This window comes from Dromaius novaehollandiae, chromosome 1 (assembly GCF_036370855.1).
Source record: "Dromaius novaehollandiae isolate bDroNov1 chromosome 1, bDroNov1.hap1, whole genome shotgun sequence".
NCBI lineage: Eukaryota > Metazoa > Chordata > Aves > Casuariiformes > Dromaiidae > Dromaius > Dromaius novaehollandiae.
In genome coordinates, this window is record NC_088098.1 from 73,317,197 (window position 1) to 73,563,276 (window position 246,080).

The following is a 246,080-nucleotide window of genomic DNA, read 5'->3' on the forward strand; positions in this document are numbered from 1 at the left end:
AGTACTTGAGGTATGAAAGCTTAAAGGTTATTTAATCATTTTGGCATAACTTGATTGTTGTTGTAATTTTTGGTCAAGCATGTTAGACAAATAAAATCTTAAAAAAACAACAACAACAACAAAAGAGACGTTTTCTTTATAGCCACCTTGTACATTCAATTCTAGCAGGCTGCCCCGTGTAAAAAACCCTGCGCATCATCCCTGGGCGCAGGCGCTGGCCGCAGGGATACGCAGGTCGCCTGTGCAAAGCTGCGGCCGGGTGCCAGGGCAGCAGGCCAGGGTGCTCCATGGGCAGCGCTGCTGGCTGCCCGGCGAGCATCCCTGCTGGATGCGGCCTCGCAACGTGTTGCGCAGGCGCCGCAACGGTGCTGCGAGATAGTCGGGGACTGGGGCGACTGGGAGATGCCCGCCTTTGGAGCGGGCAGCAGTGCTGGGGAAGGGTGGTTTACGCCCGGGCTTATGAGCCTGTAAGGACACAGGCCTCTCGGGGTGGTTAGGACAAGGTGACTTATTTTTATTTCAACTATATGGGCACAGTCAAGGGCTGGGGGTTTTGCCCCAAATCTGATCTACCTTAGGTTAACGAGGACAAAAAAAAGGCAGGTTTCCACAAATGCAGTTTTGCAGTTGTGGGCTTTATTTAAATTCAAGACTGATCTGTCAAGTCATTTCCCACCCCACCTCCCCACTGCTGACCTTCACTGATATTTACCCAAGTAGCAGCACTCCCCAAGGTGCACTGATGTGTGCCGGGAGTAACTGCTTTCCCAGCGCCAGGCAGAAGTGTTTCTGAGATTAATTTCCATTCCTTTCAATGAGGAATAGGGGAGACATCACTGCATGTCAATGGAGAAAGACAAGATTATTTTTACTTCTCTCCGTCACATACGGATGAGGATGGGCCATGTCCCTTGGCCAGGAGCTGGGCAGGGACCTGCGTGGCCGCAGGAGGCAGCCAGGGCAAGGCAGGGGGTGGGGTGGGCATAAGAAAAAGGCGTTTGGCTCCTGCAGACTCTGCCTGCTGCCAATAGCCGCTGTAAAAGCTTCAGAGGAAGGAGCAAGGAATTCCTTAGAAGGCAATTTCTGGAATAACCTGCCAAGAGGGCTCTTTGCCCCATTCCCATTTATTCACATTTGCATGAGAATTTTTCTCTCCTAACAACCCATCTTATTGCTTCTTGCTAATGTACCTAATATATAGCAAATATAGCTGTAGATATTGTTCCCTTTCAGGTACATTCCTGTCCCTTTCTTGAAACTCTCTCTGCAGCTGAGATTTTAGAGATATTTTGGTACCCTGAGTTCCCTGGCTAATTACACACAGTGCATGAGAACAACAGCATTTCGCTTAGCCAGGGAAGTTCGCAGCCATTCGGTTTTATTGACTATCCCTTTGTTCTCTTTTTATGTGAAAAGTGTAAACAGGAGTACTCATATGTACCTTCTTTGTGCCATTTGTTGCTTTTTATACTACCATTATGTCGCTTTCTACTCACTTCCCCTAGAAATTAAAATAATTTAAGTCTCGCTGTACTCTAATTCTAACCCTTTACTTTCCCATCTCAGAAACACGTCCTCCCTTTCTCTTTGACACATCGATTGGGAGTTAGTGAGAACAAGTGATTGCTGAAGAGGACCGCCTTGCTCCTTAGCATCAAACCATTTGGCTACCGGTCCCTGCTTTCTCTCCTGATCTTTATCCAGTTCTGTTCATTTGTGTAGGAGTTTTTAGTATTATTATAACAAATATCTGAAATACTCAGTGGAGGACTGGGCTGAGCTGCCTGTGGGCCCGGCTGAGCTTTTGTCTTTCAGAGGCGACAGCTGATTTCTGCTTCCATGCGTGTCAGGAGCATCGCGTCCGTCCCCCCCCCCGCGATGCCCTGCCGAGGACGTGTCCACAGGGGAATAATCCCTTCGTGCCAGCCCTGAGCTGGTCACGTGGCTTCGGTGGCCCCTTCACAATCCTCTTCTCTTCTGGTCTTGATTTTTTTTTAATCCAGGGCTGCCTCTTTGGCTGCGTGTGTTGAGCAGCCCTGGGCCCAGGGCACATTGCTGAGCAGGAGGGTACTGATGGTTGTGCAAAATTGGACCATTTCTCATCCTGCTTTTTGCTTTCTGTTTCTCAGCTAGTGTGTGACCCGTGAGCGTCTCGGCCTCCCAAGAACAGCTCTTTCACAAAGGTCCTTAGCGAAACCTTTGCAAGTGTCCACACCAATTATATCAGCGATATCACTCCTTGCCAGTACTTTGATGTAGCCCAAGCTTTCAAACAGATTAAAGGAATGTGCTTTTCTTTTCCAGAAACTCTTTGGCTCCCCCCCCCACACACACACAGAGTGAAGTGCATTCCCCCCCTTTCAAGCATGCCGGGCTAAAACTGAGCAGAGTAATTAACCTCACTGCCCGTCACTGGGCCAGCAAACAACGTGCCCTCGCACTCGTGCCATGTGCACTGATGCGGCGTAATCCAGGCCTGGTTAGCTGACAAACTGCTTCCCATCACTGGAGAAACAGCCGTTGGCCACCGAGAGCGAGCAGAGTAACGCGCCTGCTGCTCCCCGCTTGTGCTCTGGGCGCACTGCCGCACAGTGCTGTTCCGGTGCCGGCTAATCGTGGGCCTCGTGTGGAGGACACAGGTAGGACACAGTGGCACGGACACGTTTGCCATTGCACTCACTCTCGTTACATTTTCTTTTAATGCTGCTTTGTGGCTACTATAAGCAGCTTGGGCAAGGCCAGATGGGAAAAGGCCGCGGTGGCTTATGGTGGTGTTAAGCAGCAGAAACTGTTTCAGGTAAAGCAGCACCGCTTCTCCATCCACAGGCACAAGCAACATGGAAAAGTCCCTGCTCGGCTGCAGCGGTGCTTTTCCTTCCAGGTGCACAGCGTTGCGCCTTGCCTCCAACCTGCTGACTGACGAAGCCATATAAATAGAAATACTCTAACCTACAGAGTGCAATAACCTCCCCCAGTAGGCTGCCGCTGCTGCAGTCTAAAATTTCATAGACTTTTGCAAACTTTACCACCTACTATAACAGCTTGGGCCAAATTTTCCAGAAATAATGAATTTGCACAGGATAAAGCAATTTAAATGGAGTGGGCAATTAAAACCGCATTTATATTGTTTTTATTGTTTTCTAAGGCTCTTGCCTAGCACAGCCATTCCAATTGCATCTGTTACCTGATATTTTAAAATGAAACAAGAGCTGCTTAGCCAGGACATGTGTTGGCTGCCGATTGTTTTTCTTTTGCCACCGCCTCTTCTGCTTCACGTGTTCAGTCTCGGCCATGTTGTGCTGCTTGCATGGGGACTCACACAAGTCACAGAGGCGACTGCGGGGAATGCGATGGAGCCCAAATACCCAGTTGCTGCCTGGCAGCGAGGCAGCCCAGCGGGTCAGACTGAAGGTTTGTCCCTGGCAGAGCTCTCCTGGCATCACCCCAAGGCCTCCGGTGCTCCCAGACAAGCGTGCAGCCCCGGGGCAGGCAACCCACCACCCAGCGCCGGCCCCAGGCCAGGCGGCCCTGGCCCCAGCTGGCATCTTTGCGTGGCTGCAGCGCCCGGCTCCTGCGCCTGTCCCTGCCAAGGGCCTGTCGCCGCGACATCCCGCGTTTGCTAGTGAAGTCATCCCGGCTGTCGCACCACTATGCAATTTTCCCCATGTTTGGGTTTCTTGAAAGAATACGTATTTATTTTAATGACACTAGGTGCATTGAGCACAATCATTTAAGTACTATTGTACTCCTTCATTTCATTCAGTTGAAATGTCAGAATTTGCATCAGGCGCCACTTACTGCTGCGAAGAGCCAGGGTTGCTCTGAGGGGTCTTTCCAGCTGCTTTGCTGCAGGTACCATCTCCATGAAATGTGCCCAGGATCCAGTGACTCTGAGAGGAAGCAGCCAGCAGCAGGACAGGAGGAAGATTGTGTGACAATGAGATTATGGGGCTAAATAACCCTCTTTCACATTATGTGAGTATTTGAAAAGGCCGATTTACTTCTTTCGCAATCGCTGAAGAGCCCTTAACCTGCGCAGATGGCGTTTCTCCTCCTCTAGGACAGGGAGGGCGTCGCAGCACCCATGCGACGTGCCACTGCAGGGATCCTGCAGCAGGGCTCGGCTCCCCAGGTGCCTCACGGTCACCCCGTGCCAGCCCCAGCCTCCGGCCCGCAGGGTCCAGGGGCTCCCTGCACCGGCTGAGGTGTCTGTGCCGGTCATAACCACAGGGAATGTTTTTCTTGGGAATTTCTCTGGTCTTTTTCCAAAACTGTGTGAAGTTTTGGCATTCAGATAAGCACTGGCCTCCCTGAGCCCTGCCTGTGGGGCCGCGCTCCCTCTGTGGCTCTCGGACAGTGATGCCCGCTGCTCACCAGCGAGCCACACGCCACAGCTCTTCAGCTGCTTGTTTTGAACCTGCCTCCTCATCCTCTCAACTGGTGCCCTTTGGTTTCTGTGCTGGGAGCGATGAGGAGCAACACTTTACCAAAACATCTTTAGGAGCACCTTTTTTTCCCACCTGCTATCCTTGCAAAACAGCCAATATATAATTATGTTTATTGCTTTTTCAGGAAGAAATAATAGCGCTGAAGTGTTACCTATGCAGTTCACTGGATGCCCATAACAATAATTAATCATATGTATTAACATACGGTCAAGAGACTTGTCAAAACTGGAGCTCTCTAGCGGTAAACACAACTCAAACAATTAGCAGTCCCTGTTCTGGAAACTCTTGAATCAATTCATTGTTTCTCCAAACACCTAAGAAAGCATTAACAAGGAAGTAATAAATCATAAAAACATAGACAATCTGCTCAACAAACTATGATGAAGATACTCCATCAACTGTCTTTAGATTTGCTGCAGGGCGTTGCACTGAACACTGGTCCAGCTTCTTACATTATAGCTATAATGAGTAAGCACTCGCCAATGCTACAATAAACTTGAAAATACTGTGGTGTCTATGTTAAAAGTGGAGAATTTCTTAATCACTTAATTCATCTGCTACTGAGCATATGCTGTCCCTTATAATGAAAGTATAAGAACTTTTAGTATAGAGATTTTAATCTAAAGCATAATTTTGTTTCAGCCAAGCTGCCAAGGCTGAGTAGGTGGGAGGGGCACCTGGTGCCACTGGCTGTTATCCTGGAAGGGGAGGCAGCTACCAAACTGTGGGAAAACTCAAACCATCACAAAAGCAGAAGCAGATCCTTCCACCCGTAGCCAAGCCCCGGACCCTGGAGCAGTCGTAGCATAAGCGAGCCACCCTGCACTCCTGAATGCCATGCATGCTTTGTTAAAGCAGCTCCTTTCGACTTGCAGAAAATCAACATTTGCTAAAGGAAGAAAAGAAAAAGGACAACAGTGGCAGAAAGGGAACAGTTCTGCCAACTTTGAAGCCGGTATTATCTACTAAAAACAATGAAAACAACTCAAAGCCAGGAGATGGAACAAAACATACAGAAGCAAATGACTTGAAAGGTTTTCTCAGAAGTGACGGGGATGTGTCCTACTCCCCATTGGCTCCATTTCTGTTTCTGAGCTAAAAACGATAGCGTCCGTTTAAGAATGTTGTTGTCTTGATAGTCCCCACGTTCACATCATTAGCAGTGGTTGTGTTCCATAATTGTGCAGTGTTAGTTGAAAACTCTCTGACTCAATTCATCAGAAAATCACAGCCCACACATAGAGTCAAAATAGGAAGGTGGTGGTTGTTCTTTTTATGAATAAGGAAAAAAGGACTATGTTTTTATTCTTAAAAAGTTCCTTTTAGATTTGAAAGGCAGCTCTGCTCTTGATTCCTGAGCAGTTGCACAGTACCTTCCTAAATGGCTTTTCCTTTCTTACATATGTAGCTGCTAAAGACTACAAAGCTATTCCCACAAGAAGAGGGTGCTTAGTGCTTATACCTATAGGGCTGCGAAGCTGAGCTGAATCTGTGCAAGACTGTATCACAACCCCAAGGTCCACTGTAGCTGAAAACCAACCTATTCCATGAGAAGCAAAATATATGAAGTCCAATTTCAGTCGTTCAGTTTGGATGGGACCTCTGGGGGTACCTGGTCCAACCTCCTGCTCAAAGTCAATCCAGTTAGAGCAGGCTGCTCAGGGCTTGCCCAGCTGAGTTTTGAATATCTCCAAGGATGGCGATTTCATAACCTCTCTGGGCACGCTGTTTCAGTGTCTGACCACCCTCACAGTGAAAAATGCTCTTCCTTGTAAAGGAAAAGTGTGTTCCCTGCCCTGCTGCCCATCCCCAGCAAACCCCTGGCCACCTGCCTGATATGCGAGTGACTTCTGAGCAAGCCACTGTGCAGGCGGAAAGGCCAGCAGATCGCGGCCGCTCCAAACACATAGGGAGCTGAGTTCAGCCCATCTTTCGCTGGGAGTTTAGTTTGGTTTTCCCTCCTCTGGCAGACACCAAATGTCACACAGCTTGCAGAAACTTTTTTTTTTAACCTCTCCCATTTGTCACGTCCAATTGAAATTCTCCAACTAGTTGAGAAATTTTCTTGGTAAGGAGCCGCCAAACAAGTAGCATAACAACATAAACTTAATGCGCTTAAGGACCCACAGCAAAACGCTAGAGCCTGCTGTTCTTCTAGGAGCGTAACTCTGACGACCTCAGTGCAATGACTTGATTTACTTTAGTCGTTATGAGAAAGCAAAAAGAAGAAGCAGCAGCAGCAGAAGAATCTACTCTGAAGAAATGTATATTGGATAAAAACAATTTTTCATTTACTTCCATTGTTTAATTCAATGGAAGTAAAAGCACTGACTTCAGCAAAGCTGGAACTTAACTCCAAAATTTGGGCCAAGAGCATCCTAATATGACTACATCCTGAGGCTAAAGTAATTTTTAGGAGTGTTTTCAAGAGCAGCCATATTTACTTCTGCAATGCGACTTTCTCTAGCTGAGTTGGAGTACTCAAGAGAGACTCTAGGCATGCTGCAACATCATTTAGCCTGGCCAAGCAAAGATTACCATCCTTTCTAGAAGAAATACTCTGATCATGTTTTGATGAAAGATTCTGCTCATTACGCCTGAATTTACAGTCCACTTAGATTTTATTTTTGTAACTGTTTTGCAAGAGGCATGTCAACTTCTCAGGGGAATAGATCCTCAGTGCAGAACAACTCCCCAGCATTGCACAGAGAAGTATCCCTGCGTCAGTGGAGTTTTATTTCTGTAAGAGATGTAGATGTTCAAGTGTTTGGTTTTGTATTCATTTGCAAACTGTGGCAGCTTGGTTCAGGTTTAGCTGGGATATGAGACACCAAATGCAGGAACTAGAGCTATAGCAAGCAAAAAGATTTTTTTCTTTGGGGAAGGATTTTGCTTTAGAAGTTCTTCAGTTGATGATTATCTTTGATAAGTAAATATGGTACCAGGCTATTCTTTCCATGATACAAGCATAAGAAACTTTGTGTACTGAGACATTGAAATTCAGAAAGCATCCTCTCACTAGATACCAGAAAGAAACAGAAAAAGACAGAATCAGGGAGGGAGATCAATTCCTGCTGTTGTGGAGAAGGGGAGGAAAAACATTGTCCAAGGGACCAGCTGGCAACAGCGTGATGAACTGCCATAGAGAGTCACAACCCAAAGGACAACTCTGATAAGATCATGAATTCAAAAGACACCCACGAGGCTTTGTTAAAAGGCTACTCAAAAAGGAGCTGAAGGAGAAGAATGTCCAAGTTATCCTCTTGGACATAAATGAAGGAAATCAGAAGATGCAAGGACCTGAAAGTGAAAATGTTGCTTAGGTAAGAGGCATAAGTTAAAGAATTTGGGTTTTCAGGACACCAGAAAAGCTGTACAGTTTGGAAGAGCTCTTCCTCCGTGGAAAATCAGGCTGGCTGGAGTTGTAAGCGTATGAAAAGAAGGGACCAACAGACCCTCAGATCATACATAATCTTTGTGTTGGCAACATATAACAAAGACTGTGTTGTGCAGCAATTCATAAATTGATTATATATCAAAATTTAAAAGCCCAGGTAATAAATGCAAGGAATAGAAATTGCTTGTTTAGAGACATGCATTTGAACTAGCTGATATTAATGAAACCTAATAAGATGACACATGACAGGAATGATGATTAAGTTGTTTATAATCTCTTTAGAAAAGATCAACTCGGAAAAAGGGAAATAAAACTAGCTCACAGTGTAACATGGTATCACTGGCAACTACGAAGTCAGTCAACTGGAATATTTATAGATCCACTGGACCTAACAAGTAAGGCTCATGGTAGCTTACTAGTTGGTTTACTGGGCACCCTTAAAGCATATTTCGATTAGAAGATGACTACTACCTAAGCACTTATCAATAATGTTTGCAAAATGCCCCACAGTCGTCATCATGAGGCACTTCATTCCAAATGGTATAACTTGGAAATACCAGTCTGCCAACATTTCTACAATCCCTGGATGACAATTTTCTAACAAAAAAATGCTACTTTGAAGAGGAACAACATCTACATTACATCTCATCCTGGATAAGGAGAACTTGTTCACAGAACTAAAACACTGAAGCAGCTTAGATATCAGCGATCATGGCTTTGGTCAAATTTATTATGTGAAAATAAAATAAGGAGATATAATAATTCAGAAGAATTCTTTGTGTTTTAAAAAGGACAATTTCACAAAACTGAAAACTAACAAATCAGTTGGGAGAAAAAACATTTAAACAGGGAAACACTGGTGGTATTTGCAAACTATTTAGGAAAATTTGCCAAAGAGCAGTTCCTGAATCCAGAAAGAGAGCCAAACTGGTTTTCAAAAAAAAAAAAAAAGGAAAAAGAAAGAAAAAAAAGAAACATAAAAACCAAACAAAACTAAAACCAGCCTGTTTTTGAAAGAAAAGCAAATCTAAAAAAAGATGTCTAGCAAACTGATGAAAGGGGAAAATTTTCTTAAATATTGATAAGGGATGCAAAAATAAACAGGCGTATCAATGTCTTGAAATGGTAATGCAGAGAAGGCGATGTCAAATGGAAATGGGAGATTCATCAACAGTATTATTAAAAAGGTGGATTTTACAATAAATATTTTTGTTGCGTACAGGCAAAATGGCCAGGTGACAGTAGGACATTATATAGTGTTGATGATCAAGTACTTTCCAGCCCATACATCTTTAAAAAATATAGTAAACAGCAATTACCAAACATTTTAAATCAGCAACTTTGCATCTGAGATTATCCAAGAAGTTGGCTGAGGAGCTTCGTAAACTGCTAATAACGATTTTTCAGACATATTAGGACATGAGAGAAGTCCCAGCAGTTCAGAGAAACCTGATACTGTGCCAATATCTGAACAAGGGAAACAGGACGGCCAAAGCGAGTCAGTGTTAGTGCGACTTTGATCCTCAGAAAAAAGTAGTGATGGGATTGATCGTACTAGACTTGAGTAATAAAGAATAAAAAGAGGCTAATAAAATTAAATGCTAATCAAGGTGGGTTTAAGTAAAATGGATCGTCTCAAACTAATTTGATATCTTTTTATGAGATTACAAGTTTGGATGACAAATGAAATAGTGTTAAGGTAATAGACTTCTGTAAGGCACATAAGTTGGCACCATTGCACAGTATTTTGAGTAGGAAACTGCAATGATATAAATTCAACATGGCACACATTAAATGAACTAAAAATCACCTAACCAATGTAATTAAATGAGAAATCATCTTTAAGTGGCTATATGTTTTGTAGGGTCCTGCAGGTATGGGTTCCTGACCTGACATGATTTAGCTGCTAGATCTTGATCTGGAAACCCCTCCTCTCCCCAGAAGCGTTACTGAAACATTTTGCAGACAACCCAAACATCGGAAGGGAGGAAATACTGAATAGGAAGGGGCACAGCTACACTGCAATCTAGATTTTGTTAGAAAATGAGGCACAACAAATTAATCTACATTTCAATATGGCCATATCTGAAGTCTCATCTCCAGGCACAAAGGATATGGGCCATAGTGACTCTGCCTTGGAAAGCAGGGCACTAAAAAGGGCTCAGAGGTGGCTTTGCATAGCTCAATGTGCCTGAGCTTCCCAGCTGAGGCCATGTCCAGAAGAGCTAGTGCAACAGTTGAATGGGCAAAGCAGGGATAAGGAAGCTATATTTCCCCTGAATTTGGCATCTGTATGGCTGCAATTTGAAAACATCCCCCTTCTGACTTTTCTGATTCAAAAACTATTTTGAGAAGTTGGAGGTGACACCAGAAGGACCTAAGAAAATGAGTATAGGATCCAAAAATTTGCCTTAAAAGGTGAAAATCTAGTGACTTTATTTTGTTTTGCTGAAAAAGAAAAGTTTCAGGATGATTTCACTGTAACCTGTAAATAACTACAGGGTGCACAAGCTAAAAGCTGCACATAGACAAATTCAGAGCTGAAGTAACATCATCTTAAAAAATACATTTACATATATTTATATGTAGCTATGTATACAATGTTATCTTCACAGAGAGAGCAATTAATCACTAGAATGACCTTCGATGGATTGTGTTGATTCTTTGCAACGGGCAATTTTAAAATCAAGATCTGATGTTTCTCTTCAAACAAAAATTAATTATGGGAATCCCATTCATGAGACAAACAAACAAACAAAACCCACCTGAACCCTTTTAGCTTAACTTACTGGGCTGAGGATGCGGCCCTTGCTTAATTACGGGGAAGTCTGCAAACTGACCACTGCCCAGAACGCTCCCACCCCCATTCCCTTGCCGGGACTGCGCAAACCACTGCAACTAAGAAAAACGTTCCTTTACCCAGCCATGTCATTTCACACCCTGGCAGGCAATTAAAATGCAAATTAAAAATGTTAATTAGAACTGTTTCAACATCTATTCTAATGCACAAGATGGGAATTCTGTATAGAGTATAGAGAAAGATGCATTGTTCCTCAGGCAAAACCCCACTTCCACGCTTGCTCTAGAATGAGCAGAAATAGCTGCTACTTTTTTGAAAAACTGATTGCAGCAGGAAAGGAAATAAGGTACGCAGGTCTGATTCTCATCTCAGACGTGCTGGAATAAATCCACTGAAGTCAGGGTACTCTCAGTACGTTGTTGATTTAATAAAATCAGAATTAAGCTCTATGAACGTACTGACATGGCAAGCAGATGCAAAAGGATATCTACAGCACAATGAAACTTCTGCGTTATACTGATTTTCTTTCTTCATTTTTTATAGTCTCAGCCAGTCTATGGGCAGCGATAAAGACCGACACAAGCTAAAGTGAGACTCAGATGCACCGGACTGCAGCCCGTGGATAATCCCATGGCTGTTGGGCTGATTATGAAACTTCTGCCAGCAAGTAGCCTCAGGGCTGACAGGGCAACATCTAAACAGGACTGGGAGAGCCACCAGCAGCTGTGGGGCACAGAAAAGACAATGCTGGAAATGCTAGTTCAAAGCAGAAAAACAGATGGACTAGCAACCAGATGGTGGTAAATATCATAGAATTAGGAGTCATTTTTAATATCAACTCAAATTTACCAAGGTGTAATGTAAGTTAGGAGGAGTCACTTGAAGGAAGAAGTTGGCAAATACAGTGGCAAAAAATGGCTCCTTTTCTTGGTGTACATCACAGCAACTCCTTCCCAGGGAGGCGAAAGGAGCAGTGTTACCATTTATCATAGGAAATGCTGTCGGTATTCACTTCTCAGCCAGTGGAAAAAGAGCGTGAAGGCATTTTTCATTTCTTGCTTTTAAAATCTTACTGCAAACATTTCTGAAATAGGAATGTTGCAACAGCATTTCACTGTTTTCAGACACATAAGACTGCGCTCACCCCATGCCCTTTACGTACAGATCTGAGACTGGAGAAGTGCCCATAGATGCCCGACTCAAGTAATGCGGCTGTAAAACCCAAAGACCAGCTGAACAGGCCAACCAGTTCCCATTTAGAAACAGGATTTCCATTTATCGATTTCTTTCTACCATTGCAATGGTTTCAGCTATTCAGATGGGAGAGCATGTTTATCCTGCAATGCAGTAGGGATTTACAGCACTAACTCCCCAAAATGCTTTTCCTAGGTATGAAGCCAAAGCTGGAAGTGACTTGGTTGATCTAGTTATAAACCTGGCTTTACAAGCAGAGGTCTGCAAGGGACTGGCCGGCTTGGTTTGTAAACCCAAGATACAGGGGTGCCTCTGTGCCTGTCACTTACTTTTGTGAAAGTTTTTCTCTTTGCAGAATCCTGTTCTTCTCTCTCAGCTCCCAGAAAGCGAGGCTGATAGAAAGGAAGGGTACATGTACTCAGAGAGGGCTGCGATAAATCTGAAGCTAACCATAATAAATGTAGTTTGAATTCTTTCAAGATTTTTGACTTTTCCCGTTGTGCAAGAGTGCCCCACACTGGGGCAGGTGGCAGGAGGAGGATGTGCTGCTGTGCTCAACCTGGCTGCACTTGAGCCTTTACAGTGTGCTCACACATCAGCAGCTCATAAACTGTTGCAGTGCTTGCTCTGCTTCAGGGGTATCTTAAATCCCCCCAAAACAAGTGGCCTAGAAGCTCCTACATGCAATTAGATCTCATCCCCTAGCTGAACCATCACCTATGTACCCCCTTACTGAGCAATAATAGACCCAGCTTTTTATAATGACATCGGTTCTGTATATGCACACCAGCAGGTCTCCTTTCTGTGTTAAACACACAGTTGTTCCACTAAGGTTCATCCCAACACAAGTTGATGTTCAGGACAACTTTCTTCCCTTTCCTATTAAAAATCTATCTACATCAAAGATGAAATCTGGATGCTCCCAGAGCTGTGATGAGGTTGTTTTTACAGCTATTTGAGCAGCATGTTATACCTGCTTATTTGAAGATGATGATATTTGTATTGTTGCTAAGAATTCATGCCAAGCATAATTTTGGGGCGTTGTGAAGATACCGTATTTGCATATTTTAAGTATTGATATAATACAAAATTCTTTTTATGTCTCTTTTCACAGCATAATAATGCTCTTTCCATTGCATGACAGCCTTTAGTATAGAAGAAGTCAAAAAGAGATTTTTTTCTTTTTTTTGGGGGGGGGGGGGGAATAGGGTCTTTTATTTGATTTTCATTTTGCCATGTTTGGAGCATCCTTCCTGCACATGACCTGCTCTATATCATCCGGATAAAAACAGTAATTGCATATAGATACAGATACTTCACACAGTAATGCCTTAATCAAACAAATGACATGACTGTGTTCTGAACAAGAAGTTTGTTTCTTTTTCCTAAATATGCTCCATTTCTGGTCTTGCAGGCTTTATGATAGACCCTGACATAGAAGATAGCCAGCACACATCGTATAAATCTCTTCCTTCTTTCCTTCCTCTTCTGCCCCTTCAACTAGTTTCAGTCCTTTCTCTGCCCTTCCCTCTCTTCACCCTTTGAGCACAGAGAGGTTTATTTCTGGTCTTGCAGGCTTTGTGCCAAGCTCTACAATAGAAATAGCTACCACAGACTATGAACCTCTTCTTTCCCTTTGCTGACTAATTTCAATCTCTATTTCCCTTTCCCTACTTTCTCATGCTTCTACCAAATAGCTTTTCCACCTTACATTTCTGCCCTGCTCAGAAAGCACTCTCCTGAATCAGCCTTCTGCCCAGGCAGCAAAGCAGCCCACCCCCAAATTAAACACTGCTGCTTGGCAATAGCAGCAGGCTGGCCTCAGGGCAGGGGGTTTAAAGAGACCAAGCAGCTCAGGTGGGCTTGAGGATGTGCTAATGAGCAGCACATGTTACTGGTGCAAGTCTGCAGCTACAGGAGCTTTGAAGTGAGGAAAAAGCTGAGAGGGAAGGTGGGGGAGGAAGAGAATTAAGGGAAAGATATTATCTCCTCTTTGTAGTCTAATTACATACAAAATTCACTTTCTGTGTAGTGAAGGATATCTATATTGTATTTTAATTATCTGGAAACCCTCAGGTGCTTGGCTGGTGCAAGCTTTTGAGCTGTGTGGACTCTGGCAGGGTGCTGCCAGCTGGTGCTTGCAGAAAGCCTCTCTTGCCAGGCAGGCTGGCTGCTTTGAGGGCTCCTCCCTGCCACGGTGGCCAGCACTGGGCTGCCTCAGCCCTTGAGGGTTTCTTTGAGGAGGTCTCTGCCTGTATAAGGGTTTTCAGAACAGCCAGAGTACATAAATGTCTAGCAGAAGTGGCGAGCGGGACACCTCTGCCTCCCAAGGCCCCCCCATTACATGTGCTGCGTAGCAGTGGGCATGCAACTGTCCTATTGATGGACTTAGCAATGAGCATGAGGACACATCAATGGGGCACCAACAGCGGTCTGGTGGGCGGATGGCTGGTTTGGTTGTAATATGAAGCTGCTGTACAGCAGCAGAATTTGTTAGTCACTTCAGTCTCCCTTTGTTAACTTACTGTACTCTAGAATTCAGAAAATGAAAACCTGTAATGACACTAAAACACTGCTGAAGGAACAGTGTTTCTTTAGCCTTAGGAAAACCTTTTGTCTCCAGTTCAGGAGAGGCATAAAGACAGCTATGGAGCCAATTTTGGGGACAGGGCAGTGGGGAAGTGCTGAGGTTGGGTATTAGGGCCTGGAAACACTCTCACAGAGAACAAGTTGCTCTGTGAACAGCTGAATTAATTGCTATGGATTCTCACCTTGCATTGCCTAGGCTTTCCTGGGGAGGCTGCTGAAGCAGGACGTCTCCCCTGACTAAGGAGTGTGTTTTACCTCACTTGATGCTCCACAGGAGCCTAACAGCATTAAGCTTCGTTAGCCCAATCCGGTGCTTGATGGCTGCCTATTGCCAAGTCAAGTGCGAGGGCTTGGTGGTAGCTAGGACTTTATACTCAAGCAGGTGTGTGTAAGGAAAATGCCTTCCTTCCTAGCATGCATTTTAGGATTGTCTGGGAGGGAAGTGAGAGAACTTGCTTAAGACCTTTAGGCTCAGGGCTGTACCTACAGACAGCCTCCAGCCCTTATCTTGGCTCCATGGGGTGAGGAATCGCATAACTCTGCAGCCGACCCAGCCCGCCTGGCTGCAGCGCCTCTTGTCCCGCGGCCCCGCAGGTCCAGAGGCGGCTGGGCTGAGCCCTTGAGCCCTTGTGCCGCCGCCACGGCTCCTGGAACGACAGAAAATAGTGAGCCTTCTGTAGCAGGCACGGGATCAGTGTCATCTGCTGAGAAATTAAATTTCCTTCTTTGCCATGATGTTTTTATTTTCAGAACTGCCTCAGCATTTACATAGAGCAGCAGGAGACCATTATCATGGGATAATGCTCAGTTCCACTGACATTATCTACCTCTTAGCGAAAACAAATGGGATCTCTGCCAGCCACTCATTGCTGGATGGCTGACCATTCTTTATGGATAATGGTTACAAAAAAAACCTCTTTTCTATTTATTACAAAGTTTATGCATCTAGCAGTTGGCAATTTTAATATGAAAAATTACCTAGGTTATTTCAAAATGCTGGCAGTTGAAATTCAGTTTGTTTTTGAGGTTGGATAAACAGTTGGCAAGTGCCATCCCTGCCTTTAAGAACTCACTAAAAAACTCAGCATGATTTGATTTGTTTGTACAGCGAAAAGATTGTTCTTTAATCCCTTTGGAGTTGTTGGATTTCATACTCCTGCCAGTCGAACTAATGAAAAATCCTCTGGCATCACATGTCAAGAAATCCAGAAACACCCCCCTCACGGTATCACTTCTCCTGAACACAACAGATATCTGGAAAATGGTGGAACATGGGACACAACTCCTGGATCCTTTCATGAAACACAATAACTGCACTACACACCATAAAGCAGCGCAGCGATGGAAGTCTTACTGTATTTGATCTAAAATTGGACCTAATTATCAAACAGGTGCTATAGGAGTTAAAAAGAAAACAAATCATTTAAGTAGTTTATTTTTTATCCTTGGTTAGATCAGAACAGTAACATCCACTATTTTTAAAATAATTATTGTAATATTTGTGTTATATCTTTATATCTTTGGTATTTCAAATAGCAATTAATTCTTTAATGAATATGAATGATTAATTCAGTACGTAAACTGTATGAAATAATAACAGAGGTTAATTCAGGTATGTTGCACTGGATGGGCACGCTTCTGCCGAAAGAGAAATGGGAGGGGGAAGGGAAGAAGTTCTCATTAAGGAAAAGAGCCATTTGAGGCTTCACAGCAGTTCTGAGAATAAAATTAAACAAAAGTAGACTATCAGGATCTTAAATGGGCCTAATCTGAACCTCTCTTGGGCTCAACTCAGTTGCTGAAACATGTCTACCTAGTGCAGTTTGAGATGCCCTAGGACACCGGAGACCTCCCCATGGGGCTGGCCGATGTTAACTCAGGACCTGCTGGAGTGGCAGGTGAGCGTCTACTTCATTCAAACGCAGTCATCTACATTCAGGCAACTGAATCAAGCCCAGACCTTTTAGTCATGTGCTAACATGTGCATATTTTTAAAATACACCATTCTATTAATGGAACTAGGAATTTCTGTATATTGGTTTAGTACGGGAGAACATTCATAAAAAACTATAGTTACAATTTTCTGTGTTGATCAAATATGTAAGCATCAACTTCAGAGATTTACAGATAGCTAGCAATTTTGGAAAAGAAGTCTAGCCAACCATTTTTTGTTACCAGATGCATTTGTTTTATACTAGAGTATAAATTAAATGAGTCCTAAAAGCTATAAGAGAAACAAAATACACACCATCCAAACTGCACACCTCCAAGTCCAACCTGAAACCTCATCAATGCATTTTTTTCAAAGTCATACAAAAAACTCCTGAAAAGTTTCAAATGCAATGAAATATTTTCTCAAAAAGGTATATATTAAAGTGTTCTTATGTCATTGGGAATCATAGCAATGGTTTACAACTTCACAAGAAATAATAATAAAAATAAAACCAGGATTTCCACTCCTTTGCCCTTTCCCATTCCATCATGACTTTAAAAGTTATCCCTCTATATGTGGGGTGTGTGCGTGTATATATATACATATATACACAAATACATACTTCTATGCATACACACACACACACACACACACACACACACACTTGTAACTTGCTCCCAAATTTTTTTGACGGTTGTTTTTTGTTGACTTATCTTTATATGCTACTTGGGAGAACGGAACAGACCAAATATATACAGGTGATGAGGACAGGGCTTTCCACTGTACCAATGAAAACTAATTCAAGAACCAGAAAGTGATATATTTATCTAACAATTCTTCAGAGAAGGTAAGTGTTTAAGTGCTGATATAATCCCAGGAAGCAGGCTCTAATGATCATATATCCTTTAATTATCACAACAGTTCAACAGTCAAAACAATTATCTTTTAACTTCCTTGTCAGGATCAAAGTATCTCACAAGATATATAAACATAACTTTTCTGAATGGGGGAATCTCACCAGAGGTTTTACTTGCAGTTTACTGCTTATTATATAAAAATATGTATTATCCTTAAAAAACAAACCTCAAGGCTAGCACTGGGAATATACCTCTGCAGTTAAGAAGCCAAAGCTGATTAGTAAAGTAGCTTATTTTTTCAACTGTACTGAAGGATGTAGAAGAATGGTTTTAACAGAAAAAGGTGGCATGTCCATGCACAACTGGCATCTGCTCAAATTTCAAAGGCCATGCCATATTAACATGTAATGTCATTGGCAATACAAATACAGCACTGCATGATCAAGTAGAGGAAAAAGATAGATTGTGGACAGGATGATTTTTTGAATAATGAAGGCTAATAAGTTAAAAGTAATACATTTGGAAAATTACAATTGAGGAAATTGAATAGTATGCCTTGTAAACCTTTTCACTGAAGTTGGAGTGTGTCATTAATAAAATGCATAAAATTTTTAAAAAGAACTTTCTTAAATGCATTGCTTTTGGATATGTCTTAGGAAGCATTATTTTGACATCATTAATTGTTGTCTTTTTCTTCTTTGATAAATGGATTATGCAAAATTAATTCCCTCACTATGTAGATTTAATCCACAACACAAGACCACTCTGTCAGAATTGTTAAGTATTTTGAGCTTTCTAATGAATAGACACAAAAAAGCCATACTCAATTAATTTATTAGTTTGAAATTTGAAATTATAAATCAGTCACTCTCTTTATCTACTTTATCTACAGCTTCCTGCATTTGACCAAATCCTACTGTAAAAATGCCCGGAGAAAATCATTATAGGATATTTTTGAAGACAGAGTTTTATCATAATATTCCAAGACGTTAAATAACTCTTCTTCAGTTAGGTTAATGCTGTACTCACGAAGAACCTGCAAAAGACAGAAACAATAAAATTTATTCCAGTACTTTGAATTAGCGAAAAGGAAAAAATCAGTTTATCTCACTAAAATTTCATTACAAAATAGCTTGGTGATTCAGCACTTCTCAATCTTAGGTTTCTCAGAATATTTGAAAAATCAAATCCTCCCTATTATCTTCTAGCTTTCCTATGCTGATATTGACCCCATGGGATGCATTCCTAAAAAGCTGTGTATAGAAGGCTTCTGCCCACTAGCTCAGACAACACTTGGGTAAGAAAGCCCTTTGAAAATGAGTAGCACCCATATGTCTCGAAGTTGATTTACAAAAAGTACATATTTAAAAGGCTTTCGCTACTATTAGGAGATGGGACTAAGGGGTAGAATACTCTTCCTTTCTACCCTCCTTGAATGATCTGCATTCTTTGCATCCAGAGTAACAGAGGGAATAATCCAGTCTGTTAAATTGTGCAAACCTGTATGTATATAATAGATTATTTGGTTGGTTGGTTTTTCTTTGTATGTTCTCTGCTGAAATCATGTTAGGAAGCTTGATTTCAAAGTCATTGCCATTGCTTTACCTGGAAATGGCAGTCATCATATCTCCTAGAGAAACACGGCAATTTAAAGGAAAATGCAATGGGCCTAATCTTCCCTTCTGCTCCCCTGAGCCTGGTCTGCTGAGGCAGTACCTAAGCACTCAGAAAGCTGCAATGGTAGACACAGAGCCTCAAGCATAAAGTTGATATAACCACCTTGATATGTCTTGCTCCTCAGCCTCCATAAAGGGGCGGGCAGGTATAAAGAGTTTAGCTGTGTAGTAGGGCCACAGCACATCATGTTCCCAGTAAACCTAAATAAGTAAAGATTTACAAAGAGAAATTCTGTGACAGGTACAGTCTCACAGGCCTTAGACTGGTTCTAAATTATGCCAGGCGACAAGCTGGCTTCCCCCGCTCCAGGGGCAGGGCACCTTCAGAATCACACCTTGTTATTGTGTACTGCAGTTCAGCATTTGATTACTTGGACTGAGTGTCCTGTCCATGGCTGATCACTTTTTAAAGCAGCAGTGACACCAAGCAGTGTCCTAATGGATGCAGCACTACCTTAGTTTAGGGCCCCATGCGATTTTTTTCTTGCAACTGAACTGCAAAGATTTAAAATTACAGCAATGTCAAAGCCTTTGAAATCAATAAAGCTGAGGCTAAGCAAAAATCAAACTCCTCATGGATCCAGATGAAGAAGCAATTCCCAATTCAAGGACTACAGGTGTGGTTTTGTTGTTTGAGGAGATGCGATATATCAAAATATTTGCAGAAGATATGGATCCCCTGCCTAGTACAATACTATGCTGCACACAGAAAAGCAAAAAGAGAAACCAGGGACAGAGACTCTCAAATGGCAAGTACTTGAGTCTGCTCCACATTTAGAAGGGAACACATGAGCACACAGCTGTCACACTGGGTCACAGGATCCTGAAGCTGTAGCAGCGACTGAAGGGAGGCCTGAAGGGATTCATTCAATGCCATCAAGACTTTATTCCCTTCCCTTGTGTTTGTGAAAACTGCATATTTAAACTCTATATAGGGACAGATTTTCTCATTTGTATCTAAGCTGCTATTGCAGGATGCCACCAAGACTGCAGTGCTCAAGGAGGTGTATACATATGTGGAAAAGATTACCATGAGTAATGTTCAGAGCTAAAATCACAGGCAGAAGCCAGGATGGCTTTATATACTGAAGTTCAGGGCCATTTTTCAGAAAACTTTCAGTTAGGAAGCTTAGATTAGACTACTGTAATTGTCTGACTGTTAATTGCTAAATGAAACTCACTTGTCTAAAATCTGGAATATTTAACAATCCAGTCCGACTTTCATCATAGGATTTAAAAGTTCGTCTCATTGGTCTCCAGCAGTGCAGGATCTGGGGTTGAATTCTCAGCATTGCACTGAAGAATGATGTGGTTTGTGGTCCAGGACTCAGCTGGCAAAGTTGGATGAGAAAGACTAGCATTTACTAACATCATGAACACAACTGTGTGTGACTATAATGCAGAATGAAAAGGTGTTAGAATGAAATGCTGACCGAACCTGTCACAGGCCGCTGAATACTTGTTTACAAATTATTGCAAGATATTGTTTATACAAGATTATTTTAACCTATAACATTTTAATATTCTTGGGAAGTGTAGATGATATACATACTTAATCACTGTCAAAGTCCTAGCTTTTTGTTATTTGAATCTGATTCTGAGGTCAGTGTTATTTCTTCTAAGATCTCAGTGTTTTCACATGCATTATACTTGTCCTTGTTTCAACTCCCTCTTTCAGTCATTCTCAATTCTCTGCGGTGTTCATTTCTCAGAGTGAAATTCTTGCTAAAAAGTGACTGAATGCATAAGCCAACTGTTGGAGCAGTAGAGTATTTAAGAAAAACAAAACACCACTGTATATTTTTCCTAGCACATAAGATACCTTGTGACCAATTTTTGAACATTTCTGCAGTTCAATAGCTGGAACATAGAGTCAATTTTTATTGGGAAATGTTGTCTCTTCTGTGTTAGCCTCACTAAACTTGTTACATTGTTGAACCTTGAACACATGAAGTGTCAGCTATTCATCATGGCAAAATTCACTCCACTTGTACAAACCATAATACTTGAGTTATGATCAAGGGACTTTGGCAAAAGTCAGCAAGCCTCAATCCACCTACAGGGTCTGGATCTCCTGTACTGCCCTCTTTTTCTATAGCTCCATCTCAGTCTCCCTCCACACTCTCCTGGTATTATTACAGTAATTGGGTTAGGTCAAAAGCACCCCATTTGTGCCAGCTGCACATGCCACTAGCATCTCTACAAATGTCTCAGTGTGAAGAAAACGTATGGTTGATTTTAGACATCTGCTACCTGGACATAGATGCCATGCTGCACCTATACATGTTGTGAGAGGCCTAGGTGCCAGCTGCAGTGTCTTTCTTTGCTCTTGGTGTGTTCCTCCTTCAGAATATGTAGCTGAGGAAGGAGTGGATACATGAATAATGCAGTCTGCCACCCAGAATACTGAGTACCCCTGTGGTCTGAAGTGAGAGAAAGAGCATTTTACAGTGACAGTAAGAACTCAGGTTGTTTTCATAGCTCAGAGCCAGGATGCCTCCGTGAAGCCCTAGGCCACTGATTCTCTCAGGCTTTTGAGAAAGAGAAGAAGTTGTGCCTGCCACAAAAAAAAAAAAAAGGTTTTATTTGTTTTTATTATTCCTTTGATGTATGCCTGTATACTTATTAGGTGGAATGGGCTGAGCAATGTATGAGGAAATTTCACTTTGAATATTATATAAAAGGTGCTCAGAACTTGGACTGAGCTCTTCATTATGTTTTCTGAATAGAATAAATAAAACAAAAATGATTTGAGACAACAGCATAGGGACTTAAAAATTACTGCTTTATCCACTCCAGAATACTGGGATGGAATTTTACAGCACCACATTTGTGTATAAGGGAAACCTTATGTAAGATAATGAAGTTCTTTGATGCAAAACTTAATAGTTTTACCTTACTCTCCCTACTGGCAGTGAATACTTGATAATTCCTAATGATACTCTCTTCCTACCTTGGTAGCAATCTGTTCCACAGTTCCACAGCTGAAAACAGTTCAGTAATGTAATTTCTCCATAAAATGCTGCTACTAACCATATCTAAGCTAATTAGGCACAGTCAGAAACAGCCTAAAAATGTAGCAGGCTTGCTGAATGAGCATATTTGGAATCTGGCAGTGTTCCTACTTCATAACTTGACTGGGACACAGTTACCAATGTCTTCTTTTCTGGGTCAGTAGACCCAGATTTCTACATCTCTTCTGATCGTTTCTGCCCTAGACTGGTACCATGGGCAGAGGGGAACAGCCTGTGTGTAACTGTCTTGCTGGGACTCCTTTGCCTTTTCATTGCAGCTTGTGGAGAGGGTACGTGTGACAGGCAGAGCTGCAAGGGCATAATGTGTGCTGACTAGTCATGGCTATTATTTTTTTTTTTTAGAGACCATTAACAACAGTGCAAGTGAGAGTTTCCTCTGAACTTTTCTTACTGTGCTCAGTGTGGAGCTGAGGCATAGCTCACTGACAATATCTCCAGCTGGGGCTGTCCCAAGAGACATCCGCTGCAATTTTTATTTCTAGTTGATTTTATTTAGTGCAAAGTCTCTTAGAACTTCAGCTCCCATGTTTTCTATTTCTAACTATTATCCAAGTTTTAGCAAATTTATCATATAACTTGGATATGCAGAGCATGATCCCAAGGAGTTAAATCCTCTAACTGAAGGAGATACCAAATGAATATTAGGCAACTAATATCACAGGATTAAATAGGAGAATGTTGGAAAGTCCCTGCATAAAGTGACTATAGAATCAGGACACGAAATATTCTGTCACCGCAGCAAAAATTGAAAAAAATATATAACTGTAATTTTTAAAAGCTTTGTACATACCGGTATTTGTGGCTTCTGTATAATCATCCTTTGTAGCAGGGAGGTTTCCTGTGGCTTTAAAAACAAGATGCAGCTCTGAAGGAAGTCACAGTAGGCAAACTTCCCATTATTCTTGAAATCATATTTTGTTGTTATTTGGTTAACTTCCTCTTCACTTAAATCCAACTTGAACTTCTCTGCTATATCTGAAATAACACAGAAATGCAAAAAAAAGAATATTCATTTTGTCACCCTTAAAAATAGCCAAGCACTGTATTCTATTGACAGGTTTTAGTGGGGATATGTTGGCAGGCCATCAGTTCACTGACTGCAGCATAAACATGTTATGCATGTCTTGGGCTATGAAGACCTACATGTATATGTGTATACTTATGTGAACAAGGTTTTAGCCGATTGATAACATGTTATTTGAAATGCACAAAAAGTACTTCTTGATATCAACTGCGATAAAAGTTCCGATAAGCTAACAACATGTTCTTATACCTGGGACTTTACATTTGATTATTCAGGTGCATACTGTCCTATTACACGTGCAAATGTCCTATATGAAGGCACAGAAAATCAGTTGTGTTCTCTTCTAGAGGGATGAAGAGCAGCATAGCTCAGCTCTTCTAAGAGCAAAAGGCAGGGTCCTTTGAAATTAGCAGGCCCTCAGCCATCAAGATCAGTGCAACCAGGATTCTACCATAAGCACATACAAGAGCACAAGGAAAAAGTCTGGTAAATGTATTTGTTCACATCCCCTCAGTCCCACAAAGGAGTAGTGTATTGGGAAGGTGGTCAGCCATCCTGTATATATGCCGTGACTACCAACAGGCAAAGCCACATTCTCCTTTCCCAAGGAACAGCTAATACTGAGTAAGAATGTGTTGTACCCAAGGCTACTTTAAGCTATTCTTGCTCTGCTATAGCAGGATGGAGCAGTCATGCAGTGGATGCCACTTGTTAGAGGCCAGACATTCCTATAGGTGGGACACCAGAAAGAAAATGAAATACATCTTAGAATGAATAAAACATTTTTCAGATGGTAACAAACCTAGGAACTCTGACACTGGGATTTCTCCTTGCTTGCTGACATCCTTCTCTTTGCACTCTTTCAGTATTCTTCTCCAAGAATGCTTGATGTTCTTTCTTATCTTATTTTCTATTGGTTCACAGTTAAGGACAGGTCCAGAACATGCTGCTGTTGTCTGAGGACAGCTAGATGCTGGTGTCTAAAAGAAGGAGATAATAGTAATTTTTCCTTGCAAGTTCTATTGTGTAGACAAAAAAACAAATGACAAATTCAGTTTCTAGTCTTCCATATTAGAGTTTAATGCACCTTTTGAGCCATTTCTGAGTCAGATATGAATTGCGTCTGTAAAACTGCAGGTAAAAATGGTAAGACAACTCCTGGTGTCAAAATGACACTATTCATTTAATAAGCCTTGACTACTTTTTGTTGATTTCACTTAATTTGTAATTTAGTTATAGTTTCTCCAAACTATTTCTTGTTAAATGACAGATACTGTGTTCAAAAAAAGATAAGCTATATAATACTATCTCAGAAAAAATGAATCAATGGAGAGTCACTGCATAACAAAATAATGGTGCTTTTGATTTGTTACTGGAAGGACCCAGAACGACTGTGGCCGTATGCAGAACTATAGCAAAAATAACATGAGAGGACCCTGGTGCGTGGAGTTTTTCTGACTGCTTCCTGAGCAGTGCTAATAGGGTGAGCTGGAAGTAAAGCTTCAGTTTACCACAGCATGATCTATGTGCAAGCAGTCATTACACTTCCAGATTCAACATATAATCTCATATTTAGTGAGACTTCCTAGTGCCTCCTTGGGGATCTCACTGGGGCAGACTTGCTTAGGCCTCACACACCTTTCCATGCAATGCTGCCAGGGCATTCATTCACTCAGGATCACCCGATCCTCATCTGATCAGGATCAGGTTCAGGCCTGCTGGAGGCTTTCCAATAGCCATGAGTTTTGGGAGACCTGAGTTACAGTGTTCAATCTAGCATCCACTGACAGTAATGAGGAGTTTTCCATTGCTTTCCATAAGAACTGGATCAAAGCATGAAGGATGCGTGCAACTAATTGTCTGGACTTTCTAAGAAAGAACCTACAGGTAATGCAACAACTGAGCTACGAGTGGGCCAATGTTGAGACCAGCCATCCTGACAAGCTGTCAATCCGTTATTTCTTTTTCAATAGCTAAATATCTCATGTAGAAGTAGTAAGAAAAATCCAAGCATGTTCAGAGCACTGAATAATTCTAAATATGTATTCTTCTGTTGTAACTTTGGCTGTAGCCAAAGAACATGGAATACATAGTGCAACTACAAGGAGGATATTCCATTTTTATGCCTGTAATGATTTCCTCACCTTTCTGCGAATTCTACTACTAGCAGAAGATGACAGCATGGAAGTTCAGGCGACCCACGTGCTTCACTGACATGAACTATAGGTACAGACGCAAAGTCGAAGCAAAACTACTGCCTTCCTAATCCACTTCTCTTGCCTCTCTCAGATCACTGGCCTTCATGGCAAGCCTGCCAGTTAGACTATCAGCCATTAACAGCTGTAATTTCTCACCCACCAGAAAGCAGAACAAGACCATGAGAATTTTTTGGACAGGCCAGCAAACACCATTTGGAAAACTGCAACTGCCAGTCATGCCTAGCTTTGGCAGATGACTACAGATAAAGGGCTTACATTTGTTATGTTGCTTTTGCAGCTATTGAGCCTTTGAAACTTCGGCTGTTTAATTTGTTCTCAAAAATTTGACTGCTTAAATAGTTGTATTGCACTTACTGTACTTACTCTGATGTGAGTAAGGTAACAAGGTGTGTCACCGGTATAAACTGACGTAAATCCTTTGACTTCAGCGGAGTTACACTAACTATCTGGCCCAATTTTTGTCAGTGTAACACAGTTTTGCAAATTACTACACTTATTATCAGATGTTTGTTACAGATGTTTGTTTGCCTGATCTCATGGGCAATTAATAGAAATGCCTTCACTGAGTTCCACAGGTATTATTTTCAACCTATGCACAGAAATGAAAATCCAGAAAATTCCTAAAATGACTGTCACTTACTCTTTTTTGCTCTCCCAGAGAAGACAATGTCCTGGCACGTTCAGGCTGAGAAGATACCTGTGGCTCCAGCATGGCACCAGTAACTGGCTTGGTAGAAGACGCAGAACTAGTTGTACTGGAAGTGCTTGATGGCATCGTTAAAAGTTCTGAGCTGAACTTCTTCAAAAAGTCCTGATACTTCAACCGTCCACCAGCATTGACATCCACAGTGTTCCAAAGATTTTCAAACTAATGAAGAAGCAAAAGAGGACTTTTGCAAATGACAGTTTAAAAATAAAAACTAGAATCCCCTAATGTACTAAACATATGACAAGAAGATGGCTTGGAAGAGAAGGAATCCTAGGGTCCGTCTTATTAAAAAAAATTATGGCTTCTCTGCAGAAGCCTGCACAAGGCTAGGAAAGCAATGAAAAGGGGATTTCTGCAGGACATTTTTTAATTGAACTGGGCCTTTAGTAAGCTGTTTAAATGACTAAACCTTGTGATTAGATGCAGTGATTGAGTTGCAGTACAGAAGAGTAACATTTTAACATGATGTGTAAATCAAATACATGGTGCAACGATATCCTGTCTAAGTACCATTAAGGCAAATTTCTCATACGATCAGGTGCACCTAAGTTCTACAACCATCTCAATAGCCCATTCAAATTTCTCAGTTATTGTATTTGCATCACCCTGAGGGCAAAAATGAATTATCACAAAAGAACATAGCAGAAAATGTTTACAGCCTTTAGAATCATATATAGTTACAACATATTGTCAGGAACTGTACCTCTACAGTACAGACAGCCTATAGAAGACCTAGGGAGAGTTTCTGATACCCTTAACTTCTGTTGCTTGAAGCACCTTTCAAGGTCAAGGTGGCACAGTGCAGTGCAGGTAATGTGCCTTCACGGTTACCTATGGAATTCTAAGGATGAGGTTGTGCTAATCTTCCACTGAATAGCACTTTATTCCATAAGTAGCTGCATTGAATTAAATGGGACTACTCATGATATAAGCTACTAATCAAAGCCAGGATTATCACAGTCTGCCCTTAAATGAGCTGCACTCATTTTGTGAGTGTTTCGAGTCATCAGTATGCCTTTTTAGGGCCTTCGTTATTGATTTTTAATATAAATCTAATTGGGAACTTCAGATTGCTTTTGATTTGATCTTTTTCAGCAGAGACTTAAACCCTAAAGGAAACTAGTCACCTCTTTGATGCATGTGCCAAGCTGCAGTCAAACTTCAAAGGGCAAAGGATACATTTTGGATTTCCTTTTAACTTTCCCCCATTGGCCTGGCTGCTACCACATTATGAATTATAAACAATTCTATTTTGCGCTTGTGATTATACTTCACACTTCATATGAGGATCTCAAAGTGTATTGCAAACTTCAATTAAACAGAACAATACCCTGATGAGCTGGGTTAGCTACAGTTAGCAACTCTTTCAACACCCAATGAAATTTAGCCATTTGGGGGACTGCAAATAGCGATGGTAGTTCAAGCAGAGAGGAAGAAAGTGCCTGTAACGGAAAGGGGGATTTTGGTAGGCAGGATATTAATAAACACCTTGCTTGCAGTGTGTTTACCATCCTCAGCTTTTTCTGGAAGAGGTCACAGGATCACAAGCCTAACATCAGGAGGAAATTCTTCCACAACTCTATATAGATTCCCACTGAGCCTTGCTAATAGCAAACAGTAAGTGGCCATCATCCAGAAAAGGATAAAAGGAGACATTTTCTGTGAAGTCATCCAGACTATGACTATTAGTAACACTTTTGTAACAACTCTGAGCAGTGACAACAGCCTGAACAGCAGGGTTTTGGATTAGCAGTGGCAAATCCTGTACCCAGATTGGAAGGCTCTCCTGGGGCATCTTCATATAGATCTATGTAGGCATATCTTTGAGAAGCCTGTCAAAATCAAAATATCTCTGGAGATACAGGGCTTGAGTCTCACTCACACAGAGGCTGCTGCTTATATAAATGAGGCTCCTCAGGCCTGCTTCTAGTTGCTATTATGGATGACAGTTTCTATCATGATGTTTTTTCTTCACTTGTCTGAGGTTCTTTTAAGTATAAAATAGCTCCTACTTCCCTTCACTTCTTTCTGAGCGTAAAGTAGACACGATCTAGTCTGAAGGACTTTTTGGCTGGAGAGACTTGCCTTACTGCTTCCAAAAAAAGAAAAAATAAGAGATTTTTCATAACTCAGGCTGGAGCCTGTGCATCCTCCTAGGCCAGAGCTCAGCTGCGAGCTCACCCCGCACTCTCTGACTCAGCGTTTTGCAGGGATGAGGAAAGAGTAACACCAAATTTTCACTTACGTTTTCATCTGGTGTTGATGCTCTAGGCGCAGCATGGCCCGTGTACTTGGTGTCTCACCAACAGTATGATTACTAGGACTACAGCACAAAGGCCATTTGTTCTTTTGTTATTTTCAAGGGTGAAGTGGAAAATACTTTGCTTTTTTTCAGTGCTTTAATCTGCAACTTCTTACATGCATAGCACTGCCTGATAATAAGGCAGACTGTGCACTCTCTGTACTGTAATTACAAGTAGGCCCTGCTTTTGCCTGCGATGTACCAAGTTGCTAGGTGGGAAGTACAGGGCCAAGAAATTGGAGAATATATCTACAACGAGCAAAGTACTGCACTAATTTTCTGTAGTGCAGACATGCATATGAGTTTGGGGGCTCTGTATCTCTCAGTTTGCTGCCAAATGATATTGATGCTGCCAAATGACATCGATACTGTTCTGAGCATGAAGGTTCCAGTGCTGTTGAGTAAAATCTGAAATCTTGTAGTCAAGGTTCCTTCTGTTTTATTTTTCACCTAGTCTTTGGACTAGGAAAAATCACACTGAAACAGCATTAACAGAGACAAAAAATGGCTTCTTTCATTTTAAGCTGAGCAGAAACAAGATCCTATGAAAGACGGACTCTCGGGTTCCCCTGAGATTAGCACTGTGCATATCAGATAGTTTGTACTGCCAGATTCATGACTTAAGTCATTCAAGCTAAATTCAAGAGTACAGAAGCTCTGCTGAGGCTGATCCAGGGGAATCTTTAATGCGGACATGTCACTGAGAGGTGGCCAGGAAACGTCAAACACTTGCCCCTTTCTTTGTCTGAGGAAGGCAGGACAAAATAGCTACTAAGAAAAAGGGATTTGCATTAGATCCCCATGGAAGTACTTTTAATTCCATGCTGAGAATGCTTTTTTCCCCCATCAACCCTGGAAGTGAATTGGCTTAAAACTGAAAAAGAAACTTTTTAAAATAGCAAATACCCAGATACAGAGCTAGTGAAAGAGAGCTACTGCACTTTAAATTCACACCTTAGCTATTAGCAATAGCATCTCTGTGACTTTGCTTCAGAAAGCCTGTGATTATTATAGTTCACAACTATACTCAGAGATAACGAAAAAAATAATCTCCCACAAATATAGCAACAAATGTTCCTGGAATGATTGTCTTAAAACATTTTCATTTCATCCAAACTGTTAAACTACTTGCCTACACTCAACACTATGCAAACACATTCCTACAGCCACAGACAATTTACCCAGCTGTGCACTTAACAACACAAAATAAAATAGTTTTCTTACTTGTTCTTCAGTCAGCAGCAGAAAATGTCGGTTACATATATCCCAGAACTCCTCTTTCGATACCGTGTTATCTTTTGAAGAGTCAATATCTTTAAACTCTTTTGCAATTGTGTTAAAGCGAGCAGTCACTACTTCTCGTATCCGGGAGAGGATGCCTTTCTTTGACAGCTCCCGAGAAGATTGAGGTAGAATGACTTTTTGCCCTTCCTCAGTCTAGACAAAACATACACACAGAATCACTAATGGATCCACCGAATAAATTATCAATCATGGTGTGGCATTCAGCCAGTCGGAGAGGGAAAAGTCCATGGAGAAGGCGGCCTTAGAGATCCTGCAGGCAGTAAAACCTCCTTCCAGGAATTCTGGCTTAGACCACAAAAGAGAAAAGGGGCCATATAAAAGTAGTTAAAGGGAAAAAAGAGAACTCTATAAACAGGATCCAATTGGTGACAGGCCAACAAAAGCACAGAATTCCAAGACTGACCTAAACTTTTACAAAGGTCTAAAAAATTGGGTGATCTTACAAAGAGGGCTATTCTATTAATGCAGAAAAACAGAACTGAGTGCTAACTAGCCCAAATATCCAAGATGTATTCTTCTCTGAATAATCTTTAGCACACAGTGGAAATCTCATTGCTTTAAAAGGGTCATCAGTCCTGAAATGAAGGAGAGGGCAATTATTTCCCCTTCGTGTCTAAATTCCAGTTGCTTTTACTGTAGTATTTTTTTACCTGGTTACCCATAGCAGTTGAAGGCTGCAAATGTACGTATGTGTAAGGCGAAAGGGGGGAAGCGATTCGATAAAAGTGTGTTAATGCTAGAGCAAGATGCACACAATTCTTTTTTTTCAGTGTCTGGCTCTCAAATCCAACAGCAGTGTACTTCTTTTAAAATCCACCATTAAACCTCATTACTAACTAAACTGCCCATTATGCATTCTGCAGGGTGAAAATCCACACTGTGAGTAAATCCAGTAGAAGTTCATACGGCAAGCAGAAACAAAAACTACAAAATATGATTGCCTGAAATAAACCATTTACAGAGTAAAACAGTACTTGATTTTTGTATGGACATATTGAGAACACCAGAATCCCACTGTGCTTGCAAAAAGCTACATTTCATAAAAGTAAGCATCAATGAAGTCTATTCAACATTCACTTTCTACCTCTAGAAACAGCAGCAGATTTCAGTTTTTAAAGTGGAACCAAGTTTTACTTACAAAATTAGTCTCAATGGCACAATGTGGAATAATAATAAAAACAAAGCATATCAGAATTATGAAAAGAAATTACTTGTTTTCAGAAATGGAAGCCAACTTTCCACCCAGTGCACTGTTTAAACTAAATATGTAAAATATCTTGAAAGCAAAATTTTCATAAACAGAAGTGGCAGCCAGTTTTACTACAGCTGTGGTAACAGGTCCTGCTTAAAAAACAAAGAAAAAATCTGTTTTTGCTTCAAAGGTATTTCTTTGCAGGATGTTAAATGTTGCTATTATATTTTATACCTCTAAGTTTAAGCATATAGGCTTTGCCACCTTCCTGCTCCATGCAATATGAAATACCAAAAGAGAAACAGATGGCTTTTGGTCCTGCGCTCCTGTTTCCTTGTCACTTCTCACATGATTATTATAACTGAACGGAAAAGAAAATACGTTTCTTACAGAACTACAAGAAACCTGTCTCCTAATCAGAAAAGACTCCACTATCTTCAGATGCAAATAACACTTTTCAGTATTAACCATGCTTTACATAAAACATATCAGCAGGATAGGTATTACAGCTGTATTATTAAAAGAAGAAATATGAGAAGTGGAATTATGCATGCAGACGTGGAATCAAGTCCATGCTGTTGTCAGGAAATGAAGATTGCCAGGCACAGTACAGCACAGGGCACACTTGCCGCGTTTCTGACATTCTGAAAAGCAAAAAAGCACTGCATCTCTGTTTTTAATTATTCTAATAAAGCCAAAGACTTAGGGAAAATATTACTGCCTGCAATCTTTTAAAGAAACGTACTTTGAAAGCGCAAGCTTTCCCAATTTATCTAATTTCAAGAGCTTTTTGTTTATTTCATGAGACCTCATCCACTTTGATCTTAAGACTGTTAGAAAGTCAATATAAAAAAATGATCACTTGTTCTTTAAAGCACAGACTGAAAACTAGAAAATCTTTTCTATTCAGTTATTGCATTGCATGTCTACTGTACATTCAGTGTGTACTTATAGCTGTATCATCTAGAACTCAAATAATCACCTATAGCTGAAATAACGGAGCGGGAACCTAAAATTTTGGGCTCCGGCCTGGGGATCTGGATATTTAAGTGCCATTTCTGTTTCTGATACTAACATGATACACAGTGTGGGTACATTTCTTAGCTTTGCTGCGTCTCGGTTTAGCCTCCTGAGCAAAAGGAGTAACACAAATTAATCTGCTTCAGAGCTGTGCAGTTTATGTCCTTATTCATAGAAGAGTTTTACTTGGAAAGAAAGAAAAGGGCTTACTTCTCTTTTACCTGACTTTCTGATGTTCACTGCAATTTTCTTCACTCATCCCATCAAACCCTTTTATTTATATTATTTCGGAATATAGAGACCAAGCCTCTGTAGACTGCTCCTGCTCTGTGGCTTCTCAGGAAAAACTACCTGCCACGCACCACCCCTAGTTGCCACCTGCTGCCCTGGAGCTGTGGTGGCTGGGGCGCTTGATTGTCCCGTTCAGCACCTGGACCCTGGGGAGCATCTGAGCAGGCAGGAGGCCTCTGGCACATCTCACGGCTCTTCACTGCCTTCCCACCCCTCCTAGCAGAATCAGAGAGAGCATTGGGAGGACCATGCAAATCCACTTTCACCTCCTGCTTTCACCAAGAGCGAGGTGGCATTATTGTGAGGCTTTTCTCATGAGCCACTCAATGTAGATCACTTGCTGCTCAAAGTAGGGCTGTTTTTTTTCTTCTTTAGAAAGTTCTGTGCACAGCCTCATGTCCTTTTCTATAAATGGCATAACTATGCTGATTAGTAATAAAAGAAGGCTCCACCACCCACACCTGCTCAGTGAAGCTCCATTCCTGCAGCTCCTTCCTGTGTTTGGAAGATTTATCTATTAAGACAAATTTTTAATTATAAAGTAAATCAGTACATCAAGATAAATTACAATTTCTTTGGTCTTGTTCTCTGCCCTACCGCAAGTCTGACCTCTCTCCCTATGTGGGGATGATCAGAAGGCAAAGGTCTTGGGAAACTGCTTACACAAGAAGCCCCCTGTATCTTTCCCCTGAAAAAGGATGCATTTTCCTCTTTGTGCATGAGGATGACCTTTGCTAGAAGTAATCATCCTGTTGACAGTTTACACAGTTTTAGAAGCTTGTGTGCTTAGCCCATGGGCCTGTCCCTAACGACACGTATCTTCCTGTTATTTTCCATAAAAGGCTCTTCCCTAACAACATGTGGAAGCAGCAGAGTTAGTTGCCTAAGTGTGGACTGGGGTGGAAATGCATTTTGTTCTAGCGTTTAAATAACCGGCAATTCACCAGCCAGCCAGTTCTAGCTTTCAGATTCTGATTTAAAAGTTCCACTGTTACAGAGAAGCTTGTGTTTGTCACTGGCTTACAAGGAGAGCTGTATCCTCATCTGGCAATGATCAGTCTGGCTCCATTAACCTGAGTGCTGATTTACGCCTGTTGAGGATTTGATAGATGACGTGCAACAAGAGCTTGCAATATTAAATGCAATTATAATTAAAAGATGAAAACTCCACTGAGGGTCCTTCTGTAACGTACCATTTTCCTTTTGACCAACTGTTTGCAACAGACAAATTCAAGTTCTGAGGTTCTTTATTTTCCACGATAAAACAAATACTCCTGGTAGTGTTTAGAATTTGTAATGGGATACAATGATTTGATAAAATGATTTGACACAGTGAGTCAAAGATGGCTCACTTACCAACCTTTTCCTTGCCTAGAAAAATGCCTCATTCCTCTTAATGTAATTAAAATAGCTATGATATTAAAAAAATACAAAATGTTAAGCAATATAGCACTATATTGTCTATTTTTATGTGTAAGCTACCCAATCATCCCACACCTAGTAGTGCAAATGCGAATAGTATAGGACATCACTCTCTCACGCTTACTTCTCCAGGGTATCCTAAAGGATCAGGCTATGAATAGGAGGAGCTGCAAGTGTGAAATTTGATTTGTTTGTGAAGTTTGAAAAGATGCATTTTGCCTCTCAGATGCCAGTCTGAATTTCACAGGAGGATGAAAACTATCTGAGGTTATGTTAATTTTCCTGCTTGAATCACTCTACATTGAATAACTTCCCTGTGGGAAGACCTGAACACCAGTCTCTGGTGGGGATAACTTTTATCAAAGGACCAAAAGGACCAAAGGAAACAGGCAGACAGGTTAGCCAGGAACTGGTGGGGGCCTGCAGAAGTCCAGGTTTTTTGACATGGGGAAACTGGAGAGTCTGTTCCCCTGAGCCCTACAGTCTCCTACAGTAGCTCTTTCATCTCCTAGAGCCTTGCACAGAAATCAGAGTTTGGTTCAGTATCTCTGGGTTTGTTTCTTCAGAGGTGTCACTCTTTCCTCCAAATTCTCACTCCATCCAACTCTCTCTTCCCATATCTCCTAACTTTCACCTTTGCCCATGTTATCTTCTCTAGATTTTTGCTGTGCCTTCTCTTTAGTTTTTTCTTCTTTTTCTCCTTTCCTCTCTGTTTAGTCTTACACTGTCCTTAAGAATATCCTCTAACAGGGAGAGGTAGGCCTATGAAGTACTTCTCTTTAGATGAAAGGTAAGCATAAAATAAGCAGTGATTCATGCCTTCACTCAACAAAAACCACAGAGAAAATGTAGGCAAATGACACTGGGCAAGATCTACCTGCAACTTGGCTAGTGCTAAATGGTGAGAAGGCAGCTAAATATTCCCAGGAAAAAGCGGTAAACTCGGCTGAACCTAACCCCTGCTGTTGCACAACATCCAGCCAGCCACCTAAAGCGACAGTGGAACAGTGTGTCCTCCGCAGAGCAGAGATGGACCTACGTAGCACAGGACAGAGAAGCAGGCGCCAGAGTGATTGCTCCCTACTCCCCTCTCCCCACGGCAGTGTCTAGCAGGGCTCGACAACAGCAGAGAGGCTACCCCACATGCAACATACTTGATGGCCTGTTCTCAAAACCATTAACCCTACTTTCTCCTTTCCCTCCTCTTCTGTTAAATGTAGAGCAACCCAGAAAGGCACTTCCATCCCAAGGAACTATTTTCTGTTTTAAAATTTTGTTTTCTGTCGCTAAATAAGGGCAGAATCACCTTTTTTTTTTCTTTTTTGATGGAACTTAAATTCCAAAAGGTGAGTTTCAAGAGGGCTGAAGTAGTTTGTCAGGGATTTTGTTTTAAGAAATGAAACTTTTTGACCAGTTTTGGCTGCAGAATAGGAAACTATTGTTTCCTCCTGGTACTTTCATTAGACTATTTTCTTCATTACTGAGAACGGAGAAGGAAAGGAAGGAAACAAACACACCTGCAGTTTTGCATGCAGACAGATTAGACAGAACTGGCTGAAAATAAGATGCACTCAGCTGGTCAAGAAGGCACTCTGCAGTATGAGACAGACTGCAGGAAAACTCAGAACAGAAAGCTAAATGCAAACAAAAATGGAAGATTTGGGGTGGAAACAGGAAGTTCAAGACAAGGCTAAATGAAATACCTGATCCAATACTGAATTATTCTGCAAATTTTTCTGCAAAAAAATCCTGGAAATCAAAGTGATCTCCAAATTTCATCATTTTTGATGAAATCACGTTTTTCTAAACAAAAACTTTTATTGACTATGTTCCTGCTCGCTCCAGTAATTCCCCTTGTTAGCTGAAAGACACATGCTAGCAAATCACTTGTGAGCTGAATTCCTGCCCTTGAATGGGCATGAGCCATGGTCTGTTCATTCTCTCTGCCATCTCCTCAGCTTGACCTGCTCTCTTTCTCCTCACTGCTGGACTTGACAGTTCAAGGTTTACTAAGCTTGCAGTACATGTGCTCAGCAGCGACAGCTCCAGGAAGGCAAAACAGCGAAGTACTTGGCCCTGATCACAAGCCCTCCTTTTCTCACATATTCCCCACATTTGTGCTGCTGATTCTGTGTAAAAACCTTGCTGTTCTAGACCTGACCAGCACTCCCTGAACTACAGCTTTTAACACGCGTTCTTTATTTTTTCCCTTCCCCAACGGAAATATGTTCAAATGTCTTTTCCCAGTGTGAGCTGTTTTCTTAGGGGGAAAGAGGTGTCTGATTCCCAGCTGCTACTTCCATTAGGCCAGACTGTATTAGCCACTTAATTTAATGTACAAGAGCTCCACTTAGGCCTTATTAATCATAAGACTGGCAGCCAAGAAAGGTTCGTGATGCAGATTCCCAGCTTCAGGGTCTGGATTTTTAGAGTAACCTCAGAGGGTCCACTGGTGGTTAACAGCATCCCACCTAAGACAATATCCTCTCTCCCACCTAAGACAATATCCTCTCTGTCTGTTTCCTTTCTCAGTTCTTCTGCAGTTGATTAGTAACATCAGGGTTAAGTAACGTAATCGCAGTTCTTTCTTATCTGAATACTGAGCTACAATCATATTGCTTAAAATACTTTACATTTCTTTAGTTCTATTTTTGTATAGTATAGCCCTACAGAGCTGTGATTCAGCGGGAGCCCTATTCATATAAATCAGACCAGACCTACAAATGCTATAGTGTGTATTCTAGAGAATTAATCAGAATGCAAAGCTCATTAGCATATGTCAGAGCCATCAAAAGATCTGCATGACACATAAAACATTTAGAAATAATTTCCGCAATATTTTTTCATCTCTCCTTATTCAGCTCTTTTCTAAGCTTAAAGTACAATTTAAACCAGTAAGGCTTTTGGGCTTGTGAATGTTTGCCTTTGTGGTTGTGGGTTTTATTTATGAGGTGCCATTTGAGACAAAAGTCATCCCAGGCTCATACTTTACTAGTTCAGTAAATTTTCCATACTTTAATGATCAAGCTGCATACTTTACTTGTTACTTTTTAATATACTTCAGTGATCAAATTGTGTAGTGTAATGATAAGTTTTCCTAATGTGCCTGAATGAGTTGCATACCTCATTAATTTAGTTACATACTTTACAGGCAAAAATTGTAGCATGTTTGGATGAAGTGAAAAATTTAACAACCAGCCTTCTCTCAGAACCTGCACAGGAGCCCAGGGATATGTGTGAAGCCAGGGTGGGATGAAATTGCAAAGGCGTGGGGAATTTTGGTTTGAACTCCAATGGAAAAATGTGAGATTTGAGAGCATCTGGAAGCTAAACCAGCACTGTGAACCTAGTTCATAATTGTTTTGTCTTTTAAAAAATGTTCCCATGTGGATTAATTTGGGATTTAAATGATGGATTTATCCCTGCTACCCATGACACAGCACAGAAAAGTGTTCAAGGAGAATGTGTTATACCAAAAGAAGTAGTACAAGCTCCACTCCTTTCATGGACCAAGTACCTCCTGAAAGATCTGGAGATGCCTTATTTTCTGCTAAGTTGAGGTGGAAAGTACTCAGGGTCTTGAAGGACTGTTAAAGAGATTTCGAGTTAAAATGTACACTCTTGCAGAGTCTGATCTTGGGAGTGCACAGCTTGTTCAAGTTGTTATGAAGGCTTAGCACCTACTTGGAAAATGAAGAGGCATTACAGCAAAATCTTTCCTAACAAAAATAGTTACCTATTCTGAAGTTAACATGCAAGCCTGCTAATGGGTCAATATTACAGCACACAAATACATTCTTAAAATAATTATACAGATATTTTATATTCCATACAATTGGTCTTTGTGCTGGTATGACTTAGTTGAAATTTACTGGAATTATATCAGCATAAAAGCAGGATAAAGGGGAAATGCAGCATTTTCTAACCTATACAAAGCATTCCAGTGTTTTTCACTTGAGAACTATGTAATCTATTATATCTGTTAAGATTGCATTTTAATATTCATAAGCTGAAAATATAAATATTTAAAAATCCCCAACTATTTTTTAAGTAACTATAATTAAATGTAGTCCTGCCACTAAGGACAAAGTAACAGTTGCACTACTATAAATATTAATGCTAAATTTACAGAGAATAAAATACATTTAAGCAACCTTATAAAATTTTGAACGAAACTACACTTATAATAAACACTCTGGTAAATCTATGCCTATTGGTAACTGACACGCATGTATAAAGTCTATAACACATTCAAAAAGTTATAACATATTACAAACATTTTGAAGCGGTTTATGGGTCCTCCTTCATTTGAGAACTGTGGTCCCTCTCTTTCCTCTCATGAATCACTGAAGCCCTGCAGTTATTGAAAGCCAAACAGACTTTTTGACTCGGGTTATTAACAGACTGAGATAAAGACCTCACTGGTTTTTCAGTTTCTGCTTTATGACACAGGATTTAATTACCATATAGTTCTATATGGATTTGTTTTGCACAACATTCTGTTATTGCCATGGTAATAAAGTGGTAGGCTTTTTATATGGTTTCCCGTTGGGCGATGATTATTATTTTTCTCATTTTATTTGTGCTTCAAGCATATATTTTGAAAGTGAAATACAGTTACTTCTTAGAACCTAAGATGCAGGCTACTACTTAGTTTTTTTAGAACTGCTATGTAAACTGCTAGAATGTGGCTTTCACATGCTCAGCCAAATTCAGAAACGAACTGCAAGGTAATGTCATTTGTATTCCTTTACACTCAGACCTACTTACACCCACTTGCCGCTGGGTAAGGCGGCCTAAGATGGGAGAAACTAGAGGAAAAGGAAGGACTGTGAAATTAAAATAGGAGAGAGATTGCTTTTACCTGCACCTTTCAATATGCTCCTGCTATTTACAAGTTCAGTGAGGATTTCTGCACTTATGAAAGGACGTGAGCATGAACTGAAGTATCTGTTCCTGCGATCTGCACCAAGTGAACTAGACAGAGTGAGACACTGCAGACATAAACCTCTGCCACAGAGAAAAAGTTTGGGCGAGTGTGGCACAGTTAACTATTAAGTGGATTTTGGTCTCTATACTTTGAGTTGTTGCAAGATGCATATTCAGAGCAGCAGAAGATTCTATGACTGCAGTCAACATTTTCTCCATACTTAGGTCCCCCATACTTAGGTCTACATACTATCACCTCTTCCTGCTACATGTACACTGCTATTACTGTTTGGCACCAAGAACCTGGTGGGCTTCCCACTCCATCCACCCCCTGCTCATACAACACCTACCAGGTTGGGGAACAAAATTCATCGGGCATATTTGGGTCCTACATCGTCCATTTGGGGCAATTTGGCTGCATCTGTGGTCATGCTTTCAGCTTGCCACACGTACAGACCTATATCTAAGTGCAAGGCTTAACCTCGGAGAACAGTTTATAAGGAGGTCAGGACTTTATGGAGTTCAAGAGAGGGCAACAGAAAGATACGTGAATTTACGTGCTTAGTTAGACAGTCACTTTTAACGCATTAGATCTTATCTTTAAAAGAAATATCTTATAGCTTGGTAGCTATTCTTACCTCTGAGTGGAGGTTGATATTCTTCAGGAAAATCTTCCAGTTTACTGTCAATTCTTCACGAAGTTTAAGGTTCTTGAGAAGGTGCCTGAATTGTTTGTCTGATAATTTAAAGCAGAAATGGTCAAGTACCTGCCGAAATTCCAGTGTTTTAATTACCCCAGTATCTTCTTTATCAAACAGAGAAAATGCCTGAGAATCAAAAATTTGTATTACTTAAGCAAAGCTACACATTCCAAACAGATTTCTTTCTTAGTATCCATTTAGCAATTTACATGGAAATGCTTGAGACCCCTATACCTTTTACACGCAGGTATTTTATACATGAAGAAACAAAAAACATTTACTGGAATCCTACTTGGTTAAAAATTTACCATTGTTTTAAAAACAAAATGCAATTTTTTAAATAAGGCAAAAATAGCCTGCATTTTTGTGCCAAGTGTATATATAAATATGCAAATAAACAACAACCTGCAGTAAGAGCAGAAAGGCATCATATCAAGTATCCAAACACTCCAGAATAGGCAATGGTTAAGACAAGGGAGGAAACAAACAAAAATATTTGAGGGCTGCCTTAAATAATTTTTATTTAAAATATTTTTAATTAAACTCACCTGAGCATATTTATTTGCCTTTTCTTACCAAAAGAAGAATAACTCTCACTGGCTGGGCAAGTATACTTTTCTCTGTCTACTCTATAAAGGACTTGATAGTCCTTCATTCTCATTAGATTAGCTTCAGCTCATTCTGAAGGCTTGCTTGCTCTGGTCTTGTTCTCCCTTGCACAAAGCACCCTGCCTATCCTTCGTGGGAGTTTTCCAAAAGGTTCCCGGGGGAACACATCAGGTTTATCACAGTTGCAGCTGGAGAGTATTTCAGAAGCAGTAGTTTAGGAGTAGCTCGGTAGTTCATGCAAGAGAGTAATACAGCTGAGTGAAAGAAGCACTGAGGTCTAGGAAAGCTGTGGTTCATATCCTCTCTCAACCTGTCTGGTTGCTACCAATTTACTGTGTCCTCTTGCTTTATTCTGCCACTTATTTATAATATTGCACATACAAATCATTGATTCCATCACTGTAAATGAATATTTCACCATTCAAAACTTCAGGTTAAAGTCCTATTAGTCTTCTAGCAGTATAGCATATGGGTATAATACAGTGTTTTTTATGTTTTAGCCTTATAACTGTTATAAATAATGGGTTTAAAGATGTATATTTTTATGTACATGAACCATGCTGAGTGGCAAAATAAACACTACAATGTCCAAACAATATTGGAAGAGAATCCTTAGAATATTAAAGGGGATCCTGTAACTTCTTAATATTTTGATCTTCACTTATATATTGAAGATCTTATGGGAAAAAACAAATCACTGAGCATATAGTATGCACTGTACTGAAGTATGGTGAAAATGAGTGGGAAATGATTACACCGACAGAGAGGACCCGTCTGGACTCCTTAACTATTTGTTATAAAACTTCAAAGGTTTGCAGAAATGGTTTTTGAACCCAGCTGGACTCTATGAACTGTGCTTTTAGCCCTCCCTCTTTCCAAAAAAATATTTTGTTAAAAGCTTATGCTGCTTAGTGTCCCTCATCACATATGTAACAGCAACTATTATTCAAAAAATGGCTCAGAAGCAAAGGGAGAAATTTATATACACCTAATATAAAGGAAGTGAGAAAAGTTCAGCTTTTCCATAACATGGTGGACAAACTGTGGCTCTCCCTGGAGAAACTGCATTAGTCTCTCAAGTTATTTTAACCACCTACTGGCATTCTAAAAGACCAGATGGATGCTTTGTTCATGCCAGAGGTCATCTTCAAATCATACACTCAACAGACAAAACTGTGACCTTCCCCATTCCCAAGGCACCCAGGGATGAAAAGACAGATATTGTCCTCCAGGAAGCCTCATGTCCCCCATTAAAATTTAACAAACACTAACCCATGCTATTGAATTTATCTATTTCTTATTTTAATAATGCAGAGCACAATAAGGATTTTTTGCTTTACTGTGAAAAATGTAAAGCGACTATATGAATACTTCAGTATCCTATTTAATAATCAGACTATCTGGCCAAAAATGGCAAGATGACCCCAATAAGTTTATAAACATTACAGGAGTTTCCAAACAGTGCGAAAAGAGGTTTCTTTAAAGAAACTGCATCTCCTGTGTAATACATTTTTTTCGTCATCATTGACACCATTAGTGACATCTTTGTTGGAAGTCTGTGTTATTTTTACCTGCACGATAGTGTCCATAGATTGAGATTTCACAAATGCAGTCACTGATGAAAGGAGGGGTCTACGCCCGTTTCATTCCCAGCTGCTCTTCCCTTCCCCTCCCTTGTGCTGCCAGCAGCTCTCACGTGCCTGTGTGCAACTGATCAGGCTTTTGTCAGGCTGAAGCTCCCTGACCCGGATCACTGGGCAGCAACACAAGTACTAGTATTGGCACAAGGCAGGTGGGAGGACCACATTGCTGGGGAATGGGAGGTAGTGAGACCATTTTTGCAGGCAGAAGCCTGCCTCTAAAGCCATGGGCTTAAACTGGGTCTCCCACTGCAGGTGCAGCTAACATGGCTCTACAGTTCGTTGTGATAGGAATGTTTCCTTTCAGGTCTTATTGATTATTCTTACCCATGCCTGAAAACAATCTTACTGTGGCATCAAGAACTATTTACTCCCAGAGGCTGCTGCATTTCTGCAGACTCAGACATAACAGTCTACGGCTACTTAATATACAGCATTTTTCATTCAGGGTTTTCAAAATTCTAGAGAAAAGTGGTTATTTTTATTGTCCTCATTTTACAAATGGGAAAACCAAGGAACATGCCGCTTGACAGCTAAAGCATCTTATCTCTCTGTGGCAGAATGAGAAGTGGACAAGAGCATAAATGTAGATAGTTGCAGCAGCCCAGCTGACAGGTGCTAACTTCTGCAGCCACTGTAATGTGCTCACATTTGATCGTATGTCCGTATCCTCAGTAGCTACATGATCCTTTCATCTTACACTGATAAAACCATAATGCTTGACTGCAGTAGCACATCATATCTATGTGGAATAAGTCTTAGCTTAAAAAACTCAGAAGAGCTATTTGGAAAAGATGTATTATTTACATGCCCAGCACACAATTTAGAGACAACTGGAGGAGAAAAGGGAATTGTGAAAGAGAGGAAGATTGCTATTTTCTTTTTTCTTTCCAATCTTTATCATCCTCACAACACCTAGAGGCTTGATTTGATACCCTTTTTTTGTGGAATTACCAGAATACAATCAACTAAAACATCTGCAGTAGTCAGAATACGCCATTTCTACACAGGCCAAGGTTTTTGGTAGCACTCAGTTAGTAGCAGAAAAGTTTCTAACCCTTTAGGCTGGTCCCCAGCCAGGCAGAAAAAAAAAAGATTAAATAAAATGTGATGACCACATGAAACTTACCTTGTACAACAAATCATAAGATGATGCAACTATTTCTTTTATCTCAATTAGAGTCTTTTCTAAGCTCAGAGCTGCAAAGCTTGCAGGTGGTACAGCCTGCTTTTGTCTCCGTTGGTATTTAGATGCTCTGCCATCATCAATTGCTCTCAGGAAATCAAAATAAGAGAGCTTGCTGTTATGAATGCTGATTCCTAAGCTAAAAGAAAAACACAGAAAAAGATACCAATGATTTTAAATAATTATCTCACTGTTGTCTGTACTGATTAATTATGATGATGCATTATTTGTACTTCAGCAGCACTTCAGGAGATGTCTGTGCTGCCAGTGTTTAAGTCCTATTAGAACCCTAGCTCTTTCTCAAGTCTCAGACATCACTCCTATCAATTAATGCAACCACACTCTCAAACACAGATTTAGGCCAATCTGCAGATGCCCAAGAGGAGAGTCTGGGCTCACCCAGTGCTTCAGCCTGGGCCAAAGTGCACAATGTTCTAGTCCATCAGCATTCATTTGATGTTTTTTAAGCACAGCACAGTGTTTTGAGCCCAACCTACTGCTGAGCTTACTGTCACCAATGTGGACAGAGAACAGGTAGGCTCTCAACCCTGTCCTAGGATTTTCTCTTCCTGTCACAGTGTAAATACAGTCTAACAGACTCTGCTGAGGAGCAGATCTTCATTATACCAAGCACTAGTACCTGCCTTCACTTTCTACTTTATAAAAATACCTTTGACCTGCAGATGTCAAAGGAGCTCTGAAGTGCTGCTCAAGCCTGCCAGTATATCATGATTTCTAGAGAAAGAAGCAGTACCACAAGTAGTCTGGCAAACTGTTGCTCGACACAAGCTAGTACATCCGCTACAGCTCTGTGGTATACTGCATGGGTCCACCAGCTCTTGTCTGTACTCAGTTTCTCTATCCATGGTAGGAAACCAACTTGGTTTCCATACAAAGTTCCTCCTTCTGTTTGTGATGGAAGGACGTAACTTCCTTCCGAACCTGTATCTCACTTTGCATGGTTTGGCAGGCAACTAGAAAATGATTTTAAAGGTTCTTGGCCCTGGTGTCAGTGGAAGCAGTTCAAAGGTTTTACCCTAGAGTGCGGGCAATAAAATGCCAAGTGACGGGCAGGACTCAGCCTCACTGTGTCTCAGGCAGTGGCCCTCCCTCCCTTGGTATATCCGCTGAGCTGCAGAGAAGGGCTGGTACATTTGGCCCAGCAGCTGCTGTCTCTGGCTTGCAAAGCACTCTGGTAAGGAGGTCTGTTCTGACCATTTGTGAACACTTTGTATCTAAGGGACCAGCCCAAAGTCTCTCCAGACTGCTCTCACAACTTCTGAATTTCTGTCTGTCAGCTGAAGCATCTGCTGGATCACTGACACTGGGGAGTTTCATGTTCTATCACATCAGAAATTCAGTGGGTTACATATCTGACTAAAGATAGCTCCAGGTAACAACAGTGAATATATTTTTGCATCAAATATCAGCACAAGGAAAGATGAGCTCTTGCATATGATTTTGGGATTTTTTGTAGAGGACTTTGTGACAAAACTAAAGTAATTTTTATTTAAGAATACTTTACCACAAAAGGACTGGAATTAAGGCAAGCTTTACATACACAGAAAAAATACAAAAATAAAGGTCATTCAGCATCAAAGATTAAGCTGGGATGAATAGCATTAACCATAACATGAAAAACTACTTTCTTCCAGTGTCCTGTGGCATGTTACCATTCAATGAAATGACACCTAGTACATTTATAATAAATAAAAGGAAGGCTTCAAACCTGTTTAATGAGCCTGTAGAACTCATTACTGCACAGGAGTACAATAGCAGGGGCATGTTCTACACTCGCTTACCCAGTAAGTATCCAGTGTAGTCAGTTTATGGAATTTCCTACCATTGAAATACAATCAGAGAGTCTCCAGGCTAGATTACACTTAGTTTTTTTGATACAGAGTTACTAACTACAGAGGGGTTTTTAATAGACTTCATTAATTTTACAGGCAGTTATCAGAACTGTAGATTCTTTACATACATGTAATAGGTAGAAAATTCCTATGCCGCAAGGGAAAGGTTGGACTTCTTCATGCTTGCACTAGGCTTTCTAATAAGAGTTATGGTCAAGGCAAGTCCTAGAGAGTCAAGCCTTGACAGCGAAGTTGGCCTCACTACGTAATAAATTTCTTGTGTAAGACTGAATTACTGTAATGTACTTTTATCATCTCTTTCACTGGGGACCAATGCCTCAGCTACCAATCACCGGAATATCCAATTACAAAAATGTCTAATTAATGGCGAGAGCCAGTAAAACAAAGAGAACGCTTTATAAAACAGGCTGGAAAAGAAATTAACTATAGACCCAATATCTGCTAGTAAGAAAAAAATATTCAAGAGCCCTGATTTTGCATCTTGCAGCTGCACAGCACTCCCACATACTACCCGTGTCAAGCTGGCTCCAATATTGGAGACAGTGTGTGGAAAAGGAAATAATCAACACCATTTCAGCAGAGAAATAAATTGCCAAGTGGGCATTAAAATTTTAGTAATAAAACTAAATGCATATGCTAATCTACTCTGTATTATTTAGAAAAGACTATTTTGGATCAAGAAAGGAATAATCTGCACAAAATTACAATGAATAGAGGTGTTTATCATCAAGAGGTCTTTGAGAAGGAAACAAGCAGCAGATTCTTATTAGGGTTTCAATTCATAAAAAGTTGATCACCCAATTAAAGGTGAACTGTGAAAAGACTTTGTTAATTTTATTTCAAAAAAAGAGTCTGGTCTGGCAAGCTCTAGACCATAAAGCCCAGTGTTGCCAAGAATATGATCTTTGGGGGGCTGGGAGAACCCCAGCTACCTAATGTTGGAGCCAGTCCTTTGTGTTCTTTAGCCTCTACATAAGAGAATTTTCTTCTTGCTCATATTAACACACAACGTCAAATGCACAGCTTTGCATGGCAGCAGCATTTGAAAATTATGACTATTTTATAACCTGATATAATTCTGTTTCTATTTGGAACAGGATCTCTTCCACACATTTGCTCTATTAAATGGAAATAAATAAAGAAAACAAACTAGCAAACAAATATACATACACAGAACATACTGGTTTTATGTCAGAAGCCATTTCACTCTCATTACCTGCAGAGCCAATAACCTAGAAAGATTTTTCACTCATATGCAGTTTTAAGCATGCGGGTACCTCCATTACTTTTAACAGAGCTTCTTACATGCTTAATGCTGAGTACAAGCTCACAACCTTTGCTAGGTGTGACCAAAGAGACACTTCGGAGATAATCATATAAACCCATTTAGAAGACCATTGAACTGATCATAGTCAAGGAAATAGCTGAATTCTTGTAGTATCTTGTGCAGGTCACATACTGTTATGTAGCCATCTCTGTTTTTATCCATTTTTTGAAAGACCTTGCTGAAATCTTGGAAGTAATCCCTAAATTTATCCCGGAAAGAGAGCAGGTTTTTTTTTAGCTCCTTTGTTAAATCAGATAAAAAAGATAAAAAAAATACACAAAATAGGGGTGGAAGGGCAGAGAAAGATCTTGAGCTTATTTGTGTGTGGTAAGTTCATATAATTTATCCAAAGACTGATTAAAAAAAATTATTGGAATGCCAAATTGTTTACAAGAAAACTCCTCCTCCCCCCGATATTTAATTTGGACACAGAATTGTTCCCATTGTAAACAAATGACTCTTGGATGATTAATTGATTACTCTGCCCATTCAGAACTGCAAATACAAAATATAGTTCTCTATCTTTTAAAGTCTGTCCTGATCAGAGATGCAAAACGTGCGGCTGTTACAATGATAAGGGTTTGGCAAAATACTATCTGTAATTTGAAGCTCCTGAAACTTTGATATAGTAAAAGGAACTATTTAACAAAAACAATCAGACCTGAGGAAAACTAAAGTAGTGCAGGGCCTGATCCATGCCCGAGGGAAGGTGTGCAGCGCTCCTACCGACTTATGCGGGCTTCGTAACAGTACATTAAAACTTCTCTGAGATATTTACCGTTTCCAAATTCAGGCCTCAAAACATTGGCTCTTCCTGCCACTTATTTTGTCACTTACATTTCAATGACATCAGGAACTGTTTGATGAAGCTTTGGAAACCCAATCAATATCCCTCCCAGCCTCTTTACTCTGGAGTCAACACAAGCCTCTCCACAAATTGTGTCAAGAGGACCAGGCAGGCACAGACGTCTCTCATTACTGCACATTCTCAACTCACTGCCAAAGTCACTTAAGATTAATGCAAGATCAAAATAGCTGTGAATTATGTCTTGATGGAGATTAAATTATAAATAAATTATCTACATATATTTATCACTTAGAAGATGACACCCTTATGGAAGAAATAACAAGTTTTGATTTGGGTTAACAACTACAGCTGCACTCCATTTGCCTTGGGACTGCTCTTTCTGACAGCCTTAGGTTACAGAGTGTGGAGTGCAAGTTCTTTAGAGAATCAGGATTTGTACTATAAAAGGCTTATTACAGAGATAATGCAGTTCAAGATTGTAACCCACATAATCAAGTATGATTCATTGCCTCAATCTCTTGCCACGCCTGTCTTCTGATCTGACTAAAAGCTTAGGCCAGTTCACTCTGCTCCCTGTTAAGCCACTGTCCGTGGGCCAGTATCTAGTTCTTATGTTTGCTTCTTTGTATGAATACTGTGCAGTCAGTTCTTATAAGACCAGCAAAGGATGTGCTAAACTTCATGTGCTTTTTAGCAATGCTCAGTGAGTCCCCTCAGAGCTCTACAACCTCTCACGGATCTCCTCAGAGGCATTTGGTCTCAGCTGTAGTTACTGGTGCTGTCTTTCCACTCACAGCATTGCAGAATCCTTGGTTTTCCATTTATTTTCAAGAGGCTGTATACTCAGTATTTTCCTTACAAGAGCAATACATTTTCCTTGCCAATTGTTTCTCCTAAGAATCAGTCCTTCTGGAGTTTGTACTTCATATGAACAAAGAGTAATTTCCCCACAACCCTCAGGACCCAGGAAACACCATTGTTTATAAGAACAGCATCATGTACCTTACAAGATATGAATTATAATATGACTTTTGTGGGTGGTTAGCAATTTATTATATGATTCAGACCCATCGTATCTTCCACTGTTATTTGGATGAAATTGGGAATACTGGGACTGTCTGCTCAGTGAAGTTTCAGCTGGCAATAAAGCATTTTTCAAAGATGTGCTCTCAAGTTCAGAAAAATTTTGGTCTCTTCTGCGCTCCACAGCCTACCTGAACTGTCTTTTAACAGTTTCAGCTCAGCTCACCATTGAACTGAAGGTATCTGGTTTGAATGGAACATGTTGCAGTCAACCCTTACAAATCATTTTGAGTCCTAGCTGCTGAAGAGTGGACCATTGCTAGACAAAATTTCTGGGATGCCATATCCAAACAAATAAAGAGATAGTGTATGCTGTGACATGTTCTGATATTAAATTCTATCAAAATACAACTTCAGGTTAATGCCTAAGTTGGATACCTACAACAGGTTCAGATGTATCCACATACAGTCTTTTCTTTCACATTTTTGAATAGCCTTATGAGTCCCCTGTACTTTGTGAAACATGTTAGGTTGTAATACACTGACACCACTATGCTGTTACCTCTAAAGTGTATGCCACTAAACATAGAAAACTCTAATCTGAATTGGTGATACAGGCTTGGCATGCAATGCGCTGTCTACCCAACAGGTGGTAATCTTCAGGATTTTCTGCATTGTGTCATCTTCTGTATATCCTCTGCAAACCCAGCCTGCTTTCTTCTGAAATCAAATAATTCTCTTTTTTTAATTGAATTTCCATGTATTATGTCATTCTCTGTGTTGTTTTCAAAAATAGACTCATTAAATGCTCTAGAAAGTATGTCTTCAATCAATAATTATTTCTCCAGCTTAAACTTTATTGTCAAACTGAATGGTTTTAGCTGAACACCCCCCCCCACCACCAAAAAGTCACAACATTTTTATATTCTGGAAGCTAATCTTTCTTTCACCATGGCTACAAAGTGGTTTGTATCAGCTCTGACCATAACAGATCGATAAACAAATATGCAACATTCCTTGCAATCATATAGTAGATTCAGAGCCCTTCTCTCTCAGTCTGTGCCTAGTATCACAGTGCTCACAAGTGCCTTAGAACCACAGGCCACAGATTTCCATTGTTTGTTTTTTCAATAATACTGCCTGTAGGCCTCCTTTTGACAACTTAGTCTGTCTTCTAGTGTCAAGATACATCAGGCCAGGAGTTGTCTTTATTAATGCCTTCAATTTGGGAACTCTTTTCCCAGATTGCCAGCCCTGTATGTGCATTTCATGTAGCGACTCAAAAGCTGCTTGCACAGGTTGCCAGGTTTGATCCGAACTTTCCTCCAACTTTCACTGTGCTAACAGGCATCTAGACACCTTATCTTTGTGGACAGCATATTTGTAATGGCCCTTTTGTGTCTTGTTTTCAGTTAATCTTTTATGTTATTTCTTTGTCCTCACATTTGTATTTCTGTCTAATCCCACTTCTCAGACCCTCTTGGGGGGGCTCCCACTTCTCAGACCCCCTTTTTTTCAGGTTCCCTACTGGACATCTTCAGTATCTATTTTAGCAGCCACAGTTGCTTCAAGTCAATGGCCTTTCTTATGCTTCTGTGCAAAATCTCAAGAATGAATTCTTAGTCAAAAGAAAGTCTGTGAAAGCTGTATTTCCTGTATGATGGACTAGAAGTACACAGTGTTGAACTCATCTCATGCAAGGAATTCTGCTCGGATGATGTAGAAGAATATAAATTTGTACTAAAGTTTATATATATTTGTACAAACATATGCAGTCCTTTTCCTGGAAATATCCTCTATAGGAAAGTGTCTGTCCTGACACATATATTTAGCCTCACTCGTTGTAAGGACAATCTCAGTGACTTGTCTTTTTTTCTTACTGTTGCTAAGTGGCTCTTCCATTTTTAAACTTCTCCCCATTATTCCTATGTGATCTAGCTCCTTTATAAGCTTCTACCTCATAACCAGACGAACACTTGTAGTAGCCCAGATTGTTGGGAGAATACGGTTTTATATTCTGTGTCTACTTTATCTCTGACATCAAAGACTTCTGGGGACTGATACCCTGCGTTTATGGTTCCTTTACCAGATTTGCTGCTTTAATCAAGACCAGGGATAGGCATATTTTTAGACCTGATATTAGCTCTTTGTGCCCATAAACTTAAACTACTGTTTTTATCTTTTCTTTTCAATTTAAATTCATATAATCCTTCGTAGGAATTTGGTTCTCGGTACAGACCCTCAGTTTCAACAGTCTTTATTTATATGCAGAGATTCCTGATTCGAATTTTTTACAGTGTTTTCTGACGTAACGTTGGCTGAGCACCAGTTTTGAATTTGCAGGTGTTTATCCTTAGTCTGCAGCTCCCTGTTGCAGCTTTTGCAGAGAACGCACTTTTGGTTTGCGCACCATCATACAGATTTGGGGTGTGTGTTAGGTATTCTGTTTTGTTTCTGCTTTTTCAGTTGCAAGGTTTTGCAAAATAACTATATTTTGTTATAGTTGCTGCAGTATCTCCAAACTCCAAATGTAATTTAAATCTGTGAATTTTTTCATATCTCATTTTTGCAGCTTCTTGTAGATAGCTCTGAAGAGTCTCTTCAAAGCTGTTTTCCATTCTCCTTTTCCAATAGTCAGCACATCCTGTTCCCCTTCTGATACCTTCATACTGTCCCTTAGGACTGGCCTTGCTTGCCTAAACAGATCTTCCCAACTCTAGATCCTAGCTTCCTGGCATCTTTTCTGTACCTTTGATCTCTGATTCCAATCACTATCTGATCCCTTAGAATAGAATCTCTCAAAATGCTGTACTACTTGACTGATTTATTATTTTAAGATCAACCAAAAATTCTTCAAAGGATTCCTCCTTTTGCATTCTCATATAAAACCTGTATCTTTCAAGAATTTAACTTTCCTTAGGAGTGCAATGTTCCTTCAGCCTGCTTTCTATAGCTGCATGGTTTGCCCTCTCACACTGGCTTGGTTTCATACCATTAAAAACATTGATAGCTCCTACGCCTGTAATATTCCAGAAAATAGCTGTGAGCTTCCTTCTGATGAATCTATACTGTATAGAGGTTTCAAAGCATCATGTGAATCTTTTCAAGGAGCCTGCAATATTGCCAGTGTGTTTCAGAGTTTCTAAAAGCCCCTAAAGAGCCTTTTTCTCTCACTTTCAAAACTCTTTCTTCTAGTTAATTCCTTCCTCTTTTTCACATAATGCTCCTGTTACCATGTGGTATTTGGGTCTCTTTCAAAGCAAGACTCGTATTGGAAAGAATACAGAAGAATGCTGCAGAGAATGCATATCAGAGCGGGGCTTAGGCTGGCTTCACTGTCTTGAATCTCCATGTATCTAACTACTGACTAACCAGCTCAGACTGCCTTGTCCTTCTCCTAGATATGAGACCATACAGATCCAATGTCTTCTGATTATATGTCTGGGATTCAACTTTTATTATGTTCAGATGCCTACAGATTTCCCAGCAGAGGTGAAATCTAAAATCTACCGACAGAAAGTTTGCTTTTTTTTGAATTGTGTCACAGCTTAAGAACCAGGGCTTTACAAAGAGAGTGCAAGGGGGAATGGGGCAGAAGGCTGGGTGCTGGGCCTCAGTATGCCAGCACACTAAGACAGTCACACTTAGTGACCAGGGTGGAGCAGCCTAAACGTCAAAACCAACTGACTACCCTAAGGGCACTCTGTAAATTCACTGAGAGATCAATCTCCTCCAGCCCCAGAAGACTATATAGCACTGCTCCTTCCACATTGTAAGGGTGTGTGTTAAAGGATATGGTCCACATGGTATCCTTTATGGTTGCATGTTACTTCAGTGCTATTCTGTTAAATGATAGCTCTTCATCGCTATTATCTTCCACTTAAACCTTGCCAATGAGAGGATGAGGTAAAATCAAAACAGTTTTTGAGATTCATATTTTTAGAAAATTGAAGCATGCAACATTTTTTGGACTGAGTAAAGGTTTCTAAGCAGTAATTATTCCACTTGCAGCAGTAAATAGTGCATGAGGTTTTAAACCATAGATCAAACTACATTGCCAAAAAATATTTTCTTGCAAATGTTCTGTATTTCTCTTGAAGAGCTGGAGAGCCACTGTTCAATGCCTGTTTCTAATTTGGGTTATTTGTTCCTGTGAGTTACAACAAAGAAAAGAAGAAAAAAAAGGCTCAGCAGTGTGTTTTGAATTTTAAGATGTCCAGAGCTTTTGTCTGCTTCACAGTGTGTAATCACAAAGCACCAAAACTGCTCCCAAGCTGTTAGGGTGAGGTTCACAGCCCTTGCAGAAAGCCAGGAGAAAGGACACAGGCTGCATGCAGTCACTGTGTAAATGGTAAAGGGAGAACTTGAGCATGATCACACAAGGAGGTGTGGTGCTGCTCCCAGTGGTACTAAAGTGGATCCTAGAAATTCACTCCTCGGGGAACTGCCTCCTCCAAGGCAGAATTTGACAGGTGAAAGCAATCAATTTCCCAACTCAGTGAGAATGAAGTGGGGGCTGAGAGCTATGTGGATGATCAGGATTGCATTTTGTAGCCACTACATCCACTCTCCTGCCCAAGAACAGATCTCCTTACACTGACTTTTTACGGTAGAAGGGCATGGTGCCCATTTCTGCTTCCCGTGTCACATGCTGTCTTTTCTCCTTCTGGAGTGGAAGGCTGACAGTGGATTGTGGCCTTCACAGTCACCATGCAGATGGATTTCATTCTTCAAACAATGATTCTGGCTTAAGAGTCATTTACAGCTTTCCAAGGCCCTGTGTAAAATTTGAGGAGTTCAGAGGCCTGGATTCAACTCCTCTTGCACTTCTAGCTTTCCAGGAGAGAAAGCCACACAGGACCTGCTACCACAGGACCACTCCCACTGGCCAGGAAGTGGGTAAGAAAAGTGTGGGAAACAAGAAGGGGAACATTCAGTGGAATTGAAAGGTGGGAATAATCGATAACAAGACATAATTTTGCAGACCACAAGCAATAAAGCTGTGGGACTCATTCTGAGAAGAAGGCACTGCCTCCAAAAATTTTAACAGATTAAGAACAAAACTGAATATATATATATATATATATATCAGGAAAAGCCAGAATAGTAACAATTAATGATAACATCCTTTGTGAAAGGGATATGCAAATCTTCTCTGTAGGCATAAAGCAAACTTTGTCATAGCCCAGGATGAGACAGCCCTAGTTTAGGGGACAGAATTTTCCACATCCTTCTCTTAGAAGACTGTTCCCCCTCAACCAGAAACATCTGGCTTTGCTCACTACCAGATAATTAAACTAGATGGTCTCTGATCCAGTCTGCCAATTTCTGTTTTCCTCTAAAATAATCACTAAGCAATCACTGTCTATGTATATATTATATACATGTGTATATAGTTGTTGTCATGATAGGTTTTCAAAACTAAACAGTTCTATTTTTTTTTTTAACCTCGTGTGTCTTCCTCATTGATTAAATTACTCTGCACTGCCTCAGGATGAGCATCTGCATCTTTGGGCCATGCTGCATAATTTCTGCTTGCAGTACAGCCTTTTCCCTACTTGCAGTATTACTTCTTAGTTATAGCATTGGAGGTAGGTCCAGACTGCACTTGGGCTTGCACTAATGGGTAAGAAATAGATGGTTCCTGACCAAGAGAGCTCTTCATCCAAGTGTAAGATTAGAGGCAACTGGCTGGTACAACAAATGGAGTGGAAGAGCCCAGCATGAGACAGTTAGGGCCTAAGCTTCACATCAGACAGTTGCAAATACAGTAATAACCAACACCTACAGCACACTGGCTGCCTAACCATCTCTGTTGTATATTATACATTTTTTTCACAGGTGGAACATTTGTTGATAACTGTGTGCGTCACAAGGGCAGACTACGCCACAGAGAGCTGCAGTGCAGGCGGACGAGTTGTGATGCTGTGTTGCCGTTGACTCCATCATACTATCTGGGACATTGAAAAATAGCATTAAAAAAATCAGGATAAAAAGCCAAAAGTCTTAGCTTAGAGGCTTCTCTCTTTTTGTTTTTTGTCTAATGATTTCTGAGGATGACTCTTTACCTGCAAGAGACAGTTTCTCATCTTTCTTTATGAGCGTAACACCTGTACCAACAATGTCACGGGGAATTATCATTATTATTATTAATATATAGTTTATTAGCTCCTACAACATCTAGATACCTTCCAAGCACAAAAGAAAGCAACTCTGTGCTCTTGGGGGTATATATTTGTCTTGCTCCTGAGGGTTCATATTCATTTAAAAAAAAAAAACAGTTCTGGAAAGGAGGAAAAGCATGAGCAGAAAACATGATAAGCACCCACGTGGTATCTGGCCACAACCTGGAATATAAAGTTTTAATAGCACTGTACTGGGGCAGCAGATTCTCCTGCTGCCTCATTCTGTTGGCAGGTTTGGGAATCCAATGAACAGCAGCAGGCTAATTACCACTGACTCACTAGGGCAAGCATGGATCATTAGACTTCACTCTGTGTAGGATATCATTTTGTCATTTGTTTGTCAAATGCTCTTCTCAGGAGCGATGACCTCTGTGAGTGTTGATTTTGTTTGAGGCAGAGACTCTTCTTGCTTGGAGACAAGAGGTTTATTTCTCTCATATGGAGCGAGGGTCCATCTTTGTTGTGGCTGTTTTTTTGCTGCTTCTGCTGAGGCATTTACTGACATTTTAAGTAGCTGTTAGAGGGCTGTGAAACCAATTGTGACTGCTACTTTGCTCTCATCCAAGGGGCAGGATAGGATATGGGACCAAAGTGTCCTATATGTCCGGCCATTGTAGCTGCAATAAAATCCCCTACTGATCATAATCAGGTGGGTCTAAGCCTACACTGCCAGAAGCAGCCTGAGAAGGAGAGAACTGCAGGGTGACCAAACTGCACTTGCTCAGTCTGAGCTGATAGCAATGTCAGCACTGGAACCACAGGCTGTGTCTATAGCAATAAACAGGGAATGCTCTGGCCACAGGGGCCAGCTGGCACATCTGTGCTGGTGAACCTTCTCAGTCGCTGAAACAGGCAGCTCAGTCAGCTGCCTGCAAACTGCCTGTTAGGTATGGTCCTTGAAGCATTCTTACTCCTAAACTGTGCTAGCAGTGATCAGGGAAAATATTAATTGACACAGGCCAAAGCGCAACAAGGATAGTTCTGGCAGTTTAACAGCATAGATGATCATGTTCCAGCATCTGGGAATGTGCGTGGACACTCTGATCTATCAATATAGATGCTTCCATAAAGTCTATAAAATGAGTAATATAAAGTCATGGAGAATATTTTAAAAATCACTTCACAATGCTTACTGAGTTAGGCTTATCTTCAGCAAAATCATGGCAATAACGCTATGTATAAACTTTGTCCAGTACCTTCTAAGACTCCTATTCAGAGACTTTTTTTGTAAAATAACATTTGTATTGTACATACTGTCATCTTAACAAACTAAACACAAACACAGAAAGCTATATGCTAAGCTCATAAATAACTTACTTGATCTGCTTTTTCATTTCGTTTACATGCAGAGCTTTAGTTTGCTGTTTCTGCTGCTCTTCCAGCTTTGAATGCTTCTTTTGCTGATTATTATAATGTGCTTTTAAGTGTGCATACTTGTCTTCTGTGATATGTCTGCTGAGCCCTGTGTCAGCAGGTGCAAACTTTATCCCCAGTCTCTGTAAAAATTCTTGGTGAGTAAGATATCCTTTTGCATCTGTATCATACCTTGAAAAAGAAATGCTCTTTTTAAATATTCATGTATTCCTCATAGAAAGGCATTACAGATGTCCTTAAGTGACTTAGCAGCTTAAATCTCACTGACTTCCCTTCCTTATAGAGGTGCCATACCACACAGAGAATGAGTGAGTGACTTTATATGAGACTCAAAAGATAGGACTTCTGCTTCATAATCACAGAGTCATTTCTGAAAATTTTACCCTGAGGACCAAATTGTCAGGAGTGTTCTCCAGCTCTCAGTACAGCTGCTTTGCAGTGTCTGACTTGAGACAAAGAGCATCTGACTTCTGAAACTTCAGCCCCAAATGTCTCAAATGGGTCACACAAATCTGAGGTGCTCAGAATTGTAATAACCCTTCAGCAACGTGTGCTTAACTTCATAAACATTTTTCATATTTTCTTAGGTATGAACATTTCCATAGGTTTTTCCCCTGCAGTCTCTCCCACTGCTAGTGCTCCGATGCATGGTAATGCCTAATTTAGCTTCAGCTTCACTCTAATTCCTTTATTCAACTTACAGACGTATCAGGCACGTAAGAGATTTTATCTATTCTATAAAAGCAGTGGCTTATGGGAGTGAAATTGTGCAGCAGATGACTGCATGAAAAGGATACTCTTCAGTGTGCCATGGCATCCATAAGGAATAAGAACGGAAAGTAAAATCTAATGGAGTAGAAAATAATTCAGAGATGAATCAGTGCTAGAAAAAAAACATATAGTTAATGCAGTTTGAAACCAAGATGCACTACGCTTGGGTTCTGTATGTTGGGGAGAGTGATTTTTTTTAAAAATAAACCTGTAAGGAAGGTAGATTTTTATATAATGTCACATACAGCTGACATCTATGCCATTTCAAAGACTGTTTATAGCACAGTTCCTCTTAGCTGAGAGCAGACAAGTATTTTCCCCCCACTTCACAACAAATTATTTGTCTATAAAAACATTTCATGATATTACTTGCTATCTTTACACAGCATGAAATTACCTTACTTTCTTTTGTTATGTATTTGGTATGTAGCATTTTTCTTTTGACTGAATCGCTTTTATTTAGGCTGAAAATATTGCAAGCAAATTTAGTGCTCTGAAAAGGAGAGGCTGGCAGAACTGACTTCAGACAGATGTGTAATACAGACACTCTATGGAGCTCCTTGGTGGAAGTTCTGTGTGCATCTCCCAGCTGACCTGAGACACTTGGAACTGACTTTCATTCAGAACAACCTGAGGTAGGCATTTGTGTGTATATATAAAATTGATGAAAACCAAGTTAATTTAACTTGTGACCTCAAAGTGCCATCCAAGATGAACATGTATATTAAATTAAAGGGACCAGTAATACTGAAGTCAACAGAAATACTGTCTTTGAATTCATTGGAAACTGATGGATCTAATTGTATTCTTGAGTTTAGTATGATACAAGGTAGCCTTCTGTAACACATCCTCATGATCTAAGGTCACATTCATAACAAAATAAAAGTTTTCTTGTGCAGTGTAATCTATTGTAATTCATTGCACTGCCAAAGGCTCTGTAATCCTATAAAAGATACATTATTGTAAGAGCTAATCATTTAGAGTTGTCATACCTTGCCCAAAGCTTCTTAAATTCTTCTGGGGTGACTGGAATGCCAAATCTGAACAAGACTTTTTTCAAATCCTCTGGCTGTATAATGCCATTTCCTTCACTGTCATATTCCTGAAAACTCTGGAATGTAAAAGAAATCATCACTAACAAGAACCAACAAGTTTGACAAAACATTTGATCTCTCTATAAGCTTAATGAATAATGTGAATTGAGAAAGAAATGGAAAATCATGCAAGTCTGAATTTCATTTTTTAATGTTTATTCATTTGATTTTTAGTGTTTCCCACTTTCTACTATGGATGTGCAACTCTCAAAAATATCTCCCACTGGACTGGCTCTGTGTGGAAAGTCTCTTGTTGATGGTGAATACACAGATACAAACACTAAAATTGTATATCCATCTATGGGTATGCCCACTGCCAGTGGAAGATGAAAACTGGAAAATAGCAGACCTGCAGATTTTCTCCCTAATTTGTTCTGTATCTAATATGTATCAGATTTTGTTGGCTTTATTTTACCACTCATCTTATAAGCTCAGACCACAAGTACTATTGTCTCACTTACACAAACATTCAACGAAAAATTTAGATTCATTTTTTCCTTGTGCTACTCTGTTCTCCAAGCATTGCAACTATTCAGCAGTTAAAAAAAAATTTAGAATTAACTTTTATGGATTGTTTTATGAGAGTCTCTTTGGATGGTCACTCTAATCAAGGCTTCACTGTGCTGGGCAACACCGGGTGTGAGCATGGAAATGGGTGTGTGTTTGTGTACAGCACCTAGTCAAATGGGCCTCAGATGAGGCCAGTTATGATTCTTACAACAGAACCATTAAATAAAACCAATAATAGTAAAATATGAAGAAAGTTTTAGAAACAACTATAATAGCAGCTACTATATAATTAACACTACAAAAATTGAACATTATTCAAACTGTTGATTTTTTTTTTTTACTCACATAGTAAGTTTTTATCATTAATGAGCTATTTTGCAGGGGTCTTTTTGAATATTTATAGAATCTGAAGATCAACATTGCATAATGTTCTGAAATATATTAGTGCAGTTTATTTATTTAAAGAAAACATTCTTCTTACCCTTGCTAGGTCATGCCATCTGGTTCTTGCTTTGATAACAAGGTAGTAATGAGCCTGATCACAAGCTAGCTCTGCATCCGTTATCATCTGTTTTTTTCTCAGAAAAAAAAAAAAAACCAACAACTAACTATGCTGTACATTAGTAGAATCTTTAATCTCTACAAGTTTCCTTTCCTTTTGTTGTTTTTCATGGTAGTGGAGATTTCACTTCCTAGTTTCTAAGATACACATTAAAGACTGTTACTTCACATCTGTGTAAACTTAATTCTTTAAATACTGCCTTATTTCCCTAGCTGCAGGTTAGCGAAGATGTTTTAAATTTTGTAATTCCCTATTTATTTTCAAATCAATGTTGTTCAATTCTTCCTCAAACTCAAGAGCCAGCATGGATCATTTACGCATAGAAGGAAATGTTAATTAGCTCAGAAACAATTATATCCTGGAGTGACTCCAGGAAGATTATCCTTGATTTACTTCAATAACTTAGATCAAAACTGTCTTTGTGAATTAACAAGAAATAGCTGGTAAGTTTAGGTAGTAAGACCCAGATTTGCAAACAAACTCAGTCACTGCTTAGCATTATGAGCACTGAACTTTTGAGGGCCTGGTGCTTCTGAGGAAGTCCAAGTATGTAGGGATTAACAGGTGCCTTGGAATAGGATCCAGCAAAGCTATTGTGCTATGCAGAAAGCTGACTAAATCGACATGCTACGCAAGAACACACCTAACTGGGAACTGGGGGGAAGGGATCTCATATCTCACTGTTCTTTGAAATAGTGCACCTTCCTCTGCGTTAGAAGAAAAGCCCTTCTTTTGGAGCCCAAAGCTCTTTAGCTTTCCTAAGCAATTTCAAGAAAATTGAGGAAAGGCTGCTCATTTCTCTTAACGCACAGCTGCCCATCTCATACTACTTCCTACCACCAGTTTCTCCTCTGGGTGTTGCTTTGTAAGGAAACGCTGAAGACATACGGCTTCTGCGCCCAGTTCACCAGCATTGTTGGACTGCACTCCACAGATCAAGATCTCAAATGAGAGGCAATAGAATATTTAGCCTGCAGACCATGTTAGATACGATCATTACATCTGACCTACCCACTGAGTTCTTGTACCACTCATGGCACGTGCATAATCAGAATTTAGGTCCTGGATAACTGCAACACTGCCAACTGAGTTATGTCTGAACTTCCAGAACTCCAGGTCTCAACAGCCTTTGCCTATGGCTCAGCTTGGATTTAGAAAAATAAATGCCACATTAAGGTATACTAGGTGCCTGGGAACCTTCTGATTCTCAAAGCTTCCTCACTTCCACTATTCGGGAGATGATTCCGTAAACCTAAACTATTGACCATTTAAAATTGTATAAAGACCTAACTGGGAAGCTGCAAGCATTCTCTGGGCTTTCAATCACTATATTTTCATTGTTAGATTTCTAAAACAGTAACAGTTTTTGAAATGAGAAAATTTTGGAGCTAAATCCAAAACGAAACAGAAATGAGAGCAAGACATTAATTCATCTCAGACTCCAACTGTTAGCAAGACCCAGTGATGATCATCAGTTTTCTTTCTTGTTTTAGACTGATGTCCTTGATTCACTCAGTTGTCCAATTCAGGAAAAAAGAAAAACAAACCAAGCAGATAAATATTACTAGCATCTGAGCCAACAGTAACACTGTAAGAGACAAATAAAAACTGGGAAATAAGCCTATGTGTATATATCACATCTTCATTGCCGCAGCAGAGATGAGTTGCTGATCACGAGCTTTTTCAGTCCTGCTGAATCTTGTCATTATTTTTATCAATTTATCTCTGTTTGCATAGTTAAACACAGTTTCACACCGAGTTTTTAGAATGAATTTTTTAGTGCCTAAGTGCTATTTATCATTAAAGAAAAACTCAGGCTTTAAAATTCCAGACATTTCAGACAGTATCACATCTCAGAGTAAAGGAGGCTGCTGCAATGTTTTCTCTATCCTCCACCCACTCTACAGCACCTCAGCATTTTTGCACACCTCATCTGATCTTGTCTACCCTCAGTGCTTTGGTGGTAAAAAGACCTGGATTGTGGACTCCTGGGCTACTCTAATGCACATTGACAATGATACTAGTCTCAGAATTGATAGGGACTGTGGCAGACATGTAATACCCAAGCTGCTCCTCAACCCAAAATGACATCCCCAAACTGTGTGTTCAGTTCTGCACATTCAAGAGACACAGCTGTGTTGTTCAGTTAAGGGGTTAGCTCAGCTCTAAGGCTCTAATTCAGGTACCAGTATATATGTTTAATCATATGGATGTGAACAGTCCCGAGGGGTTATTACTCATTTTAACTGAAGGTTGGACTCAGTATTTTATTTAATTGATCCTATATCACTGATAACTTTACAGAGCTACCCAGCCTCAGTTTGATAAAGATATGCCTTAATCTTTTTTCAATCCTATCTAATACCAGCTTTCATATAGCATATTCATCTCCATAAACACATCAAATTAATGTAAGCACTATACAACCTTTTCTTTCTTACTTGTGAAGCGGAATCAGCCAAGGAGGTACCTCCTTAGTTTCTTGGGTCTGGAACAGTTGACAAAATTCTTGGTAATTTAATGTGGAGGTCAGGTTCATTCTCAACATACCAAGTAGGCGCAAAAACTCCTCATCTCTAAGACTAAACAGAAAGCTGTCCAAGAGGTGTCGAAAGTCAAGCATGTTGATGATACCATCACGGTTACTGTCTGTGTTACGGAAGGCAGAATAGGTGTCCTAACAAGGAACATTTAACTAAATGTATTTACCATGTCGACTACGTATTTTAAAATAAAAATAATAAATGTTTGCTCTAGACTTGTTTTGACAATAGGCAAATACTTTAAGGCAGTTTGAGAATACAAACCTTTTATAGTACCACCTTGCTAAACAATGCCAAACTACTACTTCTGCCAGCATAGGATAGTCTGCAGTAAACCACAGGGCTATTGCTTTCATCTCATGCATGTATAGATCTGAGCACAACCAGTGTGCATCAAAAAGCAAGCCCCCAAGCAAATCTGCAAATTGGCCTCCACTTCCCATCAATCCTATATTGAGAGGTACCTCATTTCTGCCCTTTGTCTTACACATGCTTGGAAAACCTGCTACGAAGAGAGGCTTAACAGCAATTAACGTTGCAGCTAGACAGCTTCTCCCATTAAAATAAACATAGAAAGTCCAAACACCTTTAAGAATGTTGAAGATTTTCAGAAATCACTTGTTAGCATGCCCAGCTTTGCTGGGGGTGTCCAAGTTGGTTTGAAGAGAGGATCCCTTTCCTGATGCTGCTCTTTCCAGTTCTCCCAGGGAACAGGAATGGAATGAACTGAGCAAAAGGCTAATGCCTGCAGCTTCTTTCCTTTTGTGAAATGTGACCTCTCTTATTCTATGTATATCCATGGTGGGATTTCAAGGAGTACATTCTAATGGTAATTACAGAAAATAATATGCAAAAAAGAACCCCTTTTGATAGACTGCACTCATGTGTTCATGGAGTATTCTGTGAAGGAGTAGTACAGAGATATTCTCTGATACTTGCAAAATCTGTAAAAGCTATGCTCACAAAAGAATGGGAAAAAATAACTCAGCTTTTAATTTCTTGGCAAAGTCTGCAGAGAAGGCAGTTAGAAAAAACAGTTTTTGCCTTGAAAAATGAATGTATTTGAACTGGATTTTTCTGAGAGAACAGAAAACATGAAACTCATCATAATTTCTAGAGTTACTTTTCTGACAGCTCACCCAAACCAACTTTTAGAACAAATATTTGTATCACAGTAACAACTAGCTTCCCTGCCAAAAGCAAACCATGGCTCGATGTATTTACCCCGTAGACTTCCATCAGCTTATCATTAAGCTGACTGAGACATTCTTCAGCAGTCATGTAGTGATATTTAGCATTATTTCCTCTGCGGTTTGGGCTGTGACATAATGTAGCTCGTGGCCCATTCAATCTGGCATCTGGAATAATGAAATCAAAAACAGCGAGCATTGAAATGATGATATTAAACATATCTGATAAATAAATAGCACAGTAAAATAACATAAACAGAACAAGAAACCTGCAATCATGATTTTTACAGCCTAAACATGACAAAGTGCAATAGCTGTATACAATATTAGTGGTGACCATCTGATTTCCAGGAATTCCCTCAGTTGCTATGCTTCTTCCCAATACAAGGTGAAGGAAGCTTCTAGAGGGTAACGTTGACTAAAGGAAGCACAGCTAAGACAGGGTCTTCTCCTTTTGCTTTAGCCTTCTCCAGTTCCTGGCTGTTTTGAGGAAGGAGGGTATCAGACTGGAGGAGGAGAAAATGAACACTAAGCAAACCATGATTTGTTGTCATATTGCCTATGTCTGTGAGGGAACATTGTTTGCAGCTCCTGCAGACAGTACCAGAGAAATTAATTTGCCGTATCTTTGACTGCGTGGCACAACTGCTGCATGCTAGACCATCTCCCCTAGAGTAATTCTATTGTGGCTAAACCCTCCACTATTTTGAACCAACACAAGGTATTTCAGGAGATCTGCCATCACAATGCTTCTTACTTTCCAGTTCACCTATACAGCGTCACCTCGATACTATTTTGCCTGATGTTCAGGTCTGGCAAGATTCAGTCCTGCACAAATGGCAGCTTCATATTGTCACAACTTTAACTTTCATTATCTCACAGCCCAGCAGGATCAGGAAAGGGAGACAGCCAGCTTCCCAGCAGGGCACACAACATGTACTTCTAGTCCTGAAGGGCTAAGGTATTTTTAGGCAATAGAAAAGCTATTTTGGTCTCTGTTTGAGATTTTTCTGATTCCTTCTGCTCACTGTGCTGTGATACTCTAGGTACCTATTCTGCTTTGCTTTTGGGGAAAAAGAGACCAAATAACATCTTTTAAAGTCTCTTCAACATTTTAGAGTTTTCCTCCAACGTATGAGCCATATAGAGAACATATGGAAAAAGTAGAATTGTCACTGGGCAGCAAGCAAAAAGGATTTGCTGGGAATGTGCTCTTGTCCATGAAACCTTCATACTACATCCCACTGTCCCATCTCACATGGACATGAACACTGTTCATTTGTACATTTCCATTGCTGAAAGGGTATTTAAAAAGGTATCTAAAAAGAGTATTTTAAAAGGGTATTGAAATCTGTATCTATATTTGCTTGGGTCGATACAGACAACAGTTCATATATAGACAACAGTTCATCAAGTAAGACATTAATAATCCCATAAAGCTTAGCCAGACAAGTCATTCCCTTGCAGCTAAGTCTGGTTTACATAGATGAAACTACAGCAAGAACACACTGTACAACGCTTGGCCTCTCTGACTGTTGAGTGAGCACCAGTAGTTCACCCAGTCAATTAAATGTTGTCACCATCTTTTAGGCGTGGTTTCCTTCATATATTTAGCAAATTTCTAGTATGTTTTATAATAACTTTAACTCATCTCAGATTTTTAAAATGGGAAAAACTCTCAAAGAAAAATGCACACACTGACATTTCACTATACGCTACTCCTAACCAACTGGAAAAATCCTAAGTTAACGGACCTTTCTGAAGGAATCCATTTCTGAAGACAGAAATAACCTACACTTGACAAAAGCCTGTACACCTACTCCAGTGACATCACTAACTGTATTCACTGTGTCATCTTCTGTTTCTTATGATTTTACCCTGTAACCCTCCTCCCCCCAACACACACACTATCCCTCCCTCTTTCAATTCCGGTCTCCACTGAGGTCTAGTCAGGAAAATTTCTACTCGTGTTGTCTTCACACTGAAGTCTACGGAAAGAGAATCAGGTCTTTCTATCAGCACTGTGGCTACAGCCCAAGGGGTTGGAGCTTCTCTTCCTCTCCCCTGCAATTAATCACGAATCACTGAAAAATAAGTCACGTTTTTTTCTTTGCCTTCTGCTTTTTGAGCCTTATGTTAAATGTGGGTTACAGTTTCTTTTACAAATATGAGCTGTAGTAACCTCCTGAAAGAAAAGGTGTGATTCTCATGACTGTCTAAAGGAAAAGCTTTAAATACAGACAAAACACTTCTGATTGATTCTTGACTTAAATCAAAGTGTGTTCACACTTACTTTCATCAAGATTAACTTGTTTCAAGCATCTTTTACTAGGCTACTGGATGCAAATATTTTGAGGGACAGATGATTAGCTGACCATACTCACAAACTTCTAAACACTAGGCCTCAATGAAGAAAAACCTGAATATTACATCAGCCCTGCCACGAGTCAGCTCTCCCCCGTTTCTTAGATCTAAAGAGAAACAATGACAGTAGAAAATAATAGAAACAGTGTGGGAAAGTAAATGGACACCTCTGAGAAAAATAATAAAGAGACACATAATACAGAAAATAAAACTGGCCTTCTTCAAGTCAATGGCAAAACTCCCATTGACATCTGTGGCATCACAATTTTATCCAGAAAATCTAGATCTAAAACATAAAAGAAAAATGTGTAAAAGAAATTAGAAATGAATAATTACTTACTAGACTCAACTTTCACCCAGGGTTCCAGCCTAAGAAAATGAGTTCAGATCTGAGCAGTTTCAAAGAGTCAAAATTTGAAACCCTTACTCATACTGCTGTGAAATCAATGAAATTACTGGTGGAGTAAGGTGAGTAGCTGAACTGAAACAATATGCTCCCACATTACAAAGATATTCCTGTGGGTTGCATTCCTCAGCAACAGTAAATCAATGAAGACCACATCCTCCTTATATGTGTGGACAATATACCTGTGTCTACGCAATCTCACTGGGATTCTATATACTCCAATAAAGCTATTATATTATAGACAACTGCATTTCAGCACCCTGTAGTAGCAAACTCCCTTAACAGCTTTAACATTCAAAAGCAACACTTTAAATTAAAACCATAAACCAGTAAGTAACCAGATCACGTCACAGAGCTGTAGTTGTATATGCTGCTACTAAAGCCTATCACTAAAAGCTTACTAACAGATCTTTTGTACCTGAAAGGATTAGTTACTGTTTCCTGACCTTTTAGACAGCAAAAAAGATGCTGCTGGACAACACTTCTATAACAACAGTTCACTATCAGAACTTGGGATACAACACAGTCCCAAGACTGAACAGGAGTAAGAAATGCTGGGGAGAAGGATCTACACAAGCAGAGAGACCAGTCTGTTACCTTCTGCAGTCTAGTACTGATAACTCCATCACACCCCTCCTGGCCTTTACTTAGTCCACATCCCACATAATCCAGTTTCCCTCAAGCTCTGGGTTAGATATGCAGCAGGTTAACTAGATCAGGAATCAAAGAACTACAGAGAGAACGGTCATCAGCGTCCTGAAATTCATACCACTGGTCTCTTCCTAATTTCATCAATAGCCTTTCCTTGAAAGAGAAAGTTCCACATTCTCCAGGAAAGGTTTGTTTTATGCTGTGTTGCTGTTAAAATTCCTTTACCTTCAAATATTGCCACAAAATCCACATAACTCAACCCTCCATCTGGGAATCCTAACTTTTCTGTTAGTAGATTAAATTGATTGTCATCCATTGGCATGCCATGATCCTCCAACACCTGTCAAAAGAATAAAATAAGATATATAAGCATCTATTTTGTTGCTTAATATGCCATTTTGAATAGTAAATGTTTGGGGGTTTTATCCCACAGCTCAACTTGAAATCACTCTAAAAAGTGATCTCTCTTCCCTACATATACAGTAAACCATCTACATGTAGATTTATTCTATACAACTTCAATTCTATACAGAATTGAATTGAGTTTGCAGAGAGCAAAATTTGACTGTATTTTTGAGACTGGCATTTTAAGCAAAAGCACTGAGTGCCAGACTAAGATTAAACTTCACCTGGAAAGCGAAAGTGCCAGAAGCGATCACTTCACCTCATTTAGCAGACTGAGGAAATTTGCCACGTGTAGAATGTGCTAATACCACTTTTCCCCACAAGACCATCACAACTGATTCTTGGACAAAGAATGCTGCAAAGTGGGCTCAGGCCCCTGAACCATATACAGCTACAGTGAGGCGGAAAGTAGGATTCCTTCCGGATGCTGCTCTTCAAAGCAGATCCAGGGATGCATTTTATGTAATCCATTTTGGCAAGGACCTTTTGGACCATTCTGCATTCTCCCCATGTCCCCTTCTGGGGACCTCTGTCTCCATCTAACAGGTACAACAGTCTGGAGTAGTAGCAGCCTGCCATTATATTCCTCTTCTGTTACCTGCCAGTTGACTGTAAAGGGGTTTTCTCCTCCTTCTCCCACCTCCTGTTTCCCTGAACAGATCCAGTTGCAGCCTTTTCATTTCCTTCAGCTGCTTTGTAACTCCTGATTTGGGCATATCCTTTAGAACTATCCTGCACAGCTCTGTCCTGACTTTCCAAGTGTTTCTACAACAATTACTCTTGCTATTATATTTTAGTTAATTGTACAGACTAAAAGAAAAAAAATCATTAAATGGCTGAACAGCATAAGGAGTGTTAAAAAAGGAAGAGAGAATAATTAGCAAATTATCATTCCTTTCAATGAATGTAAAGCTCTGGATAAGCAAGTACATTTTATGTGCAGTTGAACAAGTATTTACCATCAGATCGAATGCTTAATAGTGGCGATAAGGAAATCTGGCCATACAAATCCAGTCAAAGCTGGAGAGAATCGGTCACAATAGTAATGGGTGACTACAGCCCCAACTATTAGCACTTTCATCTAGAGAGAAAAAGTGATAAAATTCTGCCAAATTGCATACAAGATTAAGTTGTACTAAGGTCTGAGACTAGGTCATTGTCCTGTGCTGACTGGCTCACAAAATGCATAGTTTCTGTATATTTAAAGGAAGAGGAATTGATGACCACCTTATAGTGAGGAAATATTGCGAAGTGGAAAAACACATCCAAATTGTGGATGTTACCCCAGTCCCCTGACAGAGCTTTAGTGGCCAGCCTCCTGAATTTGAACTCTTAATAATCAGCTAAGTCCCAAGGTGTGAAGACAAACTCTGTGCCTATTTGCCCAACTACCAGGACAGCCAGGCCAGTGAAGCCAGAAGTACCATGTTACCCAGCAGTAAAGGAGGTGGAGGTCTGCATCCCCCTTAACTGACTCCCCTCACACCTTTGGCACTCCACAGGCAAGCAGCTAAAAGGAGTCTGTATGCTGTAAGCTGTAAAGAGAAACACAGAGAACTGGCAGTATTGGTATAACCAATATAAACGTTAAGAGGTGCTTTGATGTCTGCAGTTTTCAGTTATTCAGGAATACCAAGAATGCCCTTCAGAGGAATCTAAGGGTGAATTCTGCCTCCTCCCTCCATGTCACTCTAACATAGTGTCATACAAATAAACAGAGCTTATCCACTTCCAAGGCAGACAGCATTTGCCCACTTCTACTGCTTGGCCTGGAATAACAAACCAGAAAACTAGTCCCCTTTTATAGCTATGACTGCCACATTATACTATTTACTATCTGAGTAACCTACTCTACCTCTGGAGCACAAGCAGCTCTGTCCAGCTGTACACTACCTCCCTGGCTGCTCTAGGTGAGCCCTCTCTTTTGTGGATCAGAGCAGCACTTTGTAAACCAGACATTAAGGTGGGAAATGCAGTGAGCACCACATCTGTCCAGCTACAGAGTCAGGATCTGGTCCAAGAATACTGAACCAGTGGAGATCACTTAAATTTTGGTGGGGCCCCAAAATGCTTTACAACCTACTCACCAGGACAACCTTGGGGCAGGTTATATTCCCTGAATGTTGGTACCTAGTGTCATTTGCAGTAACCGGATATATTCGAGACATTTGTATGAGGCTGGCAGATGTGATAGAGGGAGACCTACATTCTTCTGAAGCAGCAGCTGGAGTCCAGGAGAGGTACCCCACAAAGCCTAAAATGGTGCTGAACACCAATTCCTGGATGATCTTCATCTACTGCTGAAACTCTACCACCTCTGGGACAAAAAGTAGCTGTGCTCCTGAACAATTCAGGGCAGGAGGTGACAAACATCTCAGCAGAAGTGTCAGAGAAACTGAAGCAGGAGGAACTTAAAAACTCCAAGTTGGAATTCTGCTTGCACAATGAGGTTAAAAACCTCTTTCTTTTGCAAAAGGGGTGGAGATCTTTAAAGACCATGAGTGATGAGTGACGGAGAATCAGTTTCAGTTTGCATTTTATCTGAAAATGCACATGCCTGGGCAGTTCCCTGAGACATGAGGCAGTCTGTCACATCAGTTCTAATGTGGAGTCCTTTTTAATCACCCTCACTCACACCAGATCTCTCATCACCTTTCATCCCTGGGTATTCACTCATTATTTCACTCAGCATAAGGTAGGGCAGAACAGGACTATTACAGAGAAATATGGCCCTTTTGAATGATCAAAATCATCAGCAGGGCATAGTTCCTGGGCACTATTCCACCCAGCTGAACTCTGCTGACTTTGCAGGGTCCAAGAACATCACAGTGCAGTTATGCATATCCCTGGATGCAGATATATGATGGTTTTTTACCCTTTGTGCATTGCCAAAGCTTAAGGAGCGTATCATCTGTAGCGCAACAAAAGAACAATGAAATCACAAAGATTGACTGTTCAACAGCTTCTGTTGTTATACAAATATCTTAAATGTGAGTTGTACCTAGACAGTCAATGCAGAGGCAAGAGCAGCAGGCTGAATGACTTTGTTCGGCCTAACAGTGATGGAAAGAACATTACTGCATTACTTGCAGGCAACATATAAGCCTTTTAGGTATCACATTGCAAGTATTAATTGTAGTAACCAAAGCTAATGTCCCAACAGTATGTGCCACAGATGTCAGATCTGTATTGCGAGGTTGCAGTATAACTACGTTCTTAATAAATGTATTATTAATAATAACATATTAAGACAAACAAAATATGTTTTGTATGTTTTATATGTTTTACATGTTTTTGTCCCCTTCTTCCCCTCCCCTTCATTTCAAAGCAATTTCACTTCCAGCACACAGCTGCAGAAAGATATCCACTTGAGGGTAAGAAGATGTGAGGCTGGATGCAGCTACAGTGTTCACAGGGGAAGGCTCTATAGTAACAGAGCCTTTGTCCTATCATATGATGTGGAGCACATACCTCATGGGTCTATGCCAAGAAGGGTAGAAAGGCAGACTACAGCTCTGTCATCTCCTTTCAGTCATTACATTTGCCCCTGCAACAGCAGCTGGTGAAAATATGCACAGCCTATGGTACATGGATGGGAAGATGATGTTTATTACTGAATCACAGTAAAAAATGGATTGGGACAAAACGTCCCAAGGGACTATGCATGCTATTTTCAGTGGTACAGATCTGTTTTGACCCTTGCTGATGCCTTGTCTTCCCTCAACACCTGGACAAAGGACAGACTATGAATTACTGTCATAACACTATTCGGCAGCAGCTCTTTGCTTAAAATAAGGTAGAACAGGGGAATGTTACTACCATCATGTCTCTTTTCCTGCCCAGTGTCAACTTTCAGCAAAGCATTTTTTTATCTGAAGTATGAAAAGAAAGAAATGTACAGCTGGGTGACCCAAGCATCACAGCTACAATCCCAAATCCGCAACCTCGCAAATCTATCCAAAGGACAGCATGCAGAGTTAGATAAGCAATCAAGGCTGTGATGGGCCCTGGGAACAGCACAGAAAACCCTACCTCAAAAAAGACACATACAAAATTCAACTGGAAGCCTTGGCAAGTAAAACCTAAATTATTTGAACACATTCTCATTGTTGTAGATCCTTTTATGCTGTACTCACATCAGCTAACAAAGTATCCAAAGCCACCCAAAAATCAAGTAATTACAGTGGAAAATGAAAATGTGGTAAAATGAATTGAACTCAAATAACAGCTACAGAAAGGGTTTCCTCTCCTATCGGGGACTAGTCTGTGCCCTAAAATGCTATTAGATGCATTAGCACTAATTGGCACTGCAGACTCTTGAAAGTAGAGCAGGAACGAGCAAGGAAGAGAGTCAGGGATCCCAGGGAGTGTCTCCTTGTCCCAGAGTGATTGCAACCAACACTGCAGTCCAAGGGCCTTTCACTGAAGGCTACTACACTAGTACACAGCCAGCTGTTGTAGAAGAAATCTGAATGATGGCATAGAAGTAGCTTAGGTCATTCTCCTTAAGCCATGCTGTATTTGTTAAGTCTTGTTCCTCACCCAACTATATCCAGTGTCTGTCAGCTACTAGCACACAGTTACAAAGAGGGCTTAAAGACTCTGAATTAAGGATAAATAATTCCTTGAGATATTCCCACTCATTTTGCATAAAAGGTGCATTGTGGGTTGACAGTAAATGTCTAAGTCCCATCCACGTCTCCCCAGTTCCAATTCGTACATGTTCCTTTTGACATCTGGGAGCAGTGGAAGTTTTCAAGATGTATTGCTGCCACAGGATGACAATTTTTTGTCTTTTTAAAGCAAAGCTGAGATTCTTTCTCATATAATAACCTGCATGAGGCCTGTTTAGCTCATTAGTGACTGAAACAATCCTGGAAGATTTAACTCTAGCTGTGTGAACCAGCACGATGTTAAGGCAATAATCATCTTTCTGGGGAAAATACAGGGCAAAGAAAAATATCTAACATTTTCCTACCTTCTGCAAACCAACTTTAGTAATTTTCCCATTTGATTGCTTGTTGTAGGCAAGAAAGCTGTCTTTAATAGTTGCTGCCTGTTGTAACACTTTGTCCTTCAGCCTTTCAATTACTTCATCAACAGTTCTATTCTTGGCATATTTGTTAGCTTGATCTTCAATCTGTTTCATTCTAAAATTGAAAGATTGTGCATGCAGACAAGTCACTTATTTTTTGTAGTTGCAAACATTTGATTCAGCAATAATGAACAAGACTTCTTTAATGACAAACAAGACATTGACATGGGAGAAGCTTCTTTGATGCAAAAAGATAGGTTGATCAAATTAAAGCACATGTTGATTCCAAGGCCTATGTTGTGCAATCATTTCTTAAGTACAGTTTGCTCTACAAGAGAAAAAAAAGATGAATGATACTGCTCTGAAGTATTTATTTTGCAAATCCTAGACCTCCAAATCCTGGACCTCCAAATTACAGGCTTAGTTAGTTCATCAGACTACACCAGCTAAGGAGCCATATTTATCCTTTAGTACATATTCAGTTGCCATAAGAGGCAACACGAAGCCAACATGAAAAAAGTTAATGAGTCTTTTCATTGATTTTAAAAGGAGAAAATGTATCTTATGAAGTTTTCTCTCTTCCTAGGAAGGTGAAACCTCCACCTCATGGATCCCAAGTAAGTGACCTCCACTTTTTTTCCCTTGTGAGGAATGGCCAGAATATCTCTTTCTTTCTCAGGCTCTATGAGAAAGTCCGTAGATATGGACTATATACTTTTCCTGATGAAATACCACAATCTTCATCAGTAAGCTGTTAAAGTAAGTCACAATTAAATATTTAATAACTTTTAATGACAGAAAAGAAATTAAATTAAAGAATATGTAATGTGTCCCACTTGTATCTATTTTACATCTGCTATGGATTTACTATAGCCCATGAAAAGGGAAGTTAAAACAATTATTTTTGTTAAGTCTGAGAGCACGTATTACCATAAAAGCAAAATGCAGAATTATTCAGCGTCTTATTTTTATAGATTTATTATGTATGTTTTACAGTATTCCCTAAAATTGAAGTTAATCTTAGAATTTCAACTCTTGTTCTGAAAATATGTTCATGAAAAAAGTTTTGCTTTGATCTGAGCAGCACACTGGCGAATAACTCTAAGCCTCCCAAGAGTGATCAAAAGATGACAGTGATTGGTGACTCCCTCCCGAGGATGCCAGATGGACCCATCTGCTGAAGGGACCTGGTCTCCTGAGATGTCTGCTATCTTGCCTGAATGCAGGAGGTTGCCAGAGCATTACCAGCTTTTCCCACCCCATCCAGTTGACCATTACAGTCTTCTGTTTATCCACAAAAGCCTTGTTATGAATGACCCCGAGAAGATGAAAAAGTAACCACAGTGCAAGTGATGAAGATAGATAAACTTGGATGTTGTTTATACCATTCCTCCTAACTAAAGTTCAAGATGGTTACTTGTAGGATGTCATCAGCAAGACCACCTGCCCTGGCAGGGACTTATACTTCCATGGGCTACCGGGTAAAACTAGAATCCAACTCATCAAAAAGTGGAAAGCTGTCTGTATCTACTACCTCGATAACCTAGTGGGGAGGCCTTGGATTAGGATTAAAGAGAGGAGCTGTCATAAAAGCCCATTGGAAAGCATAAACTACAGCAACTTAGCTGAGGGCCTAAAAATAGGTGAAACTGGTTTATAGATTACAGTCTCATAGAAAAGAGAAAAACAGACAGAATGGATCAGTCCATCAAATATGGTGGTTATCTGTATATGAATATAAAAAAAATATGGCATCAGCAACAGGAGCTGTAAGTCTTAAAATAAGCTAAATTATATATAAATTGATATAATTAATGGGATAATTCACATGACTGGAATAAGCAGAGAGCTTGTTACTGAAAGACAAGTGAGTTGATGAAGACAGATACATTGTCCTTTACATCAAGACCATTAGAGAGATTCTTAGAGATCCTTACGATTTGGTAAATTAAACGTTACTGAGAGGTCTACTCGTAAAAGCCTATGAGAATATGGGTGCTAAAATTGTGGGACACCTACTATGCAACACTAACAGGGAAAACAGGATTTGGATTTGAAGCTTTTGGAAATTTGGAGATTTTTCTGAGCAAAAATGAGGCAAAATCATCCAGGGAAAGGAGCTGGTTTTAATCAGTTGGGTAATGATTACAGCAGGTTGTTCAGCAGATTGTCAGAATGTATCAGTGACATTCTGCTGATACCACCAAATCTAGGTAAGGGAAAGTCTTCCTAAATTTCATCCTAACTAACACAGAAATACTGCTTGAAAAGGTGAAATACAGCTTAGGCAGGAAGATGATGGAATGACAGAGTTTATAACCCTTGGAAAAGGAAGAAAGGAGGATAGTGAAACGAACAGTAGATTTCCACTTACTCAAGGAACCAGTACCTCATGTGAAATGGGTCTAAAGGGAAAGTGACTTAAGGAGAGCTGGCAGCACATAAGTGAAACATGTAACCACAGTATAAGATAACAGCATGAGTATATATGGCCAAAATCTGAAAGGCCATGACACAACATGAGATTTGATATCAAAAATATCAAGAATATTAAAAACTCATTCCATTAATGCTTCAGTAAAATAAGAGAGATCAAGGAAAATTTTGGCTTGCTATTCAATAGCAAGAGAAAACTATCAACAGATGACATTAAGGGATATTAAATATTTAAAGCTTTTTGGTTTACATTGGTCTTCAATAAAGAAGTCAAATGTAAGCAGGTGGCTTGAACAAGGAATACTAACAACAAACAAGGAAAGAAAAAATTATAGAATACCGCTATTTAGTCAAATTGGTACTTAAAGAACTGGCTAAATCGGTTTCAGATTTGATACAGAACTTCCAGAATTATGCAGAAAAGCAAATACACTACCTACCTTAAAAAAGAGGGCAGGAGAAGAACTGGAGAGTTACTGACATATTTCTAAGAAAGCTATTCCTGCTTTCAGGCAGTAATTACACAGTCACAAAGAGTTCAAAGCCTGTTAAGAGACACAAGAGCCACTAGGGATTCTTGAGATCTACCCTGATTTCAGGCAAGCTTATATTTTAAATTGTACTCCCCTCCAACCTGCACCACTTTTACCTTGGTTTCCTAAGGAAACAAGAATAATGCAACCAATCTTTTAATCCACATGTCTGTCAGCTTTCCCCCCAGAACTGGAGCCATCTACCAGTTTCAGTCAAAATTGAGAGGGGGTAGATATGCAAGCTTACAAGTTTTGTGAAACTGACAGTCATGAAAAGGAGAGAGACTCCTAGCTGGGAAGGCAGGGAAAACTCATGCCATTATCTGTTCCACTTGTTAGCAGCTAGCCAAGCAATCAGCATATGTGTTTCCCTGGGCTAACCACCTGCCATCTCTTGCCCAGCTGCCACCTTCAAGTATTCAGTGAGAAGCAGCATCTTTTTCTACCTGCCATAATAATCTGCAAGTACATTTACCCTGTGTGAGATGCCAAACCCCACTTCCTGCACATTACCATCTCACTGGAGCTGGGTCTCAAAGTTCTTCACTTAAATGTAACAACCGCTGGTCAACTGTAACACATCAGCCCTGGATGCCATAATGCTTGCTGAAGTTATGGATAATGCTCCAGATAGTGCCTCACAGAAGTCAAGGACAGAAATATTTATTAGTGAGGCCACTGATGTATCCTGGGTTTAGTGTAGTGTCCCTTGACAGAAATGTGATCTATGTTGGTCATTCATCTGCATTTTTTATCTGGCCAGCTCTCTGCTCTGACAGTCTTTCAGTAGAAATGGCATTGGACCTCCCAGGAAATCTCTGAAAGATCTGTTCCTATCAATAGGAAAAGAAATCTCTCATGACCTCAAGGGCAGGAGGGACAATCTCAGCTTGCAGAAAACAGGTTGATTTCCTGATTGAAGTATAACTCAGATTCTACTTTAGGGACGATCTTGGAACAGAACTGCAAGAGCATTCCATTCCCCAAAAACATTACATAGAGAGGTGGCCATAAGGTCTTAGATATCTCCTAGTGTACTGCAAAAGTAATTTAGGAAAGACTTTCAGAGACAGAGACAGTCAGCTAAAAACCCTAAAGATTAAGTGGAAGGTCCACTGCGGAACAGGGTCTTTCACAGGTAGGGACACTAACCATCCCAGCCTTTAAAAAAACTTCAGTGTAGAAAGGTGTGGAAATACCAAGGTCCCACCCACTGCAAACTATTGGTCCTAAATGACCACTTTGGTAAGAAAGAGTCCAGACTTACTTTCCTAGAGACTTCTCGTAGTATTCCTTTTCCATTACTAATCATAATTTCTCATAATTTGGTAAATGAAAGCCACCCAGCATCCACGATGTGACAAGGAGAGAGATAACTTTAAGATTAGTCGGGTGCCGAAGTTTTGTTTGAGCAGTTTCAGGGGGAGGGCAGAAGCCTTGAACTCTAGCCTAAGAGGTATAGAAGGTGTTGATACCAGAATTGCTTTGGCCAGGCTGGAGTGATCAGAATTATCAATGCAACCACCAGACAACATTGGAACAAGAGGAACAGGAGGGAAGACGTTAGCTAGTGCTCATACATACAGAAGGAGGAACTTACAGATTCAAGACACTGACCAATTCAGGAATCAAAAATCCAAAGTTTCTGTTCTGAATTCTTCAAAAATGCCCATATCTGAAGCAAAAACATCAAACTTGGTATGTTCCTGGTACAGTTACCAGCTTTCTGCACAAGGGACTGACTCACTTCTGTGCTGTCCTGACATGGGTAAAGTGGCTCAAGCCATCTGCCTGAGAACTGATGCCATGTGAAATGCCGACAGGCTGTCAGGCAACAGTTCCAAACAGTCGACCACTTCTCAACAGGCAGTGACTGACAGCACTGTATAAAGCAGTTTAATGGCCTCTTAACCAAAAGCCACTTTGGCAAGAAGGGCAAATTGCCGCCTTCTTTAAAATATCCTAAAAGGCTCCTAATCTTCCCAAGACCTCATTGAGAGAGAGATAAGGATGTCCCAGTGCCTGAGAAGCCTGAGAAGCCGGGTAGTATGCTTTTCCTCTATTTTGCCTTACTAAAGCAGAGTTTGGCAAAGGGCAAGAAGTGGACTCTGGTGAGTGTAAGCTGTCCTTCTGCAGGGTCCTCAGGAATTCTGCTGCTGGAATCCTCATATTGCCAATTCAAATGCCAAATATCCATTGCCAATTACTTTATGTTAATGACAGAAACATGAAAGTCATGGTGGGCCTACAACCCATTATGCAAGGGTGTTGCTTACAGCTGCATTAAGTGTGGCCCTGAAATTGGTATTCAGGGTCAGAGTTCAGATGCCGTTGTTTATTGCCCATGTTTGGTGTCCCTACAGCACTCAGTCTTCTTTTAAAAGTGTGTAGAGGTCCCGCGGCAAGGCTCTGAGAGAACAAAATGGAGACAACAGAAATGGGCTTTTTGAGCCATAGGAATAAGCTGTCAGTTCTGAGGATGTGTGAATGCACTGACGAGGCAATCTCTAGAGCTGCTTTGAAGAGGATTCAGATGGAGACTTGGGAAGCGCACAAAGACCAGATAGTTGAAGAGGAAACAAAGAAGTCTGAGAAGAATCTGGGGCAAGGTGCATCACTGACGGAATTTCTGAGTTCAGATCACCCTGTCTTGAGAGCTCTGGACAGGAATGTGAGCTTTGCACACAGCATTCTCTTTTTCATGAAATACCACCCTCAAAATGAGGGAAGACAGGCTTTGAGCATGCCTCCATGGACTAAACCTAACCCATCCCTAACCTTAACACTAAGCCTAACCCTAGCCCAGTTCTCCAGGACTAGGGTAAAGCATTATCCAGGCTCAGGTGAAAATATACGTGTCCAGAGTCTGAGTATGCATGTAGATTTCCACACAAAAATAGAAAAAATATTTCTGAGGGAAGCAAAGCTCATTCCATTACAAGAGATGTTTTTTTCCCCTTGCTTATGTATGCATTTCCATATATTAAAAAGTACCAAGTGAAAACAATCAGTGGCTCATATATCTTTGTAACCTGGGTGCCAGTATCAATGATGCTGATTCAGCTACAGGCTGTAGCAATGACCTGCAGAAGTGACAGACATCAGAAGGAGCAGAGTTCCCAATCCACTGATAATGTTCAAACCCAGTTCCTGAGTAATGAGCTACACTGGTTCTACAGAGGATCACAAGCTTACACTTCAGATGTTACCTAGAGGACAGAACTCCAACTGTAGAATGATGCAGTGAGATACAGTCCTTGTGGACCCTGTAAAGTGAGCTCAACCATTTTTGCTTGAACCTGAGAGTCTTTGATGAATGATCCATACATGTTTGCTCTCCTGATGCAATGCTTTGAGTGTTGTACAATTTTGAATGTATCTCTGTGAAATGAGAGATCAGCCTAGGACAGTACTTACCATTAGACAAACAGCATGTATTCTCAGTCTTTCTGCAAGTATCTTTTCCATATGTATTTTTTCTTTATATTAAACAGAAAACTGTATTAATAGCATACCTTTTTGAAAGATCTCTTTGCCTTTTTTCTTCTCTTTGTTTGCTTCCCTTTGATATATGTGAGCTGATACCATTTAAGTCATCAGGAGGAACAGCAACCTTTAAGCTATCCAAAAGCATGTTGTAAAAGATACCACCAGAAGATTTATCCTGATATTTATAGCATAACCTGGATAAAATAAGAATTTAAAATAATTTGGGAGATTGGGAACAATGCATAATACAAATGTCTTAAGACAAAGATGATCAAAGCAACACATTTGCTTTCCATATACAGTTAAGGACATCATTCAGAAGGCTGTCCTTAGGCTTTGGAAACTAGCCTTCCTAGACCACTTCTGTAGCCTACCGAGAAATCAGGAACTAGCTTTCCTAGACTACTCCTGTAGCCTACAGAGAAGTCAGGAACTTAAACGCTGGATGATTATCTGGAGGACCTCCACTGACTCTAGAAGGAGCCTAAGGAGACAAGCCTCTCCTGCCTAGAGTTAGCCTTAGTGAATACTCAGCATCATTAACACTTGGATTAAATGGTGGACAATTGGAAGAGATTTGTCTCACCTGACACTGGCTTGTCAAATTTGGCTGAAGCGGTGAAAGAAGTAGCTAAGAACACAGCCACTGCACAACTAAACCTGACAGAAATCATGAATGAAAGCCCCTGTTTACCACAACTTGCAATCTGGCATATAAATGTAAAATGAAATCACTAGCAACTTAAATTAATACTCCTGGCTGTGAACCCTAGCAGCCCAGGAGCAGACACGCTGTCTGTACAGCCCCCTCTGTTACACTGAAGGTAACTTCCAGCGGAGAGGTTGGGTGGGTAGCTTTCTGGAGCTGTTAAATTACCCCTTTAAATCATTCCTGTATAAATTAGCAGAGCTCATGAATCAGAGCCCTTGTCATCACTGTGTCACTGCTTCACTGAGCTGTTTAGTCTTCCAAGATTTCATTCATGTTCATAAAGCTTTTGGTCATTCCTGGACAAAAGTAGAAGGCTCCTGTACTTGTACTGCGGAAGCAGAGCATTTTCTACACTCAGCTTACCCAAGTGCCAGCCCTATTCAGACTGCCACCAAAAATACCTTAAAAAAAACACTTGGAACTTAATGTATCAAGTGCCCCAATGCCTTCTTTCTGAAATACATAAATAAATAAATATACACTTCCATTTATTTCTTTTGAGAAGTCTAATCCATAACATACACACTGCAGGAGCAGAAGTGTCAGAGGGATGAGAAGGAGAGGAAAGAATCTCCATTTTCTAGTGTTTGCTAAGCCCTGCTCAGTTAAAACAAGTGTAGCCTTCACACAGAAAATGTCTGTGAACACCATAGAGCAACATCTGCTTTGTGAGTATAATCCATAAAAGGCTTCCAAATGCCCTTAAAAAGTGTTCCCTCTTTTCTCCAATCTGAATGTCATCTCACGGGAAGCCATCTGGGACAAGCATGCCAGTTATTCTGCTGCAGCGACAGCAGTATTGTCCTCAAGTGCCTCAGGATGAGTCACATCAATGCAAAAGTCCAATTATAGTAGAAGCCCCCCAAAGCAAAAGTATCATTTTAAATAAATAAGACTGATGTAGCTGAACCACTGGAATTCAGAATGTAATTCAGTCACTTTGTCACCTTTTGCTCCAAAACCCTGCATCCCTTAAAGCACCCATGTTAAATCTCCAGTCTCATTATGACATTCCCACCACAGATGTGGTAGTCTTAACCCAGTATGTGTGCATTTAAAAGAGTCAGTTACATCCTCTTTACTTCTTATTTTAAAAGACAGCATTTTAAACGTGGCATCTCTTACCACTTTAGAGCAGTGAACGAACACTGCCATCCACTGTTTCTCTGCATAATCCACAATATTTTCCTAGGGTAGTTTTAAACAAGGTTTAACATAAAAATTAGTACCATGTTTGAAAAAAGAAGTATAGATTGATAAAAAAGATGTGAGTAATAACATAGTTTTAAGGAGTCAGACTAAATCACTGAATGACAACTTTAAAAACAGATTAGCATCAAGTAGATTTTTCAAAATATCTCTTCAGCTGTGGATGAGCCATTCTAATTTAATTAGCTAATTTTTACTCATTTATTTTAATATCAAACATTTTTCCAATCAAGTAGACCATTTTATTGCATTGCTCAGTATAAATCCTCATCTTATTACAAGAATTAAATTTATTCCTCAATGTGGTCATCTGCTTTCTGGAACATGGCCCTGATACATGATATTGCTAAAAGCAGGGGTTTTTTAGAAATGTTTACTAGAGAAGAATTAATAATACAGCGTGAATGAGACTGTTTTCATGGACTGAACATGGTCAATACAAGATTATATAGCAATTGATGTCCCTGAATGTCTTTGACAATGGAATTCAAACCTTATCTTTTAGACATATATTTAAGATGCTGCTCTTATCAGAAGATTAAAAACTCATCCCATCTACAGCAAAACATGTCTTGCTTTGTGAAACACAGATTGCTGCATTGTTCAGCAATGCTGCAGTTAGACAATGCACATATGAGGATGTGCTCAATATTCACCATAATAGGAATCCTAAAAGCATTATACACACTTCTTCCAGTGCTCTGCTAGAACACAACCTTAGTTGCCAGACTTTGCTAGGTTGACCTCACAGGGATCATCTTGCATCCTTTTAAAACAAAGGCAAAATACCCATTGACCACAATGATGAATGAATTAAACCCTAAAAAAATGCCTTTCATTGCCGCCTTCTGCATCATTTTTCTTATAGTGAATGGTTAGAATTTCAAGTAAAGGCCACTTTACAATTCAAAGTGGCTGTAACTCCTGACTCCTCTTACAGTAGAGATCTTTCATTGACACAAATAATGGTAGAAACTATTTAGAAAATTGTATAACTGCTGAGTCGCAGGTAATTCAAAGGATAATTACCTGTTCATGATCAATGACCAGTGATTATACAGTATACAACACAGAGCTATAAAACTGACAGATGATAAAAGCATATAGTTATAACACACCATACTGGGAGCATGACTTTTATGAACCCAATGTATAGCACCCAAAGTTTTCTCTAAGACATTTACAGAAAGGAAAATGCATACACTGGAATTGGTTTTACTGATCACGCTCATGCTCATTCATATTTCAGGATCAAAGATTATTTTCCAAAAGCCATTTCCGATTGATGCTGTTTTGTTTGCTCCTCACTCACAATGATCAGCAGGACACTGGGTTGTAAGGGTCAGACTGGAACTGATTTCTTTGATTTTCCTATTATGTTTTCAAAGGTAGGAAAGAATTCCACATCTTTCTGAAAGTCACTGAGTGTAAGCAGAGAAAGCTAGAGGCCGTGGGAGAGCAGATTAGACCCGATTATAACCTAACTGAATTGTTATTGCAATAAAATGCCTAATACAGTTCCCTCCTCTTTGGACATAGATATTTTGACTGTATGCGCCCCAATTTGGAGTCTCTGCTGATACTCAAAATGAGATTTCATGTTGACAATGTTAAAATTCATCTCCTTGTTCATTATAGCAATAATCTACTGAGGAAAGGCACAACATTAATTTAATCAAATTTTTATTACATTCTGTTTGGAAATACTAAATAATTTTTGATAATGGCTTGGATCTCCACTACACCAATTGTTCCTTTGTAGAAAAGGCTTGTCTTCCCTTTGAAATGGTGAAATTATGCCAAACTCACAAGAGTTTCCAATACGGAATTTTCATGGAAATAAATAAGGGATTTACCATAAGCTGATCACATACGGAATGAAGCATCTCTTCCATTGGCTTTTTCTTTTCTATAAGCTTAAGGCAAACTGAAATCCTAAGTACTTCAGCTACAGCTATCACATTGAAAGACAGGAAGAAAGATACAGTAAGAAAAGAAATTACATGAAATCTGTTACAATTCAAACATCATCAACTTACTTCATAAATTGTTGATCTGACAAAGAGGGACAACACATCTGTAGAACTTTCCTTAGATGACTTCTGCTAATAGTGCCAGTACATTTAGGATCATAGGACTGCAGAGTCTTATGAAAATCTTTCCAGTTTTCTGTAATTTTATCTGAAAGGATCTCCGCCACCTAACAATTGAATGAATTAGTAAGGGAGGGGTAGGGAATCCTTGAGGTTAAACTATGATAGCACGACCACATGATAAAAATGTACTAAAATGACAAACAGTGTTAGAAGATCAACACCCACTGAAAATGGACCATGTTATTACATATGGTATTCCAAGCTACAATAACAGAAGCAGTCGTCTTAATTTGGTTTGTTCCATTAAGCCATTTATGATCCATCTAATTTAAAACAAAGTTATATTCAATTAAAACAATTTTAGCTTACTGATTTCAAAGCAAGATACAACATCAGGCAGGACATTCACTTCCCAACATCTACCTTTGAAAATATTTGTTCTGAAAACTGACTGAAAAGTGATTGTGTAAGAAAAAGTATAACTCACTTCATAGATCTGCTCCTTTAAGTGACTCTAGAGTCATGTCTACCAGCTGATAACAATGCAGTGTTTTTACTGTGTTTCTCCCCTCAGCCCTGTAAAACAAAATTCACTAGGACTGAAGGAATTGCAAATGGCACTCATCTTACTCAGGGCATAATTTGAAGACAATAGACTTGCACAGGGGATAATAATGACAAAATTTGGCTTACTGAACCTGCTTCAGGATCTGTCTGTAGCATTAGCAGTTAGAATAAAAGTGTCTTTTCACTTGTAAATTAAGTACATTGAAAACAGGAGTGTCTGAGAAGAAACAAACACAGAATCTCAATTTGACAGAGAATCTCAGCATAACTGCAGATCTGACTGAGCACTGCACTATGCCGGATCTCTGGTGAGAAGAAGGAGGTGGAGGTTTGTGTCATTTTAGCTGTCTTATCTGGCTGGGGGCCCAGACTGTTTACAGGTTCTGGTTCTGCCCATTCCTGCTTTTAGATCTCCTCTGACTGAATCATTCCCCAAAGGAATAATAAAAATGCAGAGAATTCTTGGAAAAAAAAAAGTCCTCTTTTATTTGCAGAACCTATAATCTGCCTCTTCTAGAGGATGAGCCATGTTGATGGAGCTGGCATCACTACTCAGAACACCAATGGAAAGGATTCCTGGACACTCAGGCTACCTTGCAGCTGCTTCCTATCCAGAGATGGCTGCAAACTAGCCACAGACTCCAGAACTAACCTACTCCTTAGAGCAGAATCACTCTCCAAGTGTGAAATCACAACTGCCAGGCTCATGTCACACAGTTACTGTCTTATCCCTGGTGGTATTTCATCCCATGGTGACCATGATCTATGAGGTTTAGCATTTCCTTTACCTGTATTCCCTCATGCTATCATTTACGTCATTTAGGATGCTTATTTAAAATGACAAGAATGGTCAGTTTTCTGTGACAATCTCTAATAAAGAGCCTAACCAGCTCTATTTAAGTCCAACTTAGTGTGCCTATCAGTTGCCTACATAGGTATTGTCTGTATTTATGCTTTCCCCAACATGTCAATTTTACAACTACTAAAGTTTGTCCCAGAATTTCACCCAGACCATTATTCTACTCAAAAACAGCTAGAAGAGACTCGGGCTGCTGCATCAAATGCAGCTATTGTTTGAGCCATCAGAAAGGAATGCAGCCTATTTCAGTTAGTAACATCAAAGTATTTCAAAGCAATGCACACTATTCAGGACTGTTCAATGGGACCTTCTTTTTGTGCATCTAGTATCTCTCTTGACACTGCTGTACTCCTTTGATATCTCTCAAAAACATTAACCAGACTAGCTAAGACAAAAGCTAAACATGGAATTAGTCAGTTGACATATTCATGCAAACATAAAAGAGATTTGATATAGAAAATTATGAACAGATTCTTAATACTAGGAAGCAGATATGCAAATGGTAGCTTAAGTTATTTCTTAGTAAAATTCAGTAAGCAAAAAAGTATTGACAATATTATCTCTGTCTAAGGAAACCGACATACTAAACAGAAGTTTTGACTGCAGGATCCAGCATATAACCTATCTGTACATGTGGTGAATAGTTCTAGAGGAAGATATTAAAAGAAGACTACAAACTGAGAACGGGTCAAAGCTGTACCCAGGAAAATATGCAAACTCTATGTAGCATACAGCATCTATTTTGAACCAACGTATTATTATAAAGAATACAGGTGAAACAAGAAACAGCTGTTTTACAAAATATCAGTCAAACAAATTTGACACCCAAAAGCTATGAAGTACTACTACTGCCCCTCATCTGCTGTACACATGTAAGCAAGCCAGTGATTCTGGGGGAGTTTTCAAAATCTCCAATAACCATGAGATTACTTTCCAATTGATGCTTCAGAAGAAAAGAGTCTAGAAGTGGCAATTATGAAGATTTATGTTGCTGGAATGTATGTGAACATACTAACTTAGATGCAGATTCTACGCAGAGCATATCATTTTACTAAAATATATTCTTGCACTCTGTTGCAGCCATTATAAAATAGGCTAACCTTAAAGAATTAAAAAGAAACACTTACTAGAGATTCTTTTTCTTCAACCAAGTCTAAAAATTTATGATAGTCAAGGTATCTAGTCTGTTCTGGATCAATTATCTGGATTAGCTCCTGGAAATCTTTATTTTTTATTTGAAGTAAGAGGTAATGTAAAACGCGATGAAGCTCATCTCTTGTGATCTTTCTATCTCGTCCCTAAGAAAAAAAATAAAGCATGCATAAAAAAGAGCGAACAAATTAACTACAGCAAGTTTGATTCTAACATGCTATCCTACATCTCTAGATCATCCTGACCTACAACAACTGATAGCAATGTAGCTTTTCCAGTAGCCTGCATACTTTGAATCTAGTACTTCTGCTCCAGTTCCCAGTGAATATACAACTGGAGCACTTACTGGATGGAAGACTAAAACCATGGAAATGAAACTACAACGACTTTGGGATAGATTATGTAGTTTGCTGGTAAACTGTACCACAGGTGAATGGATATGTGAACTGGCTTTAAACAGACCAGCTCACATTCAGGTCAGCTTATCACCCACATTTCATTCCTTAGTTGCTCTGTTCACACAAAATTGTGTATGACTGAAAAAGGTTGCTGGGACAGAGTGGAGTCAACTCAGGTGTCTCTTTTTCTGCCTCTGCTTCCAGAAAAGCCAGCTCTGCTGTATGGATGCCAGCTTTGTCCAGGGACGATACTATACACAAATCCTTTATTATTTGGAATTCTATTGCCAGCTCCCTTTCCCTGTATCACAGTAAACAATGAATTAACTGAATACTTTTAGTGCAGTCAAGTTGGTGATACTTCAATGAGGCAATATAAGGAGTCTGTGCTACATACGCCTGTGTTAGACTATTTCTGAAGGTGGACAAAAGTTTTTGTTCCCCAGCTCTATTAATTTATTACTCTTTGTGCATCACTAGATGATTTGTGAAATTAAAAAGTAGAAGTTGCTTTTTAACCAGGCATTAAGTTGCTGCTACCACATACCCCATCCATTGCTTTAATGAAGAACATGTAAGTCCATTAAGTGATGTCTGCAGGTATATCTTAATATTGTTCTCAGCATGTCCATAAATGGCACCTGAACCTGTGTTTATCAGTGCTCGATACGCATTAATGTATGCCAGCATTTTCTTCATGATTAGCTCCAGAACAACAGGAAACGTTTCGAGTGCTGCAGTTTTCAGCTGTGGTGCACAGTCATGATGGTTCATAAGGCCAGAGTAAATACTCTGCAAATACTTGGGACATGACAGAACTTTCAGTTAAAGGTTCGATGATAAGAACATAGTGAGTCTTGAGAAATTCTAACTGTTGGTGCATTCATCAAGAACATATGAGACTGACTGTCCTAGGACTTTCCCTTTCTTTTAAACATGTTTTCTTTGCATCTTGGTGTGCATCTGTTATGCTGCTAGCTTGGGTCTCTTCGCACTCTTGAGCTGGCTATCAAGGGTGAATCAGCTTTCAAAGGGAATCTGTATCTAGGGCCTGATGCCCTATCACACTGTCATGCCAATGGGTACTCATTTAGGCTGTAAGCTATTGGCAATGGATGTATTCATGAAACAAAATCAGGGTATTTTTATGTTGCTGCACTTAAGGCATAGCTTTTCTCTCAGTTCCCATGGCAAGTAATATCCGTAATTTATGTGGGAGAGTTTTAAATATGTGTTTGTACCAACTCTTTTTTATGACTGTCTATTGGATTTTATAATTTCCTATTTGTTCTTGGACTTTTATTTTTTTTAATTATTTCTTTATTTTCTCTAAAGAAACCTGAGGAAGGATAATAGGGGGAAAGAAGAAGAAAAAGTGGAATAAAGGCTTTGGAACAATAAAAGAAAAATTAGGAGTAAATAGTTCCTCCAGTGATTCAGTTCCTGGCTAAGCACTAGACAAATATCTTTCTCTTCATAAAATTCACCCTAAGAAAATTCTGTTTCCCTTTAGTCCCCCATAGAGATCCAGGGTGGCAGTAATAATATAGAGGATGAACAATTATTTACTTCATCAGCTGGTCTGGGAAATACTTTAAAGTTCCGCAATCAAAAGATAATGGTCTTGTGAAACTACTGTCTGGTATTTGAATTTTCTTTAGAGACTGTTGTCACTGCATTAAATCATATGGAAACAAAACTTGATAATATACCTCCCTCTCTCAGTAAATAAGTTAGGGAATCTGGTACTGAAGCTACAAAGATAGCTTGTACATCACAAGAAACAAACGTACACAATTATGTCTTACCTATGAAGATGAAATATCTGTTACAATGAAAGTAAATCACATTTTGTTCAAAGCTTAGATAATACAGGTAAGAGAAGGTATACTATATCAGGCTTTTTTAAGTAGATTGCATTTGCTTATTTGGGCACCTTGCAAATTTAATTTTATTTGTTTAAAATGGTTTAATTTTATTGCCGCTGTCATTACCTGATACAAGTCAGTCCAGCATAAGCGATGTCAATAGGGTTGCACCAATTTATTCCAACAAAAAATCATGATGTTTTGTATAAATATAGACCATTCTTACATATATTCTTTTCAGTGTGAGAGACTCCAGATGTTAGGGATGAAGTGGTTCTGTCTTCAGCCTGTCTTTCCTTTCCACCATCTCAAATACCTCGGTCTTTGTTAACAATTTCATTCAGTAATGCGCCAGTCCAGTAAACCACTTACAATCATGCAGTAAAGTGCCTTGCTGAATCATGGCCTGAATGCTGTAGGTGTTATTATTATCTACCGCACTGTATGAAACTGATTTCTTTTCTTATAAATTGCTAGGTGAATTCTTTCGTTTTGTGGTCATATATATATGTACATAAATAAAATACTGCAGAGCTAAAGAGAACAGTTTTTATGTAATTATCTTAGAAAGGAATTGTGATATATCATCTATATAAAGCCATCCAACAAAAAAATGCCAATAGTACTTCTAAGGATATGCCCAGTGCTCATTTTCCTTGTGTCAACCAGACTGAAAGCTTTAATTTTTTTAGTCTATTATTTGCTCATTCAATTCGGAAATATAGACTCTACAATTTCAGAAGTGCAATATGTAGCAAATCAAAGTAATAAAAAATTCCATCTGTCCACTAAAGGCACAACCACACAATCCAGTGTATGGAACATATATATATCATGATATTCCATCAGAAATGACAGGGAGGCATTTTACCAGAGTTCAATACATCATGAAGGCTACAGAACTGGTAAGGATAGACAGTTCTTTATTAAAAGTTCATATTCCAGCACTAGAGATGAAAAGGGAATCCAAACTCTATAAAAAAATCAGATGAAGACACTTTCGAAAACAGTGAACTATGCAACTGTATGCTCAATGGTGTGTCAGTGTCACACATACGTTACTATCTACCTGTCAGACGACAGACTGCAAACACAAAACTTTGACAAACACTTGATGGCACTTTCTGTTTATATTATATAATATTACCCTATAATAATTACTCCATAGTTCTGATTCTAATTAACTTTACCTTCATACTCATTTTATCCTTTCAGCAAAACAGATTTACCTTGTCTAGAATTTCTGTGTGCACTCAGGAGTATATGTATTCATTGCAAAGCAATGTATTTGGACATACACATTTATGAAATCTCCCTTCTTTTTCAAACTACTCATCTCAAATGAAAGTGTAGTCTTATCCTGCAAATATTTATGACTATCTTTAACTTAAATGTCAGTCACAATCAATTGGACTCCTGCAGCATATAATATTAAATAGATATTCACATTCTGTATTGCTAAGGTATAATACCAGAACTAGTAACTATGTGCCTTTAAATCTTTTACAACTGTGGGAACATTAGAGTTTACCTGATGCCAGGTTTCAGCACTGGACAGAAAACAGGTTAGTCTGTCTTACGAATTTCATGTATTTAAGGACTTCAGTTAGGAGACTTTCCAATATTACTTGAGTTCCTTGCCTTGATACGAAAAATATACTCCTTTTTTAAAAAGAGACTAGAATAAAAACAAATGCCAGTGCTTCAGGTGACTGGGACACCACATATAATGAAGAACAAGAACTACCCAACAAGGCAAACATTCATTTAAAACCCCCCCAGCAGACTCGATGAGTTGCCCTTTCATTTGCAAATGCACTCCACATAGTGGAATGTATAAAAATAATAATATATGGCAATAATAATTATTAAAATCAATAAAATAAACACAACTAATGCCTAAGAAGTCCAATATGTATACTCAGTATTGCCTACCCAAACTATTTTTAATGCTTTTTTTGTTTCTGTGTTTCAGACTTCATGGGAAACCTTTTTTAAAAACATTTGGCGGGGGGGGGGCTAAAGAGTTTGTATTAGTATTAATTCCTTGAAATTGAAATATTCATGTAACAAATTTTTTTCAAGGAACTCATTTTTACAGTAAATCGCAAAATATTGTGAGACTCACAAAAGAACATCAAAGGGTACTTCACTTACCCTTTCATAAAATATCGATCTGACTTAACATTTTAGAGTCAAATTAGTAACTAGAGTATCAGGGTACATTACACATCTAGACTGCAGAGTAGAAAGCACTGGTTTTAGGTTAAGACTTAGTTTTCAAAATATGGATTAACAGGTAGGGACTAGTACCATTTTAGACTCCAACAAATCAAGAATGATTCAGACAAAAATCAGTTGGAAGAAAAAGCTAGCAGACAGTTGCTGGCGGGCAGGGCAGTGACGTGAGGAAAAAATCACAAGCCTGCGACATAATCCTATTAAAACCTTTTAGATAAGAACATAAATTTACTTTAACTCCTGGAACAGAAGAAGTTTAAGTTCAAATCTATTTCTGTCTCCTGAAATAAGAAGAGCAAGAAACTTACTTTGTTAAGTCTATGACACTGGGAAATTGCTTTACTTGGTTTATGTATTTTTTGTAATAGCTGAAAACCCTCTCAAACAGCTATATAAATATTTAGGAATGTTTCAAATTTGCACACAGTCAGACATTAAATGATCAGATCACGGGTGAGATCACTGCTCTGTTGAGCCATTGCATAGAGTGGCTGAGCGGGAGAAAAGTCATTTGCTAAATGATACTATATGGATCTCACTGTGTAAAGGAAATTCGCAATCCAGGAAGACTATTCCTCTGATGTTCACATGACACCAAAAATTTTCCACAGCGTTCTTTCAGCATTAAGTGTCAAAGCCAGTAGGTATCACATTTCATCTTACTGATAAGGAAATCAGCATCTCTGGGAGCTACCACACTTCCCAAGAGACTGCAGTAGGCAAGGATAGGAGGAGATCCACTTGGGCCCAGAGACGGGTAGCCCTGAGCAGGAGGAAGAGTGCGGAGGGAAGGAATGCAGAAGCAGGTTTGGAGATGAACCCCGGCAAAATCAGGACATCATAATGTCCAGCGCTGAGATAACCAATAGCACTAGGCAACATAGGGACAGCAACAGCCCCCATCTCACACATCTGGATCCCTCTCCCTTGGTGGTGGCAGCCAATACAGCTGGCCAGAACCCTGACAGAGGCAAGGCAGATGCTGGCACCCTGCCAGAGCTGCTGTCCTGGAGCAGTCTGCTGCCACAGGCGACTGCACACCTTGCTTAAGCCTTGTGGCATGCCATTTTAAGACATGACAACTCTACATATGCAAAGAGCAGCTATCAAACAGATGTGATAGAGAAACCAAATGACAGAAACCTTCAAATGGAATTGTAGGTAATAATCCATCCTCAGGTAGGCCTATTTCCAATGAGGTCTTGCAGGGGTTAATTTTCAGCCCTGTGCTATACATTTTCTTATGCATACATATGTATATGTAGACGTGTGTGTGTGCCCACGCATGTGTACGCATGTGTGTGTGCATATTAAGAGAGTAAACAGGATTCTTTCTCTCTCTCTCTCTATATATATACACACACACACAAATATATATATAAACATATTTATATACAAATAACCTGAAAAAAAAATCTAAAAAACATCAGATGACCACAGATGACTGAAAGACAAATGAAATAATAAATAACAAAGAGAAGAAACCACTGACACAGCATGATTATTTGGGAATATAAGCACAAGCAGAGAAAAAGCTTTCTAGAAAAGTCCTATATTGAGAAATGGAGAAAAAACACCAAAACAGATGAAGAATCTTACTTATAAGAACAGTAACTCTGAAAGACTTGCAGGTCATGATAGGTAATCAAAGCATAAATAAATTGCCAGTTTTTATGAATTGCATAGATAAATTGCCTAAGGGACTAAGGCAATCTTTGGATGTATAAACAGGGGGAAACTTAGCCATATCTGGAAAGTTCCTAATTTTCTGATACCAGTGCAACTTCTCCAAAAGCATCATTTCTCATTTCTGGCATAATATTTCATGAAATACTAGCAGGAGTTCAAAAGGGAGCCCCAGGGATGATTAAAGAACTGGACAACATGACTTCCAGTGAAATTCTAGGAGGTCAATAATTTTTGTTTATCAGAGAGGTTGTTACTGAATATTTAGTCCCAGTTTGCACATATCTAAGTTAAAAAAACATAATATGGCCTTTCTGAGCTAGCATAACACAAAACAAAGGCTGGCAGCCATCAGATAACTTCAGAGCAGATATAAGACACAAATGGCTGGCTGTAAGAGTAATTAAGCAAAGCAACACCTAAAAATAGTTGCTCTTACTTCATCAAGCATCAGGAATGCCTGCTTTAGAGAGGGATAAGCATCTTGGATATATCTGCACAACTTCTGAAGAACAGTGTCACCGGAGAAAGTTTCATCTTCTCCTCTAACTGGATTCACTCTGTAATAGGAGAAAGGCAGTCTTCACTATTTTTCTCTCTCACCCTCTTCTGCTCACTGTGTTCTTCTTAGAGCAGGAAGAATAAATCACCTCATTAAGACTCAAGGTTTGATAGGATAAAAAATAAGAGTGTGCACTTAGAGAAAGCATTGCCAAAAGATTATTTAACTGAATTTAATCAAGGGTGATCATTCAGTGAATACATTTCTCTCATTTTCAATGGATATGTATACCACAAGTTACTCAGACTAACATAAAAAAGAAACTGCCTACTTACTTATGTTTTTTTCTCATAGGAATTGCCTGCCTGTTTTCAAAGGCACTGCCAGGATCACGAAATTTTTCTAAAAATTGTTGCCAAGCAATTTTACCTATGGCTTTCAGTCCAAACCTGTTTTTTAAAAAATGAATGGAAAGAATTTTTAAAGGTTTTCTTTTAAAAACACTGTATGTTCAGGGAAGAATTTTGAATTAGAACATCACAACTTCATTATAACATCAATGTGTGCAACATTCATAATTAGAGTAAGCTTCCGTAGCTTTTTTTTTTGTTACTAAAAAATGTAAACTGAGCCAACTTATTTTCTCAATTCCAAATGTCTAGCTGTGGAAGAACTAGACCCTAAGCGAGAATTCATCTAACCAAATGTACGCATCTGCACCTGAGCAAATCACTCTAGGTTCCCTTTATAGTCATTGGGGAGAAACAGCAACTTTCAGGGCAGGATTCGTCTCATCCTAAAGCAGACATCTAAAACTGGTTAGATGAATCCTGCCCATTGTTTCTCTCCAATGACTACAAAATAGAGTCTAGGAGGAGCAGTTCAGATGTAGATGTTCACATTATAGATGTCTACAAATGAGATTGTATTTAATGCATCCTTTCTTGTTATTTACACGTAACAGTAGAGAAACTAATTTAGGCAAATAGTTTGATTATTTTTTTAATCTCATGATTCTGGTTCTATCTAAATTTGAAATTTCTGGAAGCCCTGGAAGTGTGAAACTGCATTAAAAATCTGGGGAGGTTAACTAGTATCACACTACATGAGTAATTACTTTAAAAACAATAAAGACCCAATCCAGTGACCCCACCACCCCAAATCATTGGCATATCTCCTATTCAATTTCAATGGTACAGCAGTACAGCCCAAGTGAGCATGGCTAAATGTGCCCTACTTCAGATGGTGCTCTCCCATATTATCAGAAATGTGCTGACTTGCTACTCTAGTCACCTCTGAAAGGCTTTTAAAACTCCTAACGCTCCTTGGAATGATGGCAGATGGTGTTTAGAGCACTTGCTAATCCAGGATACATAAGACAAATCTAAAAAATTACCAAATGTAGTCAGAGGTATGTAACACTTCCTGGATCTTTTACAAAAAACCTCCAATCTTTGGACCTCAGAACAGTTTCTCAAGCTCAGCCAACAAAGCAAAAACCAAAAGTTAGAAGAATCACAGCAGTCACTCTTTGGCCAACCAAAACCTATGCATTTTCTGGTAGAAGCACAGAGCATTTTCTGGTAGGAGACGGAGCCTGACTTTTTAGAATGGTCCTGCCTATGAGTAGCATGCAAGCACCACAGTTCAGCAGCTCGCAGCTACAGCATCTTAGACTGCACAAGCAGCGCAAGGCACTAGAGCCCAGAATTGGCTGGGAAGAGCCAAGCACCAAGGTATCAAGGTAAAAAAAGGCAGACACAGTGCTGGCATTTGAATTTCACCAGGGGAGCCCTTTCATTCCCTGCAGGAGGGGCTTTGCCAACAATACTATTGAGGGAAGGGTTATTAAAAAAAAGCTGTGGGAAGGAGAAATATTTCATATCTGATTATTGTCTTGGATGAATGAGTATGAAACAAACAGTACGAAATAACAGATGATCTTTAAAATTAAGGCCGAGATAACAACTGTTATTTTGAGCCCCCAACTGAGATCCCTTCCCACTCAAATGTCTATGGTCTACTAAATCACTCAAATCACACTGCAGAGAGCAATTCTGCACTGAAAATGAGCAAGCAGCCAAAGCTGCGTCAATCAGAGTAACAGACCTCTCCACTTCTGTATCTACCTCCCTTCTCAGAAGCCCCACACACAGACTTTGGCAAGGACAACTGCCAAAATGCTGGGAGCTGAAGTGAACTTAGGAAGACATACGAATGCAGATACGTGAAGGCCTGGCATTATTTTTTGTGGTGTCATTGATCAATTCACAAGATGCAGTGTTTTCCCCCATTCTGCAGGTTGGTAACAGATCTGTTCCATGGGTCTGTCTCTCTGTGGCTGCCCAACATAGCATTTTTTTCTTGCAGGTTTTACCACGGAAAGGGATGAATCAGACCCTCATACAAGGGGCTTAGGAGGAACTCACTAGCATTAAGTTTTGTGGATCAAATTGAGCAAAGTCCTGTTTAGACAAAACTCTCATTAAAGTCAGCAGGATTAAAAACTGAGCAAGGATTTGGGCATATTTTGTTGATTCCAAAGCAATCCCTCTTTAGAATCCTCACACTGGCCCTCAGATTCCAAACTGTGTTAGAAAGGCGGTAAGTCTGGTATGCGGATGTCACAGGTGGAATAAGTGAGGCACAGAAAGATCACTCCATTGCAGAGCCAGAAAAAATGCTACATTTTGTGGGTGCTAATCCAGCATTTTACCTACTATAGTATGCCAGATAACTTATTAAAGTAACTAAAAAAAAATACTGCATGGCTTTTTGGAAGTGTACTTTTGGTCATGTCCTCGTGAAAAGGAGTATAATTCCAAAAGATTTGACTGATTAGGACTGTAACAGCATGGGTATCTGGTGAAATCATGTGATATATGGTCTAGTACTGATCTGTTACACAATAGTACCCACTGAAAAATTTTTAACCATCAAAGCCTTAGTGTTACATAAATCAAACATAAGGGTAACAAAAAAAGGTTTAAAACTACCTCTGCTGCTGACAACTGTCCTCAGTTTTTTAGTTTGACATCATGTTCACCAAAGTCCCAACCAAGTGAGCACAATGACATTATATCCCAAATAAAGGCCACCAATTAGAAGTCTGAGTAGCCACCAGAGAAGGAAGTCTCATAAGATGAGGCCATCCTTTGGGAAAGCCTTCATACTGGTCACACACGAGTTGCTCCCTCAACCTACACTCACACATCTAAACCTGTGAAAGGACACAATGCACAGCGATGCTCCAAAACACAATCAGAATATTTCCCGTGTGGTAATGCTGAAATGTTGTGTAATTCATTCCTTCAGTTTATACAGCTCCCTGTATAACCTCAAGTTCATGATGTTTCACTTCTGTCTGAGTGAAAGAATTTTCAAGTAGAAATGATGGAATTCAGGGGATTTGGGACTCAGATGAGTGATGTCCTTTGAATGAAGTACACCTCAGTGGTCCGCCTCTGATGTATTTGATCTTGCTGCAGCAGGGACATATAGTGAGAGATAAATGCTTGGGTAATCTGGTCCTAAACCAGTCAGGGATGAAATCCTAGCTGAAGTCTAGGGCAAAACTGCATCAACTTCAATAGGCCCTGAATATCATACCAGGAGCCCATGAGATGTAAATACGTCAAACAACCATAAAATGCTGTCATGTATTATTTCTTATAAACAGCTCCCTCAGCCACATAACAGCCACATTTCATGCCATCCTATTTAAATACAATTTTTAAAATCTTGAAATCACATCCCTTGCCCGTCAATTATTATTATATTTATTACCAGCTACAATGAAGTTACTTCATTATTAGAATGAGATAACTATGAGAAACTTTTGCTGTTGTTCTATTCAGCTGGTGGATCTTTTGAATTACATTATCTGAGAAATATCATCTAAGAAATATGGCATACATAGGCTTGCACATTTCTGTTTACAGCATCATTAAAATGCCACTATATTTTTCAAAAGTTAAAGAAAGCTCTGGCGGAAGAACACATACAGAAATCTTTTCACTATGCAACTGCTCTTAAGAGCAAGATTTACTTTAAGATTTAAACTATCAAGTGACATGAATTGAAAAAAACTATAATAGCAATTTTTTGACAAAGTAATAGTTGATCATTGTTATATCACACTGTGAATGACTAGAGGCAAATCAGATTTATCTGCTGAATGCACAAAGCAATATGGTTACTGCAGATGATACTCTCATACAGCACCTGCTGCTGTAAAATATATATCTGCAGTGAGGTCTTTAAAGCTAACTAGTGCATAGAAAAAATCAACTGATTATTTTTGTGGATGATTCTATACTTCAAACAATTTAAATATATAAACTATAAGTTGTGGAATCCTTAAATAGAAATACATGATCTGGTTATTGCCTTCCTCACATTGTAGGATTTGGGTGCCTTGTCCTATTGTTGTAAGCTCAAGCAATATTTTGGAGTAAAAATGCTGTCTTAGAGTTAAGCTGTTTTTCTTCCTCTCTCTGACTGGCCATATGCCCTTAGCACAGTTGCCAACAAGTATAAAGTATATTCTGGCAGTTTTCTTCTCACAGTTTTCGGTTTCTGAGGAGAAAAGATTAATTTTGAAAGAGCCTGGTCTAGATTTAACCGAAAGCCACAAAAACGTCCACTCCAATGATATTTTGGCTTTAAAAAGGAAATACGAGTTTACAAAGTTAGTCTGCTTAAATTCAGTTCAAATCATGTCCAGGAAATGAGATTTTGGAAAATGTCCTGTAACCTAAACAGAGGTCTGCTGAGATCCTTGAAGCTAGGCCTGAGAATGTTTTCTATTCATTTGTCTTCTGTGTACTATACTGCCCAAAAGATGATCTGAGTTTTGGTCATAACACCGCATAATACTGCAATCAGATGCCTGATTAAAGTAAACTACTATATTGATTTGAATCTAGTAGCTGACATGATTCCTCAACCCTCACAGCTGTTTTTATACAAACATTTACAATGCCAACACCTAAGTTCAAAAGATTTTCATCTCAATATAGTTTAAATTCAAATTTCCAGGGATGAAATCACTTTACTGTGCAGCTCATAAGTATCCCTTTGGTTATGTTTTTCAGTGACTATGAACTGGGCAGAGTAAAAGCTTTCAGCATCAGTTCATTCACTGACTTTAGTTCTACTTCTTTCTTCCATTGCCTTGCCAGAGAAGCATCTTTAAAACAGCCAGCCTTGAAGAGTTACACTATCACTGTGCAGATACAGTGCAAACAGTGAAGCTGCTCTTCCAGCAAATTCTCACCACGCCACATCATTATTCACTTGAATGGAAGAGAATAATGCTACCTTTAAGAAATTAAATATGAATTTCTGAACAAATAGAATAAGAAAACAGTAACTTAAAGCTGCTACTCCATTAAAACTATATAATACCTTACCACACAAAACTTTTTTACACATTTCTATCAGCTTTTACATATAGTGCTTTACACACTGCAACACAGGCACAAATGAGGTGAAATAATGATGGTAGTCACAAAAAGCAATAATAAAGTTATGAGGCAGCAATGCTAAAAAATGTCCCCTAAGAAAATAATATGATTCTTACCTATTCATTAGCTCTTGAAAAGTTTCATTTGGTAAAGGAAATACAAAGCCATTTATGACTGACTTCAAGTAATCCAAAGATATAAATCCACTCTGACTGACATCGATTGCTCTGAAGGCTTTTTCAATGTCCTGATAGGCTGAGCACAGCTGTAATGAATACAATTTATAGTGTTTTGCTCAGAAAAATCAAGCTCATGAAGCTCTTAAAACAATAATGCATTTTTACAAGACCTTTTTAAATGTTCTTTTCTGTGAACTGATCAAATAGATTACCCTGGCATGCTCTGACCGTCAGATGTTTAATTAATAAACTCACTACAAAACAATATTCCCAATCACAGACTCTCAAATGACAAGTCAGACAAGCTTCTCAGATAATAACACTACCTCAAAATTCAGAGCTAAAAATACTTGGCAGATCAGCCTGCTTGATAACATCTTTCTTAATATAACTTTAAAACCATCCATTGCATAACCTCGTATCAAAATTCTCTTTAGTAAAATGGGTCGTTAGCACAATGAACGCTGGAAAATGTTACGAGAAATGGAATAGTTAACATTGCTGTTGTATAAACATATTACACATTTCTTCAGTTATTTTTTTAATTCATAGGCTGCTGCAAAGCAGCTAAGTGGAAGTGTTTTTGCTTATGGGACTGGTAAAATGCCTAAAAGTTGACTTACTGCAGATTTTGATAAGGCTCATGAAACAATAGGAAGACTGGTTTGTTTTTCTGAAATGTTAGCTCACACTGGGTTGTTGAATACTGCAAGCATCCCTGAGGCTTTTCTTACCTTCCCCTCCCATTTTTTGACAAGTACCCCATCTGCTTCTAAGCTGATTACTGTTTATTCAAAACTGCAGAAATCACAGAGTAAAGATAATGTATAGAGAGATTTTGGAAAGCCCCAAATAAACATCAAGGACCAGGAGGGTGAGATGTACTCTGCTTCCAATCCAGGTCTTGACTTCCCTATCAAAGATCTAAAAAAGGAAAAAGGGTCAAGATGATGATGTCCCTGAAACCTTGTGTGTTCCTCCTCTCCCATCTTTTCAAAGCTTAGGAAGCACAGTTACAGGTCTGTGTATCTGAGTTTGTACTAAAATACCCAGTCCAGAAGTCTCAGCTTTTGCTTACTTAGAGAGTGAAGTTTTTCATGACATAAAGGTACACAAGTGAGTGTTGGAAAATCTGGTTTCCTTTCACCTTCCCACAGAGCAGGTAGAACACAGGTAATGAGGCGACAATTATGTTCCCCCATCATACTCCCCAACTGTCTTTGGTAAGATCACATCCAAGGGCACGCGGAGACGTCATTTGCCATGACTATTCCAGCTTCAATCTCTTTTCTAAGCTTGCCACCACATATAAAAGATTTGTTTCTGTAGTAGCACTCACTCACTAATAATTTGTTTCATGCAGGTCAGAAAATAATTGTCAGACAACGATAACTAGTCATTACTCAGAGTAAGTCATGAATTACTTTGATCTGACAGAGTGATCTAGCAATTCACACTATGAAACACCTTAGCCATCAAGCTTCAGTGTGCTTCCATTTTGCTTTAGTCTCAGGAATATGGAGTTTTAATACATATGTTTTTAATGCTTTGAATCTAATAAACAAGACTGGAAAGTGCAAAGTAAAACACAACTGCCACTTCTGCTATCTGGCTTTAAAAGTAAACAAGAAACACTGTGCATGAAATTTCTTCATAAAAGAAGCTAGCCTCCAAACCTAGCAATTTTCCTTTCCTGTGATGCCTGGCTCAGCCTCTCCATCTGTGGAAGTATGTCAAGATATTAAGGGCACTCTCTTACCTTCTCTCTAAATGCCCGCTCAGTGCTCGCCAGCCTGCACTCTGTCACAGCGCGCTCTGCTGGCGAGGGCTCCAGACGTTTCTTCTGTTTCTGTTCTCTTTCCTTTATCTTCTGGCAGGTTAGCGCTGTTAAGCAAAACCGATTTTAGAAGGGTCCACAGCTTTGTCAGCTTCAAAAAAATTAAAATATCTAAAACTCTTAAAGGTTATTTTTGTTTTCTGGATAAATCTTTGTGTAAAAAATAAATAAATTTGAAATACAACTGTCTTGTATTTCTCAAGCTTGATCAGTAGGGAAAAATTATGGTAACAAATCAGTGCATTTGTAGTAATCGTTTTTCATTTTCTATTTCCTTAAAAACATTAATTCACATTACTCACAATCTTAACAGGTAACCTGATTACATTTGATAGCAGAAAGTACTACGAGAAACTAATTCCATCTCTTTGTCAACATGCTTCTGGAATGATCCATTCCCAAAAATATATTTTCAGGACATGAAAGACAGTTTCCTTACCAGCTGTGGATAATAAATAATAATAATAAATAATAACCTCGGAAAGGCTCTTTTTTTTCCCATTTCCTTCACATATGCCTATCTCGCTGTCCTTTCTTAGCTCCCTCAGTCCTTGGAAGAGCTTCTAGTTACTGTGAGTCAAATATCCCTCCTCAGTGATTCCCCATCCACAAGAAAAAGCAGTCTCTGGAATATTTCTTTCAGCTGGAATGACCAGTGCATTTTGTGATGGTGGTTTGTTGTATATTGCTCTATTCAATGTGCTGTTGGCAGGTACATTCTTTAGGGCAAAGAGACTGCTACGGATGTGGTATATTTGATTCACAGCACAGCAGCAACCAGTACGTTGGACAAGACTCAAGCATTTTGAGATCCTTCTGCACAAAGGAATGGCATGAAACTCTTCCAAAGTTATTCCACTGGGGCTGCATAAGAAACAAAATGCCATTCAGTATGGACAAGGATACCAAAATATGACTAATCTGCCCTTAAGGCATGTTCTCCCCCTGCTCCGGATGGCCTGATAACACAGATTTTTCTTCCTATTTAAGTAAAGCTGTATTTTTTAATTATTTAAACTTATGCAAATTATTTGTGTGAATCTCAGTTCCATTTAAAACTGCCCTATTCAGTTTAGTTTTGGGTGAGTACTGATATTTATTAAACACGTATCACCCAGTTTCGTACCTCAGAAACATGCCAGAGAGTTTACCACTCTTTAGCTGCATGATTTTTAAACCTCTTTTTAAACCGGTGTTGTTCAGCTATATTTTATAACTACTCCACATGGACAAAGCTCCACTTCTCGAAGCGCATGGGGTGACAGAGGTGAGACTGGAAAGCAGAGGACAAGAGGTGAAATGAGGCTGAATTCAAGAAACTGTGAGGTAAAGAGTAAGACAAGGGCTGGAGAAACACCTCGCAAGGCCAGATGTCCCAGAGGGCAGAGTGAGCACACCCACTTATGTGGAAAGTCCTGAATGTCTGAGGCATCCTATGGCAGAATAAGAGGGGAGGTTGTGTCCCAGGCCCCGTTAAGTAGCTGGGTTAATTATGAGGATTAATCATGCACAGTTCTAGGTATTGCGAAGGAAGAGGAGGAGCCTAACTTCATAAGATTATTTCTCAAGAATGTCAGTAGCCCACACAAGGAAATGACCTCTATTTTTGGTAGTTATATTTGCTTTCATTGATTGTTCCTGCACTATCTTTGACAGTACTGCGTGAGCTTACGAACCTCTATATAGCCACACTGCAGTCATCTAAAATGGTGAGAAGACAAAGTATCATTAAAAAGCTAGATATTCTAACTTTGTGATTTTAAAACAGTTTGGCTTTCCCTAATCCTACTGAAGCCAATGTGAACTGGCAGCACTCAGGACTCTTGAAGATCAGGCCATTCATTTAAAGTTGTTTCAAAATGAATTCCTACCACCCAAGGGAAGACTGTCAGGAAATGGATAATCACAATTCAGACTTCTGGACTGCCGGATTCTCTTTTCTAGACCAGTATAGATTAGTTTATTCTGCTGTAATTCTCTTCATGAAGTGTTAAAGTTTGAGTAACAGAAATAGAAAGCGACAGTGTTTGAAGCTAATAGGCTCAAATTTTAGCTTATGCTCTTTAGCCTGCAAAGTACAGGTAATTCTTTATTGGCTTTCTTCTGCAGAGCAAAGTTTAAATGCCGTTCTTTTTAATAAGAAGACATGAGAAAGTAACTAGCAGTTTAGCCTAGAACCCATGAATAATCCTATGACAAAAATATCATGTGTGAACACGTGTGATGGAGAAAACACCTTGTTAAAGATACTAAATTAAATTTCAAGATATGCAAACGTATTTACATTATTTTGGAATGTATCGAAAGGGCTTTTTAAAATTTTTTAACTTGAGCACCTTCTTAACCTCATGCCTCTGTAGGTCTGCACATTCACATTATGTGTAAATCTGGCAGATTTTTGCTGTATAACATCTTAAGCACAATCTTTTTCATCCATGTACAGGGCTAAATCTCTTCACTGACTCCAGTCATCCAGCAAATGAATTACTGAAGCACACTTGATATAACTGGAAAGATGAAAAGCCCCCCAATTTCCTAAAATTTTCAATCCTTTTCTGAACACATACCTGGAACTTGGTTTTCTGTACTCTTTTCCTTAACTGTATCTGTATTTATGCCAAAATTTTTCAGAAATTTTTTATAATCCATCACATTAGAATCTCTAACACAGTAATGGTTCCACAGCCTAGAAAACAAGACATTTTTAGAGAACATTACTATTCTAGATCATGTTTGTAGTGAAATGCAGCAAAAATTAGAAAAATTATATACGAAACAATGTAAAAAATGAACGAGCAATGAATGACATTTGTTCTACATTCCCACTGCATTCTTTTCTGGCCTCCTTCCTCTCTCCAAGATTATGTCTATAATATGTGAGCTGTCTGCATAATATCATTCAAATCCTGCATACAGTGCCATTTGGTTGGCCATCTACATGAACATGAATTTTAATGTATCTGCACAGAGAAGTTTTTCTTTTTATAATATAAGAATATTATGATATTCTTAAACAAATTCCATGGGAAATTTAGATAAACCATACCTAAACACTGTAACAAGTTGTCTGGGTTTTACAGCAGCCTGGAAATTTTGCAGCAGCTTCATTTGGATTAAATGTGAACTGAACTTTGCAATTAGAACTCATTTCCACATGGTATTAATTTTCACAGCTTGGAAATTAATCTCTGGTTGCAAGTGCTTATTTTCTAGATATTTCCTCTAATCTGCAGTGAAGTTGATAATACTGTTGACAATTGCCATCCTCAGATTTTAGTCAATTGCTTGGAAAAAATGGGCAATTGTCACCTATCAGAATGACAGTTTGTTACAGAATTCAGGTCCAGTTTATCACAAGTTACCCAGGGCTATATCTGCAATCCCCTTGAATCATGATTGTGGCTTTTTTTCTGCACAATTTTAAAACATCCTGGGCATGACAACACCTGATGTGAGACTGTTCTGGTTTTGACTTTGCCAATATATGAAAACACAAGTGCTTCCTATCTCTGCTCAGTACTTTTCCCAGACATCTTGAGGACATTAACCCTCTCAGAGCCTCACAGTGGAAGACTATGAGTGGAAGTTTAGACTTCTTAGTAGATCATTAAGTCATCCAATGATTTTTTAAAATTTTTGACCAAAAATTAATTTAAAAAACTATTATTACTCAGGTTAAGACTAATATTTGGCCCAGTATTTATTGTTCTATTTTAGAAATCTATAAAAAATATTACTGAAAACCACACTGGCCACAATTATATCTGGTATGTGTTCTAAAATCTCTAAGTCTGCAGTAGGCTTTCTAATATCCCATGGAATATTTTTATCATATATTTTGACTACAAAAACAAAAAAAGCAAGTTATATTCAAAATGAGCTTACGGTGGGAGGACCTGGAATTACAGAAGTGAAGGAGGTGTTCACACAGGATAACTCCAGCCTACATGGCAATGCAGGCAGCTTCCCTAGTCAACCATCAGCAGCTCTTAAGAATGGTGGAGGTAATTCAAGTCACATAAACTAAAGTTCTGTCAGAAAAGTGCAATGGATTAAGACTACCCAGCTGAAGTGATTAGTGCTGTGAAATGTCTTGCCTTTCTAATGGACATTGCACCCCAGAGCAAGGATATCTATCTGCTGCATTTTTCAGCCCTGCAAATCCTTATGCATGTCACTTCTTTTTCTCTGCTGAGGCTAACTGGAGTATTCTCATCCTTAATGTAAGCACATGGGTAAGTATTTGCATGATCAGAACCTTGATTACATCTGATTTTCTGTATTTTGCTTTCAAAAGATTCCAGTACAGTCTTGGAGTCTCATTGTGAGAACAAGGATCAAACAATATTTAAGCTCTGGAGAAAGAAGACAAACCCCACCCATTTATAATCCACTACTTGCATTAACATGGAGCGCCAAATTTTGCTTGCAAATTATGGGACCATTTAGGTGATAAAGAGAAGAGAATCTGGTTAGTCATTAGGCAAATTCCATTTGGGACAAGCAAGCAGAGTTGCCCTGTAACATCCCCTGTTTCTCCCTCTGCTCTTTGGGTTGTGTGACAAGCTGGGAAGGAATAATTAGCTGTTAAGATCACCATAATTCACTCGCTTTTGTGAGGTACTGAAAGACAGAAATTCCTGACCCCAATATTAGATTCATTAATGCATTTGAGAAGTCATTGACGTGCCTCTTGCCTCAGTTTCCCACCTGTAAAGCTGTAATGATAATGCTGCCCTGCCCATGGGGCTATGTTGGTTATCACAGTGAACCACATACCTTTGTTTTGATACGTGTAAGCTGTGGATATATGTATAATTCATGGAGGAGTTCACTTCCTTTCCCCAGCAATTCCCCCACATCCTATTTCACCCTCAAGCCTCTCTTTATGTCTTATCAAAGGGTGGGGATTATCTGTGAATTTATTTTCAAGGAAATTTTAAAGGGATGAAGATTATTTTAGCTGCGAGTTGTACATATGGAAATACAGTATGAATACATAGACAGCACTTTGACATCTGTGAAGTGTGATAGAAACACATATAATAAAATGCATAGATTCACTTCCAGTTTGAACAAACTTTTCATGCATACATTCAAAATAAAAGGAATACTTTAAAAACATTTGTGTGATTGGATTATTTGAACATTGACAGTTCTATTCTACAAAAATGCCATGAGAAAGATCAGGTTAATAGTATATCTCAGCAACAGGAATGACACTTTGGCACATTTTAGGAGTGTCTAAAATTCTCCCTTGTCTACAGCTCCATTTTTGATCTACTAAAATAACCCAACACACAACCAAAAAAACCCACAGATATACACACAAATTACTGTGGCCTTAATACAGAATAGAAACATTCTTCAGTCATTATCCTACATTAGTGACAGATTTCAGCAACCGATGGAGTACTCCATTTTCTAGCACATGAAAAGCTGCTTCTCTTAGAAACTTTCTATTACTACTCCCAGGCAATTTCTGCTGTTTTGAACAAAATGCCTTACTATGGATCTGCATATATCAAGGCTGGAAAGTCAATCCCATTTGATAAAGAAATAGAAATACAGAACTAATTGCAAAAATTGTTCAAAATTGCACTTTGCCAGCACTTCTTTATACTCCAGCTTCTTACACAGGACCTGAAATCATGAATAGCCAATGATCACCACCATGTTTTGCACATCTTTACAGAAGGGACAGGATACAATTGGGATGTGCGTGTAATGCACAGAGATTGAATTGGTTTTTGCAGCAGCCACTGAAATTGGGCCAGAGCCTGCTATCATGATAAAAATCAATAGGATTTTTGCTATTGCCCTCATCTGGGCATAAAAAGAGAACACAAATTAAGTAGCATCATTCTTGAGTAACCTATGTTAATATGCCTTAGAACACAAGTATTGATCCTAATCATCACAATGACTAGTTTGCTTTTATAAACATATTGACCAACGACATTATTCCCAAAGACTGGCTTTAAACACTGACAGCAATCTCTTTTGTTCTTCTCTATAAAAGGAAGGAGGAAAATAAGCACTACCACAGGGTGATGCAGAGATCCCAAGTTATGGTCCTCATCTGCATTGCTCTCTGGAGATGCTGATCTCTTTCCACTTACTGCAGAGGGTGCCTAGGGTGATGAGCCTCCATGATTTTAAGTTAGCCTTTGGATTACCTTGCCATCAAATGACTTCCCTATTTTTTCCTGTGACTTCCCTATTTATTTCCGTATTTATATAACATAAATTAATTCATAGGTTATCATATAAAAAAATACTATAATACCTGCTTATCTTCAATACCTGCTTATGTTTGACCACTGTTTCCTCTGTACACCCAGGATGGAAGCACTGGATTGAACCCAGTTGAAATCAAGGAAAATATGTTCATCAAGGGGCATTGGATCTGACCCTCTCTAAAGCCCTGTTCTTGCAAATACACATTCTTTCAGAGCATGTGGATTCAAGCCACATATAATTTTAATGCTAGTTTTGGCTCTGATAGGCTGAAGCACCCATTCCTGTACAGCCATAATATCCTTGAATCAGTGCCATGAATACAGCTAGATTACCTAGATCCATAATGGGAGATCTTTGCACAAGATTTCATTAAAAGCTAGAAGGCACATATGTCAGTGCTGAAAAGACTATTACAAAAAACATCCACAAGGAAGGTAATATTGTTCTATACATTTTTAAGGTTTGTTTTGCTTTTAATTTCAGTTTATATTCCTGAAGAATCACTCTTTTTTTTTTTTAATTAGTAATTTTCAAAAGGTTGAAACAATTCACATTTAATAAGTGCAGAAATGGGTTCTGGTTTCCTAAGTATCAAAATATGCTAATTATAAGTACAACTATTTATTATTTTTCTACTTTCTATTTTTAACGCATACAAATACCCTTTGTTAAAATTCAAAAATAAACAAATGTACCCATTCTACTTTTTATGAATCCAGCCCATTGTTCAAGAAGAAGAAATCATTCTTTACACAAAGATTTGCTCTGAAATTGCTGCCAAAGAAAATAACTTTGAGTTATTTGCTGCATAACTGCCACATGAGTACATTAAGGGTGCCTAGGGACAGCTTTGTCTTGAGCACGTGACTTTTAAGAAAAAGCTTTTAAGTTCAATACTTAAAAATTGCTGCCATATCCCTTTTCTTTCCCTTGATTTTTAAATTAACTGCAGTTATCACATATACGGAGAAATCAGATGGTTTTTGTTCCTACATTTTCAGTCATTTATCTAACAATGAGGGTTTGTATTGCTTGGTTGCAATGAATTCAAGATATCATTGGGATTGTTAAGCAAATGGGGGGGTATATATATATTGTATGTATGTATATATATACACACATCTATTTCCTATTTTTATACATATATATACATATATACGCATGTGTGTGTGCGTGCGTGCGTGCGTGCGTGCGTGCATGTGCATATATATATTTCATGGCTATTGTTTCCCACAAAACTGGAGAATGTCAGCACTGGTATGAAACCCAAATAACTTTCCAGCTCGTTAGGATTAGATGATCAAGACTGCCTAACTGTGAAAGCCTAAAAGCTCAAGACCTGGGATCTAGACTTAAGGAGAGAGACTTTTCACATAATCATGTAAGTCATTGGATGGGAGGTCCATGTGCAAAGGGTTGGCCTCTTCCTAGCCAAGACTGGGTTTCAGAACTGGTAGACTTCTGTTTTTTCAGAAAATTTTTAATATCCTTTTGGTGAAGTAATACAATTGCTCTATCTCTCTGGAGTTGCACTGGCCTATCTGAAAGAAATGTTATGAGAACAAACAGTGCTCTCTGGCAGGATTTGTGGATCTCAAACACATCTCTCTGAAAATGAGTATTTTCCCCAGATCATCCAGTAAGTGTCCTCAGCCCAGATGATATGTACGGGCAGTGCCTTATGTCAGGTTCTTGACAGCAAAAGCCCTCTTAAGAATTATGGGACCAGTCCAAAGTCCATTAAAGTTAATTGAGAGAGCTGACATTGTGTCCCAGAATGACCATAACAGGGTTATGGGAAAAAATATTTGTTAATCAATCCAACGCAAATATTCACCAAGCTCTGGCTTGAATCAGAAACAGCTGCAGAGTCCAGAAGTAGAAATAAATTCAGGAGACCACACTGTGAAGGGGCAACAGGAAGAAAAGTGGCAGCAGAACTTTGTCCAAGTAGCAATATTGTTTTCTTTTTGTTCTAGATCAATGCAGGAAGAAGCACTTTAAGTGAATTATATTACACTGTAATTCCAAACTAGAAACCTGAAGGACAGCAGGGGCCCAAGGTCTATCGTAAGATTCGTTTCATCTAAAAATCACAGCCACAAGCCCATACTATTGAAGCCATATTGTCCTGAGAAATGTGATAAAGATATCAGAGAAATGTGGTCTAGGAGGTAGCTGAGCAACCAATACTCTAGAATCTCCCTGGACTCACAGCTTTGAAGCATAGATTTTTTAGATTTAAAGAAACATCACTGGAAACCTCAAAAATAGAAGACAACGTATTTTCTTCTGATTAAACTGACTTTTTAGGCTGCTGGGTTTGGAACATGACACTCCAATCTTCTGCTATAATACATGCTTTGATATAAAAAGTGTGAGGAGGGGAGCTGAATGGGAAAAAAGGGGAACAGATACATCTAAACAGTCTAAAAAGACTATTAGCATTTACTTGGCCCGCCTACTTATCTCACCTCGGCATGCTAAACAATTGTAAGAAGCCCAGGCATTTTTGTCACACTAGGGTATAGATTCTTGTCAGGGAATTTCCTGGATGATAATTCAGAGAGTCTAAATATTCCATGGGAGACACAGAAATCTGCCACATTTTGCTTAGATTTTTTGCTGTTTGCTTTAGATTTTTCCTGTTTCTCAGCCCTTGTCAACACTCTCAGCAGTACTGATTTTTGGAATGGCTAAGTGAATCAATAAGGTTCCCAGTATGTGAGAAAGCAAGCATTATACTTGCACAATTTATCAGGAATTCAGAGGAAGACAAAGATATACTTGGAAGATAGCTGAGGGCATTTAGACTGGAATTTCTTGGGTTTCCCATGCCTCCTCAAACAACTATGATATAGACAAAATAAACCCCGTTAATATGACCTAAGTTTCTCACTTGGACAATATTCTTTTAGGGCATGATGATTACAGGAAATACAGCTTTTGTACATTAATAAATGTGCAGACAGAAAAGCAGATCTGCCAGTACACTCCTCTGTTTTATGTTGTCCTTGAGATTTAACTGGATCAGTACAAAATTACTAGCACAGAAGTGAATTTGACCCATGATTTTAACTGCACTTTCAAAGGAAAAGCCTTTATTCCTTTGACTAGGGCATTAATATCCTTCCTTAAATGTATTATTAGCATTAATGATCTTGCACTTTTACTTTGAGAGTAGAATACACTTTCAGTTACTTTATGGCCCATCCATAATATGAAATTCAGGTATAGTTTGAGTATACTTAAACACTCTCAATTTTAATAGGCTTCTTCAAAAGAATATCACAGTAGTTTTTGTGATATTCCACCAGTACGAAAAAATGTTAAGTTTTATGTCTGTACTATTTCTGATATTCCATTGTTTCATACAGAGGTGACTCTGTACCATTATTTTATTTGCTAAGCTTCAGAAGTTTTATCAGATAAACTTCATCATTTTAGAGCTTTAAACCTCCCAAATAAAAATTTGTGATCTTTTTTATTATTTAGTACTTATGAGATGTAGTAACATTTTTATAGATTTATTACCTTTCAGATTGCAATGCCAAACACAAGGTTTATTGTCAAATAAAGTATTATTCTGTTTTTTTGATTGCCTGTGTTAGAAGAGTATTGCTTCTGTTCCATAATTGCTCATACCAAATTATTTAATTGGTTTTGTTGAGATCTAATTCTGGAAAGTATCCCAGCCAGAAAAATATACCCATAGTGAAATAGTGTGGCCAGGCAATAAGAATGGACTAAAAATTATTTTGGAAGTTGCTCACAATGAAAAAAACCAACCAAACAAAAAAATCCAAACAAAAATCCTCAAGCAATAAAGCACCATTCTAATTTGCTTCATTTTCTTTTAGGTCCCTACCCAGCAAACAGTATCTCCAACAGTATTTCCTGCTGGATTTCATAGACTCCAAATCCATAGAAAGTCATTCATAGAAAGTCATTCATAATTATATGACAGTAAACCTTCTTTGGAAACAAACTATATAGAGTCAGACTCATGCTGGCTTAGGGAGGTTTGTAGCTGATCTCCCTGCATGTCACTGGCGTCATTTCACAGGCATTGCCCTTGCTTGATCTCTTTCAACATTCCCATCACAGTGGCTTTAATATAAAGGCACAATCTCGGGGAAACCCATCAGCAAAGATTCTTGGAAAAACTCCACATTACACTCTTTGGATATGTACTCTCCTTCCCTGTCAGGCTTGGGCCGCACTGCTTCCTGAATTCTCTACAGCAGCCAAAGCTCTGGCTACTTCCCATTCCCACTTCTCTGCTCTGAGAGAGCATGCTCTGCGACAGTTTCTGTCACTAAAAGCTAGCAGGGGCACCGGATCCATAATGTTTGAAGTATCATATGGACTCTTAATATTAATAATACTTAGCACTGAAGAAGCAGAGCAATCCAGTTTCCAAACACTCTGCAAACTTTACATCATCCCTTGGAGGTAAGCAAGTATTATCTCCCTATACAGCATCACAGACTCCAGTCCAAAAAGGTCAAGTGGTATGTCTGAGTTTCACACTGAATTAAGTGCCAGGCCTGGATTACTGTGCCCCTGAATCAATCCTCTACTTGCTTTCTGGCTTTACCCTTCTTGGAGGCAGACTCTGAATTTCCATTTCACCATATTATTTTATGTGAAAATCATGCTACAGGGAAGGGAAGCAGATCACAGTATCCTTCATGCAAGACTTCCCTGTTCACTGCTTCAAGCTGCACAGGATGTGAAGGCATGCCATGCTACCATTTTATTTCAAATAACAGCATTCTCCTGTAATTACGGGGGCAAAAAACCAGCTGTATTCAAAATACTTGCAGCGATTCAGCAAAAGCATGAAACAGAGTGGATCCAAGCTGCTGCCTTTTTCAAAGGCAAGATTTCACTAGTCACCTGGTTATCAGGATCTTTTTTTCTGGTGAGAGGCAATAGCTCTCAGCTTTCACCACTCACTGATCTCAGCAGGAGTGGGAAGCCTCTTCCCATACAGAAGCCAACAGTTTCAAATCCCTGTGAAAGGGAGGAGGGGCTCTTGATCCAGAGATCAGGTCTGTGTCCTGCACGCACATGTTGTCTTCTCTACTTGGACCACTGGTTCTGCTAAATAATATTTCAAGAAGGTTTTATGTATTTCATGTGTCAGCCAAAGAAACTGAGGGGGTCAACTAACAGGCTCTCCTAACACCTCTTGTCAGCAGAGTAGGGAAGTCCTTTCCTCTGTTCGGTACTTCTTTTTCTGAAAGAGCCTCTGGGGCTCTCTCTCTTCTGTTCAGCTTTTGATCGGAGTGGAACATGCAGGCACCAGCATCTCCATTCAGCCTCCTCGATCCTGTTCTGGGTCTGAGGCCAAGAAAGTCCAGGCCAAATGTCATTCTCTGTGAGAGCGCATTCAAGAGGAGTCCCAAATATCCCTCCACTATCTTTACTGCTACCACTGCCCCACCCCTGGAAATCAAGCTGACTGAGGCTGGGTTAAATTCTGATGCAAGACTCATCCCTTCTGGAATGAATTACTGTCATTTTTATCCTTACGTACTACTGCATTCATTTAGTGAAGAAAGGCTGAAGGCTACAACTTGCATACAGCAGATAAACTGGCAAATTAGCCTCCTGCAAGCACCTCTCAGCCAGTGTCATTCAGAAGATCACAAAGGTCCCATCATTTATTAGTATTCTCACAGAGAAATCTTAGCTGGTTTTTTACTTACTTTTCAAATTCTGAGTCCTTCATCCTAAAACAGGTGATCTCAAGAATATGCCTTAGTGTGTGCCTCTGTATCTGTCCTGAATGGTTGTAGTCAAAAAGTCTGCAGCTCCTGATAATGCTTTTCACATTCTTCGCAATCTACGAATTACAAGTGATTTCAATAAACAGGAAACTAATACTGACACAACAGACACAATTGCAAACACCGGAAAGCATTGCTAATATAAAATATAAAATGCCATTTTATGCTTCTTTCAATAATACGGAACAACCTTTCGTGGCATGGTAGGAAATGTAACAATAACACTCCATAAGAAATGAATATTTTGCATTTATTGAATGTCTAAGGCAATTTCCTTTTCGAATGGCACTGGTAAACTTGAAAACTCTTTTAGGCAAAGCAATGAATTTCAGATACAATTCATATATTAAACAGTAGATAAAGAATGTTCTTCCTTCAGTGACTGAAACCTAGATATTTTCTAGAAACCAGATATCAAAGATCATGGCAGGTCCACATTTCATAAGTATCAGTGCCTTTCAGAATACTGAAGCATTCTTTTTTTCTCTTCATTTCAAAAATTATCAAATTCAAGGAGATGAGGGGGCTGATAGAAAAAGTATAGAGGGGACAAATTAATGAATATATTAACATTTTAGCAATTGCAACTCCCTTCTCCAAGTCTGTTAAAAATCTCTGCAATTTGGACCTTAAAGTAAATTTACAGACAGAAAACTGACAAAAAAGTAATTTTGAAGGGTTCCATGCTTATTCTGTTCTATGCTGAATTTGCTCAGAAGCCTTGTTTAAAAAATATCACTCTTTCTAACTGCTACCTCTGCAAATACAACCTGGGAATTGAAAGTCAGGCTGTGTTCTTTCTGGCTCATATAATAGCAGCAATAATAAAGATTCTGTCACTGCTACTTACTTACTCATTCAAATGCGGCTGCCTAAGCCAGAATTAAATCCAGCTCGGTTGCATATGCTCTGCAGTGCTACCAGGAGTAACAAGGAGGAAAAGCCGTTGAAGGCTGGTCACAGTGAAGTCAGGACTTCAATGGAGCGAGGATTTCATATCTTATTTGTTCATTTTAAACAAAAGGGTTGAGATTCCAAGTCTGGTACTCCCACTGCTGAGCATTTATACAGAGTGATATAGGCCTACTTGTGGCTGTAACTATACACTGATGTAGGCAAAGGTTGCTCAGAGAAAGTAGCTATGAATCAAGGCAACCTGATTTGACTACTCCTTGGCAACTCTGCCTGGGGAAAAGGAATGGAAGAGGATAAAACTTTTTTTCTGGCTAAAGACAGAATGAAAAACAATTTTTATTCATAAAAAATGTTTTTTTTTTTCCTACAGTGATATATTTAAGACAGCATGGCCAAATTCAGTTCAAGAAGGATTAGACTTCACCAAACTAGACTAGAATTTCTGTCTTGCCCTGACTGGCAAAAGATTTCCACCGTAACTCCAAGCTTTTCACAGAGAGAGAAATGCAACAATATTGATTAATTTCTCCCTGTATACTGGTTTAACTGAAACGGACCATTTAATGGGTGAAGCACAGCTTTGGATACTGCAATGTGTGGCACTCGCATCTTTCTGCCAGTTGGGTATGACCACTCGTCCTTACAGGTTAGATAAGCTAAGTACCAACCAGTTTATGCTATCAGAATCTTTCATCAGAGACATTAGAAACAATGTTCCTGTTTGTTCTCCAGTGTATTAAGGATATCACAGCACTTTTAGCAACCACAGGGCCTTGCCATAGTGTCTTTGGCATAATGTTCTCTGTTGTCACTGACACATGCCAGCTGGCTGCTGCTCCCCACCCCAGCAGTGACTGCATTTCAGCAGCATTTATGCATGTGAAGCACTTGGGGATCCCTCGGGAAGAAGGGAGAGAATGAATATTTAAAAGTATTTTCTTATACTTCAGAAGCACAAAGGGTAGCCATTTGAAACACATCCTCTATAGATATCATAACAGCAAGGACTTCCAAACATACTTTTACGTAGACTGCAATTTACTGTGAAAGGATTTCCTGCCACAAATCACCGAAGTTCATTTTGCTAGCAATGCAATTGCCAACTATTATATACCAAGACATTACCTTCAGCACCTGCATGTCTTGAAGATCCCGGCTTGTAAAGTGCCACCTGTGTCATGTGTTGCTTCCCTCTCCGAGCCTCCATGGAACCTGCCTGGTGGCTCAAGATATTTGGCAAGGGCAGGAATGAAGATCTGGAAAGGGGCTTTCATGCATTTCTGTTGTCCCACAATCTGGAATTCCATCTAAAATAACACATACCCTCTTTCTGCCATTGAATGATTCGGAGAGAGGCTTTTGGGAACGCATGAGACAAACAAGCCCCTAGCATTACAGTTAGGAGAAGAACTGTGCTTTCCAGAGAAGGCAGCAGGCTGGATGGGGAGGCAGGGAAGTTCTGCACAGATGTGCTGAGATGGCTTGCCTATCGAGGGGGATATGCATGGGGGAGCCTGGGACAGACCCAGAGTTTCTTCTGCAGGGGAAAAAAAAAAAGCTGCTTGCCCTTGACACAAGGATCAGAAGCAAAATCTGTGTGTTCAAACTTGCGGTTGCTGCCCCTCATTAGAGTTGTTCTGTCACCCTAATAAACAACATATGGGAAATCTGGAGATTATTGCTTGCCAAAAAAGCAAAAATAGCAAAATTTTAATGGCAGGAATGGCATTTTCTACAGAAATATGCTGTAAGGAATAAGTTAGGGACACAGTGGTAAAACATGCTGCCTTCTTCCATTTTTGTGAAAATGTGTCAAAAATGCATAAATTAGCAATGAAAAACCCATGCAGCAACACCTGGCACCCTCTCTGGCAAAAGGACTAGAACTCAGATGTGCTTTCAGGGCAAAGCCAGCAACACAAGAGAGCTTGGAAGCTTACTGCCCCTGTCGCCGTTCCTGAAGGGACTGTGCATCAGATCTCATATCACGGGGTCTCCAAAATACCCTTCTGGAGAGAGGAGAAGGTGCATTCCTCCATGTGAGGCAAACTGCACAGGGCAGGGAAAGGAAGACCCTCAGTCATTTTGCTTCCACAGTCTGTCTCAGGACTGTCTGACAGCACTCTGTAGCAGTCTCTCTGTCCGACTATCCTTTTCCTTCAGCTAGCACATCCATGCAGAGATATACACTTAGATAGATTTCTTGCCCTTCATAGCACCCTACTGTAAAAGGCATCAGTGGAAGAAGAGGATAAGGGAAGCTTTTAGAGTTATGAGATATGCCTTATCACCAAATGGAAGATTTCAATCTGCAAAGATCTATCAATCTAGCATATTACACACAGACAGATACATGCATCATATTTTGTTTGTTTTGTTAAAAAATAAAGAAAGAAAATAAATGCATGAAAAATATTCTTCTCTTGCTATAAACACATCAGTGCTCATTTTCTCTATATTCTACTTTGGGCCATTTTGTGTAAAATCTTTAATTAAAGTTTTTCTTTGAAATTGTCATCATCAAACCAGAAGAAAGAAAGTAAAAAACGGAAGGACACAGCTGTGCATATACGAAGTGCTATTCAGTACCAAATGAATTGGAACAAAATAAGTATCGTGACTGTTATGCTCTTAGTTTTGGCTCTGTATTCTCAGTAGCACAGTCTAACTTGTCACTTTATATTGATTCCATCTGTTTACACTCTGCAGAGTATTGGCTTCCTACGGTGAACATTTCCTATTTACCAGCTGGTAAAGATAGGCCCAAACCAGATAGAAAAGAATTAGACTATTTTCAGATCCTCATAAATGTAAAATCAAAATTAATGGGGGAGGGGAGATAAAAGTAGGGGGGGTGAGGAAGATATATGGGGTTTGATGCTTGTTCATACCGATAACCCTTTATACTCCATTAACAATTTTTAGAGACCTTGAAATTTGTGTAATGAGTATACAAAATAAATCAATTTCCATTTTTCCATTTCACATTTACAATAAGACTGTTCATGTAAAGTGCATCAATCCTAGTACTTCAGTAATCTTCAAAGAGAAACAACTGGGGTCTCACTCGCACAAGCTAGCTGGTAGTGAAAGGCTTCCACATAAAATGGATGCGCACATGCAGTATAGAGCCATCTTTGCACTCTGACAAATTGAGTTTTCATTATTTCCTCTTCTTACTTGCTGGATTCCTTTCTTAAGGAGACAGTATCATTTGGAAGGACTGACTCACCTCAGAGAGTCTTTTTGTTGTTATAAAAAACTATTTCAGGTTGCAAGCGTTTCCTGAACACAGGCTTATTTTTTAACATTCAGGAACACTCTTTCACTGAAATCTAGGCTCCTTTCAGTGATGACATGTCCTTTGGAAATATTATTGGGGATCAAATCCTGTTCCTATTTTTGGAGTTCTAGGAGCCAAACCAGTGAAATTTTACTCGAGATGGAGAAAGACAGATTTAGGTGCTTGGGAGCAGCAGCCCTTTATTGAACAGGTCTCTGCTGCACCAGGGCAGTAGCCTGCTGTCAGGACATCAACTAGCCAGGATTATGGGAGAGAAGGGTCTGGGGTTCTGCGATTATATGAAAGTAGTGCATAAAGAAGTGCATAACTATCCCAGCTACACTGCTGCCTCACTTCCTCAAACACTCATTGAGTAGAGAAGAGCTCTTTCATGCACCATCACAGAGTGCACCCTCAGCAAGTCCGCTGATGATACAAAACTGGGAGGAGTGGCTGATCCACCAGAGGGCTGTGTTGCCATTCAGAGGGACCTGGACACGCTGGAGAGATGGGCAGAGAGGAATCTCATGAAGTTCAACAAAGTGAAATGCAGGGTCCTGCACCTGGGGAGGAATAACCCCATGCACCAGAACAGGCTGGGGGCTGACCTGCTGGAAAACAGCTCTGCAGAGAAGGACCTGGGAGTCCTGGTGGACAACAAGTTGACCATGAGCCAGCACTGTGCCCTTGTGGCCAAGAAGGCCAATGGTCTCCTGGGCTGCATTAGGAAGAGTGTTGCCAGCAGGTCGAGGGAGCTGATCCTCCCCCTCGACTCAGCCCTGGTGAGGCCACATCTGCAGTACTGTGTCCAGTTCTGGGCTCCCCAGCACAAGAGAGACATGGCACTATTGGAGAGAGTCCAGCAGAGGGCTATGAAGATGCTATCTCTCCTATGAGGAAAGGCTGAGAGAGCTGGGCCTGTTTAGCCTGGAGAAGACTGTGAGGGAATCTTATCAATGTATACAAATATCTTAAGGGAGGGTGTCAAGAGGATGGGGCCAGACTCTTTTCACTGATGCCCAGCGACAGGACAAGAGGCAATGTGCACAAACTGAAATACAGGCAGCTCCATCCGAACATGAGGAAAAAACTCTTTACTGTGAGGGTGACAGAGCACTGGCACGGGTTGCCCAGAGAAGTTGTGGAGTCTCCTTCTCTGGAGATATTCAAAACGCGTCTGGACGCGATCCTGTGCAACATGCTCTAGGTGACCCTGCTAGAGCAGGGGGGTTGGACTAGATGATCTCCAGAGGTCCCTTCCAACCTCAACCATTCTGTGATCATTCATATACCCAGGCATACATCTGTTTAGCATTTGGCCCAGCTTCCTGGGCTAAGTGCTTTGCTTAGGAAGCAGCACTGGGGATTCTAAACATTTTGGCCATTTTCCTACAGTATGGTGTTACTTCTCTTCCTTGATCAGTTTTGTTTTCTTTTTAATTTACTTTTCCCAAGACAGTGACCTTCAGTAGTAAAATTTTATTGCATGTGACTAGAAATGATGGAGTGACTCCTATAGTCAAAGCTAAACTTAAGAGCTTTGCCCTGGCATTTGAAATATTCAAAACCTTTCCCTAGCTTATCTTTGCTTTACTAAGCAGGTAAGGTTAACTACAAAGGCAGCAAGGCGTACTTCCCACAAATACAGCTGATAATTTTAGCGTCATAAAAGCACTCAAGGACGTGTTTGGATCATTTGATTAAATGAAGTGTCAGCATGGTTACAGTGTCTAAGTGTAGCAGAGTGATGAGAAATCCAAGGCTGTCTATCAGGTCTTGATTCCCTTATGACTCTTCACTGATGTGCTGTTTTCTTGATCTTGACCATTACAGTAGTTATAATGCCTAAATACAGGTATACGTGCCCAGGTTTATGTGGTAGGAGGTCTGAATATGGCTTTCTTTTTTTCCCTACAAGGAGAAAGCTGGTATTCTTTATTTTACTGAGGGCATTAGCAAGTTTGTTCTCTCTCTCTTTTTTTTTTTTTTTTTTTTTTTTAAATGTGCACACACAAATTTACAACCCAAAGTAACCAATATAAATATATCCTTAACTGATGATGGGCATTCAAATGGAAGCAGAATATGGTTTGGCTTGGGACTAACCACTGTGATATTTTACAGATGAATATTTATTTCAGAGATTGTATGAGTTCTTAAGTGTATCTGAACAATTATCTGCATACATGATGCACTTACACATCTTGAAATACTTATTCAGCTGAGTTGTTGCTGGAATATTTATGTAGCAGTAACCTCACCTTAGGTTAATATTTTCTGTTAATATACTAAAAATACACATAATAGCTCTATTTTACAATGTCCTTAAAAAACATACAACAGAACCTTGTAAACTAAATGTGCCAGAACTCTAATTAGGACTTTGGAGGATATTTTCAATTCATAAATTCTATAATAGGAAGATATTTCAGCTGTTTCTTTTGTGATAGGAAATGTTTAACGTGAAAACGTAAATGTTACTCTTCAGTTAGCTGCATATAGCCAAATGAATAAAAGCTATGACATTAATAATAACTATACCCAGCTATGATTGATAGGCTTTTCTACAGCGAGGAAAGATTGTCTTGGATACAATCTGTCCTAACAGCCTTGCGATATGTTAATATTTTATTCAGACTAGAGTGAGGATATATTCAGATGTCCTTCTCAGTGTTAGGAAAGCAAATGGGTTGCAAACACTACTGCAGCCCTGAGGTGCAATAACAGCTGTGAAATCAGAAAGATTTTATTTCACCCTGCCAAATTACAGGCCAAGCCCATGCCAAGCACAGCAAGAGGTTGGATTTTCCTTGGAATTTACATCAGGTGATGTTTAATGTATGTTTTGCTTCTACGGAGAGTCTTGGGGTAGAGGCAGCAGACTCATACAGTGCTCTAGAAGGCATGGAATACTTTCCTGAGGAGCTCTGTATCCTTTAAAATAGTAACTATTATCAGGTGTGATCTCTGGCATCAGGTTAACTTAAAAATATCCAAATAAAATATAAGATCACAATGGTGACAGACAGATTTGCATTGGCTCAGTCTATGAAGAAGGGAGGAAAAAAAAAAACTAGCTTTCCCATGGTCACGACACCACTTCTTCATCAATCTTAAAAAAAAAAAAGTTTTTCTGCTGTTTAAAATTGCATTGGAGATTTCAGTAGCTTGAGCAATCAGATGGCTGAATACTTTTAAGTAAAAAGAATACAAATGCCTAAAATGCCATTGTTCTGATATAATAAAATGTTTTACACCAGTATTGCAAACAGGTAAACAATTACAGAAATTGTACCTCCATGGAGAATCTGGTTTCTTAAATAAATCAGGCCTTGTTATTTGAGCCAGAAGCATTTAGTAATTGAGAAAAAATCACAGTGGGACTAAGACAGTCCTATGCCAGAGATCTGTTGCAAGACTGCTCAAAAGAGAAGAGTGCTTAGGTTTCTGATGCTAAAAAGGGATTCTCAGTGCAGATTAGAGCAGAAGCTTCCAAAATACTACTTAGTATTTTAGCATCATTAAAACAAACAAACAAACACACCCAATAACAAAATCCAAATATACTACTTTGACCAGACCTGCATTATGGAAACACATGGCAGCATCCTTCTAAACATGTAACTAAATTAATATCAGTACATCAGCAGCACCAAATATTTATTATTATATCTGAAGTGAATTACTATACCAGCATTTAGTTGGTATTATTACCCTGGTCAACATACTTTCTCTTTGAGGAGGGATTCCAGTTGACTTAACGTCATTGTTTGGCTACTTTGGCTGTTGTTCAACCTAAAAATAAATAGTATCACAAAAAAGGTTAGATGTATGTATAACAGAAGTGCACTGTAGTATTGTCGAAGACCACTGTATTGACATCAGTGGGAGTTTTGCCTTAGCATGCGAAAAACTACAAATATATGAAAGTGGCTTGATCCTGCTTTCATTTTAGCTGTTGTTCACAGCCCTGCACTGCTCCTGGAGGAAGTGTCCACAAATCTAGATACCTTGGCAGAATAGAGATGTGGCAGCCACTCCTCTACCACAAGCATGATGGCTATTAGTGCAGAATATTTGTGTTCAAGTAGCTTTTTTGGCTGCTATAAGGGATGTAAAGGGCTATTAGCAGCTGGATTTGGCCCTTGGGATGATGAAGGACATGGAAATCTTGAAGAGAGGAAAGTTAAAGTGCCAGTTCTCCCTTTCCATCTACTCTCATCAAGTGTTCCCTCAGACAGCAATAAGCACCTCTCCCCCTCGGCACAAATCTGAGATCCACCCATTACCAGGAACTTTAAAAATTCTTTTTAAAATTGAAAAAAGATAAATAGAAAAGATACATTAACTTGCTTTTGTTTCGTCTTGCCATTGACTTGCACCAAGCAAGAGAACAGGTCATTTTCATAGTCAACTATTAGCAAAGTTTACATCCACAAGTGGGTTCTCCAGATGCTGAGTCCTATTCAGTGATTTCAACCTCAAGTACCTGCTCCTGGAATTTTATTCATATCTGTATTTGTGTGTATAAAGTCCTAAAAGCCAAGCTCTGCCATAATTTCAGCCTCTGAATTCAGTGGAATTGCCTGAGTTTTAAACGAGGAGAGAAAGTAGCTTTAACAAACCCGCTCAGCCAAACTTCTTCGGAAAAACAGCACCTATACTGCCCTCTCGTGGTGAAACTATATATACACATATTCACAGCTACAACAATCCTATCATTATTTTTGCCTCCCTACATTGCACGCATTTTCAGTGAAGTTCTCTAAAAAACTAGCTATCCAAAAGACAATCCAGTCTAAGGACGATCCTTACCTTATACATTTTAGTGAGTTTAAATGTAAATCAAGACTAATATCTTATATATTCTTCTCAAAAGTTAGAGGGAAAATCTACCCCCAAGTACATAACAAGCTTTACCATTTTTATTTTCCATGTAATTAAGAAAAGATTAACCTTTTACTTCATGAAAGATCCCTCATTTGTTATTTAATTAGTTTTCCCTAATTAATTAGAATTTTTAAGCTCCTCTGTCTCTGAGAGAGAGTGGCTGAGGTCCCTCCCTTTTTCTGCTTTTCTTTTGCTGCTCCTCTTCTTCCTCCTGCTTCCTTTCAAAGTCCTAATCCCATTTTTGTATCCTCAGTATTACACTCTTTCATTCACTCTTTGTCTGAGAGTTTTCTTAGCTTTGCACTTGCTGGGAACAAAGTTGGACTGGAATTTACATAATATTTTCTGAGGCAACTCGTTATTGAAGCCCAGATCATACAACCCCACAGTACAAACTGAAGGAAAAGGAATTTCCCTGGAGATCCACCCTGCAGAATTCCATCCTTTACATTGCACTGGGGGTGGGGAGGTAAAGTGTAGTGGTGGAAAATGTTCAGTGCTCCACAGAGAAAGCTACTGTGAGAGTACAGAATTTTTTATTTTATTTTTATGTAGAGTATGGCTCAACTTCCCATTTTACTTTTCAAATAGCATTCTTCATTGAAACAGAAGAATCCCAGTTCACACAAAGTTGATGTGTCTTGAACTTTATTGTTGAAAAGTTACTTCCATTGGAAATGAAGAGGTGCAGAGGTTATTTACTTCTAAAGGAATGAATCCTGTAACATTGTAACTTTCCCATTACTGGGACCTTTATCTTGGTTTCTATATTTCACTTAAAGACAGGGCAAGCTGAGTAATACCTTTCTGAATCCCTATTAAATGCAATTGTTTATAATTTCTTTCATACACAATAACTCTTACTGATAAGTCTTAAAGGTTCATGTATTTCCATTATCTGATCAATGGCTTAGCAGACCACTCCCTTCCCTTTGGCAATCAAACAACATTCCTATGGCAACTACACCAATTACACATTCAGAAAAAAAAGCAGTTTTAGAAAAGAATTTATTATATCTCTATCTCACTAGAAGCTCAAATGAGAAGCTAGATTCCGCTTTGAAAGCTAGACAACTGGCAAGTGATTCATGACTGCAATTTAGGAGCAATTTGAGTGCATAATATGAAACACTTACCTTTTTAGCATGCTGGTACTTTTGGCAACTTCAGTGAACTTTGACAGGAAGTCAAGATATGGCACAGTAACTTTGCCAGTATTTGGGATCTGTATTTCAAAGAACATGGATAAGACCATGGATAAGACCATGGATAAGACCATGGATAAGACCATGGATAAGACCATGGATAAGACCTGCAGTGATAACAGGTATTTTTTAATACTTCCATTTGCATTATTAATTTATTCTTTTCTTAAAAACACAAAAATAAATGCATCTTATAACCTTGCTTTTGTTCTGTGCATCACACATTATTTCTTATCAGCAACTTGTCCAGAATTAAGCAGAGCATGAATTTAATATCTGGTAAATCCCTCAATGAGAAGCTATAGCCTACAAGTCTTTCCATCATGTAAAAATAGGATTTGTCATTTCTCTGGCTCTGTGATCTTTTACATCTATTTGTGAAAGTATATTCACTCTCATCAGCATCTGCAACACATTCTTCTGTTATTCAAAAATAATATTTAATGTGTTTTAGGTGTCTGTGTCCTCATATTGACAATTTAGTATTAGCAAGAAATTTAACATCAGTCTTAGCTAAAATGGAGTTAGCCATTTACAGACTGATTAGTTTAAAATGCAACTATAATAGCCCAGCTTACCCACATTAAACAAACAAGAGTCAACAATCAAACTTATTAGAAAAGGATATAAACCTTAACATCTCTTACACTTTCCGGACAGAAATTTAATTGTACAGTAACACTGGTGCAGACTGTGCTTCAGAATCCTCCCCTGTTTTGCATAAGTGTCAGTCACAGTACCATGTGAACACCCAATGTTCCTTCAAGTTCACTCTGACTATGGCTTATAAAGTGGCAAATACCAGAAGTTAGCTGAGAAACTCCCAGTACAGACAAAAAGCACCTGGCCTCTGATTCATAGTTTACAACCTAATCTACCCACATTGGCAACACTGCATGTATATTAGTTTAAACTGCAAGGGTTTTTTGTTTTGTTTTCTTCTGTTTTTTAATCACAGAATCTACTTGCAACTCTTTCAACTAGTAAGACAAGCCACACAGACAGAATCCTCTTACAAAATGCTAATGGCCAAATCCAGTTCACATTTCTTTTGCAAGTTTTCTACTGGTTTCATTTGAACTACTCACATAAGGATGTGATCGTGTCTAGCATCTCTTTCATAATACTGGTTTGAAACCTGTGGAAATTTTGTTTTTGACATCAATAAGAACAGCCTCTAAATGATTATAAACAGCAATGACATAGCATACCTCTGCCAGCATAGCATCAAATTCGGCTTGTGTTAGAGGGAAAAGAAAAGTTTCAATCACTCTCCTGAATTCACCCTTTGTGACTGTCAGGGTCTGATCAACATCAAGAGTCTGAAATGCTTTTTTCAGTTCATCTTCTTTTTCAGCTGTCTTTTGAAGTAAGATCTGCCCAATGTCCCGGGAGAATAATGTGGGATCTGGGACAGAGCTCACAGATGCAGCTGTAAAATATATTAGGCAGTCACCACACACTCCTAAGCCTGGCGAAGTCACTATTTTTCTGAGAATTCAGTATAAACCAGTTCATCTCCGGAGATATACAAGCAGATCAGTTATTGTTTGTCCACTGATTTGAAAGCAATAAAGGAAAACAATTTTAAGTATTTTAATAAGATACACACATCTTTTTCTGATATTATAGCCAAAACAGGAACTCGGAATATGCAATTACATTTTCAAAGCTAAAAAACAGCAAATAAAGTCACAGTACATAGGCACATTCTTTGACAATAGCCCTCCCATTTCAGACTACAGATAGGATCTCTTCATCTTGTAAAAGTTAGAGACTTTATTCAGTTATTGAGCCTTGGGTAGAGATACCATCTTCCAGTGGGGTCACTATTTATTGCCTGCATGTGGAGTCTACCACTCCTAAGTCTTTTGGAGCATGTCAGCCCCCTCCTCCTAAAAACATGCCTGGCAATGAAGAGAGAGTGAAACTACTTGATAGTGCAATGTAGTGTACAGGGATGCCTTCTATTACTTCAGACACCTCTGGATCTCATTAGATCTGAATAAGAATTAAGCAAGGATCAAAAGATCTGGCCTGATGTTTCTTTTGGATTAATAATGAGCCAGGTTCAGCCACAGCTATGAGCATTTAATTACCTACCACTTGAATCAATGTGGGTTTTATACACAAATCTGAACACAGAGGCTAGTTCATATGCATTTACATTTTTTCCATACTTTAGTCTAAGATCTGCTCTCAAACAAAATGTAGTTGCCCTCAGAAGAAGCTTTGTTTACAAGAAGGAAGATGGCAAAATGTGGCTTTTTATTATTTACAGCTTGTTGCAGTTTTACAGGAGCCAACTTTTTTCTTGGGCTCATCCCTTTCTTACAAAGAAAGGATACAATCATGGATGCCTTGTACATTTCATTTTAACTTTGAGCCATTCTGACAAAAGCAAGCATTCAAATTCACAGCTGGATACAGCTTCAGTGAAATCAAGAGAGCTGTCACAGCTTACTCTTACAATGAATCTGACCCGAAATCTAAAACTACATGGCAAAGAGAGAAAGAAAAGTGATATGAACTGTGATGGAAGAAGCCTTGCATGATAATAATTTAAAATCACTTGCAAGAGAAATGTCCACTTTGGGATTAGCAGCAAATTCATACTTCATTGGAACAAACTATAAATCTTACTGTTCCAAAAAAAATGAGATTTCTGTGGTAAGTGTATAGCCATTTCAAATGATTTCCTAAAGGGTAAGGTGTATATCAAGTCTGATAATGTGTAATAATTGGCAACAGTTATCTTGCAGTGATTTAAGAATATGAGCGAGACAGAAGTCAAAGTAGGAATCTCTTTCTCACGATCCAATGGACTGCAGAGAAGGGAAGAAAATAAAGACCCTGTTTCCCTACCAGTATGCAAGCAGGAGGAAGAGGAGTCAGGTGAGAAGGGCCATGGCTCCCTCCTCCGCCCTCTCTCCATAAATAGAACAACATTGATTTTGTTGGTGTCCAAAGGATCCAGGGAACGTGGTGTACCTTCTCTCAAAGTACTTCACAAAATGTGCAACCCTAAATGGCACAAGGGATCCTTGGCCATGGCAACTTGCTATGCAGAAAGGCACCACTGACCTCAAAGCAAATAACAGGACAGAAAGGATTGAGGGGGCAACGCTACCTGCAAGCTAGGCAGAGCTTATTCTCTCAGTGACTGATGGATTTTGATTTAAAGTCCCAAGGCTATGAAAACTTAGATCTCAGTACAAACCCGCACCTGATTTAATTGAATTCTGCCTGCTGCCACACAATGATGCTCTCCTTTGTGTAGACTGAGGTCGTGGGGTAAATGTGATTCTTTGAGAGGAGGGATGTAAGGCACTTAAGTCTTCCGCATTTGCCACTCTGGCCATGGTCTCCCCTGGATTTAAAACAGAATTATGAGAGTACATTAAAATACAAAAGACACAAAAAGAAGCAGTGTGGCTGGCAACAGCAACAAGAGGGACAAAAACTGATTTCTTGACATGAAGCCTAATTTGCTGATAAAAATTTTGTCTATGACAGTATCGAGCACAACCACAGAGGTCTGGGACTCCTTTCATCTGTTCACTGCTAGTCAGCTAGAACTATCTCCTATGCTGGTGCTTTCAAATACACAGTTTAGAGTAAGAGATATTAATATGACTAACTCATTTACCAAATAACAGAGAATTATCTATCAAAGTTTTTGGCTATTATCTTGAAGGTTATGGACATTAAAAAAATACAACTTTTTAGTTAAGAAAACCTGCTATTTTAACTAAGTAAGTTGCTTAGATGTTTATTACAGACTTTTGCAGGAGAAAAATGCATGTACCAGACACCAGCTCATTACACTAATTACTCTGTTTTATGAAGAGCTATTAGTAATTTTCCTCACCAGGAAATCTGAGGCAAACTACACAGTAAGTATAAACAGAAAAGCTAGCAGGGAAAATAATTGGACAGAGACAGCACTGCATGGCATATGCAATGGTTTCCTAAGTATGGTTCAGTGGTGACCCACTAGGCAATGTTAAGTGGTCTGCATCTGCTCCGTGCACCCATACAACTTGAATAGCACTCAGGATTACAAACACCGTTATGTGAGCTCTTCCTAGAAATTCTGAGAATTGACACTGCTCCGTGACTCAAAAGTTTGGGAGCTGTTGCTCTATGGCTTATTCAGATATGCTGAGGCATTTGTCTTCGCACCTTTGGAACATGTCTTAAGTGCTAACAGAATAACAGGATCTGGGTGATGGTGCTATCAGCCAGTCTCTTACACACTATTTTATGGTCATTAGTCATACAAATACTTTCAAATAGTTTCAGTCTTATGCACTGCATCACACCGTAATTCTATTGATACTTATGTAGTTAACTCAATCTGATACTTCAGAGGAAATATTTTAAAGGTCTGAGGCCTTATTTTCCTTTTTATAAATTTAATTTGAAACCAGAAATTTGGTTTCAGAGTGAATTCCTTAGAATGAATGACAGAGAATAGACACAGCTAAGTAAAAATGGTGAGACAAGAGCAAGACTTTACTAGCCCTCTAGTAAAAATGCAGCACTGTAGAGCATTTCACAGAGATAGAAGAGCTTTCCCTCCCCCATCCAAGCCCCAAAACAAACAACACATCACACCTCAAAAGCCTGAAGTTTCCATGTCTTAGCTCAGTGCTTTGGACTACTACTAGGAAGAAAACCAACCAACCACCCCACTCCTTTCTGATAACTTGAGTAGTCTTATTTTCATGTTATCAAACAGAAATTAAGTAGACCTGAGTATACCACGCCCACTACTTAACAAGCAGCAAATTAAGCTGTACTGGGTACCGATCCTGTGCACTGCAACTTCATTCTCTGCAGAGTCAAACTGTTAGAACAGTATCTGGTCAGGTTTTGATCCAAACCATAGCTTGGGTCAGCTTCTTGGGCACATCTCGGCAGTTAACTTGGTCCAGAACCATTCCCAATGGGCAGTGTGCATGCAGTCAGACTTTTCAAAGGGTTTTATAAAAGGATGAGAAACTTTATCAGTCTGGACGTGGACTATTCCATGCCAGTTCTTCTCAGTACCAACGAACAGTCACAAGCACACTTAATTTACTAGCATAGCCCATCTACAGCAGTAACCCCTGGCAGAAGTTCTAATTCTGTAGCCATCCATTAAAAGAAATTTACCTCCAAGCATTCTTTCTCCATCAGTCAGGTGGAAAACAACTATTTCCTGTTCATCTGATACATGACTAAGCATCATCATTACTACAGTCACTTAGCTGATATACTCGCAATAGCAGCCATGCAAGTTTGGCTGCCTGGAAACTGTAAACAAGGAGGGTCTACTTCCAGAGGCCAAGAGAGCTCAAATTACCATGCTAAATGAAAGGGTTCTGACTGCAAGATCTAAACTGTCATAAATCTGAGCAGACAGTAAGAGTATTTCAAAGGAACAAATGCAAGCCTACTCTGCCATTTCCCTTCTGAGCATCACCAAGCTCTATCTCAGGTACTGGGGTTTTGACAATAACAGATTATGCCAGCTATCTGTATCATGCCCAAGCCTGAGGGGAAAAGAAAAAAAAAAAGGAAAGAAATGTGCTCTTCAGCACTACTCTGCCCTATTTACTGCTTCCCCAGACATCCTTGTGAGTTTAAAATCAATTTGTTAGTAAAAGGACCACTCAAACAGCAAAGACAGCAAGAGCTATGTGACTCGGTGATTTGGCTAGAATAAAAAAAAATGGTTGAGAAGAAACACAGCCTGCTGTTAATGAAGTCATTAGCAAAACTTTCTTTTGACTTCACAAAATCTGGATGGAGCCCTAAACGGCTCTCCTAGAAACCAAATGCAACTGGTGGGTTGTTTGTTTTTTTGTTTTTTTGGGTTTTTTTTTTTTTTTTTTTGATTCCTGGATATTTTCCGGTGGAAGTATATATCCATGTCCAGTCAATGTAGGTCTTCTGACAATCATCTTGCCCTTCTTAGTTGCCTTTCACAGACTCCTCAGAAATAGTTTGTGGACCTTACAGTCATAAGGAGTCCATGTACTGAAAGTCAAAGACTACTACATAGAACAATTAATTTTAAAGTTTTATCAGACACCGAGTTTGGTTCTCTTCTCACTTAGACCACCTTTACACCAGCAAAATATCAATGCATGAATCAGGAATAATGCAGCTGCACTAAATAGCTCCTGATTTATATGTTACATGGAATTCACACTGATGCACACAAATATAAGCAATGAATCTGATTTATGACCTCTTAAGCACACTCCTACTAGTCTTAGGGCAAGATCCTCAGCTACCATAAATCAGAATAGCTCTGCTTGCTTTCCTATCTGCAAGAGAATTACAGCATTTACAGCCACTGAGGGATTTGGCCCTCATTTCTTCTCATTTCAATAATTTAATTGATAAAAGCTCCCCAAGTGTCTATACACGAAGTTCCTGCATCTGAGCCATGTTTGACTACAGTTATAAGATGGATGGGTCTTACAGATGGATATAAATCTATTTCTGGCCAGTTTGGATAGAAACATAGAAGACAGTTTCTTACTAACAGAATAATGAGGAAACATTATTTCAGACAAACTGTTTCAGACAAACCATAGAACCATGTCCTTTTCTTTTCTTACAAGGACAAATGAAGCTCTGCTTCCTTGCTTTTTCTATTTATTTCTGTAAGCTTCAGTATTTTGTATTGTGTTTGGCAAGGCAGATAACAAGTCTCACCTTCATTTTTTCTTAACTTTCTTTTTTTTTAAAAAAAAAAGCCTAACATACTCTGTTTCACGTAGCTCAGAAGGAAAGCTGCAACCTTACCTTTTATTGTTTCTTTCTCCTTGAAAGAGTGCCTAGCCTCTGTAATTGTAAGAGAACAATTAAGGTTATGAGTCCTCCCATGCATAGGAAGAGTGAATAGTTACTAGCTTTAGTACAATTTGTTGTTCTCACTATGGGGCTGCATCAAATTACTGACAGCAGAGCCATGTTAGAGTACAAGCTGCTGAGTGATCAGGAATGGGCTGCCCAGAGGCTTCTACAGCAAGTCATTCCAGCATCCAAATGGTGGGTGAAGCAGAGATTTCTTGGGAAGTCACTGTTATCTCCCACCTAACAACTGTTCTTGGAGCTTCCTGTCTCTGGGGTGCACTGCATCTTTGCCTGTGCTTTTTAGCCATATGAAAGATTCTGGTATGCAAATCATTGGCTATTCTTTGTATAGATAGTGTCTTCATATTACCTTGTTTTTCTCATCTCCCTAACTGCAATTATGAAATCTTTAATTAATGTATTCTCAGTCTGCAGTTGCTACTCCTCCCTATTCTCCATGGCTTGCGGGAAAAGGTTGATACTAGAAATTTTGTCTACGCAGAGCCAGGGTTTGTCCTACTTGTGGGCTGAACAAAGGAGTTTTCTCCTCATTTTGTACATCCTCATGTAAACCATGGAAAACCATAGTGGCACTTGCTCTGTGGGAAATGCAAAACAGTAGCAAAAAACCATGAAAGCCTCTCTAGAAAGAATGATCAACTGCTTCAATACTGTATCCTCTCCCTCATGTAGGTTCAGCCTACATGACACACCAAGGCAGAGCTTTTCAGATTCTGGCACATATATCACTCATGCAGACAAATCACCTCCAAGTGCTCTGCCTCTTAAAAGGTCTAATGTTATCCAAGTAGCTTAATGTTCTCACATGTGCCTGTGCATATCAAAGACGGCAGTAAAGCTGGAAACATACCTCCTACTGATTAGGCAGAGGGCACCTTTAGGTTTTGTAGTCACTGGTGACAACCTTCTCAGTGCAGCTGATGATGGTTTTTGAGCAAATACAGATATTTCCACTCCAAAATTCAATTCTGATGAGTAATGCAAAAGACTGAGACAACCTACAGGATGCATACTTTGCTTGGTTAAGAGAATTTTACATATTATGAGGTCAGGGACTATATAATTTAGTGTTCCAAAAGCAGGCATTCCTGAAAAATTAAATCCGCTCTGCGACACTTTGAAAAAGGGAAAGCACACAGGCCTCCCCCTGTACTGCCCTGTACTTCGTCAATGTGAACAGGTTGTTCTAGCTCTCAGGACATGCTCTAGGATGGGATACAATAACAGACTATTGGCCCATCTAGATCTCAGGCTATAGAACTTCTCTCTTCAGGTACTTCAGAGGAAAGTGAAAGACGCCCTTGGGACAAATGGAACCGTGGAATAACTTACATCGAAAACATTTTCTTCCCAGTCAAGGGAAGTCAGAGATAGCCTTCCCCCTGAGAGCAGGATTATTTATTTCTTTACCGCCGTCGAAGCAAACAGTGGGGGCCTCGCTGCCCTTCCCGCAGCCCTACCCTGACCCACAGTCCAGCCCCACAGCCCCACCGCTGACAGGCGCCGTGCTCGCCGCTCCTCCCCATCCCCCCCCCCCCGCCAGGCAGCCACCGACCACAGCGCCACGGCGGGCACCCCCGAGCGGCCCCTGCGCGCGGGCCGGCCCGCTGCTCTCCGCAACGGCCCTACCCGGCGCTGAGGCGGGCGGGCGGGCTCCGGGCTCCATCCTCCCCTCCGCGGCCCCAAGCGGCCCCCGTTACCTGCCCGCCGGCGGCAGCGGCGGCAGCCGGGGGGGCAGAGGGGAGAAGAACCGCACCGGCAGGTGCCGGGCCGCTTTCGCGCTGCCCCGAAGTTCTCCTGTTGCCGGGACGCTGTTGTAGTAACAACGACGCTCGCTTCTGATTGGCCAGAAACGGCTCCGCTAGCATGGCAACAGCAAGGCAGGCCCCTATTGGGCTCGGCCCACGAGGGCAGAGTGCTGCTCTGCGCTGAGCCGTGCTGGGGCTCCACGTCGCGCTGTGGGGCCGGTAACGGGCCGCCACCGGGCCGCCACGGGGCGAGGGCGGTGCCCGCGGCTGCGACCGCCCCGCCTCGAGCCGCAGGGCGGCGCGGGAGGACGCGGGGTCCCGGCTGTCCGGGCCGCGCTTCGCGCGTGCGGGGACCCCCTCTTCCCCGGGCGTGTGTGGAAAGTTACGGGAAAACCTCGAAGAGGGACGTTTCCCGCCAGTGTGGCGGTGGTCGTTGTTTCAGCACAAATCTGGGCCCTTTCAGTTTTCTTTATATATGTTCATCATGGGGTGGCAACCCATGTATAGTATCAGCAGGGTGTTTTTCTTCTTCACTTAAGCTCTTTTTGTTAATTCCAAAAGGAGTTAATAAACTTTGGCAGCCTGACATGAAAACAGAGCTCTGTTTTCCATGGCCTTGCCTATGCTTTGTTGTATTTTATTAAAAAAAATGAATTAGATGTGTTGAAAACTACATTGTAGCCATTGTTTGTGAAAAATACATCCTCTTGCAGAGTCTGGACACTGGCCACATGTAAGCAATTAATGGATAGTGCTTTCTATTTTCAAAAGTTCATGAACAAACTTAGTATTTCAATAGTTCCTGTTATAGACCAAGTCCCTGCAGGGCAGTTTAAAACTTTGATCCCACAAATATTTGTGTGTCTAACTTAGCTTTCATACGTACTTCCTTTGAATTCAATGGCAGTACTCTTGTAGATGATGCAACTTGAGCAAAAGTAGGTAAGACTGCAGGAACGTAATGGCTGTACACAACATCATAGTTATCATTGCTGTAAGAAAAATGAATAGTTTTTAAACAAATACTTCATCTCAAAGACTTCATTTAAATTGATTCAGACTGCTGAGTAAAAATGTGACCATCTGATCTGCACTTGCAATGTTAAAAACCTAATGTTTACAACTTTACTTGGCCTATATCATACTTTTGTTTATGTGTCTTTTCTGTCACATTTAGAAGAGTGATGAACACACAGGCTTCTGTGAGATCTTTCGTAATAAAAACAAATTCAGAAATAGTTTTAGTCTCTAATTTTGCCTGTTTTTACGAATGAACAATGAACATATACCAAAGGGTCTGACAGTTAAGAGAAACTGCCTCTTAAGTGTGAGTGGCTGACACCAAGTGGTTAAGGAATTGAACTTGAAACCCACTGTGGATCTTCCTCTGTGGGTTTAAATCCTACTAACTATGGAGTAAATGGGCTGTGAATCCCAGGAAATGAAAGACTCTTACAGCATTTCCATGATTTCCTGTGCCAGTAGAGTTAGAACAGCCTTTCTGTGGGTTTTGCAGCACCAGAAGCAATTAAGGTGCAAAAGTAAGTAAGTGTTACATGAATAACCTAGAAAGGGAGAAAATCTGCAGTGGTGCAAGTGCAGGCTTTGAGCAGGGGATACGCATCATCATCTTTGCTACCTGTGATAACTTTCTGTATCTTTATTAAGCACCAGCCATGTGTTTGCGTGATATATAGGCAAAAGTATAATACTGTCTTCTCTGTGGAGCTTGAAATCTAAACTTTTTGCTTAGTTCTTATTTTGTTCTAATTGGTTCACGCATGCTGAGTTCTTAGTTCTCACATATTTTATGGGTGGTTCTTTTCCAAAGCTGTAAGAGAGCAGATGTAAGACCTGTGAGGGCTGAAGTCTTAGCACGCTGTTATACCAGCTGCGTTACTGTTATCTTCATGTGAGAATTAAATTGTCATCTTATGTTCAGTGCTGGCAAAAGCTGAGTATGTGATAGAGATGGTGACAGCGGATTTAATGTCTGGGTGGCAGTTACTTTGAATATCACTCATGTGCCACACATATCAGACAAGTCACCATATTAGTGGTGGTGATTGGAATCAGTCTGAGTAGTCAGCTGCCATTACATTACCGTTCTTTCTGCATCTTGCATGCTGTCACACAGCATGTCTTAGTGCAGCATTCCCACCTACAAAACAACTTCCTTTCCAAAATTGGGTTTTAGCTAATTCACTCCATCTTTCACAGGTGGAATTCAGTCCTTATGAGAAACTGTGCCTGAGTAGAGACTGTATTTGGCTGACTGCAGAGCTCTTTCAGAAGAGCTCTGACAATTAATTGGGGAGACATTAAAAGGTATCACATCCAAGGCAGGGGCAGCAAAGGAGGACTGCTTTGGCTCCTCACAACTGCATTTCACAAATCAGCCTGTTATCTGAAACCACCATCCATTTCAGTTTAAGTTAATATGTCAGGCTGTAAATTACAGCAGCTGAGGAGCCAGCACACATTTGCTTCTGCTGTCTCTCGGCCATGGTGGCCATTTCTGGCAGAGAGGCAGAGTGGACAGCTGGAGGTGGTAGCTTCTAAAGCTACTCTAGCATGCATTGCCAGAGCTTATCATCCGTGCACACTGAGAACTCCAGCAAAAGCTGTTGCATGGCTTTACAGTTCCTCATTGATGAAGTAGCACAGTCCAGAAAAATGATACTAGCACAACTCAGTTTAATGAGGGAATGTCATTTAGGTTCCTGCATTAGCAGGGAACACAGAAGCTTCTCCCCTCATGTCTCTGTGCTATTGGTATAAACAGCTTCACGGCTTCTGAAAACGCTGTTTCTGGTAAGGATCCCTACCCTGCTAAGAGACAGTAGTGCCCATGTGTCAGGGTCACAAAATACAGAAAACAGCCATGTGTTTTTGTGAACTTTTTCTGCATTATTTTTAAAGACCACACAGCCCAAATGTTTTCAGAAGGACTCTGGATGTTATAGGCATCTATGATTCAAGCCTGAGATCTGGAAAGAGGCTTTGTTCCAGGCTGCCTGCAGAACTTGCCATTGCTCTCCCATTTTTTTGGAGGGATGATTTATATGCAGATAGACCAGGACAAACAGTGGAATTATATTGTTGACTTTCTTGTCACCCCCTGAAGACAAAACAGCTATTTTTACTGGAGTATGACTCAGCGCTTGAGGTCTAAACCCCATTATGCTGAAAGCTGTGAGTTGTAAATGAAGGTGTTTATTTTCGCAGGCTCTCTCTTCATTGTCAGAATAAAGCAGGATTATTGGTTGCAATTGTTTCTGCCTGATCTGTGCCTTCTGCACTATGTCAGGTAACAGAAATAGTCATCTGCGGACATTTTATGATTCAAACACTAGAGGACACCAGTCTGCAGATCCTGTGCTAAAGAAATCAAATGGGCTATTTAGTGACCACACCCACGGTTGAGAAGGGCGCAGTACGATTATTTGTAATTATTTCTATTTGTCCTTTTCAGTGGTCATTTGGTTTTTTTATTTGTTTTAGTGTTATTTCATTCAGCTGAATCTCTGTTTAGCTTTCTTCCTCTGATTGGAGAGGCAAATGCTGTTACTTAATCCTCCCTCTTAAACCTTTGCTTGTAACTACTCAGTAGAGTTATTTATAACCCAGGCAAGACTGAATGGCTTATGATAATAGTGACTCAGGCCTATAAATCTTTATAATTATAGTCAGAACTATTGCTGCCATGTCAGGTTTTTATGCTTACACAACAGGGCTGAGAGTCTTTAATGATTACTCATTAGCTTTCTTGTCTTTCCTCTTAAATGCAATGGACACTTAAACCTCTCACATACGAGACAGGGTAAAAATCTCTTATCTAGATTAATTCCCATTCAGCTTCCTCATGTTAATACTTCAGAGGGCCCTGGCTGAGGCAAGCAACTTACTGCTGGTGGTATTTTAAGCACCCCACTGGCTGGATGTGCAAAGGTAAATAGCCTGGAGCGTGAGCCTCAGCTGGGCCACAGCAGTGCTCATCACAGCCCTGGGGCTTCTTGGGGCTGCTCCAACCCCTGGCACTACTTCTGAATGGCCTCAAAATGACTCAGTTTCATAGGTCCCAGTGGTGATGGAGAATAGGACCCAGGCCTTGGGCCTGTTTCTACGCTGTAATGAGACTTCTATTTCCTTAAAATTGACAGCTTGAGAATTATGACTGAGGCCTTTCGAGTAATGCTTAATATGCAGCTGCTTAATGATGGATTGATCCTTTGAGGCTGCATTAGTACATGGCTGGTTTGAACTAATGCTGAGGATACTCAAGTGCTTTGTAGGAAATGGGGTTGCCCACTGGTGATTTGAAATACCACTGCAATGGAGCCATCCAAATCCTCCTCCTGTATTTTGCAGATTCGTATCATTAAATGGGTTCTGATCTGTGTACTTTAACTATGATGAATCTCACCAGAACTGACTTCCATTTGCTGTTCTAACTTTGTGACAGTTACCTCAGTGGAAGAATCTTACCAAATTTGAATGCTGAGGTGAAAAAAATACATTCTGTTAATTTTCTCTTTTTTTTTTCATTTGCAGTGTATCCATATCAATGAGGCATTCCCTTCACAGACAATTTGGGAGACTACGTCAAGGTATATGTATAGGGGTGGGTGTGTTTGTATAGAGAGAGACACAGACATACATACATACCAAGCATATTTGGGTAGGTCCTGAAGGTTCAAATTGTCAAAATATGAAGGAGCATACCACCTCCCGATTTTAATAGAAACACTGAAATGCTTTCAAGGATCAGAGGCCTAAAGGAAGAACTTCAGTGTGGCTTATCTGGGAATGGGCTTTGGCCAGGCTCTCGACTCTTGGATGGATTTTACCTAGTAGCACAGAAGACAAGAGAGGCATAGGGTAGGAATGAGTATCTCTAGCTTGAAGACATTCTTGCTGGTCCTAGAAAGCAGACGCCTAGAATGCAGCAACTATGTTGTCTAAAATAGGGAGCTCCAGCATAGCTGTAGATGCACCATACATCTGTCACAGAGGCCATTACTCTCTACAATAAGGAAAAGCTTTTTTTGGTTATACTAGCTCTTCCCCTTCCACCTTTGGTGGCTGCTGGCCCTCTGCACAGGGAAATCTGGTATCAGTGTGTGTATACCCCTGGCTGTTAAAAACATGGCTTTTTAAAATCCCAGTGGCTTTGGGGACAAGAGGTTTGTTTTCTTTTGCAACACAGGAGATAAGCTGTGCCTGGTACTGGGAATAGTGTTCACTGGTGTCTTTAGAAATACAAGAAGCCTTTTAGGCAGCTGGAAAGGATGTATTGCTCATGTCCTCAAGATTTAGTGAGACAGCAGTTTTGGTGATAAATTTTCCTCTGACTCTAATTGGTAGGAACTGTTGGGAGACTTTGCCTTCCTCTGTAGCAAGACTCTGGAGACAGCCTTCCTCTGTCCTCTTCTTGTTGCTCATTGTAGTTTATGGGTTTTGATCTTCTGTATGACACGGACAAGGATTCTTCAGCATGAAGTGGCCTAAGAGGTATAAGATAATATTCTGTAAAATCCTGAATGGATTGAATAGTGCCTGTCCATCACCTACATAAGGAAAAAAAAGGGACATCAAAATATACCGTCTGGTGGCAGGATCTAAACAATCAGCCAACCCACTTTTTATACAGTGTGTATTTAGATGAGGAACTCATTGCCATGGGATGCCATCAATACCAGCAGGAAGAGGGGGGAGAAAAACCGCTGTGAAGGGTTTTTAAACACAAAGATACAGATTCCTATAGCTACAGCTTCTGTGTGGGAGACTCTACTCCGGCATTATGACTATAGGTTTGCTCTCTGTTATACTCTTGCCTAGTCATTCTTTGCGAGCTATTGTCAGAGACAGATCATTGGGTCAGATGGATTGTTGAGTTGATTTGACACCATCATTCTTTGGCCCTTCTGTCTTAAGTTAAGAGGTCTGTGCAGAGGAGAGGCTCAGTGGCTTGTACAAAGCCTACGTGGCTTGTATAAGAGGTCTATGAAATGAGCGAACCACAATGCATGGAACACATCTTTTATTCAATAAGCAAGCAAGCACAGAAGTATAATGTGTAGTGCTTAATATTCATACAGTACTAAAAATATAAAAATAGAAATAAAATTTCACTGAAAGCATTTTCACTCACAAATATACAAGGAAAAGTGCTGTCAAGCCACATCATGCTACACCACTTGTCAGTTGCTGAACTGACAGTTTGTTTCCCAACATAACTAAAACACTAAATATATGCTAGTCCTTCCTCACGGCTTTTAGTGCGACAGAATAGCAGACTAGCAAAAATGGGCCTCCTGCAGCTGAGAACCTAAAAAACATAGATGTCATTAAGTAAAGGAACAATGATAAAATAATTCTGGAGAATTTTGTTGTGATAGTAGCCTGTTTCAGGCTGTTTGTGCAACTGTTATAGAAAATAAAGGTACAGAAATAAACTTGAATCTTGATAATAATCCAGACTGTTCATGGCTAATAATTCTTGAGACTGCATTCTGCATGAATATTTGTGCAATACTCCCATCTGGTGGCATATTTTTAAACTCTTTCCTTCAGTGCTGCTGTTTCCTCTGCTGACTTGCACTGGAACATACATCCATCTTCCACTTAGGTGTGATGGGATCCAAAAGTACAAACAGTGAACCATGCTGAGTGCCCTTAACTTTCAGGATTTTGGTAGAACTAGAGGATAGCCAGCACCTTGCCTTCTGTTACTGTATCCATTGGGTGAAGTTCATATCTACACAGGAAACTGATACGTGTCAGAGACGCTGATTTGTCAAGAGAGACATCTGCACTAGATGCCTTGCATTTAAGTTGCATTTTAAAGGCATGGACTAGCCTTGGGAGCTTGAGAGGCTCCTATTTGCTGACCCACCACAAAAACAGCTGCATACTGTTATCCATGAAAGCATGGGTGAGTTTTGGGCTGCAGTGACAATCACAGCTGTATTTCATAACAGGGCCTGACTTGCACAGTATGGCAATACACAGAACCCACTCGTAAGTCATACAGATAAAAGAGTGCAGAACTTAATGGGAACCCCGCTTTGACCAGTTACTCTTTTGGAATGGGATTTATTTGTACTTGATATACCAGCTATAAAAATAAATGTGACAATTAACCCCTGAGATCATTCTAGCATACAGTTTTGGCCTGTTACTTGTTTCCCTCTGAAATAATTTTTATTTGGTTTATGGACATTTATTTAGGTTTTAGTGAAAAGCTTCTATAAAACACATTAAATAATCAATGTGGGGCTGAAAAGGTGTACATTCTAGTTGCATATATGATACATACCTTATACGCATATAATACATTCCATAACAGCTGAGTATTCTAGTATTGTCTAGGAAGTTTTTCCATGTGGACAAAGGATTAAAATACTAAAAGATAAACAGCTGTGTAGGATCAAAGATAATTGCATTTGCTATGGTTTACTTAGATTGTTCTCCTTTCTTTAAATCTTGTTACACATAATAGCTACAGTAGTCTGTCCAGCAAGTAATAAATGAATGCATAAAGCACTTCTAGCTATATTTGGATATCATATGCATGCATTTTTTATAAATAAAAATCAAATGTGAGGTCACATTTTCCCATCTTCTGTTTATAAACTAAATCAAATTTCTCATTCATTGAAACAGTGAAGATGTCCTTCCATAGCCCAACTCGGCCTGAAACACAGAGAAGGAACGCAAGTTAGACAGTTGACATGACAGGACACCAAATTTCTACAGTCTAATTGTGCAGGGCACCAAATATCATCTGTGAGATGCTAGTAAGCCTTAACTTTTATTGAAATTTAATGAGACCTGAGGCTGGTTCAGTATCTTCCCCAATTCCCCCTGCTACAACCCTCATGAAGCCTTAAAATAGGTACCATACATCTTGCCATCTGCATGGGATGAGTATTATATAGGAAGAATTTAGAATTTTGTGAGATTGTGTTCTATAGTCTTAATCAGCAATAATAAATACAGATTTTGTTTTGGATATTAATTTAATTGGGGATTTCTGATTTCCATGCAAATTATGGTTGTTTAATAATGCCATCAACTAACAGGCATACATTTCAAGATTAATGTACCTTCAGCATACACTGGTTGGAGAACCATCCAAAAGGAATATCAAATACTGAGTATTAAACTGATCACTGAATTTTGATTATTGATACAAAATATTGATCACTATTTTCTATTATATTAAGTTTAAAGGTGAATATAAGTTCAACAGATGAATTTAAGTTTTTCAAAATGGAGAAAAACAATTTGTCAAGTATGAGTGAGTGCCTAGATTACATGTACAGAAAACATCCATGATGTACCCAGTTTGTGCCATATAAATTTTAATTTTGTGCACAAGGAATAGGAAGATTTTGGAGAATGCACTGTGGAGCACTGAACACATTTTCATGTATGTAATATTTTTATGTTCTACTGAACCCAACTAATATTATTACCTGACAGCACTACTGAAGTCACTAGTCAAAGGCTGCAGCCTTCTTCACCACTGTTTCACTACAGTTTAAATTTATTTAACCTAAACAAAGTCAGCCAGGGTTACTTGCTGATGAATCAGCCCCGTGGAGTAACCAGACTGAGAGGCCCAATTCTCTTCTCATTTATACTGAGTATAAATAAATACAAAATCCAGGCTTGCGCAACTGGAATAAATGAAAGGAGAATTGGGACCATGCTACTACAGAGTTTAATCATAACAAAAAGAACAAAACTACATGCAGGGAGCTTAATTGTGCATTTGATGCATATGAAGAATACCCATTTAATTTAATTACCATTGCTTTTGTGCAGCAAATCTATAACTGAGTTCAAGGACAAAACTGTCTGAAATCCCCACAAATTACACATTAACATGATGAATTAGTATGTGTGGCAAGGGTTGTTTTATGAAATCAGACCTCTCCTGGAACTCCTGAAGATATGATAGTGTTCCAGCATGTATTCAAGATCCAAAGATCAAAAGAACTTGACACTGACTGAAAAGGTGTGATTTAAGGTTTTTGCCAAATTCTTGCAATCATAAACATCTGATACTGATTTCAGTTTTGCTCTGGCAACTATTATAGTATAAAGTATAGCATGAAACATAAAAACCTGTATTTCCCTTTCAATAATAATAAAACATTTTCTTTCCTTGTTTGGAAAAGATAAGCATGTTTTTTTCTGAATTTCCCCAACAATACCTAAGGACAAATGACAAGTTTTACAAAGGACATAAGCAGTGGAGTATTTGTAACTTTTTTTTACCATACAGATTGATAACTTGTCATAAAGTCACCCACCTGGTTTATGATTTGAATCATGCAACTGTGTAAATTATGATGTGATATGAGTCAAATATAAGTAACATATCTAATCATTGTTCTGCTTTCATAGCAGCTCAGGATTATCTTCAGAGTAAATGTGCTAAAAGAAAAAAAAATGAAGAACTAAAATAAAGCAAAATAATAAAGTAGATGTAACTAATGACAAATTAAAATATTTGAAACAAATTACAACAAGCCATCATGTTATTGCCACAATTTTTTGTCGCATAAATGAACGGAAGAGGAAAAAAGCATCTGTTAATGAAGCTGCATTCTGAAGTAACAAAATATTGTAAAAGCCAGACAGTGAACAAAAGAAATTCAAAATAAGGATATTTTTAATAAAAAGCACACAGTGAACAAATGACAAAATGTTAAATTAACTGCTGTAGCTCCCTTCCTTCTCTATTACAAACTGGAGTCTTCTTTTTGGAAAGATTTCTAGAAGATAGTAAAAAGAGGCTCTTGATCCTTGACTGGGGGTCTGGTACAGAATAGTGCATTCAGCAAAAGTGGGCATCATGCTGTTTATCTGGATGGACGTGAACTGGCCAGTAGAGACAGTAGTTCCTCCTTCTGTCTGTGGAAGGTTGCACCAGCAGCTCTGCTCTTTTCTCTGGTTTCTCTGGTATGACAATCTCACCTTTCTTTTGCAACCACCTTTCTGGTTTTCACTGGACAAGAAGGCAGGATGGTGGCTGTGCATACCATGCAGCTGTGCTACTGCTCCACAGATCTTAGAATAGTAAAGTTTAGGAGCAAACTTTGGTTTTGGTGCAACTTCATGCAAGTGAACTGAGGAGAATGTAGCTCTATTGTTTGTAGAATCTTGCACCTAAGTAAGTGCAAAATCTAGTGCACTTCATCCAAACCGTCAGGATATCTTACCAGACTCACTATTTGATGATCTTGTCTTAACAGCAGGGAACTGAGTTGATAATCAGAGTTAGGTAACCCACAGTAAAATCCTACTGAGAATGAGATGGTCTGTTGTCTTCACACACATTATGTTACATGTTGAATATTACTTTGAAAAACTAGGGGGAAGGCTGGATGGGAGTTTAAAGCAAGATATCTAATAGCAGAAAAACGGAGCATGTTTGGCAGTGAAGACTTTACCAGAAATTATAGAGAATATATTTGCTCTTTCAGTGAAACTGCAAACTTGTCTTCACTGGAATATCACCTTAAGCCAGTGAACTCGAGGCAGTCATTTCAAGAACAGGTCATTTACCATGGCGTAAGTGAACTGGGGCAAGAAGAGGTGCCATATCACCGTTATGACAGAAAAGGGCCCATAGGAGTCTGGTTTCCAGCTCTTACTCTAGAGGGTACAGTCCTCCCTAGAATGTATTAAGAACATTTCCATACTAGGTTTGTGCAGTCACAAGTAACAACAAGGAGGTCTGAACAATGGCTCTTTGTAAAGACTGACCATCTGAAAAGTTTGTGCCAAGGTACAAACAGTACAAGTTACCCAGGTCAGTTACTCTGACGATAGTCTGGGCAGACTAATAGAAAACTGGCATAAGACTCTGCCAAAAAAGACATAAAGGTAGTAATGAATATACCAGTGAACCTGCTTTCATGGGAAAAAGATCTTCTCAAACAAATCTGATTAAATGTTGATAAGATTACAGTCTGATTGATTAAAGGTGAATACAAAGACACAACAGACTTTCATAAGGCACTTGATTTTTGTGGTTTTTTTAAAAATAGAATTACGTAATCTCAATAAAATGGATATTAAATGAATAAAAAACTGGCTAACTCAAGATTAGTAATCAAGAAGGACTGATGATATTTGACATTTTTATCAGGAATCTGAAAATAATTATAAAATTATAGCTGATAAAATTTGCAGATAACAAGAAGAATGGCTAAGAGGTAGCGTGGAAAGGGCTCCCACACAGAAACCTAAGAACAAAATATTCAGACCATGCTCCCATAATAAAGGATAATAAGCTGTACATCAGTTTTTCTGAAAAGGTTTTTGTGGTCATGATAAACACAAGCTTCATGTATAATGCTGAGGCAAAAACTGCCGACACGGAGGACAAACAAAGTAGGGGCAGGGGAGAGAAAATCCCAATTTTAAAGTCATTTTATGTCTGGATAAGGTATTTGTGAGGCTGACACAGGAATTCTCCATCTAGCTCTTAAGCCTTCATTTTTAAAAAGAGCTGTTAAGTGCTGTAAAGCAGCCTACAGAAAATAATTTGAGGGAGACTTACTGAGTTCACTCTGTTAGGCTTATCAGAAAGAAGACTGAGAAAGGATCAGTTTTCTTGCCATTTTCAAAGAATAGATGTTTCAGCCCATCCAAAGGCCCTTCAGTTTCCTAGAGAAAGGCCTCACAAGAATAAACCGCTCAAAGCTGAACCTTGACAAATTCAAGTTAGAAATATGGTACATATTTTAAACGACTGAAGTAGGCAATGAAAAGAAAAAGCTCATATGAAAAACTGCAGGTTCTTGTCATTTGATGACTTCAAATTAGTCTTACCTGCTATCCTAGAAAATCTGATATAATGAAACACACAGGCTCAGGCCAGGATGAACTGTGTGAAATTCTGTGGCTTTGACATGCCAAAGGTCCAAAAGAGCCAAGCCATCTTCTCAGCTTGAATAGTTGAAGTAAGCCAAAGACATCTCTTCTCTTACAAGGCAGGTTTGGGTGGTGCTGAATATGCACCATTGATCTTGAATATTTCCATTCTTTTCCAGTCACTTCTACTTAACTTTGTCTCAAAACAAACAAGCCACTAACAGCCTACTGCACCAACAGTTTCCTCCCATCATTTATACAGCAGTGTTTTGCCAACATCTTAACACATCCTGGAGGTTACTAATCTGTCAGCTGCCTCCTGCAACTTCCACAGTAAGAGTTTTACTCTTATCTGTTTTTTGGTACTCTTATGCGTTTTAAACATACCCCTGCCAACGGGAAGTGCTTCTGCGTTACAGCACTGATCAATGAGTTGATGGCAGTGTTCCACCATGGATTCCAACTGTGCTTTGTCGTAAGAAACTCCTAAGAACCTCACCAGTTGCTCAACCATTGTTGCTAGGTCCTGTAAGAGAACATTTAAAAATGAGTTTATTTTACAATATTTTAAATTAATTTATTTTTTAAACGAGGTTAATTTTAAAATGAGTTGCATTCTGCTGAAGATGAAAAATATAAATGCCTAATTTGCAGAAACATCAGTATCTGAAACTTCTACCACCTTTCAAATTTGCTGAAAATAAACCCACACCTTCCAACTTATTCGGGGAAGGCAGACAGATGGGTGGAGAGTACAATCACGTAAGCTTGCTTCTTCAGATATTAGAGAACGGGGAACTGCAAAGTAATTGTGATGCTTCCCATTTCAGACAACATCACACCTTAAGAGATCACTTTGGAATACCAGCATATTTGGGGGGGCAGACAGGAATTATTTTCATTTTGGTCTGGGTAAAATACATGACTACAAATGTTAGAACAGCTCCTCCTTCACTGTCAGCTTCTGGGAATATGTTCATGTAGATTGAAAGGAAAAGATAAGGTGAGGGGGTCTCCGAGAACGAGCAGTTATTAATTTATGTATCCAGAACTCTAAAGAGCGTCCCTCAGAAATATATGAATAAGACCCTTCTGGGATGGCAAGGAAAAAATGGCAATGTTTAATAGGAAGAAGAAAGGTACTGTGATGCTCCCAACTTTCAGCAGCATCCTTCAGTGGACAGTTAAGAATATTTTGTTATTCAGAATGATGACTTTGAAATCATTGCTACAAAACTTTTAAAATTATTCCTGATATTTTACACCCTCTTTTAGAATCCCACTCTATCAGAAATACAATAAAAATAAATTCAAATTATAATTTGCCCAGCTTTATTGAGTTCTATCCTGGCTTTGCCTTTCTGCAGGTTTAGATATAGGAGCTGTTTTTTCCAGGAGGTTTTTCCTACATTTGGATTAATTTTCCAACTGTTAATCATATCTGTGTTTTGAAATATTTTCATTAATTCTCAAAAGTATATCATTGCAATGGGAAATGGAAATCTACATAGTTTATGTAGTATTTTCAATAAATTTCTGATTCACAATAAATGGATTTATGAGCCAACATACTGTAAGGACCCAAGAATTATGTTAACCTTATGCCAAATTCTCATCCCTAATTGCTCTCAAGATTGGTTCACAGACACCCAAATAATCAGAATAAGTGCCAAATATGTAAGAGAAAACACTTACAAGAATTTCTTTTTTCTCATTGGTATAGCACACAGAATAAGAGATTTCTTTTAAATGAATGCCCAAGGCTGAGTGTAGCAAGCACTCAGCAACTACGCATCTCTCCCTTCTATGCCAGTAGTTAAGTGCCTCTGGAATGCAGGCAGATTCCTGAGTACATTACTGGGTTTTCAAAAGTGCTGGAAGTCCATGGAAGCTACTGGATGCCTGTGCTTTACAAATGAGATCAAACACTGGGGAGCGCAAATACGGACACAAGAACCAAATTTTTGACTTCCTATATATATATGTATGTATTAAATGCTATGATGCTGACGTAAGCAAAATATCTGATTGCTAAATCTAACCTACCTTGTGCATATCTTCATACTTGAGGAAAAGTACGTTGGCATCCATATGATGTTCCCAGAATTCTTGGACGTGTTCAAACCACGAACCATATCCTACTACAGATATAGAAGATACTGTGATTTACATGAGGAATATGAACACTTGTTATTAATCCCTCTTCAGAAAGGAACAAAGGAGAAAAATTAATTAATTGGAGTGGTTTACAGTCCGAGGTCAACTGTGTTTGGTTTTCCCCATTGTCATGCATAGCAAGGAACTTAGTTGAAAAACAGTAAAGTTTCTATCAATTTGGAATATTCAGAAGAACTAACTTACCCCTGAAGATATCCAACTGAAAAAGCACCATACTTCATGGTGGACATCTTTGGAGTTCAGTATTAATAATGCCTCACTATTAAACAGAAGTTGAGTCAACATAAAAATTACAAAGATATCCTTGCAGGAGGCAAATCATCAGTGACTCCAGCCTGTGTGAATTCCTGCAGTTAACATATCTTACTGCAGCTTCCTTCCACTAGAAACTAGATAGAGCATTAGTGGACAGCTGGATAGAACATCCTCTATGATGGGCAAAGAACTGCTAACAACCATTGTCCTTTCTTATTTAGACAAGTATTGAGGAAACAGATCTATAAATATGCTTTGCTGTTGTTTCCAGAAAACTAAAAATCTACTGGCAGAATATGCTATTTATTGTTATATCTTTTGCCCCCTCTAAAATCTGTTCTCTTGTATTGCTATTTCTGAACATGTCTATGCAGCTAGAAACATTCCTTTAAATATGCCAGAACATGGTCTCAGTTATACTGTTATCAATTATGTCAATTACAGTGCAGATACAGTACTATAAATACAGTAGTATCTGTAGTATAGGTATGGTAAATCTGGGCTACAACCAGATGTCCATGGTGAGTGTTGACTGCCCCTGCAACCATAGGGTGATGTGATGGGGCACTCACTCCCCATTTATCACAAGTTGTGAGCAGGCCCAAGGTGCAGGGGCACCAGTGATGAAAAGCTGATGCTTCCTACCTGCTGTGCACCACCAGCAACTTTGACCTCAGTTCCTCTCATCTGCTGTGTGGGGTTTGGCACTTAAAGATAAGCTGAGGTGCTGCCCAGGGAGGACCAGTGCCCCCAGCGCTGTGGAAGCAGTGGTTACTGGAAGTCCTAATCCTATCCTTATAAATTTTCCTCCTTTATTTTCTACTTGTCTGATAAAGTCCACATTTGCACTGATTTCAATCAATTTGTGTGGGTCTAGCACAGGTCAACACTATTTTTTATCATTTAAGGAATATCTTTTGCTGTCAATATTACCAGAAAGACAACCCAAAGAGAAATACATTCTGAATGTTCATTTGTTATCGATGATGAGTTTCCTCAAAGTATTTCAGATAGTCAAAGCGGGAGCTAAGCAAGTATGGTAGACAGGTTTTCACATTCTTCCTCAATATGTTTTGCCACCACATACTATCTTTTTAGCAAAGCAGCTAACAAAAATGATAAAGTGTTAATTTTTTTAATTTTGTATTTTGAAGCCACCTTTTTCCCTGGAAAAAGACTGTTTTATTTTGGTAAATGGCACATTCTCATTGAACAAAGAAGTCAGTTTTCAAAGGAAAAGTCATATATTGTAGATCATTTTTAAGTCAGCTAACTCATTTTCAATTTTTATCAAGGCATGTGAAAAACTCCATTTTTGTTTTTTCTGTTCCATATACTCCTAAAGAAAATCATGCAAGAAGCTTCACACTGGTCAAGCAAAAAAAAATGTTCCCAGCTGCTCTTAATGGTAGAGGGCAAGAATCCACAGAAGGTTGCATTAGCAGTTTACTTACATTTTATTGAGAAATTCTCTTAAGCTTTAGATGATAATACCAAATTAGCATATTCAAGACTAATCCCCCCCCATCCAACTGTATACTTTCAAACAACAGAGCCAACATGCACTGAATTTGTTTCAAGATGGCCAGGTTTGAGGAGGGATAAAGAGAGTGGGACTGTGTCATTTGGGCTCAGTGCTTCTCCCTCCAGCACTACTTTGATTTCTTAAGCAAGTTTTCTGCTCCTTGCATTGCTTCCATGAGATGCAAATGTTTAGCTAAATGATAAATTTATTGCATTATAAAACACTCCATTTGTACAATTATGGACATGCAGGACATGCTGTAATGTTTTATTGACTCTGGGAGGTTGTGATAAATCAGCTACCTGCTACAAGATGAAGATATCAATAACTCAAGGTGCACTTATATGAGAGTAAAGAACCTTCCTCCCAACTTAGAAGGCCTTCTAATGTGTCCTTCTTGTCCCTGCTCGTGGGCTTCAGACAAGCTTCCCATTCTCAGGGAATGAAACAGAAAAAGCTGAAGGTGGGCTGGAATGGAGGGAGAGCATTTACCCTTTCTGCACACACTTGCAGAAGAAAATAGCAAGAATTTATAAAGCCTATTAATTAACCACCACTGTCTGGCTTTTACCTTCCCCACCACCCCCTTCAGTATTACACAGTTCCTTTAGCATCAGTTTCTCCAAATTCCAGGTTGAAGGAAAGTTTGCTGCACAGGATCTAGAGGAGATCCTGGTCTCAGAGCAGAGGACAAGGCTTCTGGCAAATTCTTAGTGTCACATTAAGATATCATAGAGAAGATTTTTTTAGAGAAACAGAAGGCAGTAAAAATTTTGCTAATAAACTTTTTCTCTTGGTGGCTAGAAAGTATGGCAATCCACTGGCAAAAGGCTGGGTGAGCAGCTGATGAGTTGTTGTAATGCAGGTTGTTGTACTCTTGCTATAGTGGTGTATTTTCAGAAAGCAACAGCCTACAAGTTTGCCCAGCTGCCTACTCACAGGGGCTGACAGCAACTTGCTGATGCTGTCCAGGTCAGTCTTATGTGAGCTAGAGATTTTTGTGCATTAACTAGTATCTTGCTAGGGACAAATCTTGAGTTTAGGATGAAATAAAAACATTAAAGGACTTGCCACACAAAATGCCCTGAGGAATGGAATGACTCCGGGGAAGTGGCTAAGCACAATGAGCTCCCATGGAAATCAACAGGTTCTGAGAACACTCAGTACTTTCCACAGGGTACCTGGTATCTTGCAAACCGAACTTTAAAAGTAGACCAGAGTTTTTCTTGAGTGAAGTGGAATACCACTGAGCCCATGGGGTCAAACATTGTAAGGCAGTTATTTACAAGGTATGCCACAGCTTGCATGGACAAATCTAAATCCTTGAAGCCCTGCATTTGTAGCAATCTCCTTGCTGTAGGTAGAAAACAGAAATGCACTTTTGTCCAGTTCATTTCTGCACTTGAGGAGGAAATGCAATGCATGTGCAACATGTGTAACAGCCTGTGCAGAGAGAACAGCTCCTTACACTTGTCATTCATAAACCTTCTGCAGAACTCCTGAAACGTTCCTCTGTAGCTCATGGTCCTTAGGGAGCGATGAAACTGGTAATAAGACACCACCAGGTCTTTGGGGTTGCGAGCCATGTATATTACCTATGAAAGGGGGGAAAATCATCTTATTGAAAGAGTTTTTTCACCCGTTTCCCAAAGCATTTAAACACCTGCTGCTGGTACAGTTAATCAAACGTGAATTCATTTTTACCTTAGAATTGCCATTATGGAGGTCTGAAGGCAAAAACCGATATGGTAGGTGGCTTTTTATGAGGCGAGGAGATGTCAGTTCCTAAAATAAAACAAAAGGAGAAACATTTCTTATTGAGCATTAGGTGTTTGACACATCCTGAGTTCTCCTGAACCATTGCATTTAAAGTCCTTTACCGTGTCACATTCACAAATTCACTTCTTAAACTAATAGGGCTCTGAAACTAGGAATTGGTCAGGGAGTTGTCTGTTTTTTAAATATCAGAAGGATGGATAATGTGAATATGCAAAAATTGGTCTTTTTCAAAACTGCTTCCATTCGTAAGACCTTTCCAGGAAAACAATGTAATTGTCAAAAATTCTTAGCATCAGATTAACTTTGTTCCCAGTGATGCTCCCACTGAAATTTTCTGAAAAACCTCAGGTGCTCTGAATGTACAGAGATTCAGAAAACCCTATACTATATTTCTTCACTTTAAAATGTTAATCTTGCAATTTATTTTATCCTCACATTTAGGCCAAATAATCCAAAGGTTCATCTCAGTGAGTACGCAAACACTCTTCACGCAGAGTATTTTTCTATTGTAATCTTTGAGACAATAATCATCTTACGACTCAAATCATCTTCCAGTAGTTAAAACTGCATAAATTGATACTGGATCAAGTTGCTAGCATGTTGTATAGGTAACAATGTGTAATCTCAAACTAAGCCCACTCACTATGCCACAATTTATTTGCATTAAGGTAACACTGAGGGTCTCATTGCACTAGGCCTTACATAGATGAAAAAGAGAAGCAATCTTTGACCCCCAAATACTCTCAGCCCAAAGTAGGCTGATGCTACTGTTGGTGGTGACTAGAACCACTTTAGATCTATCCATGCTAGTCTTAGCTAGCTCAGTTCTGTAAGCATTGTACATGTTTTAGGGTGGAGCCCAGTATTTTGCCTAATAATTCCAAGATATGTTTGTATCAAAAGTAGCTATAGCAAAGACAAGATCACAGTTATATGCCATGTCACTAGTCTCTCTGTGAATAATGTGGAAGTCAAACTACAAAAGACTCTGTAGATCCACAGATCCTGGGTCTATAAGGATCTGAATCTGTAAATCCAGAGAGTAGTGGGTCTATAGATTTCTGTGTCTGAAGTTCCTCTTTGGCAAATTCAGGGAAGGGATCAAAGCAAATCTGTCTCATTTGGGCAGCTTCTACTTACATAAGCAAGGGAGGCTCAGGACTCTTTTGCTACGGAAATACATTGCCAAAACATTTAGGACATCAAGAAACATGTTTTAAAACATAATAGAGTACAATAAAGCTTAATAAAAGCAATTTTAAATTACCTAATAATACCCTGGATCATTCCAACAAACTGAGCAAGTCCAGTGATGAAAAGGACAAGGACATAGGATGAGATGAAGTGATAAATACGGAGCCTAGGAAAAAGATACCCAAACGCTGAAAGACTTCTTTGAAATAAATTGTACCTTGATGATGTCCAGACCAGGCTGAGGGTACTCTAGGACTGGAAGTTGTTCATCTATATTCATTAGTCCAATCTCATCTGGATCAGCTCCCTGACTCACTAGATATACCACTTCCTGTAGCAAGCCTGTGCCTGCATAAACCAAACAATAAAAGAGAACAGATTGTATTACAGTCCTTATCTAAACAGAAGCATATGAGGGGAGACCCAGACATAGAAATAATGACAACTTTCATGCTTGAGAGTCTCCTGTGAGCTAAGTCTGTAACTACTGTGCTTACTGTAGTATGTTGGTTCCTTTTGTTTTATTTTAAACACGTTAAGATCTCCTTTCACCAAAATATCCAAGCCTTTTCTGTGGTAACACTTCAATTATAAACATGTTTCTGTTTCCCAAGCCTTTCATCTATGAATTAGAAAGCATTTTGCATACACTGAATCTCTCACTGTGAATGCTAGTTAGGTAAATGTTGCTATTTCCATTTTAGAAATAAAAAAAGCAAATCAGAGATCATCCAAGTTCACATAATACATTACTGGCAGTACAGGGAAACTGACACCATCTCCTATATTCTCAGTTGTAGGCAGTTCTACTGCTATGTAATATTCTGAGAATCTATTTATACTTCCATTTTATGGATTGGATAAACCGCTGAATATATCAATGCATAGTGAGTCAGTCATAAGCTTAAGAGGCCCCAATTATATATCTCTGTCCAGTTTGAAGAAATTTACAAAACAACCAATAGATATTTTAGCCTTAATGACTCTGCTTTGGAAAATTAATAGGTATTGCAAAAGGAAGTCTGAACAGGGGAATTATTTCAACTGACCTTACCTTCAGGCAGGTAGGAGGGGAGGGTAGCAAACCCTCAAAACAGGCAAACAAAGGTTCAGAGGCTTATGAAGAGGAGGGCACTGGCTTTCGGTGAGGTGGGGGGACAGAATGAGGGAAGGTCAAAATGAGCTAACAGGGAAAGGACCCCATGGTTGAAATGACAAATCATGTGGGGACGGGAAATCCTGGATACCATGACAGACTGACCAAATGTTTAAGAATCGTGAGTGGTAAGGAAAATGACATAGGGATTTCTCTCTCTCTCGTGTTACCTACAGTAACAAGCAATTGTTTCAGAATTCTTTATAAAGGCCATGCCTATCTGCTTCAACAACTATGTTCTTGGAAAGATTAGCTGCAAATTCAGCAATCACACCTTTTGGTCCTGTTGCAACTTGAAAATCAGTCTTCAGTTAATTCACATTAAGTAGTACGACTGTACACACTAACTTAGACACATCTTGTACATATTCTTGCATGGTCCAGCATAAAGCTGGTGTATCATTATTTAGAACTTCTTTAATCTGAGCTAAGAAGAGAAAAAAAGCTGTTGTACTTTAGAGGCTGGTTAGAGGGAGTAAAAGAATGCACATCTCTGAGAACTGCTTTAGAGAATAACATTCCTGTTTCCTTACCGATGGATGGGTGGGTAAATGAAAATGGCTTGGAAAAAAAACTTCTACATTATCATCACCCACAGAGACAGCTGTCACAAGCTTAATACAAACCAGCCCTTAAGGCTGTTCACTCTGCATTTTAAAGTCCAAGCATATATTTTATACATTAAAATTAACATACACAGAGTACCAGTCAGGATCAGTCCTTGTGACTCTATGAGCACAACCCTTGTTCTTATTAAAAATTTATTCTGACAGGAGACATTGTGGTTCTCTGTAGTTTATTTCTGTATTTCCAATTCTGCTTGCAAAGAAAAATGCTATTACAGCAAACTTATTCCATGAAAGGAAAAGGAATAACTGTGTGGGGATAAACATCAACACACAGTCTTTTCTGGCTCAGCTACTCTCCAGGCAAAAAGAAACCATCTTCATTGTGCCTCTACAAATACAGGAGGGATGCTGGGTTGAGGCAGCACTGGGCTGAAACGTCACCAGTGCAGCATGTCCACAAAGTCACCAGGTAACTAAGGAGCAAGAGCGAGGCAGTGCAGCCTCCATGGCCTTACTGAATTCAGACCCTAGGCCATGCACTTGACTTTGCATGTGGACTAGCAGATCCATGCAGCACTGCAGAGATAGAAGATGACACAGGAGATGGCCTGTGATCCATGTAGTCTGTAGGAGGCACGGGGAAGCAGGGTTCTGATTCAGAAGGAAGTGGGCCTTTAGAAGCCCAAAGGACTTAATGCTTCCATCAGCAGAATGTAAATCTTGATCAAGTGCAGCTTCTTTAGAAGAGTGCTTTAAACCTTTGAACCTCAGTGCTAATTATTAGCATGCACATATGCATACACACACACACAAATTACACATACTTCAGCATTCCAGCTTATTCCAATTCATACAGCAAACAGTATTTCTATGGAATGTGTTTTATAAAGGGAAAGACTGCAAATTGACAGTTTAGACTCCTGGTTTCCAGCCAGCCAGAACATTAGAGTTTCTCCTCCCTACACATGTATGAGGACCACTGATCCTGAATTTTCCCACTCATCAACTTTTCAGTTTTGTCACCCAATTGACAGTTTTGTCAATTTTCTTCTACATTAGCACTCAGCTACTCTACTCAGGATTTTCAGGGTCTTAACACAAGTGAAAATTACATGTTTAACTTTTGAGGGAACTCTGTTTTTTTCACTTGTCATCCTTAATCAATTACAATTTATCCCCCACACACCCTAGAAGCCTCATTTTAAAACAGTCATCAATCTGATTTTCTCTGTTTTAAAGCTCCCCAGCCCCCCAGGTTATTTGGTTAAAAAGAAAAAACAGATAAAGCCTTTATATATAATGAAATATATATAACCTCCTTACATCTCTATCAGTACTAAAAAGAACTCAGATCTAAATTACAGATATGAACAAAGCTGAACGTGCTTTTGGTTCAGAAATGATGGCTTATCACAGCAATCCAAATACCAGACTTAGATGCCAGGGCAGGTCCCTGAGAACATCAGCTGGCAGGAAAGACAAACGAATTGGGGATACTGTATATATGCACGTGATTAGAAGCCCAAGCCTAGACTGGGGTTAGGAGAATTTATTAAATTAGCTACTGTGTGAGGTAAATGTGAGTCTTTTGGTGTGGCACCCAATTCCCTATCTGGGAATAAAGCATAGCAAAACTGACCATTTGAACCAAGTGGCTTAAAATGATGTCTGCAGAGATGTGTGAGAACCACCATTTTATGGATGGAGTCTAGAGGAAATTGCTGAAATTGAGATTTTTGAAGGAAATATGAAAATTGGGTGTCAGAGATGAATTTAATCCCCTTTGATAATCCCAGTCTAGCACAAAACTTGGCCATAACCAAGCATCACATTTTGCATCTCTTATGTTTTCCAACATCTTCGCCCCATGTTTCTGAAAGTGTGGGCATGTACGTGCGTGCCTCACTGGGGATGGTACAGAAAGACTAAACAGTCAAAAAAAATGAAAAACAGGATTAAGCTGTCAGTCTTTAGGCATGAGGCACCAGATGCAATATTTCTACGTACCCAGCAATCCACCCTTCCTTCTTTCTTCTTCCTGGAAGAAGACTGCTGGCCCTGCTAAATCCAAGGTCATATGCCAAAACAGATGTGGAATTTGTTTAGGTTTATCCAAAACCAATTAAAAGGAAGCCAGTCAGCGTCTAGGGAACTTCAGTGCACTTTATCTGAGAAATGCTCTTCCCTGACAAGCTCATTTGTTACGTCAATATAATGCTTCAGAAGAAAATAAAGTGTTCCAATTTATCACAGAACATCTGGAAAGGCATGGGATGGGAAACAGTAGTGATAAGCCAATGCCAGAACTGGTAGGTTTTTAGGACAGTCTTTTAAATTATCTGTGAACCTGCAATTCCATGCTGCATAAGAGCTTGTGCAAACAAAGCCCAGTCAGAGCTGTCTGAAAGTATGCTGATTAGGCTGCACTGTCCTTTTCAGTGATACCTAATGATGTACAGAAATCAGGACTCATTTAGAACCCTTCCAGCCCACACTCAGCCCTGCAGAAGCCCCTATGATGAATAGGAACTCTTCATTTGTGCCCTTTTTCATAGCCAATATCTCAGCAACACTAGCAAAGCTAGTTCATGGCCATACTGCCTCTGCTCATCAGTAGGTGTAACTGCTCCAAGGGCAACCAGACAGCATAGCAAGACAGTCAATAATATTTCAAAATGCCTCAAGGTTATTCCTTTTTATTTTTATTTATTACTTTTAACATCAAATTTAGTCTTTGTAGGAGAACTATTCTTTCGTGCAGCTGTTCTCTGGCTCCTCTTATCACTTTCTGACCATTGGCATGCTTTCCCATGCAAGCATTGAATATCACAGATTTGTTCAAGGTGAAGTGGCAGCTATAAAGCAGGGTGCTTCCTGCAAAACTTTCCTTCTCTTCACTGTTTCTAATGTAGTTTATTTCAAGAGTTTTCTCGCCTCCATATCAGTTAACATGGGACAAACCAGCAGTTCAAGGATGCAAGGGTCTTTGATACGTTCCTTTTACTCACCCCCTTGTTTGGAAAGTCATCTGGAAAAATCATAATAAAGGAATGCTAATGTTAGTATTATAAATTTTCTAGCACTCTCCATTAGTTGCACCTTCTTTGATCTACCAATGCTTGATCAAGTTTCAGCTAATACAATGCAATGGACCCATTATGACTCATGATTTTTTTATATCATTGGTAGATATAAGTGCTCATTAAAAATAAGGGCTGCTAGAGCTGTCATAGATTGGCTTAGCAAGTGCTGTAAAGCAGTTCCCCATATAGTTCTCCTAATTGCCTACAAACGCCTTCCGCTTTCACCAGTCTCAGTGTGTATTTGCAGGTAAGTATGACAGTTTCATCTTCAGCCTACAACAGTGGAAGAAAAATTAGATTTTCCACTGAAGAAAAAAAATCGCAAACCTTAAAAATATTTCTTCTTCAGCTCCATATGTTCTGTTTCTCTTACACGTTGGAATTCCAATAGGCTTAAGAATAAAGATCTTTATTGTTATTGATAACGGTTTTAATAATAAAGATAAGGCATATACCTTGACAGCATATTTCCCAATTCTTCTGTTACGATGTTGCTAGGTAAAACTTACGATTCAGAATAAAGGCTAAACTGTGTTATTTTTCCAATACTGAGTGCCCAATTAAATACATAATGGAGGGCCTGATTTTCACAAAGGGACGAGTACTCATCCTCTGAAATTTATGTCCCTTTTAAGTGGCCAAAATGCGCCTAAAATCAATAGTCACTTGCCAAGGAAGTCTATGGGACATGAAGAAACTGAATCCAGATCTTATAAAACTTATGGCAACAGCATAAATAAGACCAAATTTAAAAGAAGAATTAACTGCATGACTTCTGACAACATTCAGTAAGCACTGTCTCGGCTTTTTGGACTTATTAATCAGTTTATTTTTCATTTTCATAGAATTATTGTTACCATATGTAATATAGTATTCTAAAGCAGTGTTTTAATAAGCTAGTTACAAAACAGTGTTATTTTCAGCTAATGTATTGGTACTATTTTTAAAAAAATGGCCTGAATGCTAATTCTCCTTTATGCTAGGATGCTAACTACTCCATAGAGAATAGGATGGAAAGTGCAGAACTAGCCACAGTGCATTTCAGACAAGGCACAGACTGCAAAGGCTTTCACCACTTTCACACAGCAAGGCAGACGATGCATCATGTCTCACACAGAACACCAACACAAGCAGCTCAGAGAAAAAGGTCTACTGAGACTTTTGTGCATGCTGGATCCCAAAGGTAGAGCAATACCAGTAAATAAAACACACCAGGGCCTGTTCTCTGGCCCCGAGGACATGGAGCACAGCAGAACCCCCATCCCCTGAGATAAATTCCCCAAACAAGACAGCCTCATCCATGCAGCTGCTTGGGAACAATCCCTGGCTCTGGCTATCTCCCACTCTGTGCTGGGAAGTGCACTGTCAGGGAGAGAGCTGTGTCAGGGAATGTGCTAACAATAAAACAGCACAGATGATGGCCTGCCACTGCATGAGCCTGTGTCTTAGTTAGGTTTATCAGTGTAGATATGGTGGTGCAGATATCCAGATTGTCTACTTTGCCTAGTTTAGACTTTGGAAAACCCGCAAAAAGGAAAAATAGTTTGAGTCACTTGCTCCCTTACCACTGAATCTAACCCATGGCTATACCAATCTGCCCCAGCAGGCAGAGATCCACAAGGCAAAAGCCTCTTGCTGAGGACAGCAAGAGCAAAAAGGATTTCTCTTCTATCCCTCTTAAGTCACAACATCCTCACAGCCACTGGCTCTGCAGCAAGAACCAGGTAAATAATACTAATAGCCCTAAGAACTGTGAGCCAGGTTCCCAGATTGCTCAAAATCTAGGGATTAAAATAACAACACACCAGTGTGTTTGTATTTGCCTTCTGACTGATGAGTCAGGATTTGTTTTCAAGTTGCTTCCATATCCATGGCCTTATTGTATCTAGGTCTCCCAGATTTTGTTACACGTCCTTCATTGATAGAACAGGTTGGTATCTAATATTCGAAAGGAAAAGTATCTTGCTCATGGATGTTCTCTTTAAGCTTTAGCTGGGCTGGTAAAATATGTCCGTGTCTGTGGATGCTCATCACATCTGCACCAGATGTAATCACCAGTGGAACAATTTGTGTGAAGTTGCCCCAATTCACTAAAGACTAAATCAGCCAAATTAGCTTAAGGAGTTTATATTTTTGGCATAAACTCACCTGGCAAATTTTGCCTGAGGCAAATTAAGAAGTCTCAACACAAAATGCTCTGTGGGAGGTTCTGCAAGAATAGTGACAAATAGCGGGTAAACGGCACTAACAACTTGCACCAGTGCAGATGCTTTTAAAAGAGGACATCTACTTGTACTCTTATTTTTTTCAGTTTCCACTCTCCAAATGAAATGTTCTCCCACAGCAAAAGAGAGCACAACACCTATCATGTTAAAACAAACAAACAAAAAAATGTATCATATAACGAATACCCTATGTCAGGAATATGAAAATAGTAGATGAATGAATTAAAGCTCAAAGCTTGTTTGCTACCTTACAACTATCTGACGGACAGATTTACATCCCTGTTTACTTTTCCCACGCTGGTCCAAAGTTGACCCCATCTAAAGTCAACCCACTACATTCAGCTGTTATCTTCTCTTCCTGTATTAGAAACCTGTGCTGAGGCAGTTCTCCTAGCCTTTGCTATGAACCTGTTCCTCTCCCTGTATGCTAGGCATATTTGGGAGGATACCTGTCACTTCTGAAAGTGCCTTGCTTGGCATTCAGACTTGCGTAGTGATCTGAAATGAAATTCTATGCCCCAGTTTCAATCCCTGGCAAGAAAACTGTTAGGCAAAACCTGCCTACACATTAATGTGTGTTTCCATATACCTGGTGGTTAAACTGCAAGAAGGCAGCACACTTATACTATCATGTGAGAGCACTGCAGGTAAGAGCCACATGTGCAAAAAATGGAAAAGAAGCATATTTGTGTTTTAGAAGTTCAAGAAACACTGTTTACCTTCCATGCATGAAACTACATAGCCTCTTTAGTCAGCTAGTAGTTGTCTAAGATCAGGGAGTAAACCATTCTGTCTCAAACAGAATCCCCCTCAAGTTATGGCTATCCATCATAAGAGCTGCTCTATGCAGTATCAGCCTTTGCAAGGTACCTATGCCGTCACTCATGTTTAGCACACTGTCATTCCATCTCTGTTGAACTGCAATTTTAGGCAAGCTACAAATATTTCTATTGTTGCTTTTCAAAATTAGACATGGAAACAGATCCAGTTGGGAGTGAGAAAGAGGCTCTGCAAATCTGTATCACCGTAGATTTTCTCAGAATTGCAGCAAAATCCTTGATGAGAGTAGACTATTTCTAATAGAAAACACTGGTGATTCAATGGCAGTGAAGACATTGATCATTATTAATGTGCGCCTCAGCTATATATGCATACAGCAATCCAATTTTAGCAATGCCTGTAGCTGTTCTGTGCTACTCTGGCAGCCTTGATCAACAGTAAACAGGCTTTTAACTGGATGGTTAGCCTAGGCTTAGGGTCAACATAAACAGGACACTTGCATCAACAGGGCACTGCAAAGCAGCCAATGTGCTGACAAACCTGCACTGCTGCATGCATAGCCACTGTGTGAATGTGATTCTCATCTCACTGGCTTCACTCTTTTATCATTTTATTGGCTTAGATGAATTTATTACTCATGTACTTGGATGCAGTGAAGGGCTAATTCAGCACCATTGTCCACATCTCATATGGTGATCTAATTTCATTATACACTGTCCAGAATTTGTGGCTTTATAAAGGATGATGGCCTTCATATCTTCCACTACAAATGGTGGGTGTTTAAGAGGACATGAAATCAGATCCCATGTTTAAAATTTTAGATGGATTTTGGCATTAGTGAGGAAGCTCTCTCCTCAGCTGTTTCTCCAGTGCTCTTCCTTTTCCTTTGTTATCCTCTGTCTCAGCTATTGCCTCAGGCTTTACCTAGCTAAACCTCCTGTACACACTTTCAGTCCCTTGATATGCTTCCTTCCTGACGTTCCTCAGTACTCCACCACTCCTCTCACAGAGGGCTTCCCCAGCCTGCAGACCTATTTGCTGAAATGTTTAATAATTGAATGCTTCCTCTGCTATGCTGTCTTGTCAGCATACATACAGCAACACACTTCACTGCTACTGAATCTGCAGGTTACAAGATTAATACATGACATAAATTAATTTGTTTTGTGGGAATCCTTAAAGGACTTTGGTATACAGAACCATAAGTATTTCAGCTCTCGTGACATATCTCTCTAGATTCTGCAAAGTGTTACGGAAAATTTGAACAAGGTCAAAGGGATGAGATCTTGGGGGTTTTATGTTTTCAGTTGGTTGCTCCCACTCACTGAGTGGAAAAAAAAAACCCTTTCCTACATACTAGCATTACTACTTGCTCTGCTTTAATACCTAGATGCTTAACTTGAATTCAGAGCCACAATTTGCTAGGTTTCTCTGCAAAAATATAAATGGCAGATGACACCTTCTGGCCCAGAGTATTTCTTGTCTTCATAAATAAAATGCAAAAATACTAGTAGAAATGAAACACATCCACATGACCCCAACGGAAAATGGAGACAAATAGATTAAATGACTTATCCAAGGTCACAAACTCTCTATCCAAGAAGTTAAAGCATATGTCCAGTGCCCCAACGCTAGCATCCCGTCTGAGGCAACATATATGGGACAACAAAGATGGTAGAGTTTTTTCTCCTCTGTATAGGTTGTATGAATCCCCACTGAAGTAAAAATGAGAAAAGTCTTCTTTTAATAAAAGATTGCATATTGAGAATGAAGAATGGCATGTGCTTCATCTAATTTAAGTACAATGTTCAAGCATTTTGCTTCCTTTCATTAATATCTTCTGTATGAAAGATGAACATTAACATGAAACAAGAGCGACTGGCTGTTAGCTGAGGGATGATTTAGCGCATTTGCTAGATCTTTAGTCTTTGGGGTCATTATTGTCTAATCCAGTCAATACTGATTTTGCATATATCCAGCAAATACTTTTTAAACAGAGTAAAACCTTTTTTCCTTTTTTTCCTGAGCCTGCTTTCAAAAGCAACTCGCTTGAGTTTTTCATACTACTTCAGAGTAGAAAATCAATTATGCTACATTTGAAAGAGACCCAATGAAACCTACCAGGTAACTGGAGAATCTTCTTCTTCTGTACCATTTGTTCTCTCCGTCTCTAGTAACATCTCTTCATTGGTTTGATAAAAGGCTCAAAAGAGAGACACTGCTAGCCAGATAACAAAACCAAGTATTCCTTACCTACAGATTTTCCCTTCTCCACCATTATTTCCTGCTTGAGGCACATAAGGACCTATTCAATTCCACCCCTCTGAAATCAGTCAAACACACTAGTGGCAAACTTCCCACAGTCTTCAATTACTTGTTATTTGATGTTTTAATTTATCATTTCTTTGCCTTGCAAAAATATTTAAGACTCCAAGTCAATACCAGACTGCCTCTTGAGCTATACATAAATAAAACAAAAGATAGTCCCATTTCAAAAGGGCTTTCAAATCACAGGATCCCAAAGGCCCTGACCCACAAACATTCATGTACAAGCATTACTTTCTGCAGCAGAGTGATCCTGTTGACTCAACGGAGTGACTTAAGAGAGCAGAGACATTTACTGTTCTAACTCCTGGAAGGAATATGACATTGGTCACCAAAAACCAAGAGCATGAAATTGGATTCAAATTTGAACCCTGCAAATCAATACCTAAAATGACAGCTCACAAAACACATTTCCATCACCCAATTTGCTGTTCCATTGTTCTTTGCCTAAGAAGTCCATTCTTTTTGGCCAGTTGTATGAAAACTGATGTACATTCATACTGCATTAAAGCCGTGTGATATCGGGGCTTTATAAATTACTTAAGGTGGAGAAAATGAATAAAGGTAAGTGCTACCATTCTGATTTCTAAGCCATTAACTATCACATTCATTCACATTCATGAAACTAACAGAGGCTTGGCATCTTTCCAGATATATATATTTCCATGGGGCAATACAGCTTCACAAAGCAGAGGGCAAAGAAAAAGAATACCAAATGCATTTTGTGTAAAAAAATCTTGATTTTTATGCTAATCTCATGATTTCTTGGGGCATGCCTCTAGGTCGATAACACTTGAATTCACTTTTCAAATGAAACCTGGTTAAACTCAAGGCAACAATATCCTGCAAAGAGAATAGGCCTTTATAAATCCCAGGTGACAGTAGAATCTGGCTATTTGGCAAGAGGAGAAACTGTTATTACAAAATAATACCAATAAAACCTCTCGGGCAGGGGTGAGGGGGCTCCATATGGGAATTCTGGAAATTCAGGCCAATCAGCCAACTTAACATACTAAGATACTCTCATTCCCCAAGAGGCTTAGCTACAATGTGAGGCCACCTCAGTCTTGCCATTTCCAGGATAAAACACTGCAGCCTGCAGCTGACTCACGGCACTGTGTCTGTCTGACAGCTCCCAGGCTAGAAACTTCCCCAGCTTGGGCGCCTTTCAGCCTGATTCTTCTCTCAGTTATGTCTGCACAAATCAGGACTGACTGTCGGCAGTGTTGGATCCATGTAAATCTGCGTAAGTGGGAAGAGAATCAGATTCCCTGTGCTTAGGCTTATTAGTCTCTCGCATCACACAGAAGCTACTGGCAAGTGTTAGCCAGTTAGGAAGCAAACCAGGGCACAGAGAAAGTACAACTTACCAAGGAGCAGCTGGGAACACTTATGGGCAGGTAAGAGAGGAAAGAGATGCTGTGACTCCCCAACATAATCACTGTAGCTCTGTGCAGACCTTTATCGCCCACTCACTGATTGCTATTGTGGATAACCGTGGTAACTGCAGATGATATGTTAGTTGGCGAGTTACATGTCTACTGACTGCAGGACACACTTGCAAGCATAGTTCATGTGTAGCCATGTACTATTAAGTCAAGCAGTAATACTCTTAGTATTGAATAATAAGGATATTCTTGTGCAGTACAATAACCCTCTAAGACCTAAATCAGAAACCAACCTTGCTGAATTAGTGTATAAAATCTTTTGGGAGGCATGTTAATCTGAGAAAAAACATGAAGGGTGGGATTGCACAAGACAGACAAAGCAAGATTTCCACACAAGGCATAGTCATTTGGTATATTTTCTTTAAAGTGTATTTCTTAAATCAAGGCCATTTCACTGATATGTTTTTATAAAATGATCCCAGAAAGAACGGAGACTGATAAGAAGGTGAAGGGAAGAAACAAGAGGCCAGAGTTAAGAAATTCTTAAACCGATTTCACAGCCAAAGGAAAAGTACATGAACCTACATCCTCAACGGGCCAAGCATCCCTTTCTCTGAAATATAATAGTTTCTGATAGCTAAGTCTGATTCAGAGAATAATCTAGATAATAAGCAGAAACCTGTTGATTTTTAGTGACAAATCACACAAATGAGAGAAGTGAGGTTTACACTGAACCCCCTATTTTTGATTTACATCCTAGCGGCTTCTTCCACTGCTAAAACTGTCAGTGGATCAAAGAACTGTATCCCCTATAACAGAAGAAAAATCACAGAGTACATAGAGTCCCTGGCATGGAAAAAATATTAGGGAATTATAGCATGAGGGAAATGTGCCATGGGAGATTGTAGACAGAGCCCTGGCATGTGGCAGAGAAAGGGGATAGAGAGAACAGTAAACTCCTCCCACCAGTCGGGGAAAGGATTGGGGGATGCATGCACTAGAAGAGGCATGCGCAACAGGAGGACACAGAAAACCCACAACACGTGCAGTGCACCTTGCAAACAGATACAATAAAAAGCATGACCTTCTCTCTACATAAAACCTTTTAGGTAAATAAAATAATGGACAACTAACTCAAGTGAATTTTCTTTGGCTGATTTCATACAATACCAGAGGTAAGGATTGAGAAGGAATATGAGAGAGGAAAGCCCAGTGAACATACCCATCCTTGAACTGATCTGCAAATTCATTGTTGGTACTTATTTAAGCCAAAGGCCTAAAGTCAACTGTCATATTTCCTAGAAGCTCATGGACAGTTACAGAAATCCAATGCTGGAGGGAAAATTCAAAATGCTGTGAAAAAATGACCTCTGGACAGTAAAAAGGCATACACAGCACTTGAATTTGACATCAGACAATCAGAAGAGCAAGTGTTCTCATGAACTGACTGGACTTAAAGCCGGTGTTTCCCCAACACTGACTTTTTCCCACACAGAACTCCCGAAAATTATTCCCCCCCACCTCAAATCAATGTGGGACAGACAACTTTATTATTCATCTAAATAGCCTACTTTCTGAAATCACCAATTTTGCAAAATGCATTAGTTTGTGGGCTTTGACCCAAGAATGCAAAATGCACATTCATTCTGACAGACACAAGAAGGGCAACAATTAAGAAAGCTATTGTACATCAGTTACGAGTAAAGCAAATGTATGGCTCATGTACAGTCAGGGGTTAGCATCGGAAGACAAAATACCTAAGTGAACTTGGAGTCAATACTTCATTGGTTTAATTTCACTGAAGTCATTAACATTAACAGAAGAATAATCTATCTCTTGGCACAGTGACTTGGGAAATACCATGAAAGAATTTGTTTATTCATTAATTCTGGAGTCTTTAGAGAAGAATTTGAATTTCCAAGTAGGGTAAAAAAAGCCCACAGTAACTAGAGGGTTCCAGGGAAGTTCTGACAGACTGTACAATGGGTTTCCTGTGGAACACTGCATCCTGATCTCATCTGTGAAGCAATCTGTTGTGCAAGTTCCTTTTATTTAGTGCTATATAGGATGGTATTCCACATTACATTTGCAACTACTGTAAATCTCAGTGGATCCTGTTCATCTTGTCCATTCTATGCTACAAATAGAGTTACATGAGAGATGAAACTTGTGACTTTGTTTCTTTAGTAGAGCAGAAGCACACCTGATTTTACAGTATGTAGCATGACAAAAAGGTTTTCTGTAATTACAGTTCTAATATATACTTACATATAATATGCACTCCCACATATTTACATATGCTTGTTTAAATGAGTCTGTTTTAGGCACAAGTGCAGCAGTCTCCTAGTGCAACAGTTCCCAAAAGTTATCACTGATTGGACACAGGTGTTAGGATTAATTAAAGATATAAAGAGTATCATTATTTAGGCATCCATCAGTGGAAATCACATTAAAGCAGAGTCATTTTCCATTAGGCTTATTACATTACTCCCAGTAAAGCCACTGGTGCATTCAATTTTCTACCATTACTGGACCAGCTTTTCCTTGGGTCACTCCCTATTCACCAATATCTGTAACTATTTCCAAGCATTATCTCCATCTCACATGTTTCGAACTGTATCATCTAGTTTTGCAGGGTATAATGTCTTCAAAATGGCGTATGTACTTCTTCAGTCGCTAGGAATACTGAAGCAGCCCTGACCCCCAGGAAACATGTGCCTGTAAGCCATTTGTGTATTTTCTTCACCAGATAAACCAATATATGGTCAACAGCTACTGATGGAGGCTTCTGTTATTAGATTGTAGCATAGGGCTCAGCAAGAGCTAGAAGCTCTGGCCTCTCACATCTAGCAGAAGGGCTTGTTTGTATATTTTTCCACGATTTGAGCAGATGGAGAGCTGGTGAAACAATGAACAAAACTGATTTTTGTGAAAACAACAAAAAAGTTTTCCCTTGAAACTATTTGCAAATGGTGCATTTTTCCTTTTTCCTAATCTCTACTGTCAAAAATACGCTTAAAATTTTTCTTGTCATTTCATCTCAATGTTTCCTGTTTAAAGATTTCAAAAAAAAATTGAGATTTCAAAGGTCCTTTACTCCCCCAAATTTCATTTTGTGTGCTATATACCTTTTGTAAACCTACTTTATGATTACAGCAACTTTATGAAAATTCTGAATAGCTCCAATTAACAGCAAAATCTTTATCTATGCTACTGAGAGACAGGAGGATGTAGCTGTAGTTGGAGTTCCGGATTCAATTTCTGGCTTTACTGTGGACCTGCTGCATGATCTTGGCTAAATCAGTGGGAACCACATTCGGGCAACCTAATTTCCACTGGCATTCCTATCTCAAATCAACAGAGCCTTTGACAATTGATTCAGAAGCCCTAAATAAGGCACTGAACTGTAAGCCCTGTATGGTCAGCCAGCAAAACAAGTTACAAGGGTCTCTAGAATTTACGCCACCTAAATGTCGTCTTTTATCTCTTGGGGCTTGCAGAGGTCGTTAGCGTGTTCTAGAGCCTGTTGCCATGAAGGGAATGAGAGATTCCTCAGACCTTTCCTAAATACCCTCTTCCTTGGCAAGTAAAATACATTGGTACCTATTGTGGTCCCAAGGCTGCCCCTCCCAGCTCATCTACACAGCACTGTACCTTCAGTTTTGGTGTCTCAGTTCTCAGTTCTCCTTTTTCTTAGCTTTCACATTGCCTGGTAGTAAGCCCTCTTGGAGTAAGCTATGCCACTAACTCTGTAAATGGACAGTGCCCTGCCACTGATCTCAGCTGGGGCCCTGAGAGACCTAGTATAGTGCTGCTGTATTCATAAGATAATACCAAATTAAATATGACTGCAAGCTGGCTTTCTATGGCCAATTGTATAGCCATGGAAACTAAGCTATTGACAGCTGACATACTGCATAGTTATTATGCCTGGCCGCTGGAAACTGAGGTTAGCTGAGGATATTTAATGATCTGCCAATATGAAACTGGGGTGCTATACTAACACATGAGCATTATAAACACAGATTTGCAACACTGACATCTTAATAAGCTGAAATAATTAAATAGCATTCTTTCAGCCTCCTGCACGCTATAAATCTTTAAGACAGTTTAAAAGAGCAGTAAAGATGTAGCTGGCTGGTCTGAATCCTAGCATTTTGAGGGTCATCCATCTATCTACATACTGTCCCTATTCTCTAATGTATGCATCTATCAAGCACTAGCCAGTCTAACTGCATCATTAGTAATGAAATATTAAAAAATGCTGTGGAAATATTTTAAATTCCTTGAGAAATAAGATAGTAGGCATTGCATTGTGGGAGATGTGTATAATTTTGTATTATCACACCAAGAAAAACTAGAAGGGCATTAGCCATGCATACAATAAACAATCAAATGGTAAGAGCTAGTCAGTAACCTGTGATACAGAAACATCATTTTACAAGGGTACCGAGAGAGCAAACATATATCATCTCTGTACAACGGACTTTGAATTTTCTAGAAAGAGATCATCTTATTGCCAGGAAAAAAGTCACTCAATGTGCTTAAAGAAAAAAAAAAGACTGTCCATCCCCGTTTGCTTCTGGTTTTACCAGGTGGGTTACAAAGCTACCATATTGTCTGTCTCTTTGCAGACAGCACTATATCCATGTTAATTAAGCTTAAACATTTTGCTTGGAAAGGAAGAGGATAAGAAATCAAGAAATATGACATTAAGAGCACCGATACCCGGGTGGTATAGAACAGCCAGCGGATGCGTTTACTGAAGAGGTAAACACTCATACTGTTAACAGGAGACGTTGCTGGTGCTGAAAGCGAGCAGACGGACGCACTCGGAGCACATGTTCCCCCAGGACGATGCGCCCGGCCGCCCCGGGGACGCAGCGCGGGCCGCTGTGGAGCACACGGTAAATCTGCGGGTCACCTCAGAGAGCCCTACGCGTGCGTGCCGCGCACCTCCCCGCTCTCCGCGGCCTCCCTCGCCCGGGGCGACGCCGCTACCCGGAGCCGGTCGGCCGAAGGCAGCGGGAGCAGCGAGGACGGGCGCTGTGCCGCGTCCGGCCTCCGCCGCTTTCCGAAGGCTCCTCGCCTCCCGCCACCGAGGCGGCCCCTCGAGGGGCTCCAGCTGCAGCCTGGCTTCGCCGCCGGCTCCCCCGCTCCGCAGCGGCGAACTTTTCCCCCCGCGCCGCGCCGCGCCCGGCGGCGGCGGCAGCAGAGGCCTCTCCCCGCCGCCGCGGCCTCCCCCGCGCCGCTGCCGGGGTCGCCGCCGGGGGAGGGGGGGCGGAGGGGCGACTCCCGCCCAGCCCGCCCGCCTACCTGACTTGGGGTAGGTGACGATCCAGACGTCGCTGTCCCTCACCGGGAAATTGGCGATCTCCTCCATCTTCCCCCTGCAGAAGGGCGGCAGCCGCACCCCATTGTACTCGAAGTACTTGCTCTCAAACTCCCCCGGCGTGCTGGGGGTCTCGGCCTCGCTCTCCGCCATCCTCTGCCCCGCTGCTGCTGCTCCTGCTGCCGCCGCCGCGGAGGCAAGGGGGGCGGGAGGTGCGCGGGGCCCCGGGCGCTCCGGCGGGCGAGCGGCGGCGGCGGCGGCGGCGGGCGCGGCAGCCCCTGCCCCCGGCACGCCCCACGCACGCACGGGGAGGCGACGGGCGGGGGCGGCGGGGCCGGGCCGGCCGGCGGCGCATGGGCCCCGCGCTCGGTGATGTCATGCGCGGCAGCCGCAGCGCGCGGCGCCAACGGCCGCCAACCGCCCGCCCTCCCCTCCCCTCCGGTCCTCCCCCTCCCCGGGCAGGACGCCTCACACTCACACGCTCCCCACGCTGGCCCCGAGGGGCCAGGGTGAAGGATGGAGGGAGGACTTGCCCGCTCGGCTTTAACCTCACAGCCCAGCACGTGGCACACGGCTTCACGATGGCGCAGCCCGGCTCTGTGACAGTGCCAGGGCCTCGGCCCGAGGAGCCCGGATAGCGGGCGATGGTGGCGGGTGGATGTGTGGCAGCGCACCGGCAGTTAGGTGCGCTGAGCCCTGTGCCAAGCACACTGCACTGTGGGGTGCACGCTGCTTTTTCCATCCACACAGACCCTAGAAAGAAATGGCACAGCCGTTGGCTCCTTCTATGGCATCCTGCTGGGATGCAATAAACCCTTCATCCAGGTGCCCTCCTCCCAATCCATGACATGCCTCCTCTCTGGTAGGGTAAAGAAATTTCATAACAGCATGGGGGTATTTTTCAGACTGGCCTGAGTGCCCAGACCCTGCCTGAGCAGCTATAGCTGCACCCAGCATGTCTCTAGCCAGTTCTGACTTGCTCACTGGACTTAATAGATTGGTCTCAGATCTGACTTACTACATTACCTTGTCTGATGGCTATCAGAGAGCAAACAGAACCTGTTCCTGTCACCAACCCTGCCTGGGTGCTGTTTGGTAAGGGCACGGCCCTGCCTGCGCTGTGGTCATCCTCGGCTCCTAGCTCATCCTTTCTCACAGAGCAGCCCTGACTCTGCTGCTCCTGTCAGCTAGTTCAACAAGGCCTAGAGGACTAGGCTGGAGCTTGAATAGCACTCCTGGCCGGGCCCACAGGCAGAGGGCGCAGGGGTGGAGGGTTCAGGTGCTGCTGGTCAGGGTAGATAAGGCCTACTGGTGCCTCCCAGGAAGGCATAAAAGGGGTCTAACCTCCCTTAAGATCTACCTGCAGTGAACAAATGAAGGGTATTGCAGTAGTTTGGTCTAACACAAATGGAAAATCATCAATAATTCAACAAAGTTAAACTTCTGGAAGGTCAGTGAAGAGTTTTGTTTTTGATGGCTTGTATTAGCTTATAGTGATTCTTTGTGTTTAGCTATGTATACTTCTGTAATGATATTAAAGTGTAATAGCAATTCTCTGAAAGCTTCATATACAGAATGTGTCTGTAGCAGGCAAATATTTGAAGAAGAAATGAAAAATAATAAGTACAAACCAGCAGCAAAGTGTGTGTGTGCTGGGGAAGGGGGGTTATGGTGATAGGGAAATAGGTGCCTCCAAGTATCAGTAAATGGCAGCTAATTTCAATTCAGTATACTGAACTGTCAACAACAATCAGCTGGAAGTTGTGTGTCCTGTCCAGTTCTACAGGAACAACCTCTGGGAAAGCAACAGTGCAGATAGTTGAGGTCAGTAGCTACTTTCAGCTAGACTTCAGTCTACCAGCATGCATAAATCAGTGCCTTTACTGTGATTTACTTATATTTGTTCTTGCTAGCAATAAACTCCAGACACTCAAACTATAATTAGAGATGGTAAGAAGAGTTCACCAAAAGCTTCTATTAAAGTAGAATTCCTGTTTTACAGAATGAAAGGGGCCTGCAGGAATGTGTCAGTCTCAAAAAATATTTAAAGAGAATGCAATTCACCCTGAGTAAGTGACTGGCTAACAAGATTTGCCCAAGAAAGTGGTAACCCAGGTTCAAGTCCATGTGGTACCAATTTTAGATGCAAGCCTACTTTTTCCAGATTTTGAAGTTAAAATTGGCTCTTAATGTCTAAAGCAATTTTTCCAACTTTAAATATACATACATACATACATCTAAGAGGGCTGCAAAAGAATAACAAACAGCTCAGTATTCTGTATTTCAAGAGAATACTGTAAAATTGCAGTCAGCTGGAATTCTGAGACTGGCACCTCTTGTTCTTTTTCCTGTAATGTTTCAAAATATCTAAATCCCTGCCACCATCCTCCCCACCCCCAGCATCAATAAACACCCCCCCCCCAATTTTAAAACTCCAATTTTCTTTGGAAAGCAGAATTGTAGGTTTCCTAGCCAACCTTAGAGGCAAAACATGCCTCTAAGTGCTCTTTTTTATGATTAAAAACATTGAGTTAAACTAGTAATAAGTGACATAAAAGTCCAAGCAAATAGACAATGGCTTGAATTCTAGTCTCTGCTACATTTATTTAATTTCATTTTTGGAACTGCTGACTTAGCCCTTGGGCATGTATATGGTGTTTGTTCAGTACAAGAAGTGGAGGGATCTGATAATAGAAAACCTCAGATTCTGTTTTCCCTTTGAAGTTAATAGGAGTTGTACAAGTATATCTCAGGGTAGAATTCAGCTCATGTAGAGAAAAAAGACAGATAGACATTATCACAAGGGACATAGCAACAATTAGAGCTGTCTCTTTAGCAATGAATGCTTTCACTTACCTTTTCAAATTTCACATTTCAAATGGAAGAGCAATTGGAGCTTGACGAGGCTGTGAGGCCAGGTGCCCTGGATTAACTGCACTTGGAAAGATCAGCCCTGTATCAGTGGCTGTGGCTATATGAGGTACAGTAAGACCTACTATAGGTGTATTAGACCTATAGTACCTAAATTGCATAGCTGATATATGCATGTGGATATTAAATAACTGGGTTTACTGCACATGTGCAGATCACTTGCTCAGTGCTTACTCAGATTTGAGATATCTGAGATGCATCAGATTCACTGGGAATTTGAATACAGCAGAACTACAAAATGCATGAAGGCCACTTGTTTAGGACTTGCTTGACAAATGACTGTAGTCAGTAGCTCACAAAGTGAGGCAAAAGATTACTCACATGTAGGATAATCTAAAACAAAAATGGTGTAGCTGGTAGACCTACATTCAGTTACTCAAGAGTATATGTACATGACCTGAGTATTAAAGCTGAATAAAAAAAATCAAAGATGGTATAATGGAGTATTTCACTTAGCCTCAAACTGGTGAGAAGTTATGGAGGGAGACAATATGTAACCCACAATGTCCTTTTTGGTAGATTACTTTGTTTTTGTAAACCATACCTCAGACTATTTGAATAATTTCCTAGCATTTTCTGTAATACTTACATTCCTTCATAATGTAACTGATCCCAGAATTTTCATCTTTTCAGTGTTCACGTGAAGCAGTAGAAAGAAATGTAGGTGAGAAAATTTCGATTCTCTCCTAATGTTGTAAATTAGGACCAGCTTCACAGAAGTCACTAGAGCTCTCTCTGTATAAAACTTGGATAGTACTTGGGAAAAGAAGATCCTAGAAACGGAATGAGATGCTGACGTTAGGAAAATATTGTAATTCAGATCAGTGAAAGCAGGATTCAATGTTGGAAGCAGGCTAGATGTTCCTATGCTATTTAGGTATGTCTGTATTTCTGTGGTCTTTCACAACAAAAAGGAGTCCTAAACCTTTGTATTCCTGTAGAATTAGAAGGTATTTCCTTATCTTTGCTTCAGATTTGCCTACTTACTACATGAAGCTACTGTGAAGAATGTCTCTGTCTTGAAATGTGTCCACTGTTGCAAACATAAAAACGGAGTTTGGCTTTCAAAAATCTATCTGATGAAGAGAGAAATTTGGTGATGTTTTGTCCTACCTTTTTATTAAACCACTGTTACAGTGACCTGCATCAAGGTTGGAGGAAGGAGGACATTATTCTGGAGGGAAGGGTTCAGAGGAAGCTAGACTATTTGTGCGTGCCAAGATGCCCACTGCAGTTTGGCTTTAGACATAAGATCTGTTAATGCTACCACAAATGTTATATGAAGCCTCTGTTGTGATGTGCAAATGACTGCAGGTCTTATTATATTAATGCAGTAAGAAGCGTTAATTAAAAAATACATTGCTTTCTGCTAGGGGTTTGCATTTATTCAGGGAATACCTGTGAACTTTCAGGAATGCTTTTTACTGACTTAGCCCAAGTATGTCTTGGCCCTCCAGAGGCTATATACCAGAGTAGGAGCTGTAGCTTCGTGATGTCTGAGCACAGGATCCTAATACAGCATCCTAATTCTTCTAGAGAATGTGGGTGAGGGTCAAGCTGTTGATCTGCACTCACTATTGTTTTTCTGTGTCCAGTACCTGCAATGGCATGAGGAATGATTGTATCTGGTCTCATAGCCAGGATAGCAAGGAATCAGATCCCTTTTCTGCTACAGATTTCTGTGTAGCCTTAGTTAACTCAATCTCCCTGTGTTTCCATTTCCCCCTCTAAAACTGAGTAAGAACTATAATCCACCTCACAAGGCTGTCTGAAGATGAGTCTCTTACCTCTTGCTACCCAAGCACAAGATTCAAGGTCCTTTTAGGCAGCAAGATTGATGTAAATCATGTATTTCTCTGATGTAACCTGATCAATATGGTCAGAATGCAAGGGCTGATATTTCTCTCTCAAGTGCTTAAAGTGGTACTTGAAAGAGCCAGTTGCTCAGTGTCCCAGACCTCAGAAGACCAGTCAGCATTAAATCTGGCAGCAGTGTAAAGACCCGTGTTCCAACTTCCAGAGGCAGGACATCACCATATAATGTTCTACAAATTCAGAGTGCTTCTGAAATTGTAACACACAAAGTTTCAAATTAACACACTTGGATCATGAGTGCATGGAGACTTCATGCATTGCTTTTATTCTTAGCACTACATTTCCCAGCAGACTGTGTAGGGAGAAACTTTTAGACAAGGTGAGCTTGCCTTAGCACCAGACTGAGCAGTGTAAGGATACGCTTGCTCACTTTGCTGATACATCATATGGATTAAGTGTGAAATGAGGGCAGGGACACAAAAGGTACATGACTAAAAATAACCAGCAAGCTATGGTATCACCTTCAAAAGTAAAAATGGAAGAGATGCCAATATTTCAGGCGAGTCAAAGCAAAGACCACATGAGAGGGAGATGAGCAGCAAACAAGTCAGTGCTGCAAGTTAATGACTTCGCTTTCTTGAAAGGTCAGAATTGCAGTTTTGTAATCCTCCACACAAATTATGCAATGATAATTCCACCAGACAAAGAGCAGGGGATAACTTGCATAACTCAACTAGCTGATTGTAAATAGTCCCAGTGGACTGCAGATTACTTTAGCCACCAGCACATTTTCAGCTCTATTCCATCCTCCTAGAATTTCAACCTGTGGCTGTTTTTGAGAGCAACTTGTATTCAAAAAAAAAAAAAGCCACTGGGGATAACTTTGTAGCGTGACTCTTTATGGCTGGGACTGAGCCATTAGGAAAAGAAAAATCCTGACTTAATCTGCTCTAGGTTGCACTGGAAGTGTTCGCAGAAGCAGTGTGGCCTTACAGACGGATTGCTGGCCTGGGTCTTAGTGTACCTGAATTCCATCACAGACTGCCTTGCTACTTTCATAGGTGACCTTGGATGCGTTACCTTGCCACCGTTAGCTTCAGTCACCCTTCATTCTAAAGGGGGGCAAAGATAGTTAATCACACTTGTCTGCTCATGGGGAAAAATAAAATGTAACAGTGATATATAACAATGATATTAATGATGCTTATTAATTATTAGTATTGTTATGCTAATTATTTGGGTTATTATTAAAATTGAAGCCAAATGGTGTTAGGATTAATTTAAATGATCTCTTAAATAAGATCAGGGCACCAGGAGACAGACAACCAGTTCAAGGTGACAATTAGCGTCTTTCACTGTATTTTTACAATAACTATTTGTTAATTCTGTGTATTAGGTGAGGCAGACAGCTGAATGACCTTCAGATATGCTAGTTTCATTATCCCTCCAAGCTGAGGTTTGCATGTACTACTTCATATACAGTTGGCTTGTTTTTGAGGGAGCTGATCTGAGCATCTCGGTGATCAAGTACCTCAAACAAATCATCTCTTCAGGAGCTTTTGCAATTATTATGGCTGTGACACAAAAGAAATTGCAGCCAAATGTGAGATGAACTGGATGTGGCTGCTTTAGAGTACTGAACTGAGATTTATTTTCTTTTCAGAATGCCTCTGAATTTGTCTGGAGATGTTATTTCTCAAAACAAGCTGCTCTAGAAACAGCATGGTACAGTTGTCCTTGATGAGAATTAGTAACAAAATTTTCATATATATTCTTCTAAATATATTAGTAACTTCTCATATTCATATATATATATATGTATGTATGTATGTGTGTATATATATATATGTATATATATGTATATGCATGGAGATGTTAGGATAGATAATCACTCAAGACTCTGAGTTCCTGAACGAACCTTCTGAAGCACATGCTTTTGGTATCAATTTTCAGCTGTTCAAACACCTGCAGAATATAATGTGCGGTTAACTGTATAACTTGCTTGGAGCATGTGTATGTGAAAGGACACCTTTGAGCTGACTCTACACAAGCCAGGCTCAAGAAGTAGTGTAGCCATATTTGTGTGGTGATAGGGAGTCTACAGGGCTTACAGACAGCAGCTCAGCCTTCTGTGTGCTGCTGAGCAACTGTGTGTGGATGTCACGCTTGGAATGGAATAGGCCTAGGGACTCTGCATTCCACTGTGCAATGCCTACCCTTTAGGCACTTTTGTAAATCCACTCAGATGCCTGATCAGCATCTCTTAGCACTTATAGCTTCATAAGTCTGGGCCCTAGACTTGAAAGTTCAAGAGATGTGTTAAAGGAGATGGCACCTTGTGCTCTCCTTTTGAGCTTTTTCTGTCTGTGCAGTCACTTTCACAATGAGGGTGTAGATAGCAATAAAAGGTCATAGCAAAGAAGGGAGCTGCTCATCTGGGCTTTAGAAGTGTCTGGAGCTGCTTTAATCATCCAAAGAGCGTGTTGATGGTCTAATCACAGTTTAAGGACAGTTACCTCAGAAGGTACTAGATAAATCATCCTAGGCAGTATCCTGTGAGTTCAGATGGGTGCAATACAACAGAATCTATACTACACATTCATTACAAAGGCTGCCAGGTAACAACATGAAAAAAAGAATGGATATGCACAGCTGTGAAGGAGAATACATTTACTAATGAATTTCTGGGAGAGGAAGGGGCAGAAGGAATGGATCAGAGAGACAGACGAGCACAAAAAATAGAGGAATGGGTATCTGTGCCATTGAGGAGAGCAAGCCAGTATGGCAGGGAAGACACCAGCTTATCAAAGAAGAAATGCAGTGATAGTAGACCAGTATAGGAAGAAGGGAGTTGCTTACCAGGTACCAGGTGGAAGGATCTGGATGCTGAAATGGATGCATCAAGTTACCTGTGATAGTGGGCAATAGTACAGCACTGAGCCTGCTGCAGTCATTAGAGGTCCCAGAAGCATAAAATAAAGAAATCAAGAGGGGAAGATAGAAGGTAGTGAGTTGGTGGCCACATCAGGAGCCTACAAGATAGAGCAGCTTTGAGTGACAATGATCTCAAACTAAACTACTTGGGTGTCAACTAGGCTTAAGGTGCAGACATTGAAGCACGCAGGGCTTGAATTACTTGATCCCCATCAACACTACTGTGGCTATTCACATACTTAAAATGACCATATGCATACGTACTTTGCATTGACGTGTAAATAATAAAAGCATTAAAATATGCAAACTCAAGTGGGAACTGATGGAACTAATGTCATTAGCAACACAACTGACAATTTTCTGTATGTTCATACATATATGTATTTATTACTTACATATGCACTTAGCTAGTCACCTACTAATTCAAAACAGATTTGTATTGTGCCAACTATGATGATCAAGAAAACAGTCACTGTTGGTCTCTGTCCTCACTCTTCCTTGCCATGCTATTGTTCTACTTTAGATTTTGTCTGCGGGTGAAGACATAACCGTGACTGTTGTCAAGGTTAGACTCATTCTCAAAAGGATTCCATCAGTCTGGTGTGGTGAGTTACATCACCTGAGCCTCAAAACATGCAACTCAGGAAGGATGATGAGAAAACCTTTATGCATGGCACTTGCATGGTTCCCACAAAGATCTCTGCTTCTTATTTTTACCTTCTGGACCAACCCTGGGTTAAGGACTACTTCGATTTCATTTGAGACACTTAATAGCTATTAAAATGTGTGTATCATGTATAAAGCCTGTTTGTGCTACAGTAGGAAGCTGAACATAATGCTTACAAATCTCAGGCTACCATTGGTGCACCCTTTCTTCCTTATGCTTGGCCAACGTCCTTGGGACAAGTGGGGCCTGATACATGTTACTGGGAATATTAAATACAACTGTACTGCCATCCAACACAGTCCTCAACTGAACATGTCACACTCACATTCTCAGGATGAAATAGATGGTGCTATATATGGTTTATCATATAACTAGAACGCCTCTTTTACATCCCTCAGAGGAAGCTTTGGGTGTTTTTTGTTGTTTGAGTCTAAATTTCCTGTCCTGGACTGTTTTTTACTTGCTCATTGGGTTCCTAGCTGTGCAGTGGAGAAAGGGATTTTAAGGGAATTTTCGTGTAACTGTAGGCAATCTGGGATGATCGCTTCTGTAGTGGCAAATATCCTGGTAATCTACCTATTGCTGCTGCTGACACTGAGGAAAAGGGGCTGCTAGATTCTGGCACTAAACTCGGCAGCAGAAAAACATAGCAGTTGGAAAGGCAGAGAAAGCTGGATGGCAGATGACTTGGAGGAGAGTTACTCTAAGTACCGAAATGTCTTTCCTACAGCACAAACTGTAGAGATTACAAGTCTCAGGTGTGGACCATAATATTCCTGCTTGGTAGACACAGGGCAACGTGTGTATCCCTCATGATTATCCCAGACAACAGCACAGTAGCGGACATATACTGCTGAAAGGGTGGAGATAAGAAATGTGACTCATAAGAAAATCTCGTTTATGTAAAGGGAGCACAGACAACATGGCTATTAGCACTTGGAATTGTAGGCTAGGTTATGGGCTTTCCCAATAGCTCACTAAGGCTGCTTGTGTGAGTGGCAACATCCACTGTAACATTCTTCATGACATGTCTCCTTTCTGATCCTGCATACTGCTCTGTGTGCAGAGTTCCCTGAAGCTCAGTGTGGAGCAGGAAGGAGAAGCCAGGCCCTTCCTCTTTCCTACCACAAAGAATCTGCTCACCACGGAACAGGATGACCTGAGCAGTGCCTGCGTCAGTGCCTGCATAGATTGTGCAAGGCACCAGGAAAATGACATGCGGGTACCCACAACTGACTGTGAAAGAACCAGTTGAACCTTGACTCTGTGTAAGGGATGGGCACCATAACTGTTCAGTGGGAATAGGAGTGTCAGTTCATAGTGGCTTTATGTGCAGGTATATGTGATGGAGACTAAGAAACCACATTATTATAGCACATTACTATATGCCAGGCTTCAAGACCATTCTGCCCTGCAGGTTCTGAAGTGTATGCAGATGGAAGAACAGGCTGAATATCTCTTCCTGGTGCCGTTTAGATTGCTTGCGGTATTTGGGAATGAAATAGCTCATCTTTCAGCTGCCAATTCCATGTGTAGACTATTGGCAAAGTTTGGGAATTTTAGTTCCAAACCATCTTCAGCTCCATCCTAATACTTACAGCTAGCAATACTTTTTCTCAGATAACCAGTCACAAGGACTATGGCACAGTATCTGCTGGAATGTTGGGGCATCATCATAGTACTATATGCATCATCACTTGCATCACGAAAGCCTCTGAATACTTCAGATGGAATGTGTCTTCTGCAAATGGCTGCAGGCATCTTCAGTGGGTGGACCTGTAATGAGGATAGAGGCTGCAATGTTTCAAGAGTATGTCATGTTTTCAGGTGTAATTGTGACTCTTATCTTAACCAGACTCATTTATTAGACTGGCAAATAGCTTTGTATGTTTCTCTTATTATACCTTCAGTAGTTAGGTCTACCTGTTTGCTAAATATAATTTAGTGCCTTTGGAATATAGCAACCTGGTGTTATTCATAGTTAATTTTTATTGTTGTTTAGGTACTGAGTGCTAAGAAAGTATAAGTGCTGTGTAAAAGACAGAGCACAGTTTAAATGCTTGATCCTGACTCTTATGTCACTGACTTCCATGCGGCTTTTCATAGGAATTAAGGATATAGGCTTAGTCTCTAAAAAGAGAAGCAATACAAATCAGATATACTCCAGATGAGAAAAAGTTCACTAAGTTGGAGATAGTGTTGTCCTGTGGTTCTAGCAAGTGACTGTGGGGAAAAAGTTGGTTTCTAATCCCAGTTTTACTCTAACCTCTCTGCTTAAGTCCTTCAACCTCTTTCCCTACTTATGAAATGTACCGAATGCCATTGTCTTATGGCATGTCGGGAGTCTTAATGATGGATTTAGCGCAGCCTCCTCAGCTGAAAGTGAGCATATGTTTATCACATAGCCAGTGCTGTGTTCCATGCACCACAAACTCAGACTCACTGTACTTTGTAGCTGTTCAACCTCCAGCTGTCCAGCTGCACAGCAGAGTAACAATGACTTCAGGAATATTATGACAACTTCTCCCTCCTCTTATTTGTGTTTTGTTGCAAGCTTAGTTTTGACCCTCCCTCTAAAATTCGCACAAGTATCTGTCATCAGGATGTGCATATGTGACCACCTAGTGAGATGAACAGCACAGAGTCACTTAGGGCGACCTGATGCCTGCCTTTAGTATAGTTTAACATGGGAAGGGTGTACCAGCTGAACAGGAGAAGTTAAGGTACAGGGAAGCTATCTCTTCAAGCTTAAGAAAGCTTGAGCAAAAACTCCCTTTTGGTAGAGAGGCAGCTGCAAAGGGCTCATAATTAAAGCCTTCTTTGGAAATCATTTTGAGGAAGCGAAGTTTGTATGAAACACTAACACAGAGAGGACAATTGCTAGGGGAAGAGGCTGTTAAAAAGAACCTATTGTCCAAAAAGTTCTGCATTGAGAGGTTTGGGAGTTTCTGACCTAGTACTGCAAGCTGTTCTGTTTATGTCCAGAATATTATGTGGCTTGTGTGGAAAGCCCTGCCTACTGTTCCTGGGATGATGTTTGAGTCTGCCTTTGTTCTGATGACATCTAAACCTATTATATTAAGCCTAAGAAATAGGTCTCCTTTTACTGCAGATTAGCCTTTCTTGTGTTTATACCTGAATGAGGGCTTGGGCAAGCAAGATGCAAAATACATTTGTAAGAAAGGTTCAGATCCACACCATCCATCTCCCTGGACTGTGGCCTACTCGTCAGATTATAGAATAGGCAAGAATGAAGGACCTTCCATGCTCCTTGTGGTTTCTATAGACTTGGAAATTCTTGGGGCTAGGAGGAGGAAGAATGCTTCTGATTTTGTGGAAGAACTTCATAATTGTGTCCCAGGAGTCTTTGGTTTCTTTCACTGGTACTGGGCAAACAGGGAATTGGGAATAGGTGCAGGGAAATGAGCACTGACCATTGTCCAGTTTTGTGACATTATTCTGAGCAGGATGGGATTGAGTACACAGCTCTAGGGGCCTACAAGCAACACTTAGTTCTCTTACTTGTCCTTTAAAATCATGGTTCAGTTCCTTGTGCTGACTCTCTTGAATTGCACTGTGTCCTAATGAATACAGTCCAGTTCATAATCAAAGAAGAGGCCTTCCTTTCTGTTCAGTTTCATTTTAGTCTACTTCATTTTGGGTCTGTGTTCCTATTTCCTTATAGTTTAGTGGACTGAGTGATGCTGTACTCTGCAAAGCATTAAACAGGGAGCTGAAAAGCAGGGTTCAGCTATCACTGAATTTCCTTGCCACTACTTTGAGACAGGTAGCGAAGGAGATTTCTTTGGATGCTTATTAGAAATCAACATGAAGTGAGGCAGAAGCCAGTCCTTAAAAAAAAAAAAAAAATAAAAAGGCATGCAGATGAACACTAAAGGCTTCCGGTTGCTGTCAGTACAGATAAAAGCCTCCTGGGCAATAGTACCAAATCAGTGATGGATGTTCTGCAGGGCAGTGGGAGGAGTACTTTCACTGTGGAGGCTGTGATGGGTGATTTGAAGAGTTTTTTTCCAACTGCAAAAGCAATTCCAAGGGTCTTGCTGTGCCCTTAGGGATCTGTCAGAGCCAGAGAAATAGGAGAATATGCAATGAGCCTCTCAATCCAAGTTACTCAAGATAGCTTGCTACAGGGAAATTTGTTCCATAAATCTCTAAATACCAAGGCACAGCACTTTAATTTTTAATATTGCAGCTGTGAAGTTCACCTTGGTACTAGGTAGTGCAGTGCAATTGTCATTGTCCCAAACATCTTGCGCTTTATGACAGTTCTTAAGTTTGATTTTGAAACAGTCACTAAGAAAAGAACATGCAGGGTCTCTAAATTTTAACAATAATGAAATGGCTTAAGTTCTTGCTATTCTCTTGCTCATCAATAATCTTCCAAAGTACAGCTTGATTTCTCCCCCTCTTGCCCCTCCCCCCGCCCCCACATTTAAGCTGAAGGAGATGTTCTGGATTGCTGCTAAAGTTAAGGCCTTCCTTTGTAAGGAAGGATGTAAAGGCTTCAGTTATGGTGGTAGAGAAACACTGTTTGAGTAGGTCTATTTTACCTTTCACATGCATGCCCAAGCCCACTGTCAAGTTTGAACTTGCTTCTTATTCATAATGGCAGGCCATGTGCTCAGACAGTATTAATGTTTCTTAAGCTATTTAGGTATGTACACCTTGAAACACAATGAAACCCTCGGCAGCCTGTGCAGATTCTGAAGCACTACTGTATAATATTTATTACATGCTGTGCTGAACAAGTAGCCTGAATTACTCTTGTCAAATTTAGTTTTCAAAAGAAACTATGTGCCTGACCAGAATTGTGGTCATGTCGAATGGGTAAAAAACCGCCTAAAGAAAGAGCCCTCACTTCCAAATGATGGAAAGTTGTCATGGTTTGGGTGGGCTTCCCTGCTTTGCCAGCCAGAGGTTTCCCCAGTCACAATGTACACTCACCGTGTGAGCATTCCCTGACCTGCTTTACTACTAGTCATCTAGGCTAGCTTGGTTGCACTTCTCTAGGAGGTTAAGCTAAAATGGGTGACTTTGCACTGAAGCAAGTAGGGTATGTTCCCATTTCTTTTCACCAACTCTGCCGTGGGAGCAGTGATTTCCAGCAAAATGGAGAGTGGAGAGACAAATGAGACACTGAACTGCTCCATAGATATACAGAATGAACTTGTGGCCAGGCTCATAGTTACGCAGTTTAAATAAGAGGTACTTAATCTTCAGTGATTCTGCTGCTTTTGGTTTGTGCTGGGATAGTCATTACCAAAGTCATATTCACTGTGTTTCAGAATTAATACCTTTCTGAATGTAAATATCATAAGCATGTATCCACTACTCATATTTCATCTGGTAGTAATATTTACAGTGGCAGAAAATACAGTTAATAGTGTAACTCCAGGCAGTTTTTAAAAAAATGTGTACAATTTCATACATTGCAATTTCAGACAATGCAATTTGCATTCACAGACTGAAAATGCAGTGACTGCAACTTCAGATCCTTTTCTTTTTCTTTCAAGGGGATGGTTTCCAGCTGAGGACTACAGCTGTGACTACCAGATGCCATCCCTCAACACTAGAGACATACTGAGCATAAACTGCATTGCTTTTCATCTTTCCTCTGTCACAGGGATGAAGCAGCCTTGGATTAAATATGGATTTACATGTCTTTTTGTTAAAATATAATGTCTCATAGTCTAAGTAAATAACATACATGAGGAAAGCAAAGAGAAGAAAGGATAGAATTCTAACTGTAGTAGTCTGTTTTCCACAACAGTTTCAAATACCACACCTTTGTAACTCTTGTTTAAACTATCCTTTAATTATACTGTTGCATTTTCAAAAGCCAGACACATGTCGAAGGGGCAATCAGAACATCTTTATGCATTCATTTAGCAAGAAATTGGGCCTGCCAGATTTTGAACATCTGACCTGAAAGGGAGTGTCCATTATTGCACAACAAGCTAAGCCCATTTCTAGTTCTCTTGGACCTGTTTTCTTATCTCTCACTTTGCATAAATCAGCATAAGGTTGCATGCAAATGAAAAAAGAAAGAAAAAGAAAAGAATAAGGAAGAAAAATGACTTAATAGATCTCTTTTTGGAATTGAGATTCCAGAACTCCAGTTGCCTATGTATGTGCCTTTAGCTACTAAGACTGTAAACTCAACTTTGGGAATAGGACTGCATTAATCTGTGCTGCATTGCCTTTCTAGATTCTTTGTAATGCCGATTGGCATTACAAAGGAAAACACTAGCATTAAGCAAAACAATAGTTACTGGACTATTTTGTTGGATATTTATTCATAAATACTGTAACTCCATTTACTTTATCTAATCTGAGACAATTCATATCAGCTAAATATTTGGGCACTGTGTCTTCCCACAAATGTCTACTAATACATCCCCCATCAGAGCATAACAAATCTATATTTAAGTGCAAAGCCTCAACAAACAAAGGTTTGCTTTATATGTAATTTCTTATGGTCTGCAAGAAGTGACTGCCCAAAAGCAAGTCTTAGGTCTGCTCTTTGTTCATTCTCTGTATAGGAGGGTAAAGCGGTTAGAATGAGAAAAATGAGTTATATTTTCTGTGCATGATGTTGCACTGCTGAGTAATCACTGATACAGAAATAACATTCTATGGTCCTTTGAATCTGCTGTTACATATGCAGAGAAATCAAACTATTGAAATAATGAAAACGGAGTAAAAGTCAAATGAAATACTCAGATTGTAACTGAATCTCATCAGCTGCAGCTAGGATTTTTTATTATTTCCTAAGGCTTTATTCAAAAGCACAATGATATTGTGCTTTATTGCCATGTGGATTGTACTCCCTGGTTCGTGTACGCTTGAGATATGTGCCTCAAGGAGCTTATGAAACAGCATTTATTGCAGTGCAGTGTTCTTCTGTGCTCTGTAATCTGGGGGGGGGGGGGTTGTTAGTTTGTTTTTAAGAGATGTTTTCAGATTTAAAGGTCATCTTAGATGGTACTTCTCTGTACTATACTCTTTTCCAGTTGTCAAATGAGCATTTGACAGGCTTGGTTGCCTTGACAAGCTGTGTGCAGTGTTCTAAGGATTTAACTTTGTCATTGTTATTGTTTGCTTGACTCTCCACTTAAAAGATGATCATGTATGAAAAATTAACTTCTAGGAAATAGGATACTGCAAATTCATCAGTCACTTGACATCAGGCTTTTTCTTAAACAAAAAATAAAATCTTTAAATAGAATGAGGCCTATCTCTTCATAGCTGTATTAATGCTGCTAATTTGCCTGCATTAAAATTAACCATTCCTGTTTTGAAGCAAAAACAGCACCTGCCGCTAATCACACAAAAAGCTTAGCATATGAAAGAGCAGTTTCAGAGTACAGTTCCACCATAAATTTTCTTGATCAGTTAATTCATCTTCAGCTGTTCATTCTTGTTTGTTTGTTGCTGTGCTACCTTCTCAGTTGTGATATTTCAACTGCTGGTGGGGATGCTCTTTCGTCTTGCAAAATAGAACATGAAGAGAGGGTAGGTTCAGTTGCTGCATGGATTCAGAGTTTTTATTGGGAGGAGGAAATGAATGGTGAGGGGATATTGAAAGTAAGTGTTTAAATGACAATGGTTTTCAGAGTTAGGCTTCTGGTTGGTAGAATATCAGTGAATGAATGAGTCACTTATACAGAATGAGAAATTTTTCTTTACAGGAAAACAAAACAAATATGTATGTATTAAGAACAGTGCAACACAAAACTGTTTGCTATTGGTACTGCAGGGCACAGTTTATTTAACCTAGAGTCTGTGCACTAATGGGCCGCAGTACATGAGAGTGAACAGAGAACTTGGCAGAAACCAGAAACTTGTAAACAGTATTCATGTGTGTTTCCGTTCTGGGAAAATAAAAAGATTTAGGAGTCAAACATTTGGCTGTTAGTACATGGGGACCATGATGACAATAATGAACAAATGTTGTTTCATTTATTTTGAAAACAGCTAAGTGGTCCTTTAGTTGTTTTTTGCTTCCTTAAAGGTGAATTGAGTCTCTGAGGAGTCATCTTCTCAGCTGCAACTGAAAGGGCACAATGATATCTGGGGAGAGTTTTCTTTTCCTTTTTTCACCTTTTCTGTGGATGTTTCTTAGGCAACTGAATCTGAAGTATTCATGCTTTCTTCAGAGCTAGGAAGTGGTATGTTATTGCTTCAGTCAGCAGATTTTATATATTTTGAGGACAGCTTTGATCTGGTTTGATTCCTCAGGAAGGAAAAAGGAATAATGGTGTTAGATTAAGCAGACGGTTGGAAGTTCTGGATTCACTAAAGCTAACAATAGGTAACAAGGAAGGAATGGACGCATCTGCTCAGTGGAGGACACATCGCAGACAGCTCACAAGATTAGGAGTTGTAGGAATGCTTTTTCTGTGTTGTTTGTATTTTGAAAGGCTTTTTTGAGATCTTGGACTGAGAGCTGGCTGGAGTCTCCCCCAACTCGGGATGATTAAAGTGCTTGTGGTATTTGGGATATGTACTGTGTGGGATGTGTACAGTAGGTCTTCACATCTGACATTAGACTTTACTTGCAGAATTTTTCAGTGAGTGAATAACTGCTGGGCAGTCAAGAGCTCCTAGCTGTGACTTGCTGTTGAACCATGGGAAAATCCATTTCCCATGTATGTTTTTTCTATTGGACATTGAATTTGAATGTAGATGATATGAAATTGTGTTAGAGAATGACCAGTAACTGTAGACTTGTCTGATGGTATTGGAGACAGCTTCAAACTGGGGCCCCAATGCAAGTGCCATGTGGATCTGTGCACAGATAGCAGTGGCGCACTGTGCAGCCTGAACTTCAAAAGCAGTAAGAACTACTGGCCATTACTTTTGTTTCCTATACTAATAAAACACATCTTAATGTTACAGGATGGTCACTCTGCTGACTTGGTAGCTCAGAGCTGAACATGGCCTTCTTTGTATATTGTGCCTGAGGCCCAAGTGGGAAGAGAACATGTACGAGCATTTATTTTAGAAATGGTTCCAGGCAGAGTGATTTGTCTGTTGAAGGGATTTGGTCTGTGCCGATGGGTTGTTACCAGACAGTTCATTCAATTTTTGGCAAGTCTGTCTCACCCATCAATGGTCACCTCCATAAAAATATGTTCTATCTGTAAACTTGAATAAACCTCCTAAGGCCTCTTTAAGAAGGCATCCATGTTAATTTTTTTTTTCCTCTGTATTTTTAGTTTTCCATGGGGCAGACAGTTCCTGGAGTATTGACATTAAGGGTCAGATTTCATAGCTTACCCATTGCCAATAGATGTTTTATGTGAAGAAAATAGTTTGATGGCACCTGACAACAGGAAGGTGTCCCATGTTCATCAACATTTCCGCTTGGAAAAGCCTCTTGTCCAGATTAACAGGGACAGAACGGCAGCACCTGCTGGAGAAAGCTGTGACTGCTTCCTGGTGTGGCAGCAACAGAGCAAGGAGTCTGCTGTTTGCAAGGGGTAAAAAGGCAAAAAGGGGCAGGAAAAAGCTGTGTTCAAGGACAGGCAGAAGCACAGGTGTTAGCAGTCCTAAGGCCTGCAAGATGATAGTTCTGGTAGGATATGCCCAGCCAGTGTTGCTGTCTCTTTTAGGAATTGTTTTGATAAGAGAGCAGCTGGTGCCTCCCCAGCAGGTGCTGCAGCTTGTTACAGCTATTGGAGGTCATGAGGAATCGGCTTGGCTTATCTCTTACAACAGGCTTTGTAAGCCTGGAGGGGCCTAGGGCAGAGCCGAGCATCTACAAAGCACACCGCTCCTAATACTGGTGTGTTCTTTCCCAGTCTGCCCCACTTCTAGCCTTGCTCTGTCCTTTACCCTATCCCTTGCCTAGCTTTGTTTGGCTAGATGTGCCCCTAAGCCAGCTTCCTTGTACCCTATATGCAGCAAGGTATGACTTGCCTTTCTGACTTCCATAGAGCACACAGCTATGGAAACACCTCTTTAGGAAGGTATATCTCATCATGTCTAAATAGCAGATAGAAGTGGGGGTCCTTACTGCAGTTGTTCTCTATTACAATGTTACTAAGCATACCTCAACTGTAGTAACTATTTGATGGGAAATGCTACTATGAAATATCTGTCTATAGAGGTTTGGATATGGAAACACCTGCTCTAGGCTGCAGTAGTCTTCTATATGCTTGTCTGTGTAGCAAAGGTTTCTGGTGGTCAGACAGACTTGCCAAAACTGAGTGAACTGTCTGGTAACAACCAATGGGCATAGACTGACAGAAATCCTGTTCAGCATTGTGACAACTAATTGGGACTGAATCTTGGTGTTTCTAGATGCTGCACCCTACTGTTTGAGGTCCAGGATTTGCATGCTAGGAAAGTGGAACAGCAGAACCAAAACAGTTATCTTGACACTCATAAAAAGGCTGAAAAATGTAGATGGATGCTAGGGTTAAAGCATTTGACTAGGTGTATATATGTGTTTGTGTATTTAAAGCATTTATGCTGCTAATCAGCCAAAGCTGTGCAAATCTTCATGCAGATTTTATACAGGTATTTGAATGTTCAGAAGGAATTAATTTGTGACTGAGTAACACTTTAGCTATAAAACTATGATGCAATGAAAGACATAAAATTGTATTTTACTACTTATGCTGTTCTTCTGTAGATACATGTGTTATTTTTGATGGTACAATTCAGGTACAAAAAGCCATAATGGAAGCCTTCTATGTGTAAAAAGATATCAAAATGTGTGCCTTAATTATGCCAGAGAGACAGGTTACCCTGATGATATACTAAAAATTCTTTGTAAAGCATGATTTTTCAGAACTAGCTGAACTTTGAAATAACTCCATGAAATCATGCTAAGCTTCTAGTTCTGTTTGGCAACTTGAATGCAAGGTGAAGATGAAAGCTAGCAAGTGGGGTGGGGTTTGTTTTCTGAATATGCTTATGTTGATGTTGGCAAATGAGATTTAAAGAGGTAATCTAAAGATAAGATTGCTTGTCCCAACTACCTGCACTTTTTCTTCCTCCTAGTCTCCCAGTTAATCTTCCCTTATACTGCTGAGTGGCTAGCAAAAAAAAGCAGTGCTGTCTCTTCACCCGAGTCCAGAATTAGCTCACCCTTTTCACACAGCATCCAGAAATGAGGGAACAGTTGATGGTGATAGTGTTTTAACAGAGAACATTCCTGCAGGGCCAAAGCTGTAAAGAAGGTGGTTTGTTGTGGTAGGAAGAAGATGTACTAGCCTTTTGTAGAGAGTGAATCCTCACCCTGGCATGTGTTGCTGTCCTTATGAGCTTCCTATGCTCTTGCTGTATAGTATTTTTGCCAGTTCCTGAGAATAATCAGCATTATCTTCATTGTGCAATGAGATGCATGTTATCTCTTTTTTAAGTGGCAAAGAAGGGGTTAATCTCCATCCTGTTATCAAGACTGCAGCTTCTTACTCTGAACATTACCTTTTGCTGAGATGAGACGCAGAGGTCAGCTAGATGTGGAGTAAAGGATTTATCTTACTGTGTGCTTTTCCTGGGTGTGTGCATGTGCCCAGATGGCTGAGTGGGAAGCAGACTGCCAGGCAGATACAGAGCTGCCTGGAAGAGGGTTAGGTAGAAGTAGAGAATTTTCTTACTCAGAACTTTACTTTAGTGAGATTAAACTTTAATCTGTGCTTTTCAAATTGACTGAAGCAAAACACACCTTTTTCTAGGGTTGAACAAAGCCATGTTGTGCTATTTGGTTAAAGACAGGACAGTCATTGTATTTACTCCTCTTTCTGGAGCAATATCATTCACTTCACTTGACAAGTCAGGACCAGATTTATCACTGGGGTAAAGTTGAAGTTAGGAGTTTCTCTGGATGTACCAACTGAGAATTGAGGCCAGAGTATGGTTGTTTCACAACGTAATTGACATGTCACTCCATGGCCACATTCCCTTTATTAAGCCAGCTCTCAGCAGCTGGGAAGGAAGGAGGGGATGGCATAGTGGCCTAGATTGTTTAAATTTTAACCATTTTAAGTTTTGTATAAAACAGCAATTTTGGCCTTCTCTTGTACCTTAAATCCTTTTACATGTACTGGGAAGGTACAAAATCCCTTTCCTCCCCTAATCCATCCCAACTGACCAAAGTGGTCCACTTCAGTGTTCCTTGGAACACATGCATCCAAGCTCCAGAAGTACATAGGAGAGCCTCCATGTGCCTGAGGTAAAGAGTGGGCAGATTTAGGGGGGTGAGGGACCAAAGAAACTCTCCCCCCTCCCCCCCAGTTTTTTGTTGTGGCAGAGACAAACTGCAAAAGACTCCTTAGTTTTCAAAAGAATTGAAGGCAGATATAGCTGTCTGGTTTGCCTGACATGACTTTTTGTGGGGAGGAAGAGGGAGGTGAAGGTCACTCATTTCCCATGCCAGACACAGCTGTCTGACCTACTAACCAGCTTGAGCTGGCACCATGCTCTGCCTTCCCCCTCACATGGCCCAAGGGAGTGAAGGAGGAGCTGCCCACAAGTCACAACACAAGATTATTATAAATCTGCATCAGTAGAGTCTGCCATCCACAGCCTTGTTGCACTGACCCCTTTCCTAAGGTGAAGTTATGTTACAGACTGAGCCAAGCTGACAGCTCACTCCTGCCAAGAAGGGAAGACCAGTTCTGGTGCTTATCTGTGTATGTGTGGTTTTTTCTTTTTTTCTTTTTTTTTTCCTAAGCCATTTCAACTTTCTAACCCACCAAACAATTTACTTTTGTCTGTAACTGAGTTTAGCTAACCAAATTGGGCAATATTTCGAGGAAGACTGGATGCTGCGCTGAAACAATTTAGTGGAATATCAGTACAATATGTGCACTGACACTGCCTGTTTAGGAAATCTGCATTAGTCTTGAGGCATTTAGCCAAAACTATGTTTGATAAAGGTACATGCTCAGAATTTGTCATTAGAGAACTAGATCAAAGTAAAATCTGTATTATGTGTTTTGCTATAGGCTGTTCACTTAACACTAGACAATGAGCCTTGCAGTATGAATTTTGGGTTGAAATGACTGACTTGGATGTAGAAAAACAGTGAATGTACAATCAGAACTTTTGTGCAAATTTTTCTTTAAAAAAATCTATAGTGTTTGGCACTGATCTATAAAACTAATTCTTAAATTAATTCCCTCTAGACAAAACAATCAAAGTCTGGATCAGGTACATGATCCAGGTTACAAAATGATTTGGTTAACTTCGGAAATGAAATACTGTTATTATAGCAGATGTATGTTGGTAAGTTCCATAATTTATCTAATTTTGGTCTCAAAATTGTTCTAAATGTTTTAACCTGTTCCTGTGGAGGCTGGCAGAAGTTTCTCTGCTGACACAGACTATGCAACCATTGCTTATGCATATTGTCTCTACCCACAGTAGAGTGGGGTTAGTGTGTAACCTTAGTTACATTTTACGAACAAATGGCTGGAGAAAAAATCTGACCGTCTTTTAGTTGTCATCTTTTGTGTTTTCAAATCCCTCTAACTTGTTCTGCAGAACTACTTAGAAGATTGTTACACAATAGTGAGAGAAGTGGCAAGTCTTGACAAATGCTCACTTTTTTAGGATATACTCCTGTGTTTTGTCCTGTGAAACCTAGGCCTTGACCTTCCAAAGCCTTATGCCCATGCTTAAAGGATGTGTTCCAGGGTCTCCAGTCAAAGGAAAGACTTTCACTGAGTTCAATGGTTACTGTAGGACTGGAGCATTAGGTTGAATACTGTCTGGAGGAGAAAAATCCTTTTTGTACAACTGTTTCAATATGGGTAAGGTGTTGTATTGGTTTGAGCACAATAGGATCCTAATCATTGATTGGGAACATTGAGCAGCTTCCTAGCATTGTGAATTTGGAAGAGAATAAGTAGTATGACTACATATAATGTATGTGTGTCATTTCTGCGCTCAGTCTTGCCCACCTTTTCTTCTGGTCTCTTCCTCCTTACTGTTTTCTCTGAGGGAAAGTGGAGCTACAGCCCCTTTCTCTGGGAATATTCTAGTGGGAAAGGAGTGTTCAGTAGTCCCCATCCTGTCATTCACCACCCACGGCAGCACACTTGCTCAGGGTCACAGCTCCCTCCTCACTTCAAACCATACCACAACTACCTGCAGCTCCTCTTCTAGTTACCTATGAACCTCAACTGAAGTTCTTCAGTAGCTGTATTAAACAAGCAGTATGTCGCTTCCAGGTTAATCACTGCTGTCCTCTTTTATGGGTATCGAAGAACGTTTTGCCTTTCTGGTACAAATTTTACACTATTTTCCTCACTGAAAACTGTCACTGAGATAAGGGGAAGGGTCAGTCAAAAAGTAAAGGTGTTCTCAAGCAGAACAGTTTGCTGATTTCTAAAACTAAATACAAGTTCACCAGCAGGTTCGAAATGTGAATACATTGATTTGCAGCAGTTGAATATCTGGGCCTGGCATTTTTTTTAAATGCTAATACCAATGGATAGAGTGTTGCTGATGTGTAATGGCACTTGCACTACCAGTAACGCTGGAAGTCTTGTGTAATATTCTTACTGATTGTGAACTTCCATAGGATTTCGTATCAAGCTGCGAGCTTAATAGTCTCATTTTCTGCTGTATACATCATTTGCTCTTTACACAGCTAAACAATTAGATCTCATCTAGTCGTCAGCTAGGTGGAAATGAAATGGGAATTAGACCTACAAAAGGAAGTAGGTGTTATATTTGCCATTTCAAAAGCCACCTTGAAATGCTTGATTCCCTGGGATAAAATTTACAGCTCTGAGTTAAGGCTATGCCTGAATTTCCTGTGCAGCACTTGATAAGGATTAGGTACCCTTCAAAATGGGATTCACAATAACAGGGCATTGCACAATTAGCTGCTTAGAATAACTAATAGGGAATTGCTGAGGACAGATGTTTATTTTAAGCTAATGTGATACATAGTTTAGATGCCTTCCTTGCTGACCTTGAACAACATCCTCCATAAACAAAAAGAAAAACTCCTCTATTCTTGTGTCAACACTAAGACCATGGCTGTTTGGCTGTTCAGCAGCAGTATTGCTTAAGCTGAGAAACAACCCAGAAGAGAAATAGTTATTTCTCATCAGAATAGTTTCTCCAGCCAGTCCGTGGTACGCAGATGCTCGTATGACCACAGCAAAGGGTGGTAGAGGGCAGGCAGTGACTGCTCAGGCTGGAACTGCTGCCCAGAAGGTCACTAGGAATTCTTGCTTTGAAAGAATAAAACCCTCTGAACTCTCTTGGGCAACGTTCTGTGGTGCTTGCAAAGTCTCTGCTCCTGTTGTGCTGATGTGATGTGGCTCTGTCGGCCAGCCTATGGTTTGGTTTAGCTATCTGCTAGGTTCATTTGTCTGGTACCATGTTCTTCCATTCTTCTCTAACCAGAAGGAAAAAACTCCTAAAATTTCAAATTTCTGATATTTAAATAATCATAGGATCCAGAACTATCACAACAAAGGTGTGTATTTATGCACAGTGCAGATGTTTATATCTCACCCACACACTGCGGACACCATCTTCACCCATGTTCAGCGCTCTAATCCTCTCCAAAATTTCTTATCACATTCTCAAATGTTAAGAGGGGGCTGTTGCATGCTAAGCAGGTTGCTGGTTACTATTTACACAAGCAGTAATTTTGCAGGATCAGCTGTTTCTGCAGCCACAATTTCTCTACAGAATGGAAACCTCTCTAAGTAGGTGAAAATGATGATTTTCATGAGTATTTTCTAGTTGACTAATGACTGTGCTGCAATACAAGATTCAAAATGCACTGCAACTGTTAGAAAGCATTCTACCTGAGAAATGTTTCCTTATCTACATATTTATCTGTGGAATTATTCCCTGAATTTCACTAATTTTAGACTTGGGAATAAAAATATTGCTCCTTAGAGCAGTAACAGGTTTGAAGTTTTTTCTTAGGCCAGGACCACAGAGGAGACTTTGTCTCACCTGAAAGGCAGAATCTGTCTCAGCAATACTGATTATTAGGCCTTTTAATGCCAAGATATTAGGTCTATAAGACATAACATTATTTGCCACCCAGCAGTTACTGGATATAGTATTATAGGTAACAGAAATGCCATAATCTAAGACAGAAAACAGATGTTTTAATAGCCTATTACAAACTTGTGCCCTGCAAGACAAGATTTGAAAAATATATCTCTAGTGGCTAACTGAATTCCTCTTAGTTCAAGTTAGCTATAGAGTATTTTCTTAGTTTGCTGCCTTAAAGAATTCCAAGACATTTTAAATAACTAATTGAAAAAACTTAGGTTGCAAAGGGTCTTTTGCAATAAACTATTGCCATGTACATATCAGGCCACAAAGTTATGAAACAAAAATGCCATGAAAATGTAGCAGACAAAAAATGGATCATGTTAATGTGAGATAGTATTAAGCTATTCGTCTTATGGAATAGTTATGAAACTATGAAGAGTAAAGGCAGCAATTGTGATATCAGAACTGAGAAACAAATTGTAACTCAAGATTTATTTATCTGAAAATGAAAAACACAGATCACCACTGAAGAATTCAAGATATGAAAATTCATTGTTTTTCCTACCAGAACCAGTTAAACAGGTTACCACTCCTCCTCAAGAATGAGAATAGAAGTGCTGGAAGATTTTACAAGCTTTTCAGAAAAACACAACAAGCAAGGCCCTAGTCACAGAACTCAGTTGCTGTTTTGCATTTCTTTAGCATAAGGCAGGTAATTATATATCTGCCTATAACCAGCTCCTGATTATTGGTGCATAGGTTATGGTAGGTAGGTTATATGTGCTATGGATTAACTAGACCCTTGCTTCCGTAGGAGCACAGTGATGCAGAGTGCATGATGTGTAACATATGCCCCTTGTACCACACTCCTGTCTGCCTGCTGTCATTTAAAACTGCTTCTGCTACTAAGAGAGGCCTGTTTACAAAAGTTTGTTAAAGGTGAATGTGCTGAATAAGTTTTATAGGTTAGTTAACACGTTTTGTATTATCTTTGTTCAGATTACCACATCTCTCCTCCCCTATCAGTTTGAGTAACTGAGGGTTGGCAGCTGAATTAACATTTCAACAGCTAATTTTTAGAATAAGGGATATTCTTAGATTTGAGGAACTCCTACATACTTTGAGATTCAGCAATAGTTACAAAATAGTTTGCACAGTAGCAGCCACAGTAACCAAAGGAAGTACTTCCAATGTAGCTTCCAAAATTAAATTTCCAACTTTCTGAAAGCATTCAGCACAAAACAGGTTGTAAAGAGATTTTCAAAAGCTGGCCCTACTCTCCCTTCAGTGATAATATTGAGAAAAGAGGGGTCTGCTTCTACAGAACAGCTTACAGTGTTGGATCCTAACAAACGGTATGTGAAATAGCTGATGGTTTTTTTGTTTGTTGTTGGTGTCTTTTGTTTTTTTTAAGATAAGACTGTGCTTTTTACTACTTAGAAGAGATTATGGCAGAAGCCCAGAGAAAACTCCAAAGGTTGCATTACCTATGTGCTTTTTGGTTTTGCTTTGCTCTGAACTTATCCAAATCATTATATTTGATTTCCTTTTGCTGAAATGTCCCCCCAGTCAGAACTAAAACTCAGAGGAGAACAGTCCTCTTAGCTTAGTTCAAAGCAATCATTACTATTATGCTGTGAAGCCTAGAAACTGCACTCGAATGACTTGGAAACTATTGGCCTCTACTGTATTAGCTCTCTACAAACCATTTTTGAGATCATCCTCTTGCACTTCTACTGTTTCATTAAGCCCTACCGTAATCTCTCAGGAATGTAATCACCAAAATATTGACCTAAACCCCAACATCTTGCGCAAAGGTTGACAAGATCAGGCCCACGGGAAAGCAAGTGAGTATCTTTCATTAGAAATGACCTACTTTCAATCTCTTGCCAATGAAACCTGAGAGCAGTTAACTTGAGACCACTGCAAGCTTAATGGGTCATGATATGATGTGCGATCAGGGAAAAAAAAATCCCACATAAAGTGTCTGTGTCATTGGTTGATATCACTGGAAGCCAATAATGGAATAAGAACAACTTTTGTGCTAATTATAGCTTCACTGTAAAGGTTAATATAGAGTGTAGTGAGGGCATTTGAATTGGAGCTCCCAAAGTCTTGCAATCAGATGGAAAACTGCAAGAACTCATTTTGGCCAGGAAAGTTAAAATATTCTTTCTCTGTCTCTGCTCCTTAGAAGCCTCATGGCAGAAGCAGGTGAAGAGAGAACAGTGCAGTGTGCATGTACAGTAAAAAAGAGATTCCTTACCCAGCTCATAATTAGTATTTGTCCTCAGCCTACCTCTTTCTGTAGCCCAACACTTTTATTTCCCTGCCCTATGGTTCCTCATGCATTGAGTAGTCAAGGCTTTGGACTTTTGGTGATGGATCTAGTAGGAATTCCTGTAGTGTGTGCTGAAGTAATACAGGATGATGATAATAAAGGAGCAATATTCATTTCTGTTACTGATTATAATTAACTCCTCTTTCAAATTGGCATCTTCAGAGGTACATAAATGGGAGTAACCTGAATAACAAATTATATTCTTTCTCCACTGATGCCAGTAATTGTCTATCCACGTGTAGAAATGAGAGGTGAACCTACGGCATCCCACATAAGAGATCTCAAAGGGCGTGTAACCCATTCCTTGGTTTTGCCCTTTGAATCCTTTTAGGAACGTAAGAATGAGGCTTCCTATCATGATACAAACTTGGGTTGTTCACCAAAGGCACCTAAATTTTGTCAACTTTGTGTTTCTTCAGAAAACTTTCACAATATAGTGTTCCCAAGAAAAATTTGGGCACAGATATTTTTCAATTTTATTTGTTTTTCTAATTAGTGGGTAGCTCATTAGCTGATAAGGCCAGCCCAATCTCATGTCTCCCTTGTGTGCATGCACACATGACAGACTGTATGAGCAAGTTAAGGAAATTTTGTGAATTCCAGGAGTCCTAGAGTTAAGTACTTTTCTATCCTTTTGGAGAGGTGCTAGGCTATTGATCTGATCTAGTGCTCAAGAAGTTAGATTTCTCTTCCCAACTTTGAAAGCGGCCCTGCTGAGTGATACTGAGCAGACTTCATTACTGGGTCCCTTTCCCCCTCTCCCATGAAAATGGATATCGTGATATGTCATTTCCTTGTAAAATGCTTTATGAAAAGTGCTATGTGAGAGATCAATGATTATTAATCAGTTCCTCAAAGTTATAGAAAATGTTTGCTGTTTCCAAACAGAGCTTATCACTCGCTTCCTTGAGCTCATATCCTTCCCTCTCTGGAGAGATGGCTTCATCAGATCTTCAAAGCTGGCCAAGAACTTGGACTTGATCATTTGTTACCTTTTCAGTAGTGCTCTTTCATTTGTACTTTATCATATTTGGTTCCTTTTTCTATCAATTATATGCCTTTGTTAAACTTAGTGCTTAAAACATACCTTTCTTCTAAGCAGTTAAAAGCACTTTACAAATGTCCTGTCAGTTTCTCTGTTCTTTTACAATAGTAGATTTGATTTAATTAGTATCTTAAGAAAATAGCACACCTATATCATAATTCACATGGTAGCTAAATGGAAGGGATTAAGGGAGAAACTTTCAGTGGCTAAATGATGGACAGATGGCTCACCTATACATGCCAGATGTTGAGTGGACATCTGTTTACAGAATTTTGTAAGATGCATTCAGATTGCCTGTTAAGTTTTACTACAGTCAAGCTACACTTGATTTCCATTACCTGGCCTTTGAGGTCATCATTTAGTTTCCCTGTACTCATTGAGAAATGATTATGGATTAGATTCAAGAAAGAATTTGCAATATGTCTGTCATACAGATTGCAGCACTGTACATGTAGTCATACTTGAGATAAGAGACAATCTTGAAATTGCACATTGTATAACTGCAGTAGGGTTGGTTGGTAGTGGCTGTGATGAGGTTTTATCAGCTAACTCAGATAGCTTTTTTTAGATTAAACAGCTATATACCGTGCAGACAAACCTGTAGTTGGAATTAAGTGCATAAACATAAAAATGTGAACTAAAAAAAAAGGGGGAGGGATTAGAACAGGTTTTGAGAGGAAGGATAATTATCTTCATAAGCCTAGAGATAAAAGGGAGGTGAGATAAATGGTGATTAGCCAAAGGTATAGTGTGTCAAACTAATCTACCTTTTTGATGAGACATGATTTTCCAGGCAAGGGAAAAGAGATCCATCCTGTCTTTGTGCCTCAGCTGACATTCTGCCTGAAAAGCTGTTAACTAAGATGGGGAAGACAGTGTGTGTACTAGAGGCTGTAAGATCTGTTAGGGAGCAGCTTAAGGGGATAGAAACCGGTATTGAGAAAAGAGTAGGTATCAAGCAGGAAGGGGAATACAGTGTTGGGAGCACACCTGTTATTGTGCTCTGGGGATAATATATTTTTAAAAAGTTAATCTAAGATGGGGTGGGGAAGAACCTGTTTCTTCTGAGTCATCAGAATTAGTGATTCAGCTTCCCCAGTAAAGATTGTGTTTGGCTGTGGTGAAACCCTTTCTGAAGGGCTGGTTAGGGTGTTGATCAGGGAACAGTTGTAGCACCTTCCTTGTGAGAGGAAATTAAGGAGCTCAGCTAGCTGAGTATCACAGAATGAGGGCTGGCGGGGAATATGGCTGACAGCTCCAAATGTGCCGGTGAAACCAAGGAGCTACTAAAGTAAAAGGACAAAGTACAAGAGCAGCAGATGGATGTGAACTGGCCAGATACAATTTAGGAGTAAAAATGAGAAGTTTCTTTCTATTAAAAAGAGGCTCAGGAACAGACTTCCAGTGACAGTTTAGGGATAAAAATTATTGTTAAAGTGGGATGATCTCTACATGAAAAATTGAGGCGTTTAAATCTGATAAACCAATTCATGGGATAATGTTCCTAAAATCCCCTGCTCAGCTATTTAACTGGCTCTCTGAAATTTCTGCAGATGTTCAGAACTGTCCCTTTCTGAGTGCCTCAATGTCCCTTTCCCAAGAGCCTGGATTAAGAAATGGCACTCTTCTACTTAAGCTCTAAGTGTGGAGTGTGAGAGGGCACACAATAGAATGGAGAATGCGGTGGAGCTGGTCCTTTCCTTTAGAAGAAAGTGGAAAGAAGGCAGTTGCCGCACTCACCTTTTGAATGAAATAGGCTTCATCAAAAAGCCTGCGTGGCTTCATCTCTGTTTTCAGCTCCCTCCTTGCCTGTGAACTGAAATGGGTTTGGTTTCAAACCTGGCACTTTTGTAAATGGCAAGCCTAAACAACAGGCAGGATTGGGATTAGGACACTGTGCTCTATTTGTTGAAATGCTGGCACTAGGAACGAACACAGGTGCATGGCACAGCAACAGAAGGGTGGCTAGAGAGCTGAGTTATCAAAGGGAAAACTTAGTATGGCCCAGTTGTTGTAGTGGTCACATGGAGGAATCCTGAGTCTCTCATGATACGGTGTGTTTTATCTAAGGATTGCTTGAAATCTTCGTGGGTAAAACTAGTGATTGCTTAGTGTGGCTTCAAGCCCATTCAGGTTGAAGAGGGGTTTGAATCCTCTCTCTTCCTGGGATTGTGCTCTGTATTAATAGAAACTGCACAACACAACCTTCCCCAGCTGTATTTTTGAAGTATGAGCTCCTCTCTGACACTTTTGATATGCTGTTAAATTCCCCTGCTGGGATATGATAGTGGATGCAAGTAGCTAAAGAGGTTTTCTGTGGCCATAAGTGAAGCAATTAAACCTTAAAGGATTTCAGATATAGTCCTCCACGTTCTCATAGTCCAGCTCTGGGCAGCTCCCCACTGGGTGAACTGGTTGTTGTGGATTCCTGTCTGGGGTGTTCACCTTCTCTAGTGCTAGAGTGAGCCTACTGGAGTATCTGGGATTTGCTGAGGATGGGGACAGGGTTAGGTACCACTGCCAATTCCTTCCACAGTTTTTAGAGGAACCAGTACCCTCTAGAGAGAGCTAAGTCCTGCCTGGAAGTGTTCAGATGGCTTTTGAGAATTTCTGGAGGACATCAGTAGGGAAATGCTTAGGGCATATCTGCGGCCTGTGATGCAGCACTGCAGGAAATACCTGAGCTACCTGTAGAAAAAACTAGTCTACAGACTTGAAAGCATGATGGTATGGCTACACTGATGCAGACAAGAGTCAGTGTTGCTTGGCACAAACACAGCACCACTTTAATACAGTGTCACCACAGACAGATTGCTAGCACAGCACTGTGCTAATAAACATATGGGCTAACTTAAACATCATGTGGCACTGCATTGAGCAGTATGAATTCTGTAAAGATGACTGCAAGTGATCAAATTAACCAGCTACTGCCAAGCAGTCAGTGTGCTGACAGATTTGTAAAGGTGTTCAGGTGCTTAAAGATGCCATTAGGAGATCTCCAAAAGTCTATTGATATCTGGCTTCTGATTTTGCTAAATTAGTCAATTGGGTGCTTTCAAAACTCTATCAAATGCCATTTTGTATATGTAGACTTTGAATAGCATTTAACTGCCTTGTTACTTCTGTCTGCAAAATGTTGATTAAATATGCCCACTGAACACAAATTGTGTAAGTTAATGGTGTGAAATACTTAGGGAAAGCATATTGTAGAATAATCTTCCTTTTATAAGCATCCCAGTGTCATGAAATTTCTTCTCTTTATGAAGTTTATTACAGGATTACTATCTAAACAGTGCTTGCTCCTAAAGCAGGTCATGAAATACAAATGATTATGTAAACCTAGTGCAATGTATTCCTTGGAGCCTTGGATAATCAGGATAATTGCTAAATCCGCACTTTCCTCTTTTCTCAGCATGTATGGGCTATGTGTGGTAGTGTTTAGCAGTCTAAGGTGTAAGTCTACGCATCCAGTCACCGCTAAACAAGTAAAATGCGAAAATCAGTATTACCTTTATGTGTTACTGTAAGACTAAAGGATGTATTATGAGGTTATCGCAACATTGTTGTCAGAAATTTCTCTAAAGGAGTGTGCGCTGCACCGGGGGGAGCCCCTGGGGCCGCTCCGGGGCCGCGGGAGCGCGCTGAGGCCCGGGCCCGCCGCCGGGGCCTTTCCCCAGACCCTCCCTCGGAGGGGGCCCCCGGCGGCTGCCGCAGCGCGCAGCCCCGCGCCGCTGCGGCCGCGCTACCGCCCTGGCCGCGCCGCCGCGCCCGACCCCGCGCCCCCTGCCCGCCCGAGCCCCGCCGCTTTCCCGGAGGCGGGGGCAGGGGGGTCTCGGTTGCACCTCCCCTTCGATTGGCTGAGGTGCCTTGTGCCGTCACAACGCGGGAGGGGGCGTGGCCAGCGGCAGCGTGGGATTGGCTCGTTCGCACGCTCGCGGTGCTGGGCGTGGCTGGCATGTAAGCGGCCGGACGGTCTGCGCCGCTGTCGCGACGTCGGTCGGCCGGCAGCGGCTGGCGCGCCTCGCCCGTGAGTTGCGGCAGCTCCGCTCTTCCCTCTGCCTGTCGCCTCGCGCGGGCGCTTCCCCTTCCCCCCGCCGGCGACGATGCTGGACCGCGAGCGCGGCTGGAGCGTCTCGTTCGCTGGCTGCGGCTTCCTGGGCGTCTACCATATCGGCGCGGCCACTTGCCTGCAGGAGCACGCCCCGCACATCATCCGCGATGCCCGGCACATCTACGGGGCCTCAGCCGGGGCGCTGGCCGGCGCCGTGCTCGTCGGCGGCGGCTCTTTGGGTGAGCGGCCTCGCCCTCCTCCTCCTGCGGCGGAGGGAAACTGCGGGCGGCGGTTGCTGCGTGAGGAGGGGGCGAGCGCGGGGAGAGCGGCGGTTGCGGGCGACAGTTGCTGCGTGAAGGGAGCTCGAGCGCGGAGGGGGGGGGAGCGGCGGTTGCGGCCGTTACCGCTGCGTGAGGCGAGCGCGAGCGGGAGGGGCGGCGGTTGCGACACTGGTGTGTGTTGGGCTGAGGCGGCTGCAGAGGCGACCGGTATTTTTATTTTTCTTTGCTTTCAAACTACCCCCGCAGGGGAGAACGTGACTTCTGAAGTTATGCTTGAGAGGGTGGTGTGGCCTTAGGCTATAGATGCTGGACTGTCTTTTTTTTTATTTGCTTATGCCTCATCCTTATTCCGTGCGCGTTTCGCCCATGAATAAAACACCTGAGTGGTTGCTCAAGGGAGAGGAAGAGACGGGTCATGAAGTTAGTATGCCTTGAGCTTGGATGGATATTTACCAACCTTCCAGACTCAAGACGTGATTTTTGTCAGTACCTCACCAGATTTCAACACTTGTGTAGTGAGATATTCTGGGTTTACTACTAGGTGCAAAGATGGATACGTGTGTCCATACGAGGAGCTCTCCTTCCTCCTGGCTTCAGGATTACAAGACTGGGTTGATGACAATTGCTCCTACCCGTATGTGAAGCAGAGGAATTGAAAACTGTAGGGAGAGCAGGAGGTGGCTGAATCTTAACACCCTTCAAAGCAGGCAAACTAATGTTGTCAGCTTGAGATAGGATGCTTATACTTCATTGAGAAATAATAAATGCATCTCTTCTGTTGTCATCTTTGCACACCAAGTCTCAGTTAGCTTTGAATTGCTTTCTCTAAAGCTTCTCCTTTCTTGGGGTAGGGTTTAGAGAGTTAAAGTCAGGGCTTAGGTTAGCTTTAACATGCTTTTCCTCTTTAATCTGCACACAGTGTATATTCCATAGGTCACTTAGGTATATGACTGAATGAATTGCTTTAAATCAGTGATTTTAATCATAGTTTAAGTAATAGATTTACTCTTGCTTTGTATTTATACTGGATTTTTTTAATGAAAGATGCCAATTTTGAAATAAATGTAGTCTCTGTGGTGAAATAAGCATTTATTGACTAGCAATAGGAAAAGTATACCTTACTTTCACCTATTCAGGGCTTGAGAGAACCAGAGTTTACATTTATCTAATAAATTGGACATGCTAGGCATTAAAGCAGCTTGATGCAAGTAAAACATCAAGCTGTTTAGGACAGTGACTAGAATACAACTGAAGCAGTGTACAAGATACATGTAGAAACATAAAAGTGATTTGCCTTAAATCAAACATCCACTGAACAAAGGATTGGCTAGTTAGTGACTCAAACTGATTGCTTTTCTTCACAGTACCCTGCTGCATAGCCACTGACCTCTATCACTTAACTTTCTTAATTTCTTCAAAGAGTTATCAATAAGTCTGTACTACTTAGACTTCTTAATTTAAGTTTACTGGAATGTACTAAAATAGTGTACTTGGTGAGTCATTATGAGCCTAGTATGAGCTTTTAAAGCATATTCATCCATTGTAATTGTTTTGTATATAGCCAATTTTAGACTTTAAATAATTGTAAATGATTTAAGAAGACTTGGAAACTGCTTTAAATATTCAAAGTGTTCTTAAGCAGAAAAAGTATATATTGTTTACCTGAGAGTATGTGATATGAACAGCTTTTTAAATTTTCAGAATTTTAAATAAGTCTGCAGACTTCAAATTACTCCAGCTCTTTCTCTATATGCCAACTGAGATTTTTGCTTTTCTGTAAATAATAGATTTACTGGCGAGTGTGTGATCATCACCCAAAATACTGTATTTTATGGGCAAATGCTTTCCTTCTGGAAACTTAAGAAAGGGGGAGGACGGAACTTGTGAATATTTTGCTGTTAGAAGAGATTTTAAAACCAGCTGCTTCCTAAAATCCATGAATCATTGTGAAGTCGAAAAATACTTTTATGAAAGTAGAGGAACATAAATAAGCTCTAAAGAAATATTATGTGGTATAATAATTTGATATATTTCATTAGTTCCTGGGTATTGGACAACAACTTTACATTGATATACTTTAATATTCAGTATTTGTTATTTTCTTAAGTCTACAGTTGTGGTCATGAGTCTCATCTCATGTTTTTCATGAAAAAAATTTTTAGTTTATTTTTTTCTCCCACACAACTATGTATATGTATGTATAGATTTTTAAACTAAAATTGACTTATGTATTTCATCTATTTAGGTTTGTAGCTAGATGTTTTAAGTAAAGCACTTTTTTTGTGCTTCTTGTTACCTGCTGGATGGGTAAACTTACACTGCTTAGAATTTCAGGTTTGACTTCACGTGAACCTTAACTGCTACATAGAAAGAAATTGTGCTTTTCTAGACGGAGGAAGACACTTCATTCAATTCAGGGAAAGGTGAAAGGAGAAGCTTAGAGGTGGCTATTCTTTTGAGGATGATGTGTGTCTGGGCTACTCCAAACTCGAACTGTTAAGATACACTCTGCTCTTTTAGATCTTCCCTGTAGATGTCTGGGAGATAAGATGTTGTTGTTGTTGCTGTGCTCATCCGTTCTAAAGTCACACTGAAAAGCATAGGGGTGTGTGGTAACTATACAAATTAATTAAATTAAAATAAAGGTAAATGTAACTTAAGGTTTTATTCTATGGAAAACCTAATAGTTTAAGGCGAACGTTAATCTCTTTAGCTCTCTTGTGTTCCAAGAAGTAAAAACAATTTTGCCAAGGTCTACCTAAAATTCTGCTCTAGCCCTCTGTCCCTCTCTGTTGCCATGGAAGGGCAAAACTCCATTCTATATAGACCCCTCTAAGAAGTAACTCTCTATTTTGGCCCTGTTGAGTGGGGGAAGGAGAAGCAAAGGAAGATGGAATACTTTCAACTGTTGAATTAGTAAAGTTTTAAGTTTTCAGTGTTTTAATGTCACATACTCCCAAAGAAACACAACATTTTTTTCTGCTTAAGAATACTTCTAATATTTAGAATAGATTACAATAAACAAAATATGTAGACTTGAATTTTTTTAAAAAAAAAACTTTTTTCCCCAAAGGCTACCTCATATGTAATTCCATTTTTTTCCCTCTAAGTATCATAAGTTTCAGATTTTAGATGTACAGGAGAGGGAGAGGTAGAAATTCTTATGTGTGGAAAACATGTGAAATCAGACCTCATTTTGATAGGCAGTTATTTTCTGAAAGGAAGTCGATAGAAGGGGCATTCAATTCTAAGTTGTTAGAGGTCATCAGTTTTGCAGCTATTTAATTGGGTGAGTAAAGTGAGCTGATACTTGCCTTACTTTGTTTACAGGGAGATAAATAGTCATACCACAGGAGTGGTAGAGGACATTGGCCTACTTTATTTCCTTTTTTGTAGAAATAGGACTGCAGTGCAAATGAGTGAAGTTGTTAACATCTTTCCTAGTTAAGCCTTGCCCTAAATTTCAGATGATTCTAACCAGAAAAACAGGGTTAAATTTTGGCAGAGAACTGAGACCCTGTGTTTTGTTTGGTCAGGTGCCCATGTACCCAGTGTTTCTTGTTCTGTTTTCTAGTGACTGCAACTTATGTAGTTGGTGCAGAAGTTTTCAAAAATGCAGTATTTTCTTTTTGCAAAAATAAGTATATTTGGTAAGACTGCTGTTCCTGGACAGAATTCTGGTAATTTAGTATCTCAAATACCTGAAAATTCTGAGATGAGCCTGATTTGTCTTTAGACATTTGAGAAGATTGAACATTGCTGAATTAGTTTATATTTTTTTATATATATATAAAACTTATATCTCAGCGCACAATAATAGAATTGCTAAAATTGTCTATGTAGCTGCTTTTGAAAATAACTTTTTCACTTACTAAAATGTGACTTGTGCCATTTTTTTCAGCTATATGTAAAATGTGTTTTACTAATATAAACATATATTTGATCTTGAACAGTGAACTGCATCTAATTTTTTTTCCTGTTTTCTGGGGTGGGAAGCTGGATGAGGCCATTGGTGTCAGTGTAATCATGGCCCAACACTTGACTCCTCAAGGGTAGAATGAAAAAAAATCCTATATGGTAAAAATGGAGTATGTCTGATACCTTGGATTTATTCGGATATACTCTTTTAAACACAGACTGTTGGTTAAGTGATGGAAGAATAAGAAAGTTTTAGATAATTCCACTTAAGTAAAAATAACATTGTAGAAAGATAGTATTTTGAGAAATTAATCCCTACTCCAAGGCTTCAGCAAAGTCATTTCCAATGCAGTGCCGCTAGTTCATGTTTAGTTTGGTAAGCTGAATCGTATTTATTCTAGAAATCAGCTATGTAAGTTAAAATATGCAAGTTCTGAACATATTTTTGGATGACCTTGCAGCATATCAGTCTGGATAATGACCTATTACTTTGGCCTTCCTTCCCTCTCCCTGCTACTTCATCAAGCAGACCTGTTTATCAGGCAATATCCCCAAAGTATGCCCTGGAGAGACAAGATAAAGTAATTTTAAATATTTAAACAAAACATTGCAGGTGGATAAGATGTTATTCTTGTTAACTCTGACTAGGTTTGTGGTTGTTAAAATGGTTTTGGTGTTCCTGAAGAGCAATCAAACCATTCTTAACAACCATTTATTCTGTAGTGGTTTGATCTAGCTCCCAAAGCTAATGATGTATAATAATAATAATGTATAATAACTGGAGTGAAATTGGTTATATGTTTGTTACATATAGGAAAAAAAAGACTTATTTATGTTAAAGCTTGGGTGAGAGGTGTTAGACCTCTTCCCTGCTCCCTGCTGACTACTTAAAGAAAAAAACAAAAAAACAAAAAACCTCTTCTCCCCCCACACCCACCCAAAAAAACCAGTTATGGATTTCCTTCTTAAAGTTCCCTACCATAATAAGTTCCAATTTAATGTCTGTTTCCTTTATTGTGGTTATATATAAATGAAGATGAATATCTCCTACAGTGTCTTGAAAACCTAAAATTGGTTAAAATCCAACAAGTGTCATTAGCTGTGACAAACCCAAGTGCTTCGCTTCTTCAGCAGAAATACTGCGGGCCTGAAATCTGTTTATTATACACTGTAGGTTTCTTGAATTTTGCATATGGAACACATTCATGCACAGATGATTCATGCTTTTGGAAGGTTATTCATTCTTTTCCTTAAAGAACACACTTCTGGAATCAATGCTTGCTAATGAAAGCATCTTACATAGACATTTTACACCTACAGTCTGCATATGTGTATCATAAGCATATAAGTAAGCAACTTAAGTGGCTGGGTCTTCACCAAAATGAGTTCTAACTGCTTGAAAATCTAAAGGTTTTTTGTTTTGCTTCTTAATCTGTTAAAAAGGTTTTGAATTTTCATGCTAGTAATCAGAGCAACTGGAGCTCTGGAGATGTTCTCCTACTGGAAGTGTGTAGGTTTTTTTGTTTTGTGTTTTTAAGGTAATGTTACTCTGAAGTGTCTTCTGTTTTTGATGATGTGCTTTTTACTTCCAGCCAAAGCTTGTGCAGATGTTCTGGCATTAGCTAAAGAAGCTAGAAAGAGAAATCTTGGTCCCCTTCATCCTTCCTTTAATATGATAAAGATAATAAGAGATGGACTAATGAGTAATCTTCCAGAAAACACTCATCAGTTATCATCAGGCCGGCTGTGTATTTCACTAACCAGAGTGTCAGATGGTAAAAACGCATTAATATCTAATTTTAATTCTAAAGAAGAAGTTGTCCAGGTATGTTTATTTCCAATAACTGTATATGACAACTTTTTAAAGATTCTGTCATCTTATCTTAAGTCCATTTAGTGTCATCCACTGGATTTCCTTTTTAGTGTCATCCACTGGATTTCCTTTTTAGTGTCATCCACTGGATTTTCTTTTTAAACATTTTGGAATATTGTGACTTTCACAGTATTTCAAAGATAAGCTTCATTATGCTGAATTCACTTACTAGTTTTCCCAGCTAACATATCTCTGAACTGTCAGTGAGTTGGTGTGAGGGTTCAATTTTATAAAGGGTAAACTTCTCTTTAATGTGCTGTATATGTAATGAAACTATATCTTTATGAATAAAATAATTTTTAAGGTTATTCTTATAAGAACAACAATCAGGAGACAATCAAAAATAGCTTTTTAAATTCTTAATATCAGTAAAAAAGCTAGTGTAGTATGATCCCAGAGTTCCAAGATTTGTGTCCCCAGTTGCTTCCTTTAGTTACTCAGAAAATGTATAGCTGGAGGGAATGATTATGAACTTTGTAATGACATGCTAACTAGCATTACTTAAAATGGTCTTTTAGTGAGTCTCATCTGTTTTTACTCAAATGGAGTGTGGTTATATTAAAAAAAATATATGTTTGGAATACCTTACCCCCATGTTAAAATAATGATTAATATTAACTTTTTGCTTTTCTGTCTTTTTTTTTTGCTTTCTATTTAAGATACACTTATTAGGTTTTTGTTTGCTTGATCAGTTTTTGCTAATATCTGAAGATAATACTGCGAAGTGCTAGACTGGAGTGCTTTGGGACAGGGAAGAGAGGTGTAGATCTAAAACAGTTCTGGAGTTAATTTTTGAATTAATTTTATGTTGACACTGTGTTTTCTCAAGATTGTTAATTTTTAAATGGGAAAGCATAGATAGATGATACTTCTGATAACAGAACAGTTACCCTTCAATTTATATGGTCTCATTTTTTCACAGGCTTTAATCTGTAGCTCATTTGTTCCTATTTATTGTGGCCTAATTCCACCATCATTTAGAGGTGTGGTAAGTGTCTATTCTATTGCTAAGAACTAAAAGTAGCTCTAGCTATTCTACACATATTGAAAGACAGCATGCTTGCTTTTTTTTTGTTTTGCTAGTATAAAATTAATACCTTTATCAGAGCTTTCAGTACTGCTGTCTTTCAAAAGGATAAGGGAATGCTCTATGTGTTGCAGATTGAAAATCTGTTCTACACACTTCTACCCCAACCTGAAATGCACACATACCCCCTTAAATTTCTGTCATTTCTGATGCAGTAATTAAAAGAAGGTAGTCTAAGCTAGCAAAATAGTGAGAGATTTTAAGTATGAATGTTTAAGAAAGACAGAGATAGTGGTGCTTCTTCACCAGCATAAATTTATAGGGAGGGCAGCTTAAATACTCATTCAATTAAAAAAAAAAAAAAAAAAAAAAAAAGTCTTGTAAGAGACTAGATTGTATACCTGTGTATTTTTGCAGTAGATAGGTCTGCCTTGAAACTGGATTAAAGTTCCATATTCTGTTAGATATAAATCAACCTTTATAATGTCTTCTGCTATTGTCCTTTGTATTCAGTGTAAGAAAGGTGGTTTCTTAAAGGTGAATTACCAATGTGATAGTCTCTTCCGTTGCTTAACAGTAATTACTGGCTACAAAACCTCTTAATACTTCATTACTATACCATGTTTTACCTGATCTCCCATTAAAAGGGCAAAATCTGCAGAAAAGTTAAACAGTGTAATTTGTTGCAGGTATTCTGAATAACAGGTCTGGAAGCCTATCTGCATTACATGTCAAGGCAGGGGCATTAACTACTTTTTGTTATGATGTTGCATTAATTTACCTTTGCTTTCCTTCCAACTTTGGTGCTCCTAAGGCAAGAAGAGGGGAAGAGTATTGAAGTAAAATTCAAAAGCATCCTTAATAGTGGTTTATTACAAGCTGTTCTCAAGGCTGACTGGAAGTGCAAAAAGGTCAAGGATAGCTATGAAATGTATTTTTTTCTTCATGCTAAAATTAAAAACAGAAATGACTAGAACTGTATAAAGATTTTTTCTTTATTTGCATTTCTAAATCTTGTATGCCCCCTTCAACTCTTTCAGATTAAAGGTGTTATGAAAACAGGACATTGGACTCAATCCAAGGTTTAGGTGGATCCAGGCTAATCTGCCTATTGAGTTCTTGTCGCCAGACAACAATGTTATTTTAAAAGGCTTGGTTTAGACTACAAAAACATACAAGTGATGCTGTATTTGTTCATGTTTTTAGGGAAGGAGAAAGAAGGATTCGTTACATCCTTTTGATCTTTGCAATGATTGTCATACGATTTTAATGTATAGTAGGCTGAGAAAATATTGCAGTTTATTTTTGTCATAACTTGGTAAGAATAGCACACTTGCATATGCTTGGAATGACTCTTGTAGGGCTTAAACACAGCAGAATGTCAGGTATTTAAACTGTAATATGGCAGCATCTTGCTGTTAACTGGCTTGGTACTTCATGCATTTATGCTTTAAAACCAGGATGTGAGGCTAACTTTGAATAGTTGTACAATGCTGGTAATATGTAACAGCATAGGGCATTGCTCTTGAATTGCATGCATTTACTACAAAAAAAAATTTCAGAGTGTTTTTAGAGCAATTTCTTCCTGAGCACATTGCATTTTATACAATAACACAGTAGATGTAAGCAAAAGCAAAACAGGTGTTTTTCTGTCTGACAATGTTTATCTGTCATATAAAACATTTTCAGTTCAGTTTTAGGCCAGTTATTCTATAAGCAGTTGAGCTAGCAAAGGCTAATTTCCTGTGAATTTGAGGTCTTTCTCCAACATGACAACTCTCTCTTCCCTCCTCCCCTCTTCTTTCTTGCTCCTACCTTTAGTAAGAGACAGTCATGTTGTGACATGTCATGGGCTGTATGCCCAGCCTGGCTAGTGTGCTGTTATCAGGCAGAGTGACTGAGAGCTACCTGTCTTTCTCTCACTAGGTTGGAAAACGGGGATCAATTTGGCGGTCTCTCCTTTATCTAACTGCTAATTGTAAAGTTTGCAGGTGTTTATTTACTGCTTCAAACATGGCAGTGGTTTTAGATTCAAAAATTATTAGGGGGAACTGATGGACAGAAACAGAAAAAGCAGTTTAAACTGCTTAACTATGTAGAGCAGTTACCCAGATATATTGGCTGTGCACTTCCACCTTCTAATAATTTCAGGAGAGGGCTGCATGCTATGGCTCCTCTCTTACTTCTTGGCCAAACCTGTTGTGCTATACTTGGTACTTCCATAAAGCACTTACTGATTGCCTGTATATGATAGTGTAACAGGATTGTTTAGCCTGGAGACAAGAAGGCTCAGCGGGAATCTTATCAATGTATATAAATATCTGATGGGATGCTGTAAGGAAGACAGAGCCAGACTTTTCAGTGGGGCCCAGTGACAGGACAAGAGGCAATGAGCGCAAACGGAAACACAGAAAACTCTGTTGGAATATAAGAAAACACTTTTTCATTATGAGGGTGGTTGAATACTGGAACAAGTTACCCAGAGAAATTGTGGAATCTGTGTCCTTAGAGATATTTGAAACTCAACTGGACATAGTCTTGGGCAGCCTGCCCTAGGTGGTGCTGCTTGAGCAGAGTGTTGGAGCAGGTCACCTCCAGAGGGCCCTTCCAACCTCAACTATTCTGTGTTTGTGTCACATTACATGCCTGTAGTAGGTCTGTCAGCAGCAGCTGTCCACTGCTGGTCAGAAGAGTGCCCAAGAATCCTGACAGGTGGAAATAGGCTGCTCAGTAAGAGTCTGCTGGATAAATTGCTCTGAGCTGTGCTCTTCCTAATTTGTTCCTCAGAGTGCTCAAGGAGTAGGTCTCAAGCTGGACTAAATTGATAATCCAGGCTGCTCCTGTTCACAAGGACCTGCAGGTTCTAGTCAGGAATGCCTAATCTGGAAGGAGGAAACTGCAGCCACTAAACAGTGAAGCTGGTAACGAGGAGTGGTCTTTTGCCACTGTCAGAACAAACTGACTAAAATTGGTGCCACTGGAGAGAAGGTTCCTGTGAATGACTGAATGAGTTGTCTTTGGCCATAGCAGCTAGATCAGCTGCACCATAGATCTATTACCCCAATGTAGAATTCTTCAGTCCCTGGATTTTAAAATGTCTGAGATGGTGGTGCACTAAAACTACAGAAATGGGTTGTTGAACACGAAGGGGATAAAAGCATAACCTGAAACAGCTTCTAAACTTATACTCAAAGCAAATTAGATATCCATGACTGTTGTCAGGGGTCCTAAAGCATTGTTCATGTTTAATTGCAGCTTCAAGTGTAAACTTTTTTCTTTTCTTTTTACTTTTGTTCTCCTTTCTACAGAAGTACCCTGGTAGCCCTTAACTTGTTAGAATGTATGTTGTGTAGGATTATGCTCCTTGAAATGGACTTGTTCTTTCTTAAACAAATAAATGGAAAATTCCAAAGAGAGTACTCTTAGGCTATCTATGGAACTATAGGTAGGAATTTTAACTGTCATTAGGGACAAACTGTACTACTGTAAATGTTTGGTGCAAGAGCATAGGCAGAATACTGTTTTGTTACGGTCTTAAATGCTATTTCATTCTTAAACGAGAAATAGGCTAGTTATAAATTTCCAGTATTCTTTTTACTTCTGCTAATCTTTGTAGCGCTATGTGGATGGAGGAATCAGTGACAACCTACCTCACTATGAGTCTAAGAATACCATCACAGTTTCACCTTTTGCTGGGGAGTGTGATATCTGTCCAAAAGGGAACTCTGCAAACTTCCATGAAATGAATGTGACCAACACCAGCATTCAGCTTAGTTTGGGGAACCTGTATCGTTTAACACAAGCACTCTTTCCGCCAGAACCTAAGGTAATGTGCTGTCTTCATGTAGTTCATAATACAGTATTTCTTCATATAAAAGCCTTGCTTTTGCAGAAAGCTACAGTAATCTTAGTATTTCGTCTACCATATCAACTTTCTGGTGACATTTCCGTTATTTCTATTTTATTCATAGTCCTTCCTCATTCTCCTTGTTTTTCATGTCTCTCAGACTAAAAGTACATGTCCTGTTACTGGCTTTCTATATTTATTTAGAAATTGGCACAGGATTATATCATAAAACCAACACTGGTAGGTTAATGACTGTGAGTTTATAGTCCTTTCATGTCTATCTGCTAATCAGGTGCTTCAGAACTTGGTAGAATTTCTAAAGCTGCAGGTTTTTTGTAAACCTATCAATTAATATTTGACCCAGGCAAGTTGCCTTTAAGCTTTGCTGAGCACTGTTAATTGCAGAACTGATGAGGAAAATACCATTGATTTGCAGTTGATTAAGCTGAAAAAAAGGAGAACAAATTTTGCCAATTGGCTTGGGATGTACTACAGAGAAGTAATGTTGACTGCTGTAGATGTATTTTTAAAATGAGAATTTTTTGATCACTTGAAGAAAAAATGTTAAATTCTACTTATGTAGGCTTTAAATATTTTTTCTTTTTCTTTTTTTGTCTAGGACTACTATGTGCATTAGTAAGTGAGCTGGTGTTACATCTGGTAAAAGATGTTTTCATGTGGAAGACATAAGTTTGAGCTGGAGTGTGAGAATTGCTCAGCTGACTTGTCATAGTTTTGGGAAATGGGAAGGACTGGGAGGAAGAGGGGAACTGGTGTATTCCACCAAGCCACTCTGCTTCATTATTACTTCCATCTGACAAAAAGGCTAGTCAGAGAAACAAAAGGGGAGGAAATTCTTGCAAACCTTATACAGTTAGAATACTATCCTTTTAGATGAATAATTCAGTGTGTCTTTGATGGTTGAAAGACAAGTTTGTGTATGCATTGTCACAGCAGGTGCGTTAACTTGAATCTGTGTTGTATTACAGTGATTGTTAATGTAAGATTTTCTTAAAAGAATGGAGGGCAAATGAACGTGACTGTTTTTTGTTCTGTAAAATGTTGGTCTTAAATGGAATCTTTTATTTGGCTGACTCATTTATTCTGTGCTTGCAGGTACTAGGAGAGATCTGTGAGCAAGGATACTCAGATGCTCTTAAATTCTTAAGAGAGAATGGTATGTTACATTTGTGGCTAATTATTCATGGTGTGACCTTAACCTGGGTAAAAAATAAAAAATAAAAAAAGGGGGAGGGGAGGGGGTTGTGTGTAGGTAATAGGGGCTAGTGTGAAGGCATGGAAAGTTAAGCTCTCCTTCTGAATTTGAGTAGACAAAAATCATATAGTCATAATAACTATTTACCTGAGGTAACTTGTGCTGCCACATAGAAATTGCACTTACAGGTGAGGTTTGGGTTTTTGTCACATATATAAAGTGAATATTAAGGTACTGTTAAGTGAAATTACCAAAGAATTCCAGTTCCAGAGAATTGAAGTTACTACTTTCTTTTGGGTTAATCTTGAAGGGTAGGAATAGGCTAATGTTTCCCACTTCTGTGTAATCTGTATGTATCTTCTTATCACCTCCTCTTTCATTATCATACAAGTGAATTTGTAGGTGAAGCCTTACAGTTCAGAATTCGGTGCTTGTTAACAATGATATTAAATTGGTTATAGACAAATCCTTAGTCTGCATCATGAAAGATTTTACAAGAAGAGGACTTTAGCAGTCGTTGGGACCCAGATAAGTTTCGGAAGAAGCACTGAAAGTTGTTCTGCTTTGCTTCTGGATCCCAGTAACATATTTCGTATCAACATAAATGTTACTGTCCTGCTCAGTTTTGAGAGAGACAAACAAGTTAAAGATAGTAACTTCTTATTGACATGAAATTAATCATATGTCAAACATACCTAGCCCCTCTACCCCTTGGATGCAGAAGCAAACTGGAGATAAAACGGTGTCAGATTAGAGGAATGGAACTTCAAGCATGATGTTTGTAATATTACAGTTAGTATTGGTTGCAGTACTGTAATGCAGCCATAGCTTCATCTGCTCACTGCCAATATTCTGTTAGAACTAAATACTCAACTTGTCTTGTAGTTATTTCTTCACTGTTAAAGAACGTCACTGTTCTACTTAAGAGTTTGAATTTTTAGTAACCTCATTAAATATTTAATGAGATGTTATTAAATATTTAATATTAAATTTGTAAATCTTCAGGTATTGTTACCAGGTGATTAAAAGCATAGATTATACAAAGAGAAACCAGCCTCTAATTCAAGGTTGCCTGTGCTAAGATGGACTCTTCTGCTGTACTGCACCCACAAGATTCCTGTGTGCACATTCCCATCTGTCTCTGTATCTGAGATTCCTTGCCACCCTCTTCCTTTGTGCTTCTCCCACATCCTGTGTGTATTGTACTGACATCCTCCTTTTCTTACTACTGATCCTGTGATCACCTTTGTTGTTATTCTGTCGCAGGTTAGTCTTGCTTCAAGCTCCATCAATGATAACCATAGCCTTTCCAAATTCATTCATTACGCATCTTCGATCTCGTTAAGCCATTTCAACTCTAGGAGGGTGTGTGTGTGTTTGTTTTTGATCAAGTTCTTTTCTGCTAAATTCTATGTTTTTTAGGAATACTTGAAAGTAGGTGTGGATCCCTGTTAAGTTCTGTAATCTTTATATAAAAATAACTTCATATTGATTTTCTGGAACTGAGTATGAATACCCTTCTTGTATATGTAACTGTGCTCATTGTCTAGTGCTTGGTTCTCAGGTGTGAATGGTAAATATTAGTGCCTTTTATTAATGTGAATACATCAGTTTTGCAAGACAACCTGTGTTGACATAGATCTATATTTTGGACAGATCTTAAAACAATATTTTACCATACTCGTTTTTCTTTTCCCACCCTATCATGACAGTGCCTCAAAGCACTTATGTGGTATCTGCCATTTCAAATTTACCAAACTAGTCTAATGTGTGTTATAGGTCTTTTCTTTCAAAGAAATAGGAAATCGTTTTTCCTCCTTTTTAAACTATTTTTATTCTTGCTAGAAAACAACTTTGGTAACTGACTATATGTATCCAGTGCAGTTTCAGTTAATTATTCTTTTTTTCCCCCTTTTCTTTAGAACCTGTTTTAAAATGAGACCTAGACCTGCAAAAAAGTATTCATCAATATGATTAAACATTTGTGGTTATAAGACCAAGTGGTATTTGATATTGGATAGATAATGTTCCCTCAGAACAGGCCTTTCTAAGGTATTCTGTGGCCCTGGGGATCAAGCCTGCCCTAAGTGGAAGTTCTTGACTCTTTCAGGTCTTTTGAGAGACTCAATTTTTCTCACCTTGTCCTTCACAAAAAGAAGTCCTCAGGAGGCTGTGCAGTGCATTGACCATATGAACAAGAAAACTATGTCAGAAAATAATGGAGCAGAAACTTTGAAAGCTGAAGTACTTAATAACCAGCTGAAGCAAAATCCATGGCCTTTAGACAAGAGCATATTTGAGAGTCTTCCACCCAGACTTCGTAAAGGTACGTTTGTTAGGCTATCTTATGTAACTTTGAACGGCAAACTTTTATTATTATTTTTTGTTCTTAGCTTAAAACTAGTAAGCCTTTTCTTTAATCTTGTAACTCCCCGTGAAATTAGAGACTAGCTCAATCCATAAAAGTTCTCTACGTAGTTATTAGATGCAAACATATACGTGTTGATTTAGCTACAGAAATGGTATGATTGAAAGAAGAGGAGGAAGTTGCTTTCAACACCATAGAGTCCTAACTTGAATTCTTGTTTGGTTTTGTGCGTATACTTTGTATATATGTAGTATTTTTATATGATCCTTTGTTTCATGACAAAGGTGAATCTCAAATCCAAACACGGCTTACCTTCATTTTATTATTAAGCAAGGCTTCAGTAGATTTCCAGTTGTCTGATTTCTCCATCCTTTTAATAAGGTGTTAGCAGACCAGAACACTTACTGATTAAAAAAACAACCCCCCCCCCCAAAAAAAATAAACAAAATCCAAAAAACTTTTAACTAGGTTCTTTATAGATGCTGACTGGTATTTTCAAGATCTGAAATTTGTGATCTCAGTGACCTAGGAGAACTAAATGTTAAGTATGAAATCTCTGAAAAAAATATGCAACTACTGGAATGTGTGGAACTCTAGGCTTTTATCAAACTCCTTTGAATTTTTTAGCCTCTGACAAGATGAGGATGCTATTTAAAGTACATTGTTATCTTGGAGGAGCAGAACTTCATGTTGTCTCATTATAGATTACTTCTGAGACTTACTGCTTAAAGGTTCTGTGGAATGCCTTTCTGTCCTTGTAGGATGAGTCAATACTTCCCATGTTTCAAAGTTAGCTTAGAGAAAGTTTACTGTAACAGTGCCTTGAGATTATTTTTTTTTAATTCTCTATCTTTATTCAGTAACACTTGATAATATTGACTAGACTAATGATCGTCAAATCACTTGAAGAAATTGCTTGGACTGTTTTGAAATAGTCTAACATCTTTTTGAAAAATGATCATCCTTTAGCATTGCAAGAAGCTTGTAAAGAACAGAGTGGGTTTTATGCTCAGTTCTCTAAACTCTTCCCAATGCGAGTGATGTCCTATCTGATGCTGCCATATACGCTACCAGTGGAGTCTGCTTATTCTGTTGTCTTACGGTAAGGATCTTTTAGAATTACACTTTTATGAATTTACTCACTGAGTGCTTATTCAGTTTTACAGGCACTCCAATGCCTTGTAGTTCAAGTGCTAACTATCCAAAGGTCATCATTTCTGCCTAGATAATGCATCCTTCTTAAAAACCTCTATAGTCTAAGGCTAGAAAAATAAATGTATTGAAAAGACTTCTAAAAACTTTACACTTGCCTAGTAATAGCTTTCTTTTAACTGCTAGAAAGAACCACCCTTAGGTGTGTTTTCCAGGAGCAGATTCTTTACAACTACTATATTCTTCCGTGATGTTTGAACTCCACCCAGGTAGTGCTCGTGTTTTACCTTCTTTTTGAAGTCAGGAGTGAAATTTAGTAGTTTACTCACTATGTAAATTTTCTTACCAGGTTTGTTCAGGTTGACTCAAAGTTGTACTCTTGAAATAGGAATTAATTTTATAAGGCTTCTAACTGTTGTCAAGACAAATTATGCTGTACCATGAGCCCTAAACTCAGTGCTTGCTTAAGAGCATTCCAGTCTATGAATAGCAGATGTCATTAGTATCTATTGTATCTATAGAATGTATTAGTACATAGCAGTAGCTATAGAAGATCCTAGAAAAGTAAAAAAAAAATCTTCTATAAATGGAACCATGTAAAACTCCAGTAAAATATCTTGTTTCTATGCCACTTCACTTTTTTGGATGGTGAGGAGAAAGCAAGCTTCAACGGGAGTTTTATGTGTTTTTTTTTTCCCTCCTTCCCCTTCAGTGGGCCTGAATTCTCTTAAGAGCATTATGTAAGGAAAACCAACACATTTGTGACATTGTTCTGTCTTTGCCTTCCTTTTATCCTTCTGTCCTGCTGTTCTTCCTTCAACTCCCGCATAACTTTAAACTGACCAACAAGTTCCAGCCAACACAGAGAGGTCACAGAGATGAGGTTTTTTTTTTTTGTAGGCTCCCTAAAAATTGGGTGTAAACTGCACATACTGGTCAGTCATGCAGCATGCATGTAAATCAGAGATGCAGTACTATGTGCTGCCTTTTCTTCTTAGCTTGTAGAAGGGAGATGAGTGGGATAGATGGAAATTTAGCCGTGTGGGGAGGACCTGGACACTGTGCCTGTTGGGAGAGTTAACTTGGGGAGTATCAAAACTGTGTTATTTTGTTGGAGGTTGGACATGTAAATGTAAGAACATGCCTCACGTGAGCTCTGTTGCTTACAAAACAATGCATGCGTTTTGGTTTTGACTCTAGGTTAGTAAACTGGTTTCCTGACATTCCTGATGACGTTCGATGGATGCAAGAACAGCTTTGTCAGATTGCTGGTACAGTTTATTCCAGGGCTAAAAGCAAGCTGTTCTGTGCATTCAGGTAAGCTGGTGTGCTGCTGCATGCAAATGATACATTCTTAGAAATTTTTTTCTCTTAGTCAGAGCTTCAAGTACTGGTAAGTTTCTCTCTCAAAACAGGATTTAATAATTTTCTCAAGGATAATACAAAACAGTTTTCACTGCTTCTAATCCTTAGTTTTGTTTTGTCTTTTTTTTTTCTGAAGTATATTGTCTGGAGTTTGTTTTTAATTGATCAATGACTGCTTGGGGTAGGTGAAGAGCTGTTGCCTCCTGGTAGGCTTATACTTTTTTGGGAAGTTATAGAGTGGGCACTGAACTGAGAACAGAGACTTTGTTTCTGCTACGCTCCACAGCAGCTAGGGCAATCAGGAAGAGAAGAAGGGAGGAGAAGCTTGCTCCAGATGTTCTAAATCAGATGTGGTGGATAGGAACTGGAAAACTCTGGGAGAAAGACTAGATTTTTAGGAGTCTGGACAGAGAAGGTTGTAACAGTAAAAACTAGATGAAAATGAGTAGGAAGGGCAGACTTGTAAGATAGCTGGGAAGAATTAAAATAAGTAAGACAAATACAAAAGTGTTTTTGGAACTTCTATTGCCTATTGTAACCTGGTTGTAACTAATTTCATTATTCTTCTCTTATCTCAAAGCCTTTCAGACTTTTTAGTTCTATTAATCTTTCTAGTGCTATGTGGATGGAGGAATTGGTAAGAACTTACCCATATATGAATACCATCACAGTTTCACCTTATGCTGGGGAGTGTGATATCTGTCCAGAGTGGAACTCTGCAAGCTTCTGTAAATTGAACGTGACCAGTACCAGCAGACTTTCTTGTAAAAATAGGCTTTCAGTCCGAAACAGTGAGTTGCATAGCCATATCAAAGTAGTGTTATGAGCAAAGAGGCGTAGATTCTCTCTCAGCTCAAAATGCTCGTAAATATCTTAAGATTTGGTTTAGAAACCAGAAATCCGCGCTTCACTAGAGTGGGTCAGATATATTTTACAGTAATCTTTCTAATGACTCTCTGAACTCTTGGAGTTGCTGGGGAGGAGGTAGGAGAAGGGGAAGAGAAACTGGCCAGAACAGCTATTAGGACTGCAGAGGATTCTTTAATGCTCCATAAAAAAATTTCCCAAGAACATAGCTGTAGCACTGGAGACAGCAAACTGCAGCATTTATTTCAGTGAGCCCATTGCTATGTCTGGATATAGAGTATATTTAAAAAAAAAAAGTTTACTGTTACTTGAGCCAAGAGTTCTTTGGGTTTTGTCTTCCTCTTGTTACTAACAAAGGTAGGTAATAAAGATGATGTTCTTCGTTGCCCTAGCAATGCTATACACTGAATCAGACAGGAATGCAGATTTGATGCATCTGTCTGAGAGGAACTTGCCTGTTTCTGCTTCCTTAAAAAAAAGTTTTGCCAGGTTCTGGATTGGCATCTCGAAAGTTCTGATTCTTATGCTCCATCCTTTAGAAGTAGGGAGTAGTCAAACTGAAAGGTTCTGGCTAGAGAAAACCTTCGAACCTTAACGATTTTGAGGCTTGAGGTTTCCTTCCCTCTCTGGAACCATTAAACAGTGGCTTTAATATTAGGTTGTTAAAATAATTTTTTACAGTATTGAGTTGTACAGAGACTTTGGAAGCATTTAATTCCTGTACATGAACAGCCTCTCTTCCTCTCCAAAATGAGTTAAAGCCTTTTCTTGTATAACCTTGATATGCTTTTGAGGCCGTCTGTCTGAACAGAAAAGGAGTTTTCAGTATCATCTATCATCATCCTAATATCACCTCTTCAGTTATTTAATGTCGTATGTCATCCTGTGACCTTTCTTTTCTTACTGATGTTTCTGACCCCTTTCCACAGTAAATGTGGGTACAGTCATCTTCCTGCTTCTATACTTATTTAGCAGCTTCATGTCACTTGGATTCCAACCTTACCAGTCTTCAGACTCTATTTGGAGTGAACATTCAGAAGAGAACATCACAAAGCTGGCTCAACTCTAACTTCTCATAGGGGTTGTTTTGCCCTTGGATCATCCCCCCGCCCCCTTTCTTTTTCCCTTCCCCTTATGTCATCAGATCCCTGTTTCTAACTTCCTTTGGAATCAAATTTCATAAAAAATTGAGCTGTTTACAGTTTGGAAATACTTTTAGGAAACTCAGCCTAGTGGCTGGTATCTTTTTGTGTATCTTCTAAACTTTTAGGTTGGAAACTATCATTGAAGTGTGTGCATGGAGAGTTTGGTTTTTGGTGGATTTTTTTTTTTTTTTTTTTTTTTTTTCCAAAAACATTACAAGAGGGGGGAGAGAGCTTTGAAGGAAAAAGCTAGATATTCTTGGTGATAACTTCAGTTTCCTGTTTCTCAGATTGGAAAAGAATGAAAAACCTGGTGATTAATTTTCTTTTTTTCTAGTGTATGAGAGTTCTGTTCAACCTTTCAGTTGATGATATTTAGCTGGTTGTAAAGTAAGGAGCAGAGACTGCATTTGGGAAGCTGAACAGCTATCTGTGCTACTAAACCTGTAAATGTTGATTATACTTGTTAATGTTGGGTTATTGCTGTGATTGATAAGTAATCAAATATTCCAAGTGGAGAGCTGGGGAAGATCAGTACTATTTAAGAGGTAATGTGCAAACTAAGTCTCCCCTTCTGAACTTATCAAAACAGTGTGGTGACTTTTAGTGCAACTATTCTATGCCTACTTTTGAGGACATCACATAATGGCAAGGGTGCCTTTCTTTTAGACAGGATCATTTCAAGATCCTGTTCTTGTTGTCCCCTATCCTAACTCATTCAATGCATTAAGAATTAATCATTTTATTGACCATTTTTCTAATAGTGTTCCTCCTCATTTGAAGTTTCACATATGAACTGTAATAGAAATATCACTGAAATACTACTATTTTTTTTTTTTTTTTTAAACAGGAAGGACAACTATGCATCACTAAGAAAATGTCGAACTGTCCCTTCTACTGTCGAATTTCATTCTTCATACTGTCATCTTAAAATGCCTCATTCTTCTGCAGACCTTGAAACCTGGCTCTGGGACTCTTCAAACTTCATGCACTCAACCATGAAACATGCTTCTGTTAACATAAAGCAGCATTCAGGCTTGGATTCCTATCCTACTTTTCTCCCAAATTCTGATGAATCTGGGTGGGAAATAGATTTTGACTCTTCCTCAGAGAATAGTTTCCAAACTGTTCCATAATATTAGTTTGGAATTAATTTCCACAGCTTTCAAAATTCCAATTTGGCAGAGAGATTCAAATCCTAAAGGATTAAAGCTCACTTTGTTTATTGCCAATAAGTCTAGGAAAACTCTTTGTTTACAGCTTCATGGCAAATCTGCCTTTGGAATTCTACTGTTCTAAGGATTATAAAAACTGTGGTTACTATACTAAGTAACAGACTACACTTTTCTTCAATCACCAGCACAATGAACTGTAGTAACAGTGTCTCTCTGGAAATAAATCCACTTTCAGCATAAAAACTCTGTAAACAGCTTGTTAGACAAACATTGATAGCAAAGAGCATTTTGAAAGTATAATTCTTAATATTGTGTTATTATTTTTATGGCACTTAAATGAAATTGGACTTGTACTTCATAAAGGGAACTATACAAAAGAGCTTTGTAATGGCCTCCAGTGTCTTTGCCTTATGTTTAAACATATTGCTGCATTTATGGAAAAGTTGCCTGCATGAGATACTGTAGGAACAGTATTACTCCAGGTTATTCTGTATACTTCCCAGTTCTTCTGTGGCTCCTTCTCTACTCAGATACTTCCAGGGAAAAGATTGTAAGAACTGGGACAGATTCACCTGAAGTGTAAACAGGTGCAGCTTCAGTGATTTCAAAGGACTTTTGTATACTTAACAAGGGCCTAATTCTTGAGTAAGTTTTGAAAAGTAGGTAAAATAGTGGCTGTGATTAGCGAGCAGTAATTTGAGAAGGTGTCGAGCTTAATGGCATATGTTAATACATTAGTGTATTGCAAGTGGTGAATGGCATTTTGGTCCTCCTGCTAATTGTTGCTCATTGTTGATAACTTTCCCTCCAACTTCAGGGCTTTTCTCCCCTTCCTTCACTTCCCATTGCTTAAAGAGGAAGAAGGGTCCCATCTGTCTCAGTAATATAGGATAGCCCAAAGAAAGCTTTACAATACTGACTGTCAGAATCAAACATGTAAGGTTTAAATTGGAAACAGTAATATCCAGACCTGTGTAGAGATCTCAAATCATGGTTGAAAATCAGCCAAATCATGTCTATATTGAGTCATGAGGATTTTAAACACTTTATCTTAGAGAGTATTGTGTTGTTTTAATAAGGACAATGCATTAGTCTATGAATACACTGGAAAAAGTAAATAACTGAAGATTAACTGTTGTCTTAATGTCTTGTTATGATGTCTTTGACATGTACAATTTTTTAAAAAAGTAGAAGAAAAGTACTATGGCTTTAACATCAGTTTATGTATGTGTGTGGGGGTGTGTGGCATTTGAAGGCTTTTCCTGAAGGAATAGGAATTTGGTGCAGCTCAGCTACAGTCCACAGAAGAGTCTTTAAATGTGATATGTGCTTATTGAGAGTATCTTGTAAAAGGAAAAGTGATTGGATATGTGATGCTCAGGAGAGGGAAGAGAAGGAATTGTTTTTTTTCCCAGAGCAGAATGGTAACCTTGAATATCTAGAAGTCTTTCAGATAGCAGAACCTATCTTTTCTAATTGGACCAACCTTTAAGCAGTTCCTCAGCTGTGATTTCCCTAATCTTGAAGTGCTGAATTTTACAACACTAACAAGCTTTTAAAATGTTGGGGGGTGTTGGAGAAGGTGTCAGGTTATCAATTTTTATATTATGGACTGGTGCTATTTAACTCTCGCTTTTGTTTGTTTGTTGTTTTATGTGTGTGTCTTCAAATTTGCACAAAAAGTTGGAAATGTTACTGTACCTACAATTAAAACACACAAGATCTGGTTTAAATTGTCTTTATTTATAACTTTAAACTTTCTGTGATCTTACTTTACCATGTTCTGTTGAATGTTAGTTTTACAAATATCTTTTAGAATTTAAGCATGAATGCCAGGCTATGTTTCCTTTCTGTGTACTGGAATAGTTCTGTTAACTACATCTGAATCAACTTGAACCGCTTCTTCCGTTCTGCACAACAACCATTTGTCATATTAAAACAGAATAAAAAGACTAAGGTCTTTTGTTAAGTTTGTTAAGCTTTCTCTCCTGACTGTTGTACTAGTACTCTTCCCTACTCTTCTTTCAATCTTACCTTCCCTTTTCTGGAGTATATGACCTAATAGAACCCAAGTCAGAATGCCTTAATTTCACAGAACAGTTAAAGGATTTAATGATAATGAAGTAGCATTTTAAATAGTAACTTGAGCTGCCACCTTAAATTTAGAGATGCTTGTTCATCCTGCAGCTGGATCTGTAAGTCACAATTTAATTTAAAGTTTACTTTCTTTGCAATATATCAGTTTAACAGTAAATTTTTATGCTTAAAACAACTATCAAGCAAGGATATCAAAAACAGAGAAGTTCTTATTTATGTCTGGAGGGAGAAAAATCAGCTACCTCCAATAATAATTCAGTATAATATGGACTATAGGTTAACTAAAATACTCAGCCTGACTTCATAAAATTCAGTGAGCTATTGTCACGACTGTGAATGCATTACACTATAACATCAATTTATTGCTTCGGTTGGCTACCAGAAGCTAGGTGCTTCGCTCTGGTTCCTGACCTGCACGGTGCAGCAGCATGGGGGCTCTTAGCATCCTCTGAGATGACGCATGTGAAATCTGACTATGCTTTTAGGTGGTAACTTCTTACTGCGTCGTGTGACCGTGTTCACTCCTCCTTAAGGAGGGGCTGAGCGCTGTTTCTCTTGTTTCACCTTCCTTGTCTTTTTCTGCCGTCCCTCTCAGCGGGGTTGGGGCGCCCAACCAGGCCCTTCCTGGCAGCATCGTGCCCTTGCCGGCAGAGGGGGAAGGGATATCCTAGCTCCCAGCCGCCCCTTGGCTACATCCGGGGAGCGTCACTCTCGCCCCGCCTCTTCCCGCTCCTCCGGCCAATGGGGGCCGAGGCGGGGGCTGTCATGGCCGCCCCCGCGCTGCGGCCTTGATCCTTAGCGGCCCTCCTCGCCTCGCCGCCGCCGCGCGCCGCCATGGGCACCGTGCACGCCCGGGTAAGGCCGCGCCGCGCGTGCGGGCGCCCCCAGCGCGGCACCCGCCCGACCGGGACCGCGACCGGCTCGGGGCCGCGCCCTCCCCCCCGGCGACCTTCGAGCTGAAGCGGCGGCGATACCGGCCCGTCCGAGGGGCGCTGCGCGGGGGCCGGTGGCGGCTCCGTGGCGCCGCCCGGCCGGTAACGGCCGCTCGCCGGGGAGGTGCGTGGGGCCCGGCCCGGGGGGGACCGGCACGGCTGCGGCCGGGCCGGGGCGGCGTTATCTGCCGGGCCGCTCCTTCCTCCGTGGCGGCGGGGTTTGACCTTGCGCGTGCGGGCGGGCCCGTCCTGCGGGCAGCGTCGCCGCTGCTCCCGAGACGAGAAGCGGCAGCTGGGGCGGTTGGTCCTCAGGCAAAAACAGCGAGCGGGGCCTCGGGTCTGCGGCTGCGCTTGGGGCCGCACCAAGGCAGGACGCGCTGGGCTGAACGTTGCTGCGGTAGCGCGAGGAATAACGGTTGCGATGGCACCAAAACCAATAGCGCGTCTTGGGCGTCCGCAGAAGTTGTCAAAGCGCAAGAATACGGGGGTGCTGATGTATCCTAGGAAGGCAGCGGGTTCTCAGGGCTTCAGGGCTCGAGAAAGTTAGCCGTGTCTGGGGATAGCTTTAGGTGCACGGTCCACGGCACAGCCGTGCGAGGCGCGAGGAGGCCGAGCCACTAGGGCGCGAGGCAGAAAGGGTCAGTAATGCTCGCTGGAGAGCAAAGGAGTCACAGAGCAAATCCGTAAGTCCCTTTGGTAAAATAGCTTGTGAATTTGGCTTAGGCTACTTTCCGTTTAAGGCAAGCATGGGGAGCCCACCGAGGGATGTTTAAACCTGCAATACAGTGAATCTGTGCAGAGATGATGAGTAGCTGGCCTCATTGGGAGCTAAGAATGGTCTGGATAATTTCTCAAGCTCCCAGGTAGAATACCTCTTCTCTGCAAGTCTGTTGAAAGCAAGCAGGCTTTTATACACGGTATAATTAGACCACTAAATATATTGCTGCAGGGGTTGCTAAGTCTCCAGAATGTCTGCTTATCATAACTAATTTAATTTCCCCTCCATTTTTTCCCCTCGTATTCTTGATTTTATATCCATTTGCAGAATAAATTGATAATGAAATATTTGGTGGATACTGATTGCTTCATGTTTGCTTGTTGCAGGATATTTATGTGTTTTTCTCTGATCTAACTATTATTGGGAGTAAGAGAGGATTCTTTGTTCATTTAACTTGGCTCTGATGTATAATAGCAATTTACTATTCCAGAAAAACAGCTGTCCTTAAATAATGCAGCAAATACTGTATTTGTGCCTTGAAACTAAAAGTGGATTTAGTGAGTTATCCAGTCCTGCCCCTTGCTACTGCAGGTAGCCCTCTATTCAAGGATTGCTTGAATCCATTATCTTCTGGTAAGAGTCTTATTTTAGGATTCTTTCAAGTATAGTGAATAAATGCAGAAACCATTCACCTTAACGGCTCTGATGATTGGGGCCTCAGGTTACTGAAAATTATCTGGAGGCGAACTTTTTTTTAACAAATCTTAAAATATAAAAGTGTTTAAATATATATATAAAGTAACATGCTGAAGTGCATGCATTTCTTCAATGTTTAACATTCACACTCCTCTCTCTCCCAAAAACCTAAACTAACTAGTGACAGCTTGATTTTGGATTTGTTTATTTATTTATTTTTTTAAGAAGGTAGAGTTAATCTTTAACACTATGAGCATGCCCTGAAAATAAGATTATCTGTAAAAGAAGAAACATTTTTTAAAAGTAGAATTACCATTATTTTTTCAAATTTTAAGGGAAAGTATTTGTTCTGCAGAACTGCATGAATAGTTAAAGAAATGCATGTTCTTTTGATTTTGAAATATCTTAGGAAGGCAGCACTTTTAGGCTTCAGGAAAGTTAGAGAAACATCTCGCAGGATAACTTTGATGTGTAGTCCACTTTTGAGTATTCAACTTTACAGCCATGCAAGATGTGCAGAGTATTTTCAAGAAACGACTAGACATGAAAGCTGTTCAGCTTTCACTAAAACTTTCAGCAGGCATGTGGGTTACAAGTGTGCTTGTAATTCCCCCAATTTTAATTCTTTTTTTTTTCTTTTCATCCTGTGATCTGATGGGCACAGTGTCAGGAACATAGTTTCTTTACTTTGGAAAAGGCAACTTGCAAGTCACATAAGAAGAAAACTGCATTTAATATGTTATATACTTGCAGAGTTTGGAGCCTCTTCCAATGAGTGGGCCAGACTTTGGTGCCTTGGGAGAGGAAGCTGAACTGGTTGAAGTTGAACCTGAAGCCAAGCAGGAAATTCTTGAAAACAAAGATGTAAGTACCTGAAAAATGTCTTGATTTCTCTTAACAGAAATGTCTTCACATCTTTGCGTGCTTGATTGTTTTTTCTAAGGAAACTTTCTAAAAGAAGATTTGAGATGTGAAAGTAGTAAATTTAGTACTGTATATTTAATCTAATATTTTCTATTTATTGTTCTTTTTTCTCCTACCACAAGACTTGGCATTAAAATTCAGCTGTGAGCTATTACACCTGTTTCTAGATGCTACTTTCTGCTCTCTCTCTGAGAGTTTTCTGCCCCCATGATAGTGTATAGTAGCAGGCTATGCAACTGTCCTTCACCTGCTAGAGTGCAGTATTAGCCAGGTTAGGGCGAACTGCCACCACATGAATTATTCTATTAAGGTAAATAGTAACTTCAGCCAGAGGATGGTAATTTCTTAAGCTGTTTCACATGCAAGAGCATATTTGTCTTGGCCCATAATACGTTTGACCATGCTAAAGGGGAGAGATATCATGCATTATCTTTTTGTTTTTTATGTAATTTTCCCTTCCCTGATACTGTTCAGAGTCATCCCAACTAGAAGCTTGGTAATAAAACTTGTTTTTTATTTAATTCATTACATACGCATTCCAATGGATTTTTTTAAAAGCAATTTACAGTAGTTCTAGGTTGCTCTTATTCTGCTATTTTGTTAGTTACAAATACATAAAACATTTGTGGATTTTTTTTGGACAGAGTAATTATCCTAAAGTTACAGTATACTGAAAAGGCTGGAAAAATAAGTGAAATGTTATTACTGTAGTGCATTAATACCAGATGAACTGATACTCTGCTGTGATTTTTAAGATAAAATGATCTTAAGTGATTATATGAAAAGATAAATAATTTTAAGAAAATACAGAGCCTCATAATGCTAGTGATCTTGATGTGCATTTTAAACTACAACATTCCAGCAGTAGTAACAATTTTAATAGGGTTTAAATATTTATGGCTTGTGAACTTTTTTGTGTGTAGCTGGTGTGAGAAGTGATTAACTACAACTAATTACATGTGTTGCTGTATGTGTCTTAAGATTTAAATGTGGTTTTAGCAGTGCCTTTGTCCATACAACTCTTGACTAAAGTCCTGACAAATCTTCTGCTCTAATCAGTTTTAGATTTGAAATTAGAACATCTTTTTTTAGTACTTCTGTTAAAGAAACAGTTTTCCAGAGTTGTAGATAGGACTGGTTTCTGATAACAGGTTAGTAGTAATTAAAATAGGAATCCTTAGCGTCTTTACCTTTGCTGGGACAGCAATATTTTTTTCTGTGCAGGTTATTTTGGCACTTGTCATTAGATACAAATTCAGTATTTATTTTTAAACATTTGTTATGTTTAGGTGGTGGTTCAGCATGTGCATTTCGATGGACTTGGAAGGACCAAAGATGACATTATCATGTATGAAATCTGTGATGTTTTCAAGGCTAAAAATCTCATTGATGTAAGTGAATATCGGACCAACTATTTTAAAAATTCAGATTATAATTTTCTCTTTGTTCCTGCTTTGGGCTACCCTCCTTCTGTGTGGGGCAAGCTTGCCAATTTTATGATGATTCTAAACTTGTGATATGGAGGTCAAACTTAAATAAGAAATACTGGAAGATACTCTATTTTCTGAGTTATTCAGCTTAAAGACATTGAGAGATGGCAAACAGTACACTGAGATATTTTTTTCAGCTTCACTGTTGCCATTTGAAAAGTATTGACTAGAGTAGGTGATGCTCAATTTCAGTTAATTTGCTTAAGAAAAGTTGTTGGAGCTCAGCCCAAAGGGCCATTTAACAGTGGATCAAAGTGTAACTTAGGGTGTCGTGTTCTTGAACGGTTAGGTAGTGATTCCTCTGGAGGATGACTGACAGGTAATTTGGACAGCTTTGATTGCTGCTGCCTTTACTGCCACTAGTGCTTGTCTGTTTTGGGATATTGACCACAGTAACTGTATTGCTGTGGCTGTGAAGGTCGACTGTCCCATGCAGACCAAGTCTTTGTTTTGTTTTTATTTTCAGAGTATGCGTGTAGTCTCATGCTCTCTGTAACCACTCAATTTATTGTGTAATTCACTAGTTTTATCTCCAGTTGGAGCAAAAAAAGAGGACGTGTGAGAGAGTATGTGAAATGTGTGCACAGCTGCTTTTTATGTCTGCATGTTTGTTTTTACTACCATAAGAAGTGCAAAGGAGTCATCCACATCTTACTTGTAAATTAGTTTAAGGTTTAAGCAGAATAGGATTTTTTTTTTTTCCAAAAAGTATGGGCCCAGTAAATAGGTGTTTGAGATTTAAGTACTGTAAACCCATTTGAATAATAGGTTTAAGTATTAAAACAGTTATGGTGCAAGCAAACAAAAAGCAGAAATTGAGGTGGATGCTCTGGGTTAATTTATTTCTTTATTGATTTGAGCGTTAATGTGCTTTTATTGATTTGAGCGTTAATGTGCTTGTGATAGGTTTTGAAGGCACACAAATAGGTCTTTGTATACAAAATCTGTTGCTATTGTATAACTTAGCTGCATGTTAACTGTTTTATCCTAATTATTCTTCAGTAAACTGAAACACTAAGCTGCTTATGTCCCCCTGTAGGTAATGAGAAAATCCCATGAAGCTCGTGAAAAGTTGCTTCGTCTAGGAATCTTTAGACAGGTAGAGGTTTTGATTGATACCTGTCAAGGTGTGTATTGCCGCATTAATCCTTGCCTTTTCTGTGCGCACGCGTTCTCATGCGCTCACACACACACAAGATTTCCCTGTGTTGTAGTTGGACATCTTTCTATGTAAATAACTTGCACATCTCTCTCATATACCTTAGGTTTACTTGTAATTGTGCTATATATAGAAATGTACATGTCTACATCCATAATACATACGAAAAAGGTGTATTGGTGTATATCTGTATATATGTGTATCTGTAAATATTGTTTGTATACATGGAAAAATGAGTGAACTTCTGACACTAGGATAATTACAGTATGTGTTCCTTAATCCAAATTTTCAGAAGGACAAAGGCTTGAGGAAAAGCTTGAAAATCTCCTGTACTTCCGTGTGTTACACATCACATAACTGACATTGTGTCAGCAAATCCATTGTGCTTAATGGAAATACTAGTGATTGTATCAACGCTTGCGATTTTAAAAAGGGCTATAAGATATATGCAACAGCTGAGTGTGCTTAGGTTGCATAGTAAGCCTCAGTTAGTATTTTCAAACTTGTGGGTGCTTTTCAAACTTAGTGTTCTTTTCAGTTGGAGAAAGAAATGTAGTGCAACTCTGCAGGCTGCTGGTGATGGGATGCTGTCCCAGTTTCTTCAAGTAGCATTAAATGCCCATGACTGCTGTGCTTCGGAAGGACCGTGTAAACCAAAGCTCTGAGGGGACCGGGCAGCTTGTGTTGCTCTGCGCTTTCCTGCAGAGTGTTGGGAGCTCTGTTCTACTGACAGCATTTTTCTTGCTCCCTCTGGACCGCTTTAACTTTTATTTCTTTCAACATTAAAATTTGTGTGAACCTTTGCTTTTAGTAGGCAGGTAACAAACAAATGTTACTAGCTCGTAATTATACTAATGTGTTGATGGTTAAAGCCAGTCATGCTTTGATATTCTTCATGCATATCCAAACAACATCTTTTTCTCAAGCCATCTTTCTTTGTAATGTAGACTTTTATTATTGTTCAATTCCAGCAGTTTTGAAGTAATTCAAGTCATCTTTTGTCAGCATATTTTTTCAAATAGATTTCTAGAGGTAACATTTATTTATTTATTTAGGAGATGATGCCCTTCCAAATGGTCTAGATGTAACTTTTGAAGTAACAGAATTGAGAAGACTTACTGGAAGCTATAACACTATGGTTGGCAACAATGAAGGCAGTATGGTATGGATGATTTCAAATAATTATAAACACCTTTTGATATTCCTCTCATTTTCACATTTCAAACCTGAGAATGAATTTGGTGATTAAATAAGTGAGGACTTGATCAAAGCCAAATTGTTTTCTGATCCGGCTTTTCTAAGGCTTTGTCAGATCTTTGTCTCTAAAGAGACCTTTGTCCTAGTCAGTTTTTTATTCAGCAAAACCCCATTTTGAACTAAGGAAAAATGTTAAAGCTTCCAACTCAATATGTTAATCTTCATAATTGTTAAAATCAATTCAACTATTTTTGATAATATTTAAGATGCTTTACCTACTTAAAGATGAGAGACTAGTTAGCAGTTTGTCATCAACTTCTGTCAGGCCTGTTTAAGTTGTCTGTCTTCTCAGAGGCAATGCTATATGTTTGGCTTAGAATTGTTTTTGTTTTTCACTGTTTTAGCCCACCAGTTATTCTGGGCTGAAAGATGCTAGGTTTTTCAGAGCCATATATATTGTGGAACTTACTTCCATTTGATTCACATTTATATAGCCAAGGACAGTTAGATACGTATCAGGTTAAAATCTTGTGTGAAAAGCATTACTAGATGACACAAAAAGTAACACCCAGACTGTGGTTCTGTTGATGTGTCTCAGCAGAAGAGCTGGCTTAAGTAGATTCTGCTTCCACCTGCTCATTCCAGCACCCATTCTGCTTTCTCATGTGCACAGTGCAGCTGTACTTGGGATGCGTAGATAAGCCAGATCAAGGGACTCATCCTTTTCTTAGGGGTATTTTAAACCTGGGTCAGATACCGCACAACTCAGGTGATGGTGTTTCATGGGCGTGTGGAGAACAGGAATGAAGAGAGTGGGTGAGCCCTACTTATGCAGCTCTGGTGCTGTGTTCAATGTCCAAGGAACCACATGTGACCTGAATGAAACCAGTGAGAGATTCTACTTGTTGGTTTTAGTGCATTTGAAAACAGTCTTAAAACTACTTTAGTTGCTCTGTTTTGTACTCCCCCTGTATTTGATTCTGATTTCTGACAGAGAAGTAAAACTTTTTGAATAATAAACTCGTCCATGTGCTAGTTTTGGCAGCAGAGATTATGTTTCTGTAAGAATTAAATCGATTTCACATTTATTCTAATCTCTTAAATTCATCTGAAGTTTGTTGATGTAATGTTTCATACTAGTAGGCTTTCGGATTAGTGGTTTCTGGTGAGTTGGATAATTTGCATAGTAGCCATCATTGCAAAAACAAATACAGTTGGGTGACTGATGTGCTTCCAATAGCTATTAGAGAAAGGCAGTCAGGATCTGGTACATGGGATTGGTTGTACAAATTTGGCAGCTTTTTTACATTCTTTTAAAAAAAAACATGCAGCAATAGAACAGCTCTGGTAGAAGCTGTGATGGGGAGAAACATGCTCCATGCTTTCTGCCAAATGTCTGGTATTATCAGGGAATTTGTGTCTGAACAGGCAGAAGAGTTTAATTGTAGTTTCTGAAAAATTGTAATGATGTGTTGTACTGCTGTCAGGACTGATTGCAAAAGTGTCTTTTTCTTCAAAACAAAACTATGGGGTAGTGTCTCCGAACTGATAAATTTCCACTGGCTTTTTGCTTCATTTCTGATGAACCGTGCCTGCCAGGTAGTTTTCTCAGCGATCAGTTGGAAAGCCTGCAGTTGCAAAGCAGTGCTTTATCATGCCAAAGATTGATGCTCCCAGGCTTCCAAACCAGCTGGGAGATTTTGCTTGAAATAGTAGTAGTAATGATGATACCATGAGAATGCAAATTAAGTCTGAACAGCACAAATATTGGATGATGATACTAACTGTAATGTGTGCTATTGTGGTGGTTTTTGCTGCCAGTGCAAAGAGTGCTTATGAAAAGCATATTTGGTTATGACTGTTTTTTTAGTGCCTTCGTTTTCTCATTCTTAGGGTTGATATACTCATCTTCCGCATATGATTATGATGCAAGTTAGCAAACGATATGAAATGTGTTTCTGTTTTTCTAGGTACTTGGGCTTAAGTTCCCAAATCTCTTTGGACGTGCAGAAAAGGTAACCTTCCAGTTCTCATACGGAACAAAGGAAACATCATATGGCCTATCGTTCTTCAAACCACAGCCTGGAAACTTTGAAAGAAAGTAGGGAATGCATTTAGTATTTCTTTTTTTAATGAAGGAATAGCAGTAGTTTCAAGCATATCTGTTTTTCAAAACATACGTACAAATAGCAAAATACAGTTTCTTTGAAATTTAGGCAAATCTTGCTTTATGCCAACATGTGCTGGGCCCAGAGTTGTGTTTTACAGATACAAGAATGTTTTTTTTTCTTCCTGCCAGAACTCTTTATGCAATTTAGGAGCTGATTGTCAAACCAGATTCTTGCTGACTGATGGTTTATTAGCAGAAACTTAAGCCTTAGCAGTAGGAATGGAAATGAAAATGTTAGTAGTGAGGATTTTTCTTGAAAGACCGATATCTGTAAATTACTCAATTTTTTACTTAACGCAGAGTTATTCAAAGTAGCTGCTTGTTAAATTTTAAATGCAGGCAGGCTATTAGTATTGTTAATAATAATAGAAGAATAAGCTAACTTTTAGCTATTAGTATTTCTTTCTTTACTTATTTCTTACAGTATTTTCCTCTGTATGATAGTTCAATATATAAAACAATTAGTAAAGCTTCTTCCATTGAGTAATTTAATTTATTACTTTACTGAGGGCATATTAGTCTTGAAATAATGTAACAGAGCTGGTTCAATAAGTTTTTGTATTAAAGTTCTGCCTATTTAATTTCACTTTCAAATCTATCAATAATGCGGTGTTTCAGTTTTTCAGTTAACCTGTATAAAGTAACTGGACAGTTCCCTTGGAGCTCTCTTCGTGAAACTGATAGAGGAGTATCAACAGAATTTAATGTAAGTGTAGCACAGGAGTTCATGGAACACATGCTTCATTTATATTTAATTCAGGTCATAGCTGGCTCTTGCAAATATTTGCTTAATTTTTTTATGATTGAAATACTTTTACTTGTGCATGAGACAAATGTGTTATTATTTGAAAGAGGTCAACAATTCTAAGATGATAGATGTAATGCCTCTTGATCTTTTTCTTAGAATTCAATCTCAGTTCGGCCTAATATAAATGCCAGCCTTTTCCCCCCACAGAGTTGTTAGTGCTTGAAGCATCATTTCAGAAAGTCAACTGGTTGCCTGGCCCACTGTGTCAACCCGTTTGAAGATATTTTTCTTTTGGGATAGATTAAGTAGTGTGCACCTATTCAGAGAGTGAGATTCTCTGACTGGAGCACAATTAGCTTTTACACCAAAATGAAAAATGATTGATCTAAGGAGTTTGGAAGGAAAAAGCATAGATTCATATATAAATAAATTTTAAAAAGAAACATTTTGAGGAAAATGTTTATTTTTATTTTGTAGCAAAATTTTTTTCATGTCTTACTCAATTCTTTATTTGTAGTTTCCAATCTGGAAGACCAACCACACACTGAAGTGGGAGGGTGTGTGGAGAGAGCTTGGCTGCCTTGCCAGAACAGCATCCTTTTCTGTTCGAGAAGAAAGTGGACACTCTCTTAAATCTTCTCTCTCTGTAAGGCTTTTTCCTATCTAGAACAGTATATATGTTATTTTGACTAACCTAATTGAAGAATAGTACCAAAGCAGCTTTTTGTCTTGCGTGTTTAGTATGTAGTGTATTTTGCTGAAATGTCTTTTGCCTTGTTTGGCCATTCATCCAGGAGGTCAAAAAAGAGAATATTTTTACAAAGTGAACTGTTGTGTACTGACTGGTGCATAGGCTGGTTTGTTCTTTCTGCAGGGCTGCATAAAAGACCCCTCCCTTCTTGCCCTTTCCGATCTCTTTCTGCAATATGGCCTTGTTGTGTAGAAGAGAGGGGCAGTCGCATTCCTCCTCCTGCAGAGTTGCTGTGCTCTTTCTAAATATTATTTCCTGTAGCGTGTGTTGGTTGCTTGCCATCTTTAATTTTTACGTCCTAAATTCTAGGAGACAAACTATTTGCAGGTTACTGTCACAAAATTGGTGATTCACCCTGGGACATTGTTGCTGCTATTTTGCTGTGTGTGCAGTGGACAAATAACTATATTTGATGTGGCCTCTAAAGTCAAAGCTAAGTTCCCAAATCCATGCAGCTACACTAGCTGTAGCTGGAGCTGCTGTTGTCTTCCACTGCATGTGCAGGTTTTGATAGCAAATAATAGTGTTTCTCTGTGATATTCAGCTGGTATGAGAACCTAAAAATAATTGTTTGATTCTTTTCAGCACGCCATGGTAATTGATTCCCGGAACTCTTCTATCTTGCCAAGACGAGGTGCTTTGCTGAAAATTAATCAGGTAGTATTAAATCACTTATACTATTATTGGATATTACTTCTATGTGTGTTTGAGAAAATCTTATTTTATCTGGTTAATGTTCATGTAAAAGATACCTAAACTTAGAATTAATCCTAAATTGATTAGGATGACTAGTTGTTACTTTTTATCTTTACAGTGTGTCTCTTTTAAAATCATAAAAAAAAACCTTTTTCTAGAGGTGAATATTTTCATTTGTACACCATCAGTCAACCAGCACAACCATGGTTTATCTCATCATTAGCGTTGAATTAATTGTTAGATGAGATACGTTATCCCTGACAGTATCCACTGTACACTTGATAGTAGGTATTTGTCTCCTGTTTTGTATCGCTACATTGGTTCTATTGCTTACAAAGCTTCTAAGTCTTACAATTAAAATTGAAAGGCTGGTAAAAATAACTGTCAAAGGCACATGCATGTATCAGTTTGGCACAGAATACGATTTCTACTTGCGTTATGTTTAGAGCTATTTGAAAAGCTGGCTTTTCTGCTGTACAAGTTAATACTTCAGAAGCACAACCTTATGCAGTGCTTCAGAAGTAGATTGCTCTGGCACATCATGAGGGCTAGAAGTGCTGCTGCCTGGACTCTGTTCCTCTAAGCAGCAGTGAACTATTCCCTTTCTGAGTGAGAAGAGTGAATATAATTCAGGGTTTATTTACCATACTGTTTGTTACATGCTGCCTTTAGCACTGATTGTCACCTGTCACTTTTAGCTTGCTTTGGCTTAATGCAATTGGCTGTTTTAGGTTCTTCAGGATTCTAGATAAATATAGCAAGAGATTTGGTATTGGGTCCTGAATATTCCAGCTCTGTTCTGTTGTGCCCACATTTACAAAACGGTATAGAAAGTGACAGCCTAGTTTAGTATTTGGGGGAGAGAAATGGTACTCATTACTCTTTGGGGCATGTGTGCTTATTTTATTGGTCTGAAATTTGGTTGTCTCTCCATACTGATGTTTCTGTGTGTAACAGAAGAAAATGCTAATGGTGATGCAGACTTGCTGAATTTTGTGGGGGAAGAAATATGTAATATCTGTTATAGCTTTTGCGACCTCTGTCTTTGCAGGAGTTGGCTGGCTATACAGGCGGAGATGTAAGCTTTCTAAAAGAGGATTTTGAATTTCAGTTGAATAAGCAACTTCTATGGGATTCGGTAATTATTTTAAACAATATTTTAGTAATTGTGAGTTAACAAATGAGGTTATCAAAATCTCTAGCTTATGATGAATTTTGACGATGGATTAGAAAAAAAAATCGTGGGAGGGAAGCTGGATGGTATAGATATTATTGATGGTATTGATTTGTTTTTGGAAGTGAAATAGGCTTTTTTTCTTTAACTTCCTACCATGTACAGTCACTTGAAAAGTGGGCATTTTGAAGAAAAGGACTTGTCTGACACTTAACGATAGGAACTATTTTTCTTTCAGAAGTAGTTAGTCATGTCTGTCCTTTGTGATCTTTCTTAATACTGTATTTTTGAAAAACTTACTACATCTTCTGTTATCTTTTTCACCTGATTATGAATATTTTGGCCATCTTGGCTTCAGTTATCTTTTCTTCTATCCTTATAAATTACAAATATGCTTCCTAATTTAGGAATCTTAGCGTATATTATATGGTAATGACTTCTTGTTGTTGGGAAAGAACAGGAAAATTGATTTTGCTACAACAATAAGCTTTCACTGCTACATTTTGAACTTCTTCATATTTGTGCACAATGAATACTTTAAGTTCAAAGAAGAAAGACTTATAATATTGTGAGGTTTGTATGAGACCACAGAGTACATTGCAGATTGGTGTGTCTAAATTAGCATTTTGATTTGGAGTCGTGGTGCAGTTTTGAAGCAAATTCCAGTATCATCCTCTTTTATGAAATGTTGATTTGGTTGGTGGAACAGTTCTGGTGTAAGCCAACGAGATTTCTTGCGGAGGAAACAACACTGGAAAACTTCACTCCCGAGTTCGTGCTTAATGTGCTCCAGCCTCTTATGGAACGTAAAGGCCTTAAATTTCAGGCAGCTTTGACAGCACGGACATAGCATAGGTGGAAATAGGTGTCTTTCTGCCTTCTTATTAAGAATTTCACTATTTTTAAAAATATTTCTGTCTAAATTCAGAAAAAAGTACTTTATCACATAGATATGATGCTGTATGTTCTTGTCTCATAGCTGAATGGGAAGGAAAACACCAACTTTCATTATGAAGGTTTAAAAATTTGAGGTTCAATAATTTACATCCCCGCATAGCAAAAAAGAAATGAGTAGAAGATTCCTCTTGACAGTTGTCTGAGAGAATGGAATAATGAAGAAATTTGGGGAGACTGGAAGAATGTTAGTGTTATACCAGCAGTACTATTAAAAAACTTGAAGCTACTTCTGTAGTTCAAGTGTTAATTAACTGATTGATGTTGTGAGAATTTGTTGCTTTGCTGTTTCTTGGTTGTATTATGACAAGACTTAGTGTAATAAGGTTCCTGGGTTAGACCTGCAAGGTCAACATACAAGGGCATTTGCTATACTCCTCTCTTATTACGTGATTATATTTGCACTTTTCATGTGATGGAAGAAAAGGCATTGCCTGATGAGTGTACTTCCAGTTATCTTTTTATATTTTTATATATATGTTTATATATATATATATATATATATGTACGTGTGTGTGTGTGTGTGTGTGTGTATATATATATATATATATATATATATATATATATATATATATATATGTATCTCCTGAGCTTTAGTTGAGAAAGACAGCATGAATCTCCTATGAAGTAATTTAACGGCTGTACAAAGAGGATGCTGTTCCTTCCCATGACAGTTAATATGGCTACGTTGTGAATGGAAGTGAAGCATATCTCATCCCATGGTGTACATAATTTTGTGATCCATTGTTCATGCACATAGACTTGCACACAACTGGTTTTTGCTCATGTACTGTTGTGTAACCAGATATGTGTGTACCGCATGATGAGCTCACACCTGATCATGTCAGGGGAAGCATCTGGGGACTTTCAGGACAGAAGGTAGCAGGAGCATGCTGTACGCTAGACAAATCATTCAACATCTTTAGCCTAGCTATTAACAACAGATCTCACCATTTGACAGCAATACTTCTGCTTCATACATAGACAGCAGGCAAATGATTAAATGTATTTATTAGCAGGTTTACCCCTGAAAATCACCCTATAGCTAAGCAGTAATGATATTTACATTCTTGATATCAATATAGTGGGTTATAGAAGTTAGATGGTTTCTTTAAAATATAAGGTAATTTACAGGCAGGTTACAGTTTACACTTTTGGTAGCTATTTGCTGGACATAGCTTCCTATGGGTTTAAAATTGCCAGGAGTAGCTTATGTCGGCAGGTTTTATTTTATTTCAAGTCTTCAGAATTGGTGAGAAAGTAAGAGCTGGATCACTGTTCCCTTTAGATATTGTTAAAGTAGCACTAGGTCTAAAAGTGCTGCGTTGCCTTTTTCAAGATGCAGCACTGCATAGTATAGAAAGAGGGCAGCAATGATCAAGAGTTCCCTGAAAATACAATTACTGAAGGTGTGATATCCGCACATATACTATGATCATCTATAACTTTGTCAGACTAATGGGACCTCTGCCTGTTACTGAGCAATGGAATTTTACTAATACTGTTTTTAGGGAATTTCAGTAATACATATTAGTAAACAACTTTTTCTTTTTCTCTCCAAAGGTTTTTTCAGCATCACTTTGGGGTGGAATGCTGGTTCCTATCGGAGACAAACCATCTAGTATAGCTGATAGGCAAGCAACCTACTTAAGATTTTCTTAAGTTTCTTAATTGTTTTCAGTCAACCCAGGTAATGTATACAGGAAACTTCAGTAGAAGAGAGAAGCAGGAGAAGCAGTTCTGTTTTCGAGGAGAATAAAATAAACATCTAGTTAGCTTTAGTTCCATGTAAATACTCAGGCATGCTTTTGATTTTCATATTGGGGTGGTATAAATGTATGATTTGCTGTGTAGTAGCACTGCCTTCAAATATATACCACTGTATCTACAGAATTTCACGTCAGGTATAGGTAATGCTATAGAGACAGGAGGTCTTTTTAGAAGTAAAGCTATCCTGTATCTTTGGCTTTTTAGCAAATTTTTTACTCTAATATTTGTGATTAAAGATCACTAGCAGAAAACATTCAGACTTAAATTTATTCACAATAAATACCAAGCGTTAATTGTGTTAGGTTCACCTGTGATGGCATCTTAACTATAGTATTTCTTTGAAAATTATTATAACAGCTTGAGATTCTAATTCAGGGTTCTTCTTCAACATTGGGACACAAAGGGACTGAGAAACGTTGTAATTTGGTCTTTGCAAGTGAGGTGTACTGATTTTGGTTTTTAATACTTAAATTTTAAAATTTATCTCTAATGAATCAGGATTTAGATGTAATGAAATACAAGAATTTTTATGTAAAGGCCTTTTACTAAACCTGTAATGAAGATACCTGTAATTCTGAAAAGCGATATTAAAATATTGCTAGATATTTTCAAATATGTCCTTTCAAATTAAACATTAAATTAAATTTGACTGTATTCACTAGGTTTTACCTTGGTGGACCAACAAGTGTGCGTGGATTCAGTATGTACAGCATTGGACCCCAGAGTGAAGGTCTGAAACTTCTAAATCCCACTCCCTTGACAATATTGTCAATGTTAATTTGTATCAAAGACTCAAATTCTGTCATTAAGCTTTCTGTAGCTTTAAAATAATTGTTCTCTTTTTGCATTTTGAATCTTAGAAGTGTTGTCTGTCTTTGATCTGTTGTTATGTTATTAGTTCACAATGGAATAAAGCCCACTAGTTCTTAATTAGGCCCTAAACTACTTCTGTAAATCAAGCGTTTGTTCAGACTTGCATAGGTTACTCTATCTTTATTCATTTTGTATTAATCTCAGACCTTTCATGTATACAAGAATACATACAATTTTCTAATGCCTTTTTAAAGTGAATTTCACGAGTGCATGGCTCTTATTAAAATAAGTTGAAGATGAGCCAGAGCGCTTGCTCTTCTGGTAACTCTATTTCTTTTACTTTTTTAAGACTGAGAGCTTCTAAAACCACATTTTCGTCTTCAGGTTGACTTATGATCTTTGTTGACAGGAGTGCCCAGGTTTCAAACTTCTAGTATGTCACATTGACTTTTAGTAAACAACCTTCAAGCTTAAGAAGTTCCCAAAAGATGGTTATAGGAACAGTCCTATCAAATCCTTTTTTGGTACAGTATATGTTTTGATAGCTTAGGGAAAAGGTAATGTGAAGGCAGTTTGAGACAGGAGCTTCCTTAGTTCTGTTCCTTATTCTGCTGCTGACTTGCAGTTACTGTAGACTAATTACTTAACTGTTATCAATTTCCCTTCTTTAAAACTAGGGCAAATGTTTCAAAGGTGTTCAGGAGGTAGTCTCTGAACCACCAAGAGGTGCATGCCTCAGATTGTTTAGGTGAAGGCATCAAGGAAAAAGGGCAAGACACTCGGTATAAAGAATTGTGTAAGTGCTAATTTTTAGTTGATAGTGGTGAGGTTGGAGAGAGCTAGAAGCAAGTAACAAGAGTTGCAATAAGGTAGCAGTGCAGTGTAAAACAACTTAATCTGTTCTTGCATCTTCAACAAATGATGCTGTTAATATATGCCAGAGTAAATGCTTTGCTTCCAACATTTTCTTTAACTAGGTGACTACTTGGGAGGAGAAGCCTACTGGGCTGGAGGCTTGCATCTATACACCCCTCTCCCTTTCCGGCCAGGCCGGGGAGGGTTTGGAGACCTTTTCCGAACGCATTTCTTCCTCAATGCTGGAAACCTCTGCAATCTTAACTATGGTAAGACTCAATAGAATTCTATGCAGCAAGACCTGCTTATCCAAATATAAAAAAGCAAATAGCAGAGGAGAGCTGTTATGTGTCTGCTTCCTCAAAATCAGTTTACTGCATATATTTCAGTGGCCATTAAAAGGCTATTGCTATTAACCTGTCTATGTGGCAGAATGTCAGTTACAGCAGTAATTTTATTAGCTCACTACATAAATTCTAGCACAAGATGTAGAAAAGACAGCTAGAATGCCAACTGTAGCATCCCTGATGTGGAGTTGTTCACAGAGCAGCGTGGTAATTGGTTAATGCCTGCTATCTTAGACTATTCTGGAGGGCAGTTGGAAGATGATTTGTTAGTGGGATTCATATTTTTGGGGGGATGGATGGACTAAATAAAAAGCAGGGACATTATAATGTAGAAGAGGGTGTGGCAGCTTATGGGATGATCTTCTTCTTTCCCCCAACATTTTTTCCAAGATACATTTGAGTATATTAATGTTCTATTTCTCAATATCAGTTTAATCAGTTTTAGGATATAGTGATATTTGATGTCTGCCTTTCTTGGTGGAGACTCCATCTATATGGAAGGGATACACTGTATGCACAATTGACAGGCAGATGAATCTGCTTTGAAATTCAGACAGACTTGCTGAAGATTTTTAATTATATCTTCAGTATCCATTTCCAGAATCACACAGATAGGTACCTCATGGTGGGAAATGAAGATCAACCAGCAATCCAAACAGAATCTTAGATCTGTGTAGTTTTAATTTGAGGTATTTGGTATTTGTGAGAGTTGTTAGATAATAAAGTTTGCAGTAGATACTCCTACATAATGTTTTGTAACTCGAAAAATTTAGTTAGCCTTTGAACACCCTGACAACCTACTTTGATTCTTGTTCTTTTGCTCTTGTTTTCAGGTGACGGTCCCAGAGCTCATCTGCAGAAGTTGGCAGAGTATATTCGATGGTCTTATGGTGCCGGAATAGTGCTCCGCCTTGGAAACATTGCTAGATTAGAACTTAACTACTGTTTCCCCATGGGAGTACAGTCTGGTGACAGGTTTGTTTTTTACAGCTGTTTCTTTAATGGTGACTTGTTTTAAAGGTTCCTGCACTTCTGTTTGATTTTGGCAGAGAGAATCTGCTGTCTCTTAATTTTGTTTATGCAATGCCAATTTATTCTTTAAAGATTTTTCAGCACATGACTGGCTATGTTGGTTTCACAGTACTTCTTAGTTTAAGACTGTTTATATCTCAGGTTTCAAAGTTCATTGAACTTGAGATCAGCTGTTGAAATGTATGAATAGCTGTGTAGCAGGTTTTTATTTCTTTAGGGGAAATGAACACTCAGACAGCTCATGGGGTTTTCCTAAGCCTTCTAAAAACAAATAATTGGATAAATAACAAGTTTAATGTCTTTGCTTGAGAAAGGAATAAAAGTTTAAGTATAGATAAAGAGGAAGGGAGAACAAATTAAACTGTTAGCAACCAATTACCCTATACCAAGCAAACAGCATATAATAGAAAAGCTTTGGGGGGGCCTGTTTTTGCCTGTGAAGTATTGTAAATACTGTATGAGATACTCTGTATTTTGTACAGGAGTCAGATTCTGTTTCTGCTTGTCATTCACGTGAAATGTGAATGAATAACAGCAATTTGAAAACTAGGGGCTTTATTTTGCAAATGTAAATACTTATTCCATATAGATGACAGATTGGTAAAGCAGTTATTTAACAAAGCATTTGTCAGCTAAAATTTGAATTGTAACTTTTCAAATATTGAAAAACTTGGGAACTTGGGGATAGGGAGAATTAGCTTCAGTTTTATCAATAACTCGTGTAGTACTAACGTTGTCTGTTTTTTGTTTGTTTTCAGGATATGTGACGGTGTTCAGTTTGGAGCAGGAATCAGATTTCTATAATACAGAAATGTTTTACATCAGTATATGAAATTGAACTCTGTATGAAATCGAGAATATAATGTAGCTCCATGCGGTCTAAATTTTTTTTCTTCAAATATAAATATACATCTGAGTGATTTACCTCAGACTTCACAGGAAACTGCATTAAAGAACTATGCTCTAAAGGTGCATTGTACCTCTGATTTTTATTAAAGACACGAGATTGTTCATAGGATTTTAGCTGTTTTAACTTTTAGCTTTTACTGATTAGTTGTTACTTAAAATGTTAGAGAAGTGTGCTGGAAATTGATTCATGGACACATTTCACAGGATTATAACTGTCATTGGCCTGCACAGTCTTCACACTTCCAACTGCAAGTCCCAAGTGCTGGGATGACTAGGTGTGAGTATGGCTTGAGTAGAAATTAAGAGGGAACAGTCTTTCTCCATCATCAACTTCTGTGAAGGAATGACCTTGAAAAATTCGTTATGCATCATAAAGGATTTGATACGAAAATAATCCTAGGTGAAGGAAACGTTCAGATAAAATATATTTTACTATTGTAAAATCACCTATATTGAAAAAAGCTCCTACAAATCTGAATTGCTTATTGTAAAAGTCAAGTCCAGCTGTCTAGCACACTAAATACTAAAATTCAAGAATAACTTTGAAATTTTCTGGGTTCTCAACTTTGAGACAGTTTTTGAGTGTTTTAATTGTCTCAGTTAGCCAAGCAGTTGATTTCAGTCTTGCCAATTGGATCTTTTTGTTGCAGTTGCAAAGAGTGGTGTCTAGATGTGATCACATGATACTAACTGGTTTGCTTTTATGTCTGAGGCATGTTTCTTTACTGTCTTCTATTAGTGCTAATTTCACTTTAAAGTGACCTCCTGCTTTGTCACTCGGCACATATTCCAGTTTAAAACTATATTTTTAATGAGGTTGAGGTAATTCACTAGCCGTAATGATTTGGCTTTCAAGATAGTTACATATTAAACTTTTAAATATGTATCAATCCTAAGTTGTCCTTATAGTAAGAGCCTAGAACCCACTTTCCCATCATCTAAGTTTGTTTTGTTATTAGGTGCTGGCAAAATTAAAATCGTAATACAAAGAATATTATGGGAGGGTAGAACTTTCAAGCTGCTTTGTTCAGTTTGTCCTTGACTGTAAATCTCCTTGTGTAATTGGCAAGGATTTGTTCTCTTAAACTATGAAAGCTATTACACTTCTGATTTCTTCTATCCAGCTAAAGACACACGTTTGAACATAGTGACAAGCTAGGCGGCTTTGTTGCCAGACAGTGTCAGGACTGCCATGAAATCTTGGTGCCAGTCAAGTCAATCCTGAGATGCAACTCACTGTAAAGAGGTTACAGTTTCATGCAGTTCAAGCAATATATTGCTTTTGCACTAATACAGTAACCAAGTATGTTGATAACTCACTTTCTAAAATATATGAAGATTAGAAACTGGTCAGTGCCTAGTTTTGCAGAGCTCCACTTGACTAAACATCCTTCCCTTCATTTACAGTGTTGCATGGACGAGGATTGCAAGTGTTCAAAACAAAATGGTGTGAATGACAGAAGTTAGGTCTGTTTCAAATAACAAAATTTAATATAGAGAACCTTTTCCGGTGTGCCTGACAGCTACTGTAGCACATATGTATTTAACAAAGCATTTATGATGATTTTTTAATTTTATGATATAAAATGAGACACAATGTTAAGAATGTCAAGAACTATTACCATTTTTTCCGAGTACTGTCTACATTTTGATGTAGAAAAACATTTTTAGTGGGAAGAATGGGAATGTTTATATATCAAAATACTCTTAGGATTTTCACTCAGGAATTCAAAGTTTATTTCGATCATACTGATAATTAGATGTATTCTGTTGCCTAAAAAACTCCTTTCTGTGCACAGTGTTTGTTATTAAAGGCTGTTCAAATTTAATCCGTTAATATTGTAGGAGAGAGTACTAAGTTAGTATCATTTGAACATTTTAGAAGGCAAGGTGGCCTTCCTGAGTTGAGTCACTAGGCTTACAAAAATAGCCTCAGTCTGCACACTAATAATTTTTAGTCCAAATTTAGTTTTGAGAAAACCGTGATCTATAGCACTAAAATAAGGGTGGGGAGACTTTGTCAAAGGCCAGGTAGGCCTTTCAAGCACATTTGGAAGACTGTGCTTTACCATGCAGCATAGAATTGTCCAGTAATAATAATGGCAGAAAAATCATGTTACAGGAGCCTTTGTCTGGGCCACTGTTGAAACTACGTTGAAAGATAAAATTTTCTCATGGTATATAACTTTTGAACATTTGCTATCCATACTACATAAAGTATTCCTCTAGAAGCAACATAGAAATCATGCTGTTACTTGCGTACAATACTAACATAGTTAACATATTTCTGTTTGGAATTTATTGCTGAGGCTCTTATAATTAGGATGGATAAGATAGAAATTAGGATGAGTAAGAATCTGATATAGTACTAAGCAAAATCCATGGTAGAATGGCTCTGGACAGACCTGAAGCAATTTTCCTCTTGGCTGATTGCATTTCTGGCCATAGAGTTTATGTCTGTGAAATAAAAGGGGTAAGGGAGGCCTGAAGTAATAGCTGTGATTCAAAAGCATTGTATTTGCTTAAATGGATAGTTTGCATATCATTTCACCTACTGGCTAGTTGAAATGCTCTTACTTTTACAACCAGGCAAAGCAGTTTGGAACAGTAGAATAGTGATAAATACCTCCAAACACTACACCAGAAACTGGATCAGGATGCTTGTGGACTCTTAATTTTATATGATCAGTACCAAGGTTGCAAATACAATTTGAAGAAGAGTTTCTTCAGTTGTGTTATTGTTTCTTACAGCGCTTTCTACAGGCTAAAAGAGACCTGGGGAGGAGAAGAGGGCACTTTTCCTTTATACCAAAGGAATAAGAGCAGCTTCTTGGGACAAGGGCTGTACAGACTTAATGCTATATTGAGGGCACCTCTGAGCAAGTAAGAAGATTGCAATAATGTGTGAAAAGGAGCATGGATATTTGTGTTGCTGCTTCTAAGATGATGAGGGGTTTCTTGGAGCTGTTAAGAATAAAATGTTGAAATTCTTCTTTGGAAGATCTAGTGCATTAGGTGCTGCCAAGGAATAAGATGCCAGGTAGCTTTTGGGGAAGGCAGGCGAGGTAATATGATAGGTTGCTAGAATGTAAGGAGCAGGTCTATGATATTGTTAAGAGCGTGACTAGGTTTAATTTAAAAATACAAGCTTTAGAAATATGATGCTGACTTTTTGACACTTAAGAAAACTTGCTTCAACAAAAAACGGCCTGTTTTCTGTTGCTCTGCGCGTTATTTAGTCTGTACTTGCTGCCAATGGAAACTTCTGCAAAGGTGTAGAGACTAATATACGGTACTGACCATCTTTCCAAAACACCTGTTGTTTTTGTAGAGCATCTATGTAAAAATTGCTGTCCATGTCATGCCCTTTGAGAGAAGCATACAGAGAAAAGAAAGTGAAGGTGTGTTGGATTAGGCCATCCTTCGCAGGTCTAGGTGAGCAATTACTCAAAATAATACTAATTACTGGTGTCACATGGGAAAAAAACCCTACTCCGTAATGGAATAGAGGAGTTGATCTGACATGTAGGAGATTATCCTGAATTTTGTATGGGATAACAGGAGAACCATCCTAAAATCACCAAATTTCCATGTATAGGATTCTACCATTCTTTTCTTTAAAAGGGTAGAACTTGGCAACCACAGTGGTGGTTGTAGTTTTTAGGAAGATTTTTGCACAGCTTCTCTACCATGATTTTGAAATAATAGTGTAATTGAATGTATAGCTGCTCTATAATGTTGGTGCTAAATCCCTGTTTGCAACTGTTGCTCTTGTTGATTTTAACTTAATGAAGACGAGACCTTATGCTGAATGTATTCTGTGCAAGTCAGAGCATTCAACTCTCATCCATTGTCGGGCAAAAAATACAACTAGCCTGCAGCTGTTAAAGCTAATGTCTACGTGGAACAAGTGGTCTTTGTAAAAGTTTTCTGGTTAAATAGAATACATGATCTAAATTGTTCTGAAGCAGATAAGTGGTACATTTCTACCTCAGTATTAAACAAGTAAAATTATTAAAAAATATACATATATAAATAAAAGAAAAACCCTGACAATCATTTGGTATACCAGGAAGAAAAACTAATTTTAATGGTGCCTTGTACCTAAGGTATCTGTTATCTTGCCAAAATCAATTCAGGTATTATTATAATAGAACAAGGCTGTATATAATGATTTTTTACTTAAAACAGATGCTTTTACTTTGCTTCAGTATTGCTCCATATATTCAATGAAATGTCATCCTTATTTCATGAAACATATAATTACAATAATATCCTCGTGTATTCTAAAATTTCGAATGGAGTATAAAATGTCATGAGACTTGAAGTAGAGGTAAACAGGAGATCTGTATAAAAAAGAATACCAGCAATGTTAAAATGAGCAAATGCTAGTTCAGACTTTTAATTGTTCAGCTGAATATTAAAGCTAACAGTACTGGGCTGAAAGCAAAACCACTCGACTTACACTGGAAAAACTCAGTCTTTATTTGTGAAAAGACATGTTTTTGCTCTGACAGTTTTCTTAGTGAATATACTCTCAAAAGGATCTCATACCTGATATGAGAGAGGGTACCAGAGAACTTTCTGCGGTGTACCCTGCTGGTGTCTCATTCCATGTGGCAGGTGTTTAAATGAATGACACAGCTGGCCTTCCTGATGCTTCTCCTCAGACAGGATATGCACTTCAAATCGAAGGCCATCTGACCCATGCAGCAACAGCTGTGTTGCTTTGGATGGCTATCAGGCAGTTAAATTGTAACAGACCAACACATACTTGATGGCATTTACTGGCATAAGTTGTTCATCTCCTATGTAGAAGAGCATTGTTTGTTTGAACCACTGTGATGCTTCTCAAAATGACTGCAGCTGCTATTTTCATTGTGTTTTTTTGAAGCATAATTTTACTTTTGCCCTGGGCGCACTCTTCTTGTCTCAGACAATCCAGCCTCCTTTTATTTCAAAAAGGTTGACATACTACTTCTGCTATAAATTTAAGCAGTTTCATTATAAATATATAAAACATCAAAGTTGGAGGAGAAGGGATGTGTGTGTGTGTGTGTCTTTCCTTCAAATTATTGAAAGATATTTGATTATAAGGCTTTACATTTTAAGTGTTGTACTTAGGTCAGTGAAGCTTTATATGCTTTTTTGGGCTACATGTGTAGCTTGTCAACCAATTTGTATGTTCTGAAGTTTGTACTTAAGGATTTTCCGATTAGTTTCATAGTCAGTTCTAATACCTGAATGTTTTTGCCTTTTCTTCAGGGTGGGATAAAATGCTTTTTCCATATTGCCTAAAAGTTAAATGTAATCTAACGTTTCAGCATGAATTTCATGAAATGAAGCATCCGCTCTGCTAGTTCTGCTGTTGATCAACATTTGTGTGTTTTGCTGTTAATAGCATTTGTTGTATGGAATCAGGAAACTTTTGATCCATGGAAGGTTGAACCTGCATTTGTAAACTGTCTCAGTTGGTCTGTGCTAGTAAAATGCAGATGACTTTCTTGAGAATTAATTTTGCAAAAAGGCATAATGACCTTAAATGGAATGGCCAACTTAGGCAATGAATGTTTTTCTGTGCACCTCTTCAGCCTAAATAAGGCTGCCGCTTTATTTTCCTCTCTCTTTTTTTTTAAATTTTTCCAACATATCATAATAGCACAATGTTAACTTATGACACAGAAAGAACTGCAGGGACTGTTGTACTCTCAAAGGATGCAATGTATGCCTGGTTTTTGTCTCACTGCAAGGGAGTGGATTTTACCTTAGGGAATGAGAAAAAAGATCTTCTGTGACTTTCTCTCTGGATACCTTATTGGTCAGCACTTAAAGCGAGAAATTATCAGGTAAAAATTAAACATGCCCTGTAATCGTTGTCTCTATCTGGACATCAGTTTATCACATAGACCCTTAAAGATCTTTGCCATCACCTCCTGGTTACTCTCCCTAGTTGCTACAGCTCTTAAACTTGACAAAGTGGTTCTTTTTAACCAGGGAGTGCCATGTATATGCTACGGCTGTATCTGGCTCATCATCATTATTGACCTGTTTTGAACCCCTCTCATGCAGGGCATAGGCTGTAAGCTGAATGAGTTGGTCTGTTGGGGAAGGTAATGATGTTTCTCAGGTCCTGGAGCCTTTCTTGTAGGCTACAGTGCCCAGACAAGGAAAGGTGAGCACCACGGGTCAGGTCTGGAAGCTGGCACCACTTGAAACTGGAAAATATGCCAAAGGCACTGGTGGTACACTGGTGCGCAGGGATGAGTGGTCCGAGATGCCTCCTGAGGGCTCGGGAGAAAGAGCAGGGGCAGCTAACTAGAAAGGCCAGGCCTAGGTATGTCTCATTTGTATGTGCTTTATAATAATTGGACACTTCACGAAAGAATAGCGAAGTTTTGTAATTATTTTGGTGATGGTGTCTATGACCAACAGGATTTTTAAGACATACAAAGAGCAGCACTCCCGGTTCTTGGTTGCTTTTGCCAGTGATTTACTGTGCTATGGTAGGTGAATGCATAGCTGACTAGACTGGAGCAGCAGAAGGCTTTAATAGATGACCATTATAAACCTGAAATCTAATCCATTGAAGGCAAACATTAAAGTAGCTGCAGGTTCTGCTCCAAACCTGTTATTACCTCTCTGTTCTTTGCCTTAAAACAGGATTTGTCAGTTTTTCCTCTCTCCTGGTGATTTGCAAAATACAGCAGGGGGAATGGAGCCCATGAGGTGAACAGGAAAAATGCAATCAAATGCACAAGGGAAGCCAATTAGAGAAATGATGAAGTGAAAGAACATTATTTTCCAGAACCTTTCATTAGCTACTTTGTTAAATATTACTTTCAACATGAAAAAGTGAAAGTTTTTTGAACAAAAGCAGCACAGGCAAATTAGGAGTGTATTTATATTTAGAAATTGCTCCAAGTTGTTAACAGCAGTTATGGCAGAAACACAAAATACTTAGCCTCTTTTCTTAGAAACACTTTCAGATAAAATCAAACTGCATCTTTGGACAAAAAGGTGCACTTCAGTTCAAACTCCTGCTTCTTGGTTTTGAATTCTGCATGACTGCTGTCCTATATAATGAAAAGGCTACTACAGAGTTTTGTGCATCTTTCCTTTCCTTGCAGTATAGGGCAGCCCTGCCCTGTTTTGGGTAGTATCATATTTTTGACAGACATGGTATGGTAGCTGCTCAGTGTAGCTGGTCCCTTTGGCCTATAGGGTCTGTTACAGGCTCTTGATTAAATTTCCTTTCCCTGCTTAGGCTGGTGGACTAGACTGCCTAGTCCTGACTGCTGAAGTACATAGCACCTCTTTTAAGGCAAAAAAAAAAACCCCAAAACAAACACGTCCTTCGCCTGTCCACTGTTCTGCCACTGACAGTGCAATATCCCTCATATGTTCTTTGGTACTGCCTTAATAATTGCAAAACTGGACTAAAATTTGTCACTCCTGCCAGTCACGTTCCTCTGAGAGCATCATCTTTAGTTAAAAAAAAAAGGGGGGGGGGGGAGTGCTTGCTCTTGAGCATATTTAGAGTTGGATCACCAAAGAGTTAATGCCAACTTGAAAAGAGACATCATTCCATTGTCTATAGCAGGCTGCAAATTTGTGATTACCTTTACATGAAAATCTGCAGTGCCATTCAAAGAGACTTTCCCACCCATAGTCATGTGTCCCTACCACTTCTCTTTTACTGGCACTTGCACTCGTGTCACTTTATGCTCTGTCAGATCAGAAAGCTGGGCTGGGTGAATTTTTTTTTTTCTTTGGTTAGGTGCTTAATAGCAGTTCTGGAAAAGCAACATGTAGCTGGAAGTAAAGTCTCTTTTAATGGCAGAGGGGATTAGCTCTGACTAGACCTGTTGCAAAACTACAGAGTCAGAAAAGTATTACTCAGGAAAGTGTTATCTTATGCTCTGCATGTGTTATTTTAGTGTTATTTCTGTGTCAGGTAAAGCCGGAAAATCTGTCCTGCACACTGGGTTTGTGGCTCCTGCGCCCATCATGTTGAGGTGAATGTGGTTTTTGCCGGGGTAAAGGCTGCTGATGGGGAGCTGCTTGCAGGAGCTGGGCCAAAGGCATGTGCATAACTTCAGGTACCCAGTGGTCTCATTAATCTCAACAGGACCACTTCAGGGGCTT

General features: G+C 39.5%; 4 protein-coding genes across 6 annotated transcripts; 2 read left to right on the plus strand and 2 right to left on the minus strand.

Moving 5' to 3' along the window:
- Window positions 1-17,247: 17,247 nt before the first annotated feature.
- On the minus strand, window positions 17,248-127,886 carry EFCAB6 (EF-hand calcium binding domain 6). The gene is made up of 30 exons (XM_064513415.1): window positions 126,971-127,886; window positions 123,393-123,536; window positions 121,378-121,598; window positions 120,098-120,186; window positions 117,800-117,866; window positions 109,793-109,929; window positions 100,400-100,518; window positions 97,755-97,879; window positions 95,933-96,081; window positions 90,684-90,797; window positions 90,266-90,406; window positions 87,451-87,469; window positions 83,629-83,799; window positions 81,019-81,179; window positions 77,085-77,252; window positions 70,544-70,715; window positions 65,386-65,500; window positions 61,774-61,907; window positions 60,448-60,683; window positions 57,926-58,022; window positions 56,833-56,951; window positions 55,013-55,240; window positions 42,422-42,617; window positions 38,981-39,169; window positions 29,408-29,620; window positions 25,813-26,040; window positions 23,756-23,933; window positions 22,720-22,904; window positions 20,076-20,225; window positions 17,248-18,254 (listed from the first exon to the last, which is right to left on the minus strand). The coding sequence occupies exons 1-30, from the start codon at window positions 127,053-127,055 to the stop codon at window positions 18,132-18,134; spliced, it is 4,473 nt and encodes a 1,490-aa protein (XP_064369485.1). The 5' UTR covers window positions 127,056-127,886; the 3' UTR covers window positions 17,248-18,131.
- Window positions 127,887-134,818: 6,932 nt separating this feature from the next.
- On the minus strand, window positions 134,819-164,859 carry SULT4A1 (sulfotransferase family 4A member 1). 3 transcript variants are annotated; one of them, XR_010390481.1, is made up of 8 exons: window positions 164,462-164,856; window positions 147,837-147,967; window positions 146,351-146,431; window positions 146,115-146,241; window positions 142,735-142,829; window positions 141,076-141,214; window positions 138,117-138,240; window positions 134,819-136,488 (listed from the first exon to the last, which is right to left on the minus strand). XR_010390481.1 is itself a non-coding variant. In XM_064516763.1 (7 exons), the coding sequence occupies exons 1-7, from the start codon at window positions 164,628-164,630 to the stop codon at window positions 136,376-136,378; spliced, it is 807 nt and encodes a 268-aa protein (XP_064372833.1). In that variant the 5' UTR covers window positions 164,631-164,859; the 3' UTR covers window positions 134,819-136,375. The 3 variants fall into 3 exon arrangements, 2 of the variants coding, with proteins under 2 accessions (XP_064372833.1, XP_064372828.1); XM_064516763.1 differs by lacking the exon at window positions 138,117-138,240 and having other exon boundaries at window positions 146,115-146,192; window positions 146,350-146,431; window positions 164,462-164,859; XM_064516758.1 differs by lacking the exon at window positions 138,117-138,240.
- Window positions 164,860-196,136: 31,277 nt separating this feature from the next.
- Window positions 196,137-218,455, plus strand: LOC112991526 (1-acylglycerol-3-phosphate O-acyltransferase Pnpla3-like). Its single transcript, XM_026114085.2, has 9 exons — window positions 196,137-196,511; window positions 202,064-202,296; window positions 203,267-203,332; window positions 206,988-207,197; window positions 208,335-208,395; window positions 210,545-210,760; window positions 211,772-211,904; window positions 213,155-213,271; window positions 216,179-218,455. Exons 1-9 carry the CDS (start codon window positions 196,325-196,327, stop codon window positions 216,462-216,464), a joined length of 1,509 nt encoding a protein of 502 aa, XP_025969870.1. The 5' UTR covers window positions 196,137-196,324; the 3' UTR covers window positions 216,465-218,455.
- Window positions 218,456-219,301: 846 nt separating this feature from the next.
- SAMM50 (SAMM50 sorting and assembly machinery component) lies at window positions 219,302-237,994 on the plus strand. Its single transcript, XM_026114023.2, has 15 exons — window positions 219,302-219,455; window positions 221,700-221,810; window positions 223,160-223,261; window positions 224,400-224,487; window positions 225,575-225,681; window positions 227,687-227,817; window positions 228,505-228,592; window positions 229,152-229,280; window positions 229,971-230,042; window positions 231,133-231,219; window positions 233,773-233,843; window positions 234,642-234,709; window positions 235,770-235,916; window positions 236,828-236,969; window positions 237,785-237,994. The coding sequence occupies exons 1-15, from the start codon at window positions 219,435-219,437 to the stop codon at window positions 237,828-237,830; spliced, it is 1,410 nt and encodes a 469-aa protein (XP_025969808.1). The 5' UTR covers window positions 219,302-219,434; the 3' UTR covers window positions 237,831-237,994.
- The last annotated feature ends 8,086 nt before the right edge of the window (window positions 237,995-246,080 follow it).

Coding starts and splice junctions, on each gene's coding strand:
- SULT4A1 (XM_064516758.1), bottom strand. CDS start 164,630: ATGGCGGAGAGCGAGGCCGAGACCCCCAGCACGCCGGGGGAGTTTGAG. Junction 146,242..146,350: donor TCCATAATGGCAATTCTAAG/GTAAAAATGAAT, acceptor CCCCTTTCATAG/GTAATATACATGGCTCGCAA. Junction 141,215..142,734: donor AGTATGAAGATATGCACAAG/GTAGGTTAGATT, acceptor GTTCTCTTACAG/GACCTAGCAACAATGGTTGA.
- LOC112991526 (XM_026114085.2), top strand. CDS start 196,325: ATGCTGGACCGCGAGCGCGGCTGGAGCGTCTCGTTCGCTGGCTGCGGC. Junction 208,396..210,544: donor TAAATTCTTAAGAGAGAATG/GTATGTTACATT, acceptor TGACTCTTTCAG/GTCTTTTGAGAGACTCAATT. Junction 211,905..213,154: donor GCTTATTCTGTTGTCTTACG/GTAAGGATCTTT, acceptor TTTTGACTCTAG/GTTAGTAAACTGGTTTCCTG.
- SAMM50 (XM_026114023.2), top strand. CDS start 219,435: ATGGGCACCGTGCACGCCCGG. Junction 221,811..223,159: donor AAATTCTTGAAAACAAAGAT/GTAAGTACCTGA, acceptor TGTTATGTTTAG/GTGGTGGTTCAGCATGTGCA. Junction 228,593..229,151: donor GAGTATCAACAGAATTTAAT/GTAAGTGTAGCA, acceptor CTTTATTTGTAG/TTTCCAATCTGGAAGACCAA.
- EFCAB6 (XM_064513415.1), bottom strand. CDS start 127,055: ATGCATGGGAGGACTCATAACCTTAATTGTTCTCTTACAATTACAGAG. Junction 90,407..90,683: donor CCTATGAGAAAAAAACATAA/GTAAGTAGGCAG, acceptor CTCCTATTACAG/AGTGAATCCAGTTAGAGGAG. Junction 65,501..70,543: donor CTAAAGTTGGTTTGCAGAAG/GTAGGAAAATGT, acceptor TTCTTTTGACAG/GTGTTGGAGGATCATGGCAT.